At 46.6% G+C, this 223,817-nt stretch overlaps 11 protein-coding genes, 1 long non-coding RNA gene and 2 other non-coding genes across 34 annotated transcripts; 7 read left to right on the top strand and 7 right to left on the bottom strand.

Moving 5' to 3' along the window:
* The first annotated feature begins 15,619 nt into the window (after positions 1 to 15,619).
* CHD4 (chromodomain helicase DNA binding protein 4) lies at positions 15,620 to 36,438 on the top strand. Of its 10 annotated transcripts, none has more exons than XM_050971397.1 (40): positions 15,620 to 15,732; positions 16,579 to 16,749; positions 18,731 to 18,858; positions 19,041 to 19,232; positions 19,586 to 19,704; positions 20,111 to 20,352; positions 20,437 to 20,564; positions 20,695 to 20,830; positions 21,260 to 21,441; positions 21,564 to 21,803; positions 22,517 to 22,720; positions 22,797 to 23,002; positions 23,232 to 23,363; positions 23,665 to 23,761; positions 24,150 to 24,341; positions 24,429 to 24,629; positions 25,569 to 25,706; positions 27,653 to 27,774; positions 27,885 to 28,058; positions 28,361 to 28,502; positions 28,930 to 29,061; positions 29,174 to 29,291; positions 29,508 to 29,632; positions 29,925 to 30,162; positions 30,334 to 30,506; positions 30,672 to 30,849; positions 30,926 to 31,036; positions 31,202 to 31,290; positions 31,375 to 31,508; positions 31,995 to 32,139; positions 32,333 to 32,498; positions 32,841 to 32,950; positions 33,171 to 33,306; positions 33,454 to 33,531; positions 33,647 to 33,784; positions 33,879 to 33,987; positions 34,306 to 34,438; positions 35,287 to 35,482; positions 35,582 to 35,773; positions 35,872 to 36,438. In XM_050971397.1, exons 2-40 carry the CDS (start codon positions 16,653 to 16,655, stop codon positions 35,931 to 35,933), a joined length of 5,835 nt encoding a protein of 1,944 aa, XP_050827354.1. In that variant the 5' UTR covers positions 15,620 to 15,732; positions 16,579 to 16,652; the 3' UTR covers positions 35,934 to 36,438. The 10 variants fall into 10 exon arrangements, with proteins under 10 accessions (XP_050827354.1, XP_050827347.1, XP_050827337.1 ...); XM_050971390.1 differs by having other exon boundaries at positions 15,639 to 15,732; positions 30,669 to 30,849; positions 31,205 to 31,290; XM_050971380.1 differs by having other exon boundaries at positions 15,640 to 15,732; positions 30,669 to 30,849.
* On the top strand, positions 32,526 to 32,664 carry LOC115484896 (small Cajal body-specific RNA 11). The gene has a single exon (XR_003945630.1). It is a non-coding gene; the product is annotated as a small Cajal body-specific RNA 11 (non-coding RNA).
* Positions 36,439 to 36,961: 523 nt separating the features above from the next.
* On the top strand, positions 36,962 to 42,892 carry NOP2 (NOP2 nucleolar protein). Its single transcript, XM_030235060.2, has 16 exons — positions 36,962 to 37,116; positions 37,193 to 37,238; positions 37,314 to 37,405; positions 38,515 to 38,777; positions 39,072 to 39,115; positions 39,237 to 39,406; positions 40,055 to 40,254; positions 40,357 to 40,446; positions 40,526 to 40,613; positions 40,709 to 40,849; positions 41,024 to 41,163; positions 41,428 to 41,517; positions 41,788 to 41,910; positions 42,000 to 42,097; positions 42,195 to 42,325; positions 42,434 to 42,892. Exons 1-16 carry the CDS (start codon positions 37,011 to 37,013, stop codon positions 42,688 to 42,690), a joined length of 2,079 nt encoding a protein of 692 aa, XP_030090920.2. The 5' UTR covers positions 36,962 to 37,010; the 3' UTR covers positions 42,691 to 42,892.
* A 6,750-nt stretch (positions 42,893 to 49,642) lies between these two features.
* Positions 49,643 to 59,966, top strand: IFFO1 (intermediate filament family orphan 1). Of its 6 annotated transcripts, none has more exons than XM_050974982.1 (9): positions 49,643 to 50,331; positions 55,201 to 55,261; positions 55,348 to 55,443; positions 55,652 to 55,792; positions 56,747 to 56,913; positions 57,395 to 57,515; positions 58,212 to 58,304; positions 58,495 to 58,625; positions 59,206 to 59,966. In XM_050974982.1, exons 1-9 carry the CDS (start codon positions 49,643 to 49,645, stop codon positions 59,312 to 59,314), a joined length of 1,608 nt encoding a protein of 535 aa, XP_050830939.1. In that variant the 3' UTR covers positions 59,315 to 59,966. The 6 variants fall into 6 exon arrangements, with proteins under 6 accessions (XP_050830939.1, XP_018763776.3, XP_050830928.1 ...); XM_018908231.3 differs by having other exon boundaries at positions 58,209 to 58,304; XM_050974971.1 differs by having other exon boundaries at positions 56,723 to 56,913; positions 57,395 to 57,503.
* A 146-nt stretch (positions 59,967 to 60,112) lies between these two features.
* LOC127059658 (uncharacterized) lies at positions 60,113 to 70,851 on the bottom strand. The gene is made up of 3 exons (XR_007777663.1): positions 70,651 to 70,851; positions 70,366 to 70,462; positions 60,113 to 68,567 (listed from the first exon to the last, which is right to left on the bottom strand). It is a non-coding gene; the product is annotated as an uncharacterized LOC127059658 (long non-coding RNA).
* A 396-nt stretch (positions 70,852 to 71,247) lies between these two features.
* On the bottom strand, positions 71,248 to 77,010 carry GAPDH (glyceraldehyde-3-phosphate dehydrogenase). The gene is made up of 14 exons (XM_030234976.2): positions 76,785 to 77,010; positions 76,019 to 76,116; positions 74,988 to 75,686; positions 74,428 to 74,471; positions 73,765 to 73,864; positions 73,523 to 73,629; positions 73,349 to 73,439; positions 73,052 to 73,167; positions 72,854 to 72,935; positions 72,559 to 72,710; positions 72,379 to 72,457; positions 72,068 to 72,151; positions 71,818 to 71,915; positions 71,248 to 71,550 (listed from the first exon to the last, which is right to left on the bottom strand). The coding sequence occupies exons 1-14, from the start codon at positions 77,008 to 77,010 to the stop codon at positions 71,481 to 71,483; spliced, it is 2,046 nt and encodes a 681-aa protein (XP_030090836.2). The 3' UTR covers positions 71,248 to 71,480.
* Positions 77,011 to 77,022: 12 nt separating this feature from the next.
* LOC103827156 (C-type natriuretic peptide-like) lies at positions 77,023 to 80,495 on the bottom strand. 2 transcript variants are annotated; one of them, XM_050970340.1, is made up of 3 exons: positions 80,394 to 80,495; positions 80,057 to 80,141; positions 77,023 to 77,740 (listed from the first exon to the last, which is right to left on the bottom strand). In XM_050970340.1, the coding sequence occupies exons 2-3, from the start codon at positions 80,063 to 80,065 to the stop codon at positions 77,468 to 77,470; spliced, it is 282 nt and encodes a 93-aa protein (XP_050826297.1). In that variant the 5' UTR covers positions 80,066 to 80,141; positions 80,394 to 80,495; the 3' UTR covers positions 77,023 to 77,467. The 2 variants fall into 2 exon arrangements, with proteins under 2 accessions (XP_050826297.1, XP_050826292.1); XM_050970335.1 differs by lacking the exons at positions 80,057 to 80,141; positions 80,394 to 80,495 and adding an exon at positions 79,105 to 79,203.
* A 3,810-nt stretch (positions 80,496 to 84,305) lies between these two features.
* On the bottom strand, positions 84,306 to 109,167 carry NCAPD2 (non-SMC condensin I complex subunit D2). 3 transcript variants are annotated; one of them, XM_050970325.1, is made up of 31 exons: positions 109,089 to 109,167; positions 108,178 to 108,253; positions 108,021 to 108,079; positions 107,392 to 107,573; positions 106,707 to 106,846; positions 106,268 to 106,395; positions 106,061 to 106,184; positions 105,821 to 105,968; positions 104,736 to 104,933; positions 104,085 to 104,219; positions 103,443 to 103,527; positions 102,667 to 102,850; positions 102,339 to 102,460; positions 101,185 to 101,394; positions 99,059 to 99,233; positions 97,455 to 97,539; positions 97,186 to 97,319; positions 95,989 to 96,121; positions 94,384 to 94,465; positions 94,119 to 94,280; positions 93,664 to 93,878; positions 91,858 to 91,969; positions 91,438 to 91,561; positions 91,082 to 91,237; positions 90,716 to 90,893; positions 89,587 to 89,681; positions 87,480 to 87,560; positions 85,246 to 85,432; positions 84,898 to 85,024; positions 84,605 to 84,763; positions 84,306 to 84,440 (listed from the first exon to the last, which is right to left on the bottom strand). In XM_050970325.1, exons 3-31 carry the CDS (start codon positions 108,028 to 108,030, stop codon positions 84,358 to 84,360), a joined length of 3,954 nt encoding a protein of 1,317 aa, XP_050826282.1. In that variant the 5' UTR covers positions 108,031 to 108,079; positions 108,178 to 108,253; positions 109,089 to 109,167; the 3' UTR covers positions 84,306 to 84,357. The 3 variants fall into 3 exon arrangements, with proteins under 3 accessions (XP_050826282.1, XP_018763773.2, XP_009083780.3); XM_018908228.3 differs by lacking the exon at positions 109,089 to 109,167 and adding an exon at positions 108,349 to 108,533; XM_009085532.4 differs by lacking the exon at positions 109,089 to 109,167 and adding an exon at positions 108,349 to 108,533 and having other exon boundaries at positions 102,667 to 102,847.
* LOC115484898 (small nucleolar RNA U85) lies at positions 107,648 to 107,970 on the bottom strand. The gene has a single exon (XR_003945632.1). It is a non-coding gene; the product is annotated as a small nucleolar RNA U85 (small nucleolar RNA).
* On the top strand, positions 108,638 to 109,478 carry MRPL51 (mitochondrial ribosomal protein L51). The gene is made up of 2 exons (XM_009085534.3): positions 108,638 to 109,015; positions 109,207 to 109,478. The coding sequence occupies exons 1-2, from the start codon at positions 108,742 to 108,744 to the stop codon at positions 109,401 to 109,403; spliced, it is 471 nt and encodes a 156-aa protein (XP_009083782.2). The 5' UTR covers positions 108,638 to 108,741; the 3' UTR covers positions 109,404 to 109,478.
* Positions 109,479 to 111,713: 2,235 nt separating this feature from the next.
* VAMP1 (vesicle associated membrane protein 1) lies at positions 111,714 to 135,928 on the top strand. Of its 3 annotated transcripts, XM_030234978.2 has the most exons (6): positions 111,714 to 111,803; positions 112,458 to 112,617; positions 113,430 to 113,588; positions 113,819 to 113,870; positions 133,962 to 134,010; positions 134,941 to 135,916. In XM_030234978.2, coding segments are annotated over exons 1-5 (390 nt in total). In that variant the 5' UTR covers positions 111,714 to 111,801; the 3' UTR covers positions 133,979 to 134,010; positions 134,941 to 135,916. The 3 variants fall into 3 exon arrangements, with proteins under 3 accessions (XP_030090838.2, XP_050828811.1, XP_050828809.1); XM_050972854.1 differs by having other exon boundaries at positions 133,962 to 135,928; XM_050972852.1 differs by lacking the exons at positions 133,962 to 134,010; positions 134,941 to 135,916 and having other exon boundaries at positions 113,819 to 119,007.
* On the bottom strand, positions 122,098 to 129,334 carry SCNN1A (sodium channel epithelial 1 subunit alpha). Its single transcript, XM_030234977.2, has 13 exons — positions 129,205 to 129,334; positions 128,570 to 128,943; positions 127,933 to 128,188; positions 126,895 to 127,079; positions 126,010 to 126,110; positions 125,179 to 125,342; positions 124,781 to 124,879; positions 124,500 to 124,617; positions 124,177 to 124,255; positions 123,799 to 123,856; positions 123,616 to 123,671; positions 123,012 to 123,087; positions 122,098 to 122,793 (listed from the first exon to the last, which is right to left on the bottom strand). The coding sequence occupies exons 1-13, from the start codon at positions 129,220 to 129,222 to the stop codon at positions 122,467 to 122,469; spliced, it is 1,911 nt and encodes a 636-aa protein (XP_030090837.1). The 5' UTR covers positions 129,223 to 129,334; the 3' UTR covers positions 122,098 to 122,466.
* Positions 135,929 to 151,850: 15,922 nt separating the features above from the next.
* FBXO40 (F-box protein 40) lies at positions 151,851 to 168,652 on the bottom strand. Of its 2 annotated transcripts, none has more exons than XM_050971524.1 (4): positions 159,840 to 168,652; positions 156,944 to 158,839; positions 155,932 to 156,424; positions 151,851 to 152,641 (listed from the first exon to the last, which is right to left on the bottom strand). In XM_050971524.1, exons 2-3 carry the CDS (start codon positions 158,741 to 158,743, stop codon positions 156,227 to 156,229), a joined length of 1,998 nt encoding a protein of 665 aa, XP_050827481.1. In that variant the 5' UTR covers positions 158,744 to 158,839; positions 159,840 to 168,652; the 3' UTR covers positions 151,851 to 152,641; positions 155,932 to 156,226. The 2 variants fall into 2 exon arrangements, with proteins under 2 accessions (XP_050827481.1, XP_050827479.1); XM_050971522.1 differs by having other exon boundaries at positions 151,852 to 152,641; positions 164,827 to 168,643.
* Positions 168,653 to 168,753: 101 nt separating this feature from the next.
* KPNA1 (karyopherin subunit alpha 1) lies at positions 168,754 to 220,889 on the top strand. The gene is made up of 14 exons (XM_050971537.1): positions 168,754 to 168,878; positions 180,842 to 180,975; positions 182,989 to 183,096; positions 184,791 to 184,890; positions 185,450 to 185,544; positions 188,888 to 189,019; positions 196,923 to 197,011; positions 198,297 to 198,396; positions 198,960 to 199,123; positions 200,273 to 200,351; positions 202,550 to 202,675; positions 215,171 to 215,298; positions 216,032 to 216,210; positions 217,173 to 220,889. The coding sequence occupies exons 2-14, from the start codon at positions 180,847 to 180,849 to the stop codon at positions 217,358 to 217,360; spliced, it is 1,617 nt and encodes a 538-aa protein (XP_050827494.1). The 5' UTR covers positions 168,754 to 168,878; positions 180,842 to 180,846; the 3' UTR covers positions 217,361 to 220,889.
* The last annotated feature ends 2,928 nt before the right edge of the window (positions 220,890 to 223,817 follow it).

Genomic DNA, 223,817 nt, shown 5'->3' with positions numbered 1-223,817 from the left:
CGGTAAATAAAAGCACAGCCCCACAGAAGGTGTCGCAGCCCTGCGCTTTGAGTCGAGAAATGCCAGACTGACTTTTCCCCTCCCGGATTCCTCGTGCATAGGTGCCACGGTTGTCCTTTGTTACAAAATGACAGATTGTTTTCCTCTCGAAGTCCCTTCTTCGTTCGCCATGTAGGAAGAGCATCAGGACAAATGAAAAAAAGAGAGGAAAAAAAAGTCACAGAGAGAAAAAAATGTGGCGTTTTACATTTTTCCCTGATTTTTGTTTTTTTCTATGCTGTATACAAATCCATCAACTGTCTACCACACATTTGTGAACTCCATTCTGCAAACAGGGCTGCTGGTCTTCTCCTGCTTTTCTGTAGTGTTTACCATCCCCACTTCCAATGGCTTTATAAATTTGAATCAACGTCATTCTCAAGAGGCCCATTAGCTGATAAGGTATTATTACAATTTTATAGGCAGGAAACTTAGTAGCTAAAATGTATGTTCTGAGCTACTTCAGATGCCACTTTCTGGAGGGCTAGATAGCACATATCCATCATGTCACTCTTGTTGATTTAAGTCACAAATACAAGACCTAAGCAATTCTGTGAATCAAACACCAAAGCCTCATGATAAGGCTTTCTTCCTCTATAGGAAGGAGAAAAGAGTGGTGATTTTGGGGACAATTTGGTGCATGTGCTCGTGCCCAGTATCACCTGGGGGTCCAGGGGCAAAGGAAGGAGCTGTGAAGGTGGTGGCAAGGGGTTCACAAATACTGTGTTATGAAGTGATTAATTTTTTCAGATGCTTCTATATCAGTGTGCGACATCTAGATAATGAGCAAGGGGAATTAGACATTCTCATTGATGAACATGCATTTGATATAATTAGCATTACAAAAAACCCGGTGGGACGATTTGCATAATTTCAGCGTGTTTGAGTCCCCAGTTACAGCCTGTTCAGAGGCAACAGGGAGGTTAAAAAAAAAAAAAAAAAAAAAAGAGAGAGAGAGAGATAGAGAGAGAAGTATTGATGGGGAAACATGCTGCTACAGCTGAGGGACAGCAGTCCCTACAGTACAGCTGGTGAAAGCACCACTGTGCACCCAGGATGCTATGGAAGACCTGCAACTGGAAAACGTGTGGGAGATATTTTGCAGTAACAATGCTTCATTAGCACTTGCCAAAATTATTGTTGATAATTTGCAGGCAGGAAAAGGATCTGCGCTGCCACAAGCCAGCTTGTTTGGGGTCACATTGCAAAAGGTGGCAAGGCATTTGTTGTTGGCCTGGGAAGTGGAGGTTGTCTTCTTCACCAGGTCACCTTATTTGCACATCTGGAATGTAATGTGAACCACCAAGGAGCACACTTGGTGCTCCAAAAGGACCTGCCTCCAGAGGAGGAAAATGATGTGGGGAACTATTCGGGAAGAAACACGGTGAGAGAAAAACATCAGTGGATCTGGTGGATGAAGTTTATTACCGAGTGAAAGAGCCCACAGCTGTAATCAAGGGGAAAAGGCCATCTTAGAGGTAATGTGATTGAGAAAGTTACAAAGTAAAGGGGTAAGGCAGACAAAAAGTGGCACAGGCCATTCTGTCATTCTGCACTTTGTACTTTCTAATGGTTGTAGTTATGTACCAGGACAGGATAATTTCTGCTTTCCTATAAGAATGCCACATTTAGATTGTCACTGTGTGATGCTGAAGTCCTATCACTGGTATTCATATGGTTTCCTAAATGGTGAGGGAAAGTTATGGCAATGGGTGATACACCGTGACTTACTGGACAAGGAAGAATTAAATATAGGAGAAGCAATAGGAAAATTCTCTGGCTACTTAATTTAGAAATGGTATTTATTGAGTTTAGTTTCAGAGTAACTGCCAGTAGCAATATATTGTCAGTCTGGTAAGTGGATCATTGCCACAGGCAGGGTGACATCAGTGCTTCAAAGGGAAATGGTCAGGCTCATCACTCGAGCTATTTTTGAAGCTTTGGAGGGCCCTGTCATAGATACAATTCTCTGTTTCACTTTCTTCCAACCTGACCCCGTGCTCTCTGTTCCCTCCATGTTGTCCTTCCTCATGCCATTTTCTGGACGTGCAATCTGAAAGTGCTAAGAAAAACTACTCTTGCAAAAACCTGAGGGACTCTCCACCAAAAATGTAATTCAGCTGGGAGAGAAATTTCCCAAGGACACCAAAACACAGGATGAAGCTGATTGTGCCTGCCTTTTCCACCACTTTTGTTTCTGTCCTTGGGTTGACTTCCATAGCCCTCTATAGGGGGTAGCCTTCACCAACTTAAGAAAATAAAAAATAATTTAATAAAGAAAAGTGTTTCCTACTGGCTTGTGTTTAGCACAAGGGTGGTATTAGTGATCCTGAGAAACAACTTCCTCAGCACTGATGGTTTGATCAGAGTTTTGTACTGCTTTTCCTGCCTGTCAGGGTGAGCAGGGTGGTGGGTGTGGATCTCGGAGTCTGACAGACAGCTCTTCCCCATGCCAAACTCCTGGAAGCAGCAGAGTGCTGCAGAGGGTAGTTGTCCTGCTTTATGTTTCAAATTGCCAAGGCTGCCTATGAGACATCGGCTGCAACAAAGCCTGAAAGAAATGGGAAAGGCTCTGAGACCTATTGGAGAAGACGCTTGTGCTCTTTACCAGAGGAGTATTTTGAGAAATCGACAGCACAGTGACCCTACCAAGAACACAGGATCCTCATAGCACAAGCTCTGTGCTTGGATGCCACAGCAAATGTCCAGAATGGCCTTTTGTCTCATCTCCTTGGACACATGCCACAGTGATGGATGCTTTTGGAAGCTGATGGGGCCTTGCTTGTGTGTGAACCTGCAGCCATTTGGAGTTTACAGACTGCTGATCTTGTGTACCTCCTGGGTGCAGGAGATAGATACTCCTTGTCCTGCACCAAGCCTGCATCAAATCCATCTCAAGTTTCTTTCCCAGACAGATTAGGGAATTATTTCCAGGGTATAATTTTGAAGAGAAAGCTAGTCAAGGAAAGTCAGCATCTCTTTCTTATATTTTGTTGCTCCCACAGCTTCTCTGAGGGAGAGAAGCGGGGGGGAGGGGAGGGACAGGGAAAGGGGAAGAAAAAAGCTTGAGCATCCATAAAAGGGGTCAAATTACAAAAAGAGAGATTCCACTTGCCTGCACATGCAACTAGGGCAGGGTAAACTGGAAACTATGTTGGTGAGGTGCAATGTCCTTGTTTTGGGTATCTGGTGGAGTATATTTGGCTGTTGACTAAAGAATTGTTTTTAAAAATACGGTAGCACAAGACTTTAAGACCAACTTTAACATCTGACATTGTCCCTATGTGCTGCTCTGGGAAGTTTCTTAATGTCATTCTTGTTTCTGCTTCAAGCCTAGGTGACTGCATCTGTCAGCACACATACCAGGTGTTGTTGTAGAGACAGACAAATCTCTGGGAATGGCACACCTCATAGGGCTCAGTCACTCTCAGCCTGTCCCACTTCACCCTCTATGGCTTAACAAATTTTGAAAAAGATGGGTAAAGGAGAAAAATCACTCAGCCTTCAACAAATTTTGGATGGACCACATCCAGATCTGACGTCCCTGTCTCCTGCCCTGGTGAAACCCTCTACAGCCTGGACAGCAAGCAAGTGTGAAGGGCAGGTATGGAAACTTTAAGTGGAAGTGAGCAGAGCACATAGGAATTAGGAAAAGGTAGAGCACAGATGCTGGGAGCACCTTATCTCTTTTATATATAAAGAGCTTTCTATCAGATCTGCTCACTCTACCTCCCCCCCCCCCAAAAAAAACCCAAAAAACAAAAACAAAGCCAAGATTTGTTAGGCACTGACTTTAAAACAGACAGTCCTCATTCATTTGGTCCAGTCTCTGTGACATTACCAAGGAGTCTGGAAAGGGAGCAAATGAGGTTGTGGGGACCAGGAGGGATGCTCTTTTGGCCCTAAGATGATCTCAGGATGTCATGTATGGGCTGGTGAAGGAATCAGATCTTTTTTAGGACTAACTGATTTGTGTTTTTTTCATGTGGAGAATGGCAGCTTGGAGACTGTTGTAGAATCCTCTCTGTCTTTTTATTCTTTTTCTTTCTCTCCTTTTAGATTTCAGGATAAAAGTGCTGCCAGCCCCAGGATTCCTGAATCATAACTCAACAATGAGGAGATGCAGGAACCTGAAGGTTTGCTTGTGCCCCTCAACAAGATGGACAATAGTGCTTGTTTGGCCAGCTCCTTGCCCACCCCCTTGCCTCAGGTCTCCTTGTTGGGTTATCTGAATGCTCTTCCTGCTCTTTGGCTCCTTAATGAGTCTGGCACAGCTTGTTCTTTCCTATCTCCACATCCAGTGTTGTTACACCCCTCCTACCATTTTTAGCTCCTCTTTTTCTCCTCGTTTCACTGGCTCCAATACTGCTGATCTCTCCACAGCTCCCAAGACTAGCTGCTTGCTTTTTCAAATAGTCTTCCCTCTCTCTAGGCCCTGCTTCCACTACAGCAATTATTCTTGACTTTTATAATCCCATGTACTCTAATATTCCATCTAGTCACATTATTCAGCAAGTCAAGGTTCTTTTCTCCCACTTCCATCCCTTTGTTTTCCAGTAACTCCTTCTGTCTTTATCCTCACAACAGACAGTTTCATAAGCCTCCTGGCCCTCATATATTCTCCATGTTTCCCTTCCCCAAGGGACCTGCTGTTCTCCTTTCACTCAGCTGCTCCTCCTTCCCCCTGCCTGGCCCAGAGCAGTCACCAGCGGCTGGGTCCCTACACAAGATGGCTGGCACTCACACAACCCTATCCCACCTTTGTGACACAGTGTTGACAGCAGATCTTGGATGAACTACACAGGGAAAATCTCAAATGTCCCTACAGAGCTTGTGTGAAATGGATTTTTTTTTTTAAGTCTTATCATTGATCAAAATTTGGCATGGATTTTCATGGGGATAGTGAGTAGTGTAGCTCTGACGTAAGGACAGCTCTCCTTCATAGGTTTCAGCCTCCTCCTCCAAAGCAGTTGGGCAAAAGTCTGTTCTTTTTAACGTACACTTTAACACTCAAATCCAAAATGTTTTGCTCTGCCTTTTTTTATTTCTCCCTGAGTGGATTTAATGTACAGGCTGAAGCCATATTTAAAAAGAAAACAAAAATTATAAAAAAAATCAGATGTAGGCAGACAGCCAGAATATTTCAGCTCCAATCATAAAAATTACAAGCAACTGAATGGTTTACAGTGGGAATGCCCAGTCTGTCTAATTCCATCTCTGCTGGTAGATTTCTCCTTGCTAAAACCTGCACTTTGAACTTGCCACTTGGGGATCAATCACATTGCTGTCCCTAGCAGCTTCAGAATAAGGCAGGGATACAGGACTTGCTTTGCCATAGATCAGGGCTTCTCAGAAGCTTTGTCTGAACTGTGAGGCAGATGGGGAAATGAGGCCTGATAGCTGGAAACAAATTCACACACAAAGCCTAAAATATTTCTGTGGAAAGAGAGAAGGTCAAAGGCAAAAGCTGGAGCTTTTCCTAACGTGGTTGGTCTGTTAGCAATGTCACCAGTGTAAATCAATCCATTAAATACAGTCTTGCCACACCTCCATAAACAGCTAATGTGGACATGTTCAAATCCTCACCTAAGACAGAACATTTTGAAGTGGTATAATTAAATCTGGTGTATTCTTAAAGGATGAGACACCTGTTCCCTGAGTGCAATCAAACTGAGAGCCTGCAGGCTGGCATGGCTCGCTGCCCGGGACGCCGATGCCGTTCCTGTGCTTGCCTGCAGCTCACAGACGCTGGGTGGCAACTCTGGCTCCTGCAGAAATGCGGCTCCTGCTCCCTGGGGCAGCAGCCAGGCTGCAGCACTCACCCTGGTTGCCTGTGAGAGGTGCAAGACGGGAAAGGCTGCACGGCACAGGACCCGACATGGTGGCTGAGGAGAACAGGAGGAGAGGAGGAAATGGCTGCTGGCAGGGCGGGCAGGCCCTGACAAGTGGGATGCTCCAGCAGGGTCTGTACACGGCCACTGCAGTCAGAACAGCCCTCCTCCTGCAGCTGTTGTGCCATGAAAAGCTGGACTTCCCACTGCAGCAGGCACTGAGCAGGCACATCCGCTCTGTTGCCAGAGCCAAGAGAGGAGCAACATCTACTGCAGGAGGTCAGTAGTGAACAGCCAGGGGACAGGAGCACCCAAACTGTGACAGATTTCCACTAAGTGTGTGCCCAAACCACAGATTTATCCAATTAAAAGCCAGGCTTGGAGCAGTTTAGGTTTGTCCTCTGCATTAGGGATTCCTGATGTTTTACTAAACAGATGTAAAGTTGCTTTAAATACATCACATGCAAATTGTGTGGTACAGACCATACACTGCAAACCAAAGCTCTATGTTAACTCAAACTGCCACAACCTCACTTGGCCCTTCAGCTACTCTCTAGGTAAAAGAAGGAAAAAACAGGTATCTTCCCAAGGAGGCAGGCTGGAGACCAGCTTAATAGGTGCCCAAGTGCACAGAAACCTGAAAAAAAACGAGTAGAAAGAACTGTCACAAGGACTCAGGGCTGCCATTCTCTGAGTCCAGAGCTCCCTCTCCAAGGCAGTGGAGTGCTGCGTGTGTTTGCTCGCTTGTTTCTCCCAGATGCCAGAGGATCATCTGCAAACAAAACATATGACAGGCAGAATAAAAGGGGCAGCAATTTGCAGACTCCATCCTCGACCGCTTCATACTCCCCTGCAGATGTTTTCCCTGTAAAACAGATCTGCCACAGAGGGACTGCCTGTAAAACACAGAGTTTGCAAAGGGGGCTCCTGCATTTGCTGCCAGAAAGCCAACAGACAAAGGGACCACACCTCAGCAGTACTGCCGGTGCTGGTGGCCACCGCTGGGGCTGCCGGTGGGCACGCAGCCACGGGCGGGCTCCTGGCAGACCCCTTCTCTGGTTTCACCCGGGCGAGGCCCGATGGAGCACCTTCCCCAATGGAAGCAGCAGCAGCCGTGGGTTTCGCACAGGGAAAAGAGAATGCTTCCTGCCTTTCTGTGCAGCAGCATCCAAACTTGCTGCTGCTCTAAGACCTCATCCCTTTGAATGTTCTGCCAGGATGTGACTGAAGGGATACAGGCATCTTTACTGCATCTCATCCAACAAGGAAACACCTCACTCTCTTGTCACCGTGCATTACTATTTCCCAGGCCACCTTTTAATCCACGAAGTCTATAATTTGTTGCTTCTGTTCAGAGTATGGGCAATGACAGTTTTCTGGTTCTTTTCTTCTGTGTATCAGCCTTTTACATGTCATTATTTCAGCTTCTGGGGCTTACACTTCCTTTTCTTCTCTTAGCTATCAGGACACATGTGCTGGCTTTAACAAAAAGTAAACGTTGCTGAGCTGTACTTGTAATGGCAGGTAGTGAAAGAAGCCATTCTTCTGAATGAAGCAGCTCCGAAACACTCCCTGCAGTCCACAACACTAAATCCAGTTGGGGCACAAAAGCAGGGATGGGACTGAAAGCAAAACCCAAAGGCAGCGGTAAAAACTGCCTTCAGAAGTAAAACAAATACACTCAATATATGTGGATGGCAAGATGTGGAGTTATCTTCTGTAACAGACGCATGATAATGTGGATGTGAGTGGATAGCAAGCTGACCCCAACGCAGCACACAGTGGCCGCGGGCAAGGAGCGGGAAGCCTTTCCAATGGCAGCACAGCACCTGGCAAACTAGGTCAGGGCTCAGTGGTCACATAGGCCATGCCAGCGCAGCCCTGGGCCCCCCGGCAGCAGGGGCTCTGTCTGAACCAGACACGCACCCACCGTGTCACGGGCATCATGGCACGGCACAGCACAGCACCGCATGGCACAGCACAGCACTTGCTCCAGCTTTGTGCTTTTCTGCTGATTCCATGGTGGCCGGACTGGCGGGCAGCACCTGGGCTGGGGGTGGACACCGAGGGCTGAGTGAGGAAGGCACCGCGGCAAGGGGCCCAGTGTGGGCTGGGAGCACCAGGATAAGGCTCTGGGAAGGTGCGTGGCCAAGGCGGCAGCTGGGGCAGCAGCGGCTGCCAGGTGAGGGGGAAGCCAAAGAGGAGCACAGCAGCGAGGCTGGGGTGAAGCAGCTGAGCCGGTGGCGGCAGCGGGGGCAGACAGGAGGGGGGCGGAGGCCGGGCCGGGCCGAGCGGGGCAGGCGAGCTCTGGCCCACGGGGTCAGGCCTCAGCCGCGGCTTTATGGGATGGCAGGCGGCGAGTATTATGGGATGGCGAGCCCTTCAGCGGTGGGGGGGGGAAGGGCGAGCCGCGACTATTATGGGATGGCAAGGCCTCCCGCGACCGGAGGGGGGCAGGTGGGTGGCAGGGCATATTATGGGATGGCGGGTGCTCGTGCCGCCGGGGGGAGTATTATGGGATGGGGAGGATGCCCCACAAGGAGCGGGGTGGGGGGGAAGCGGGCGGCTATTATGGGATGGCAGGGCCCGCCGCAGCCGGCGTGGGGCTATGAGAGTATTATGGGATGGCACCATTCCCAGCGCGGTGTGACCGGGCCACTATTATGGGATGGCTCTACCTTAGAGCGGGGCTGCCTCCCTGGGAAGTATTATGGGATGCAGCAGGAAGGAGGAGGGGGTGCTGCGGGATGCCGGGGGGAGGCTGCGGCTGTGGCTGCGGCCCCAGCCAGGCTTCCTGGCGGTGCCCGCCGGGACCTGCCCGCCGGGACCTCCCCGCGGTGCCCCCGTCCGGCCCCGGCCCCCCCTGCCCTCCTCAGTCGGGACCAATAAAGCCGGCAGGGTATTATGGGATGGCGCGGGGGGGGGGGGGGGGGGGGTGGTTGCTATGGTGTGTTTCCCGTGGGTGGCTATTATGGGATGGAGTCGCCTTTGTGAACTATTATGGGATGCGGGGTGGGGCCGCGCGGGCCCCGCCGCCCCCCGGGGCAGCGCGGCGGGAGGATGGGAGCGCCGGGATGCGCCGGGCACGGGGCACGAGCCGGGGCGGGCTCGTGGCTGCCAGCTGCACGTGGGCTCCGTAGGAACCCTCGGCCGGGTCCCCAGCATGGCGAGGCTGTGGGCTCCTGCTTGCCCTCGCAAGCAAATTCTCACCCCAACAAAGCTGAGGGAGAGGAGAAAACCCACAGCCATTCTAAGCGGGGCTGTGGAGCATCTCAGCGTCTCATTTATACATTAGTCCGAAGCGTATCGTTTAGGAAGAAAGTTGCTGTCTAAGTCCAAGTGTCACAAAGCTGTGATTTCCGAATTCGAGAAACGTGCACAAGGATGGCACAAAGCAAGACATGTCCCTGCACGGTCCATCCCAGAGCACATGTGATCCTTGCTTTCTGCACCGAGGGCACAGCCCCAGAGTACCTACCTGGTCTGGTTCTTGCCTGAGATGAGAGAAAACCTCCTCCAGACACGTGTGCCGGTTGCAGCTCTGCAAACCCCTGCCCGGTTTGGAGCCCATGGTGACTTAGGTATCACCATTGAGATTTGACTCCCCTCCTCTCCAGCCAGCCCGAGTCCATCGGCCCTGCTCAGCGGCAGTGGTGTTCTCATCCAGCCAAATGGGGAATGCAACCTCCAGGCTAATTAGCAGTGTTCCCTGGAGCACAGTTGTTGCTGGGTGCAGCGCTGGAAACACCTCTCCCAGATCCAGCTGGAGGTAGAAGATGAAGGAGAGTTCTGTCCCAGCCTGTTTTTTCAGTATTTCTGCTAAATGAGCTCAAGAGATGTGAGTCGGTGTTAGTGATTTTTTTGCCAGCATGCACCAGCTTTGATACAGGAGGCAAAAATAGGTATGGCAGAACTGCAGTCCAGGCAGCTCAAACCAGTGGGTTGTTGCTGCAGCCCCTTTGAGACTGCTGGCTCCTTTCCTGGCTAGATCCAACTATTTGTTTCATGAGGAGGGGAAGGGATCAGGGCATCTATAAGGCACTTCAGGGAAATGAGAACCTAAAAATGGTAACTAATAAGCATTCTTAACTTTCGTGTGTTGCTTGCAGCTTTTGTTATTCGTTATATACATAATTCTATGTTAAAAGACTGGTGTCAAAGTCAAATTTTTGTAATTGCAAAATAGCATTTGTTTTTTACGCCTTACTAAGAGCCTCCATCTTCAGGAAAAGAAAAGTGAACATAAACATGGAAAATTCGAATCTGAGTATCTGATGTCTGGCAAAGTTCTGAGTAACTGAAAACAGACTTGTGATGGAAAATATCGAGTAACCTTAGCTATAGGTGTCAGTACCAAGTATATGATGTTTTTTAAAGCAAACAAACCAGCGAAGCATACAGAGATAGAGATCAGCCGTTCTGATTTCCAGGGGGCTGAGCAACCCCCAATCTTCTCTGTCTCTCCCCCGCCTTGCTCTGTGCAGCCAGCGCTGCCTGCTGCACCGCGAACGTCTGGCTGACACGGTGCGGCTCCGGCTGCGCGGCCACGCCGCTCTCCCTGCCCCCTCCTTCTCCTGGCAAAACAGGAGACGAGGCTCATGACGAGTGCTGAGCGAAGTCTGAAATGCTCTTCCCCTAACGGGAAGTAGATGCAGAGTCACGCTGGCATATGGGCAGCCCTCACCTAGGTGGCTGTTAGCGGGTGACTCGATCCACCATTGACAGTAGGATGTTCTTACAAAAGGAGCACATGTTCTTGACCTTATTCTGGTTGTACGCTCCAAAATCCTCTGTGTGCAAGTCGCTTTCTGCCTCTTGTTCCAGTGGCATTTGTCTGCTGCAAGAGCAGCTGCTTGGACATGACAGGAAGGGCTGTCTTTTTCTCCACAAAACGAGGAGACTTTCCTGTGTCATTTTCTGCCATGTCTGACACCAAAGTAAAGATACTTCCGGTGGGCTAAACAAGTAAGCTCATGCTTTTCTTTGAAAAAAACCCACTCGAACTAAATAAGGAAAAAAAAATAGAAAAAAAAAATAGGGGTGCACGATGAAGAAAGCAGCAATGAAAATTGGTCATTTAGATTTCCTTAGCTTGCCATGGAGACTTTGTAGAAAGCTGAGAGCAGAGAAGTGTATCCTGGGCAGAGGAAAAAGCTTTTGTAGTGGTGGGGGAGACTTGCAGAATTCAGAAGGGGATACAGAATTCTCAGAAGATAGTTTAAAATGGGGGCAGGGGGACTTGGGAGTTGAAGAGACACAGACTCTGGGACAATAACCGGATATTGAGTGAAAGTTTGAACCATTTTCTTGCTAATTCCAAAGTAAAAATTACCTATCTCAGAATCTGATACCCCCTCTCCGCTCAAAAAATGATCTAGGGCAAAATTCTCTGCTTTACCAAAGAAAAAACAAAAGGGCAAGGCTTCTCAGAAATCCTGGCATCTTCAGGGTTCCTTCTCAGAAATGGTAAAACCTTAGCTCAGTCATGGCGAGCCTCAGTACAATCTGGAGAGCCTACAGGGCTCCTGAATGGCAAACACCAGGAGTAAGTCCATCCACATTAGTTCCAAACAGCCAAAACTAGGTTAAAGGAAGAGGTGAAATGTAGCAGCAGCCCTTGCAGAACAGCATCACATACACAGGTACATCGGGGGCTGCCAGTTTTACGCAGACACTGAAAGATATTTTTCATGTTAGTGGTTGTATGTAACCTGACAGAACAGATATTACAGACTTGCTGGAGCAATGCTCAGTCCGGGAAACAGCAAAAATGAGGAGAACAGAAGTATGGCTGTGTCCCAGCCCACAAATGAAGTAATACAGTGGCAGCATTGCAATGCCCAGCGTCTAAACCCATCAGCCCCTCTGTATTGTTACAGAACGCAAGAGGAGCTGACAAAAAATAGCCTGAAAGACCATAAACTGATCTTTCAGATCACATTGTCTGCAGCACCAGCATGTCAGGCTTGTAGTCCGTTATCTGTGTCCCACATACGAACGGTCCATGCTAGGCTGGAGAGTCTCCCCTCTTTCTAAAACACTCTATATAGAGAGTTCCGTCCTCCCACCCTTGCGTCCCACACTGGGCAGCACTGAAACACAGAGGACAGAGGTTTCCAGCCTGCAACCCTGAGTTCCAGGGTGAAACAATGTCAAAAGCTTTGTTCTTCTTGTTACCTTGGGGAAATATGTTTAAAAGTGAACATAAATTAAACGTGAAAGTGAGAAAGGTCTGTGGGCCTGATAAAAGGACAGGGGCAGCTGCCATGGGCAGGGGCGGCTGCCCATGAGGTGGAGGAAGATGGGGCAGGACTCTCCTGGGTCCCATGCAGGGACCTGAACCCTGACTAACTTAGACCATGCACAAAACTACAGAAATTTAGAGGTCATCCCAGCTTGTTGCTGTGGGAGTACAGAGTCCACTTCACCCAGTTGTTCTTGGAAGCAGAGCTGGGCAGGGGTGTGTTGAAGGTCCTCTGCCCAGTTTGTATTTCCCAACATGGGTGCAGCACCAAAGCAAGATGTTGCAGGCATTTTCCCCATGGGAAGTGTGCTGTGGGCTTGTTCAGGGTGTTGACACTCATCAGTACAGGTAGGGAAGATTGTATTATACAGATATTGCTGTAATTGTTTCCAAGCCAAGTGCTATAAACTCAAAAGATTCAATTAAACTGGGTAAGTAATTGAACTACAGTAAGGTACAGAAACTTCCAAGTTTAAAGCAGCCAAATAACTGGAAATCTATCTCATGGAAATCTATCCTTTCCTCATCAAAGGAAAATATTTAGAAATATATATATATTTTTAATCCATTTAATCTACTTGTCCCTCACAAAGAGTAAAAACACCTTAATCATAATAATGTATATCCTATACGGAGTTATTGTCTTGAGGGAAAATTAAGATTTCTGCTGACTAAGAAACTTCAAGTTACAAAGGAAAAAAGGAGTTGGAGCTGAGGTGGGGAACCTTGGGCACATTCATGATAAAAATGTGTTCATTTGTCATGCAGAGAAAGATTTCAGGGACATGGTGGCTCATTGGGAAGCTTCATGCCTTAGCATCAGAGGCACTGGGGCACACATTGCCTAACCAGTAGCAAGCAGCTTTCTTCAGACCATAACTGTGCTGGCATGAGCGTTGGGAATCACCTACAGAGAGAGCCCCAGCACCTAACTTCCTTTGCAGGATCTTCATCAGGATCACACCTTTCCCCTTGTAGCCAAGCCACTGGGGGAAAGAGGCAGATGTGGAGCTGGTGGGTGCTGGGCTGCTCAGCTCAGGAATTTGGTGTGACTATACACCTGGCTCCTGTTAAGAGGGGATTGTGGCTGTTGATACACACAAGAGGGAATGAGAAGTCCTGCAGAGGTCCATGTGAGTTTGGTGGTGGTGTCATCCACCATATGTTTCTGTAGCGCTGGATGCTCTGCTTGATCCAGGCGAAGGATGGATAGTATCTGTGGAAGAGCAGTGTGCTCTTTCCCCACCAAGAAACATCCCATAATACCACTTTTCCTCCATGGAGCTGAGATAAATGAGAGTATCATTGTCATGTAGGCAGAGGTATGTACCGGGACAGTACAGGGTGCATGCTGCTGATGGCTGGAGAGGTAGGTGGGATTTTTATATGCGCAGGAACATGGATTACACAACAGCCTGTTGGGATGTATTGGTCTAGTCTTTGCTGGCAAGGTGGGAACGAGGACATGGGAGGCACAACTTGTGCTGCGGAGTGGCTGCACTCATGCGTATTGTGCATTGTGGAACTCTGCGTGAGCACACAACAGAGATGGGCACGCAGATGTGGTGGTGGAGCCTGCTGGTATCTTGGCAGAGTTGTCAGTGCGAGGCGGCGGTCGCAGCCAGCATCCACAGGTAAGGGAGAGCTTGCCAGTAGCCAGAACCGCTTCAGCACACGGGCGAGGTGATGGGATGGTGTTATGGAACACCTGCGTGCCTGCTGTGTCCATGGACGTGTTTTCAGTGAGCTTTAGGAGACAAAGCCCGGCTTGTGCTACAGGATCTGTAAGTGACCTGTTGCAGTCCATAAACAGCCAATCCTCCACATGTGTTGTGGTGTGTTTCACTGTGGCGGGACAAAACGTGCACACGCACCACCAGGTGTGGGACAGCGGAGTCAACGAGCGCAGTTGCTGACACCCACACGTTCACTGGGAGAGACGGACTGGACTGCGCCTCTTTGTTGAGATTAATAGTGTTATGAAAATGCTCAACAGAGGATAAGGCAGCATTAGGGGATGTGATTTTGTTTAATGGGAAATTAATGATACAGTTGCATGTGCATAATTGGAGTGTACTTATACCTGTGGACCGTTCCCGTCTGTGTAAATCGATGATGAGTTTCCTGTGGAGGCTGCAGCAGGGAGCAGGGTGCTGGGTGACAGGGAGGAATGGAGTACGTGGACACACCGTGTATCACAGAATCAGTTAGGTTGGAAAAGGCCTCTGAGATCATCAAGTCCAACCTTTGACCGTACACCACCATGGCACTAAGTGCCACATCCAGCCTTTCCTTAAGCAGCTCTGGGGATGGTGACTCCACCATTTCCCTGGCATTCCATTCCAATTCCTCCTGATGCCCAACCTGAGCCTCTCCTGGCACTGCTTAAGACTACATGCTCTGGTCCTGTCTCTAGTTGCCTGGGAGAATGTGTATCTCTGGGGTAGATACATGTGCAGGTACCGGCAGCCAGGAAGCCTCGAGGGTGCAGGGGAGGCACCAAAGTCCCTGCGGGCTCCCCGCACATAGGCTGGCTGTGGCAGTGACCGCGCCGGGCATGGACAGCCTTGGAGGGGTCCTGCGGCCCCGCGGGCGGAGCGTGCGGGATGGGCACGGCAGGACGGGGCAGGGAAGCGAGCGGGGCGCTCAGCCCCGAGGTCCGGGGCGGTCGGCGGTGGGAGGGCGGTGCCCGGAGCCTGTGCCCGGGGCCGGTGCCAGCGCGCAGGAGGGCGGGAGGTGCGCGGAGGCCGCGCGGTGCCAGGGGTCGGCCCCGTGCCGGAGCGGGGGCTGGGCCGGTGCGGACCCCGCGCCCCCGGGCAGGACGGGCGGGGGGCGGCGGCGGAGCCCCGCGGGTGCGGGTGCGGGGCGGGCGGCCGCGAGTATTATGGGATGCCGGGCTGGACGGTGGCTCCCGGCGACTATTATGGGATGCCTGCCTGGGCGCGAGGCGGGGGGGGGGGGGGGGGGGGGGGGGGGAGGTGGGAGGTGTGACTATTATGGGATGTGCGCGCTCGGGCTGTGACTATTATGGGATGTTGGGGGGGGTCCTCACAGTGCGCCCTTCCCCCCCAGCGCGCTCTCCCCGCGGGAGGGGGACGTGCCTATTATGGGATGGCAGCCCCGGGAGGCGCGGGGGGGGGGGGGGGCCGCCCTGCCCCGGCGCGCGGGGTCCCGCGCGGGGCGGGGGGGCAGTATTATGGGATGTTTCTTGGTGGGGGTCAGTATTATGGGATGCCGGAGAGAAGGGGTGCGAGCGTGGGGGAGTATTATGGGATGTTTCTCGAGGTGAAGGTGCGGGGGGGGGTGCAGTATTATGGGATGTTACCGGCGGGAGGGGTGGTTATTATTATGGGATGCCGGGCCGGGCAGTGAGTGGGAAGTTCTGAGGGGAGGGTGAGTATTATGGGATGTCGGGGGTGGGGGGGAAGGGGGTGTGTGTTTGCCGGGGAGACGGGGGCGGGGCCTGTTGCCTGGGTCCTGGGGCATATTATGGGATGTAGGCGGGAGAGGGCGGGGCCTAGCCGGGTTTTTTTCCCCTTTAAGAGGCGGTGCCGCCGTCGGAGCCATTTTCCCTTCAGCGGCGGCAGCGGCGAGAGAGGAGCCGGGGTCCGGAGCCGGGTGAGGAGCCGGGAGGGAACGAGGGCGGGCAAGGCCATCATCTGCCGCCTCCTGGGGCGTCCGGGCCAGCAGACGCGTCTCGCCGCCGGACGCCCCGTCGGCTCCGGCCGCAGCTCCTTCGGGGACGCGCCGTCCCCGTGCCCGGGCGGCCGCAGGACGAGTCCGGCCCCTCCTCCCCCGCCCCGCAACCGCCTCGCCGGTGCCCGCAGCCCAGGCCTGCGCCGGCCCCCGGGGAACGGCGGCCCCTCGCCGCACGCCCGCCGGACTTCCCCGGCCCCGCCCCGCGCCCCCGCCCGGGAGACGGTGCCCCCCGCCCCCGCCCTGCGCCGCGCAGCCCCGCTCCGGGCGGGGGCGGCGGAGCGGGGCTGCCGAGCCCGCCCGGCCTTTTGTGTGCGGCCGGCGGCCCGGCAGGGGCTGGGCCAGCGCTGCAGTGCCAGCCCGGGGCGGGTTGGGGCTGCTAGCCAGGGCACCGCGCTGACAGCCGCCCCGCTGGCCCCGGGGCTCCCTTGGAAGCCCGGCTGCCTTGCTTGCCCCGCTGCCTTCTCCCGGCCCAAGGCAGAAATAACCGAGGGCGCCCGGCTGCAGAGGACGGGAGAGTTTTCCTTTAGGACAGCTGTTTTGGCTTCCTCGCCAACGATAAGTTGCTGACTCAGTTTAATATCTAGTGTCTCCAAAGCCTGCTTTATCACAACTCTAAACTGATACTTGCTGCCAGTGGTTCTATTATCCACAGGCTCCAAAGCCAGTAAAGTTGCTGTCTAAGCTTTCTCATAGATCCTCTTAGTAGCACTATTGCTTGGGAGAACGGAGTTCAGGTTTGCTGTAACTTTCTCTTTTTCTTTTCAGTGAAGTACTGGCCAGACTGGCAAGAAGACGACAGACAGCCTGTGTAAGCCCCGGCCTCCCCCAGTGTGGAGGACATGGCTTCGGGCATTGGATCTCCATCACCATGCTCAGGGGGCAGTGATGATGATGAGATGGAGATCTTGTTGAACAACGCTATCCCTCAGCATCCAGGTATGGGGAGCCTGCAGGGCATGCATGTGGAGTGGGGACAATGTTGGTCTCAAGCTGAATATGTGAAGTGCGTGATGTGTTGGGCAATGTTTTTGGGTTTGGTTTGGGTTTTTTTTTTTGTTTTTTTTTTTATTTTGCTGCAAGTCACACGTATGTTTTTGATATCTGAGTCCCAGGGTTACTTTGAAGTGAGAGGCTCGAGGCTTTGTGTCAGGTGGAGCTGACTTTGTTACAAGCCAATGCAGGTTGTCAGGGCCTGTGCTTGGAGGAGGTGTAGGGGTTGGAGGCAGAGCATCCAATTCTGACAGGGTACCGAAATGCTTGTGAATTTCCATTTTCATGAATGGGGAGGGGGAAGAGGAGGTAGTATGTGAAAGGGCAGGTTGCCTGGCTTGCTTTCATCTGGGAGCTAAGACCGGCTGACGTCCAGAGAAAACTGCCCTGGGCTGTTGCGTGACCCACTTTCCTTCATCACCACACCCAATTATTGAGGATTCTTACTCTGTGCTGCTTGCTCACCTTTGCTTTTTTTTAGTCCTTGTATCTTGCTTTTTCCCTTGTATTTGCATCCTCATCATCAACATGAGGCTTGATTTAGAGCCCAGAGATTTCTTCTGGTTTGATTTTTTTTTGTTGTTGCTGCTGCTGCTGTTGATGACCTGCTCTGTGGACATGCATCTGGATTCTTCACTTCCTTGTGAAAAAGGAGTGATGTATATAGTCAATTGCAGGACAAGTGTGGGATTTCCTACTAACTCATGCTGGAGTGTTGTGTCATATGTGAGAAATGTAACTGGAGGAAGGAAGATGGTGTTGTGGAGTTTTGGATTTTTGTTTGTTTGGCATTTTTTTCTTAAGCCTTGTCTCTGGAGTTTTCTGGCACCTGAAATCTTGGGCAGTATAGGACTATCAGTAATGAGAATCTATTTGCAAAAAGCCTGGTAAAATCACAGCAAAATGGAGATGTTTAGGTGATACTTTGGAAAGGGTAGGTCGTTAGAGGCTCTAAATCAGAACTTGGGGGAGAAGATGCATGATCCTTGAAGGACCTGGTGTTGCAGCACCATGGGAGCAAAGAGACATCTATTGGCTGGGAATATGGCAGGGGCCAGGCGTGGGACTCCAGGTTCTGAGACCTCTATCTGTGCTGTTTCAACCCTGGCTGCAGTAGCTCCTCTGAGTTGTGGCTTCCTCCATCCTGCCCAGCTCGGGTGGTCAGGAGGCCATTTTCCCTTGGAGGGAGAAGGAGTGACTCTGGCTGTGTGCAGTGGGCGGGGCGGCAGGGGAGGGCGGGTGGCCGCGCTGCTCCCGCAGCCTGCCACAAAGAGAAGGAAGGGCTGTCTGGCTGCCTCTGCCCCCTCGGGCCAAGGGCAGCCAGGAACAAGGGCACACAGATGGAAGCGTCCACTGGTGCTGGGGAACTGGCGTGTGTTCTGGCCAGGCAGGCAGCTTGCTAGCTGCTGGGGCTGGGGGTAGGTTCTGTCTAATCTGGATCAGAATAGAGTTGCTGAGTAACAACTTTCCTATGGAGAAGGAAAAGTAGTGGCTTACTGGCCTGTATTTTGCATGCAGCTGTAGGATGTTCTGTACTGCTGAAGAGGCTAGATCCATGGACTGATACAGTATCCTACTCAGGTTCTCAAATGAATTCACTGTTTTGCTCCTTTTAGATGTGGCCATCTGTTTTATGCTCTTTCCTCTTCTTGTTGGGTTATGGCAAACTTCTTGTCCCCGAGTTCTGAGTGCGGTTCTGCTTGGAGAAGCAAGATTGTGGAAAGGGTTGGGGTTGGGAGGGGGATAAACCATGTTGGTGGTACCTTAGGATACAGTTTTTGAGTATCTGTTGTGAATAGTAAGAGTTGTAACCACCTCTGCTTGTAAGTACGTAGCAAGAAGCAGACAAGTTGATCTCTGTGAAGGGCGGCTATGCTGTACTGGGCAGGAGGGGGTTGAATGAGCCATGTTGCCTCTTCACATACAGAACCTGAAGAAGAGCCAGAAGAAGAGCTTCTGTCAGAGGCTGACACTCCCAAAATCAAGAAGAAGAAGAAGCCCAAGAAACTGAAGGAACCTAAAGTTCCCAAGCTCAGCAAGCGTCAGAAGAAGGAGGTAAGAAAAAGGATGCCTGAGGTCACACTATAAAATATGGATGTATAGGGTGAGGGTGCTTATTGTTGTTGGCTGATAGCAGCAATCTTTTGAATGAATCCTGTGAAGCTTGGGGAGAGAACGGTGTTAAGTGTTTATCCCCAGGGTATTTTCTCATGCTTGATCTCTCCCTCCCTCCCCAGCTGGGGGACAGCTCTGGTGAGGGGAATGAGTTTGTGGAGGAAGAAGAAGAGGTCCTGCGCTCTGACAGTGAGGGCAGTGATTATACTCCTGGGAAGAAGAAAAAGAAGAAATTAGGACCCAAGAAGGAAAAGAAAAACAAAGCCAAGCGCAAGGAGGAGGAGGAAGAGGAGGAAGAAGATGATGACTCAAAGGTAACGAGCTGCCTGCTTGCTTCTCATTCCCAGGTAGTATCTGATTTGGGAGATCACTGTGCTCTCCCTTAGTGATTGCACAGGGAGTTGGGACTGTGTAGTCTCTTCTTCTACTAGACCCTCTTGGCTTCGCCTTTTTCCCACCTTGCATTCTTCCCTCTTTATTACTTTAAGCACACATGCAGTTTATATTGAATGCAAATACTTTTCCCATTTCCAGTGATCTGCTATTGCAGCTGTGTCCTATGGTAGAGATAAATGGATGCAGGGGAAAACAATTCCCTGGGTTATCTGTGGAATGTGGAAGATGTGTGGAAGCTCTGCTCAGAGTTGCCATGATTCTCTTTTCTTAGGAGCCAAAGTCATCTGCTCAGCTCCTGGAAGACTGGGGCATGGAGGATATTGATCACATCTTCACAGAGGAGGATTACCGCACACTCACCAACTATAAAGCTTTCAGCCAGTTTGTCAGGTGAGCTGCAAGCCTACACTTGAATTTACTTGGGAACAAAAAAAGAGATGGAACAAAAACTAGATTCCTTGATTTTGGAACCTCAGTGCACACCAGTGTAGTACCTAGAGTAAAAACTGAAGCAATAGTAAAATAATTGATTGCTCGCTTTTTTGCTTTCAGTCATCAAGATGGTGCAAGTCGCCTTTCTTCCCTACTATGCTAAATTCCATTTTTTTTGCACCCAAACATTTTCATCTTTCACACAGTGAAGGATGAGGGGGGGGAGATTCATTGGCTGTTGAGATCAAAGATTAGAAAGGAATGTAGCTGAGATAAAGGTGCTGATGGGGGTGGCAGTGGGGAGGAATAATCTAGATTTCAGGATGGTTCAGTAACCTTTCCTTCATTCCTTAACTGTACGCAGGCCACTTATCGCAGCCAAGAACCCTAAAATAGCAGTGTCGAAGATGATGATGGTACTGGGAGCCAAATGGAGGGAGTTCAGCACCAACAACCCCTTCAAGGGAAGTTCAGGTGCATCTGTGGCAGCTGCTGCAGCTGCAGCTGTTGCAGTAGTCGAGAGTATGGTGACAAACGTGGATGCTGTCCTGCCACAGCCCCCTGTAGATGTGCCACTCAGGAAAGCCAAGACAAAGGAGGGCAAAGGTGAGGTGAAGAGTCTAGCAGGAGGATAAAGTGTGACTGGTGTCAAGGCCATAGCCCTTCTGACTCTGCCTCCTGTGTTCCCAGGACCCAATGCCCGGCGGAAGCCAAAGGCCAGTCCTCGTATTCCTGATATCAAGAAACCTAAAACAAAGAAGGTGGCACCACTGAAAATCAAACTGGGAGGATTTGGTTCCAAGCGTAAAAGATCATCAGTAAGTGATGCTCCTTTCTTGACCTTGTGAGGATGAGGTCATGGTGTGATAGTGATCCTGGGGGTGTGTCTGATTGCTGCTCCCCAGCATGTGTGTCTGAGTAGCAAAGCTTTTCTCTTACCTGCCTCAGAGTGAGGATGATGATCTGGACGTGGAGTCAGACTTTGATGATGCCAGCATCAACAGCTACTCTGTGTCAGACGGATCTACAAGCCGTAGTAGCCGCAGTCGCAAAAAACTCAAGGCTGGGAAGAAGAAAAAGAAAGGTAAAGATGCTTGCTGCCAGTTAGAGCCAAGCACAGTTAAGTGTGTAGAAAGATCAGAGGGAAGTCTGTGTGGATGTTTTGATGTTTAATAGCATACTTGAGGGAGAATTGATTGTGAAGGAAGAACCTGATATTATTTTGAATAAGGAAAAGGTTTTCAGAAGTTCTTTGTTAGGAGTACAGATGCAGTACTGAGTTTTCCTGGCCTTAACTGTAGCTTTTATTTCATGGGTGGAAGGGGGCACAAAGGGACTTGCTTTGCTCCTGTTTCCAGGTCTTCCTTCTCACCTTGTTTACTTATATAGAGTAAGAGTTTTGTATTCTGGATCTCTAGATGGCTGTGTTGACTTTTGGGAGAATGCCCTCCCTGGCTGTAGGAAACCTTTACCTGTGGCTTGTACTGCAGTAACTCCTCATCACCCTCTGCAGGTGAGGAGGACTCCACAGTGGCTGTGGATGGCTATGAGACTGATCACCAGGACTACTGTGAGGTGTGCCAGCAGGGAGGAGAAATTATATTGTGTGATACCTGCCCTCGTGCCTACCACATGGTTTGCCTGGACCCAGACATGGAGAAAGCTCCAGAGGGCAAATGGAGCTGCCCACACTGTGTGAGTGTTGGATTCCCCTAACGGTGCAAGAGATAATGTATGAGGGGGATGTTAAGTGGCTTGGGGCTGTTTCTGTGGTAATGAAATAATCACTTTGTTTTTCTGATTTCCCTCTCCCATAGGAAAAAGAAGGCATTCAGTGGGAAGCAAAGGAGGATAACTCTGAAGGTGAGGAAATCCTGGAGGATGTAGTGGGGGATGCTGAGGAAGAGGATGACCACCATATGGAGTTCTGTAGAGTCTGCAAGGATGGAGGAGAGCTGCTGTGCTGTGACGCCTGTCCTTCGTCCTATCACATCCACTGTCTGAATCCCCCACTGCCTGAGATTCCCAATGGAGAATGGCTGTGTCCTCGCTGCACTGTGAGTTTCTGCTAGTACCATTGTCCAATTGCTACAAAAGGTGATTGATCTAATCCCTTTGGATCCTCATATTTCTGTGGAAATACATGATCCTTTGAAGACTGTGTCCTCACATGCTTTTGTCATAAAGCTTAAAGGCCTGACTTTTTGTAGCTGTGTTGTGCCTTGATTGCTTTCTCCAGACAGTGGGCAAACCAGGCTACAGCCTTTGTCTCAAGAGATTTGTCCACATGCAGGGTAGTTGGGCAGTTTTTGGTCCAGCATGGCATGGATCACTCTTTTGGGCTCCCATATGTCTATAGAGGCAGGAGATCAAGTGCAAGCAAATTCAGTGCTTGAAGTCATTTAAATTGATGCTGAGACAAACTGGTTTTGCACTGTTGTAAGCTTTGTAGTGCTGAGACCTTTCTCAGTAGATTGTTAGGAGAAATACTATGCTTTCCCAGAAATTTCTTGAAATAGGTAGTATAAATGATGCTAATTGTGTTCATAAGATGATGAACAAAAGAACCCTTATGTTGGGCCCTTAGTTCTACAGCAGAAGTTTTTTTTGCATGGATTTTCAATGAAGTTGTAGTTGGACAGACTGCTGGGCTTGTCAAGCCTAGCAAATTCTGTGTAGCGAAACCATAAGTGACTCTGTTTCTGCTCTTTAGTGCTTACATATTAGAGTACATACACTGTGATGCATCAAGCTCTGTTTAACTTCCCAGTGCCCAGCTTTGAAAGGAAAGGTGCAGAAGATCTTGATCTGGAAATGGGGTCAGCCCCCAGTGGGCCCTGCACCACCACGTCCACCTGATGCAGACCCTAATGCTCCACCGCCAAAGCCTCTGGAGGGTCGGCCTGAAAGGCAGTTCTTTGTCAAATGGCAGGGCATGTCTTACTGGCACTGCTCCTGGGTGTCAGAGTTGCAGGTGAGTGGGGGAACCTAACATAAGGGCGGACAGTTGAGGCTGAAACACCTACTGACTGCTTGTGTCCTGACTGCAGCTGGAGTTGCACTGCCAGGTCATGTTTCGTAACTACCAACGCAAAAATGATATGGATGAGCCACCCTCAGGAGACTTTGGAGGGGAAGAAGAGAAAAGCCGAAAGAGAAAAAACAAGGACCCCAAATACGCTGAGATGGAAGAGCGTTTCTATCGATACGGGATCAAGCCAGAGTGGATGATGATCCACAGGATCCTTAATCATAGGTAGGGGGTGTAACAAAGAGGATTTTCTACAAAGACCGTAAGCAGGGCTAAGGGAGAGGGGATGAGCTAAACTGCAGTATGACTGGGAGAAACAGTGGGAGTTCTTTGTTGGTATGACAGACGTTGTTCTGTTTCTGCTGCTTCACTAAGAGTTCTTCCCCTCCATTTGAATGGATTGGGGGAATACTGCCATCTCACTGTGCTTGAGACTTACTGGTTTCTTCTGCAGTGTGGATAAGAAGGGGAATGTCCACTATTTAATTAAATGGAGAGACCTACCCTATGACCAGGCATCCTGGGAAAGTGAAGATGTGGATATTCAAGATTATGACCTCTACAAGCAAGCCTACTGGAATCACAGGTAGGAGAAGTATCTAGAGGTTGTTTTCCTTTCCCTTCCCTCAAGAGAAAGTACTTCAGTATGTCAGCCTCTAGCACTGGCTGGATTAATAGATGGAAATGGGCAAGAGGCATCTTGTTGGGGACTCCTTATGCTTTTGGGCAGGGACCTCCTCTCCTACTAGTTCATGAGGGTTCCAGCCCTGTTCTCTTGAGCTGTTTTGAGTTGGGTGATTGTCCTCCTGGTCTCTGCAATAATTTTCACTCCGTTTGTTAATAAAAAGCCATTAAACTCACATGTACTTGGGACTGTGTCCACACAGGGAGCTGATGCGAGGTGAGGAGGGCAGGCCTGGTAAGAAGTTAAAGAAAGTGAAGATGCGGAAACTGGAGAGACCCCCAGAGACTCCCACAGTAGATGTGAGTTACTGCTTTTTGCTTTGGAGCCATCTGATAGAGCTGCTTATTTTGGGGTGCCTGCAGATAAATAGGAAAATGAAGAATGAACAGCATATGGTTTGGAGCTCCCTCATAGCCCAAAAAATAAGTGACATTAGAGAGCCTTCAGACAAAGGTCCACCGTGTCCATTGGGTCAGACTCCCTAGCTCTTGGTGAAAGGGTTTTACAAAAAAAAAAAGGCTTCTTGTTGGATGCCTTTGGCCATTTGGAAATTGGCTTTGATGGTAGTCTGTTTGTCATCTGTGAGGCCTCATTTGTACTAGTGAATATAACGATGGCTAAGAAAGGACTTTTGTTACTTATCTAGGTAAGTGAAAGGATTCCAACTCTTCCTTCTTTCCACTACAGCCGACAGTGAAATACGACCGGCAACCAGAGTACCTCGATGTAACAGGGGGGACCTTGCATCCCTACCAACTGGAAGGGCTGAATTGGCTGCGCTTCTCTTGGGCCCAGGGCACAGATACAATCTTGGCTGATGAGATGGGTCTGGGAAAGACTGTGCAGACAGCAGTGTTCCTGTATTCCTTATACAAAGAGGTGAGAGCTGGGAGGTCACTGCCCAGGGAGAGTCTGCCTGTATTAGTGATTGCAGTCATCTAATGCTCTTACTGACTCTGTTTGTAGGGCCACTCAAAGGGTCCCTTCTTGGTGAGTGCACCGCTGTCCACAATCATCAACTGGGAACGGGAATTTGAGATGTGGGCCCCAGATATGTATGTAGTGACCTACGTTGGGGACAAAGACAGCCGGGCCATCATCCGTGAGAATGAGTTCACTTTTGAGGATAATGCCATACGTGGAGGCAAAAAAGCATCCAGAATGAAGGTACAGAACTCTGCTTTAACACAAGCCTGAATTAAGATGCAATTAACTAACTTTGAGCAGCTGAGATTCAGATACTCTTCTGTCCCTGAGAACTGATTATGCTTGTAGTTTCCAAATGGAAATAACTGCAAATTGATGACAAGTGGACATTCAGACTCTTCCTATAGACTGTTAAAATACTCCTGCTAGTCTGAACTGATTTAGTACTGGAGAAAGATAGTTGACTAAGGTAATGCTGACCCTAGGCAAGTCCCTCTGTCTTCCTTACTTAAACCTGTGAAGTTGTGCATCTTTAGTTCTGCAGGTCTAAGTTGATGTCAGAGTTGCTGCTGTGTATAAAAATTTACAAAAAAAAGTATGAACCTTTTCATCCTGAGGAATTGGCTGACAAGGCCATACTCAGACATGTGAGAAATTGCATTTTGTGCCCAGACAGGAAGACTCTGACCTAGGTGGCTACTTCTTGTAGAACTGAAGTCTTCCTAGTAAAACCAAGATGGCAGCTAAAGCATTTTCAGTGGCAGAGGCAGATAGACTAATTTCCTTCCTTTGAAATGGAACAGCCTTAAGTACTAATAGTAATTTCAAGTTCCATGGTACACTATTTATCTTTTGAAGTCTTAGCTTTCTGATGACACACTCTTCTCCAAATCTCAATTCTCTAACATGCCTCTACTCACTTACTTGTTAAACATCTTTGTTAGAGTATTTGACATCTGCCCAAAAATAGCAGGTACTGAGGGGGTTGAGGAGACTTAGATGTGAGAGCAATAGGGAATTAAAAGGCTAAAATGGTTTGGGCAGCATTTTGAGTCTTGTGACAGTAGACTGCGGGTATGAAAGTTTTTTATGTGCTGTTGACCACGGCTCATCAGGGTGACTTCATGGAGGAAAACTGCATTCTCTATCCCATTACATGTTCATCCTTTTCCTTTGCAGAAGGAGGCTGCTGTCAAGTTTCATGTGCTTCTCACTTCCTATGAATTGATTACAATTGATATGGCCATACTGGGCTCTATTGACTGGGCCTGTCTCATTGTGGATGAAGCTCACAGACTGAAGAACAACCAGTCTAAGGTACATAGAAGCATAGGTGGTTCATGGGCATGGCATATGTTGCAGGGGAGAGAGACAGCTCTTAGTCATTTGTTAAGTAGTAAATTTGATGTGTTAATAAAAAGAAAAATCAACAGCCTGCATTTGGAGATCAGTCATCATTGGCAACAACTTTACTTACACAGATCACTAGTTAAAACAGCTTTCTTTCCAGGTGAATGGGCAGTTGGTCTAGACTGAAAAACAGGAAAACCTGGATGTAGTTGTTGCTTTCAAATACAAAATGATTTCTCTGAAAGCGTCACATACCTGCACCACCTCTATTCTGTAAAGGTTTACCATGCTGAGCATAAAACATGCTCCATGAACAGAATTACCTTGCATCCAGAGTAGACTTGCTCTCTGTGTTTATCTGGCTTTGTAGCAGAACTAATTAGGTGTTACAGAAACTGAAGGTGGGCAGAGGTGTTCAAAAATGCCAAGGTAGGTGCTGAAAGCCATATAGCTGCTTTAATATGAGCCTGCACCTTAACTAAACTTGTTTGAATTGAGTAGACTTGACTGTACTTTGTTAATCCAGGCCCTCCCTAGGCAGGCCTTGTGCCTTAATTCTGGTATTGATTTGCCTGTCTTCAGCTGGATTCCAGTGCTCAGTATGCCAAAACCAATTATTATTGGAAAGCTGGTTTTAGAGCTTCTTGGAGACTGTAAGAGAAAATTGCTGCTTGATTTCTTTTTTTGTTTGTTTTGTTTAAATGGCTTTAGTGTTCTGGATCTTGGCATGAGGTATCTTCCTGAGATATCACAGCTGTGCATGCAGTTCAGTTTCTAGATCTTGTTTTATTGTAGGCACTCAGACTGGATGCCATTCTGTGCTTAGCATTGAAACCATTGGAAGTAGGAATGAATGCTTACTATTAATATTCATTAATTGAAAGAGGTTGTAATGGCTCAAGGTCACACTGTGACACTATGCTGAACCATTAAATCTATTTCTACAACAGCTTCCTATCCTATAAGAAGAGCTTATGGGTGTTTGGCTGCAAGGTAGATTATGTCAGGTGCTTCTTGACAAATTTGGGTCATCTCCTCAAGTTTTGCAGATATAATTAGTAACTTCCACATTTGATTCCAAAATAAAAATATTTTAACTATAACTACATAGGAAGATAAATCCCTGTGGAGGCCACTAAAAGTACTCTTCTAGTGCTATAACCAAAACACAAGTGATTTGTTTTTTGCCACCTAGTACAGCTGCTTTCATTAAGTTTGACCTTGTATCATGCTAAGTGTAAGGTAAGCAAAGAAACGGCCAAACTGATAAATAAATTACTGCTTTACTGTCAGTTTGTGCTGGTGAACATGGTACACTTGTGCTTTTCAGTGCAGTACTTTTAACTGCTCGCTACATCTGTCTGGAATTACTTCATTTTTGTGAAAACCAGTGCAAATTACCTTCAAGACACATTGGCAAGCCCTTAGCTCTTTTTCTCCTCTGCTTGTTCAGGGCTCTGGAACACTGCCAGGAGCGATATGAATAGGAAGAGTGACTTAGTTATTTCTAGAATTCTCAAGGCAGAGTAGTTGTAGGAACGTGGAACACTAATTTAGCAAGAAAAAATACACAGTACAACAGTCAAGAAAAGATTTGTGGATGAAGGAGATTGTAACTTGTAAGAGCAAAAGAAACCAACTCACACCTGATGGCTCAGAGGATTTGCTGCAGTCATGGTTTAGCTATGCAGAACAATGATCCAAATAAGATCAGTCAAGTAACACTGGCTGGAATGTGAACTACTTGGAACTCTTGTCCAAACAGTTGATGTGATCTAAATGGAACCCTAGATTGTTGTCAACTTTCTAGATTTTTTTTTTTTTGTAAGCCTATGACTTAATAAGCCTTTGATGTATTTGAGTGTGTGTTTTGGTTTATTTTCCCACTTTTTTCCCTGCTCTCTCCTTTCCAGTTTTTCCGTGTGCTGAATGGTTACTCCCTCCAGCACAAGCTGCTGCTTACGGGAACTCCCCTGCAGAACAACCTGGAGGAACTGTTCCACCTGCTGAACTTCCTGACGCCCGAGAGATTCCAGTATGTCTTGCAGTGCCAGTTAGCCTGCCTTTTTTGTCACTCCTTTCCCCTCACTTGCTCTTTTGCTCTTTTTCCTTTGTGCCATTTGCTGAGTGTCTGTTTCCCTGCAGTAACTTGGAGGGCTTCCTAGAAGAGTTTGCGGATATTGCCAAGGAAGATCAGATCAAGAAGCTGCACGACATGCTGGGCCCACATATGCTGAGGCGTCTCAAGGCTGATGTTTTCAAGAATATGCCATCTAAGACTGAACTCATTGTCAGAGTGGAACTGAGTCCCATGCAGAAGTGAGTGTGGGGATGAACAGAGCACCTGCTGTTGAGCTACTGTTTCTCTGCTCTGGAGTTTCAGAGAGAATGCTGAAGCAGCCTTATCCTTACTCTGCAGGGTTTTCTGAATAGTGGGCTGCCACTAGAGCAGAGGAAGGACTAATCCTGTGCTCTGGTGTAAGTGATAAAGAGATAGTGAGTGCCACTGGCAGAGCTTAGGTAGTAATGCCAGAAGCTGTGCAGAGTTTAGCAAGAGAAAAGTAGGTTAGTTGTTCTCATGACAGCTGGCTAAGTTGTTTTATTTTCTTTTTTGTTTTCAGGAAATATTATAAATACATTTTGACAAGAAACTTTGAGGCACTGAATGCACGGGGTGGTGGTAACCAAGTCTCATTGCTCAATGTTGTTATGGATCTGAAGAAGTGCTGTAACCACCCCTACCTCTTTCCTGTGGCTGCTATGGTATGTCCAGTCACTAATTCTGTATAAGCTAATTCCCTGCTGGCTGTTACCAGGAAGCCAGTTAGCTCCCTACGTGAGGCATGGAGGGGTTCCCATTTTTCTCCTTTTGCTTCTATGTGGTTTTTTTCATCCTGTCTTTATTTAGACCCAATATGCTGAAAGGCCATTTCTTTTCTAGCACATTTATGTGATAGCTCCTACCTATCTTTTGACTCATGTGAGGTGATGAAGACTGTAAGAGTAGGGACTAAGTAAGAAAAGAGGACAGTATGTAGGAGTCAAATTGCAAGAGAACAGGGTAGCGCTGATGGTATGTACAGGTTTTTCCAAGGTCAGTGGAGTCAGCTGGGGCCTACGGCCAAGTTACATCCCTTCAAGCTGTTTTTGTCCTTTGCACCTTATTCCCTCTTTGTCTTTTTCTTTTTAGGAAGCTCCAAAAATGCCAAATGGCATGTATGATGGTAGTGCACTTATTCGAGCCTCTGGAAAGCTGTTGCTGCTCCAGAAGATGTTAAAGAACCTGAAGGAAGGAGGTCACAGAGTGCTCATATTCTCTCAGGTATATGGAGAAAAACCTTTAGGCCCAGAATACTTCTTTTGAGAAAGAAGTCTGTTGATCTGGTATCCACGTGTCCCTCACTCTTCTGTGGTGGTGTTTTTCTTATATGCAGATGACTAAAATGTTGGACCTTCTAGAAGATTTTTTGGAACACGAAGGATACAAATATGAGCGGATTGATGGAGGAATCACAGGGAACATGCGTCAGGAGGCTATTGATCGCTTCAATGGTATATAGTCACCTACTTTTTCTGTAGAATGAAAAGCTTGCCTTGTATGTGCTTAATACGCATGGGTTTGTTGTGCCCAAGTCTCCTGTTGCTTTCCTGGAATCTTAAATTAGTAGCAATTCCCTGTCAGGTGATGTGGGTCAATTACAAATTCTTCTTTGAGTACTGCACACTCTCTTGATTACTTTTATTCTCTTTTTTTATTTTTAATTTAAGCTCCTGGAGCTCAGCAGTTCTGCTTTCTGCTTTCAACTCGAGCTGGGGGTCTTGGTATTAACTTGGCTACAGCAGATACTGTGATTATCTACGATTCAGACTGGAACCCCCACAATGATATCCAGGTGAGTCTGAATGGGATCACTCATTATGGAGTAATCCTGAGGAAGAGGAGACAGTAAATCATCAGAAAGACTGAAGGAGTCTGAGATTTCCCCTCTAGAAATATGTGAAATTAGAGCAATGGGGATGGGTAGAGATGAGAAATGAAATAGTGGAGGAATCTTCTAGGGCACAGCCTTCACTAATGCTAAGAGTAAATGTGAAGGCAGATGGGAAGCTTGAGGAGGTATGTGGGGTATATGAGACCTGCTGCTTGTGCAGCTCTAGATTTTTCTGAGCATATCTCTTTTCTAGGCCTTCAGCCGTGCACACAGAATTGGACAGAACAAGAAGGTGATGATATACCGCTTTGTGACAAGGGCCTCAGTGGAGGAGCGTATCACTCAGGTGGCCAAGAAGAAAATGATGCTAACTCACCTGGTAGTGAGACCAGGTTTGGGCTCCAAGACAGGCTCCATGTCCAAGCAGGAGCTTGATGACATTCTCAAATTTGGCACTGAAGAGCTCTTCAAGGATGAAGCTACTGAGGGCGGTGAGTGCCTGGGAGTAAAAGTGAAGGGGGTGGGGAGATCTGGCTCCTTGTTTAGTGAGGGACTTGTAGACACAGTGCTGATTATAGCTCCACAGAGAGGGTCTAGGGTGGCATTCCCTTTCATAGTCCATTGAGATCCATACAGCAATGGTGCCTGTACTCTTCCTTCAGGGGATAACAAAGAAGGTGAGGACAGTAGTGTCATCCACTATGATGACAAAGCAATTGAGCGTCTGTTGGATCGGAACCAGGATGAAACAGAAGATACAGAACTTCAGGGCATGAATGAATATCTCAGCTCCTTCAAGGTGGCCCAGTATGTGGTTCGTGAGGAGGAGATGGGGGTGAGTATGAGGTGGATGTCAGCTAATACATTCTCTTGAGTGATGGAGGATCAATTAAGTTAATTGTGCTCTGAAGCTTTTAAGGCTAAGCAGGCAGGCATATATCTGCTATGACAGGCTGGGACTTGGATCATAGGGCCCTAAGTGTGTTACCTCTGGCAGGAGGAAGAAGAGGTTGAACGGGAAATTATCAAGCAGGAGGAATCGGTAGATCCTGATTACTGGGAGAAACTGCTCCGTCACCATTATGAGCAACAACAGGAGGATCTGGCCAGGAACCTGGGCAAGGGCAAACGTATTCGCAAGCAAGTTAACTACAATGATGGCTCGCAGGAGGATAGAGGTACAAATCCACAGGACCCTGAGGGAAAAACGGGTGTAAGCATATATTGCTGGGAAGTAACGGAGTAGCGTCTCAGGCTCACGTGCTGTTTTTCTTTCAGACTGGCAGGATGACCAGTCAGATAATCAGTCAGACTATTCAGTTGCTTCTGAAGAAGGAGATGAGGACTTTGATGAGAGATCTGAAGGTAAGTTCTACTGGAGCCAGAGTTCCTGGGCTGCTTTGAATGTGGAAACAGTTGGGACTTGATTTGGGCAATTTATATGTTTTGTGGTGCTCTCCTGCTGGGGCAGTATTCACACAGCAATGTGCTGTGCATTGTCTCTTTGCTTAGCTGCATTTCTCTCTTCAGCAGCTCGTCGGCCTAGCCGCAAGGGCCTGAGAAACGATAAGGATAAGCCTCTGCCTCCATTGCTGGCCCGTGTGGGAGGGAACATCGAGGTGAGTTGTACCAGGGAAGGCATTTGCATGCTGCTGTTCCTGTCTTCCTCTTGCCATATCCATCTGTCTGCTCCTTCATTCTAGGTGCTGGGTTTCAACGCTCGCCAACGGAAAGCCTTCCTCAATGCTATCATGCGCTATGGAATGCCACCTCAGGATGCCTTCACCACTCAGTGGCTTGTTCGGGACCTCCGTGGCAAGTCAGAGAAAGAGTTCAAGTGAGTTTGCAGTAGGCAGGAATGAAAGACTGACAGCAGCTAGACCTGTCTGGGAAGAGTGAGAATTGGGCCTTTTCTTGGAGACTACATTTCCTTAACGTATTGGTTGATTCTTTGTGGGAGAATGAAGTATAAGCTGGGATTGTTGCTGACTCTCTTACTTGGATCTGACTCTTCAGTCACCAAAAGTAAATGCTTTTATAGGAGTAGCATGGCCCTACTAGCATGTAGGGAATAGTCTCCCAGAGTCTTTCTTGTGTTTATGATTGTTTCTGGCTCAAGATTCTTGAGTAAGCTGTGTGTCCTCTATGTACGTAGTGATTCTGTTAGGAAATTCTCCCTTGAAGGAGCCTGGAGCCCCAGAACTTCTTATTATGAGTTAATGGTCTCAGGATAATTTCCCTTATGTGCTGGAAGGGGTCTGACAATGTGTGTCTCCAGATAATGCAATTTATGGGCTAATTGTTTGTCTCTCAATCGCTGCAGGGCCTATGTCTCACTGTTCATGCGCCATTTATGTGAACCTGGAGCTGATGGTGCAGAGACCTTTGCAGATGGGGTCCCACGTGAAGGTCTTTCTCGACAGCACGTCCTCACTCGCATTGGGGTCATGTCACTTATACGCAAAAAGGTAGGTGCCTGGCAGAGCAATGTGGCCTTTGCTGGCCATACATACAGCTGTAGTCACCAGGGTCTTGAGTTGGAGAGTTACCTCTTCTTTCACACCTACTTTTGTTGTGTGCTCAGTGGTCTGCCTCTACAGGTGTAAGGATGAGTTTTGTATGACTCCTCCAGTGATAAGTTTTTCTCTCCCTCCTGTGCAGGTGCAGGAATTTGAGCATGTGAATGGCCGCTGGAGTATGCCAGAACTGGCAGAGATTGAGGAGAACAAGAAACTTTCACAGCCCAGCTCACCCTCTCCCAAAACTCCAACTCCTTCGACACCAGGGGATACGCAGCCGAATACACCGGCCCCTGTTCCTCCACCTGGTGAGGGCTCCCCTCTTGTGCAGCCCTGCGTCCTGACCTTAGCCTGGCTGTTCCCCTCACCAGAACTGTGGTGCTGGGGTCTGGGGGTGGACGCAGATCAACTTACTCTCATGTTAGGAGGGCTGCCAAAGACATGTGCGAGCCCTTAAAGGCAAGAGAGGACACTGGCTTTCCTGGGGTGAGCCCAGTATTTGTAGTGGGCAGGAGAAGGGGGGGGCATGTTAGTTCCATTTTGATGGGCCTGATCTCTGGGAACAAAGAAGTGGTCTTGGTAGCAGGGAAGACCTTACTGACTTGCTTCTCTTTTGTCTCCTGTGCTGCTCTGGCATGGGGAATACACAGAAGATGGAGTAAAAGTAGAAGAAGGAGCTAGTGCTAAGGAGCAAGGAGAGCCTTCTGAACCAGAGAAGGAGCTCAGTGCCTCTGCTACTGAAACAGAGGCCCCTATGGAGGTGAGTTTTGGCTTTTTTGTTTTGTAATTTTGAATCTCTACTTCTGCCTCCCCTTCATTTTTGCTGAGGCAGAGATGAGTTTTTAGAGTGATACTTGAAGATAACTCTCTGGTCCTCAGAACTGGCCTCACAGTTTTGTGTGTCTTTGCTTTTCAAGCGGCTGTGACTGTGTTTTGTCATGCACTTCTATACTTTGTGTCTCACTGATCACTGTCCTCAGCAGTGTGCTCAGCCTGTGGAGACACCACCCCAGGAAGCAAAATCCCCAGTGAACTCCACAGAAGCAGATGAAAAAAAAGTAGAGGAAACAGAAGTGAAGGAAAGACCAGATGAACCAATGGAAGTAGAAAGCAAAGGTACAAAGACTAAATCCTAAAGAAATAGGCTTGAATGTAGAGAATCAATGGGAAGTTGCAGTATAGTATTGGGTTTCACTGGTCGAAGAACAAAACTGTGAATTTGCTATGTTCCTATGCATCTCATGTTCCCCTTCTTTCCTGCAGCTGATGTGGAGAAAGTGGAAGACAGAGCAGCTACTGAGAATCCCCCTGACCCTCCTATAATCACTCTGGATGAGAAAGGTGAGGCATGATGACTCCTTTCTCTTCCTTAACCCTTCTTCTGCAAGGATTCATTGTGGGTCTAACTTGTTGCAGTATCTGCCATGTTTGTTTTAAAAATTTCCTGTGTGTACAGATGAGAAAAAGGACGATGATAAGAGAGATGTGGTGATGCTCCAGAACGGAGAGATGCTGAAAGAGTCAGTAGATGAAAGGCACAAGAAGGCAGTAAAGCAGCGCTTCATGTTCAACATAGCAGATGGTGGTTTCACTGGTATGTGATCTTTATCTACTTGAACTTGTTTGTAAGCTCCTGCTTATGTTTGTGAAATAACTTCCCCCTGTTCTGGTGTCTCTTGCCTTTACAGAACTACACTCCCTCTGGCAGAATGAAGAGCGGGCTGCCACTGTCACCAAGAAGACCTATGAGATCTGGCATCGGCGTCACGACTACTGGCTCCTAGCTGGGATTATCAAGTATCCTTGCCATGACAGACACATTCTGCCACCTTGTACATAACTTGTCACGGTGAAAGTGACTGTTCTGGATCTGACTGGCATAGGTTAAGTGAGAGAGTGCTTTATCTTCACAAGAGTGAAAGTGACGGTGGGAGGGGGAGCTTCCTGCAGCATAGCTAAGACTTGACAGGACATAGTTCTCATTCCCCTTCCTTGGCTCCTGTTTGTCCCCTCTCTGTACCCCCTTTCCCCTCTCCCTCTGGAGAACAGTACTGCCTGGGCTGTGTATTCCCTTGTTTTCACTGCCTTTGTTTGCCTGAGCTCATCCCATCTCAGTCATGGCTATGCCCGTTGGCAGGATATTCAGAATGATCCACGTTACGCCATCCTCAATGAACCCTTCAAGGGTGAGATGAACAGGGGTAACTTCCTGGAAATAAAGAATAAGTTTTTGGCAAGGAGATTTAAGGTAAGGATTCTCTTTAGTGTGATAGCTGCCTGGGTCTCTAAGAACAGGTTCTTGCAGTTCTGAGTTTCCACCAAGAAAGTGAAAGATGTATGCAATGCTTTTTGTTTTGGGGGGTAATAAAAAAGCAGTATACCTCAGGATCATGCAGTTGCTCCATGATAGGAGCTCCCTTTTTCTGGAGGTGGTATTGGGAGCTTGGTTCAGTGCTCTCTATCCAAATGTTTATTAAACAACTGGTAAGCAAGAGGCTTAAGGTCCAAGTGGCTGCTACAAGCCACTCCATGTACCTGAACAGAACTCTGGTTGCTCAAAGGGCTGCCTTCAGTCTCTACTTCATCCTCTTTAGGAGTAAACATAGCTTAGTTGTGGGAGTGATACACAATCAGGTAAAAGCCATGTAGGTCTCAGTCTTGGGGCAAAACATTGATTAACTGTAGGCTGAATGATAAGTTCTGCACTGACAGGATTGCAAATGATTTCTCCAAGTGCTTACAAGATTTTAGACTCTTTCCATAAATAGGATGGAATACTTTTCCCTTGGGTTCAAAGAGTAATCTCCATCCCATTTGCCTAATAAAATGTAAAAAGAATCAGAGGAGGAATGAAGATAGTAGAGGAGTTGTAGTAGTCTATTAAACCAAATGTACCCTGGTTTTCTTGTGTATCTGACTTTGCTTCATGAAGCCCTTGTTTTGGGCTACTCAGTAAAACCAGCTAGTGAAAGGAGATCCAGCTACACAATCTCACCTTATGAGATGGTGGGGAATTGGATCTGGAGAGACTGGGGGTATAGACAAGGCTCCCTCTCAGGCAGCTGCTGAAAGACTCATTGCTGCCCCACCTTGCAGCTCCTGGAGCAAGCGCTGGTGATCGAGGAGCAGTTGCGGCGGGCTGCCTATCTGAACATGTCCGAAGACCCATCTCACCCATCCATGGCTCTGAACACACGTTTTGCAGAGGTGGAATGCCTGGCTGAGAGCCACCAGCACCTATCCAAGGAATCAATGGCTGGGAATAAACCAGCCAATGCCGTGCTGCACAAAGGTAAAGCGGTGTATTAAACGGGTGGGATAGGTGTTCAGCAGTGCTGTCCCCTCTGGGGTGTCCCTTTCCCGTCCGAACAGATGTCCCTTTCTCTTGTAGTTCTGAAGCAGCTGGAGGAGCTTTTGAGTGACATGAAGGCAGATGTGACCCGTCTGCCGGCCACGATTGCCCGCATCCCACCTGTGGCAGTGCGCCTTCAGATGTCGGAGCGCAACATCCTCAGCCGCCTGGCCAACCGCAGCAGTGAGCCCCCGCCGCCACCCCCTCCCCAACAAGTACGTACCCGCTCTGGTCAGTAAGGGAGCTCTGGGGGGAGGGGCCCTCCGAGGGCCAGCCTGGGCTCCTGTGGCCAGCCCGGGAGTCTCAGCTCCTCCTCTCTTGCCCTGCAGGTGGCCCAGCAGCAGTGAGTTCCTGGCCCAGTGCTGTTGACCTTTCGGCCAAGCTGAAGTGACTCCCCTAGCCCACCCCTTCACACTCTACCCCTCTGCCTGACATTCCTGACTGGGTGCTGTTTCCCTCCATGGAAGCTGCTGCTCAGGTCTCTGGAAGGAGAAGAAACTCCTTCCTCTGCAGCCAGCCCGTTGGAGCAAGGAGTGTGTTTAGGAGAGAGGGGGATGGATGTATGATGGACTCTGTACATAGTGACTGGAGGCCCCAGCGCCATGTCTGTTACATGGAGAACCTGGCTGTATTGCTCGTTGCCTCCGCCTGGAATTCCAGTTTTCGTTCTTAATTTTATTTTGAGTTTGTTTACTGAGACAAGTGTGCAGGCAAGACCAAGCAAAAGCCAGGACAGAGACAAAGCTACCTCCATCAAAATCCTTTTTAATACAAAAACTGACCGGACTTGTCAACTAATAAGCAGCTTGAAGACAAAAGCAAACAACAATGAAAAACCAACAAAAAACAGAGCAAAACGTTGATAAAACTGAAAAATAAAGTTTCCTTGTATTTTATTTTGTTGTCTCTAGTATCATGAGTGTACTGGGGGTAAGTATGTGGTCTCAGCAGTGAAAGAAGAAGTAGTCATGTCTTTTTACTGTATCAGAGCGGCTTTTGGGGTATCCTACACCTCTGAGCAGGGCACTAGATGCCCATCCCTGGCCTTGAAGAACCTGGTCTCAGGAGTGCTGTCCCTGCCCCTGGTATGGGTGTTGGGTTAGATGATCTTTAACCCTCTGCGACCCCACCTTAACAGTCTCTGCTTCTGTAGCTGCTTTCACTGCTGCCTGCCTTGGGCTGTTTGCCCCCTGCCCCGGCTGCAGGACCCGCCTGTGAGTGCCTGCGGCAGGAGCCCCGCCTCCCTCCCGGGGCCGGCAGCCCCCTTCCCGCTACGGCTGTGCCCGCGGCGGGGCGGACCCGCGCGTCCCGGGGGCGGGCGGCCCGCGCCGCTGACGTTGCCGACAGGGCCAATCAGCGATCGCGTTGGGCGGGGCGGGGGCGGGCCGGCGGCGGGCGCGTGCGCCGGGGCGGCGGGGAGCGCGGCACGTGCGGCGGCGGAGGCGCGCGGAGGTCTCACGGCGCGGCCATGGGGCGGAAGCTCGACCCCAGCAGGAAGGAGAAGCGCGGGCCCGGGCGCAAGGCCCGCAAGCAGCGCGGGGCCGAGGTGGAGCTGGCCCGCTTCCTGCCGCCAGGTAAGTGCGGCCTGCGCCGGCCCGCCGCCGCCCCGCGGCGCCCGTGGCCGTCTGACCGCCGCGTGTCTTCCCGCAGAGCCCGAGACCGGCCGGAAGAAGCTCTCCAGTCACGGCAGAAGGAGGTGAGGGGGGCGGTTCGGCGGGCCGGGGCGTGCGGGCCGGGCCGGGGTTGATCGCCGCTTCCCCTCGCGATGCAGGGCTGCGAAGAGGCGGCTGGGAGCGGGCAGCGGCCCGGCCGGGAGGAGGCCGCTCGGAGGAAGAGGAAGAGAGGAAGAGCCGGAGCCGACAGGTGAGTGGGAACGGGTCCGAACCGGGCTGACGGGCCGGCGGTCCCCAGTCCCGCTTCCCCCCGGGCGCTGCCGCCACCGTCCTTCTCCGGCGTTGTTTTCAAGGCAGAGGACACGTGGAATTTCATTATTTTAAATCACAAAATCCTAGAGTTTCCTGAATTGGAAGGGACCCACAAGGATAGTTGAATCAGCTCCTGGCCCTGCACAGGACCACCCCAAGAGTCACACCATGTTCCTGAAAGTGTTGTCCAAATACTTCTTGAACTTAGACGCACCTGTTGCTGTGATCACTTCCTTAGGAACTTGTTCCAGGGCCCAACCACCCTCTGGGTGGCGAATCTTTTTCTCATATCCAGTCTAAACCTCCTCTGACACAACTTTGATTACCGTACCCTGAGGTCCTGTCAGTGATCACCACAGAGAAGAGATCAGTGCTTGCCCCTCTTCTTCCTCTCATGAGAAGGTTGCAGACTGCAATGAGGTCTCTCCTCAGTCTCCTCCAGGCTGAACAGACCAAGTGATCTCAGCTGCTCCTCATACACCTTCCCCTCCAGACCCTTCATCATTTTGGGCCTCTTTTGGGTTCTCTCTAATAGATAATAACAATGAATTCTATCTGATTTCTGGTGGCTGCTATGTCAGGAGGCAGTGTTGTCTGAAGAACTAGTCAAAGATCTCTCTTCTGCTTGTTAAATCCATTTTTAACTTAACCTCCATTCACAGCAAGGTTGTTGCAGCTTGCTTTTACAGCTGAGGCTTTTAAGTCTTTATGTTACATCTTGTGTAGCCCAGGAAACTCTGCAAGTAGAAAGAAGGAAGGATAGACAAAGAGTCAGGGCAGACGGTACTGGAATATGTCAGAGCAAACACCATAAGAGTTTTGTGGCAGTGTTTTAGTTTGGTAATTCTAGTTAGGTCTCCTGAAAGGTCCACTGGGGAGAGGTGAGAATATGCCTGGTACTTTATGAGATGTAGAGAGAAAGCAGTCCCTCCCTCTGGACAGGCAGCTCAGGATTTGGACTAAGGCCTTTTTGTGTAACTACTGGAAAACCAGAGCAGCCTATTTTGGAAATAATGCTGAACTTCTGACTGGTTTTTCTTCCTCTAGTTGAAGAGCAGCTGCCCCCACAGAAGGAGAAACGTGCTGTAAAGGCAGCAGGACAAGCTGCCCGTGGCCGTTCTGGCTTCAGTGATGGCAATTCCAAGTGGCTGGCTCCAGCCAAAGCCAAGAAAACCCAACCAAAAGGAAACCATGTGGAATTATCCAGTGATGGTGAGGTGGAAGAGGGCTGGGAGATGGAGGAGGAGGATGATGGGAGCAGCGAGGAGATGGTGGATGATTATGGCGTCTCATCATCAGAGGAAGAAGAGGTAGGAACTTCTTGCTCTTAATTACAGAAGAAATACTTGGGTGTTGTTGGCTGAAAGGACCCCTTGGGCCTGGGGGGAAAGGAAGGCTTTAGTGGCAGGGGGTGGAGAGGTGATGGAGAACTTTCCCCTCCTTTCCTTCACAAGAATGATTTCAAGTTTAGCAGCTGATTCCAGCATAATGTTCAATGCTTTTGTTTGTTGTCCCTTTTAAAGAGAGCAAGTAAATTGCACAGATAGTGGGAAGCAAGGGGATGACTGTGGATGTTTTTTTATTAATCTTTTGTCTCTATTTAGCTGCTGCCTATTGAAAAAGCTGCCCTGAAGCAGAAGCCTGACAGGTGAGTGTGAAGAGCCTTTCCTGGATAAATGAGGAGCCTGTGTTTTTATTCCTCTGTCTTTTGTGCCATCTAAGAAATGGTAGTTGAGAAGCATCTGTGTGATCCTGTTCTTTGTCCTTAGGGAAGGCCTCAGTGAAGATGACAGTGAAGAAGAAGAGGAGGAGGAAGAGGAAGAAGAGGAGGCAAGCAAGCAGAAAATGGGACAGAAGGAAGAGGGCCCAGATCTGCAGCTCAACCTGGATATAGATGAACAATTCAAACTGCCAACTAGTGAAGAGATTGAGAAGGAGGATATCCTTTTTATCTGTGACATCCATAAGGCATGTGCATGATGCAGCACGGGGCCTGGATACAACCAGAGAGCTTCACTTGGACTTTATCATGCATATTGCTTAGCAGAAGTGTCTGTGCATGACAAGGTATTTTTAGCTGAGCTGTCCTAATAGATAGTGTATAATGCTGTGCTTCTGTATAGCACAGTTAGGAAATCTGTGATGCCCTGTATGGGGCTTGGAATCTGCCCTAATTTCCTTTCTAGTCCTAAATACATATGGATGACTTTTTATATGGTTTGTTCCTCTCTACTCTGATTTTTCTGGTGGGTGTTTGTGCAACCCATTCCCAAAGTTTCGAATGACAGCAGTTCTAGCATCCAAAGTGCTTACTTCTGGCCTTTGGGGATTTTCATTTCCTGCCTCCCTTCTTACTCTCCTCCATACCATTTGATTGCCCTTTTAAAAACTCTCTAGTTCTGCCTCATGAACTTTTTTGTCTGGTTTAATCCTTTGAACCCTGCATCTCCTGAGCTCTGATGGAAGTAGTATTCCAGCAGAGCCTTTCTGGCACAGGCTCTGTTGTGGCATGCGCGGCCAGTTATGCTTGGAAAGAGCCCCTGTGCGAGTTCCTTGGCTGTTGGTGATTCCTTGACGGTGTTCCCACCTGCTGAGCCCCCTGACCTGCACATCATTCACCAGCGCATCCAGGGCAACATGGAGGTGCTGCAGGACTTCAGGGCGAAGCGGGAGGAGGGGCGCTCCCGGCAGGAATATCTCGCGCTGCTGCGCCGGGACATGGCTGCCTACTACTCCTACAGCGACTTCCTGCTCACCAAGCTCATGGACATCTTCCCGCTCCCTGAGGTGGGATCCTGCTCTACCCATAGCTGTGCTGACCAGTGGGGGTTTGACTGCCTCCCTGAGAATTCATTTCTATTTCTGTTCTCTGTCCCTTCTTCCATCCAGCTGGTAAACTTCCTGGAGGCTAACGAGGTTCCGCGCCCTGTCACCATTCGCACCAACACGCTGAAGACGCGGCGGCGGGACCTGGCACAGGTGAGCAGGAGCCAGTGGCTGTGCCCTGAACTGCCTGTCCCCCAGAGCAGCGTCTCAGTCCCTTCTCCTTGCCTTGCAGGCTCTCATCAACCGCGGCGTGAATCTTGACCCGCTGGGGAAGTGGTCCAAAACAGGCCTTGTTATTTATGACTCCACTGTGCCCATCGGTGAGATCACCTTTACTGCCCAGCGCTGAGCTCATCCTCTCCTGTTTCCCTTTCTCTCACGTCTCATCTTCTTCTGTTCTGCCTTCCCTGCCCAGGTGCCACCCCAGAGTATCTGGCCGGACACTACATGCTGCAAGGAGCCTCCAGTCTTCTCCCTGTCATGGCGCTGGCTCCACAGGAGAATGAGCGCATCCTGGATATGTGCTGTGCCCCAGGAGGCAAGACCAGCTACATAGGTACCACCCTGGAGCCTTAGGAGGGATGCTCTGTCAAGTGGGGAGTTTCCACTGGTCCACATTGAAAGGGAATAGAGGGGGACTGAACTCGAGGAAAGGAGGGGGTGGCTGTCACTGGAGACAAAGGCACGAGAGGTTTTTAGCCCCTTGCTGGTGTGTTTTGCCCTCTGGCAGCTCAGCTTATGAAGAACACAGGGATGATCCTGGCAAATGACAGCAGTGCCGAGCGGCTCCGTAGCGTGGTAGGGAATTTGCACCGCCTGGGGGTCACCAATGCTGTTGTGAGTAACTGCGATGGACGCCAGTTCCCCAAGGTACGTTCCTGGTTACAGTGCTTACCCAGAGCTGCTCTGCTGTCCCTTCAGTGAAGCTGTGCTCTCCAGAGTCACCTGTCACAGCAGGAGGAGCAGAGCTGCTGGGGAGTGTGGTTGTTACTTGATACGGAGGCAGGAAGGTGGACAGGGAAGAGGGAGAAGGAGTGTTTCCTGCCTTCCCAGTCTTCTGGTTCCCCTTCTAGTCTTGGCCTTGTTTTGAGTCCCCTCCTGTGAATGTAATTCCAAATCTATATCTGCCTGTAGGTTCTTGGAGGGTTCGACCGTGTCTTGCTTGATGCTCCTTGTAGCGGAACAGGTGTCATTTCCAAGGATCCCGCTGTCAAAACGAACAAGGTGGGTGGCAAGTGCAGACTCGAGTATGAGTCATGAGAGGAAGGCCTTTGGGGGCAGCTTTGTTTTTGCGAGATACCTACAATATATTTTTTCTTTTCTTTCTTATTCTGTGTGTTGTACTAGGGCTGGTTTTTTGGTATTACTTCTGCAGAAAACTCCAGACTCTTGAACATTATATGTGCTTTGCTCTCCTCTCATTCCCTCATCCACAGCAAAGGCCTGGAGTGCTTCCCTGGGCTTGTGGCATCCTAACCTTTCTTTCTCCCTCAGGATGAGAAGGATATCCTGCGTTGTGCCCACCTGCAGAAGGAGCTGATTCTTAGCGCCATAGATTCGGTCAATGCTGCCTCAGAGACAGGGGGCTACATTGTCTACTGCACTTGCTCCATCATGGTAAGTGATGCCTTCTACCACCATCTGCTTTGGTCACCTCCTCTTAAGGAGATGGTGGGTTTTCAATCCTAACGCTTGGCCTCTGGCAGGTGGAGGAGAACGAGTGGGTTGTGGATTATGCCCTGAAGAAACGCAATGTCCGCTTGGTGGCCACAGGCCTGGACTTTGGCAAGGAAGGCTTCACCAGGTGCGTGCCGGGTCACAAGCTGCACGTGTCACAGCTCCTTGGTGGCCAGGCTTGAGCAGAGGCGTTCTATCACTCCTCACCCCTCTTCTTCCTCCAGGTTCAAGGACCGTCGCTTCCACCCGTCCCTCAAGTGCACACGGCGTTTCTACCCCCACACGCACAATATGGATGGGTTCTTCATCGCCAAGTTCAAGAAGTTCTCCAATGCCATCCCGCAGGCACAGAAAGGTGACGTAGAGCTGGAGCTCAGCTGAGATGGCTGGGCCTGCCCTCGCAGGCTGCTTCCCCTGCAGAAGCCATGCTGGTTCTTCTCACAGCGCCTTTCTCTCCTTTCAGATGAAGAGCCTGCTGTGGAAGCGGCAGCTCCATCCCCTGTCCCTGATACCATCACGGAGCCTCCGCCAAAAAAGAAGAAACTTGAGGGCTCAAAAGCTGACAAAGAGCAGAAGCTGCCCCAGCCTGCTTTGAAGAAGAAACATTCGTTGCAAGCACAGAGGAAACCCTTGAAGGCTGTCCGGCCTTTTCCCAAAATGATGCGGCCTAAAGTCCCTACCAGGAAGAAGAAGCATAGAGTGAAAGCGAATGGACAGTGAGAGGAACTGCTTTTCCACGTGTTGGTCCCTTCCTCAAAGAGCAAAGGCTGCTGCAGCTCTGTGTGTACCCCCACTTTGCTGCTCTGTGCAGATCATCTCTGCAGCTCTGAGCACCTGGGACAATGATAGCCCCCTTTGCTCCTTTCCCTTTGCATCAAGGACTGGGGCACTGACCCATTAAAAGTTTTATACTCTTGCTCAAGTCTTGTTCATTTTCACTGGAGCATGAAATACAGAACTCTGCTGTGTCCCCTTATTCCTTTGCAGCAGAAACCCCTCTTACTCCCAGCTGATGCTCTGGCATTTCTGGTGTCTGTCCTTATTCCCTACAATGGGGATGTTTGTGAAGAAGCAGTGGGAGCTGAAATCCTTGCTGCCTGCATGAAGGCTGTATTGTGTGAAGCTGTCAGCTGAGTGCTTTGTCTGGGCAAGGCTCTAGCCCAGTGCTTCCCTAGTTCCCTATTGTCACTTAGTTCACTCTTGTGACTGTCCCCATTTCACCATTTTTCTCATCCCCAGCAGTCTTTCAGTTCTTGGCCTTCCAGACCTGAGCAGGGATTGCTTTTGGTTTGTGGAGCTGTACAGTGCAGTTCTTTTTGCCTTCATGTTCACCCAGCTGTAGCTGCTTCTCCTTGAGACACAGGGAGCAGTGGTCTGGGCTGTTTCTATCTAAATGTCCTGGTTGCTACATGTGAGGCTGCAGCTTTCCACTCACTATGGATGCCAGCAGGCCCAGAGTGATCAGCAGAAACTGAGGGAACCTGCTGTGATGGGTGCCCAGGGACAGACAAAACAGCACTTAAAAAACACGAACAACAAAAAAGGCCTAATCCTGTTCTTGCTCCCTGGCCATCAAACCCAGACTATGCTGGTGGGTTGTCTGCCCACACTTTGCTGGGTCACTGGCAGCTGGTCCTGAGGCTTGTGGTCTGTCTGCTGCCTGGTTCTCAGCCTCCTTTCCTGCTTGCAGGCTAGCCCAGCTTGCAGTTAGCTGACGGGCCAGCAGCGTGCATGCGTGCTGGGATTAGCTTAATGCCAAGCCAGGACAGATGGTGGTCATTGGGAGCAGGGCTCAGCCACACAGGCACACCGACCAGCAGCCAGTCTCCGTGTGACTGGCTCCTGTTTATTCCTCTCTCCATTTCCCCTCCTCTAATCTCCCTGATTTAGCTTGGTGCCTCCCTTTTGCCTCCTTCAGTCCTTCCCCTCAACGTCCATAGTAAGTTTTGCTCCCATAATCTTCCTTAAAACATTGCATAATAAACTTTACACCCTCCTGCAGTTTCCCTCGAACGTCCCACCACAGATCTGCTCTTTCCCACAAAGCCCATGATCATGCTGCTTTTTTATCAGTTGTGAAGTTTCTGGCTGAAGCCCTTCAAGGTTTCACTTGAGTGATTGCTGTAATGGTTCAGTCTCTGTCTCAGGAGTCCTGGTCTTTGTTACAGACCTTGTTATCTTCTGCTTTTTAGGGCTTATCTATCTGTGTGTTTTATTTACTATAACCCTGTTTGGAGTGGGGAACTGACTTTATCATTTTGTCTTGAATAGCCATTAAACAGATATCTCCATAGCCATTAAACAAATATTTCCATAGTTGAAAAATAACTTTTTCCCCATGCTTCCCCATGTGAATTAGGTCAGGGAGGAGCCTCTGAATGCAACTGTCTCACTTTGTGAGTTGAGGTCTGGATTGTTGGATACAGAGGACCCAAGGGAAGAGTTTCAGCGTCTTTCAGAATAATTAAATAAATGCTAGGTGCAACAGCACCCGAGGGAAAGAATTACTGCTTCAATATTGCATTTCTAGTACCCCCATCTGCATAAAGGCTGTAAAAGTGGGAACTGTTCAGAGAAGACAAATGCACCCTAAGTTTTGGTGAGAAAAGCAGCAAGAGCCTCTTTCAGCCCTGGCCAGTCCTTTTGGGAGCAATGCGGATTTGTCCTGTGTTCTTGCTGCCGCCTGATGAGGTCACCATGTGAGTGTGCGGCCTCAGCTTGAGAACCAGTTTATCCTGATAACCCCATCAGCAGGGATAGAGTTTTCCTGGCTGGGATCCCAAGATAACTGTCCGTTTTTGAGCAAATGTCCAAATTACGGTGGAATTCCAGCCGTGAAATGCAGGAATAGCTGCTGCTTTAACTGTATCAGGAAAACCTCTCTTGCTGAGCATTGTTCCAATCACTTGGCATGCCTGCAAACCTTTTGTTATAGCTGGGAAGAGACAGGATAAATTTTCATCTCTCTTTGGTGGTTTGATCTCCTGCTCTTGATTTCAGCTGTTGCAGTTATCACCGCTCAGAGAGATGATGTTGAATGTGACATTGAAATGCCACCACTGAGCTTCAGAGGCAGTACTGGGGATGCAGCAGCTGGGGACAAAGCTTGGTGGTTTCCTCTGCATTCTGGTACAAGGCTGTGGTCACATTAGGCTTGTGCTTGCAGCCGCCTCGTTACTCTGGGAATCTTTTGTTACCTGAAAGCTGAGATTTCTGGAGAATGTGGCTGCTGGATCATCTTTCAGTACCTTCCTTTAATGTGTTTTAATATCTGAAAGCTGCTGATAACGACGCTTGCAGGAGCTGAGACACAGCAAAGCAAGAACTGAGGCAGAGCAAGGATTGAAAGCAGATCTGAGGGGTAAAAATGCTGTCACAGATTAAAAGCTTGTTGAGAGGAGTCGTGATATCCGTTCCTCTGTGCTGTATGCTGTCCTTCTCCCCAAACTGGGAGGCTGTTGGAGAAGCCTTATCAGGGCACAAAGAAGACAGCCAGGTGGCAGCTCCTGCCCTGCAGGCTGGCAGCAGCCCCCCTCTGCATGCCAGGAGGGAGAGGCAGCCCCTGCACTGCTGCACCCTTGGGCTGGGGCAGGGAAGGAAAATGAAGACTTCTGGGGACAAGAGTGTGCAATGGAAAGAGAAGAGACTCCAGTAGTGACAGGGTCGGTCACTGACTCCAGTGATGTCATGTGCTGTAATGTCTGTTCTGGGCCAGGCGTGCTGCCTCCAGCTGCATTGCCTCATGTCTGCCTGTATCCTGAGGAAGGGGCTGAAATCCTGCCCTGCACATTTCAGGGACTTGGGTATGAAATCTGGATCTCCATGCACACACTGCATTGCACATAACACTCAGAGATACAGACACTTTTGCAGGGGCTGAATCCACAAATGGCCAAAGTCCCACCAGTGGGTCTTGCTCCCCCAGGCTGTCCATCCCTGCTGGAGAGGATGTGGAGAGCTCCTGTGGAGGATGTCTGCTAGTCCCACCTGCCTGATGGAGTCAGGGGGGAACTGCTGAGAAAGTAAAATCACCTGGATCCCGGACTCTAGCACTGCCTAGAACTGCCTTCTCATGAAGACCTGGCTCCAAAACTCCCTCCTGGACTGGTGTTTGTGTATTTTTAGAAGAAAATGCATTCCCTCCTTTGCTGTTAGACAGGAACATTTCTGTGAGTTACGCGTGGAGATCACCCAGACGCTGCTGGCAGCTGCTCCTCTGCAGCAATTTCTCCACATTTGCACCCAAATCCAGGCAGCTGACTGGGCTGATGACTTTGCTAGGCCCAAAAGTCATGTGTGCATTGCAACATCTCCCTCTGGTTGTGGACAGAAGCAATTTTATGGGTCAGTTTTAGGGAAGAATCTCAGAAGCTGGAAGAGTTGAGAGTTTACACAGAAATACTTCAGCAGTGCTGTGCAAGGGAGAAGGTACCACCGAGGTACTTGGAGGGAAAGGGGAGCAGGGAGATGGGGTACAGACACACCAAGGAGACCTATGCCTTCCAAAAGGATCCTCTGTGAAAGCTGTGCTGCTGATTTGGACAGGTTTCACCTATGAAATACCTTTGCAAGGAGGGTGTGTTAGCTACCAAGAGCTTCTGAGATCTGGTGGAGGAGGAGCATCTCAGGCTAGTAATGGATGTTACAGCTGGGCAAAGACAAAGGAGACAGCTGGATTTCATAGGGGTTGGCAGCTGGGAAATCTACCTTGAATTGCCCATGGAGGATAGTAGTAGAGACTTAATCTCTTTTTACTGTTCTGTCAGCAATTAGAGACAGAGTCCCACACAAGTATCTGATCTGAACTACAGGAATTTCCACTGTCTGTTTTGTACAGGGCAGTGCTTCTTCCTTTGCCTTAAAACCTGTGGAAGATAAATACCACCATGTTTGCAAGTAAGTGTCTTTTTTCACATTGGCTACAGGAATGATTTTAAGAGCTGTAACGAGCAGCTCTGCATGTCAGCAGCTGCAGCCCAGCAGTGCCACTGTGGGCCCTGAGCTGATAAAGTGGGAGCAGGAACAGTAGGAGGGTCTGGAGAAGTGTTAGGTGAACCAAGAGGGGAAGATGAGGAGGAGGAGCTGTTGTGCTGCAGTGAGATTGAGGCCCAGAGGAGCGCTGTGGTCCCCTGGGTAGCAGGATTGTCTCTAATTTCTGGGCTTCTGCAGGAATAACTAGAACAGGTTGGCCCTTTGCCCCAGTCATCTTCTGCATCAGTAGGAATCTTTTACCCCAGCAAGTATCCTAAGAAAACAAAGTTAGAGAAAAAAGGAGGCTCCACATTGCCTCCTGTCCAGGAGGCAGCAGGAGTGTTGGTGGGAAGAGGTGCTGGAGGTCTGTAGCCCAGTCTCTGCTGTAAGTGAGACTGTCCCAGCACTAGGTCACACCACTGGATTTGCACAGCTGAGCCCCAAGAACCACCACAGACAGAGATCTCACCACCTGTTCCATTGCTGTGCTGGCCAGCTGGTAAAAAAAAGCTTTTCCTGATGGATGGCATTTTCCTTCCTCCACTGGCATTTCATTAATCAGCTCCACTTGCTGGGTTTCCCCAGCTAGACAGGAGCAGAGCTTGGGAAGGCACGTGCTGCACAGTTTGTGTTCTCTCACCTGTTAGAGAGAGCTGCTGTGTGCAGCTTTTCACTGGCTGCACACAGCAACAGCAGATCCCCCCAGTCTGACCTTGCTCACCCAGGTCCAAGGGTGTGGAGGGGTGAAAGCAGGTGTGTCAGGGAGGAGGCTGTGGCAGAAAGCACGGGCTGCCAGGCACGCAGGCAGGCTGTGGCAGCATGGGGGGCAAGTGGCAGGATGTGGCAGCAGGAAGGAGGGAGTCAGCGGTGGCTGAAGGTCACATGCTGGGGGGTTTCCGAGCTGGAACTGTCACTGCTGCTTCAAAACAATTTTCTTGACTGGGATCCCTCTTGTCCACGTGTCCTTCTCTTTTCCCTGGGCGTTTATCTGGTAGCATTGCTGCCAGGCACATTGCTCCCTACCAGCTGCTGTTGCAGTGCTGGTGTTTGGAAGATGGGGATCTCTTCTGCCTGCCCACGAGGAAAGCCTTCCTGCCCTCCTCTCCCTGGACAAAAACACTGCTTGCCACTGCTCAGCCTCCCTAGTCAGAGGCAGAGCAAAGGAACATCTGCTTGAGAAGAGGAAAAGAGTTAAAAAGGAGGTGACAGAAGAGGAAAGCTCACTTCTTTCCCAAACTAAGCCCATCTCAGAGGAAATCCAGTTGGGTTCCAGTGGTCATGGGTGTGCCAGGGAGGATGCAGATGGTTACTGGTGGGAGAGGAAGTATAAATGCACTTGGGGGCTGCTGTGGGGAGCCGTGAGTCATGGGCAGGACAGGGGAGATCAGCAGGCCACAGAATATAACTGATGCTGGACACGGCAAGGGAGGAGAGGGGAACAAATTCCATTTGGACTGCTCCCAGGTCAGGATGGCAGAATAGTAATGGAGGGATGGAGGAGACCTGGAGGAAAAGCAGCAGGGAGCATGCAGCAGGCAGACTCTCAGTCAGGACCCACAAAACTGGCCATCCTCAGTGGAGCCGGGAAGTTCGGGCAGTGTAGATTGAGCTATACCTTTGGTCCCAAGGGAAGGGCTGTAGCACAGTGCCCCACTGTAGCATGCCCAGCTCCTTCCACAGAGCTCAGCGTAGTGTGGTGATGGGCATCTCTGAATTCCAACCCACTGCTTGCTCACCCCTTGCTGATGGCTCAGCTGACACATCAGAGGCTGCTTTGCGCAAGTGCCACGCTCGGCTCAGCTCCTCAAATCCTGGGGGAACGGGCCAGGAGCACACAGACAGCAAGGGAACACAGGTGTCCACATCCATAAAATATTTATGTAGTGATCGATTTGTGCGCAGTCTCCTCCCACCGGATAATGGGGTGAGGGGCGACGCCAGCGCTTCCTGCAAAATTCACCTGGGGTCGGGCTCAGGGGGTAAGAGGGAATGACCTAAAGTAGGCTGAAATAAGGAGCATGAAACAAAAGCCGAGGCTGCTTTGTGAAAAAGGAAGGAGGAACCCGGTTGCAGGCCAAGCATGACATCTGAGAGGCTGCCTCCATCCACACAGCCTCCTCTGCCTCTGGCTCGCCATTGTCCAGCGGCAGCTGCCCGTAGGCGGGCTGCTGGCACCGCAGGGGCAGCGTTGTCTTGGGGGGCTCCGGAAAGCACAACGAGAGGCTTTGGGGTGCAGAGGCGAAGTTATGCCTTCTTTAAGGGGGACAGCTCTGGGAAAGCACTAAATTCTATGAAAAAAAAAAAAAGAATAAAATATTAAAAAGGAGGCAGAAGCACACTGTGTTGCGGCTGGGCTAGTTAGGAAATCGGTAACAGGCGGGGCTTCAGCTAGCGGTGCCGGAGAGGGACTTCCCCCCGGGAATCCTGCTGGACCGGGCCCTTCGCCCCGGGGCACCCCGAAACCCTTCGGGGAGGCCGGGCCGCCCCTCGGCGGAGGGAGAGACGGGGGCGGCAGAAGAAAGGGAAGTTCTGCCGCGTCCCCCGTCTGCTCGCTCCGCCCGGGGCCGGCGACAGGAGCGGGGGCGGCTCTCGGCGCCCGCCGCCGCCGCATCCCCGCCGCAGCGGAAGCCGCGCCCCCGCCGCCGGGGCCGGCCGGGCGCATCCCCCCGCCCGGCGCTCCCCGCCCCGTCCCGCCGCCGCCATGAACCCGCTCTTCGGCCCCAACCTCTTCCTCCTGCCGCAGGAGCAGCAGGGGCTGGCGGGCCCCGAGCTGCCGCCGCCGCCCGCCGCCGAGCCCCTGGGCGGGGAGCCGCCCGCCGGCCCCTTCTCCGCACCGCCCGCCGCCATGGCCCTCCGCAACGACCTGGGCTCCAACATCAGCGTCCTCAAGACGCTGAACCTGCGGTTCCGCTGCTTCCTGGCCAAGGTCCATGAGCTGGAGCGGCGCAACCGGCAGCTGGAGAAGCAGCTGCAGCAGGCGCTGGAGGAGGGGGCGGGCGGCCGCGGCCGCGGACCCCCGCGCCGGGACCAGGCGGTGCAGACCGGCTTCGTGGGTCCCATCCGCACCCTAGGGCTGGGACTGGGGCCGGGGCTGGGGCTGGGGCTGGGCTCGGCCCGGGCGCTGGGGTCCCCCGGCTCCCGCCCCGGTGGTCCCGGCCAGCCCTCCGCCTACTCCGCCGGCTCCCGCTTCATGCCCGGCACCATCTGGTCCTTCTCGCAAGCGCGGAGGCTCGGCCCGGGGCCCGAGACCACCCTGGTGCAGGGACCCGGCGTCTCCTGGGTCCACCCCGACGGGGTGGGTGTGCAGATCGACACCATCACCCCCGAGATCCGAGCCCTCTACAACGTGCTGGCCAAGGTGAAGAGGGAGCGCGACGAGTACAAGCGCAGGTGAGAAGGGGCGGCGGGAGCGAGGGGCACCAGCGGCATTCCCCGCGGGACCGAAACTATCGCCGGGGAGACTGCAGGGCTCTGCTCGATGGCCGATGTGAGCGGGAAGCAGGGAGGGAAGGCGACGGTCCTGGCCGGACTTCTCGGGAGCACGGGCTGCAGGCAGCGTGAGGAAAAATGTGGACCCCTGAAAGCATTTGTTTGTGCCTGGGTCTCCTCCCTTGCCACCTGGTGTGCGAACCCTCTCGGGATGTTCGTTGAGCCTTTTTCCATCTTACCAACGTGGCATGAGGGACTAGAAATGCTTTTCCAGGCAGGGAAGGAATAACTCCGGGAGCTGTGTTTTAAAGCCAAGGGGATCTGGAAATGCTCAGGGAGGAGGAGCAGCGTGAAAGTAGGTGAGGAAGGTGGACATGCAGCAGTGAGCGGGTTTGGATTGGAGAAGACTGCCGGAAAGGAAAGAGTTCTCTGGATGTGTCGGAAGGTGTCGAGATGCCCCTCAGCAGGGTGGCTGGCCTCTCCTAGGCCCTTTCCCTTGCTAGTGCTCTCCAGCTGGCCCCTCAGCAGCAGAGAACCGAGGCAGAACACCCCCACTCCTCGGGGGCTTTCCTCCCGACCCAAAATAGCGGTGGCTTGGCATGTGCCTTGGAGAAGGGTGAAGCAGAATGCAAAGCTAATCTCTTGGCCGGTTCTTCTTTCCCGTGCAGGGTGGCCGCTGCTCTTGCCTCTTGCTTTGTGTCAGGCCGGTTTCCGAGGCTGCTCCCGGATCTGCACGTAGGATGAGCTCAGGCTGGGCTGGCGTGGCGGGGTCAGGGCGAGAGCGGCACTGCCGACTGACACCACCCGAGCCGCTGGTCTGGGGTTTTTTCAGAAGTCACGTCGTGACGATTTAGAAGGAGTTAGGAAGTTTGTGATTCCACACCCAACTCCCACGGGAGCTGTGCCACTGCCCAGATCTGCACGGCCACGGGCTCCAGCGCCAAGATCGAGGCTGGGGTCCAAGATGACACCTTATGCTTTTGGCTTTATAAGGCTTAAGCTGAGCAAACTTGCCTGTCAGATGCTCCAAAGGCACTGAGCAAGGCACGTGGAAAAGAAGAGTTGGCATCTCTTCTTTCCCACCAAGTGCTGCATGTACCTAAGGGCTTTTATTATTAAGCCAGTGGTCAGGCTCCTTCTCCAGAGGGGAACAGCACTCCTTGCATTGCATTTTGCAGATCAGAGCTTGGGAAGCTGGAGCCAGGAAAGCCAAAAAAGCTTGAGCCTCAAAGTGGGTCAGCCAGAGGGGGGACCAAGTTGGGTTTGTTGGTGCTGCTGAAACTTTGGGAGAATGGAGAGCTGAGCAGGGTTGTCCTTGCTCAGCTCAGCTCAGCTCTTGCTCAGCTCTGGCAAGTGAGCTTCAGGGAAGGCTGCAGAGGGGGTGACAGAGGAACTGCTGAGAGAGAGATGGGGGGGCACCACAAGCTGCTGTGAGCCAATGTTATTGGTGGGATCTATTTTTGGAGTGTGTTACCAGGAGCTGGGAGAAAGCAGACCCCACCTCCAGACCCTATCCAGCACTGGGAACTTTGTGACTGGTACAGCCAGGTCCCAAACAGGGAACAGAAGGATTCCATTTCCACACCCTTCTCCATGCTGGGGGCTGACACCAACATCCCTTGGGAGCTAAGAGTTCCCTGCCACGGTGGGCTGTGATCTGCCATGGGGACAGTGCAGCTGGTGTCATGCCTTTGCCACCTGCCTGGAGACAGATGGAAGAGGCCATATTAACACAGGACTTCCCAGTTCTCTTACCCATGGCTTGGGTGCTGCAGCTTGTGCTTTGATCCGGACAGCGTTGCTGCCGTGTGCCCCACAGCACTTGGAGCAGTGCAGCAGGAGCTTCTCTCTGGATACACAGGGCCTGAAATTCAGGGATCCAGGAAGGCTGTGGGGGCTGTAGGGAGGGATGAGAATAGTTGCAGCAGCAGGAGAGAGGCTCACAGGAGCTGCACTTGGGAGGAGCAGGCTGAAATTAGATGGCCTGGATAGGGGCAAAGGGTGCCTGTGAGTATCACACAGACCTGCTAAGTGCTGGGGATCTGGGAGTCTCATCAGGTTTGTGCTGTCTGCTACACCAACTACTTGTATTCACAAGTAGTTCTAATCCTGGATGTGGCAAGGACACCCTGGAGGTGTGGAATGAGCAGTGCTACAACACGGTGTGTTAGAGTCACCGAATGGTTTGGGTTGGAGAAGACCTTTAGGGGTTACCCAGTCCTATCTCCCTGCTGTGAGGTTTCACTAGATCAGGTTGCTCAAAGTGCTGACCTTGAACATTTCCAGTGATAGGCCATCCACAACTTCTCTGGGCAGCCTGCTCCAGTGTCTCACCACCATCACAAAAAAATGTTCCTTATGTCCTCCAATCTAAACCTACCTTCTTTCTGTTTAAAACCTTCACCTCTTGTCACTGCAGGCAAAAAGTCTGGTACAAAGACTCTCATCATTCTTATAAGCCCCCTTGTTTATTAAAGTGCTTCAAGAAGGTTTTTGTCGCTGTAATTGCCCTCTGAGGAGCTGTGCCAGGCTGCAGGGCCATCCCCGTTGGAGTGAGCTCCAATGTAGTTCAGATGTGGCAAGAGGGGGGATAAGTGGAGCCTCAGGCCCCGAGCAGCCCAAAGCCCCGGTGTGCACTGACCCTGCAGGATGGGGTAAAGCACCCCAGTGCCTGTGACAGTGAGCAGGATTTTAAGGATGGGGGAATTGTTGATTTTTCTCAGTGAACTTGTTGAAGGGACACACCTGGCCGGGACAGCGCTGCATCTTTCCACATCCCTGGCTTTGGGAGAGCTGTCCCCTAGCTGGCAAGGAGATGGTCAGGTGTGTGTGCAGCTGGGACCCTCCTGCCCTTGCTGTCTGCCTTTGGGCAGGTTGTTGCTTTGCAGCAGTGCAGGAAGGAGCTCCCCTGTCCCCTTGGCACAGCGGTGGCCATGGGGCTGTGCGGGGCAGCCTTGCTTCCAGCTGGCAGCGACCTGGCCGCGGCTGCGGGCGTACTGCTGCAGGCAGGTTATTATTAGGAGTGGTGCATTGCAGGAGGGAGCAGGGGAGAAGGAGCCAGGCAGGAGATGAGGGAGAGAGGTTTGCAATGGATGGGTGCACGGATTTGTCCCTGGTGGGGTGAATCGCTGTTTTCTCCTGCCTTCTAAGTGTATGTGACTTGCACTCGTCTTCCACAGCATTGGTGTGAAATGAGCTCTTACCAGGATCTGCAGCTCTGCTTTAGGTCCCCAGTGAGTCTGGGCTATATAGGGACCCAGAGGGAGGCGGGGACCAAAAAAGAGGCAGTGCCACACCAAGAAAGATGCTGAAATTTTTTTATTCTGGTGGAAGGCGTTTTTGTCCCTGGGGAGGGAGGCTTTGTTTGAGCAGTTCCCATATAAGGGCAATTCTACCTTTTAACTTTCTCTTTTCTTTTCCCTTCATCTCTCTTTCCCCAAAGGGATGGAAACACCCTTTGATTTCCCTTCTGAAGCTGTGGTATGGATCCAACACCAACACGAGGAGTGCACACTTTTGTCCTTGTTTGAGTAAGGAGCAGCATTGCTAGCTTTCAGAGCTCAGAAATTCACAAGCCAGGGCTCTCCCACGTCGTCAGATTGTCCAGATACCCCGAGATAACAAATGTGAGGGCTTTTCATATGCTTTCTGGCCTCCTAGATCTTAGGATTTATTGTTCAAACTTGGTGTGGGTAAGTGAGAGGAGAGATTTTTCACATCCTTGTGCAGAGTCGGAGTGTCTGTGTTGGTGCTTGCAGGCATTAAATAGAAACCAGACCTCACAGCACCAGGAAGAGCCCAGCTCTGGTTGCTATCCCAGAGTGATCTCGCTATCTCAGAAAAATCTGTCTCTCCCAGAAGAGCCAGGAGCTGGGTAAGAATGCAGCAGCCCTGCCCCATGCCGCATCGCAGCGGATGCCAACCTCCTGCTCTATGGGATCATCATTTAGCCAAGGGCAGCACGGCTTGATGGCCTCCCAACAGACCGTGGGCTGGGCCAACGCTGCAGCGAGACCCAAGAGGTTGAGCTCATGCAGTGAAATGTAATATAATAATTGCTAGGGGATGTGTCTTTGCACAGCAAGGCTGGGCACCTTGCAGCTCCGCTTTTTGCAAAGCTGCAGAGCCCAATACCCACCGGACAGCCCGGCATAAAGTGGCACAATCCATCCTGCTCCCTCGTGGGATGACACGGTGTTCTTTAGTCCAACCTGTTACACAGCAGTAGAGCCAAGGAGTCTTGTGCCCCTGCCCAGGCAGCGTGGCTGGCCCAGGGCAGCCTGGGCACATCCTGCACTGGGACAGGCAGAGGAGCAGCCCTTGGTGCACGTCGTGGTCACTCACGCTGTGAGGTGGTTCTGTGTCAGGATCAGGGTCTGTGCTTCTGGACAGCCTGAACTGCAGCGCCGCAGACACACAAACGTGGTCGTAGAAGTGATGCAGATGGGGGCAACTCCCCAGTACATCTGCAGAGCTGTTGTGGGGGCTGGAGCTGCTCTGACCTAGGGCTGTGAGGGGCCGTGGGCCAGCAGGGCGTGCAGCCCAGCTGCCCTGCAGAGCCTGCGGTCGGTGTCCCCATCTCCCCCCAGCGCAGGGCGGCGGCCCTGGTGGGTGGGGCAGCGTTTGTGGCCGGGGGCCCGATGGGCTTGGCAGCTGCCATGGTCCGAAAACAAGAGGCCGTGCATTCCTGGGCACGTTCTCCTTCCCGGCCCGGTGCTGCCATCCCCCCCTCTCGGATAGCTGTGGGGTGAGCAGCTGCCGCTCCGTCCTCTCCCTTTGGCAGCCAGCGAGGCGAGGCCGATGGGATCTGACCGGCGTTTGTCTCCCTAGATGGGAAGAGGAGTACACGGTGCGTGTCCAGCTTCAGGACCGAGTGACTGAGCTGCAGGAGGTGAGCCTTGCTGTTCCTCCTGCCCCTGCACCCCGGCTGCCCCACACTGGTGCTGATTTGCACATCTCTCTCTCTCCCTGGTACAGGAAGCCCAGGAGGCTGAAGCTTGCCAGGAGGAGCTGGCCATGAAGGTGGAGCAGCTCAAGGCAGAGCTTGTTGTCTTCAAGGGACTGATGAGCAATGTGAGTCCCTAATCCCCCTCCAACCCCACAGCAGTGTCCAACCCATGTAGTGTGGCTGTGTAGAAAAGCAGTTCCATCCAGCACTGGCAGGGCTGGTCTGGGGCACAGCGAGCAAAGCAGGGATGAGGGGGAACATGGGGGTACCTATTGCCATCGGTCTTGCCTAATATTCCTCCCTTGTCCCCTTCCTGCGGTGCCGTGGGTTCAGAACATCACGGAGCTGGACACCAAGATCCAGGAGAAGGCCATGAAGGTGGACATGGACATCTGCCGTCGCATCGACATCACTGCCAAGCTGTGTGATGTGGCACAGCAGCGGAACTGCGAGGACATGATCAAGATGTTTCAGGTGAGAAGCGCCCGGTGCTGCTCCCGACTCAGCCACCAGCTCTGGGGAGGAGAGATCCCAAAGGAGGAGGTAGAGGAGACAACACCAGCCCCCTGCTAGGGGAGGCACTTGGTCACCCTCGCCCTTGCTCCTTCTGGTGCCTTGCTTTCTGTCTCTCTCGGGAGGACCAGGCAAAAGGGCACAGAGTGGAGGTGAAATGCTCCAGATGTTGCTTTGGACATCAAGAGTCCCCTCAACCTCTTGCTGACCTGTTGTGTTGGGCCCGGGGACCCCACAGTGCTAGGGGAGCAGCTGCAGGAGGGAGACAAGTTGCTTGAGTGTCTGTCTCTAACTCCATCTCTCTCCTTTCCCTTCCCCTCTCCGTCATCTTCTCTCTGTCTCTCTTCTCTGTCTCTGTCTCTTTTCTCTTTCTGGATGTTGCTGCTTTTCTGTCTCGCTCTTTGTCCCTACAGAAGCAACTGGTTAGTTCCATTCAGTTGAGAAATTTAAAAAATTTTAAACTTTCTTTAAAAAAGGTCGGCCTATAAATATTGACATATTTCACCTTTTTGAGATTGTCTCTTTTTTCCTGTTTCTGTCACTGTGTTTCCCTGTCTCTGGACTGGGGTGGTGGGGATTTGAGTTTTTCTCCAGTAAAACCACATTGGTTTTTTTCTCATCAAATTCATAGATTCCATCTTTAGTTGCTTAGTTTTAATTTTAGAAAATGCTAAAACCATGTTTTATCCATTGCACCCATCTTTAACCTGATCATAATGAGCCCATCTCTCTCTCTCTCTCTCTCTCTCTCTCTCTCTCTCTCTCTTTTCTTCCTTCCTTTCTTTCTGTCTTTCTCTCTTTCCCTGCCTTTCTGTCCCTCCACCATTCCTTTCCCCTCCATCTCCTGCCCACTCCCTGCTCCTGACCTCGGACCCGGCCTCGTTTCTGTAGTCTCTGCACTTGTCTCCCGTTAAGGTCCCAGCCTCGGTGGGGCGGAAGCGGGAGCGGGAGCGCAGGCAGGTCAGCGACGAGGACACCTCGCTGTCAGAGAGCGATGCCTCCCGGAAGCCCGACGAGGAGGAGGAGGACGAGACCACGGCCATGAGTATCAATGAGGAAATGCAGAGGATGCTGAACCAGCTGTGAGTGCGGCTGCTGCGCACCTCTGCCCGTGGTGTCCGGCCAGGCTCCAGCACCAGGCTCCCTGCTGGTCCTGGGATGGGGAGGGCAAGGGTGGTCTGTGGCTTCCCTTCCCAGGTGAGGGCGAGATGAGAGATGCTGCCATGGAGAATGGTCACGCTGTGCTCTGTGGCACAGTGGGACTGACCCCCTGGGAGACCTGAGCCACCTATGCCGAGAGTGGGAGCTGGTGCAGCTCTTCTCCTCTTGCCCCTCTTCCTGCTTTTTGGGAATTTGTGCCTGGATTTACTGGGGCTGTTGATCATAAAGCCAGCCCCTTCTCCATCAGCTGTTGCCTTTTTGGGCACACCTGAGTTCACCCTGGCCAGACCCCCTAGAGCTGCAGCCCTGCCCGTGAGCGGGTGCAAGGCTTTGGCACCGACACAGCCTCCTGCCTGCTGTGCTCTCCTGCTGGGTGCTGACGTGCTGTTCCCTTGTGCCCAGGAGGGAATATGACTTTGAGGATGACTGTGACAGCCTCACGTGGGAGGAGACAGAAGAAACGCTGCTCCTCTGGGAGGACTTCTCTGGATACGCCATTGCAGCCGCAGAGGTGCAGGGGGAGGTAACAGTGGTGTCAGGGCCCTGAGGTCTCCTTGGGTTGGGACGCTCAATCCTGCCTGAGCCTGGGAAGATGCTCTCTCAAAGACCAGATTTCAGCCCCTTTCCCTTTGCAGGCCTGTACAAGATGCTTTCCTGCCTTTTCTGCATGAATACATTACAGCATCCCTGTTGAAGTCTCCTTTTCAGAGACAGGCCAGGGACCTGTAGACTGAGGGGTGTGCTGAGGGTGGGGTGCACACATGTGGGGAGAGCCACAGTCCATCCAGAACAGAACACTTCTTCTGGCTGGACTGGTCTCTGGTGATCCTTGCTCATGTTCTCCAGCCCACCTACCCACTGTGCTGCAAAACTGCCCAAAAAGAGGCCTTGGTGTCTGGCCAAAGCCTTTGTCATCCCAAATCTTTGGTCCTTGGCAGTCCCCTGGGGATGGCTCATGCTCGGGCATGGTCTCCAAATCTTCAGTGCAATGCTGGGCTTGTTTGGGTTGATGTGGTCCCTGCCCAGTGTGGCGAGTCCCGAGTCTCTCAAGTCCATGTTGGCAGGATTGACTCCTGTCTTATTTGTACTACACTGTATATATTTTATCCTCTTTTCCCAGTGCTGCCAGTTCTTTCTCTGATTTGTCTCTCTCTTGCCTTTGGTTCCTCATGTTGGATGCTTCCCTGCCTCTAAACCTGCTGTCTGCTCTCCTCAGCAGCAGGATGACAGCCTGGAGAAGGTGATCAAGGACACGGAGTCGCTGTTCAAGAGCCGCGAGAAGGAGTACCAGGAAACCATCGACCAAATAGAGGTGGGAGAAGGAGGAAGTGGGGGAGCCATGGCACAGAAGGGTGTGAAATGGGGGAGTGGGTCCCTGGGGGAGGGAGACACAATGCAGGAGCAGGTCACTGGTAATGTGGGTGACAGCCCTTGGTCTGGCCATGCCCGCTGCCCTGCACCACATGCCCTGGGATCATCTCCACACCGTTTCCCTTGAGCAGCTGGAACTGGCCACAGCCAAAAATGACATGAACCGGCACCTCCACGAGTACATGGAGATGTGCAGCATGAAGCGAGGCTTGGATGTGCAGATGGAGACTTGCCGGCGGCTCATCACCCAGTCTGGGGACAGGTGAGTTCCAGCAGGGACACCCGTGCTCTGGGTCTGAAGCCGGGGGGGTGGTGGTGAGAGGCAGCTGAAGGACATGGTAGAACTCCTGCCCTGCCCTCATGTGGTGTGGAGAGAGGGCAGTTCCCAGAGGCTGTTGGACTCCTGGCTGGCCTCCACACAGCTCATGGTGCTGCCTCTGCAGCAGGCAGGAGACACACAGGACTCACTGTGAAGCCAGACCCCCCCTGTGGAGAGAGGAGCTGCCATTGTGCAGGGACATTGTGTAAGTCCCCAAAGGCCTGTGGAGCCAGGGTGGCTCCAGGCTGGGGACCCCTGTGGTGGACTTCCACAGACCCCTAGCCTTACATACCTTGTCAAGGTCCTGCTCTGGGCAGGCTCCCCTAGCTCTGCTTCATGCTCTTTTTTGGTGTCCTCTGGAGCACCATCCCGGCTCCCAGTGATTCCTGCTGACACACACCTGCCCAAAGGGGCGCTTCAGCTTCTGTCCTGCTTTCTCTGGCGACCCCTGCCCACCCCAGACTGGGTCCTTTCCCTCCCCCTGGGCGATGCTGTGACTGCTGCCCTTTACTGTTCTCTGCAGAAAGTCTCCTGCCTTCACCCCGACCTCCAACAGCGAGTCAGCCCCGAATGAGGAGAGCGAGGAATCTCTCAGCGAGCGTGATCCCCCCAGCGATGCTTCCATCAGATAATGCGGGGAGGCCCGGCTCCCTTGGACCCCCTTCCTGGCACGGGGTTGCCTGAGTCACACCTGGGAGAGACTGTCAGGGACGTGGAACTGCTGGTAAACGTCTGTCGCCCAGGCTCACTCCCGTTTTGGGGTGCTTGGCAGATCCCACACGCCCCCTCACCGGATACCTTGCAAATGGGAATAGCTAGATAGACTTGAGGGCCCTTGCCCAGGCTGCTCTGCCTCCAGCCCCTTCTCTATTCCCTTTCCCTGCTTTGGTTAAGCCGTGGTTCGGGCAGGGAGGCTCCAAACCTGCCGTGGTGGCGTTCTGCAGGACGTGTTCCCAGGCGCCTCCAGAGCCACCTCCTCCGGCCTCCGTCCTGGTACACCTGCCCTGCCCCTGCCCTCCCTGCGCTGCACGGAGCCGAACGAGAGCCGTACCTCCCTGCAAACTGGACCTGACACTGGTGCCAACTGGACCGAGCCCGGGGCTCTCCCCGTCCTTGCTGCTGGCCGGGCACCTGGCTGGCACTGCCCCCGCCGTGCCGGGCACCCCGAGCCTCCCAGGCCTTCTCCAGGGCGGGGGCCGAGTCCCGCTCACTGTGCACTTTGCTTTGCTCACGTCTGTGTTACGGGGGCGAGGTCATTAAATGGGACGATTTCCTTTTCTACAGCTTCGCTGGGTGTGGGCTCTCCTGTGCTGCCGCGGGCCAGGCGGGGCTTGGGGTGGGGCTGGCGTCCCTCAGACCCCAAGCCCGCATCTCTGGGTCTCCCAGCAGGAGTCCCAGGTGGGACTGGCAGACGGGACAGTGGTGACATCCCTGTTCTGAGAGCCATTGGCCCTCAACAGGCTCTGGTGCTGCATGGGCTGCCTTGTTTTTAGCCTGGAGCATCATCAATGCAGAGCTGAAGGACTGAAAATGGAACTGAACCTGTCTTGTGAGCCTCTTCATGTTTCCTGGCCTCTTCTGCCACACCAGGGCATCCCAGAGCACCTTCCTTCCTGCCCTCAGTCCCATATCCATCCTCAGTGTAACTGCAGGGGGGATCCCCTGTCCCACCATCTCCTGTGGCATTTTCCTGGCTGGCTCCTCCAGTGATGGTGATGGGAGGCTGGGGCCTGGCAGGGTGTCAGGAGGGAGTGAGCAGCCTCCAGAGAGGAAGAGTGATCCCGAGAGGCAGTGTGATCCCTGAGAAGTGGACACAGCCTGCACAGCCAGGGCGGGTGAAGCTCTAGAGAAAAAATGCTTCCCACTAAAGGAACTGAAGGGAAGAGAAAGTACATGGAGTAGAGTTTTTGGATCATCTCTAGGATTAGGTGTGGAAGATAAAATGGGGGCTGAGGGATGCAAGAGATGCTGCTGGGTGCTTGAGCTGGGAGCTCTGTGGCATCCACGCACCGCGCAGCACAGTGTCTGTGTTTGGGCAGGGTGAGGTGCTCTGCCCGTGCCTGCCCCATGTGTTAAGGCACGTGTTGGCATTTCAGCAGGAGATGAGCTGGTTAGAGCGGGCAGGGAGGCAAGTCCCTGCAAATGGCAGAAGAATTGAGCAGGAAACAGGAAATCAGGGTGCAGGTGCTGGCCAAAGGCAGTTCCTCAGCCTGGGGTCTGCTGTGGCTCCTGACTGGCATCTTCACTTCTTGCAGGAAGCTTGGAAAGTGTTTCACAGGAGCAGCAGGGTGCTGGGAAGCAGCAGAAGCCCTGGCTGCCTGTGGGTGTGTGGATAGATGGGAGGTGTGTGCCTCAGTGCCTGCCATGGCCCTCACCTCTATGCCACCTTGTTCAACTGTTCCCATTTCTTTCCCTCTTCCCTCTTTATTTTTTTACCTAAAAGAGCTAAAGCCAGAGGAAATATTTTACTCTTTCAGTTTTCTACGTTCAGGTGATGATGCCTCACACACACAGTAGATCAGGGATGACTTCCTATCCTGTCTGGAGGCTCTTCAGATTCATGCAAATCCCCGTTCCTGTGGGCATCTTTGCAGTGTTTTCTGCTCTTTCTCTCCCGTGGAGAGTTCTGTGAGTGGCTGACAACTCCTGGCTTTCCCCGTGCATAATCCAGGACATAATGCATGCCTTTGCCTTGGTACTGCTTAAGGAGCCCACAAAACTGCAGATGCGTACCCTGAGAGATTTCAGGAATGAAGCACAGAAGGACTGACATCTCTGCCTCGAGCAGTCATTGCCCAGAGGAGCAGCAGGTGCTAGACACCCATGTCCCAGGACACGTGGTGGCCCTGGTCCCACACTGCCTGCCAGGACTCCATTTGCAGTGAAACCAAAATCCCTGCCACCCACTTGTGCAAAATGCTGTTCCCAGGTGAATTGTATCACCAGCAAGAGGCTCTGTTCCCCCACCAGTCTGACAGCCTCCCAGATCTCTCCAGCAGGATAGCAGCATGGATCCTTTGCCTCAGCAATTCCTCAGTGTGGGAAGCACAGCCCAAGGCCCCTGGTGTTAGCTGGGCCACCTACCTGTCTAGCTGTGGTGAGCCCACATCTTTGATGCTGAAATGAGATGTGGTCCCTCCATCTACTGAGTTTTTCTCTGTGGGCTCCTTTTCCTTCTTTGAGGAGTATCAAGCCTGCTTTTCTCCACCACGCTCTCTGCTGGAAACTGTGATGTCCAGGAACTACGGAGTGGTGTGTTGCTTCTTGAGTCCCTAAAGTCACCTCTTTTCCAGGACACCTCTCGGCAGTGCCTGCTCAGGAAGCAGTATCAAGTCCTGTCTGGCTCAGTGTCTGTGCATTAATGTGACTGTTTAATTCCCAAGAACAGTCTGAGCACAGACTGAATGGGGTTCCATGGCAGGATGCATCTGGGCAGTCCCTCTGCCAGCAGTCAGCTCAGGACTGTGGCTGCTGAGTGCTCACCTCTCGAACCTTTGTCCAAGACCGTCCTTTTAGGGTCATAGCTCTGGACTGGGCAATAAGGTCTTCCCACTGAATATGTAGGCAGACTGGTTCATCAGCTTATTACCCCTCAGGAATGTTGGAAGGAAGATTCTCCCTTGGGCAGGGAGAATTGGGTTAGAGATCACCTAGGGGAATGAGATAGCCACAAATCCATGGCTCTTGTAAGGACGCATCCACAGTGCTGAGGAGTTGCTGAACACCGTAGCAGTCATCTTTGAAGGGTCTGACATCAGGAGAGGGGCCTGAGGCCTGGAAGAAAGCAAATGTCACCCCACTCTTCAAAGAGGCCAAGAAGCAGGACCCAGGACACCAGTCAGCCAGTCAGCCTCACCTCAATCCCAGCAAGGCGATGGAGCACCTCATTCTGGAAGTTTTCTATAAGCATGTGGGATACAAGAAGGTGAGCAGGAGAGTCGGCTTGACTTCACTAAAGGCAAATTATGCTTGACCAACGTGATTGCCTTCTACCACGAGACAGTTGCCTGGATGGATGAGGACAGAGCAGGGGATATTGTCTGCCTCGACTTGAGCAAGGCTTTCAACACTGTTTCTCACAAGATCCTCATAGACAAACTTAGGAAGTGTGGACTGGATGAGTGGACAGTGAGGTGGAGTGGGAGCTGGCTGAACAGCAGATCCCAGAGGGTCATAGTCAGTGGCACAGGGTCTAGCTGATGGCCTGTCACTAATGGTGTCCCACAAGGTTCAGTACCAGGCCCATCCTTGTTTAGCTTACTCATCAATTATTTGGATGAAGGGTGATGCTATCTCATCATGTTCATTGATGACACCAAGCTGGGGGGAGTGCCCAATACCCCAGAGTGTTGTGCACTCCTTCAGAGGGACAGGTTGGAGAGATGAGCAGAGAGGAGCCTTGTGAAATTCAGCAAAGGCAATTGCAGGGTTCTGCACCTGGGGAGGAATTGCCCCATGCAGCAGCACGGGATGGGGGCAGACCAGCTGAGAAGAAGCTCTTCAGAGAAGGACCTGGGGGTCCTGGTGGACAAGAAACTCTCCATGAGCCAGCAGTGTGTCCTGGTAGCCACAAAGCCAGTGGTGTCCTGGGATGTATTAGGAAGAGCATTGCCCACAGGGCGAGGGAGGTGAGGCTCCTCTCAGCCTTGCTGAGGGGAATCTGCAGTGCTGTGTCCCATTCTGGGCTCCTCCATCCAAGAGAGACATGGAGCTCCTGGAGCAGGTCTAGCAAAGGGGAATGGAGATCATTAGGTGAGGAAGTGCCTCATGAGGAAAGGCTGAGGGAGCTGGGCCTGTTCAGGCTTGGTAAGAGTGTCTGAGAGGGGACCTCATCAGTGTCTGTAAGTGTCTGCAGGCTGGGTGTCAGAGGAAGGAGCCAGGCTCCTGTTCTTGGTGGTGCCAAGAAGACATGAGACAACAGGCAGAAGGTGGAACACAGGAAGTTCCACGTGAACAAAGGAAGAACTTTACTGGGCAGGTGTCTGGGCACTGGAGCTGATTGCCCAGAGAGGTTGTGGAGTCTCCCTCACTGCAGATATTCCAGAACTGTCGGGGGGCAATCCTGTCCCATGTGGTCTGGGACAGCCCTGCTTGAGGACAGGGGTTGAGACCCGATTACTCCAGTGGAAGTCCCTTCCAACCATTCTGGGATTCTGACCAGGCCCACTGAATTTCTTGAAGGAAACTAGCAGATATTCCCACAGAGAGGAGGGTGGGGAGCATCACTTTCCTTGCACCTGACCACACGAGGGTGGGATGGTGCTTTACTTGCTTCAGAGGGTTCAGGAAACCTAACCACTAAGCAGCCCACATCTTCTTCCTTGTGTTAAGTGAACCTGCACCCTCCCTTCGCTGATTCCTGGATCCCATCTCTTTTAGATCATATCACTGAGAGAGTCTGACTTGTCTGTCCAGTCAGTCAAGGCCCTGTATTTTCCACCCAGCACCCTTCTGCTGGAGGCATTTGTCACTCATCCCACATGACCCATGGTGGTGTGAGTTGGCTTTCCCCATATCAGGATTCCTTGGAAGGACCTAAATGCAATGCTGACAGCCTTCACCAGAATGCCTTTGGATTCCAGCTAACCTGTTGTATTATTTTATCACGTTTCTTAGTCAAGAGTTAGGAGAGGACAAAGCTGCATAGAAAGGTGGTTTTGTTTCTCAGTTTGATCTGGAAGCTTGACTTTCCTAAGCCTTTTACCTCTGGCCATACTCTTCATACATTTATGGTTGCTGTGTCTCAGGTACCTGTGACACAGGGTGTTCCAGAACTCATAGGTGATGACCAAGTAGGTCAAGTACTCTGGCTACAGGGAAGAAACCTCCTTTCAAGAGGAGAGAACACGAGAATTAATGCAGAACACGGTGGAGGTACTGTCTCATTGGAAATACAGCTGGATGATGCAGGGACAGGCTCCTGAAAACAACTGGCAAGCTGCTGCACATGGTGATTTATGTTAGGAGTGATGGTAAAGCCATCATGATCAAGCTGGACAAATGTCACAACAGATGGGAAGAGGCAGCATTTCCAGCTTTGAGAGCAGACTGCAACTGGGCAAAGTGCAAGAGGAAATAGAAATCATCAGGGTAGGAAGAAATGTGGTTAACTGATATTTTTCAGGGTCACAGCCATATGGTAGAACTGCTAGATCAGTCTAACCTGTTGGATAAAGGAATAGGCAAGAGCCATTGTGAATTTGGTTTACAAGCGATGTTAAAAGTGATATTCACTCTACAGCTGATAGCCAAACATGCTCTGATGCACAATTTCATCAAGGCAGTGAAGGGTCTTCTATAAATACTGCTGAACACCCCCAAAAAACATGTTGATTTATTTTGTAAGTACCTCCCTGCTTTGCTTGACAAGAAAAATTGTGTTGTCAATAGGAAACTTTGACTTGGGATACCAAAGAATATGCTGTGCCAGGGGGAATTTCTCATCAATTTACAAGTGATGGAATGCCCAAGTAAGGCAATGATTTTAGATGTCCTTATGACAGATGAAAATTGGGTAAAGATTGATGGTTGCCTAAGGACAAGGGATCAACCGAGAAACAAACTGAGACATCAGCCAGAACAAAATGTCACACATTTTGTTGTGAGAGCTGTGTGTTGCCCTGTAACTTTTCCTTAGAGTGAAATAAGTGAACTTGCAGATTGTGGAAAGAGCAGTATTTTCCCAGTTTTTCAAAAGGCTGTGATTTAGCAAGATAAAGATAACTTTCAGTGAGTGAACTTCCTTGAGTAAGTGGCCATGTGACAAAAGTACTTGGAAATAGGAATAACTAATAGAAATAATAATAAAGCTTGACCTACGTTAACAAAAAATAATCCTTGTAACAACTACAGCAACTATGGTCAGGAGAAAAGGAATAGAGGGAGAGCAAAATAATTTAGCTGTCTGTAAAAAGGTCTTCAGCTGCTCATATCACCTCAGAGAAAAATAACAATACTTGAGTGCTTAAGGAACTAAAATGCTGTTCTAGTTACATTTAAAGAAAAACAATCCTAACAGAAATATTTTCTTTTTATTGGCTGAAATCGGGAAAATAATCAAAACAAGGCAAAAAAAGAAAAGCACTCACCAGATGAGTCTGCTCTGTATAGGAAAAATGCAGAATGTGCTCAGAAGGGAATGATGAAGCACTTTCCAGGCAGTTAGCAATAAGGAGCATCCTTGACAGGATCTCCAGCTGAGCACTGCTGCAGTTCCAGGCACAGACGACCTGGAGCACAGTATCCTGTGGGGTGCATGGGGTGCTGTAGGGATGAGCAAGCCCCCCCACAAAGCCCGAGGCTGCCTGGGGAGTTGCAGTGAGCAATGCTGAAAGTGAAGCACCGTCGCTGCCTTCCTGCAAACGCCGCTTTGCACAGCGCACTAACCTCTACACTGAGAAAAAAGCACTGGCTGCTGAAATCCATGGTTTGCTGAGGTCAGTTTTTAAAAGCATGGGGGAAGACATTTAAAGAAAAGCCTGGGTGGATGGGCAAGCAAATGACGTCAGTGCTTAGTCTGACAGGGCATGGACAAAAGCCAATGAGAAACCAGTGGAGGGGGGAGGAGGCAAGAAATCATGAAGGAATGGAAAAAAACTACAGTTGGAATAATATTTATAGAAGGACAAGGAATTGACAGACAAAACTGATACCATTTTTGATACCTAGAAATGATACAAACTCTCAAAAGGGCTAAATATCTTCGTCAAAAGTGCTAAGAAGCATCACAGAGTATTTCTGAATAGGGTCAAAAGAGAAGTTCTGTTGCCAGACATATATAGCCATGCACAGATACATCCAAGAGCAAGAAATAGTGACTGACCTTGCCTGGGAGAACAGAAGGGTTGGAATGACCTTTCCCTGCTCCTAGGGAGCAGGGCTCATGTGCAGTCATATATGCAAGTTCTCAGCCAGACACTGAAGATGTCTTTAAACATCTTTTATCCACACGTTACATTGGTGTCCTTTGTCCTGCTTTGCATCAGAAGTTGGAATAGATGGACCAAAGACTTCCAACCATGGAAAAAAATGCTTTGAAAGTGAAAAGTTTAGTTACTTTGCTCCTAAAAAAAAAAGACAAGTAAGCATTTTTGTACAGTGCCTAAAGTCACTTCATGCTGTTGTCTAGATGGCAGTTTAGTCAGGCTGATAAAGGTGTACAAGGATTCTGAGGAGATGGGGAAGCTGGAGGCCATGTGAAATTTGGTACTTGGTGTCCAGCACCTAAACCAGTATCCAACTTGGCAGCTAAAAAACTGGAGATTGCAGAGATTACAAACCACCTTTTTTTAAAAAATTTTCCCCTTCTGTTGCAGGACTCAGACCAAGGTCAACAAAAGTTGCTCACTTGTTTGTTGGAGGTTTGGGCAATGTCAAAAGAGGGCTTTGAGTCCTGCATGTAGTATTCCTCACTTAGCAACCTTGAATTTCATCCAGCATTTTAATAACCCAGTCACTCAGTCACAAGATCCTTCTGCATCTTTCCACAGGCTCATTCAGGGCTGAATGTTTTTGGTCATTTTGCATAATCAACACACCTTGGCACCCCGTGCTCCAAATTGTTCTGAAAGTGTTGACTGGTGGGGCAGATGGCCTCAGATACTGGCCACTCACATCTCTGGGTTGCCACCAGCCTTGCCACAAGTTTTCAGCCTGGAGAGGCTGGTCTTCCCTGTCCTCAGGCAGTTCTTTGAAAGGTTCTGCCAGCCTGTTTTTTCCTAAATGCCATTGCTTTTCATCATGGGGAGGATTTGAGGTGAGTGGTGAATTACTTGCAGCAGAGTTACCTGTTCATCCATTTCATGCTGGAGACCACCGAGTCTCGCATGTGGTTTGCTGCCCTCCATGTCACAGACTTGTTTTTAAGTCCTAATGCTTCACTTTTCAGTGGAGGCTCCATCTCATTGCTGCTGAGGAAAATCTCTTGTCTGGCAACACCCCAAAGCTCCTCTGATGGCAAAACATCAACTTGACTTTTCATTCATGGACTTAAGCTTCCCTAATCACTCCCACACCATCTTACAGCTTTTTGGCAGCTTTCTTATCTCCAAGATGCATTTGAAAGAGGTTTTCAGCCTTCCTTTTCTATTTGTCACATAATCTCTTTTTTCTTTTCCCTTTACAATTACTAAGTCTCATTTACTAGTATTTATGAGTTTTTCTTTTGTTTTCATTTGACTACAGCTTCTGCTTTTTGACAGCTGCCTTTTCAAATCTTAGGCTGTGAAGTATAACCCAGCAATACTGTTCCTTCTAGGGAACACTTAATTAACTCCCTCAAGAAGATGATACTTCTGTAGTAAGGTAATTTATGGAGGTAAGTCAGCTGTCCTAGAGTAAGACTTTACATTCAGCTCAGAAGAGTAAGTAACAAATGACTTGTTTTTGCAGCATGTACAACACATTGGGATTGCCCAAAGGTAGGCAGCTTGGTTTTGATGAAATGTGAGCACTGCTGGAGCCTGCAGGGGTATTTGCATACCCTAAGTCATGAACCTGCATCTTGTGAATGGCATGAGTTATGAAGGAGGGTGAAACATCATCCTTTAAGATGTTTGTCTTTTGTAACTGTCATAAGTCTTTCAGAGACCTGTATCTCCTCTTCCTTGCCATGGTCTTGCCAATTGCTTTGCTTCAAGACTGATTTACTTCAGAAGTGGATACAGGATGTTTTAAATGTCCAAGACCTTTTTACACTGTGCTTACACAGTTACCATTTTGTTATGTTTTGGATTGATTTTTCAAGTGAACTTGACTATTTTCCACATCTGCTCAAGCTGGTTTTCACTACGTGGCATCTTCCTTAATGCTGGAGTTTCATGCTGACATCTCAACATGAAGGTGGTCTGAGGACCTTTCTTGGGGAAGCAATGCATGTGTAGTAATCTGTGCAAATGCAAAGAAAGTATAAAATAATTTCTCTGAATGTTCAAAGTTATCATAAAACTAAATTTTCTGTAACACCATTGCTAGTTACCCTTAGCTGTCTTAAAAAAAGGAGAATAAAACATAGAGCTTACCACTGCTAGAAATAGTTGGCTGCCCACCAGAGAAGCTGTTTCTTGGGTCAGCCAGAGAGCTTTCCCAGGTGCATCCCTCTCCTACAATGGCTCTGCACAGTGAGCCCTGGTGCCTGGCCAGCCAAGGAAGGCAGAGTCAACCCTTTAGCCAGGATCAGTGTCTTTCTGTACCTTCCCCTTGCAAGGTGCTCACAAACCAGGATTGTGGCTGCTGCTCTTGGAGTTGGTTTGTCCCAGCCAAGTGGCACAATTGCTTTTCACTACCTTGCTGAATGAGAGCCTCTCTATGTCTGCCTGAGCACCTGCCTTGCCTGACCAAGCATTTCTATCTGCTTTCCATGAAAACACTAGAGCAAACAGAGCTAACCTAGAGCTCCCCTACTTGGGGGAAAACTCCTCTCCAGAGACAGAGGCAGCTGCCACAGCAGATCTCCCATCATTATCTCAATGCCATCCACAGTAATACGTGTCAATTTTGCAAACTGATGGGAAAAAAAATTTACATGGGGTTTTTTAGGTCAGGGTTGGAGTTCTCAGACAGGCTGGCCACTGAGCTAGTTTTTCCATCTGTCCAGTGGGGCCTTGCTGTGGTGCCATCTGTAGGTACAGTGTCTGGATGCAAAATAAGGATTTGGAAGAGCTGTGCATTTTAGAGAGGTTATATTAGAGAGAGGAAACCAAGCCCTCCAGGCAGTCCAAAAGCTGCATGACTAGTTTGCCACGCTCACTCTCCCTGTTTCCATACAAGACCAACCATGTTTTAAATGCTGTGATTCCTGGCTTTCCTCACCTCAATACCATATAATTTTTCTAGGAGAGATGAGATTGTAAAGCAGTTGAAATAATTTTTGAAAACAGTGAACCTTTATTCAAGGCGTGCCCAGCAGCTGTTGGTCTGAGAGTACATACTCTTCCTCCACCCTGAGGCTGTATGACTTTGCTCATTCCGAGAGCAATTTGATCTCAGGTTGGATAGGGCTCATGCTTGTTAAATAACAAGAATTCTTTGCTCTAGAATTTTCAGGTAGTCTTATCTCACTTAGGAAACATAAGGCTTTACAAGTCAAATTTTTTAGGAGAAAAATTTGACTTGTATAAATGCTCCAGCTCTTAACCCAGTTGAAAATATGCTTTACATGGGAAAACAGGACATCTACCCTTCCCCCCCTTTAGATGTTTCAGTAGCCTCTGCACTTCCAGGTTATCAAGCGAGGTGCTGACTGGCATGCACACAATATGCAGGCAGCAGCACACAGCACAGCCATTCAAAGCACCCAGGCACAGCAATCAAGGACAGGATGGGACCAACCCAAGACTCATTTGTAATTTTGACAGGTCTCCAGGCTACACAGCCCCCCCAGCAGAAACCCAGCTCCATCGGAGGGCTGCCTCCAGTGAGCTCCAGCATCAGGCAGCTCCCATTTGACGCCAGAGTTACCTAAAGCTCCCATGACGGGGCCATTTCTGTTGTAATCCAAGCATTTCTGCTGTCCTAGGGCTAACAAGCTGCTCAGAATCCCAGTTCCTATCCAGAGGCAGGTTATTCAACCTCTTCTCTTTGCAAAATAGCTTTAAGTCATCTCCCTCTAGTCCAGCAAACATATAATTCTTATGCAGCCCAGCTGCTGGAGATAAGCAGCTCTAGGAAACCGTGTCCAGCATACCTTGATCCTGAGAGTTTAAATCCTCCAGCTTACGTCCTTGCAGCATCCAGATCAGGGTCTAAAGCACTTGGGGTCCGGACAACAGCTCCAACCGTGCCTGCCAGGGAGAGAACACATCAGCCCTGAGATGCTAAATTAAGCTGCTAAAAATGGGAGGTCCACGTGATTTTGTGCAGTGCATTGCTTATATGTCCTGGCGCTCACAGGTCATGGAAGGCTCCGTCGCTGGCCAGCGGCATTCATGCTTCCAGAACTAATGCAGGGAGGCAGAGGGCTGACACTCACCTTGCAGAGATTTGCTGCTCAGCAGCTTAACTGCAACTGCCCCTCCTTACGCACAGAATTAAGCCAGAATTAAGACTGGCCACCACCATGCCGACGATGGCCTCCAACACGTCCCTCGGCAGCCATTTCCTCTGGGGCAAAGCCAATTCATTTTAAAAGGTAAAAGCAAGTGAAATCCCTGCCTCGTAACACCAGGAAGTATCTTCCTTGTCCCCCGCTGAGGCAAGGGAAGGAGAATTAATTTGTTTCTTGTGCCCTTTACCAAACCAAACGCATGAGTCATCTGCTGAGCACTTTTACTCTGCATGCGCCCATCAGACAAGCAAATCCAGAGCTAGGCGGATGGAGCCACAGAGCCGCTTGCCATGCTACCAGGCAGAGTCCTGCCATAGAGCACAGCCCTGCACCACCCACACCTTCTATTGCCTCACGGGCTGGACTCTGGGCTCTCCCATGTGGAACAAGCAGCTCAGCAGGCTGCACTCCCCAGCTTCTCATAGCAGCTGGCAGAGACTGTGCCATGCAGGCGCCTGCAGCTGCTCATTACATACATGCCCCCCTGCATCCTCCCATCTCCCCGTGACAGACAGACAAGGCTTTTCAGATGGTGATCACTTTTATTGATGTAAGGTGGTACACAAACAGATCAGTTTCTATCAGCCTCTCCACCTCCCCCAGGCTCGGGGAGAAGTTGGAGGAGTGGGGGAGACAAGGGAACAGAACTGGCCTCTCACTGCAGGATGCAGAGCTAAGCGGTGGTGAACAAGGGCAGGGGCTCCAACAAAGGAGAGTCCTGCTTCCCTAGGCAGCAGGGGGGCTGTGTGCTCAGCTTACTCCTTGGATGCCATGTGGACCATCAAGTCCACAACTCGGTTGCTGTATCCATATTCATTATCATACCTGGAGAGAGAAAACAAGTGTGTCAGGGCTGACCCATTTCTTGCACCCCCTTCTTCCATTCTTCCTGCTCCTCCGTCCCCATCCCACACAACTGAACTCCCATCTACCCTCTGGGGGGAAGGAGGCAGCTACAGTAATTTCAGGTAAGAAGCAATCTCACTCCACAGTGAGATTGGAGGTCCATGAATCCACCTGGATCACCAGTGGTAGCCAACAGGACACCCAAGTCTGTAACCTGTCTGTGCCAACCCCCAGGGCTGCACCTACCAGGAAACCAGCTTGACAAAATGGTCGTTCAGTGCAATGCCAGCACCCGCATCAAAGGTGGAGGAATGGCTATCACCATTGAAGTCACAGGAGACAACCTGTAACACAAGAAATAGTAATGCCTATGGCTGCCCACAGTCTCTACCCCAAGTGTCCAAACCAGGATCCTGGCAAAGCTGCTGACCACAGCCTTTTAGAAAAATGAGGCAAGAGACAGTAACAGCAGACCGAGCGAGCAGGTGTTCCTCACCTGGTCCTCTGTGTATGCCAGGATGCCTTTCAGGGGCCCATCAGCAGCAGCCTTCACTACCCTCTTGATGTCATCGTACTTGGCCTGAGGAGAGACAGATCCAACATGATCAGATCCCAACTCACACAAAATGTCCACTGGGGACAGGGGGAGGAGACACAGATGGGAACATCCCAGCAGGCACTCTTTTCCCAAAGATCACATCTTTAGGACAAGATGGATGCAGATAAAGCAATTCCAGGTGCAATATAGAACTTAGAGGAAGCAGGGGCACATCTGGAAGTTGTTAGGACCTCATCCACAACACTTACTGGCTTCTCCAGACGGCAGGTCAGGTCCACGACAGAGACATTAGGGGTTGGCACACGGAAAGCCATTCCAGTAAGTTTCCTGTGAGAGACATGAGTCAGTAAGGATCAGCATCTGGCACTCCTCTGCCAGCCTAAGAATGTTTGGCCTCCTCCTGACACCTGAGAAGGGACAACACTCACCCATTGAGCTCAGGAATGACTTTTCCCACAGCCTTAGCAGCTCCAGTAGATGCTGGGATAATGTTCTGAGCAGCACCTCTGCCATCCCTCCAAAGCTTCCCAGAGGGCCCATCCACTGTCTTCTGTGTGGCTGTGATGGCATGGACAGTGGTCTGAAGAAAGAGCACAGGAGTAAGAATACCGCCAGTACTCTCCAGAAAGCATCCCAGGTGACACAGGGAGTACAGATACTTTCCCTCTCACACTAGGGGATCTGTGGTAGGTCACCCTCCTCAGCACCAAGCTGCAGACCTACCATGAGACCCTCCACAATGCCAAAGTTGTCATGGATGACCTTGGCCAAGGGCGCCAGGCAGTTAGTAGTGCAGGAAGCATTGCTGGGGTAGAGAGATAAAGGCACATCAGCCAGAGGCAACACTTCTGCTGAGGTGAAGTGAGACCCCTGGCAGCTAGTGAGAGCTCCAGGCCAGAAAGCATGCTCCTCTCTTCTTACCTGACAATTTTCAGAGAGTTGTCATACTTCTCATGGTTGACACCCATCACGAACATGGGAGCATCAGCAGAGGGGGCAGAGATGATCACACGCTTGGCACCACCCTTCAGGTGAGCCTGGAGAGAGAGAGAGAAAAGAGAGATAAGAGATTACATAACTCAGGATCCTTCCAAGATTGCTTCTTCAGATCTCTTCTCCTTCACAGCCCCATCCTGAGCAGCTCTGTACGTGGTGGCATGCCCAACAGGCAGAAAGCAGCACTCTCCCTCCTCTCCTGTGCCTCTGTGGCATACTCACCCCAGCCTTCTCCATGGTGGTGAAGACACCAGTAGACTCCACAACATATTCGGCACCAGCATCTGCCCACTTGATGTTGCTGGGGTCACGCCTAAGGAGGGACAATTTTACAGGCTGCTCCATGAGACACCTGCTTTCAGTCACCAGAGGGGCAATCAGAAAAGAGATACTTACTCCTGGAAGATGGTGATAGCATTCCCATTGATGACAAGTTTCCCATTCTCAGCCTTGACAGTGCCCCGGAAGTGGCCATGAGTAGAGTCATATTTGAACATGTAAACCTAATAAAGAGACAGGGAGTGGAAGGTCAGGCACCCAGGCTGCCATCATCCTCTAACATCCTGGGAAGTTACCAGAACAGATCCAGAGGAGCCCTACTCAGAAAGACCCAGAGGGGGCACTGCAAAGCAACTCACCATGTAGTTCAGATCAATGAAGGGATCGTTGATGGCCACCACTTGGACTTTGCCAGAGAGGACGGCAGCCCGGGTAACCAGGCGGCCAATACGGCCAAATCTGGAGAGAAAAAAATACAAGGGTGAGGACGTTCAAAAGAGAAACCAGCCCAGATGGGCGCAGGAGGCAGTCCTTGGCAGCCTTCCCTCGGGATCATCGGTTGCTCCCTGCCCAGTAGGGCAGGAGAGAGTCCTGCAGCTCGTCCAAAGGCCAAGGCACCCCGGTTAAAGATTAAGAGCGACCCCCGCCCCATAAAGGTCAATCGCTAAATTTACTGAGAGCCCCGGGGATCCGGTTACTCCTCAGCTCGGCACGAGAAGGTCACATCCCGGGGCCGCCATCGACACACGATCCACCGAGAGACCTTTTGGTGGGGGGCTATAGGGATCCCCGTGAATGGAAAACTGGGGCAGCCGAGCAACGGCAGCCCCTTCCGCAGTGAGTCACCCCGAATCCGAGGAGAAATGAGTCAGCAGCACCGCTCTCCGCCCCGGGGGGCGCCGGTGGAGCGGGACCGGCGGGATTCAACCTCTCCCTCTCCCCAAATCTTCCCCCCGCGCCCTTGAGGCGACCTTGCCGCCCCCCCCCCAATCCCTGCTGGTCCCGTCGGCCCCAGCACTCACCCATTGACTCCGACTTTCACCATCTTTACCGCTTCGGGATGTTCCTGCGGGCAGAAACCACCGGCAGGGGCATGAGGGGAACCGGCCACAACCACCCTCGGCAGTCACGCCCGCACCCGGCGCCGTTAACGCCTCGCCCGCGCCGAGGAGCGAGCGGGCATTGGGGGGGGGGGGGGGGGGGGGGGAGAAGAGCGGGCGAGCGGTGCCAACGCTCCCAGCTAGCCCCCCACAACCCCCCGCCCCGGGCGATCACTCCCCCGCCCCAGGCGATTAACTCACCTCCACCCCGCGACAACGATCCGCCCCCTCCTCCTCCGGTGACCATCCCCCCTCACACCCCAATCCCTCCTCGCCTCACCGCCCCCCCCCTTCACGCCGCCCCCGCCATTTTGCGCCGCCTTTGTGCCCGTGGGCCCCGCCGCCACGCGGCCCCGCTCCGCCCGGGGGCTGCCGCACCCCCTGCCGGTGGGCGGTGCGTGTGTGTGGGGAGAGGGCTCTCACACGCTCACCCCCCGCCGCCGCTCTCTCCCCCCGCATATCTCGCCCGCCCCGCCCGTTACCTGCTGCCTCCGAACCGCCCGGCGCTCAGTGAGAAGGTGGCGCAGCGCCTCTCCGCCGCCCTTTATAGCCGCGTGAGGGTAGGGCGGGGGCCCGCCCCGCCGCGACGCCGTCGAATGGCAGCGCTGGGGCCGGACCGGGCTACGTGCGCCCGTGCTGCGGGTGCGGCTGCCGACGACCCCCCCTGTTTCCCCCGCCCCGCTGCCCCCCGTTAACAAAGGCCCCGCTCTGGGAACACAGGCTCCGTAGCGATCACCCTCCCGTCGAGCCACCCCAAGGGGGTTGGTGGCGGTGGTGAAAAATGCACCGGTCCTTGCGGGGAGGTGTACCCAGAGCGGGGATGGGCGGCTGCACCCCTGCCAGAGGAGACAGGGAGGGTGATAGCAGGTCGGGGGCTGGTCCCGCCGGGCTCGCTGCTGCTCCGGAGGATGGTGTGCGCTGCTTTCACCTGGTAACAAAGGGCAGGTAGTCACCCGCCCCGGCTGCAGTCTTTGCCCAATTGGATGGAGTAGTATCCAGTATCCGAAGGGACCTACAGGGAAGCCGGAGAGGGACTCTTCGTCAGGAGCTGTGGTGATGGGAAAAGGAGTAATGGCTACAAATTGAAAGGGAGGAAATTTAGGATGGCTATTAGGAAGAAGTTCTTTACTGTGAGGGTGATGAGGTACTGTAACACGTTTCCCAGGGAGGCTGTGGATGCCCTAACCATGGCAGTGTTCCAAGCCAGGCTGGATAAGGCCTTGAGCAACCTGCTCTAGCCGGAGGCGTTCGTGCACGTGGCACGGGGGTTGGAACTGGATAATCTTTAAGGTCCATTCCAACCCCCTAACATTCCATGATTCTATGGCTGCAAGGGCAAAGAGATTGCAGGGATGCTCGGGTCACCCCGAGGATCAGCGGATCCCTATTCCCCCGGGCACGGGAGGCACTGTCTGGGAGTTCTCCCGCCTTCAGGCCAGGACCCCCCTCTGGGTGGCTTTATCCGCTCTGGCCGGTCGCTGCCCCAGCAGGCCACGGGCGGCAGCGTGAGCACCATCTTAATGAGGCACTGCGGCACTGCTGCCGCTGCCCGCGGGACGTGACGGCGGAAATCCTGCTCGTCTGCCGCCTCGGCCCGCCTTCCCTGGCTGCCTGCGAGGAGGAAGCGCTCCTGGCATGGCAGCTGCCCGGTTCCCCGCCCCCCATGCCGGGCTCCCTCATCGAGCCCGGCCGCCTCCATCCCTCGGCTCCGTACGGGGCAGGTGCGGCGGGACACACCCGCCTTAGGTAAAACGCCCACAGCACGTTCAAATCCCAATCTTCCCAATCCCGGAGGAAGGTGTGGGAACAGTGGGAACGCAAATCTCGACTGTCAGAGCGGGTGGGGGTGGTGGGAGCTGGAATGCCCTCTGGCTGCTCGGCAGAGCAGGACTTTGGAGGATAAGGTAGGGGGTGGGCAGGCTGGGGGAACCACGCAGGTACTGGGGTGGGGGACAAGAGAGGGGTCATGCACTTCAAACGTAACCCTACTCTCCTTAAACCACTGCTATTCCCGGTGCTGCTGAGGGGCTAAGTTTAGACCCAGCTGAGGTTACAACCTTTTCTTAAAGGCCAGGACATGGTGATGGCTCGCGGGGCACAGCAGCAGGGCTACGAGCTCGTGCCGGGGTCGGTGGTGCCCCGGCCGCAGCCCGCCGAGGCAGGCTCTCGGGGGAAGCTTCAGCGCAAACAGGAGGCCCCGGTGTTTGTTCTGATGGGGGCAGAGTGCGGCCGGGGTGAGCAGCGCGGCCCTTGTGCCCCGTGCCCGGTCGATACCTCACCCGTGTCCGCCCCCCCGGCCGCACCGCGCCGCAGCCGCGCGTGCCGCACGCTCCACGCGGAATGGCGGCGGCGCCGGCAGGGCCCGGCACGGCCCCGCGCGTGGGGCCGGGGGCGCCGGGCGGGCTCTGCCACCGCCTCCCGTCCGCCCCCGGCCGGGGACAGCCACCGCCGAGCGGGGACGCGGCTTATTAGAACAGCTTGTTTAATGAGCGAGTCCTCAGGCATGGGGAGTAGGAAAGGGGCTACCGGCGGAGCGGGGGTTCAGCGGTCGCGGGGAACAGCTGCGGAGCCGGGCAGCTCCTCCTCGTACCGCCGCGCCGCTTTCTCGATGCCGCAGCCTCCCGTTTTCGGGGCGGGAGCTTCAGCGCTTCGCGCAGCGGTGCGCCGTGCAGGTTCCCGAGCCGGTTCCCGAGGCTGGGTGCCCTCCGGCTGCGGAGAAGCGGGCCTGGTGAGCCGCCCAGCGGCGTTCCACCCGCCTGCTCTCGTACCGGCCGGTCCCCAGCACCGCGCCGGCAGCACGGTCCCGTCCCGTCCTTTGCCCCGGCGGCTGGCAGGTGGTGGCCCCAAAGCCTGTCCCGCTGCTCCATCCCCTCGCTGTTTGTGCGCTCAACTCTACCCTGAACTACTGCCCGCTTGCTCGAGCCCACGCTTTTGGCCCTCTCACCTTGGAGGCCCTCCAAAGCTAACACCCCAAACCACTGAAGGTCCCGATTCGGTCCAGTTTCAGCCCGAAGCAACCCCTGGGCATGGCCTTCCAGGCCCAATCTCCAGGCAGTGCCCACTTGCGACTGGCGAGGTTCTTGCGCCAGAGGGATGGACTGGCAGCTCTAGGCCCAGACGGGAGGAAGGGGAGAGTGGAGGAGAGCTGCTGAGGACCAAAGCTGGACCCCTCCTTCGTGTCCTCTTCAGTCAGCGTGGACTCGGGCTCCAGGGGCAGCAATTGCGAGAGGAGCATCTGGGATAAACAGAGGAGAGAGGGGTGATGCCTGTGCTTCTGGTGATGAGCCTTGTACCCCCTGGTACCCCACTGCCCACACCCTCCTGAGGGCTCAGGCAGGACATTAAAGTGATGCCTGCTCACAGCACTGTGCCTATGACATTGCATCCAGACACAGGGAAGAGCTTGACCAGCAGCTCCCACTGTCTGAAATGACTTTGTCGTCCAAAACAGCAGGCAGACAGCTGCTGTGAGCTCTGCCTGCGGGCAGATTGCCCTGCTCTTGTAAAACCATACACATGTCCTGCCCTGCCCCAGATTTGGAAAGTGACTCTTCAGTCCTTGCTCCTTTTGTGGATGCTGAGCCATCTCTATGTGCTTAGGCTGCTGTGTACTGTTTCATTTTTCCAGAGGGCTGCTGGGAAGGATGGTCCCGTCTCAGATACCTGATAAAAATGAGGGAGAGGCAGGAGCAGAGCAGGTTTGAGGAAGAGGGACTCCCCACCTGCGGAAATCCTCTAGGTTAGCTGTGCTGACTGTAAGCCCTCAGCACTGCTGGGGGACAAGGGTTGGGGGTTGGGGGTTGTGTTGGGTGCAGTGGAGGCATGGCATTGCTGCCCACAGAAGCAGCCTGCAGGAGCCGTTCTACATCTGTCTCTCACATGGATGCTGAGCTAAGGCTGAGGATGCCTTTGTGGTAGCAAGTTAACTGAAGCGGACACAGGCATCCTCAGTGAGGAGTGAAAGTGGTGAGTCATAGCAGGATCAGTCTTGTGATTTTAGTTCATGTCCTGACTATTTCCCTGTGGCTTTCCCAGGGTGATGTAAAGGCAGGGTGCTAGGGCTCAGGTTAGGGTTTAGGTAACAGGGAGCTAGACTGGAAAGTCAAAAATATTATTGCTGTAATTGCTGAGGATAAAGATTTACTGAAGCAAAGATGCCTTTAGTTGGCATCCTGACAGGGCTCTTGGTCTTAAAGAGGGTCTTTAAGGGGGGTAATACTGAGCTTAGGAGCAAAACTCCTGGCCTAACAGGATGCATCTTCCCTCTGAAATATCAGAACCAGAACCATGAAGAGAGACATGACTAATATCTGGTGGCTGCTGACACAGAGTGGGCATAGAAAGGACTGGGCTCTTCCTTGTTAAAAGCTTTTGCAGGGCACTAAAAAGCTTTTGTCCATTTCCTGTCTTGAAATGCGGGTGCTCTTTAGGGGCTGGATTATAAAGTCACCCTAGAGCTGAGCCTGCTGAAGGGGAGAGTGCAACATGAATAGACAGCAGCCTTCTTTTAGCTGGAATCTCATTCAAGGTTCAAACACAACCTCCCTCCTCCTCCTTCCCTCCTGAAATCATCCTCAGCTCTCTCCCACTCCCTCCTACCTGTAGCCTCTGTCTTGGTAAAGACACAGTCTGAACGCTGGCAGAGAGCAGAAACAAGAAGAGGAAAAATGAGCAAGGCCACGACTGAAGCCCCAGCATCTTCTTAGCCCAGGGCTGGTGGGAGGCGAGGCAGGACTTGCAGCATCCGTGTGGGATGCGGTCCCTAGCCCCTCTCTGCCTTTATAGCTTTGGTTCTGGCAGACAACTGGCCCTAGCTCCCTGCTGAACCACCCCCTGGAGCTCCTTAACCTTTCAGCCCTTTTGTCTAGGGTGATATATTTCAGGGTGAGCTCAGCAAGACCCCTTCCTCTAAAGCAAAAGGACACAATGGTGTTTACTGAGTGTCTGGGAAGACAAATGTGAGTTGAGCTGCTGCTGGCCAGGACCTGGAGGTGTCTGTCAGGGTCAGGGGTGGGGTGATACTTTGAAACACATCCCAAAAGGAGGATATTGAAGGCTCTATGATGTAGGAGTATTGAACATCCTCCTCATAGGCAGAGTGCTGTTAATGCTATTTCTCTGATCAGTGTGAGCATGAACTGCAGGTCAGTTAGAGGTAGGCACACTGCTGGCTGCACAGAGTGGACACAAATTCAGCTCTGTGACAACACAGGCTTTTGTTTTTAATATTTATATCTTGGTGAGACAGTTGGGCTGGGAATGAAGAGCTCCTGCTGCAGAAGGTGGGTGAATTCCAGTACTATACAGAATTTGTAGCAGTGAGAATTTGGAGCATGGGTCTAGTACTATTAGCATATAATTTGCAGGCTGTCTGTCCCAAGTCACCATCTGGAGGACTGGGCTGAGTTTCCAGAGGAACCGTCACAGAAAAGAGCCTGTTGAGACTCAGCTTGCACTTTGTCAAGCTCAGGCACACAATGGGAGCAGGCTAGCAAGGAGCAGATTCTACCTCCTAAATCTTCTGGCTGTTAGTTCCCCCCACTTTGTTTACCTCTTCCATTTTACTGTAGTTTCTCACCAGCTGAACAAGGCAATGAGGTCACTGTTTAGAGTGAGATCAGCGTGCAGAAGTCAGCCTGGGTATGAAGACAGAAACTAATCAGCAAAGTTTGTCAGGGGAGAGGAATGGGGGGACTGTACCCCAGTACAAGATTAGCAGTGGGTGTGCTGGGAGAGTTTAACCCCAAACTTCCCTTTGTTCAGTACTGTTGCACAAAACAGTTAGGCCGGAACTTGACAGAATGTGTTCTCCTGGCTGCTTTTGTTTATTTTTTTCAAAGAAAGAAGAAAATTAGAAAAAGGTCTTCTCCAGAGATAACAAAACTCACAGTTCAGATATTTGCTCTGTCTCTCTTTCCCTCCTTCCCTCCCTTTCTTCCTTTCAGGCATTTTGCACTTGCAGATGCAGGTTTGTGGGTCCATTTCTTCTCTGCCCAAGGAGACATAAAGTTTTATGAAACTTTTGCATCCAGTCCTTGAAAACTGAGTGGGGCAGTGATGAAGGAAGCAGTGCTTTGCACAACTGTGGACATCCAATTTTGTTAGCTCCAGCTAATGGCTGCAGCCCATGGTTGGTGCTGTGTCCAAAGCAATGTAATGCTCTAGTGATCCTGTCTGGCATTCCTGTCACCCTGTCGCCTGGGCCAACACATGGAGGGGCTCCCGAGGCCCCACCAAGACATTTTGTGGGAAACAGGATTACTTTGAATCTACAAAGCACAGGGGACTGCTGGACAGTCACAGGACATGCACCCCATGTGGGCATTAGGATGGGGTGCCTGGGCACAAACGGGGTACGGGATGTGTGCGCACAGCCAGCCCCTCCTTGTGCTGCATGTGGTAGTGTAAGGAGCCCTGCGGTGTGAAAGTTCCAGAGGGATGGAAAAGAGAGGAAGGACAGGAAGTCAGCACATGTTCATGCTGCATGCAAGGTGTCCCAGAGGACGCTGTTCTGTACCTCCCAGTCACATGTGACTGTCCAGAAAGAGCTGAGTCAGTGTGCTCGAGCACTCCTGCTGCTGTCAGGAGCAGCTCCGCTGGAACACACCGGTTACATGAGTCAGAGGCAGTCCTTTCCTGAGGGACAGGTAAGTGCAAAAGCAACAGCACTTTGGTTTTGATATGAAAAGTAGCAGCAGTTTGATCTGGCATCCCTTGAATGGGGTGGCCCCCATACTGCAAGAAGAATGCCAGAAATGTGTTTGCAACTCCTCCAAAATTCCAGTCCATTTGCACAAAGACTGAGCCCTGCAGGGGTGGGCAGGCTCTGAGAACTCAAATGACAAGTGCTCTCTTTGGGTTCAGCAAGAGCTGGGGCTGGCAAGAAGGAAAGAGCCATCACTCTCCTATATCAAGCAAGGAACTTCAGAGACTGCAGAAAATTTGCAAATTTTCTTGCCGATTCTTCTAAGTTCTTGCAAATCCAGCAAAGCCCAGATAAAATGCAGGTGCTCAGTGACTCAGGTGCCGTGATGTTGCAGCTGCTCTGTGTCCCAGATCCTTGCTGGGACTGCAGTAGAACTGAATAGTTACTCTGACATGTCCTGGCAGTGACTGGGAAGTGAAAAGGCTTTGGCAGACAAGTCCTTGATTGCCCCAGTTTTCTCAGACTCAAATAGGTTATTGTCCTTTTTTCCTCTCTGATGCTAACAAGTTTCCTTTATAAAAACCCTTCCCCCTTGGATGCTGGGGCACTGACTCTAGAGCCTGCAAGACCAGAAAAGTGGTCTGCTGCTGAATCACAATCAGCCTTCTACAAACAGTTGCTCATATAGGAAAGGAGCAGGGCAACTGGAGACTGGGAGATCTGGGAACTGAGCAAAGTACCCTGAGGGAACACCCCTCGGCCCAAGGTGATAGAAAGGGATGATAGTTGCTGCAGGCTCTGGAAGTGCACAATATTCACATTATTTCACTGCTACCATTTGTAGGAGTTGAGAGCAACCATGGTCAGGAATCCCTAGAGAACGGAAACACCATTGATCTCGGCACTGAGTAATCCCACTGCCTCAGGAGCAGGGGAATGGGATTACTCCTTCAGCAGTGATTTATGGTCATTGTGGCAGCCACCAAAATATATGTTTGTGAGGAACAGTAGAGCAACAAATATTTCCTTAAGGCTGTAGCCAAATATCTACTTAAGCTGTGTAGCTGCTCAAACCCCTCTTAGATTTTGCCTCATCTTTCTTCAGGACTTCCTTTGCCCATGACACAGGACTGCTAAATTCTTCTGATATCAGGAGAGGAGGGTGCTCCACCTGAACAACCTGCAGAAAGGGACCAATCTGAGCTCTCACCCACTGACTTCTCACTCTCACTTGCCCAGGCAGCAGTGTCCGAGTATCCTGAGCAAAGGACAGACTGCAGAGCAATGAAGGAGCCAGCATGTCAGTCCAGTCACTGACTGCCAAACCCTCCTTCCAGAAGGATGACTTGTGTTGATTTCCTGAAGGAAAAACTTCAATCACTTGTAGTGGAAGAGTATGGCCTGAAGGTGAGCCAATGCCTAAGAGTTTTATGGCTACCTCACTTCCTCTCTCCACCAATTCATATCTCCCCTACTGTATCATTAGCAACATATTATCTCCATCAAGACAAGATTTATTGCTTGTAAAACCTTGAGCCTGGGCAGACATCCATATATGCTGTCCTTTTCTTTTTTAATTCCTGTATATGAGTGTCATACCCTGTGGGTGGTGAGGGAATCACGTATGGTGTGCATGACTCTGTGTTGTATTTACTGTCAATGCTGTAGCTGCTACCTTTGCCTCCTGGAGCCCTCACTGAGTATTTTATCAGGAAGGAGGGGAGAAGGACAACATTGCTGTAACTTTCTGATCTTTGTATTTCATGTGATTGTCCTGAGGCTACTGGCATGCTCTGGAGTTGGAGCATATCTATTTGGTATTTGCTATTTTAGTCTGGTGGCAAGTGGGCAAGTATTTTCACTGAGTCATAGGACTCAAGTGGGGTGTTTATAAATACACCTGTTACCCCATTATTCCCCACTTTACTTGTTTCTGGAAGCATTTAACATGATTATGTCCATTCAGGTAAGCTCAGGTTAGTGCAAAGCTATGCACTTCCTAATGACTGTTTTTTTAAATAGGGATCAAAATAAGCTACAGCAGATAGTTCTGCAGCCAGAGCAGAAGGGAACTGAGCAGCATGCTCTGCTTGCTGGGGGAACCCACGAGCACAACTGTGGGAAGGTGGTAGAGCCTCAGAGACAGAGACTGCAGAGCTGCAGGAAGCAGTGGAGAGGAGGAGCACCCTTCCCATTCCTGCCCAGCTAGTGACTAGTCTGCTTTCTAGACAGCTGACAAGGTAAGAGGAAATAATTCTGTAGTAAGAGCTCTGGGACAAATGCCAGCTTGCCTCTAGACAGAAGGTTAAAGGTTATTTATGTGATTAACACAGAATCTAATTTAGGCCACTTCATGTTGACAGGGCAGTTTAAGGAGTGCCAGGACTGACTTGAAAACTGATGTGGCATTCATGAAATGAAAAAACCCAAGTGCCAATTTTACTTGAAACAGAATTGGATTATAGCAAACATTCCAGAAAGCAGTAAGACAATCAAGGGTATCAGTATACTTAGTAACTTATAAAATTAACATTATTACAAGTTACTTCTAAAGTTTTAGTGTTGAATTTGTTTTGGTTTTTTAGCTTTTGAAAGATGTATTTTTTCCTATGGACTTTACCTATTGTTTATTCAAGTGCTCTAGTCTAAGTTAGCCTTTCTCTCTCTTTCTCCTCACATCCCACTCTCTGAACACTTCCTTGATGAGATATGCACAAGAAAAAGATGCAGGTGCCTTCACCTCAAAGCCCTTGACTTGGATTTACAGGATAAGAGCTTCAAAAAGTATGAAATATAAAAGGACCCAAACCCAGCACCACTGCATTGGTCCTGTGATAAAAGCTGAATAGTGTAGTATAAAACACATACAAAATAAGAAAGGAATGAGGATTTTGTACTCTGTGGGTAGTTTGGTTCTTCTTAGAAAGACTTTCTTCCAAAGATTAAAAAAAAAATTAATAAGAGCAGCTTATTCTCATCTGCAAAGTCAGGGCAAAATCAGTCCAAGTAACAACTATGTTCATCATCACTGCCTTTTTTGGAGGAGATATGAGCAGAAAGGGTTGGAATTGCTTTAGCCTGGTGTTAACTTCCATTTTGTCCTCATTTAAAGCACTGTTGTATTCTGGGGTAGTTCAGACAAGAGAAGGCGATGGTTGCATAAAGGGAGTTTTATTTTTAGTTGAAGGCAGTGGCAGATGGTTCCTTCAGCGCCGCCGTCGGGCTGAAGATCTGGTGATGGGAGTTGTTTTGGTGGGGGTTTCTTCCTCTCTTAATTCTGCCAATAGCTCTAAAGAGAGTAAAACGTGTCAATAATCAGCACTCCACTGCCTTGAGCAGAGAAATCTACAGGCAACCTCCAGAGTGGTCTGAAGCCCATGACCAAAGAGACATCCCCGTTGGGCCAAATCTGTAGTCCTTCCCCCCTTAGAGCACACGTGTGCAGTGCCTTACCATCCTCAGAGTTGTTCTCCTCATCGCTGGAGAAGGTAACAATGGCTCTTTTGCGTGGAGGTCGCTTTTGGGCACGCTTATGATTTCGGAGGATGCGGGATGGGGGTGTGACAAAAGCATTATCTGAGTTGGCTGGGCTTAGGGGCTGGCGGCGTGAACCTGTCAAGAAAAAGGGAAAATAAAATAGAGAAAGGCAGCAAACTTCTGTCTGTAAGGATGAGGAGAGGTCCTTAAGTGTTTCTGCTGGACTGCAGGATCAGGGGAAGGCTGGAATCTCACAAAAAGGAACATACTTCCTATTGGTTTCTGCTTGGCTGGCGCTGGCATTGGAGTCTGACTACCATCCTGGCATGTCTCTGCGGAATCCAGTCCTCGGTTATGGGAGGCAGACAGCTTCTGCTCCAGCTCTTCAACTAGAGCCTGATGGAGATGTAAAACAGCAGTGCAGGGACAAAAAAAAAGAGAAGGTGAGGGGAGAGAAGTATTACATTTACAGCAGAATTACCATCAAGTTAAATAAATTGATAAATTGTTAGGGGTGAGGAATAGTCTGCTTAAAATGAAAAACTGCAAGGCTTTCCAGTCCCTGTATGTAAAAAGGAATTGTTTTTATGGCCTGGATCCTTGTCCCACACCCTTACTTTAGTCTCAGGTTTGACGCCTGCTCTGTGGAATCGAGCCAGCACAGTTTGGAAACAATTGTAGACAGCTGGATGTTGGAGCTTGTCTGCAAAGCAGTCGTAGTTGTCCTGCAGCTTGTGAAGGCCCCGTTCCGAGACTGGAAGCAGAGCAAGGCAGTGGGACAGATCCTGATACTGACGCTCAGTACTGGGAAAGAAAAAGATCACCGTTAGCTCCTACAAAAAGGGGTGTGTGAGCTTGAGCACATCTCACCCAGAACTACCAGCATTTCCTGCATGTGCTTCTGCCCTGGAGAACGTGAGATTCAGGTTGTTCTGTTACAGGTCAGTGACAGGGTGCTGTGCCATACCACAGATAACCACCACTGTATTCCATGACACTGACTTAGTGCCTGTTAGAAAAACATGAAGGCCCCACTGCTAAAGAACACAGTCACTTGTTTGAAAAGTGTCAGAAATTACTGCTGATCAGGAGGAAAAGACTCAGCGAGGTCAGGACTCCTCTTGAAGGGCCTTATTTCAACCACATAACAAATCCCCCTGCCTGTTCATTTTTGCATGTTTGAGATGATCTCAAGCAGAAGTTGTATTTGATGTTCTCTCTCCGTTTCCTGGTTAGTTACATAAAGAAGGTCATATTCATTAAATTATAAAGCCAACAAATAACAAATGCTGTATCAGAGAATGATAACATTCAAATTCCAGCAAAAGTCTGGAATAAAACCAAAGGGAAAGAAAAAACAAAAGCACAAACTAACATCCCTAATGTTGATCACTGTGATGGAATGGGAAGGGAAAAAGCAAGGCCAAAGCCCCTATTTTTGATATATACTAAGTGAGGCCTCAAATCTGTCCAGCACATGCTGTCTCAGGATGCTCTGCTCAAACCCAGATGGAGAACAAAGCTGCAGCATCCAGGTGTTTCCACCTGTACAGTCTGAATGACACCTGGCAAGTTCCTATGTTTAGAACTCCAGAAGTGCTGAGGAGTTGGTTGCAAATCTTCTCTGTAAGCTCCTGTTTTAGCCTGGAGTGAGAGTCTTGCTCTAGCAGTACCACTAGGTGCACCAAGCTGATCACCTTCGTGGTACAGAAACATCAGGACATTCTACTAAAGGAGAGACACAACATACACACAGACAGTTAATTACAAATGTGGTGCGAAGAGCTCACCACTGCTCCTGGGAGGCAACTTTGGAGAGAAGGACCACTCTCCCTCCACTCATGCTCAGGAAACAAAATCCAAATATTTTGGGAAATATGCAACTCCCTGAGGGAGCTGAGCAGGTCACATGCTCAGGCACTGTGCACAAATGGCCAAGATAAGCAGACAGCTTAAATCTCAAGGGCAAAGCCACAACAATGGAGAAGGAAAACCACAGGAATGGAGGAAAGCAGGGTACACCAAAGCTAGTGGAAGTTAAAATGAAGATATCTCACTGGAATGGAAGGAGATAAATTTCTATTATTATTCTTCTTGGAAGGAAACAAAAAGTGTATGCCTGGGACAGTGAAGTTACAGCCTGGGGAGCAGGAGAAAAGCAGCAAAAAAGCCCCAAAACCCAGAAAGCAAAATGATATCCCAGATTCACAGCATGGGTCCTGCACTCTATACTCTGTAACCAGCAATGCACAAGCAAGGTATGCACATCTTGGAGATGGAGCAGAGCAAAAGCCAAAGTGTATGGTGGCACAAGCCCTTAGGTAAAATAATAATAATAAAAAACCAGAACAGAGTCCCAGGCATAGACATGGGCGCAGCCCATGCACACAGAACAAGGACAGGCCTATATCAGCTTGATTGTTGAGATCACCCCAGACAGGACTGCTGGAAAGATCTCAACTTCTCAGCTGAACACACTGATTTCCTAGCTGAGCTGCAAGGGAACAGCCCATGGAGAAGGATCACAAAGGTATGTAAAATCCACATCTGGGATGTCTCCTTGCTCAGCTATAATGCAAATCTAGACTGTCACAAAACTTTTTCCTTAAATAGGAAGGAAGAGGGGAATCACTGCATAATAAAACCAAAAACCCTAATTTACAAGTATTCATGTATTTTTAGGAGAAGATAGTTTAAAAAAAAAAGGGGGGGACCTAAACCAACTTATGTTGAATTTGTCATGTGAAGAATATAATGGGAACCTTTTACAACCACCACATACAAGCTCATATCTTCTGAAAAATCCTGAGAAGCAGAAACACTTGTCAGGAAAATTAAGATTACAACCCACCTGGCAGTCCGGAATCTCTGACAAAGTTTCTCCACCAAGCTCTCTGTTTGTTTGTCTTTTGTAATATATGAGAACAGATGTCTGCAAGGGGGAAAAAAGCACAAAAGATTAGAGCCCACAGAGGAATCCCATTTGAGGTAGGAGGGGTGCTGAAAAGGCAGCAATGCTGATAAAACTTCTTATCTGCTCCTTCCATCCAGTTTTAAGAGATTGCAGCACCTCCAGACAATGTCCTCACTTCACAAGTTGCACTGACAAACTAGTTTGTCTGACAAGCAAACCTTGAGGGGATCACTGTGGCATGCAGAGTTTTCCCTCCTCAAAACCATGCTTGTGACTTTTTCGCTATTAGTTTGCTGAAAGCGTGTTGTTGTATTTTGGATCAATGCAAAAGTGAGCAGTACTTTGCACTAAAAGGGGAACAAAGTCTAACAGAACTTAAATGCTAACTTAATCCATTAGCTTCTGGAGGAATAGAGACACCTGGACTTTAGCACAGTTAAGTGCTGGTGCATTTTGCACTATGTCCTCTTAGAAATCACTGAATAACTTCTATTTATTAAGAAGGTCCTGCTGCTCTCCCCATTTCTTGTACCAACATTTCTGGTAACTTCAACTCAGTCAGGTTGCCATTGGCCTTGATATAGTTGTTCTAAAGCACTTCCTTGTTTAGTATTTGTTATGTCTACAACCACCACACCAAGCTGCTTTTCTCAGATAAATAACAGAGACAGCATTCTCAAGAGTCCTCCCTTTGCATTTTTTCCAGCATCAATTAATCTTTAACTACTAATTCCCTTCTTTTCCTATATAAAGGATATCTGGTGTGTTAACTGATGATCAAGTCTTTAAAATTAATTATCCTGATGCTAGTTTGATACCTGTCTACATTGTTAAATCAATATTGCCTCTTCTCATATTTGCCAGACACCTCCAGTTCTCTCCATGTATGTTGCTGGTAGTAAAAAGTCCATCTTACACCTGTCTTAACCCCACCAATTACACTTCAGTGCAATTGCTATAATTATGCTCTATGTCTGTGGTAACACCTTCAGTTTGATATTAATTAAAAACAGTATTGAAAATTCCAAAATTATTTGGATCTTTTTTACATGCTCCCTCTTGTCTACCTGTAATGGTTTGTTTCACTTCAGGCATTAACCTTCAGTTCTATGTGGAGCCACAAGCTATAATTCCCAGTATTTCACATTACCCTTCTTAATTAAAGCTGGAGCAAAGACATCCATCTACTTTTGCCACCATAAATTAATTTTAGTTTCAATTACACCCTCACTAATAGACCTTTTCTGTGTCTTGCAATTCCTACCTATCCAAAATCCCATCCCTATTCGTAAATGCCCTGGATTCTCATAGACAGAAAGACTACTTGAAAAATCACAGGAGATTTTACTGTTCTTCTCTTCAGCAACAGCAATACTTTTGTCTAACATGCCCCTCTATAATCCATAGGGATTCAAATGACTCAGAAAAACCCTCATGTGTTTAAGTTTCAGAAATGAGAGGGAAATGTCTGTACTGTACCAATAAAGACATTATTAGTGCTGTCTATGAGCAACCAATAACCTCAGATTGAAATATTCCAAGATCTCTATACTCCAGAGTCAGGCTTTCTTGAAAAAAAACTGAAACCAAACAAGAAAAAACCCCACACAAAATAAATCACCAGAAAGCCAACCCAGACCCAAACCTGTTACTGTAACTATAGCTTTAGTAAAACTGCTTACAAAACTCCAGTAGCCACCAAAATGACAAAGGCAGCAGTCTTTAAAACCTGTTGTGTTTTCCTAATGTCGCATATCCACATTCCCATGCGTAAAACCAACTATTTTCCTTTTCCAGAGGGAAAGTAATTTTGAGTTGGTGGTTACTCTTTGTGGAATATCTTCCTCACTCCCAACTGTGTGGCTTTAAAATCAATTCCCCTCAGCATGACTCCATTTCCAGTACAGACTGAAAAAGTCAGATCAAAGAGAACAACTGAAAAAGAATTTTGTACACGTCAATGTAGTTTTTCTTCCCTTGATATGGCACCCCCTTCGCATAAACATAGTCCTGGCAATAGGAGATTTATTTAACCTCAGAATACCTCATAATGGTGTGGAAGGATTCCTCCTCTATGCCGCTGTTAGGATCCGAGAGATGACTGATGATGTCTGGAAGCAGGTTGTAGACAGCATTACCCTGTGCAGAACACAAGTTTCTACATGAGATACAGAATTCTAAAGGATAATTTGAGTCAAGCCAAATAAGCTGCCCACTTAAAATGACCTCCTTTTTCTCCACCCCACATCTACTGACTGAAAGCATCAGCTTTTTGAAACAAGCTTACGCAGACAAACCTACCCAGGACTATTTGGCTGGGGGTGGAAAAATCCCAGCCAACCAACAAGCTAAACACTGCACCCCAGCTCTGCTCTTTGCCAGATTTGGATGCAGTTTCTTTGCCTTCCAACCTTGACGCAACCCAACAAAAAAAGCTTCCTGATGACGGAAACAGCTCTTCATTTCATGGAACTGCTTCACATTTTCTTGTCTGAAAACATCCAATCCATATTCTCTTTCCTACTGCTTTTACATAGCTTTATGCATAGCATAGTCGTACACGCTGCAGAGGTAGGAAATCGGTGCAGTCAGGTGGCCAGCTCTGCTTTAACAAAGCAAGCCAAGACAGAAAAGCCCCAGTGTCGCTGCAGCCTCTCGGGCAGTAAATCTCAGACTCTGAAGGGCCCACGTGAGGCTGCACATGGAATGAACAGTGGGGGTAACACTGCTCCTGTTCTCACCTGCCTGGGCAGAAACTGCTACAATTTAAGTATCTCAGTGTCCCACAGCCAAGTACAACTCAGAAAGGTTTCAGAGAAGGTGCACTGCCTGAGCCATAAGGTCAGGGAACTCTCTGTAAGGCCTCAAGGCGAGCTACAGAAAACTGCTCCTAACCCTGTGCTGGGCATATACAAGCAAGCAAAGGGAAAAGGCAGTGGTTTGGAGCCTGCCTTCCAGTGTGAATAGATGAGGTCAAATTCAGCAACATCAAGCAAGGATGAAACAAAACTTGTATTGCAAAATTTCTTTTAACTGCCCTTATTAAGTCCACAGAGAGAAAGACCAATGGCTCTACACCACCAACACACCTTCTCCAGGGCTCATGTAATTGATCCACCCTCCAACAGCCCTTGCCTGCTCTTGTGAAATAAGGTCCCTGAGCATCCACTTGCCTTGTTGGCCAGTTCACCAAAGAAGTTCTGAGCCACTCCCACGATTGCCTCCTCTGGGTCTATGAGCAGAGTTGCCATTTCACTCACTTGGCCCTTCACCTTTACCATGTCTTTGAGGATAAGGTAAGTCATCACCAGCCCGGCCGTCTGCCTCACACTCGGGCAGGGGTCCCGCAACCTGACAGGAGCAAACAGTTACTGCAGGAAGCAGCAAGGGAGTGCCTCTGAGTTACTGGTACTTGTGACAGCCCAAAGCTCTTGTCTCCCTGCACCACCATCTTTAAATTTGCTCTCTTGGAAGCCCAGTGTCACCCTTCCACAGGGTTTTCCTCACATGTCCTCTCCCAGCAATGAGCGTAGCATTACCTGGCATAGAGATGTGATGTCCAAGGCTCCAGCAGGTTGGGGAAGCGGATAGCTAGATCTCCTGCTGCAATAATGAGGTTGGATCTCACATCAGGCAGGGTGGACTTCTCCATCATTGTGAACAGCAGACGTAAGTGGGAGTCACAGAACTCAGAGCTAACAAGACAGGGTACAGGAAAGAAGGGATAGATAGCAAAATTCCATCTCTCAGAGAGCAGAGGAAAAAAAAAACAGTTAAAAAAAAGGTGAACTATGAACACTGTGTTTGTTCTTTCCTTGGGAAAGGAATTGCACATTTGTTTGTGCTTTAGTACTAGGAAGGCTGGGAAAAGCACTCTGGCATGGCTCAGCAGTACCTGATCATACAGAGTTTGCCAAGAGTGAGGGCTGCAGCAGCTGACAGCGCCGAGTCATTGTAGAGTCCAGGGTTGTTGCAGATCTTCAGCACCAGTGGAACAAAGGCAGAGAGCAGGTGTTTCCCTAGAGAGTGGGGATAAAGACAGTGAGCATGAGAGCACTTTAAGAACAATTACTCCATTTATCTCAGAGCTGCTGCAAACTACAGTAACTGGTTGACTCACTTTCACCACTGAACAACCACCTCCAGAAAGGCAGAGCCAAGAAACAGACAGTCTACATGGAAACTGACACCACGGAAAATGACAGTGCTTCCTTTCCAGAGCAAACAGCCTTCCTCCCTCAGGACCTGTTACCTGCTGTACCTGCTCTTTCACACAGGCAGACAGCCAATATTGCTCGGTGGCAGCCACACTCACCATCTAGAAGTTCTGTCTCACAAATACTGCGGATGAGCTCAGCCTCAGTGTCATCAGCTGTGGCTCCCACAAGGCCCAGCTCCTCCTCCATAGTGGTCTTGTTCCCTGTGCTCTGTGCAGAGAGGAGACTGTAAGAAAGATGTCAGGCAACAATAACCTCTTTCTTCACAGAGTTCTCTTCTCACTGGTATGAGGTATATGCACGTTACCAGCTGCACAACTAGAGTGGAGAACAGACTGACACAGAGTATAATAACGCACTTTCCCCCAAGAACTGAATGAAGCTGTGAAGGGTAGTCTAGGATTTGCCAGTCCACATGCTACAGAACACCAATCCCAGGATCCACTGTGGTCCCTTCCATTCTATGTGATTCCCAGGATCACATAGAATGGAAGGGACTACAGTGGATCATCTCTTCCAGCAGGGTCTTCCTAGAACACATTGCGCAGGATTGCGTCCAGATAGTTCTTGAGTATCTCAAATGAGGGAGACTCCACAGCCTCTCTGGGCAACCTGTTCTAGTGCTTGGCCACCCCCACAGTAAAGAAATCCAAGTGGAACTTCCTGTGCATCAATTTTTGCCCATTGCCTCATGTTTTAGTGCTTGGCACCACCAAAAACAGCCTGGCTTCATCCTCTTGGCACCCCCCTCTTCAAATAGTTACAGACATTGATGTGGTCCCCTCTCAGTCTTGAGGCTTATAAGAGGATGAGCTCCCTCAACTTTTCCTTCTAAGAGATACTCCAGTACCTTAACCATCTTTATTGCCCTCCACTGGACCTGCTCCAGGAGCACCGTGTCTCTCTTGTAATGAGGAGCCCAGAATGTAAAGAAAGCTTAAACTACTCACACTACTAAGTAAAACAGACCTAGGAGACATCCAGCATCAGTGTGTGAGTTCTGCATAACTTAAGGGACATTCAAAATTCAATACATACAAAAAGCAAGAAAAATTCAAAGCAGCCTTTGAATTGCTTGTTTTGTGAGCAAGATTATGGGAAACCTTATAGCAAATAAAAAGCAATACAAGGGAAGAAAGGAGACATGGGCATTGCAATGGGGACCAAATCTGTATCCAACTGCTACTTTTCTGAAAATCTCATAATAACCTCCTCCTGTGTGGAAAATGGTAGTGACACTGTAAGCAGGTGGATGAGGAAATGAACTACAAAGTTCTCTGTAGACTTAATAGTATAAGCATCTAATAGAGACTGGATACCTAGATAGACACAGTGTTTTTCTCTATTCTTACCCAGGAAAGTCAGCTTCATTACACTCTGGAAAGTGTCCAAGATAGACTGAACCAAACAGGGCATTTGTAGCATTCAAATCACAGTAGAAAGACTACTGTTAAACCTTCATCATTACTACCTAAGAGAGGATAGGACTCTCAAATCTCCTGGACTGGGGTTCTAGGAAGCCTTTTTCCAGAACTCAGGGCACAAATGGATATTTCTTCACCCCTACTGCATCAGATGCAAAAGATTGCACTGGTAAGAAAGAAGGTGATGACTGAAAGGGTAATGTTTTCCTGAAGCAGGACGATAACCATGGCCAGGACATCACCCTTCACTCCCTTCCCGCTGCCTCTTCAAAACTCAAGAACCAATGTGGGAGTTTTAGTGAATAGGGTCATTCAAGGACCTCAGCTCTCCCTGTCAATCCTGACCAATACGTGTCCGTTTCTATTCCTGAAGCACACATTGCCCTGTACCTCATGCAGCCTCAGGATTGCATTCTCCAGAAGTTTGCTGTAGCTGGGACTAGAAGAGCTGCCCATAGGAAAAACCCCCTTGGCTCTCACCTGGGGTCTCTGCTTCTTTGTGCTGGTGTCAGATTGCTTCTTGGTCTTCTCCTCTTTGAGGAGGCGGCGTCTGCGTAGCTCTGCACTCACCGACACTTCCAAATATGCTACCTGCTGCAGTGCCACCTGTCCCACAAGGGCCACCAGGTGCAGCAGCAGGAATGTGGACAGACTGCCAGAACCATCAGAGACTCTGCGTGGAGAACCCCCTGCATCTAAAAGAGAAAAATGGCCCCAGTTCAGTGTTGATTGAGACCTCTTGCCTGTTAGTTAGTGCCAAGTCTCACCGTATAACCCATCTCCACACTCCACAGACTCCTTCACAGCACTTGTGCCCTCCCATGCCAACACTTCCACCAACCCCTCAACTCTGTTCTCCTGCAGTTTCTCAAGGCCACCCAAAGCAGCACTGGTAACCATCGGTACAGATTTCCTTCATCAGCTTTTTTCCTCACCAGCTTTCTGCTCATCAGCCTCCTGCAGCTTCTCTAGAGCTTGCTGACTGCACACATGCAGGATGTCAGCACAGATCTCCTCTGCCCCTTCTGCCAGCTGGTAGATGAGTGTTACAGCTGCCTCCATGAAGGGGATCCAGTGACTGCTTGGCTGGGCAAAGCCTATGAGAAGAGGGAGCAATGTATCCACACATACCGATGATAACACAGGCAGCCTCGCAGCCCAACCCCGTCTCTTCCAAACCTCCTGCTGACCTGGGCTCACCTTTACTCACAGTCTCACTCAAGCAACCAAAGAGCATGTGGTTCTGTGGCAGTCGAAAAGGGGCACAGTTCTCCAGTGCTGGCTGCAGAGACAAAGGTGAGTTAGTCCAGTGGGAGCAGCTCATGAGATCCCCCCATGCCCTTCCCAGTACTTAACCTTCCTGTGTGCACAGTGTTAATCAAACCCATGCCAGGGACATCCAGTACTGCTCTGCACCTAAACATGCAGCAGGGACATTACTGTCACTTGTGACAGCATGGTGACTACACTGGGAGGATTTAAAGCTTGACCAAATGATGATCCCAGGCCAACCCAGACAGTTCCACCATCTCACCTTAAATCAAAATAACTCTTTTGAAATGTCAAAAGGATTCATTTAAAATCTGATATTATTTACTCACTCTCTGCAATGAATAAAGAGGGAAACTCTGGAGCATCTTAGAGTCATCAACAGTAAGTCAACTAGCCTTGGGGTACTAGGCTAGTTTGTTTAAAAGCAAAATAGCATCAGTTGAAATAACACAGGAGAGGTCTGGATCCAAGACTACCTCACACTTAGGTTGTTGCATATATTCTGTATCAGTCACATCACTTTTTAGGTTGGGAATAAGATAACCTACAGAACTAGTAAACCAAGTATGACAATACCTGAGGTGTCCCAGCACACCTGTGTCTGCCTGATGAATTTATACTTGAACAAAACAGACTTTACTTGAGGATTTACCAGCTTTCTGTAGCTTGAAACAAGAACTGCTGATTCACCACAATCCTATCCTCTATACTGAATTTCTGTTTGGGAGGATGAGTGGGGGAGAAGAGCTCCTGCCAGTCAGCCAAATATTTTCAGTTTAGTCCCTTTTCACATACAAGCTTAACTGCAGACTTAAGTCAACGAAAAATTGAATTACAACCATCTTTAGAACATTTAAGAATGTTGTGATACACATTAACTCATGAAGCTCATGCAGCATCATCCCCAGTAGAAGGGGCTGTCACAGAATGATGCTGCTCTGTAAAGGAGGACTCCTTTTGTGACAGAACTCCTGAACCAAAATACCCCAAATAACTGAGTCAAAAAACCAGATTTTTTTTATCCAAGTGTATTAAAAAAAGAAGTATAAATTGTTTCCCAGGAAAAGAAGCCATCAACTATCGTGTTGTTCTAAGTACAACATGGACAGGTTTGAAAGCCTTTCATGTTTTTTATTCTGCTGTACAGTTGACAACTCCTGAATATCAATTAATAGGGAGGGCAAAAGAATCACACCACCAGAAAACATCAGTAGAGAGGAAAGGGCTTCATGGTTGAGAAAACACAAATCAGTTTATAACCGGGAGTCTGAAGAATAGAATTGAAAGGAAAACATATTTTCTTGTGCACTGAACTCTTTACTAATTGAATTCAGCCTGTTGCCTAATGAAAATTCTTTTATTACATGTTCACTGGTGTGTTAAGCTTTCCAGACAGTGCTGCTGAATGCTCAACCTACTTAACTTCAAAATCTGTAAAAATTTAATTACCTCTCTCTTTTCTTCCATACAAACAAACAATTTCCCCCCTTCCTTTGTTTCTGAATGACCTCAAGAACAAACCCATAGCCTTACCTTAGGGTTACCAGCAAGCTTAAAAATAACATTGCATACTTCTTGAGGCAGCCTGTAGTTTTCACATGCCTTCTCAGACAGCCCCACTGTCGCCAAGATGTCCAGGTTGCTACCTATGATCTCTGGATTTCCTCTGTGGAATGGAAGGGATGGGGACATCACATGAGGTGCTGCTGAAAATTTACAGAAGTATGGACAACCAAGAGAAATACTCCCTGTGCCTTGCGGGAGTGGTTTGCATAAGAGGGGAAAAAATAAAACCCATCCAAACGACTCAAGATACAGCTGGGGGAGCAGCAAGCAGTATTCCACAGAAGCCAGTGAAATCCACTCTCACTAGGAGATGAGTTTCTCCAAAGTGAATAACAGCCTCTTTGTAAAGAAAGAAGATTCTTGACTCTTCTTTCCTATCAGAAAGGACCAAAACTTACAGGGGTAAGAAAAACAAAAACATTGCAAAGTAGGAAAGAGTAGAGGAGCTCAAGACTTGTGACATATACCATTCCTTCCTCTACTGTGGCAAACAAACCAAACCAAACCAAACCAAACCAAACCAAACCAAACCAAACCAAACCAAACCAAACCAAACCAAACCAAACCAAACCAAACCAACATTTATCCAAAAAAAGCCAATCCCAAATCCACACCCACCCGTTCCCCTTTCTGTCTGTGAAAGAACTTTAGGATCATCATTATGCAGGCCTATTTCTGACTAATGAAGGACTGAAGTAAGGATGGCAAGAGCAGCAAGTAAGTTGAATGCCATTCCCATTACTGGGCTGGGAAACTGAGGAAGTGAAAACCTTCTAGTGCAGATACATTTTTTTGCCACCAGAAAGTGAAACAGATTCATTTTTCTTCATGCTAAAGGCTCCAGACATCTCTACTCAGCAGCTTCTTGCTGTTCTTATCCAAACACAGACAAAGCTGCAGAGTTGTGACACTGTAAACTCTGGGAAAGGATGGGCATTCCCACAAGGAAAATAATCTCATCATAATCATTCAGAGGCCATGTTGGTGGGATCCAGCACTATACTAAACTATGTTTAGTTCCAGGCTTCATTACCCCATGATAGGGTTACTATTTTTGAAGCTAGAGCCAAAGAGTCAGCTGATGCAGCACCCACAGCTCTTCAATAAAAATTGACTCCCTGTACACCCTTCCACTCACAGGCTTTGACCTGGCCCCAGGCTCACCGTGCCATCATCCCCAGCAGCATCACAGTGGCGTGGCGCTCAAGCGACGAGCATGGAGATTTTTCCGTGAATCGCTCCCAAAGCAGCTGGGTCACAGCAGGCTTGATTTCATCTTTCTGCATGAACTCCGAGATCTGCAAAAGGAATGCAATTAAAAAATTAGAGAGAGGCAAAGGAGAATGAACTTCAAAGTAAAGATGTAATCTGCAATGACTACTGTTTGAATAAAACAGATACACAACCCAAACCCAGGCAAGGCAAATACTCACTATCTCCTCCAAGCACTGTATGGTTCCCAGTGATGCATCCACCATGATGAGAGAGAGAGAGTGCACCAGGGCCTGTGCCTTGGCCCTTCAAAAGCAGAAAAATAACAAGAAAATATTAAAAGGTAAAGAAAAAGCAACTGTCACAATTGCTGCCCTATTGAAACGGCTGAAAACATCTGTTGGATAACAGAGATGATCCACAGGATCAGGAAAACTCCCACAACAAATGAGAGTTCTCAAAGTCACCCAAGTGCCAATGACCATGATGTGGGCTTATAAGTCCATTGCCTTGTGCACTAGTGCTCCTTCTGGTGCTTAGAGATCTAATCAGAGGCACTAAGCAGCCACTTCCTAGTTTCTTCTCAACCACAAGTCAAAGTACAATTCCCTAGAAACTGAAAATCTCTATGAACAAATGAGGATGGAGGACCAACTGTAGAAGTGCTGTTTCCAGGCAATATTATCAGGAAGATACAAGAAGCAGCAGGTGCTCTTTATTGCCTTGAAGGTACAAATGAGGGTGAGTTATGGTGCATCTCACCAGGGATCACACTTATTGCACAACTATCCAACAGGATTTACAAGTGGGTAAGCTTGAACTAAAAAAGGGCAAGTGCCACAGCAGAGAGGAAACACAGCTCTTCTCTAGTATGGAAGAAGCAAACTTGCAAATGGTAGCCAGCTCCCACCACCAAATCCTCAAGAAGGAAAAGCAATAAAGACCCTTTAACATCCTCCCATCTTAACATCCCTAACATCTAAGGCACATAGAAATTGTTAGAAAAAGATTTAAGATTGGTCTGACTGAAATACAAACAGAAATACATGTGAAAGCACCCAAATAAGAATGAGCTTTATATGTAGTGTGAAGGACAAAGAAATGGGGAATGTGTCGTGTACATCAGAAGATGAATGCCTATACATGACCAAGGCCACAGCATGTATGACTTGTCAGCTAAAAACCCTGAGGTTTGGTAACAGAAACATAGTTTCAACTTAAGACCACACTGTTTCTCTTATTATACCAGCAGGATGAACAACTACAGTTTTAAGAAACTCAAAATGGGACTACTGACACTGGCCAACAACTTTGCCCAGAGAGTGAAGTATGTAAGACTCCTGGACATGGGATGACTCCATATCAACAGGCGACTCTTAAGGGGCTGAAATTCACTTTTGCCAATCAAGAACCCTGCTGGCAAGAGAAACATTCATAATTAACTCTTCTTGCTCCCTATCAGATAGGTACCCTACCCAGACAATTTAGGCAATGCTTTTATGAAAGTGAAATTACTGAGAATAAATATTAGTGCCTGACAACAGTTTAACTTCAAGTAATTCTCAGCATCTGCTTCACAAGGTCTCACAGAGTTTTGCTGCATGAATTTCCTACACGTGAGCTCTATGACAAACCAAGAACAGAAGCTCAGCAGTAGGTCCTGCAGGAAGACTGGGATACTCAGATAATAACCTTACATTTCAGCTCAGCATGAAACATGGCAACTCTCAGTTCTCTTTCTGTCCATACCCCATTCCCAACAGCAGAAAAGGAATGGGGGAAGGGAAATTAAAAAAAAAAAAAAAATTATTAGGGAGATCCATACCTCTCAGAATCCTTGCTGGGGCTCAGATAGAGCTGTCTGTAGGCATTCAGCACAGCCTCCTTAATTCCAGGCTCCTTTGACCATATGAGGGGCAGCATCCTGCGGACTCCAAGCAGTGCCTGGGGCATGCCAAACTGTGAGACTGTCACGAAGAACTCAATGGCTTCCTGCACCACTGCAGAGAGAACAGTTGTGATAGTGCATTTCCTCCCCAGTTCCCATTAAAGAGGCCATTAAAACAAATTAATAGGAGTACTGGTCTCACAGCAAGCTTTACAAGCATCTAGGAATCACTGCTACTGTCTGCAGAGGGCTTGAGTCAGAATGGGATCACTAGTAGAAAGATGTAGATGTTCCAGAAAAGAGACACAAATTAACAATATCACAGCTAAATCCAGTGTGATATGGTTAGGGAAAGAGCACAGAAACTATCTTTGAGAAAGAACAAAATTCTCTTCTGGGAAACAGTAGCTTTGGGAAAAAAGATCTCATAGTCACAGCAGAGAGCTGAATGTAAGCCCCAGTGCAATGCTATAACCAGAGGAACTAAGCTATTTGATGTACAAATGGGGTAAGGAATACTCTGTTTGGTACCAGCTTGACTACTCCTGAAATAGACTGCCCAGTCTTCTCATAAGACAAAAAACCCACCAAAACCCATTAAGTTAGAGTGCATCACAAGACATCCACAGCAGTGATCAGAGGGGTTGTGCTGCAACAAAGTTCATAGTCTAACCTCTGGTCAAGTAAGAACTTTTACCAGTATAAGCCCTTACAAATCAGAATATCTAACAGGTGAGCTGGTATGCTTTCCCTGTCCCCAGTCACACCAGAATACAAAAATTTGCAACAGAAAAAAATTAAAACTTCAAATATTAAATCTTTAATTAAGAAAGGCTCTGAGCACACACATCCCTTGGCACACACCAGTCTCTTCCTAACCCAGCAGGATACTCTCTCCAAATGGAAAAAATGTCTAAAAGCACCTCTGCTATTCAGACACTAAATTTTCCTCCCTTATACTACAGCACAGAACAACAGGGAGATGAAAAGTTATTAAAATTTGTGCATCCATTAAAAAAAATATCCCCCCAATCAAACCCCAGGTGTTTAAGTACCAGGCAGGGCAATTTCTTGACCTTGAACTTCAATGGACAGTAAAGATACTGAACCCAGGAGTTCATTTTTGTGTGTGCCAACAGCTAACAACACCAAACCTTGCTGGGGAGGCCCACATGCTTATCACAGGTAACATGAACCCTCAACAGAGATGACGCCTCAGAAGTGTTTGCATGAGGTATGGGACACTGCAGTGCCCACACCATCCATACCCAAGATGTGTGCAAGTGGATGTGCTGGAGAGGATGGGAGTGGGACTTGTGCCCCTCATCCCTTAGAAATGCCAATTTCTGATAAATGCTACAAAAAAAGTCTAAGTGAATACAGTAGCTGTAATATTAAATATGAACAGCTGAATTAACTCAAAGGCTTTCTGATTACCACCTTTCTCTACAGCACTGAAGAGGACCAGGCCACAGAACCTGTTGATCAGGCTCATGTTTAACTAGAGAATAAAGTCTGAGGAAAGGTGAGTTAGATGAGACCAGCTGCTTAGTTCCCCTCTTGTGGCCAGCTGAAGCTGTGTCAGGGCACTGAGCACATAACCAAACCCAGCGTCACTGGCCAGGCTTACTGTGGGAGAACCTCAGCTGAGATGATGAACATCCCTCCCTCCCCACAGGAGGCAGGGTAGCTTCCACAAATGAACTCACTTTGGTCACCTGGCTAGTTTGTTTTTTTTTTTCATTTCAGAAAGTTCAAATACATTTTATTTAATATGTTTTTAAAAACAAACTTTAAACATATTAAGAAAAAAATCTTTTTCAGCCTTACTATTTAAAAAAAATGGATTCCTAAAAAGCCTATTCATGCTCTATTCAACCCCTTCACAACACTCATTTACGTGGTGCTGGCTTTTCCAACACCCTGGAAGTCTATGACATCTGCTCAATGAAGAGCAGCTCCTTCAATCTTTTCTCCTTCTCCTAAAGCTCTACCACTCCCTTTTCTGTCAAGCAAGGAAAGATCTAGAAACAGTGAATGGGGAAAAAGGTTATTTCACACACCTGAGACAGAATTTTCATACATCATCTTGCTGATCAGGTTCAGAGCTTCTGTGATTTTCACTGAGAAGTTGTAAGCATCTTGCAGGTAGTGCACCAACATCTCCTGTTTGACCAGCTCTGTTTGAGGCTGCTCTTCCTGTACAACTTCTTCAATCTTGTCACTGCTGTTGTCATGTGCAGGATTCTCACTGTTCTCACCTGGGCATGAACCTACACAGCACACTTGTTTGTGAGCAGTACTGAAGATACAAGAGAAACAGGCACAGCTCAGAGCATTTTAACCCTCCTCTCTCCATCCCACAGTGACAGCTTCCAACAGCCAGGATACAAAAATCCAAATTCTGCAGTCAGACCTAGCTACAAAATCTCAGCATGATGTGGAGCAAGTTCCAGTACTACAGTGTGAAGCTCCAGAGAACTGCCAGCTTGGTAAAAGAGTGTAGAAAGGCATGGTCTAGTTGGGGTAAACGCCATTAAAATGCTGATGGGGTTAATCTGAACTTGGTAATTCCCCAAAGATAGATGAGGGCCCTAAAGTGGAACCAAGAGAAAGCAAACACTACTACTCCATAGCAGTTTGTGCAAGTGTGGAGAGTTCACAAAGTTAAGATTTTTAGACAATAGACTTCCAACAGAAATATGCTCAATGTGGTTGGAACCTTATGCTGAAACAAACACCAAACAAAGCATGTGAAGTCTTGAAAATACACCCAGAGGCTCAGGCCCCAGATAAACAAGACTCTGCTTGAACTAGATACTTGGTCAAGGCTGCTAGGGGTAAGCATTATGTGCCACCACCTCTTCAGGAAGCAGAACTCCTGACAAATTCAGACAGGGCAGAAGGGTGTGAGTAGCAACACTGGCTCCACTCCCTTCAGACATTATGTGAGTTAACACACCAGAAATGCACTTCTGCTGGCACCATGGAACTGTTCCAACCAAAAATCAAGATCAATATGATCCAGCTAAAATGCTGGTTCAAGGTACTTGAACAAACAGTGAACAAACAATGCAGAGATGCTGCAGCTCTGGGAGCCATCAGGTACACACAGACTGAGCCCCATAGGTCAAAAGGAGGGAGAGAGCATTCCAGAGGGTTTTAGACTGGCTCTGGCATTATCTTGGACTTGGGGAACAAAGAGTGATACAGTTACCTATGTAAAGTCTCTTCAGAACACCCAGGATTGTTGCCTCCTCGTTTTCCTCCCCAGGGGCAACGAAAGGTTCCTTTCCCTGGAAGCGACACAGGGCCTTCTGCGTAAGGCGGGCTGCATTCCTGGACAATGACATTGCCCAAGAGAGTGTCAGCAACACATCAGAGCACAACATAAGGGAAACCATCCAACTTTGCCCTGAACACCTGGGATAGCAGCTCCTATCAGCATCTTGTACTGGTTGCCCACATCAATCTCTTCCTACAGAGTAATGTTATTGGATATCACCCCTTGGGATAAACACAGTCAAACTGTAGAGCCTTCTTACTTGTAATTCAGCTTCTTCAACAGCCCAGTGATTTGCTCCACTGTCCTCTCCACAGTTTCTTCAACTTCCAGCAGTGGAAGTTCCTCTTCCTCTTCCTGCAGTGGTTGAAAGAGCTGCTGTGTGGCAGCCCTAACTTCTGGCAGCATCGCTTCCCACTCTTCCTCTGGGGTGATCACTGGAGCTACTTAAAAACCAGAAGAGTTGAAGAACACAGACTCAGGTGACACCATTAATGGGAAGGAAAAACTCATCTGGCACTTAGGAATTTCCCCTACCACCTGCCAGGCAGGCACTGCTCCCATTGCTGATCCCACCCAGACTGCAGTGAGAATAAGACAAGAACTCTGACTAAAACAAATAAACCACTGAAGGGAGAAAAAAAGAAGACAGGTAAGAGAACCATCATTTGTTTAGCCTTGGACTTTGGTACTGCCCACAAATCAAGTTTAAGTAACATCTGATCAAAATCATGACTCAAGCAGTCCCTGAGTGGTAGAAAAGAGAAACCTAGGAGGGTGTTCATAGACATTTCCCGTTCTTACCCTGAAAATAGGATATACAGCTCTAAGGACAGTTAATTTAGACATGGATATTAATATGGTCCTTTTATAACACCACCATAAGGAAAACTGTTGTGAGTTTAATCCCAGTTATCTGGTCTCACCATCTCACACAGGTAAGATCTGAGACAAAAGCCTGGCACAACCTGGGACCAAATTTAATATGAGGAAAAGTACATTCTGGACTGTCATAGAAAGAAGAAGAAAGGAAATTACCTGCTGTGGGTCTGCTACGATCCCTCATTTCTTTCAGTTTCTGCACTTCTTTCTTCAGTGGCTCATCCAAGTGAATCCAGCTTAGCTGAAGATGTCAGGAAGAGAAGAAGAAATATGTTAGTTATCCTATTTTTCCTGAAATGCCAGAATTCTCCTCTTTCTTCCACTCCCTGCTTTAGTTGTCAATCCCCATGGATAACCCTGTTTTGGGAAACTGGAAGAGTAGACTCTGGCCCCAATCCTAGAATGAGAACTGCTCTAAGTTGCCTGTCTAAGGCTCAGAAACTCAGGAGAAGGTGCAGCTAAACACAAAGAGCTGCAGATCCAGGAACAATATTCTAAAAAACTAATTTTGATCCTAAGGAGAGAAACCCCACAGAGGACTCAAAACTGCTGCACGTTTTTACCTCAATTACATCCCTCCTGGCCTTCAGCATAGCTATGAATTTCACCAAGAGAGGGATGAGTCCAATAACTCAAAATCTGAACCTGGGAAGACCAGAAAGCTGCCACCTGCAGAATCAAAGGCCACACTGTTCCTCCCACAAGACACAGAAATGCTTCTGCCCTGGCTATAGCACACTGCAGATATTTAGCCTGCAAAGAGACATCTAACACATCCACCATATTAATCGGGATTACCTTGCTGGAGAAGGGGTTATTGGACAAAAACGCAGCCAGGAGCTGGATCGCATTCTTAACCACTAAGACAGTTTTGTCTTTGAGCCGCCCAACAGCCAGCGACACCACAGACTGAAACCGAGTCAAAGGCAGTGCCTAGAACGCAACAAGAGCACAGATAAAGTTATCAAGAGGGCTCAGAGACTCGGGAAAGGTTTACTGCAGACATATTCATGTACTAAAAAGCACAGATTATAGATTTACGGAAAAATCTAGGGCTCAAAAGACCTCTGGATATATTCTGGTCCAGCCTCCACTGAAAGCAAGGATTTAGGTTATCCAGGATCCTGCTGAGTTGAGTCTTAGTATATCTGGTAATTGTGATGTTCTCCCATACCAGTGTGTGTGAAAAGAGGCTATATGCTATGCTCTTTTTTTCTAGTTTGTCCTGGTAAGAATGAACAGCATCTAATATCCACCCCCCACTTCCCCCACCCCTGGGAACTTTGGTCTCTTGGAAGAAACTGCAGACACCACAATACACGGGGACAGCACCTTTCTCTGTTAAAACTTCAATCTCTGCAAACAAAAAGCTGGGTGGCAGAAATTCCCACAGAACACACAAGATGGAAGAGCTGACTGAGGAACACCATTTGCCCAGCACAGACTTGCCTTGCACTGCACGATGCGAGTGAAGAGCTGCAGCACGCGGCTGCGAACAAAGCTATGGACGTCACACACGTGGGCCTGCAGCATGTCCAGGAACTTGCCCCGAGTACCACGAGCAGCTTCCTCCAGCTGGTTACCATTCAGCACCTGCACCAGCACTTCTGCCATGGCTGCCAGAATGGCATTTCTCATCATGTAACTCTGCCAAGACAGGAGGTGTTGAACTTGGAACAGACCAAAAGACATGATTTAATATGCTCAGAATCTGGGCCTTCCAAATCCCAGGCTCCAGCTCTAAGTGATTTTTTCCAGTATGGATATTGTATTAAGTTTGGGTGAACATAGCTGTGCATGCAAGACAGAGTAACCTTTGCTATGAAGACAGGCAGAGAGTTGATCTTGTTCAGCCTGCAGAAGAGAAGGCTCTGGGAAGGCACCTTTAAGTACCTAAAGGGGGCTGTGAGAGAGCTGGAGAGGGACTTTTTACCAGGGCATTCAGTGATAGGGCAAGAGAGAATGGCCTCAAAGTGAAGGTAGGTTTAGATTAGATATGAGGAAGAAATTCTTTAGTGAGAGTGTGATGAGACACTTGAACAGGTTGTCCAGAGAAGCTGTGGATGCCCCATCCTAGAACTGTTCAAGGCCAGGCTGGATGGTGCTTTGAGCAACCTGGTCTAGTGGAGGGTGTCCCTGCCCATGGCAGAGGTGTTAAGGTCCCTTCCAACCCAAATCCTGCTATCCAGGTAGATTCACAGAAGCCAAGAATTGACACAGGAAACACTTACAGCAGATAAAGAAAAGGTAACACAGTGACAAGCTCATTAAGTGCTGAAGAACAAGGGAAACAGCAGGGATCTCAGAGAAGTAGGCAGTCTCCTGTTCTCTGACATCTGATAGTGACAACCAGACAGGAGATGCCATGGTTTCTGCTCCCTTTGCATATTTTAGGTAAGGGCAGAATCTATTCCAATAGAGCAGGTTTTGGATACTTGAGCTCTGTGAAAGAGGCTCTATTTCAGACAGAAAAACTGGATAGCAGCATCTTTACCGTCTGACTTTTCTGGACAGGTGACTTTGCAGAAACGTACCTCCCCATCCAAGTGAGGCAGGAGAACACTCATGTTGGAGAGCACCAGAGCTGGAATCTGTTCAGCCAGTTCACTTATAAAAGTAGCATAACCCTTGACTCCAGAAGCCTCACGAGCCAAATCCTGGGGACATTTCTGTCCAATTTCCCTGTACAGAAAGATGAAACGAAGAATGGGGATACAAGGAATAGCCTCAAATTGCTAGGGATAAAAGGACAAACCTCCAAGTATTTTTCTCACCTTAGCAGTTCTCCCACCAGGCTTTTTAGACCATACTCTTTAGCCCAGAGGCTCACAGCCTGTGCAAACACTGGGGCTACATGTTCAAAGTGCTGCAGCATCTGTGTGATCTTCAGAGTGGCACCTTAACACGTGAGAAGGAAGAAAGAGGTCAGGGAAAGTAACTGGGAATGGCTTCAGGAAGAAGGCAGAAGAGCAGGAACTCACTGAACATGTGGTCACATTGAACCAGAGCTGCAGCAAGCAGATGTGTCACAGCCTCGCGCGTGACCCGGTACCTCTGAAGGCCGATACTTGGATTCTCCAGGATACGGTAGCAGCTCCCTGTCATCAAGCTAAACCACAGAAGACAGACAGCAAGCCTCACTATCACAACTTCATCATTCTAGCGCACCACACAATTCTGTTTCAGAGATTCTCCAGTGTACTCGAAAAATTAGCAAGCATCTGAATTTTTTCTGGCCTACGTGAGGAGAGGAATGGTTCCTATACACATTGCTTTTGCCTCGAGCTGTTTCCTCAGTTTCCCAATGAGCTGCACCCCACAGAGGGCTGCAATACCATCTCATTGGTAGATCTATCATTTAACCTTTTATCCCTCAGAACCAGTCACTCATTCCACCAATACACCTGCTCCAACTCATACCTGACAAACTCTTCTTCCACTGCTAAACCACGCCAAAGCTGACGGAGATCCAGCTGCAGCAGCTGTGTAAGCAGCCGTAAAAGCGGCTCCCTCTCCTCTTCCCACAAGGATCCAGAGGTCTTGGCATGGTTCTTCCTGTTCTAGAAAGGAGATTTCACAGTAAAATACATCAGCAGCTTCACAACAGACAAAATCCCATCACCACCCTGCTTCCTTCAAAATACAAGAAGTGTGTTAAATTCTACAGCATTAAGAGACACACAGTGAGATGTGTGAGATCACAGGGGCTTTTTCCCCCCCTAGTTCTTCTCTCTCAGCTCAGGCCAGCACCAGTGCCTTGTGTGGTTTAAGGTTTATACCTGCATCCACTGCTATCACAGAAAGGAAATCTTGAAAAAATACTGGCACACTAAGTTCCAGCCAGAAACTCAAGAATGAAATAGAAAGGTCTGGGCATCCAAGTTCCTTCTGATATTTAGACTTTTGATGATTTTTAGACGATTGTCCCTTTCCTGTTTTCCATGCACAGTTTCACAGAAACACCAGTACTTCACATTATGCACTGCTCTTGCTGGCATCATGTTTATATAAACTCAGCTATAAAATCTGACAGATACTACAGAATTCAGCAAGGTTAAAATTTTTTTCTGACTTTTATCACCTTTCCCTCAGTCCCTTCACCTACCTTCCTACCAGGATCTGCCTCCAAACAACTGCTCTTGCAGGTTTCCATTTCAAAGGCATCCATCAGGCCAGTCAGCAAATAGCAGTTCATCTTAAGAGCATTGAGGTGAGCAGCACGGTCTGCATGGCTCAGCCCAGAGTCGCTCAAGATAGCGGGAAGTTCATTGGAATGATGGGACACCACTGAGGAGAAGCAGAAAGTCATGAGCACTCCTTGCCAGGTCCCTCAGCCATCCTCTCTTTGGGAGGCTTAGAGCAGCCATCAGATTACCAAAGATGTGTGCTCACATCTCACCAGCTGTAACATGGGCTGCCCCCTACAACCCAGACCTTGGGCACGCTGTCTAGTCCTATCCCCACAGCCCTCCATCAGCTCAGAGAAACACTTGCTCTGAGCTGATACATCCCACACATGTATTTTCCAGGGACGTGGGCACAAGGATTTTTTGTCGGTCTGCCCTTACAGCGAACATGCACAACTCAGCATCGTCCACCAAGATTACAGACCCGTATGACAGGAGTGGGCTGAGGGTGCAGCCCAGCTGGCCGAGTCACATTAGCCTTTATATCATCATTGAGCTGCCAGGGGAAAACAACCTCTCCGTTAGTCCGGAAACAGCGGGTACCCACCGCGCATCATCAGCTCCAGGGCGTCCTCCTTGACAGAAGTGCCCACGGTTCTGAAGTGGCTGCGGGACAAACACAAGGCGTAAGGGCGGCGAGCAAAGAGCGCCTGGCAGAGGGGCGAGTGCCCGCCCTCCCGCACCGTTCCTGCCCCGTTACTCACTGCAGCACGCTGTACACGCAGTCGAAGTGCTCCAGCACGGCCAGCGCGCCCTGCGCACGGAAGGCGGCCCGGAAAGCTGCGGTAAAACACGGAGAGAGGCGGGTGGGGGGATGCCCGTGAGCCGGCGGCAGGACCGGACCCGACAGGGAAGGGGGCGTGGGGACAGCTTACCTGCGAGTGCGGGCGGCAGCTCGCGGGCGGCCAACACCTCCCGCACCACGTAGCGCCCGGGGCCGCCATCCCGCAGCAGATCGGCGGGAACGAGGGGCAGGTGGAACTCCGGGGCCGCCACCATGGCCGCCACTGCCCCGCACGGCCCCGAGCGCTCGAAACAGCGCGCGCGGACCGCACTCACCCCGCCCGTTCCCGCCACGGCCCTATCAGCGCCCGGCGGCTGCGCCGCGCGCCGGCCTCTCGCCCAATCGCCGGCTTCCCTGCCCTCCCGACCGTTGACGCGACGTCACCGGCGCCTCTGCGCTCCGCGGCGGAAGGGGCGGCCCGGCAGCACCGCCGCTCTTCCCGTCCCATCCCGTCCCTTCCCCGGGGCACCGGGGGGGCATCCCCATGGCGGTGGCGGCCGCTACGCTGCTGCTGCGAGCGGCGGGCCGGGCCCTGCTGGGCCGTGGCACTCCCCTGGCCTGCGCCGAGCGGGGCTTTAGCGACTGCGGCGGGGCGCGCTGGGCGCCCGCGCGGCCCGGCCTCCCCGTGCCGCTGTCCTCGCCCCTGGCAGGGCTCTCCCGGTCCATCCGCATCAAGGAGCCTCCCAAGCGCAAGCCGGTAGATCGGTGGACGAAGAAGCGCGCCTTGTTCGGGGTGTATGATAACGTGGGGATCCTGGGTAAGACACACAGCCCGCCCGCAGCTCCCCGGCGCTGTGGCCCTGGGGCAGGAGGGGGGGAGGCTGGACTCACCTGCGGGCTAGCGCCTCTGCTCGCAGCACCGGCAGGGCGAGGAGGACTGGGACCGGCCGCCCTGGAAACAGCCTTCTCCAGTGCCTGTCTTCATCTGTGTCTGGTCTCCTGTTCTCAGGCGGCTTCCAGATCCACCCGAAGAATCTCATCATGGGGCCCACTTGGCTGCGAGGCTGGCGGGGGAACGAGCTGCAGAGGTGCATCCGCAAGAAGCGGATGGTGGGCGATCGGATGTTTGCAGAGGACTATCACAAACTCAACAAGAGGATCCGGTACTTGTACAAGCGCTTCAATCGCACCGGAAAGCACCGCTAGAGAACAGCAGTGTCTTAAGCCTGTGGAGTGTAGTTTTGTGGCATTGCAGTCAGAATAAAGCCAACTTCCACACAATTGAGTTCCCAGTGCTTTCTACAACCGTTGCTGCCTATTTCTACCCAGGTGCCAAGGTCCTGCTGCTGCTCCAGGCCTGAGCTCCTCTGTGCCCCCTCAGTCGTTTCTGACATACTTCTTGCAGGCATCTGTTCCAGCCTGCATCCATGAACTTGACCCTCTGCTCCTGTGGTTTTTTGCCCAGGCTTCTAGCATCCTTTCACATCCCAGGTTCACACATCTAACGTGACAATTCCAGTATTCTCCAGCTTAGATTTTTCCTCATAGCCAAATTTTTCAAATTATGCCACGAGGCCCTGCTAATATGTCTTCCTGCTCATGGCTTTCCCCATTGCCCCCCACTTGTCTGTGGTTAAGTGTGAATGATCCAAATGTTAGTTGAATTGCATCAAAACTTGTCATAAGAATGGGATTTGTCTCATTCCACACTCATGATTATTTTATCCCCAAATGGCCTTTTGTTTATAATTTAGGCAGGATTTGCAAAAATAATTCAGGTATTTAAATGTTTTTAAAATTCTAGCTTCTAGTTTCCCGTAACTGTTGCCAGTTCCTTTAGAGGAGAAGTTACAGTGAATCATAGCTGGCATGCTTCTAGTCCAACATCACACCACTGTACACTTGGGAAAAATTCTTTAGATGAGCTAGCATTTGCATACCAATTCTGCCTTAGTTGTTAATTTGGCTGCTAAGTAATCAGGGAGTTATCTGCTGACTTCATGTATATTGCTACAGAGCAACTCTGGCTCCAAAAGCATTTGTTTGGAAGTGGCAGGAATGAATGGAAAGAACTTTCTTTAGGCCTAGGCCTTAGGAAAGTGAAGGTAAACTCTTTGTTTAAACAGCTGAAGTCAACATTTTCAGTGGCAGGGTGACAGACCTGTGTGACTTGCCAAAAGGTATTGTGGATTCAGGAAGCTTGCACAGATCCAAGTGGAGACTGAGCAGGTATAGCAAATCCTTGACTGAAAATATGTTGGAAACTGTAAGAGTATCAGAGAAAGTCTCTTGTACTCTTTTGTCATCTCTTCATCCCTCAGCACCAGCCTGGCAAAAGCTCTGTGACCACTAATTCCATAAGCTCAAACTTATTTGCAGCGGTTATTGGAATGGTCTTCAGACTGCAGTGGAAAGGCTGCCAGCCTACAGAAGCTTCTTCCTCAATTTGTGCCTTCCGTCTGAAGGCAGGGTGTAAAAACCTGGAGTTCTGAGGTCAGTGCTAGACTGCTCTATCTGCAAATCACCTGTCTCTAATCACAACGCTGCATTATTCTTCACCTTGTAACCACGATCTTCTAGTTACCATGCCGTAATCTGTAACATACCTGTCTTGTGTACCTAATAATCTGTAAGATCTGGCACAAAAAAGTTAGGTGAACGTCCCGCATCACCTTATGGAAGGAAAAGGTAGTGTAAGTGTGAGCCTACGCTTGTCACTCTCTACTCACCACGCAAAATTCTGTACGAAGAGTCTTCTTGTTCCAGTGTATTCCTGCCCCCTTTTTTGTCCTGAGTTGGAGAATCTCCCCTTCTGATCCAGCAGGCTTCTCCAGATATTTAGACGGAAAAACCCCAAACACGTTGTCGTTCTTAGGGCTGCTGTGGGAGCCTCATTTCTCCCAGCAGGCCGCAGAAGCTCGATCAGGGCTTGTTCAGCTTCGCTTTCATGACGTGCTATATGCTGGAGGTGGGCCAGCGACACCATCTCTTAATTGCAAGGACAGCGGCTTAGCCAGAGCCAACAGACACACTGCGGAGGTGGGATTTCGGGAGCGCTCCGCAACCCCCACCACAGCGGCGCCAGCCGGGCTGGGCTCCAAACAGGGGCAGGTAACCACGATTAGGCGCTGCGTGATCTACCACGGAGCGCTGCGGGCCCACTGAGGGCTGTCGGAGCCGGCGTGTCCAGCAGCGGGGCCGTGGGTCGGGAGCGGGGCCGTGCGTGCCCCCGGCCAGGTGGGGCAGATGGAGCGCCGGGCACCCCAGGCCTGGCACAGCGGGACCTCCGCAGGGGCGGGGCGGGGGTGGGGCGCAGAGCGCTGCTCCCATTGGACAGCCCCATGGAGGGGCGTGGCTTGTCCTGTGGCGGTCTGGGGGCGGGGCTACATTTATGACCTTTTCCCGCAGGGCGCGGAGCACTGATTGGCTGAGGAGGAACACAGGGGCGGTGCCGAGCCGCCGCTCTCTGCGGAGCAACTTTTGATTGGCTGCTGGCTCTGTGGGCGGGGCCCCGCTATTATAAGTGCGGGGTCCAGGGGTTTTGGGCACTGTCAGTCCGAAGCTTCGTCCCCTGTTCAGTTCCGCCGTTCCCTCCGGCTCGGCCATGTGAGTGTCTGTCCGGCCATGGGCGAGCTGCGGTGGGCGCGGCGCGGCGCGGGGGTGGTGCTGCAGCGTGAGGGACGGGGGTCGGTGCATAGCCCGCGTCCTGGCCGGCGGCGGTGGGGTCGGGTGGCGCATTGCAGCAGCCGCAGGCAGGGCTGCCCGCACCGCCCCCGGGCGGTCCCGCTCCCCCGCTGGCTGCGTGGGTGAGTGGGTGCGTGGGCCGTGCCCCAGTGATAATGTGCGGCGCCCCAGCCGGAGCCAGCCTGGCCGGCGGCCACCACTGCGCCCAGCCCGGTGGCTGCCTGGTGCCCCCGCGCTGCTCCCTGTCCTTCCCCCACCTTCCTTCCCCATCTCCCCGTCACGTCCATGCGGTCAGGTCGCTGTTCCCCCTGGGAGGCCGCAGTGCTTGGCGCGACCGCACCCGCGAGCTCCTTCTACGAGGGGCTTGTTCCAGTCCCGCTGCCTCCTCGGGCTTGCCCCTGCTTTAGGGTCTCCCACCAGCCCGCCTGTTCCCGATCCGGCGGGGTCCAGCGAGGCTGCAGGCTCCCGAGGCTGCTGCCAGCTCTGCTGCAGCCTGGGGACGCTGTGGTTCCTGTGGATTTGGGGGAGGTTCTCTCTCGAGCGGCTGAGTTTTCTCTTGGCTCTGTTTTCCCTTAGGTCTGACCCCGCTCAGCAGCCTGCTCCCGGAGCTCCCGAAGGAGGGGCTCCCGAAGGAGGCGCTCCCGAAGGGGCAGCCCCCGGTGGGGGTCCCCCCGGGGCTCCCCCCAACCTGACCAGCAATCGCCGCCTGCAGCAGACGCAGGCCCAAGTGCAGGAGGTCAGTAGCTCTGCCAGTCCTGATGGGTGCCTGGGCTCTTCTCCCACTGCTCTGCAGCAGCGATGTTCCTGACCCGTGTCTGTCGCTGAGGGGGTGGCTCCTTTTGTCATGCCAAAGCCTGAAATTAATTAATGCTGAATACTCAAAAGTAGGGTGGCAAACCTATTGAAGAAGCTGGAGGAGAGATTGCTTTATGTTTAAAAGCCTCTTAATTCTAGACATGACTTCCAAGGACCCGGCTTGCTAGATTTTTTTGGTACCTCGTTATCGCGCATCTCTTATGGGACTAAAGCTGTACAGCATCCAGGACAGCTCTTAATCCCTGCGGGCTGCTTCAAGGGAACGCTGTGTGCAGGGATGTGGGGGAATCCTTGCTTGGCTTCCCGGGATGAAAGCCGGTGGCTTGGCTGCTGTAGCGCCTTTGTGCCTCACCGGGGCAGCAGCACGAAGCTGATAAGGTGATTTTGCAGCTCTGGGGGAGTGAGTGAGCACAGGACTCCTCTCATACGGAGGGTGGCTTCGGCTTGCTGCTGCAATGGAGAGCTCTTAGAAGCAGATGAGAATGTGAGGCTGAGGACCTGGTTGAAGTGTACTCGAAGTGATGTTTTAACAGTGACTCTCGGATTCTTTTTTTTTCATTTCAAAGTAGGCAGTGACTTGAAATTACTTCTTTCTTGCCCTGATCTTCCCCCCCATCTTGTTCATGTTTTAAGTTTGTTAGTATTGCAACATCGGTTGCTGGCTAAGTTACTCCTCTTACGTTTTCAATTGTCTTTAGCAATGTAACTGCTCCCACTGTTCTCCTTCTGCAGGTGGTTGATATAATGTGTGTAAACGTGGACAAGGTGCTGCAGCGAGACGAGAAGCTGTCGGAGCTGGATGACCGGGCAGATGCGCTGCAGGCCGGCGCCTCAGTGTTCGAAAGCAGCGCAGCCAAACTCAAAAGGAAGTACTGGTGGAAGAACTGCAAGGTCAGTTTCCTAGCCAGGAGGGAGCTGGGCTGCTCCTCTCCTGCAGTGCTTTCAAGTATAGCTGGGGCTTACTAACAATTTCAAATGCTTACGGTTCTTTCCCTGTGGGAAGGCTCTGAGTCCTCGGCTGTCACGCCTTTGGGGTCTGGCTTAGCTTCCCTGGCTGTCAGGGAAAATGGGAGCTTGTCAATCTGTTCTGAGTATTGCTCTTGGACAATCTTTTTCTTCAGATGATGATCATGATGGGAGTGATTGGTGCCCTTGTGGTGGTGGTGATTGCAAGTAAGTACCAAAAACCTCCGGCTCAAAGGTGAGGAAACACCAGCTCTAGAGTACTTTAAACTTTTCCTTCTTGTTCTGAGATCTTGAGGGTCTTAGTTGTGTAAGTGTCAACTACAGTCTTTGGGAATGGGAGGCAGAAGTGCTGGAACCCCCCTCACTCAGTGTGGAAATGGTATGCTTTACCTAGTAATATGAGGAATGGGGAAGGCCATCATTGTAGAAATGGGAAACTCTGCCTGCCAGGTCAGATAAACCTGTAAGTATAAGGGGCATTTACCCTGGGGTGGGTGGGTTGGCAAGTTCCTTCCCTGGTGGGTGGTTTGGAGTTCTCTGAGGGACCTTTGGTGTAACTTGCCCTTCTGTTCTTTCCTTTTTTCTTTTTTTCTATTGCTTTGTCTCCAGTCTACTTTTTTACTTAAATGTAGCTCCTTCAGTCTGCAACCTCCTGTCCCCTATTACCTTGCCTGTCTCTTCTTGCCTCTGAGTTTTTCCTTTCTTTCCCTTTCACCTAGCTTCTTCATTGATTTCCTTATTGGTTTTAATTTATATTCTGTGTATGATTCTGAGCTGCTTAATAAACATAGGTAGACTTTTCAATAGCTGCTGCAGCTTTAGGGAGCGTCCTCTAACTTTAGAGGAAAGGGAAGCTGAAGAAGAGTGGGTACCTATTTGCTCCTGCTCTTCTGCAGAGAACTTTTTGTGTTTATTTTTGGGTGTAAGCTTGTCAAATAGTGCCTGTGTGAACTCTAGCAAAATAAGAATGCCTTAACACAGTGCCTTTTGGGATGAAGGACTGCAGCATGTGAGAGCCTTTAGTGTTCTGCCTAAAAAGAGTGGCAGCATGACTTGAGCTTTTCATTGAGCTTCTGAAATAAAAGCTAGTTTGTGTTGGCCAGTGGCTGTGAGCCATCTAAGCTACACGTAGTGATGTAGATTTCTCTAGCCATGGAGGGGTGAGCACTTGAAGAAATGATTTATTCTGCCTGTCCTTACTTCCAGGTGACTTGCTGCCTGAACATGGCCAGTTCAGTTTTTATAAAGGAGGGCCTACATGATTACCTCAGTCAAGTGCAACAGGCTAAATGCAGTTAAGTGAGAGGGGCATTGCTGCTATCTAAAAGGCATGTGTGGGAGTGAAGTCCCTCTCCACAAGGAACAAATGAACTACAATTAGTCTAGTGGGGAGTGTCAAATATGCCTTTCATCTATGCACACACAAGCCAGGACCCTGTAGCTTCCTACTGTCTTGTAGCTTTCCAGAAGGAAGACTTTGGAGTAGTGGCAGAATGGGAATTGGTGTTTTGCTTTTGTGTGACTGGGTTGAACGTCAAGGAAGCTCACTGCCTCAGCAGATAGAGGTGAAGGGGGCTGGAGGTATTCCAGATGAGACTGAATGAGCTGCACAACTTTCTGATTAGGAGTATCTGCTCTGTTTCTGCTGCCACAAAGCCCTAACTTTCAGCAGGAGTTAGAAAACACTTGGAATCGGTTAGCTGGGGATTCAAAGGGAAATGGTGCTCTGGGCATGGATATTGCAAAGTGGCATCAGATGTCCCAGTTTGCCAATTTATGCTTGTAAAGATGTTGCTGATCAAGATGAACCCTCCTACTTGCTATGGGTTCTCTTGAATTTAGGTCCAGGGTGGTCTCTAATGGAAATAAACTTGTGGCTGTGGCTTTCTGTGAGTGATTCCCTTGTTCTTCTCCATCAAAAGTAACAGGAGCTGTGAGTTGTTTGAATTTTTTGTCAGACATGGGTTAAATGAGCTGCCCTGTTTCTGTAGAGTCTTCTGAGGAATGTGTATCTTGTCTTTTAACTTTTTCTAACAAGCTGAGCTGTAGCCTGTAATCTAGACTGGAAAGAAGTACTCCTTTAATTTAGAAAGTTCTGCCTCTGTTCTAGAATACACTGGGATCTGTTTAGGTCTAGGAGGAGGCAGGGAGGACATCACTGGAGTTCCCAGATAGGAGCAAAGTACAAAAGATGGGAGGAACAGATGCTTTTTGTTTCCCTGGATGTGCTGGGGAAGCCCCTTTCTGCCTCCCAGGGCACCTGGCAAGGGGCTCGGTTTTGCATGCTCACTTCCATGCCCCAGCATTTTCATTTGAGTTCATATCCCTGCAATTCCATTCCTCTCCACCTTGGGGGAGGGCAGAGATGAAGATCTGGAGTGAAGCAGCCCTCGTCCCCTGAGCACTTCCCTAATTCCCTGGAACTGAGATGGGATGGACGGTCAGAAGTGCATCTGCTGAAGAGGAGCCAGGGCCTGCTTGTGCCACCTCCTGCTCTCATTTTAGGGGGTAGGCTTTTACAAGCTTGAGGCCCCCAGACCAGCAATTCTCTCCAACTCTTCTAAACAAGCCTTTGGTGTCCCATTCCTCCTGTCTCTCTGGGAGCTGAGGTCCCCCTAGGCTGTCTCTTTCATTTCTTTCTCTCAGATGTTGTATGTTGCCTCCTCCTCTGCTCCCTTTCCCCTCCTTTGTGTCTCTGTGCATGGGCAAAACAAATCACCAAGGCCCTCTTAGTAGAAGCAAGGGACTCTGCTGCCCACGGCATCACAGCCACTCATGCACGTGCAGTTTATTTACTTCCTCTATAAACACAACTGTAATCTCCTCTGGCATGTTCTAGAAATCAGCTCATGTACTTTTAATGGTCTCTAAGAAACACAATTCACCACCTTACTGAGTCTGTCTGGTCTGTCAGTGAGTGGGAAGGGGTTGGGATGCCAAACGGATTTTTTTTTTTTTTTGGTTGGCTTCCATAGCATAAACATACCTGAAGTTCTGTCCCTCAAAGCAGTGGCTGCTTTTCCATGGTAAAATGATGGTAGTTCCAGTTGTGCTGGACTGACTCTGGTAAGTCTGTAACAAGATGTGAGAAGCAGCAGCTCTGGGGGAAGAGGCTGCCCAAGCCAAGTCTCCTTTCAGCCACCAAATGTCCAGCCAGTGTCCTGTTCAGGGGACTGCCTTCTGTGCATTACTGTCTTAGTGGCTCTCAGGCTGTTCTGCCTTTAGATTTCAATAACCTCAGATCCTTAAACCCAGAAAACATTTCTCCATTGGTGTTGGAATATAAGTTCAGGACCCAAATGAAGACCTCCAAGGGTATGATGCTGTTCACAACATCTCTTGGAGCATGACTGGAGTAAAGGTAAGTGCCCCTTTGTTTTGCCTCACTGTACATTTGAAACTCATTAAAAGGAAATGACAGAGCTTTGTCCAGTGCAGCCTTCTTTTAAAATTAGGTACTTGTGCCCTTCCCTGCCCTTATTGCTACAAAAGCTAGGTTGTAAAACAATCTTCCATGTGGCTTCTGCTTCCCTTATGATCAATCTTTGTCCAGTTTTAAACATCACCAAAATCCACACCAGAGCAGTGAACACAATGAACAACTCTCAATGGTGAATTTGGAGCAGGGCAGCTGGACTAATTCTTCAAAGATGGAAGCCTTCCTGGGAAAGGAGGGTGTCTGGACTGGCTGGTGGATTAAAGCAGCATGTACAGTCCAAAATTCCACACAGTTCAGGCCTGCACAACCTGAACAAACGAGTCGTGCTACAATTCCTGCCAAGTTTTGTGTTGCGTTCCTGTCAGTTCTCAGCCTCACTCATGTAAGGGAATAGGGAAGATGTTTTCATAGGACAGATGCATTTTTGGGCTGTTGATGGTGCAGTGTCCAAGACCCTAGCCAAAGCTGGGGATTGAATGCTCATTTTCCAAAGCTGGCAGCTGCTCTGGAGCACAGAGCTGGGGCTGAATGTACTGCTGAAAGTTGCCCCAGGGTTGAGCCCGGTTCATGAGTCATGTTGTGGCTGTTTGCAAAGACTTGCATGTCTAGCTATAAATCCTCTGTTAGGCATTGAAAATATCATGTTCTACTGGAAGGTCTTCTGAGTTGCCATCCTTACCTGCATCAGCGTTTCTGCTGCTCCTGTACTCTTATCCCAGATAAAACAGGGTTTTAAATGTGCTCCTGAAGCAAGGCCAAGGCTTTGGGAGAATAGTTCTTTGTATGTTTAATTAAAAAGTCAAGCTCTGCCTTTGAACATGGAACATGCTTAACATGCCTTTGAACTGGAACAGGTTGCCCAGAGAAGCTGTGGATGCCCCATCTCTGGAGATGTCCAGAGCTGGGCTGGTTGGGGCTTTGAGCAACCTGGTCTAGTGGAAGGTGTCCCTGTCTGTGGTAGGGAATTGGAGCTAAGATGATCTTTAAGGTCATTTCCTAGCCAAACCATTCTGTGCAAAATGCAGCTCCCATACCAGCTGCTTCATCCAGATGTCTTCAGGTGTGGTGGAAGAAAAGCCTTAACTGTACTGCTCCGAAGTGGATATACCCTAAACCTTCATATCTCTGGATGCCTGAGGCATTGCTCTGGCCTTTCCTGAGGTGTCTCTGTGCTGGTCAAAGCTGGGTGCAGGCTCTCAGCAGTGGTGGGGTTTGTTGTCTCAGCTGGAGAGCAACCTAATGATGGTGGGCAAGACAGATTTTTTCAGAGCTGGAATGCAGTGTCAACACTTTTTTAATGAACCTGGCTTCCTTGGGAAGTGACAGAGATCCCTGCTCTGATTTATCCACTGGGGTTGGAAGCCTTAACTTGGTGAAGAGAGGTAATAAGGGGGAAGGTTTTATCTTTGTTCTGACCTCTAAACAAATAATTGCTCTGAGAGATGTAACAGATAAAGATATAGGTTTTACAAATAGGCAGCTCAGCCATGTCTGTTGGATACCTGAGCCTCCACACTCCTGATAATATTTGACCTATTTTTGGCCTGAGGTAGAGTACAACACTTACACAGAACACCCTTACTTGCTCCCCAGGTTTCAAATATGAGCAGCCTCATAATGTCCTTTCCTTCAGTGCACAGACCCACTAAATGATTTCTGCAGATGACTAAATGACACTTTCTTTTTATGTTCTTCCCTCAGAGGCTTCTTTTCCAAAAGCCTTTGTACTATTTTATAAAACTAAATTTGCCATAAATATATGTAAACATTTAATAAAGATTATAAGCTCTTTTTAGTTCAGTGCTTTCACGCATGCACTTGGAAGCTGAAAGCACTTTCCCCTCTTGTTCTTACAAGCCCCCTTTAAATATTGCATATTGTTAAATACAGAGAACTGTGACTGATTGTGGCTGTGTCTCTGGTATGTTCTTGATCTCTGTGGTTCCCCTGTGTCCTTTCACCAGCAGCACTACTGCTCTTTTCATTTCTTGATGTAGCCTGTAACTCCTTAGATTTTATTGAACCTGTCCCAAGAGCTTGGTAACCCTTTCTTCCAATTCCTTTCTGTGTTTGACCTCAGTCTGTGCAGTCAATCCTTGACCTATCTGTCCAGCTTCTCTTAAACTCTCCAGCAAGCAGGGTTTTGTTCTTCTAAATATATTATTTATTTTCCAAAGTGATGGTTCTCTCATTTTTCTTCTAGCTTCCCTAGACACTTATGTTGTACTTCCATATCTTTCCTCTATTACCTTAATTCTTATGGAAAAACAAGAGTTTTGACATCTGTTCCCTGACCAAAAAGACACAACCTTCAGCTGTTCCCTGCAAGTTTTCCATGTCCTCAAAATAACTCTGCTATCCTTCTAACACACCTATGACAACTGAGCATTTACATCCCCTCAGCTTTCTCCTCATGTACAAATTCACCCCAGCTCAGACCATTAATTTGCCTTTTGCTGACCTGCAGATCCCCATTCATGCATGCTTTCTTCCCTTTTCTCCAATTTTCACGTTCTCAGTAAAACACTCCCATTTTTTTTGGCTCTCACTCCAGCACTGCTGGCCTTGCCTCTTGTTTTCAGCCAGACCAAGCTCACTCAGCTCATCTGCTGAGTTCATTTGTGGTCTTGCCAGCCTACAAGAAATATAGGGATTATTTCTGGGACAAGCCCCTGATTTCTCCCAAGATGGCAATTCTTGCACTGATTCACAAGACGGAGGGCTCATCTATTTACCAACTTGTGTAACTGCTTCTTCACATTTGCACAGGCTTTTACCTCTGGATTTACAGCTATCCTGAATGGTGCCATTACTTTGAGTCCATCAGTCAAGCCCGATATTTTTTTTGCATTTTAACACTTTTATGGAACAGGTAGGATGTGGTTCAAGCTTCCCCCAGGGAATACATCACCACTTTCTGCAGCTGTATTTCTTTATTGATGAAGAGAACTTACTGTTTCAAGTAGTTATGCCTCTGATTAATCTTGCTTTAATCACCCACTTGACTATGCATGCTTCAGCAGGTCTCATCAATTTTATGGTTATTGCAAGGTTATTTATGGTTCTGTGATGTGAAGAATAGTGTCTTACTTTTTAGATATTGAGGAAATATCATGCTTACCATATGAATCACTGTATACTTATGATATACAAAGACTGTTTTAAGGTGTTGCACCTGCTCTTTATCCTTTCTTGATTTGAAGCTGTCTTTGTGAAGCAAACAGCTTTGTGTCCAGTGTCAGGCTTTTTGATCATTGATGTGCTAGAAAACACCCAAGGCATCAGTCTGCAGTACTGAGTTTGTGACCAAGAACTGGGTGCAGCATCCTAGCTCCTCTATCTGCCTGCTCTTGTATTTTAATTGTGGCCAAAGTTTCTCTGAGCAACTAGACCTAGCTTTTACCTCTACTTCTTGGGCAGTGTTTTTACAGAACATTAAAGTACCTTCATAGAGGCTATTTTCAGATTTCATTCATTGCTCACTCTTTTTTACTTTATTTAGAAAATGGATTTTTTTCATGTTTGCAGAAGCTCTGATTTTTTTACTAGTGGGGGCCTGCAAGGAGGCATACATGTTTCCACACCTCTAAGTGCTTGTTTCAGGCCCCTCCCTCCTGCTGGGCTGGCTGCCACCCTTGCTGAAGGACACTTCCCAAATGACTTGCAGAGAGACAATTATCTTCACTTTCAAACAAGAGTTTATCAGCTGAGTGCTGGGATAAAATTTGTCAAAGCAGGAATATTTGTGCAATAAAGAACATAGCATTTGTGTGTGTATGTGAAGAAGAATAACATCATTCTCTACTTGGAATTGGAAAGGCTTTTTAGGTAATCAAGGCAAGAGCAGTACAACCAGCATGTGTTTAGCATCTCAAAGGCAAAAAATAGGCAACAATTTAGATATTGCAGTAAACTCCTCCAGCTTCCCAAGAGCAGTGCATCTACCTTAAATTTTAAAATATCTTCAGTTTTTCTTTTGTTATGATTAAGTAGTTTTTAAATTCAAAAGTGGCTGTTAGCAGTGTGACTCCTTACAGGGTTCCACAGGTCTTTGCCTAAACTGCTTAAATTCTGGTATCTCTGTTTGTCCTGTGAAGTGGATAATCCTGTTTTTTAAGGACATCACCCTTGCTCTCTTGATACCCCATAAAGTGCAGAGCAAACACCATTGCAGCAGAAGTCTGAGTATTTGTAAGAAAAGAGTATGGCAAGCTCACTGCAAGAAACACGTTCTCTTATACAAAGGTGCCCAAGTTAGCTCCTCAGAAGAGGACTATTTTTGCCCATGTGGTCCAATCAAAGAGGCTGATGCTTTCATTGGAAGCACTTTTGATTAAAGCCTGCAGTACTTTCCTGTGCTTCCCTCAGGAACAAGAGGCTCAGCAGTTTCTGTGGGTGGACCAGACAAGGGCTGGGAGGAGCAGAACATGCACTGCATGACCTGCGCTGCTCTGAGCCTCTCTTGCAGGATCCCATTGCAGCAGAGGTAACATCTGGGATTTTTGGAGGGTGTTCATAATCCTGCCAAACTCTGTTTCCCTCAGGAAGAAAACAGGGAGGGTCGAGCAATTGTAGAGATTGATTTATCCCTGAGCTGTTGGCAAACAATCAGATAGCTGGATGTACACATGTATGGTGTATCCCAAGGAAGGGGTGACACCCAAAATCTACCACTGCCACAAAGGCAGCTTGGAAAGGGAGCCTTTACTTTGCCAGGGGTGTTTTGTCCCAGACCTGGGAGTGGCAGCAAGCTTGGAGGACCTCTCCAGAGCATTGTGCGTAATACAAGATCGTGCCAGTGGCTCTTGTCTCAAGGACCCTCTCCTTGGGGGGAGGAGAGGGTAGGTGACACAGTCTTGGGCTCAGAGCTTATGAAGAATGAGGAAAGAGCAACCAGTTTAGGGAAAGCTTAAGGAAGCTCAGCCTGTTGAGAGATTTGCACCCCAGCTGAGCCTCCATTCCTGTTCCTTGTTATACCACAGAGGAGGCCAGTCACACCTGCCAAACCTCTTTAATTAATGACAGACTAGAACTGTGGCAGCATCCTTGTTGGAGGGAAAGGAAAGCCTGCCTGCACATGTAGGTGTGCACATGCACAGAGCATAAGGAAATCTGGAGGACATCTCCCCCACACACACCCTAGATCAACTCTCATCCCTGGTGATCCCACAGCAATAGTATTTTATGAGACTGAAGAATGTGCCTACAGAAGTGAAAGCAATGAGCCCAGGCCAACCACGGAGCAGTCTTTTGCTGTGGTCCATGTGCAGCCCCCCAGAAAGAAGGAAACGCAGGCCCCGCAGACAGAGAGTGCAGCCTCTGCTCCAGCTGCCAGCCACCTGAACAGTGCCAGGAGCTGCTGCCTCATTCGTGTCCCTCCTCGCCATCCCTGCTCGGCACCCGCGGTTCCAGGCTGTTGTAGGATGGCAGCGTGGTCACTACAGCCTCCACGGTGAAGCGATGTGGAGCACGCAGAGCCGGTGCGTCATCTTGGAAAGCAGCGTTATCCTGGCTGTTCAGAGGGGGCACTGGCACAGGCAGCTTCTGCCGGGAGCGGAACCAGCGGAAGCCCAGGATAAAGGTGATGGCAATGAAATCCAGAACCAGCTCTGCAAGCTCCATCACAGACAGGACAGAGGATCCAAACCAGAGACTCCACTGGTTCCCGAGCTGAGACAGCAGAGTCACTACCTGCAGGAGATGGAGAAAGAGCAGTGACAACAGCCCTCATCCGGGACTTTGCCTCCCTGCCTGTTCCCTCTTCCCTGTGGGGCTGGGGGGGTTCCCCTCACCCTGCCCAAGGAAAAGAAACAATATCCAGCAGTGCTCCTGGAACAAAAGCTTGCCACGGTGGAGGGACATTGAGGGGGAATGGGTGGCCAGAGAAGACATGGTAGTAAAGTGTGTACCGTGAAGGCTGGAGACTCCCCATTGGTCTTGTAGTTCCACTCCTTAAAAAAGATATTCACTTTGGCAACTCCGTTCCTGTGAATGAGAGATGATGCTCAGTAACCCCAACTCCTCAATGCCTGCCTTTCTTCACCAAGCCTAATTGTCACCTTCTGCCCCTTGTCCTTCTCCCACACATTCTACCCAGAGGCTTTCTCCCATCTCTGCAGTTTTCATTCTGCACTAAATACAGTCTTTGGTACTCACAGTGCCCTTCTGACACTGTACTGTAAAACCCAAAGTTTGTGGCAAAAGCTCCCACATAGCTGTCCTTCCCACTTTTCCACAAGCACCTACTGTGACTCCAGAACACACAGCAAGTGCTGAGGCTTACTATTTTCATATCAGCATCTGACCTCTTTCGAAATGTTTCACTTGGGTCCCCGGTCCTTGCTGAAGTCTCGCTATATATCTACTCTGACTCGAATCCACTGCCCTTGTCCACAGGTCCCATGCCTGATCTCTTCCCATCAGTGATTTCATCTTAACTCTGGCATTTCCAACACACACATTCCGCTGGGATGGTTTCTGGTTTGGACACAGTCTCTGTTTAGGGGCTCTCACCTCTTGGATGTGATATTGTATTTGTTCTGTTGTGAAAGCATGTAGAAAACCCAGTCCTGAAATGAAAGTGCAAAAAATTGTGTCACGTGATCACAGTCACCTCCTGCAGGTTTAGTACCCGTTGAGGAAGGACTAAATGGAAGGTGGGAACAGTGCTGGGAAGCTAGGACACCCTCTCCTTACCTCTGAGACAGCAGAAGGCCAGCGGGAGTATCCAGCTGACAGCTGGTATTCTGTCATTCTGCAAGGCAAGAGGAGGCTGTGTTAGCTGTTGAAGCTGTAGGAGCCACAGGGCCAGGTCTCGCCATCCTCAGGCACACCTGGAGATTCCCTCCCATGCTGAAGTTCCACCCCCTTCCCACCATGTGGAATGCACGGTCCTTGGGAGCTCACCCCTAAGCCAACCCACACACTCCTCAGCCATTTTGGCTTCCTGATGGGAGAAATACCATTTCAAGTTGGGGCTCAGCCACTGACTCAAGCTTTTGCCTGTCAGTAAATGCTTCCCAACACTTCTGGAAATACTTTCCAGTCTTCCTGCCTGCCTGACGATCAACTTACTTGCAAGGTTTCCGACACTTGTGGAAACACCCCAGCACGTCAGCTTTGAATTCAGCCAGGAGTTTGTAATAGCAGTAGCCTGAGCAGCAAAGAAAGTAAATCCAGGTAAGCTCACAGTATCTTTAGACAAAAGGTGCTGTGTGACAGCAAGGGGAGCCCAGAAGAGGTTTCCTTCCACAAGGGGCTCATCATTCAAGGCAAGACTGTCTTTTGGATGTCTCACACCAGGAAGCTCATTGAAGACGATGGGACGTGCAGGGACGTGGGCTGGACCAAACAGGATCAGGTGGGCATGAGCTCTACTGTCCCAGCTGTCCACTCACCCCAGGCTTTGTGCTTCGTGTAGTCACAGTACAATGCTCCGCTGGGCAAGGGATAGAAGTAATACGCACAGCCACAGCGCTCTACCATGTTGAGCTGAAAGCAGGAGCGAATGCAGACCTGGGAGGCACATAAGGTGGAAAAGGCTGATCAAGGGAACCCAACCCACTGCTGCTTGTATCACCATTAACAGAGCCCAAGGAAAGGCAGGGCCGTTAGGGGGCCGGAGCATGTCAGGAAAGAGGAGAACCAAGGTGGCCCGGGAGGGGTCAGCGTGAGTTACCTGCTCGGTGTAGCGGGATGAGTACAGGTTTTGCACTGGCACGTCACTGCCATCCTCTGTGCAGTCGCTGTAACTGCCCCCCAGGCGCACGGTCATCTCCTGCAACAGCAGACTCTCACTGCACACAACAACTCCACTTTGCTGTCCTCTTCCCACTCTCCCATGCCACACGCTGCTCATCCATCAGTGTCTGCTTTCCTCGGGATGCCAGCTCCCCCTGCTTGCCTCCATTTCATTTTCACTGATAAACTGTAACCAAATGCTTCTCATCTAGTCCAGCAAGCTGTTCTTCTTCCTCTCCCTTCACTGCATGTGATTAGTCCCTTCCCTTAAACACACACCACAGGTCCACCGAGTTAAACCTCCCACCCACAGCTCTCCCCCCTTCTGCTTCTCACCTTTCTCATGCTGATGGACGTCTCGATGCCAGGACGAACATTGAAGCCCCCATCATCCATGAAGGCTGGCTCATTCTGATCATGGACCATGACCCTGGCTCCTGTCACTGTGGACAGCAGAGGGATGAAATCGTTCTGCTCGGTGCGCACCACCAGAGAGAGACCTGAGGGAACATCAGAGAGCCAGGCAGGTCATGGCCAGCTGTGGTGCAGCAGAGAAGGGAGAGCAGGATGGTTAGAAGGAAGTCTGAAAGAGATAAAGGAGAAGACACATCATCACAGGGCTGCACTAAAGCCTGGCAGCAATAGAGGGCGGTTGGAGGAAGGCCAGAGAAAAAGCTGGAGGCTCCAGAAGAGGCCAGTGAAAACTGAATTTAATCACTGTGGCTTAGAAAAAGATAGAACTGGGAATTGAGAGAGATTTCATGGAGAAACTTGAAGCCAGATGGAAGAAAAGCCTGAAGATGTGGTCTGGAGAGCTTCAGGGGGTTTAGGAACACAAACAGGTCAGTTTCTTGGAGGGGAAAATGGGGAAGGTGAAGACCAGGAGCGCTATGGCTCAGCAGAAGACTTCAGGAAGGGCCAGCACAAGTCCAGAGGACACAAAGAGCGTAAGGATCAGGCACTGATGAGGGAGAGAGAGTTCAGTGGGCAGTGGTGAGGGGCAGCCACGTTCATGAGACGGCTCTCTCCAGATGGGTGAAAACAGCTTGGGCGAGACAGAGCAGGGCTGCAATCTGCCACCAAGCACAGCAGGGTGTCCATAATAACTCCTAGGGAAAGCAGAGCCAAGCTGCTCTCCTTACTCACCAAAGAGTGCCTCTCACCCACCATTATTGATCCCAGGCATGGAGGATGTCCACACGCTGCTGCTGTTGTCATTAAAGGTGTAGCAGTTGCCATACAGGGGGTGGTGGAAGTGGGTATAGTTCCTGAGAGGGGAACAGAAGCAGAGTGAGAAGGGCTGTGAATCCAAGGGGAAGGGCTTCCTGAAAGGAACAACTCTGTTTTCCATCAGCAGGGACAGGGGCTTACAGCAGATGGGCAGTATTTGTTATGTAAACTCTCATGGGCAGGGAAAAGCAATTAACATATGCTGTAAAAAATCTCCTGGAGCTGTACAGGTTTTTACACGAGGTTTTTCACGCTGCTTTTCAGAGCCCAAATGGGTTTTAGCAGTCCTAGCAATTACTGTATTGTCTTCCTAATACTGATGAAACTCTTAGATTTCCTACCTCTTTTCCTCCCTTGCAGGTTGTTTTCATTCCACTACCTCCTTGGGGTTTTTTGACCAACAATGGCAGGAGAAAAGTGGGATATGTTTTTACTGTCTTTTTGTGTCAACTTTCTCCTCTCTTATTCCTTTATGTGGGCTGGTATGTACTACTTTACCACTGTGGAGGGTAGAATAAAAATTCCTCTGTGCTGTACATCTGTGCCCTCTCTGGTGTTTGTACCAGTATAATTATTTCATTTGGGTGAAACCCAGAAAAAGGCAAACCCATCCTTCGAGGTTCATACTGCCAGCTCACAGAACCTGTGGCCGTGATTTGCAAAACCCACAGGAAAGATTCAAGAAAGATCATTTGACCTTTCAAATGGGAACTGAACAAGGAAGGACCCACCTCAGAAAAGAAGTTCTTTAATGTGAGTTCCTTGATTTCCCTCAACCCCAGACACAAAAGAAGTGTATTCAGGGATGTTCCCACTACTTACGCCTTGTCACACGTCGCCTCGTTGAAGCGGCAAGCATAGATGAAATTCTCAAAGTCAGACTCGTCCAGGGCTTTTGCATCAGGCACCTGCGCCAGGATATTGATGTAGTGAAAGCTGTACCATTCGCGCACGGCATCCACTCCCGAGGAGTACGCCTGGTGGAAACAGTCGTTGTTTTCATTGCACTGTTGAGAAGAAGAGGAAGAGCCGTGTCAGAGAAGTCTTCTCATCCAGGAGACAAGGCTCCGCCCGTGGATAAACTGTGCTCCCTCAGCACAGGCAGATGACCGAGGAAGTGAAGAGTTCCACAGGACTCCTGTGTGTGACCGACGGGTGATCAGATGGAAAAAAACCCAGGGCAGCTCCTCGGTGGAAGGGCAACGCCAGGTGAATAAGCGAGGCTGAGTAAGACCCAGGAGGCAGCAAGGTGTACAGGGTGATATGCACATAAATTCTACCTGGTATAAAACCAGGAGCTTTAAATTCTTGCGTGGGGAGCCCTTCCTTCAGGGTGTGTCCAGAAAAACGTCTGAGATCCTGTGGGAACCCCAGTGAGCTGCTGAGCGATTAGCTTCAGTCCTTCAGAGCCTTTTTAAATGCAAACACAGATACCCTAGGGCGAGGAAGATGCTACCTAGGAGCAGTTGCGATCATGATCACCTTGCAGGTGGCCCAGGACCATCAAAGACTTTCTCCTTTGCTATTATTGAGCAATGCAGCAGCCGATGCTGATAAACTGCTCTCAAAAGCAACTGCAAGGCTGATGTACCCTCAGGAATGACAAGGTTTACCTACTCTTGGGAAGAGATGTACATTGACTCGGACATGTCCCCTGGGGCCTGCAGGAACATGGATAGAATTTGGGGAGCAGGACTGTATGGAGCAAAGGATTAAGCTCTAACTTTATCTGTCGTTAGCAAAATCCGGTGGAGATCGATCAGACTTCTACATAAGGAAAGGCATGGTCGAGGGTCTAACAAGAAAAAAGTAGCCAGGCAGACTGGAGTGGGTAGGGCACGGGGTATCTAGGGATCTCACCAGAACAAAGCCAATTTTCCAGTCATTCTTGTCCACTGAGGGACTGTTCTCTGGCAAGTTGACTACGTTGTCCCGCTTCTGCCTCCGCAGAGGATGGCGCTGGATGTGATGGAGCAGGCTCCTTGAGCTGCGCCTTTGTGTGGACGACGAGGACCAGTCTCTTTGTGGCAGAGACATGTTGTAGTCGTAGAGGTCTAGCAGTGTCTGGTGGGTGATTTCATCCAGCTTATCCAGCTGCTTTCGGATGGCGCTGTATCTGTGCAGGGGGGAGAGAAGTCCAGCAGGTTTAGGGCTGGATTCACCCTAACAGCTCTGAACATGCAGCAGAGTTTGCTGGGGTGATTCCTGCCCCCAGCTGTAAATCTAACTCCTTGCTGGAGGCTATCTTGCAGGAGAGAAGTAAATCTGCTCCAGCCCTGTGGCAGTTTACATCGCAGCCTGCTAAATGCACCACCAAACAGCTGCCTCAGCTCACATGCCTTACTGTGAGTGAGTGCCCTGCAGCAAGAAAGGCCTCTGAAAAGCACAGCTACAACAGTGGGCATTCAAGGACCACGAGGAGAACCAGAGTAGGTGCTTTTTATCCTTCACCCATCAAAGTCAAGGCAGTCAACATCTCTGCAAGTCTATTTCTTACCTGTACGGATTGAGGGTGCACAGCGTCACGGCCGGGAAAGTCAACCTGTCGGAGTTCAGGTTGAGGTTGAGGTTGACAGGGTAGCTGAAGTACTCCCTGTAGAGGATCCCGAACTGCCAGTACATTAAGCCGAAGGTGAGGAAGAAGAGGACGGACCAGAAGGCTGTCTTCATCTTATTCTTTTTGGAGCACACCAGGCGGATAGCCCCATGGATGGTTGTGTTGCTGCAGAAGAACTGGAATAGCTCCTGGTAGGAACTGTAGAATTCGATGAGACCCTCCCGCTTCTCTTCTTTCTGCTGCTGCTCCTCTTCTTGCTTACATTGTCCCATTTTCTCCCCTTCTGGCATCTTCCCCGCCTTCACAGACCCACTCTAGAGCAGAAACTCAGAATTAGTCGCCCAGCAGGACTGTGGCTCCAGGAAGCCATGCCCGCTGCACAAACCGGCTCTGCATCACCATCTTCCCCAAGCCCCGCTGCTTTCACCCTCTCCTCCCTGACCCCACCCAGGCTGCAGGTCCCTCTCCGAGTCCTCCCGTCCCACATTTGACACGGGGTCGATCCTGCCCCGCGAGGAGCCCCCCGTCCCTCCCGCGGCTGCGCCCCCCGCCCGCCCCGGGGCCGCGGCACTGACGGGGGGCTCGGTGCCCATGGCGGGCCGTGGCTGCTCGGGCCGGGACCGGGACCGGGGCTGGGGCTGGCGTGCTCTGCCCAGCGCTGCCGGCTCTCCCGCAGCCTCCCCGGCTGGGCTGGGACCGGTTCCTTTCCAGTTGGAGCCAGCACCCCGCCCGGCTCCTGCCCTGCCAGCCTCTCCCCGCCCCTCCCGCCTGTCCCTCCTGCCTGCCCCCTCCTGCCCCTTCCCCTTCCCTCAGGCGCCGCTCCCGGGGAAGAAAAGCCTCTTTAAACTCTCAAGTGTCGGCGGCGGGGCAGCGGCGGCCGGGGCACAGGGGACACGTCGGGGCGGTGACCTTGGCGGTGCCGGCTGGGTCAAGGCTCTCCCGGGGCTGCGGGGCCCCCCGGTCCCCCGAGGGGAGCCCGGCCCCCGCCAGGTACGGCCGCCGAACGGCCTGAGCCTCCTCCTCCTCCCATCCCCTCCGGCGGGGACGCGGCGTCCCAGCGAGCCCAGGCGATGCAGAAAGAAAGTTGGCAGCGCTGGTCCCCGAGGCAGCGCCGGCCGGCCGGCCGGGAACCCCCACGGTCCGTCCCACCGGGACCTTGCCCTGCCACCGACCGGCGGAGAGGGCTTGGCTTTCATTGCCAAATTGTGCTTTCCCAGGGCAAAGCCGCGAGTTTCGGGTGAGATCTGCGAGGGGGATGAAGCTGGGACAGAGAAGGCTGGGGGCGAGTCCGTGATACACCTCAGTTACCGCGTCGCCTTTGCTGGTGCCTCAACTAAAGAAATCTTTTGTGTCCTCAACTGCCTGGCCCAACCATGAGTGGGAACTTGTTTTGCTGAGCTGTGCCTGGGAAATCAAGGCCTCCCGGCATTACCCAAAGCCTTCCAGTGTTTCCTCGGACCACGGAAATGAACACCCTTAGCAAAATGTGACGGAAAGTCTCAAACACTCTCCTGTCATTATAACCGTGAAACTCTTTACCAATCTTTTCTCCCAATGATTTTCTTTTAAACTAGCTGTCTCTGAAGTTTTCACTTATTTCTTCTCTTTCTGGTTACCTCCTTCAGATAAGTCCTTGTTCAGAGTCTTTGGTTACTGAATTTTGATCCTTGTGGAGTTAGCTGTGGTTTGGTTAGTGACTCAAAATACTCAGCCACTTTCACCTCTCCATGTTGCAAAATCCCATGCTTGAAAATGGCAAGCAGTACACTTTTGAGGCCAGCAGTTAAGTGTCAGCGTGCCAGGAACAGCCTTGTGACAGGTGCTTGTTATAAACCTACAGCCACAATTTGGAGCGTTCCGCTAGCTCTGTCCCGTGACAAAAAGCAATGCAAAGCAAAAGCATCGTTTCCCCTGCAGTTCTAAACTTAACTGTACCTCCAAATTAAATTAATTTTGAACTTTCATGAAGATAAAACTTGGGAGAAGTGGGTGGTGTGAGGTGAACGGATTAATATTGTCAAATGCTAATTAAAATGCAGCTTCCTCAGAGCATTACTGCATCCACTTCTGGGGCCCCCAACTCAGGAGGGACATGGTCCTTTTGGATAGAGTCCAGAGGAGGCCATGAAGACCATCATAGGGCTGGAGCACCTCTCCTGTGAAGACAGGGGCTGTTCAGCTTGGAGAAGTAAGCCTGGCAGTGAAACCTTGTTGCAGCCTTCCAGCATCTATCAGGGCTACAAGAGACTTGGAAAGGGGCTGTTTATCAGGACATGTCGTGATAGGACAAGGCAGAATGGCTTCAAACTGAAAGAGGGTAGGTTTAGATTGGATGTTAGGGAGAAATTTTTCATTGTGAGATTGGTGAGGCACTGGAACAGGTTTCCCAGAGAAACCGTAGATGCCACATCCCTGGAAGTGTTCAAGGCCAGGCTGGATGGGGCTTTGAGGAACTTGATCTAGTGGAAGGTGTCCCTGGACTGGGGGGCTTGTCCCTCGGCTTGGAACTGGATGACCTTTAAGGTCCCTTTCAGCCCAAACCATTCCATGATTAGAAGTATCCTGGGTTGGGCCGACAGTCCACGCAGCTCCGTACCCTGTTGTATATAGGTGAAGCCTGATGAAATAAGGGCCTTGTTGCCCTTGTAAAATCATGGCTCAGGCCTGCTGCTTTGGCTAAGTAGAAGAGGACTATGGGAGAGGGACTCAGCTGGAATAGGGGTAGGGAGACATGAGAGACGTGCTGTGGAGACTGCTGCGTGTCCACATTGTGGGGTATGGTGATTGACTTGGGCTTCTTGTGCCTTAGCATTATGTAAACTGATAACTGACTAACTGCTAGAAAAGCCTGGCTTTTGCAAAAAAAAATGGGCTTTTGATGCTTGCCACCATCTTCAGCGTCAGTCTTGTGTCCACCATTAAATAGTGACCCTGGACATTAAATAGTGACCCTGGACGTGTTAGGGTTGGGACTGTGGACCTGGGAGCAGCCAGCGGTGGAGCTCAGTCATGCAAAACAGGCAAACTTGAGAGCCTGAAAAGAAAGCAGAGACACCTGACTCCAGGTGAGTGAGTGGGAACAGAGACATGGGGACTCAAATAGCAGCAGAGGAAAAATCTGTTTTGAACGTTCTGTTGTGAATTTTACAGAAGAGAGGTCTCCATTATGAGAAATGGGCGCTATGCACCTTGCTCATTTGGTGCAAAAGAAATGGGTGAGAGTGGATGTACAGACTGCCTTTTTTGTTGAAACATAGGAGGAAGCAGGCAAATGTTATGGGAAGCAGCTACAAAGGGGGATGAAACAGCCAGAAGATAGCTAACCATGTGGGCTTGATTCAGGACTCATTGCTGTGATTTAAAGTCAATAGAGAGGCAGTGGTTGCTGCCACTGTCGTCACTGCTCAGCTCATGAGAACTCCTCTGTTTAATACCTCCCCTTCCAAAACTTCTTTCAGAGTTCCAAAACTCGTTCTATCTTCTTCTGCCAATGATGGGAGATAGGATTATGGTGAGGAAGAGGTCTGTGGCCAGCAACAAAGTCCTGCAGACCCAAAGCACGGGGATGCTAGATTGCAATGACGGGATGGATGGCGGCTTGGCAAGGCAGACCCTTACAGATATTACAGTCATTCCTCCACATTGGAGCAGCTTTTATTACAGCTTAGAAAACCCTGCACCTTTTTCCTAGATGAGGGAGACCTTGATGTTAAAAATTCCTGTGTGCACCTGCGGCAGGGAGTGCTAGACAGATACAGACAATGAACTCTGGGTACAGATCCAGGACACAGATCCTGGAAATGGGTTGATCCCTCTGCCCACGGCGTGACCCTACAGTAGCACCAGGCCCTGCAGCCACAATGGCCACCATTGCTCTGCCTCCATGGCTGGGATGGCACTGACAGAAACACCACTTGCTCTGGAACCTGGATCCTCCAGGCTTGAAAGCCCCCAACTCGTCAGAGCTCCCCCATCCCCTCTCGGGCTCCTGGATGGTACAGGCACCCCATCTAGCACTTGCTGAGATGCACATGGCAGGATCTGGGTTCTTTGGCAGAGACACTGATGTATTGCATGATTGGTGGAGCTTGCCCTGTGGAGTGTGTGCTCCCTTTTCAGGAATTTTGATTTGAGGTCTGATTGAACTGAATTGACACTGATTCTTTGCTAAGTTATAATGATGTTAGCTATTACCATGGCAATTAAAAACATACATACCTGGAAAAATATTTGCAAGTGGGTAAAGTTTCAGTTTGTGGACAAGAAGGTTCATATTTGTAAGACAGAGTGCATCCTTAGAAAATTCGGGGGATCCCTCCTTGCAAATATTTTAGGTTGATGTTAACGGAACAGCAATTAACTTTCAAGCCTGCAGTTGGCACAAGTCGTAAATTAGACATTCTTTTGCTCACATTCCAGGCAAACCTTGAACTTTATCTGCAGTAGCTGTTCGAGACTTAGTTATAATTACAATGTGAAATTCCTCTGCAAAGGCAGACAAACTTATCCCAGCTCTGCCAGTTCTCTTGCTTTTTACCTCACAGCTTTAATGAGATCATTTTATTGTGAATCTTTTGGTGTCACAACAGTTTAACAGTCTTACACCCAGTAAAGTGGCCAAGTTACTTGTGTAAAACTCATGGCACTATTATATAACTATGTTCTTATTGTTTTAGCCTTGAATATTTATATCCCATTGACCTTTATAAGGCCAAGCTCAAATCTATTGTATAGGCAATCTCAAAAAGCTGCAGGTTTGTAGGGTAGTTTGCCAAAAACTACACTGTTGTCACTTTTCTGAGTAAAGCTGCACTTTAAAAACAAACCAAAACCAAAACCAAAACTCTAGCAGAGTTACTTACACTGGTAAAATCCTCTCTACAAATGCATAAAATCACAACATGCTTGGCAGACCTTTGTAATCTCTCCAGTAAATACATGTTACTGCTGTTTCTGTTACAAAGGAATTGTTTGCCTTCATGTTGTTACTTTGAAATTCTGTTACATTTAAGAACATTTTCTGGCAGGTTAAGGTTCTATTAAATTTGAGTTCTGCTAATTTCTATTAAGATTAATTTCTGTTAATATCTGCTCATTTGAATTACAAGATACAGTTATTTTGTTATAGAGATAAGACAAAACCAACTGAAATAACTGATGAAACCTTAGTAGCCACCTGTTTAAAAATATAAGATAGTAAGTTGTGTAAAATATGTGAAGATACGGTTGCTTAAATCCTGAATTTCATCAAGGATTTTATGAATGTAAATGTTTCACACTGATTAACTGACATAATTATTTTTAACATTCGCTGCTGTTTTATCTTCCATAGGTAACACTGAAGAATGAGTAGCAATTCCAGATTATGACTGCTATTAGTTGTAAGCTGTTTAGTAGTTTCTTTCTTTAACTTCTATTCTGTTTTAATGTCATAACATGATTTCACTGACTCCTTATGACAGGTATTGTCCCTAAGATACTATTTAACTGAGGATAAATGACAAAATTGGGTACTTTACAAGCTTTAACGTATCTTTGTATAACTATCTGCAAGACATCCATCATTTTAGGAAACTTTCCTAGCTGCTGCTAAGGAGAGGCTTGTTTTTAAGGTATGTTAGGGAGACCCTTCCAGCTAAGGCCTTGGCTCTGGCCAAGCCGTGGCTCTATGTGGTCGGGCAGTACACTGACAAACCCAGGTGTTTTCTGCATAAAAACAATACTCCAGCCACTTTGACTTGCCAGTTTGGACTCATGACACTTCTTTTAAAGTGAACTCGGAAACCTTACCTAGGAATGGTTCTCCATATCCTCACTAAAAATGAGGCTTCTCAGCTGTTGCAGCCTCTGGGTGATAGTAGAGTATTTAGGGAATTGATAATGTATCATTCTTAATTACCATCCTCTCTCTCCTGTGCTACTGATTTCCTGTATTTCCTTGCCTATGTGTGCTTAGTGTGAGTTTGTTGCTTTACCATGTGTACTGTTTTACTTTCATGTTGCCTTCTTGTTCATAGTTAGAAATGTGCATGTTGCAAAACCAAAACAAAAAAAAAAAAACAAACCAAAAAAACCCCACAAAAGGCCTATGGCTCTTCAAGAACATTTAGATTATGCAATGTTTACACTAGAAGTTTTGAAAACAAATCATCAAATTTAATCCCCAGCAGAGCAATACTGCTCTGAAGATTTGCATGTACAGAACCAATTTCTAAAAGCTTCTAGAGAAAGATTCCCAACTGGATGTGCAGTGGCACAGCCCAGCTGATTTACTGACCTAGGGAGAAGGTGAGCATGTGTTTGATTGCCAGCAGGTCGAAGGTGGCTGCCTGCTCGTCTGGACAATCATCGATCGTCTCCAGGAGGAGGAGGCCCAATGAAAAGAAGAGTGACCTAATCAGCATCCAGCTCCTGTGGGCAAGGCAGGAGCAGAAGTAGGACTGCCAGCACATGGCTGTGTCTGGAGATTTACAGGGGCTGCCTGCCAACAGAGGCCTTATGTCATCATCATGGTATTGTGCTCCTACTAACCTTCTGCAGTTATTCCCCGTTCCAGGCTTCCAAACAGACATTCAGTGATGTCAAAGTCAACGTTTCCAGCTAATGGACCTCCTCCTGCCTAAGCAGCACGGCCCCTGAACTCCAACCATATGAACTTTAGAAGAGTAGCCATTAATTTCCACTTCCCAGGAGACCTTGGACATTATCCTTTTGTTCTCCTCTACTGCGAGTCTCTTTGTCAGTGGCATGGTTGTAGTTAATGAGTTTTTATTGATTGTGATCTGTATTTCATGTGTCTTGTCCTGTGTCCAGCAGATGACCAGTAATACTCTTAATAAGATAATGGCCTTACAAGTGCAAACTGTTTTAACATCAGGGTACACGAACCCTTTGCATAGAAAACAGAAAAGGGGGAATTGTTGTATGTAGGTGAAGCCTGATGAAACTGTCAGCCTTGTTACCCTTGTGAAATCATGGCTCAGGCCTGCTGCTTTGGCTAAGTGGAAGAGGACTATGGGAGACGGACTCAGCTGGAATAGGGGTACAGGGACATGAGAGACGTGCTGCGGAGACTGCTGCGTGTCCACGTTGTGGGGTATGGTGATTGACTTGGGCTTCTTGTGCCTTAGCACTATGTAAACTGATAACTGACTAACTGCTAGAAAAGCCTGGCTTGTGCAATAAAGTGGGCTTTTGATGCTTGCCACCATCTTCAGTGTCAGTCTAGTGTCCACCATTAGTGCCTCATCTTGGGCAATGCCAGTAGGAAATGTCACTCAGTGGAGGAACGCGAGCTCTTCTGACCGGTGCCACTTGCAAGTTTCATGTGCTCAGACAGGCCTGGAGACTGGGAATTAAGCAGCATTGGTGCTTACAATTACCCGTGGAACCTATGGAGATGTAATCCAGTTGCTTCACAGAGAGAAACTTGTGTAACTTTTATTATCACAATTTCCTGAAATTACTGTTACAGTAATGGACTGATCCTCCAGTACCACCTCTCTCTTACTGGAATTGTGACTGTCTTACTGGAGCAGCAAAAGTTATTTTGCCCCTGAGAATGCCTTTTATAAATGAATATCTTTTATACTCATTTGAGTTAACAGCATCCACCTAGCAACTACAGACAAATTTGGTAACCCGTAGGCATTCTCTGATTTCCACAGTTTGTAAAAGGATTTTAAATTGTCTTCAACTGATCCTTGCAAATTACTTCAGAAATACGGTCGTCTTTGTTGGTGTGAGACAAAGGTAACTTACATTTTTTGTTTTCATTTGACTTGAGGAATAATTAAGACCTCAAACATCCAGACTGATTTGCTGTATCCAAATGACAGTCTAAAGCAATTTTCTCAGCATTTTTCCATAGCTGACAATTTCCATCACCATGTTGTTTGGGAGAACTTTTGGCCTTTGACCAGATTTGAACAAGAATAGCAGATAATGATAATACCCATGTATCTGTGTGTCTCTCTGTACACATCTAAATTTATTTTTCAGAAGACTTGATCCATGTGTTGTTTGGGTTTTTTTAAAGAATTAAAAAGCCATTTACTGGCCCTTTAACCATTTCAGTGGCCCTGACAGCTGTGCTCTGAGCAATTCCCCTTTTCCTCTTTTTCCCCCCCAGTGTTCTGCTCAGCTGCTGTGCATTATCTGCTGCTGTGGCACACCTTGGAGCAGGTATCAGCCCTGAGGTGACTTCCAGTTGCTTCAGCCATGAGAATATCACCTTTGGCTGTAGCTCTGTAAAAGTGCCCACGTCCCCATGGTCACCCAGGTGTGCTGCAGATCGACTGCCAATGCACAAAGGGACCCAAAAAGTTATCTTTAACATTGCCACAATTACCACTTGATTCCTCAAATACTTTAGAGACAATGCAGACAATAAATCTCTGGCCAGTTCAGCTGCCAGTCTCAATCTCCATCAGAAGAAGATTAGAATTTGGTTTTTTTTAAATTATTACTTACGTCTTCCCAGTTTTTGTACTGTTTTGTTTTTTTTCTTTTCCCTAGTGTGTACATGAAGTAGATCACTGAAATGACCATTTTCTGACCCAGACTGTCAGTCATAAATGGTACCATTTTCCTCAGACACACTGCAGTGCAATAGAAGACAGTGGCAAGGAGTTATTGGTGCAGTTTGCAAAAGCAACTCCTGTTGATCATTTAGGTGATTAGGTTCACTCCTCCCTTAGGCTTTCCTCACACAAGAGTCTTCTGAGCATTTTGCCAATCCACAACTTTCTGGATATTTCCATCCAGAGGTATTGACCTATCAAGGTGAGTCACACCTGATGGAACTGGTTTTGACACTGATGGTTATTACCCTCACTGCCATTCAGGCTCAGCAATTATGGGATAATTTGTCTTCTGAAATCCCAAGTCTTGCAACAGGATGGAAGATCTTCCATCAGGCACTACAAATCATCTTTGGAAGTTTTGGTTCATCATATTTACTCCACCTCTAACAACGTTTTAAATCCAAGGAGCTTTGTGCTGAGAAGATCCTTGTCACTAGTTCCTTTTCTTGTGAAATGGGAAGCGCCCTGTTGTTCTGGGCAGTGCTTCTGTATATTTCATCTTCACAAGCTCTGAATGCATGATTGCTTTTTATTGCTACTGAACAACCTTTGAGTAAACATGAATCACTCTTTATGGCACCAAATTTGAAATGTTTCCTTACCAGCTACGTCGATTATCTGCCCAGGTAGGAATTTGATAATGATCTGTAGTACACACAACATTTTAAAATAGAATAAGCTTGTTTTTTACACACTGCTACTGTCCCTGCTGTCATGGGAAAAAGAAGAAAAAAAAAGAAAAATCTCTCCCTGTCTGGTATAGATTCCAAGTGTAACAAATTATACTTGCTTTTGAACTACTTGTAAGGCCTTTGATCCAATTCTTTCGTATATCTGTCAATGCAATTGTATTTTCCTTCTGCTCCAAAGCAAAAGCTAGAGATTGTTTTGGGATTATTTCTGGATTAGCTGCAGCTGCTTTTTCTGCATTAAAAAAAGTGATCTGAACAGTCAAGGAATAGCATCATGGGTGTTGCTGTAAGTTTGTTTGGCCAAAGAAGCCCCAGCACAGTAGGTGGCAAAGATGGGTGGGTGAGAGGCTGCACATTGAATGGCTGCTGTCTTCAGCAGGGAGGTGTTTCCCCAGGCTGCAGGGACTCCCTGGGGGCAGAGGTGGTGATCTCCAAAGAGGGTCATTATTAAAAAGCCATCAGGGATTTGCAAACCAATCTGCTGGGCTGTTGGATGCCTTCTCCCTTGCTACTGATGAAACTTGCCAGGCAGCAGTGGTGTCTGTCCCAAATAAGCAGCATGTCCATGCACACACTTCCACTCTTTCATGTCCCCAGGAGGCTGGTTTTCAGTGCATGCGTTCATTTGTACCTTGTAGGGGCAGTGTGGCTGCAGAGAGCCACTCTGGTGAAGCAAAAGGGAGCCCCAGGGGAAAATTGAAGCTCTGTGTATAATCCGTACCTTCCAGCATGAAAGATGGGAGACTACTGGGCAGAATCATGAAAATAAAATATTGTAGGACTGAGAAAGTCCTGCTGGAGACTGGGTGGAGGGAACCCAGCCTCTCTTCCTAGGAGAATGAAGTCGAGGTGAGTGGATCCCAGAAGACTCATCTGGCAAACCTGCATTAGCTTCTGTAATGTAGCTAACTCCCATCTGGTAGCTGACTCCCATCTGCTGTCCGTAGTTCAGGGTAAGGGATATTGCTTCCTGGAAATGAAGCAATATCCCTGGGTCACTGGGCTTCTTCAGACAGGGTGCTGAAGAAGCCCAGTGACCCAGACCCTTTAGCCACACAACCTTGTGTCCAAGCCAGCTGCCATCTTCATTACTTGTGACCCGTTGTCCTGCACAAGAGAACCAGAGACATCAAGCTCTACCTCTGCTGCACATTCTCTCGTGGAGGATCTCTCATCCAGATCCACAGCTCCACAGACACTGATCTCATTCCAATACTGCTGCTATGGGACCAAGTGTGGAAATGGCCGGATCAAAATTCCCACCCACTGGCACAGCTAAGCAAATACACATCGGGAGCCTGGGTGGACTGTCAAGGCTGGAAGAGCAGCCAGCAAACCTATAGGACTGGTTCTGCATCTGCCTTGTCCTGAGGGGCAATTAATAAGTGGGCAATCAAGATGGAGCCTCTTTGACGTCCCCAAACCCTCCCCTGCTCTCCCCAGGTGAAATCTTCAATTTCCTCATTCCAGCCCGAACAATATAACCATTATCACAGCCACCTGACTCCCTGGCCCTCTGTCCCCACCCCTTTCCTGATCTCTCCTGCCTGTTCCTGGAGATCAGAGGCAGAAGCAGCCACCTCAGACCAGTTTTTCATCCGGCAGCTGCTGCTCCCCAGCCGACAGAGATGGCAGGGCTGGGGCTGGTCCCCTGCGAGCCCAGGACAGCACCTGCCTCGGCACAGCTCCGTGGACACAGGTGCTCCCTGCTGCCTGCCTGCAGCTTTACCAGAGCTGGTGACAGGACAGCCTTACTTGTGTTTAGCTTGATTTTTGACTCTGCCTCATGTGATTCTCCAAATGCCCTCCCCAGGCACTCCCATCCCAGTGATTTCATGTTGCTTCTGCTTCTCGGCTCTGCTCTGCTGATGGTGATCTCTCCTCTGGAATACAAGCCCAAACCTATACCCTTGAAAAGGGAATCCAAATGTAATTAAGCCCTTAAGAAGAAAAGTCAATCTATAAATCCTGATTCTTTTATGGACAAGGCCAGATTTCATAGCCAAATAGCCCAAGGGAGCACCTCCCACCACACCCTTCTCCAAAGGAGGAGCAGGAGGCATCACCCCCACTTTCCAGTCTCCCTTTTATTTGTTCCAATGTTCAATTCATTCTTCTGCTTGAGAGGTTTTATGCCTTCCCTTGCAAGATCTCAGGCTGGCAGTGACGCAATGGTCTGGAAATGGTCTGGAAGGTCTGGAATGGCCCAGGAGGCAAAGAGCCTGAGTTTTGTTCAAGGTGTAGCTTGATAAATTCAAGTGAAGCTTTAGGCAACAAGATACTCTTTGGTGTTGTCTCGGTTTTTTGTAATGAAGTAATCTGAGGTTTGTCCTCTGTAGGACTCAGAATATCTGGATTCATATATTAATTTTTTTTGTTTGTTTCATTCTTTCTTTTGAGCAGAAAAGGTTGGGCAACAAAATGTGAATCTTAGTCAAGCCATGTGACTACTTCCAGTGATACTGAGAAGAGTGAGATTTCTTCATTATAGTCACTGCCCCATTCTGCCATTTCTTCTTTTAACTCTATATCAAGATTTCAGCTGCCTCAGAGACATCTCACCTACCAAGAAGTTTGTACTCCTGGGCGAATTTTGGGGTTGGGAAGGGGTTTTCATCAAGTGAGACACATAGGTTGTATTTTTTGAGAAAGAATCTTCCTCTGTACCTTGAAAAATGGTCCACTTCAAGGAGGTCTCAGGCTTTTTGTCTTTCATATCCCCGGCAGTAAAGAATCTCAAAGTATTTGCTCCTGGTATGAGAATATTCATGTTTATCAGCTAAGGCAATTGATCTTTCATGCTAAGGACTTATTAAGATGTTGATGGTATTTCATGGGAGGAAGGGTCTGTACAGGTATGTGCAGAAATATTAAAGAAGGGAAAACCAGCAATTTGTAAAGAAGCCAATACTAATCAAACACAGGGCTTCGGAACTGTTTTAAAAAGACAGAAAAGAAAATTATAAAAAGTAGGATTGAAAACAAGGGAAGGAGAGGGAGCTGAATGGAAAGAACAGTAGTGAATGAAATAAAAAAGAGAAGAAAATTGTGCCCTCCTTCTCTGCAAGCTGCACCTGGATGTGGTGGGAAATCAGTGTTACCACCCCATACAGCCCTCTGCCACTACCCTTCATTTGTCCCTAACCCCTTTTGCCTCCTCTTGTCACCACACCACTGTCCCTGCTGGGGCAGCGTTCTGTTCCCTCTTACCCCTCTCTCTGTGACATTCCAGTGCCCAGCACTGGTGACCTATAACAACACCTGCCACAACTGTTTTCTGCTGTGTGTCCAAAAGTGTCAACCCTTTGACATTTTCATCACCTGAATTCACTCCTGTCACACTTTGCCATCCTTGGACACTGGGCACGCTCTTGGGCTGAAAAATGGGGTGAACGCCTTTTCTTGTGGGCTAGAGAAACAATTGTCCAGTGGGGTAGGGGAAGTTCCAAAAAGCATCTGGAAAACTAGAGAAACTTTGTAATGTTGCATATGGAAAGGCAGCAAACTGGGTCAAACAAGGAACAATTAGCAAAAGGAATCAAAACTAACAGATCTCTCTGTTAAACATACTGGGCACCTGCCAGATGTTCTGAAGGGCAAAACAGTGATCAGGCAGTGCAGGGAGTGCCCCGCAGAGATAAGGCCATCACAGACACCTCTGCAGCCTGTGTGAAGCGCTGAGTGATGAGATCAGGGTGGCAGAACCCATTCTTCAGCAGGGTGGGGTCTGCCAGCAAACGTGTCTGAAACTGAAGCGCTGCAGAAAAGGCTGCTCTACACACTGACAAAGCAAACAGTAACAACTTGCTGGGAGCAATGGCACTTGTCCAAGAGTCTTAAAGGATCTCTGGAGTAAAATGGCTGAAACTGCTCCAAGCAGTTGTGTGACCCAATGGTTACCCCTGGTGTGGGACCTCAGGAGGGGAAAGCCTGAATGTGATGCCCCAGTTTGGCTGGGGGCAGGTGGTGGAACAGTTTCTGGGGCTTGTTTGGGCTTCAGATGAAGACAACGTGAATAAAAAGATAAGAGATTAGTACAGCTAGAGACTAAGAGGGTCTGGAGCAGCCTGGCACACCACTCCATGGTGCTTATGTCCCCAGCAGGACATCCATGCTGTCCTCTGCCAACCTGACAGTATGTGTGCTCTGGTCCACCTCCTGAAGGTTTGGATGCATGCTTGGATGAATGCTGCCTGTGGCACTGGAGCCAGCCAGGACTTGTGGAGTGGTTGGCTCTTGCTGCAGGACATAATGGATGTGGTGGTCCAGGTGCTTTGACCCTGGTAAAAGCTCCTGGTGAAGGGGACAGCAGCAGTGACAGAGGGATGTGTTTGTGTCTCTTTCCTCTCCTTTCTCCTTTCCTGACTCAGGAGAAGGAGTTCCCAATGCTGCAGCCTACCTGGGGACATGGGTGGGGATGATCTCCATTCCTCTGCTGTCTGACCTCACCAGGGGCTGCTGCCAACTGCTGCTGCTCCTGGAGCCTGACATCAGCCCTCTCCGCTCCAGAGGGGCTTTTTGAACTTCTCAGTAAATTTTTCATCCGGAGAGAATATCTGCCATTTTTCAGCATCTGGTCATCACCCATTGAAGGAAATGCATGGGAACCCACCTGGATGTGCTGGGAGAAGTGGAATTTTCTACTGACCTGGGAGGAGGAGCATGTTTTTGCAGTGGGTGGGAGTTGGACTGACTTAATGTTACACGTCCTGCTCTGGAGGGAAGCATGAGTCCCGTATTTTGTCTGGGACACAGTTCAGACCTGGAGGCCTTGAGAAACAAAGACTGATCATTTTCCCTTTTCTTCTTTCTCCTTTTGTTCTTTTTTTGGGGGTGTGTGTGTGGTTTCTGTTTGTGGGTTTTTTGAGAGACAGAGAATAGGAAATGTTACAGGCGCTTTGTTGTCCATTGTAGCTTATCACTGCTCATGTTACTGAAGTTCAGGTGAAGGACACGCCAGAGAGAGTGCTCAATGCAGGAGATTGGTGTCACCAGGAGAAGCAAACAGGCAGCACTAGCGAGGACATGTCTTTGGTCAGCATTTTGTACTCTTCAGGGAGTTGTATCCTTGTAACCCTTCAGACCCAGTAAAGGGTTTTTTGCAGTCTGATCTGTGATGAACTTGGCAATTACATGTGAGGGTGAGCACAACTCTCAAGGCTTCTCACATTTTCAGAGATGCCAGGAATCAGAGAATGGTTTGGGTTGTCAGGGACCTTAAAGATTATCTAGTTCCAACCCATTGGGCAGGGTCACCTTTCACTGGGCCAGGTTGCTCAGAGCTCCATCCATCATTCTCACATGTTTTTGCACATTTCCAGTGTCACAGAGGTGGCAGGTGCGTGGCTGGTGGGGGCCAGCACTCTGACCTGGAGGGTCAGGAGGGGCCTCTCCTGTTCTTGTGTCTGCCATGTTCCAGAAAAGGGCTTTGGCTGAGCACGGTGCCTGTGCTGCCACACCTGTGCTGGAGAAACCAAGCCCAGAGCTTTGGAAGCACTGCAGAATGTGTGGCTGTGATATAAAGTGAGGCTGAAACAAACACAGTTTATTTAAATGATTTACCTCTGGTCAGTGTATGCTTTCTTGGAGGCAGCTGAGCTTCAGCTCTGTTCATAAAGTGCTTCTAAACCAATGTAGTTAAACTGCTGAATCTATTTTGCTAACTAAAATTGAATGAGCAGATGCATAATCAAACAAGTGGAACCTATGGGGAAAATATAATCTTGAGCTTTGCTTTATTCTTTGAAAAATATCTGCTCTTTTAATACCACCTTAGACGTTCTGGCTTGTCCATATTCACAAAACAATGCAGCCACAGCCTCCAAGTAATCTTTGTTGGCTCAAGTGCAAAGAACTTAATCTTTTGTTTTGCAGGTTGACAAAACATGTACAAAATTTTGGATCTCATATCCAACAATTCCACTAAAGAGTTAGTTTTAAAGGCCTAAATTTAATATTTATTTGCACTGACACCGTGTGCCTTACAATGGGCTGGTGTGCCCAGCAGCTAATCAGATGATGACCAGACTCCTGCTCCTCGATCCACGTGGCCAGGCAGGGATGCCATGTGGCACTTGGCCACGGCACATTTGACCTTGGAAGGCAGCATGGCTGTCTCCCAGAGAAGCAGAAGGACTAATATTATTTATCCCTGTCTTCTTAATGCAATCAAGCATGTATTTGATGTACTCTTAGTCTCAGTGACATTTTCTGTAATAAGTGTTTTATATTTAAAATGGAATGAATGTTGCTGTTAAGCACAAGGTCATCTTGTTTATCAGTGAGTATTACTTTTTTCTGCTTCAGAGTGTTTACTTCACTTGTTTTTGTGATTTAAATCCAGCTTGAGACCTTCAGGGATGCAGTAATTGCAGACTCTAGTGGGGAGTATCAGAGAGCAGGTAGTCAAAATCAAATGCCAAGGTATATTTCTCCTTGTGAGGAATACGGCCACTCCTAATGAATTTTTTCCATATCTCCATTGTTTTTCCTTCCTTCCAAGTCAGTTTATGGGCCAAAAAGGCAGACAAACTGCCAGCTCTCATTTCCAGTGTAACGCAGGCCTTGGAATTTTACCCAATGCCTCTTTTCTCTGATGTAATTAATTTTTATTTTATTTTATTATTGTTACGAAAGGACAGCTTGAAAAAACTATCCTGACCTTCATTTGAATACCTTGAAAGACAGTCTGCCCCTCTGACTGCCTGCTAGCTAGGGCAGTCACCCTCACTACTGGGGGTGTGATGTCTTATCTGCTCTGAACCTGCCTACATAAAACTCGCAGGGGTTGATTCTCACCGTGCCTTTCTCTGCAGGTAATGGTGCCACCAGCACTCCGTGTTTTCTGTGCTGTGACTGAGAGATTCTGGTTTAGCCAGACCACAGTAATGGCTCAGAGTGTCCCCTGTCAGGCGTTGTCTGACCTTCCTAATTGCTCCTGTCGTTTTGCCCTGGACCCTCTCCAGTCTTTCAGGATAATGAGGAGCCGTGTGGGCGGCTGCTCCGTGGGTGGGTGCTGCAGCTGCGGGCTCTGCTACGCTTTCAGCTCCGCGCTGTCGGTCACAGGTGACGGTGACTTCTCCGGGGGCTGCCAGCGAGGCTCCTGCTCTTGGCAGCCCGTCCTTCCTCCCTGTCTGCACAGCAGCCAGCGGTCACACACCCGCCTGGGCGTGTCCGGGGTGTCCGAGCCCAGCGGGCCGTTCACAAAGCTTCCGTCAGTCCTGAGCCAGAACAGCAGCGCCAAGAGCGAAGAGGAAAGGATATGAGCAAAAACTGCTTCCTCCAGCAGTTACACTCTGCCCCTGGTCACTCTGAGGTGTTCCCACAGGTCAGACAATTCAGAGGGATTCAAGGATGAACAGCATTGAGGGAGCCTGGTGGTGCAGGACCTGAAGAGACTCCACTGACAGCCCTGAGCATCCTGTCTTGGCTGAGGATGTTCACCTGGCCAGGTGACTCGTGCTCATGAGAAGGACCCCCTCTCCTTTAGCTACTGACCTTGACATTTGCAAATTTTATCAACAGTGTTTTTTACAGTTGTATCTCCTGGTGCAATTATTAAACAGCACAGTTCCTGCAGAGAAACAAACATTTTCAGTGGTGATTGGTGCTTCTTTTTGGACAATGAAGTTTTGCCTGTTAGCTGCTAATTAATCCATGTAATGCCAGTTGTGAGGTATACAGAAGCTATCCTTTTGTTCTTCAGAATTTACAAGTTTCTTGATTTGTTTGCACCAGTGCTTTCATCAACCAAATGTATTATTTTGTCAAAGAATGAAGTCAGGTTTGCGACTCACAATTTTTTTTTTTAAAAAAAACTAAATGATGAAAATTATTTAAATTGCTGGAGCATCTGTTAGCTAACTTGTAATAACTTCACACTCTCTTCCCTATGATTATTAGAACAGAACCATCTAACAGTCAGGTGTCACCTCACTTTCTGTCTCTGGACAATGGCACATGTTTTTCCACGACCTTGGGATTTCTCTAGTACACCAGGATTTTTAAATACCAAATTCCATTGGGCCAGGTGCAATCATAGTCAAATATTTCTATGATTTTGAGATGCAAATTTGCTTGGCTACTGATCTGAAAATACTTATGCCTAATAGATGCTGTTAAAACTTTCCTTACTTTGCAGAAAGTTGAAGAAGTTTTTTACCATCCTCCTACAGCATGAATACAAAAATCTGGGGTTTTTTGCATGCAAACAGCTAACTTTTCTGTATCAAGAAGCCTCCATCAAAAGTCATCAGTATCATCAGTTTTACCTATATCCACCCAGTAAGAGTCTAGGCTCTCACTGCTATTCCTTAGTTTTCAATTTATTTTGAAAAAAACCTGCTTCCAAGTGCCGTTAGCACTTGCAGCAATCCTGTTTTTCCAGATTATTTTGAATGCTCCTTATCACCTTGTATGCTTCATAAATTCTCACTTTTATTGTGTGCCATATACCTCCTTTCCATACCCCTTCCTTCAGCTTTTTTTTCCCTCCCTGTTGGTTTTATACAAGATTTCCAAGTATTAACCTTCAAATTCCCTATTAGACCAGAAAAGGGCTGAATTGTGTCTGTCTTTTTTTTCACAACTACAGAAACACAGATCTTCATTTTGTAATCTCCCAGCAGTGAAATGTCTATTTATAAAAATTTTATTGCAGCTTTCTCCTGGGGAGTCCTATTTTTCTGATTGCTTGATTTGCTATCAGTTTAACCCATAACTTCCCCTGCTTGAGGATTTACCATTTTGAAATAACAATTTTTGCCTACATATACGCTCAGCTTCACCCATAAAATGCATAAATTCATAAAGATCTTGGTTAATGGCTTGTAGGCATTGACCAAGTGTACTTCTATACATCTGCAGGTACACATCTACATGCATGTAGGATATCTACTTACACCATGTACACATACAAGCATGTACCTGCATTTCCACATCATGCATGCAGTTGTACAAACACACCTGTATGCAATGTCTTTTTCTCTGAAACCAGAGAAGAAGCATTTCTCAAAGTATGTGCCTGTTGCCTGTAACACAGCCATGCAGCACAGAGCTGAGGCTGTGCAGGCTGCCCTGCCTGGATGGAGATGTGGTTTTCTGTTAGTCCATCCCTGAATGGTCACTCAGCTCCTCCACCAAGGGCAGCCCTCCCCCTCCCATAGCAATCAAGCACTCTGTACAATGTTTGGACAGGGCTGGCTTTTCTGAGCAGGATGTGTCAAGGGACAGGAGGCAAAGCACTGCAGGTGAGCCTCACTAAGGTGTCCTCTATTCTGGAACCCTTTGATGTTGCTGAGGCTTTGCTTTATCTGAAAAGGAGAGATAAACAATAAAAGAGGTAAAATGCAGTAAGACCAAAGCAGTACTAAACATCACCTCACACTGCCTTCCAACAGAAATGAGTCTCCAGCTCATCCACTCCGTGCCTCTCCCTGCAGGATCCTGGGGTATCCTGCCCTCCATCTCTCTTAAGCAGCAGTGCAGGGGAGAGGCAGATGCTCTTCTCTACATCTCAACTACAAGGGCAGAGGCTCAGCCTTTTAAACACCCACCTGTTCTTCTCCGAAGCACAGTGAAGAGGTCAGTGATGAAGACAGCAGCAATAACATCCCCCTCCTGTCCTTGGGATGTCCCTTGCTCTGCAGAGGAAGAGAAGGGTCAGTGATGTTGTGTTGCCTGGAGCAGCCAGCAAGTTGTCACAGCTGAACAGGCCAGCAGCTGGCTGTGTGCGTGCTCTTGTCACACATGTGACAGAAAACAAGTGAGCCAAAGCCACACAGACCCAGGGCCCGGTGTGCTGGCTGCACTGATGTGTCATAACTCGTTGAACTACAGGTATGGCTTGCTGCTCCCTGCTGGGTCAGAAGGAGACGCAGGAGCGATGTGACATCAGCAAGGAGAGTGTGAACCCCAGAAGCTCCAACAGGGGGAAGCATTTTGGCTACAGCTCTCTGGTAGCTTCAGCCTCCAGCTGAACATTGGGTCCCCCTGTGTGCCTAACTCCTTGGGGCATGGCTGCTTTTTGTGCCTTTCCACTGGGGTCCAGCCCACTTGCTACAGACTTTTGTTCTGTTGCTCCACCTTGTCATAAAATCTCTTTTCCCCTGAAGGAAATGAGATGTTTGCGACCTCAGAACTTCAGGGAGTCAAAGAAAAGCTGAAGAAGTGAAAGGGTAGAGGAGGACAGGGAGAATGGGCATGAGAGGACACCAGAAAGAAAGCATGGGGAGCCAGGAAGACGTGGAGTGACTCAGAGGTTTTGATCCCCATGGTGGGGAGATGAGGTGTGAGGAGGTCTGGGCAGGATGAAGGACTTGTCCCTCTGCTCCTGATGCCTACCCAGTGCCTTGGTGAGATGGGCACTCCCAGAGATGGGCTCTGCCAGGGCAGCTCTAGGTGGCTGTGCCTGCTTGGGATTGAGCTGCTGCTGAGGCAGGAGGTGATGCTGGATGGGCCATTTCAGCTTTGCCAGTGCCTGGAGAAATTGGGAGGGGAATTTCTGTGTTGTGGCAGGTCAGACTAGTCTCCACATTTCTCTGAAATGATGCTACTGCTGGAATGACATGGACTCTTGGAAGTTCTGGAGGAGGTAAATAGGGAATTGATTTATTGATAGCACAGTCAAAAGCCTGTCTGTGGACACAAGTCTGTCCACAAGGGAGAGAAGTTGAGCAGCCTGTGACAGTGGGTGTTGGGAGCAGAGGTGGGAGGGTGCAGGGCAGTTTCAGAGCCTGAGGACAGGGGACTCTTGTTGCCCCAGGCATTTCCCATCCTCACTGGCCAAATGCAGCTGGGTGATTGCTGGGCCTGGTGGACACACAGACAAATGCTGTATCTCTTGTCTCCCAGGCTCAGTCCTTGCAGCCAAGGGATGGGTCCCCACTTCCTAGCAGCTTTGATATAGCCACATGGGACATGTGGGCTTTTGGCCACCTGGTCACCTGCAGCCAGCACCGTTCCCTCCTTGGCTGCTGCAGTGGGTTTTTCTGACCCTGCTGGAGAGCCAGAGTGACCATGAGCCAGGATGTAAGGCAGGGCCCTCACCAGCCTGCTGAAAGCTGTGTGTGGGGATCTCAGGGTCCACCTCCTCCCCATCCTAGACCATACACAGCAGGGATTCTGCATGGGGGATGGATACTGACTGTCAGTGGATCCCTCTCACCCTGTACCATTTTCCCCTCTGGAAGAGCATTCACTTTTGGGAGGATCCTGTTTTCGCTGGGTGACCTTCACTACAGGGGTGGGGGTGCAGGAGAAGCCCCGCCCTGGCTACCAGAGCTGCTTCATTTTCACTCTGACAAAGCTGCATGGAAAAAAACTCCCTACATTTAAACCTATTAACTCTTCCTGCACCAAGCTTGGGAGCCTGGAGGCAGCGGGAAATGAGGCACAACCACTGGTGCCAAGGAGCCCTTCCTAACCTGCAGTGTTTGAAAGCAGTCACCTCTCTGCATATTTGCATTTTAGACTACTTTATCTTTGTGAAATACTTGGAGGCTGAAGTGGGTTTCTTTTTCTTTTTCTTTCTTTTTCTTTTTTTTTCTTTTTCTTTTTCTTTTTTTTTCTTTTTCTTTTTCTTTTTCTTCTTTTTTTCTTTTTCTTTTTCTTTTCTTTTTCTTTTTCTTTTTTTCTTTTTCTTTTCTTTTCTTTTTCTTTTTCTTTTTCTTTTTCTTTTTCTTTTGTTTCCTAGCAAAACCTTCTTCAGCTGGAAAGAAGATGGTTGCTCTGCAGTGGCAGAGCCAGCTCCAGCTCCCCTTTAGCCCAGTGGGCGTGTAGTGCCACCAGCAGCTGCCAATTCAGCCCTGGCTTTGCAGGAAGAAGTCACTGGGAACAAAGCAAGCTGCAAGAAAGGAACTGGATGAGCTCTGAGGGTGTTTAACTGCTGCCTTTTCTCGTTCAAACACATGGGGAAAAGCTGGCTGCTTCTATGATGGTGTCTTTCCTCTCCTCAGTAACAGAGCTCACCCTCGCTGTGGCCAGCTGAAATCATGGATACACACCTGCAGGAAACCATGATAACCACCAGACACAGCTCAGAGGTCTGCATACAGCCTTACCCTCTGCATCCCAGTCCCATCCTCACTCACCAGTTCAGTCCTGCTTGGGAAAGCCTGACAAGGAATATAAACTCTTCCTGCAGAAGCTATGCTTAGGAGCCATGAGCTGTCAGATGTGGCCAGCTGCTTTGCCTGGGGCTCCCTCTGCCTCTCCAGGGTAAGATCACACACACCTACCAGCACACCCTGCCAGTCCCTGCCAGTCTGAGATGCACTCACCTGGGCTCCCCTGGCCCTACAGGTTATTGTCCAGCATTATCCATGCTCTCAGAGGGGCACCCACACATTTCAGCAAAGCACAGCTTTATCATGAAGGTATCGAGTTGAAGGGAGCCATTCAGTGGTGCTACAACTGCTGGGAGAGTGCTGTGGATCTGTTTTCCTACTCAGGGAGATGAAAACCTGTTAAATCACCATGTGATGACAGATAAGAGGTACCAATGAGCAGAGGCCTAGACATCAAGGGGAAAGAATACACTCATTGTGAAGAGAGAAGCAGCAGCAGACAAAAGCAGCAGCCAAAGGACCATCTAGTTCAGCCAAGGGAAGCAGGTGAGGCCAGGGTGGCACTGAGGGAATCTCAAGCAATGCTGTGGGATCAGAGAAGTGATGCTGGGAGGAGATTTCCAGAGGTCTCTGGTCCAACCTGACTCACTCAGGTCACCATAATTTTGTCCAAATCTGGAAACCCTCCAAGGGTGGAGATAATGCCACCTTTCTGGGGACCTGTTCCAGTGCTGCTTTTTTGCCCTTCTGGTAAAAAAGTCGTTCCTGAGGTTCAGCCTCCACCTACCAAGTTTCATCTTATTGCCACTGTCCCTTGATACATCACCTGCTACTATTGAGAAAACCTTGGCTCCATTATATTATCTTTGTAACCCCCTTCTAGATATTGGTAGGAAACAATATAGGGTGTAAACTAGATACCAGGCAAGTACCAGCAGCATGGTAGCTTAATAGTCATCCCTGGTATAAAAAAATCTGCTGTTCAGAGCTGGTAGAAAGGAAAATAAAACCAGTTAATTAATATCACATGTATGATGTTATAGGTTGTTTATAAGGAATTTGGAAAGCTAAAAGAAGCTTTTTTTCTGGTGCAGCTCAGTGTCAGCTATGAACTGCTCAAGTTCATACCTGGATATGTAGGGAGAGAGCAAATGTTAAAAGAGATAAACCCCAGTAAGCACTCTGCTGACATGGGGAAAATAGCTCAGAGTTATGGACCAGTGAATCATCTCTCATCATCATAATGGGCCTCAGGCCTATGATTCTCAGCATGACACGACAAATTCCTTCACCAAACCATCACTGAACTTACAAAAGATTCGTTAGCTGTAAATAGCAACTAAGTCATAGAGCAGGTGGCCATCAAAAATAAATTTGGAGTGTGTGATCATAATTTCCTTACATATAAATTCAGTGGGAAGATAAATAAGAATAAGCCTGCACTGCTTGTGCAGGTTTTGTTTCAAAAGAAATTAAACCCCAAGGAATTTGAGACTCTTTAGTGTGGAATGCAGTGGTAAGGAAACTGTATGTGAAAGATGCTCAGAATTTCTGACAGAGATGTGCTGTGTCTCTGGAACATGCAAAGCAAAGAAGCAAAAGCCCCTCTGTAGCCACCTGGATGAACAGCCACAAAGTGAAGGGTAAGGAGAAAACTTTTCTTCATATCTTTGTAGATATAATGTAACATCTATCTGGAAAATGGTTTTTTAAAAGAAGAGATAGTTCTTCATTTAAGTAAATAACTGAACCAGGAAGGAGAAAGTGGTTGAGCAAAGATGAGGTCAAACCTAAAATTATTTGTTAAAATTAAATAAATATAAAACATATATAAATAAAAGTCTTCAACCAGGAAAATGATAGTGAAGAGCAAAGCAGAGGACAGGAGCATATGAATATGAGAGTACAGAAACTGCCACTGATTTGAAGGCAAAACATACACTTATGTGATGAAATCAAGAAAAGAAGCTAAGACCTGAATTTGAATGTGTTTTTTTATACCATAATAATTTTTATTCCTAAGAATGCAACAAGGAGTTACAGAGTTTCACAAAATAACAGGCACTGTTCAGATAAACTTCACCTTATCTGTGCTCTCTGTTTTGGGAGTTGGAGGTCGATCAAAAAAATTCCTTCCTTCAACCCAGACTCAGGATACATGTCAGCAGGTCACTTGCCCTTTCTCCCCCTAAAAATTATCATCTGCCCCATGTTACTGTATAGCACCAGCTGGGAACTTCCAGAGTCTTTGTCATGGAAATGCTTTTCTCCAGAAAATCTCTGGTTTGGTAGCACATCCCAACTCCCTTCATTCCTGTGCCCTTTCACCTGTCTCCTCTTGCCTCTCCTCACACCACCTACAAAGAGGCAGGTGTCTCTATCCAAACCCATTACCTTTTCTGTTTCCTGTCTCCTCTTGCCATGAGTTTTCTTGCCCTGCTCTGACCTTTCTGATTTCCACGATGCCTTCATTTCACTTCCACTCTTCCAGTGAGAGGAAACACTACAAGACACATCAGCCTGGAGTGTGTGGAGTATTGCTCTTGCACTTCACAGGACTTGAGGACAACACAAACAAGATCAAAGTCATGAAGATCCAGAGTGTGGGGGCTGGACTGAGAGCAACCTCAATGCTCTGCTGGAATTGGATCCCTTTTTCCAGTTCAGACCCTGCCAAAACAATAGACTATTTTGAAAGACACCACATGCTCAGTTGCTTCTAAAAAAATTACTCAAGCTGAGATTTAACCAAAGTTTTCTTTGCCAAATTACAAACTCAAGCCAGGAGCTAAGGACTTGCTGAACTCAAACCAAAGCCTCTCACCTTTTAAATAAACCAGCATTGTGCTCACCAAGACACACAGTGCAGGAAAATTCGGTTCCTTCCAGCTCCTAAATCTTCTCCTGACTCTGCTAATGGCAGGACCACCAACACTGAGCTAGCTTGGCATGACCCTTAGATTAATTAAACTGCATCTGACACTAGCCCACAGCTCTCCACCCCTGGTCAGGCTGGGATGAAGTGAGAAACATCTCCTTGCTGACATTGGCCAGGTGGGTAGCAGAAATGCAAGGGTGATCTTCCCTTCCCTGTACAGCTCTGCCTCTCCCAGATCAGGTTGACAAGACTAACCTGAAGATTCTGGCTGTGGATTTTCAGCTTTGACTGGATATGCTGAAGGTTACTAAAACAAATTTACAGTTTTTCAGAAATACACCTATATATTCACAGGAGCAAATATGTCTCTCTATGAATGAGCACTCTGTCTCTCCAGCATGCCCAGTAGGGAAGAAGGGAAATGATCCAGTCTCCTGGATGTTCTAGGCACACCCTGGCTGATCTCATGAGGTAGAGGTTGCAATATTCCTAACTCTGACCTGCACCATCAACCATCACATTTCCAAAGGCTGCATCCCCCTGAAGTCTGACTCAAGCACCTCCTGTGGAGGGAATAAGCAGGATCCATTTTAATAAGGCTGGAAGTGAAGTCATGCCATCTCCAGGAGCAGGAAGTGACAAGAACAAAATCCTCTGGAACTGACAGAAGGCAGCCAGGAGCAAAATGGTAGCGATGCTGGTGACACTGGCATCAAAGGTAAAATGAGCCAAATTCACACCTAACATCGGCCAAAATTTCAGGGCAGCCACAGCACTTTACAGCAGCTAAAGTGGCTGACCATGTGAGAGATTGTTCACAGGCTGAAATTTTTCATGGTCTCCCAGCAGCCTTGAACACTGACTTACTCTGAGACCTTATTATTTAAGCAACCTTTCTTCCACCCTCCCCAAATTATCCATAAAAATAAGTGGCTCTGTTTTTAAGCACCCAGCATAGATTCTGGCACCCAACTTTTGGACATGCATTTGCAGATATTGTGGTCTACAGCTACAGTTGGGTGCCCAGCATCCTTCAAAATCAGATACATGGTAAGTGAAGAGTGAGGCCCTGATGCAGAGACCTAGGAATTCTAGGTCTCTTAGGAAGTCTCAGAATTCTAGTCTCTTAAGAAGTCTAGGAATTCTGGCTGTATGTTTTCACATCTGTCAACTCTGCTGGGTGAAACAAGGAGATAATATTGGGCAGCTCATGTTATATGGAATGTTTTGTGGACAGGTGTGTTTTTGTAAGCAGCTTTAAAGGATGGATAGTTTGTTTTTGTGCAATGGCTTAAGCCTCAGGATGAAGGATCAGAGTTGTTCTAACTGCTCCTGGCCCAGCTTAGGTTCCCTGTGTTCATTTCCTTCCATTTCCTCTTCATAAACCTGGGATGCTTACTTGTGTTTTCTGCAGGATACCTGTGCAGAGAAGTTTTTTTTCATGTCTAAAGCATTATGAGACTTCCCAGAAAGGATCTCTAGGAGCAGAAAATAGAGTAGCAGAAAAAGAAAAAGAAATAAAGAAAAATAAATAAAGAAACAAAAAAGAAACAAAAGAAAAAGAAAAAGAAAAAGAAAAAGAAAAAGAAAAAGAAAAAGAAAAAGAAAAAGAAAAAGAAAAAGAAAAAGAAAAAGAAAAAGAAAAAGAAAAAGAAAAAGAAAAAGAAAAAGAAAAAAGAGTGCTGCTTTTCCAGTTCCTGGGACCATTCCACTGCCCTCACAGCTCAGACTGTATGCTCCTGAGGGTGTGTGTCTGGAGATGAAAAACATCCTCATATGGTTAAAAATCTCACAGGGACCACTTAAGCTGCAAGTGTAGTCAAGGCTGAGCTGCACTCGGTGTGGTTTGGGTCACCATGCAATTCATGCCTTTGGTTACCAAGCACTCAGCTCAGGTGCACAGCAACCTCTCTGGGTAAGAGAGGGCATGGCCACCTCATCCCACATCTGCACCAGGTAGAGGATGGCAAGTGCAGCACATATCCATCCATCTGCCTGAGCCACTTTGCACCTGGCCAGCCCAGGTGAGAAGAGCAGTGGTCCAGGCCAGCAAACATCCCAGCTCCCAGCAAGGTTCTCCTGCCTGAGACAGAGAGATCAAAGCCAGACCTCAGTCCTGAGCTCACTTCTGGCTATGAACTTAAAAAAGAAAGGGGGTGAGTCAGCACCCTGTGGCTGTGCAGTGGCTGGAGACTGCTGACAAATAAATTTACAGCCATTTCAGAGGAATCTCACCCACTACCACATCCATGGCATTTCTGACTAGCACCACTGGAATGGTTTCAAGAAGTGTAATGAGACAGACACTGCTGGTAACATGCCTGTTTCCTCTCATCTATTGCCTCAGCAAGCCCATTCTGGTTTAAGTTAGTGTACCTATTAAAAGATAAACCAAATCCTAATCACTCTTCTGCTCTGTAAAAATGCTATGCTCCAGACCATTCAACTGAAGCAAACATTATCCATACTGTTACTGAATGGGTTACTGAATTACTTTTCTTTTATTAAAAAGAAGATGATTTCTTTGAAATCCTGTTTTCAATTGCTTACAATTAGAATTTGCAATTTACAACTGCAAAACTGAGTTGGTAAGGTGTTCTAAAAATGACTTCAAATATTCTTTAATGGCTTTAATGAATTTTTAGATAAAACACAGAAGGTTGTTACCTTAAAATATAAAAAGTCAATTGAGTCTCCGAGATTATTTGCCACTTGGTTACTTCTAAGAAAGAACAAGTTTGCTTGCTTTGGTTTGGTTTGAATGCTCCCATAAGCTCAGCTTAAGGCTTGCACTCAACTAGGTGTGCTTGCCTTAGTCAGGGTCCTAAATAATGGTCTGTGGCTGCGCAGTGAATTCCCAAGTTCTCACTGGAGTTCTAATTAATTCATGTAATTTTGGGGTGTCCTGCCCATGTCTCAGAGCAGGTTAGCAGTTTCTAGGTCTGCCAGGCAGGAGGGCATCTACCTGTGCTCCAAGAACTTGGCTTTTCAGACAAAACTAAGGTGTTTCAAATCTATTTGAGCTAAGTACATTAACTGCTCTTGCTTCTCTCAGGCACATGGTAAAGGAGCAGTAGCCTACCTTCAAGGATGTAAAAATGCTGTTTTCAAATAAGATCCTCATTGCTTTCTTCAGGATGCTGTATTAAACCAGGAACAGAAAACAGAAAGCATGTGAAGTTAGTAAGCAGTGGTCGAAGCTTTAACAAATTAATGCAGGGAAAAAAAAAAAAAAAAGCAGAGGTTTCAAACGCAGTTCAGGAGAAGCCAATTTTGTACGTCCAAAGGAGAGCTGGAAGCAACAATCTTTACACCTGAATCCCCAAATCTTCATCTCAGAGCCCTGAAGGGAGCATGGCAGAGGGGAAGCAAGTTGTTCAGACTCTGTGCTTGAAAGTAGAGACCAAAGTCTTTCGAGTCTGCTCCCGAGACTCGCTCATGCCCGTCAGCAGCACGGGGTCTGTCCTGTGCTCCGCCTGGTAGAAGGGACAATTCCTCAGGTGCTCCGACATGCTCGGGACATCGCTGCGCTGCCAGTTGTGAACTCTGGAGAACAGGCTGCTGAACTGCCAGATCTAATGCAAGAGAGGGGACAGGAATTGGGGAGAGAAAATGAGGATTTTAAATACCTGTCTATGCTTACAGTGGGTGTGCATTACTCACTCTGGAGACTGCAATGAATGTCTGTTGGTGCAGGGCTGGCATAGCAAGTGAAAATGGGGTCTGCATGGTTATGTACCTCCTACTTGCTGGTTTCACTGCTTTAGTTATCACCTGCCTTTTTTAACGGGGATGGTAATACTTAAATATCAGGAATTCTTAGCTCTCAGTGCTTAGAAATGGTGCACATGCAAATGGGTTACCCAAGATGAGCTTGGGTGGAGACTATCAGAAAACGTCTAGTTACACCTTCATCCTTTCGTTAGATTTACTGCACCCGACAGCCCTGGGCCCTGACAACAAACCCCTATGCAAATTCACAACCTCATGAACCTTCCCCACATCTGCATGTTTATATGCAGCTTTTCTTGTCATTCCCATGTTTTATCTGAAGAGAACTCATGACTCTTTTTCCCAGTGTCACAGTCACTTGCCTTTTTGCGAGCTCTCCAAGAAGTACCACCATGGGAATATCTTTTTTTCTCCCAAACCAGCAGGACCATTCCCCTCTCTTGAAGAAGCGTGGCACAGATGTCCCTCATGAGCACTGACACTTGTGATAGCTGAGATAAACTGAAGCTGTCCAGGAATCCTGCAATGTACTTGAGCACTTCCACTGGGAGGCTGCTCAGCAAGTCCTTGCTTCTCCCTCGACTATCCACTATGGAATTGCACTTGCCCGGTTCAGCAAGAAGGGTGTCCACCTCTGGCTTAATAGCAAATGTCTTGAGAGGCTTGCTGTATATAACCTTGGCCTTAAGTCCTTCGGGGCGGAAGTGATTTTGGACAAAAGGACATCCCAAGTAGGCCAGTGGGCAGCGGTGCTGGAACCATCCATCCAGGCATGACTGGATATCAGCGTGCACATTCTTGAAGTGGAATGGGAACTCATCCCTCCTAAAGAAATGACTGCAAGTGAACGTGAAAGCCGAACTGCTTTTGTTGTGTCTTCTGGTTACACATTCAGTGTAGAGCTCCATGTGCAGTTCTGGTGGGCTGTTTTCATCCAGAATATCTGCTAGAACTGCGCTGGAGGAGAAGGGCTCCAAAGGAAAGCTGTAAGTCTGTGTTGCAAAATCCACAAAGAGTCCATCAATACCTCTTGCTTCAGAGATCTCATGGCCTTTCAGCTCTTTCTCCAGAGCACACAGCAGTGTGGCTTCAACTATATTTGTCTTAGGTAGTTCTTCTATGTTTATTCCCAGTTCTGAGGTATCCACTGACTTGTCTGAAGTTGGCATCTTGTGGCCCAGCGCATCTCCTAGTCGTGCTCTTTTGCCACAGTAACTAACTGGCACTTTGAAGGTGTAGACAGTCTTCACCTCCTGGGCTTCCAAGTTCCCATAGACAAAATCTTTTTCTCTGGGAGTGCAAGCAGCCATCTGGCCAAAGCGGATGAGCATTCCCCCGTGATGTACCAGGTACATGTTGTAATCCGCTACACCGACTTCCTTCTTCAGCCTCTCCAGGACCCCTTCTTGCCAGGGAGCCAGTCCATTCAGTTCTCTACTCGGTGTTACTTGTTCAGACTTTTGGGCCTTTCCCTCTTCTTCACCATTAGATCCTTCCTTTGCCTTCTCTGTGGAGCTGGCAGCACGAGAGGCTGCTGCTGTTTTCTTGGAAGCCTCCTCTGTCTTTTGTCCTGAGCTGGTTGCTGAGCCTGTTACCTGGCAAGCCAGAAGCTCTTTGCTGAAAATGTTCTCCCATGTTTTGTAACTCCCCAGATCCATTCCCTCTTTGTCCTTTGCCAAATCTTCCCGCTCACGTTGGCTGAGCTCAGACTGGTCATTGCCCTCTTGGGAACCACAGGCAGCTCCTCCCACAGCACCTGCTTCCCCACCCATGGCTTGATCCATTAGTTCTTCCAGTTCATCCTTTTTCCTCCACTCTGGAAATAATTCAGCTACTTTCAAAGCCCTGAAAAGTATCCTCTGGTCTCTGAGTGCCAAAGCTGTGTCCAGACATTCTTCATCCAAGGTCTCTTTCATAATATTCTTGTGCAGTGTTGTGTCTGAATCCACGTTTGGCCAGCGGTTCCACTCCATCGAGCAGCAGACAACACTGGCTGGACAGACCTGGAGGTGCTTCCCCAGCTTGAAGCGGGCCATGGAGAAAGGGCAGCCATAGGCTGAGTTGAGGCAGGACACCTGCTCCAAGGGGCAGAGCAATTTGTGCTCCTCCTCCTTGCACATGTGGAAGGTGGCCCCGCAGTGGAGGCGGCAGCTGATCACCATGCAGGACACGGAGACCTCAATGGGTGCGCGGCAGTGCCGGCTGAAGCATCGCTCACAGTGCCTGTGCTGCCCAGGGGGAGCTTTCTGGGCCCGGTGCTGTGAGTGGCAAAGGCAAGGAGACAAGAGTTATTGTCTGAAGGAATGAGGAGGGTCACAGACCCTCCATGCCCATTCCACACATGGGGTGTTAACATGCACTTCTGGTGGGAATGAGGCTGTGAGAAAGTGACTGCCAGCTCCATACAGTCACGTATCACCTCTGAGCCCCACGGTACAGCAAGACCAGGTAGCAGCACGGATACAGACAAGGTCTTTACTCTTTAGCTCAGGCAGCCAGGGTATGAGCTGTTTTCTGTACCAGCATTCACCAGGCTGCTGAAATCAAGACTGCTAGGGGCACAGTGAAGGAGCATCCCACTTCCTCAACACTCAGCAGGAAAAATGACATTCCTTTTTCCTCTCTAGATTTGGCCTAGCCCTCTTCTCATCTCCCCACAAAGACATGAATGTTGCACAATGAACCTCCCTTTGCCCTACACCACCAAGGTCAAGAGTGAGGACTATCTTCAGGATAATTCCAGTGTGGAAAACAGCCTGGGTAAGAACTAGTTTCCTTGGCCTTCTTTACTCTGCTTTCCTGATTTATCCTTACACTCCAACTGCTAGCTTACAGAACTAGAGGCTGCTCAGTCACTACTTCCCTGAATACCTTCAACTGGTATCAGTAACTTGGCCCATAGAATACCTGCTGCAAGCAGAAACCACCCAGCTTTTGATTTCCTGCTCCTTACTATAGGAGCTGCATTCCAGCCTGGTTCTGGAATCACTGTGAATCTTGTGGAAAGAATAAAGCTAACAATAAGAAGGAACTCGAGTTTTGTTTTCAAACAGGACCCACGGTGCTTTTCTTTTTTATGTGAAAATAGGAAAAAAATTTTGACAAATCTTCCCCCCTTGCCTTTTCATACAGTAAGAACTACCATAGCAGACTCTTACTTGGCTCTGAGAAAAGACAGGAATTGGTGGTAAAATAATTTAGACTTTGTATTATTTTCCCTAGGTTAAAGAAAACAAGTTCAAGAAAAGTAGTGTTTACCTAGATCTGTTTTCTTTTAAAAACCCAGGCTTAAGTGACCTAGCCCTGGGGAGAGGTGTATTGCAGAGGAAGTGGGCTCTGGCTTGGGGGAAGAGATTCTGTGTGAAGAACTTCCTCTCTCTTTCTTGAAGGTGTTCTCTTGACTTCATGTCTTTCACATCTTTACACCCTGGCAGTGGAAGTCATTAACAATACTGGAGAAGGAAACACATATGGGAAAGGCAATGCTTGTGGCTCTCTGCACTAAATACCAACACTCGCATTTGAAAATTAGATGTGCATTAATTGCTCAACACAACTTTGTTCCATCTTTTGCAATTTCCAGTGCTGATCTATACCTGCTTACACCTCCTTATGAATGAACCCCATTCCCTCTCGGCCCTGCAGAGTAAAGGAATACACAACCTTGGTGGTCCCTTTACTCAGACAAACTTGAACTCTCAAGTATAAGGTGCCATCACCATTGCAAGGACAGAGCTCAAGACAGCAATGCAGAAAATAAAACGTTATGACTTCCCATTATAACATTCCTGCCTTGCCTTAGGAAACACTGGTTTCTGCACAGAGGTGACACCAGGGTGCTAGCCAGGGTGGCCTCAGCCACCTTTAAATACCTGTGGTTTGGGGTGGCAGCTGTCCTGCTTTAGGCTGTTTAGTTACACCTACTTTTATGCAGTTCAGAGAAGCAGGAGATACAGATAGATTTATTTCACACTGGTGGCATTCTTGCTGCTCTCATTCTTGTAGCATTTTGCTGCAAATATAATCTCTAAAAATAGTCCCAGCCATGACTTGCATAAGGTCAGAGGAAGGCTGGGTACATTACACTGCAATAAAAACATGACTGTGTGAACAATACTTTCCACTGCAAAAGTAACTCTTGGGGAGAAACAGTTGATAAAAAACCCCCCTACATTAGAGGCATAGGCCTTATTGCTCTCCAAAACACAGAAAGGACTGATAGCAAAGTTTCTGGAGAGAGGTTTGCTTTCACATTGTTGTATGCTGAAATAAACCCCATCCAAATCATGTGTAGAGAAAGAAAATACATGCTTTGTTTATGAAAAGTGACCATATCACAGCATTCAGATGGAGAATCAGTCTTCCTCGTTATTCAAGCATTTTTTAGTTTAGTTTACCTCATCTCTAACTTGTATATGCTGTTCTTTTCAGACAAAAGATATCTATTCCTCTCTTCTCATTGTCAAATCTGTGAACACAGAGGACAGGAAGAAGGGACAGAGAGTTTCTTTCTGATATTTATCAGGGATTGAATGCTTCTTCTATTCTGACATGCCAGTAATCAGCTCTGTATTTTAATTGATAGTTTAGCTGGCTGTGGTTTAGTTGATGGTATTGTTGCAAGTACACAAACTACAATCTCAAAACACTCTGCAGAAAGTTAACAAATTTTGCCTTGGTAGATTTGATACGTAACATCCAGAGGCAGGTGACACACAGATAAGTCAGGTGACAAAACATTTCTCTAAACTTGTACACTTCCTGATTCCCTGCAACTTGCAAAATTACTCAAGGTCTGGGTTAGGAAACAAAAAAAAACCCAAACAAACCAGAAATAATTACTTCAATCATGTTCAAACCACTGTGTAAGGAAAGAATGCACATTACAGTCCATAGTCTGTCCACTTTGGTAAATATTTTTAGACCATCATGACAGCAAATCAAGTAAGGTTTAAAAATATACAGCTGCTATTTTAACTGCAGCTATGTCTGTGTCTGGAGTGGGCCTGTTCAGTGATAATAACTTACAGTTTATAAACCAATTACAATTTATTTTCAGGAGACATATATTTAATTAATTTGCAGTCAATGAGCCAAAATAATACAAGTATTTTCTCATTTGGCATGTGACTGACCATTTGACATACTAAGGTCATACATTGTACCTGAGCTCTTTGCACAGAATCAAGGGATACCTCCCAGTTTGAAGAAATATCCAAAAGGGCCACCAGAAACCCAGATAATGACTCTAAAGAGTGCCTCTGAGATGAGATTGCAAATGAACATAAAACAAACTTTCTAAATTTTACAACATGATAACAAGCTCCTAAAAAAAATCTCATGAAAGTTCACATCCAAATGCTGGAGCCAAGAATGCTGAAGTTATATACAATGTTACAACACAAGGAATGTGAATACTTCTGGTGGAGTGTATAGGGCAGATAGGAATGTTCCCTATTTCTTTTAACCCTTGTTACCCAGTATATAGCATTCATCTCATCTGTATCATACTGAAATCTTGAGGGGAATAGTTATTAATTTTCTTACCATCTAAGAATTTTCATGTCAGTATATTTACTATCTTAGATCTGATCACTTTCACAATAATGAATTTATCTTTGCAATACTAGAGGAGCACTTGAGGTTGAAAAGTACTATTGCTTATATTTGACAGATGTAAAGTTTAGAAAGATTAAAATATATAGAATTAAATATGGTATTTTATACAAGTATGTAAATGCTAGGCAAAAATGCCAAGCATAGAGATGCTCAGGTTCTTATGTTTCACTTGCAGTTGCATGCCTCCTGCACAAAAACTTTGGCAGAGCCAGCTATAGAATCCCATTTTCTAGACCAAGTAAGTCTTTTACTAGTGATTTTCTTTTCCTTTTATGCACTGCTCTTCCTCAATCACTACTTGCTTATCAACCTTGTCAAGAAATCAGGCTTGGGTCTCCTTTTGCTAAACAGATATTTTTATTTCTTAGAGGTGAGGACAAAATCACTATGTCAGTGGAAACCATAGTGTACTTCATTTGTACATGAATCCCAGGAGCCCAAGTTTTTTTAAGTCATCTCCTTAGACACAAAATAAAAAGCAAATCCAAGAATGCCACCACCTGGAATCATGGGGACCTCTAAATAAGTTAAACTCCACACCTCAACAACCACAGCAGGGTCAGCTACAGCTTGGGTGACCCTGTTGGCACTCAGTACAGTGGGTCACTGTCCTTCATGGCACTCCTGCTCTGCAGTTGCCATTTCAGACTGACCTTGCACATACAAGTTGCCAGTCAAGCTTTAAATGAGGCAGGCAGTGAGTATGGTATGGCTCAGGGCAGGTGGAAAGGGAGAATTAAAGGTGAAAAGATGAAATGTAGATGAAATCTTCCTCAATAACACTAATAGTGAGCATAAACAAGACCTACTTTTGAGGTGACATTGAACCAGTTCACATGGATTTTAAGGGGCACTTTGATTCCAGGGCAATGCGGGTGAACTTCAAATCCTTAGCATAAGACATGAGGAGGAGTAAGATTTTCTGTGAAACAGCTGACTTGTTGGATTAGCCCAACAATGGAAGGATGAAGCTGTGACAATTAGGGAGCCTGTATTTCCTACCTGGGGATCATCTGGATGAGGCTGTGGTGTTTCATGGCAATAACCACTATTTCAGAGTTACTGAACAGGTTGGAATTGCTTTATACTGAAAAAATAAATCCACAGTATAGTGCAGCAGCTGGGCAAGGACTTCAATTCATGTTCCTTGCCTTTCTTCCAGAGCATGCTTGTTGCTCAGGTTCTCAGAACAGCACATCAGCTTCTCCTCAGCTCCCTATATCTGACATGCAGGACCATGGAGATCAAGAGAAGCTGTTGCACCATCAGGGCTCCCCCTTGCCTGGAAAATCTGTGCTGCACACAGGCAGTAAAGTGGCAGCAAGATTTGCTTGTGCAATTTCTGTCTGGTGAAATGAACTAAAGCTGTTACAGGAGGAGCAGGGAGACTTCAGAGCAGTGAGGCACAGGCAACACAGGGCACTGTGGTGGGAACCCTGCACTGCACTCTCCACTAAAACACCTGGATCAGCAATGTTTCTTGCTCCTCCCTACCTGGGGCAATGTAGCTATAGCTCATCTGAGAGAATCCCACCCAAAAATTCCAGGTGCTGAAACAGTCCCCTGGGCTGGTAGCATAGTGCAGGATTCCTCAGCATCAGCATCGTGTGCTGGGCTTGTTGGGGAGTCCTCTGGGAGACAGGCAGATCAGCAGGCTGTGACATGGAGCTGCTCTGCTGCTCCTCAGACCTGTAAGGATCTGTGCTGTCCTTGGTAGACACAGTCAAGGAAACTTCCACTTTGCATTGGTAACTAGGAAATGGGTTTGGTCTTGGTTTGAGTTCAACAAGTGCTTTAAAAGAATAAGTTCAGTTTGGTTGCAGTTTAAGAAAAAAAACCCAAAAAACAACAACAACAACAACAACAACAACAACAACAACAAAAAGGAGGGTAATGGTCCAAACCATGTTTTTTTTCTCTTTGGGCTCGGGTTCTATTTTATGCTCTGGTAACAATCTCATTAACATACTTTTCTGAAAGATGCCCAGTGTAAAGAATCTCAGAGCTACTGGTTAAGATCTATGTCATAAAATAAAAGAGATTAATGAATAAAAATTGCTAAGCAGTCACAACACTAAATAGTACAGTAGTACCTTTAACTCTTGCAATTCTTACTCCATCATTCATTCAGTCTAGAATTCCAACATAAAGTTTGCAGTCTCAATCTACAGAACTAATTTAATTTTAAGTATAAGCACTTTTGCCATGAGATTGCCCTTGCCTTTCCTCTGACTCCTTACTGTATCTCCTTGTCTTCTCTGAGTTTCCTGAAAATAACAGAAATTGAATTCTTGATATATCATCTGATCTGCTGCTGAAGCTCCCATCTTACAATCAGCATCCTAGTTTTTTTTAAATCCTGCATACAGTGCTGCAAATTACAGCTAAATCACTGAATATATTATGGAGGGTTTTTTTTTTAGAGTAGTATGTCACAGAAGTGCTCACAGTTACCAGCTGCCTCTGTTTTAGAGTGTCATTTAAGACATCTCATGATTATTCTATTTCATCTTAATTACTAAGGCTGTTTTGAAGATGTCTTGATTTCCATAGCTTGCTATAGTAACCATTACATTCCATCAAGGTTTGTCCAAAAAAACCTCCAACTCTATTTACAAAGTCTTACCTTGATCATAGAGTCCCTGTGCATGTACCAAACACTTCTCTCCTGGTTGTGCTCAGCTGGGCTGAAGTGAGGTGGGTGAGGGAGAACTGCACACAAAGAAAGAGAAGAGAACAGAAGGACGCGGAGCAAGCCCAGGCAGAAACATCAAGTAGTTTTGGGATGTTAAAAATAAAACCTGTGCATGTGACCACGTAGCTCAGCTTACAGAGCTGTCTCTTCCACTGTATTTGTTAACTCTGTCACTCCTGGAGTGATACTTTGCAGGCAAGTCGAGAGGCAGAACAAATAGCACTCCATGTCCCCTGCATGAGAGGAAAAGATCAAACCCCTTCCCCAGCCCTGTATCAGCTCCCTGCTGCTCTCTGATGGAGGCTTGCCCTTGACAACTTAACTCCCCTTAGTGCCCACACCAGTTTGTGGTTTCTGCAGTTGGAATTGTCACCCAGTTCCCATTGTCACTGGACACAGCAGCTGGCACAGGCAGCAATGGTGGTTTTCTGATCTGTCCAGAGGGTGGACACAAGGAGAGGAAAGTGGGAATGGCCCAGACTTGAGCAGCTGGGCAGAGGTGCCTGCCCTCCTCCTGAGGACCCCAGGAGACTCCCAAGCTTCAATCCCTCTACTGTACAGCGAAAAGGTCCTACCAGCCACCAAGAGTAAGCCTGAGGGTACAGCTCCCAGCACCACCCTTCCTCAGCCAAACCTGGGGAAGCAGAGGAGCAAAGGAGAGCAGTCATGTTTTACTGCAGGCACAGACTCATTAAAATATTTCACAGTGACTTCCATGGTGAGCACTTCATACTGATGGTGAGTAGAGACAGGTCCATGCCAGTGAGGTTCAGGGGTGCAGATGGGGCAGGTGCTGCTTCTCCCTGGTGGGTGCTCAGCCCATCTGGCTGCAGACATCCCTTGTGACCCTGCTGCTGTTTGCTGCCACCTCTCACTACCTCAGAAACACAGAACAACACTTTTGGCTGTGGTGGCCTGGAGATCCTAAGTCATGATGAACTTGATACTTTGCCTTATCTTCCTCTTTCCCATCTGTGAGTCCTCAGTGACTCTCATGGCTTGAAACATTGCAGGCAACTGTTTTCATTTTTAGGGCTGAAGAAAATGTCAGTGGGTGACAACCAAGGCTTGCTGGTGCCAATTGCAACTTAGTAGAGCTAAATATGGTCAGCAGTCTGGCTCCGTGGCCTTTTTTAGAAAGGGCTGCATTATCGTGATACCATTTTCTGGCATCCCATTGCACTGGGGAAAACAAGAGCCAGGGGTATTTTGCCTAAACTCAAATTTAACTCAATCACAGCATGATGGCTGATCTGTTTACTCTGTCCACTTCCACTCTTCCTCCCCCAGCTCAGGGTCATTTGTCAGCATTCAGTGTTGTTGTCGTCTTTTCAGGCTGTGTTTAAAAACATGCTTAGTGTGTGCCTCGCTTTTGCATGAAGAAAAATTCTGCTCAAAATTGTGTATTGGTTTAAGAGTAAATTCCCTTCAGCTGAATTAACTCAGATAACAAAAACTCTCACGCCTTCAGAAGTTGTTGTCAGAAATGAAGCTACCTTCTGTCTTAATTTTACCTGCACCTGATGTCAGCCTGGTCTCAGGTATCTCTGCTTTCAGACAGTAGGAACTCTGGTGGTGTTTTTTGCTGTTTCCATGCTTTGCTCTGTGACCACACAGACCCAGGCAGCCTGGACCTGCCTCTCTCTCTGGTAGGCTCCCTCACAGCCTCACCCCACACAAGGCCCCACACAAGTTTTGCAAATCCTTGCCTGCAGGTGATGACTGTGATCCAAAAAGGTGTCATCTGTGGTGGCTGTTAAGGGTATGTTATCACAAGACATGAAGAATGAACATGCCTGAAAATATGTATTTGGTGGGGAGAAGGGAGCAGAAGAGCAAAGAGACAGGAAACAGGAATTCATCCTTGTACCTGCACTGCATTAGCTCCATTGCACCTGAAACCAGACTTTCATCAAAACCAGGAAAACCTGAAGATCTCTGCCGCCACCCATAACTGTGCTAATTTGATTCAAGGTATATCAGGAATGCCAGCCAATACTGTAACCAGACCTCCTGCTGCATTACAGATGTGCTTAGGTAGGATGCAAGAAACGTAAAATCCCTGAAAGAAAAACAGAACTGTTTTTTTTTTTTTTTTTTTTTGTGCAACTGCTTTGGGAGAAAGCTGTTGCCTGTCTGCTTTCATCTATCTTATCTCAATTCAATGGGTAGAAATGCTGTGCTTCTATATGAAGCCCTGTGAAATATACCAATGTGTGTATGTACACAAATATATGTATCTATTGCTGTGGCAAAATTGTCTGAGATCTGGTAGCCTGAGAGAGGTGAGGCTGCTGCAGCCCCATGCCCATGTCCAAGCAATAGCCAGACAGAATTTGTATTCCCGACAGGCACATGCACAAACTCACACACGCACCAATTAAGCAAATACACATGGACACAGATTACACATCCATAAACACAGAGCACTCCCACACAGCACTGGCAGCCTCATCCCACTCTCTGCTCCAGCTGAGCAGGACGGAGGTGCACTAGTGAGTGTCTGTGTATTTACAGGAGTATTTACACCTGTGTACAGTGTGTCTCCTTCCAGCAGCTGGGCTCAGGCAGTGCCCAGTGGCTGCCCCTCAATCCCAACCTCTCCAGCCCCCAGCAGCCAGCTCCCTGTGGTGCTCTGACCACGAGTTCCTCACGCAGGGCAAAGTGCAAAAGAAGTTTAATGAGAAGACCCAACAGGCTGCACTGATCAGGTGCAGGACGTGGACAAATCATCGCAAACCAGTGACACATGACTGGCCCTTTTTATTCCTGTATGCTATATTTGTTTCTCTGTGTGCCCTAGATCACCCCTGGCTCCTGCCCCAATAACTCCCTGATGAGTCCTGTGCAATCCCCAAATGCTCTTCCCCTGCATCTTGTCCTGTGTCCCACACCCCTGAAGACAGCTACACCCCTAATCCTAAAGGTGCTCTGGGGCTGAGGCTCCTGGCATGGGGCTGGACAGGGTTCCTTTCTCTGAGTCCTTAATTTGGGTTCCCACCTGCCACTGTGCTCCTGTGCCCCTCGAAATGGGCCTTTATTGGGCTGATGCTCCTGGATTGGGCCTGGAAGGGGCCTGGTGGGTGCTGCTGGGGCTCCCCCTCCTGCCATCGTCACCCTGTGCTCCTCTGAGGATGTGCGGGCCCGCTTGTGCCACACAATCGTGTGTACAATGCGACGTGTCTGTCGCATTGTACACCGTGGTTGACCAACAGCCTCTCCGGCCCGCGGCCGCCGCTGTGTCCGTGGCAGCCGCGGCATCTCCCGTGGCACAGTGAAATGGCTCCGCTGCTTGCCGCACCCGCAGTGACGCGGTCTGCGGAGAAACCGAGGCCACCGCTAGGGGACCTGCATTAATTAAAGTGGAAACATCAGCCCACTGCGCTATCCTGGGTGGTAACAACCCCGGGGACATCCCTGCCCCTCTACAGCGTTTCCCGGCACGGAGCTCCCTGGCGGCGGCGCTGGCGGACGGCGCGTTGGGGCCTAACACCGCCGTGACATTGGCGGCTGCTGCGCCATAGCCACCGCCACAGCTACTGCCACCTCCGTGTCCCGGCACACGACACCCCCGGGCGGCGGCGGCCGCCGCCGCCGCCCCTCAGACAGGGAAGGGACGGGGCACCTCCGTCCCCTGCCCAACCCCTCCTGGGCGCGGCACTATCGCCCGTCGCACTACAACTCCCGGCGTGCCCCGTGGCGGGAGAGGCGCGCCTGCGCGGGAGCTCGAGCTGCTTGCCGGGAGCCGTAGTCTTTCCTTCGGAGCCGCGCCGTCCTGAGGAGGGCGCCGCCGCCACTGGCCGGCCTCGCCGGAAGGGCTCTTCCTCCCAGAGGGCGCCGCGGCGCGCTCCGCGCGTGCGCAGTGCCGCTGCCAGCCAGCGCCGGGCAGGCAGGGAGGGAAGGAGGGAGGCAGGGAGGGAGCGGCGCTCGCGCGCCTCGGGCCCGAGAGGAGACAGCGCGGTGCCGCGCCGGGCCGGCAGCAGGTACGGGGGCGGGGGGAGCCTCGTTACCTCGGCCCCGGCGGAGCAAGCGTGACGGCAGCCGGGCGGTGCGCGGGGCCGCGTCCCCGCGGGAGGAGGGTCCGGGTGGGGATCGGCTGCCGGCGGCTGGGCCGGGTTGTGGGCGGGGGAGGGGAGGCCCGGGCCTGGGGTGCCGCGCGCGGCGCGAGCCCTCTCGCGAACCCCCGGCCCGAGCGCGCGCGCGCGCGCAACAGGCGCGCGGGGGCCGCGCGCGGGGCGGGGCCGGGGCCGGCGCGGCGGGAGCGGCGCGCGCGTGGGCCGGGATCGGGACCGGGACCCGCACCTCGCGGGGGAACTGGGGAGAGGCGGGCTGGTCCTGCTCTGCCCGGGGAGAGCCTCCTCGTGGCTGGAAGGACTTCTCTTTGGCTTCCAAAGCGCCGCCTTTGGAAGTCACCGTGGTTGGCTGCGCGGAGTCGGATAACTCTATGCTGCGGGGACGGGATGGCCCCGTCCTGCTGCTCCCACCGCGAGACAGAGTGCGAGCAGAGACAGGGCATCAGCTGGACGAGAGTACCTCGTCGTAAGCTGAGCCAGGGGAAGATTAGCTTGGACACCAGGAGGAATCTCTTCATGAGAAGCGTGGTTAAGCATTGGAATGGGCTGCCCAAGGAGATGGTGGAGTCACCGTCCCTGGAGGTGTTTGAGGAAAGACTGGATGAGGCACTCAGTGCCGTGGGCTGTTTGGCATGGTGGTGCTGGGTCACAGTAGGACTCGGTGATCTGAGAGGTTTTTATCAACCTGATTGATTCCGTGGAGGGGAAGAGAAACTTTCTCTTGGATCTTCCAAGCTTTTGGGGTTTTTTTATATTTTCCCTTATGGTGTTAGATGATTTAAAAAAGCTCTGCCATCTCCCTGCAAATATCACCCCGTAGCCTCGCGTTATTTCTCTTAAAATGTTATTTCTTTGACTGCCTGTACATGATGGAGGGTTAGCGCTGGGTGGCCGTTTCCAGTTCTCCTGTTCCAGAGACTTTGTATGCAGCAGAAACTTGTCCCATTCATAGTCTCTAAATCTGTGTTGCCCGTAGCGCGGTCCCTGTAACAATGATTTTAAGCTTTGCCTCTTGAGGGCGTTTCATGAAAATGAAACTCCGGGCTGAAAAGATACGTCATGAGCTGTGAAAATACCGGGCTGCTGTTGCTGCAGAATTCCCAAATGGTGCTGAATGGTGGTGTTTAATGGTCCCTTTATCCTTTATTCAAGCTGCTATTCCTCTGGATTTTTTTGTTTGCTGGCGTATTTTCTGCTTTGACTGCTTGATGTTAATGAAAGACTCAACAAAGTTGGGATATGTCAATGAGCTCTCAGGAAATGGGATTGCGCTTTATCCTCAGAAGCTCTTTATTTTAAAGCTATTTTGTATATACTTCTTGCAGTTAGTAGGTAGAGTAGAATTCCCTCCAGCTGTTAATGAAGAACTGTGTAAATTAATAGGTTGTATCAAGCTGATCTTTTGTGTATTTGGTCTTGTTTTTATTGTAACTTCATTGTGTTCTTCTTTCAGTGTTACTACCTGCATTGACATGTGAACTAACTCATTCAAAACAAGTTTTGAAGTTTCTGCTTGAACTGTGGTTGCACCTTCTAATTACCCTTTAGACATACCCATAGGCACAGGGGAAAGGAAATCGTAGCTTGAGGCATGGTAACTTAAGATGACACATGAGGTAGAGATTTTTCTCAGCATGGAATTTCTTGTCACAGTCTTTCAGACAGATTCAGTGATGTTTCACTTCTGAGATGTGTGATTATTTTGGGGCCTTGGCATTCCCCCACCGACCCCCAACTTCAAAGCAGAGTCTTTGTTACATCCCATCTCTCACTCTGACACTGTACCAGGGTGTTCACCTCTTGTTGTCAGCGTGCCACGTGCTGATTTTTTCTGATGTTGTGTTCTTTGTGTTGATGACTTCAGAGCTGGTATGGTCTTGTGGTCCTGTATATTCAGCTGAGTGCTGGCTCCTGGAGAAGTCTCAGTTTAGTCTGTTTGTAAAGGGAAAGGCAGCAACAGCCCATGGCAGCAGCACTGGCCCAAGTCACCACAAGAACTAAAAAGTCCTACAGTCAGTTTCTGAAAGGTTCTTTATAGAAACTTCTAAGTGTAAATGTTTATTTAAGCAGGTTATTTGATAGTCTTATTTCAGCTTCAGTGTTGCTATGCAGTGCTCTTTACTTTCTTTTTTTTTTATTTCTTCCCCTTCTGTTGAACAAGCTAATGTTAATAGAATGGTGCATTTTCTTTTATGGTCCTGTTTCTGCAGGCTTACTTTAAAATCTATTTGTCCCTCCACTGTGTTATGAATTTTTTCTTCTGAAGTGTTTCACAAGTTCTTGAGGGGGCTTAATTTCTGTCTTTAAGAACACAAAAGTGTACCTTTAAAGGCAACTAAAAAAGTTCTTAAGTTGCAAAAAAGAACTTTTATGGCAGGAGGTTGATGGATGTAAACCAGTGCCTCCCTGAAAAACTGAAATCAAGTTTTTCCAAAATATCATATAGCACATAAAAAAAAAAAAAGAGTGATGTGATTTAGGGCTAGGGGCTTTAATGTTAATTTGCAACATAAGAGAAATAGAAGGGCAGCAGCAAATAGCTTAATTTATTGTATTTGTTTAAATACTTTTGAAGGTCAAAGGGAATATTGAGTGAGCCTAGTAGGCTGTGAGCAAGTCAAGAAAAAAAATACATTAAAGGAATTACACACTTGATGAAATATTTTGAGTGGCTGAAATATCTGCACTGGAGGTTCTGGAATGATGTAATGGACAAACAAGTTAGAAAGACCAGACCACCTCTTTTTCCGAGAACAAGTGGAAGCTGAACTGATAGAAAAATTATTCAGCTTCGTACTAAGGGGTGAACGCATAATGGATGTACTTGTTTAAATAATATAATAATACTAATAAAGAAATGCTGGTGTAAATTACAGAGAATAGAGGCAGCATTATGATAGCAAGTCAGCTTTTTTTCCTTCTCTGAAGAAAAAAACCCTTGTCTGTTACAGTTTTTAAAGTCTGTTAAGCAAGTAAGTGGATTGAACTGCTCAATGTGATTTCCAAGAATAAATGTGGGGTTTTCAAGGTACAAAATGCCAGCAGTGGATTGCGAGGCCTGTAGAAGTATCAGTACTTTTAAATTATTGTGGACAAGGTAAAGGGACTCTGGAAAAACAGAAGAGGTAATTTTAAGCTAAACACTCTAAAAACCTCTACTGAATATAAAATCTGTAGACCAGCAGGACTGGTAATGATATTATGCCACCTCCTGAATGTCTTAAATTGCATTAAACATTGTGCAGACTTTATAGTTCATTTTGAGGATAAAAAGTAGATGTAGTCTAAGACAGGTGACAGTAAATTTCTTTTCTCCAGAATTGGTTTAAAAAGGATATTAGTAGCAGGAAGATATGAAAAAGTGTTAGAAAGTTGTGCTAGACTGCACATCACAGGGTCACTTCTGGTCTCTTCATGTTAGACAGGAATAAATGGAGTTCAGTGACAGAAGAAATTTGGTTTGGAATAATGTGAACACTTTTTTGAAACAAAATTATTGCTTAGTGTCATGAAGAGATAGATGCTAAAGCTCACTGGAACTGAAAGAAATATGGCTGTTCCTGGATGTGTGTGGGGAGTTATGGACTCTGGGCTTTCAGAGCGTGACATAAGATTTAGCCAGTCACCTGCTGCCAACAGCTTCCTTGTGATCCATAGTATTTATTTTCTCTGTTTTTGTTGGTAGTTTAGAGTGCTTGTCAGGCTCAGCAGGAGGATTCATATGTTCTGTGAGATACCAACTGGTTTGACACACACATCTTTATTTTATTTTAGATAAAGTTGAGCTTCTATGTAAGTAATGTGCTGCTTCTAAAACCATAAAATAAATACCCTGTGGCTAAATATCCTGGATATATCTTGAAACAAGGCTTTGTGAGCCTATCAAATTTAGTGCTAAGGTAACACTTGAAAGCAAATTCACCTGTTGAATTATGAAAATGGGCAAACAAGCCACCTATTAGTGGATCACAAACTGTAAGTATCTATAAGTAAAGTCCAACAATAATGTTGTGATTAGCGTTAGGTTGTTGTGGTTTTTACTGAAGTAGGGTGAGATTGCCTCTTAAAAGACACAGGGATTCTTTGTGGAGCTTCCACATGATCTTTTCTTCAACTGCCTAGATGTTCTTCTACCTTTTTTTTTGGTACTGATAGGTTATCAGAAAAGAGAAGAGGTGTCTCTGTGAATGTGCTGTTAGTTGGATTCAGGAGCTTTTGGTAGGAGGTGTATTGGGTGCAAATGAGGGGGGCAGAATGAATGTAACTAATCTTTGAAATGCCTGTGGATTTTGGCTTGATATGGCTGATACCTCAGTGTGTGACTCTTTCATTGCTGATGTCCAAAGCTAGGATAAAATCAGTAGAATTTTGACTTACTGTTATTTTGTTGGCTTGCACGTGTAACTTCCATAGTGCTGAGTCACAGCAAATTATACAATTGTGGCAGGCAGATTTGTCATCATGAGAAGCGTGTGGTAACTTTGCTTTCAGTGCCTTCTGATTTTTCCAACCCTAAACAAAAGCTGTTTGAAACTACAAACTCAACTTAATTATTAATTTAGTTTATTTTTAACCTAATTTGTTTTAACTTGTCAGAGACTTCTTCTTTTTGTTGTGTGAAATTCTGAAAGGTGCACTCTTGTTCACTCATAAATAATGTTTAGGGTAAGTTAGGATTTTGGAAATGTTAGGGTGATCTTTTTTTTCTGACAGATGACTGTCAAGTGTGGTTTTTCAAGCAGTCCCTCTTTTAGATATGACTTTACAGAAAATACATAGTTGGCCAGCCCATTCTGTAAATGCAGGGAGGATGTGCTGTAATCTTGATCAAAATACAAATGTATCTCCTCTTTGAAAGAAAAACAGATTACATTTTCATTTGGCATACAGGAATAATCACTTCTGTTGTTTCATATGGGTGGCACATTAATGTGAGGTTATTTTTTTTTACTGTCAGTATAATCCTGTGTGGCTGAGTAGTTTAATTCCTCATCACTTTCTGCTTTGTGTTGTGACTTGTGGGACCATTTGGTTTCAGGTTAATTCTGGACTGTGGGGTTATAGAAATGAAGGTGAGGGGTTTTTGACTGAAACTTCTTTATGCAACCAGAAATATACTTCCTTGATTTTTTTTTTTATTTCCTTATAGGGTTTTGGGGTTTTTTTTAGTGTAAAGAAGCTCAAGAGCCTGGCAAGCTGATGTTGGCCTGGTTTTAAGTACATATCTTAAAAAAATAGGTACTTTTTTGTAAGGACAGAAGATCTTGAAGATCAGTAATTTTGCAAAAATACCTTTGATGCGGTAGTTGTTTGTCTTTGCTTTAGCCAACTTTTCAGCCCTTTTTTTTGTTTGTGGGTGAGAAAGTCAGGATGAGGTGTTGAAATGTGACATCCCTGCACATTTGACAGAGGTGTCTCAACAGTGTTCAGATAGCACACAATATATTTCCCCCCTTATTTTTTTGTCTTTGAGCAATATTAAAGTTTGTAATTTTTCTGTAATATCACATCCATGTTGTGCAATGTTGCTTGTCTTTTAGGTCTTGTATTAATAATTTTAAGGTTATTCTTATTTTTAAGCAAGAACCAGTCCAACTTGCCAAGTGGTCTAGAGCTAGAACATGCCAAATTAGCCATAGATTGGGGGGTTAGTACTTGTTTTGCTATTTCACAGGGTTATAAAAGTGCTAGAACAGAAACAATTATGAATTAAGGCTTACCACTGGGCAGGGAAAAACCCTAAGAGGACTAGGAAGCCTGCAAAATAAAGCAGATTTGAAAGATATGGAAATGGGCAGCAGTTCCATGAAGAAATCCACTTATTAATTCCATTTTTTAACAGAAAGTCTCTTAAAGTCTGAACCCTGTTTCAAGGTTATGCATTCTATTCATGTTTGGCTACCATTCTTATGTTGCATTTGAAGCTCCTTTAATCTTCTGGCCTTTTGGATAGCAGAGGGTGGTGGTTCCTTTTCTTCTCCATTGTTCTTGTATGCTGGTTGCCCTAGGACTGTGGATCCCTGCTGTTGGGCTGTTGCAGCTTTCATAAACCACAGAAAATGAAATTCACAGGCTTGTTTTGTTTCCTTGTTAGGACTGGAGCAAAACTTACTTTTCAGGTCTTTACAAATACTCTAACTGCTGATTTTGTAGTGGCAGTGAGATGTGTTTCCCAGTCCTCTTTTACAGCTAGAGAAAGGTAAGCAGAAGCCTTGGAAATTGGCTGTGCTTTGCTTGAACAATAGCTTTTTGTAGTTGAGATGATTGAATATCATCTCCTGTAGATGTCCTGAGCTTTACAAGAGTCTGAGGACAGAGGGAAAGTAAAACCTCTGTCCCTCAGATGATATGGGTGCTTCTACTGATGGGCATTCCCACAGACCCCATAAGCTAGTATGATTTGTCAAACAGTTTTGCATTAGAAGTTGGTACAACCTCATCAAAGTGTTTATCTGGCTGAGCTGGCTTTTGAAAAACAGGAGACAGCTGTGAAGAGAGAAGTCAATCTGTTGATTTCCTTTATTTTTCTTTTTCTCTGAGATAACACTGTCAACAGTATAGAGACTTGGTGGATGTGTTTTCATCTCTGTAGGATGATGCCAAATGTAGGATTTTGCTCTAGAAGTTTTTCCAGGGAAATAGCATTAATCCCAGCTGATACTTTTATCATTCTGTGTCCTGTATTATTCATGATTTTGTTATGAAGGGTTTTTGTTGTCTGTTCTCTCCAAGAAAACTGACCATTTACTTCCCCGAGATTTAGATACTTCTGTTAGCATCCTGACTTCTTGTCTGTGGATTACCAAAAAGCAAATCAGAAGGACTTTCCAAAATCTACACTTAGTAGGGAAAAAAACCCAAACACATTTGAAGCCAAAATACAGATTTTTTTTTTTTTTTTTTTTTTTTTTTTTGAGAATGTGTTCATCAGGGTAATGAATGACCTAGTGCTGCTTTCAGGTTGGCTTTTTAAATTGGATAGGTTTTCTAGTCTCACATGGAAGAGTGTCAGAAGGTGATGTATCCTGTAATCAGAGCTCAGTGAATTGCTCAAGCGTCTGTCCAGGCTGTGGAGTAGGAATTAGGCTTGATGTCAAGAAGTGTAATTGTGAGGAAACTTCTCTAGAACATGTAGAATCTCATGGCAGAGTCAGTAAACAAACTAAAATCTCCTTGGAAGTAAAGCTTTTGTGTATTTCTTCCCTTGAATAATTATAACTTCTCTCACTGCTTGACAGTGCCATTTCCAACACGAGTTGTCCTTTCAGGGTTGATGGTGCCTCTTGTATCTTTTCTGTGTCTCTCTGGCAACAATCTAAAGGAGAGACAGCAGTGTGACAGCACAAGAGAGCTCCAAGTCTGCCTCCAGTGACTCCTTTCCTTCTGACTGCTGCCTCAGTTAGGAAATGTACTCTCATAGTATGGTAAATCATGAGTATTTTGATAATTTTTTATCATACTGTTTCTCTTCAAACTCCTATTCTGCCTTAATTTTTAAGTCTTCCCCTTCTGACCTATTCCTATTGTAAGGTAGAATTTAATATATAGCTCTACACTTCTGAAGAACTTTTTTTTTGTATTCTTGCCCCCGTTTCCAAAGAAGGAAAGTCTGTCTCTAATAGTCTTTAATAATCAGGAGTGTATTTGGTAATCTTATTTTCATTATGTGTACATGGTACATATATGCTATTACATGTGTAAAAAAATAGAATTTATATATATACATATAATGATACAGCTATTGATTTGTAAGGGCTTTATTTTTAAAGCATAGCATATCTTGGTACCTCTGACGTGTGAAATATCCAAGAGTATTAGTCACAAGGTATTCCTTCTGGCAAAGCCCTTAAGTCTAGTAACAGTGATAGCTGATTTAAGAAGGCAGGGAGTTCATTTTTATTCCTATCTAGATGATTGCTTGGGACAAGGTAGGTCGTGGCAGTAAGTGACTCTGTATTTCCCAGTGCTTTAGAGTTTCTTTGACTTGATGAGCAAGGAGAAATGCAGAACTTTGTATTTCCCCTAAAGACGTGTGCTTAGAATACATCCACACTTGGTACGTTTTTTTTCTGAATCAGCAAAAAATTTAGGATCATGTTTGCCCTATGGAAATGCAGACATCCAGTAATAATGGGTTTAATTTTGCTAAAATTTGTTTTTATGTAGACAAACTGAGAAGGAAAAAGTGTCAGATGGAGCTTGAGTGGTGTTGCACAAAAGCCCAAGAAATACACCATGAAAATTCCTCACTTGGTCTCCAGAGGTTTTTATCTGTAGCCAGGAATATCAAAAATGTGGACAATGCTGTGCTATCTTTAGGAAAGAAAAGATGGGTAGAACATTTCCATGACAACCACCACAGATTTTCTCCAGAAGTAGCGTTAATTTTGACAATGCAGAGAAGATCCAGAGTTTCCTATTTGCTGCAAGGGTGAACTTAGTGACCCTGAAAGATTTCAGCTAAGTCACAGCAAAGCTGCTGAAGACCAGAGAGACAATTTGAAGTTGTTTTGCTTCTGTGGTTTAGTGTGGGGGAAAAGCTACATCCTCAAAAATGGAGGAGGAGATTTATAGCAAACAGTCCTTGGATGACTGTAACAACTAACAGAGTTGTTACATTTTTAGTCCTAAAAAGCCATTGTGTGCTCACACATTTGAATAGGTCCAAAGATGCTGTCAGTATGTGTGGGCTGGATGGAATCCTTGATGCACTCGTTGAATTTTTCACCAGTAGTCAGGAAACCGGTAAAAGAATGGTAAAGAAAGAACTGATTTTAAGATACCTTCAGGAAGTAAGAATTACTTCTAGAAAATAACTATGCCTTTAACAGTTACAGAGATTAGACAAACAGGTGTATAAAATAGGTGTGTGGCTGTTCTGGGATTTTATTTACTACCAGTGACAGCCTAGTATAAAATAAGGTATTAAACCCATCCCTAGTTGGATTGGTAACTTCTCAGCGATGAAGAGAGTTTAATCTTTTCACCTTTAATGAAAGAAACTCTCTTCCTAATCATTTGGTGGTAGGTGTTTGTACTCCCAGGTAAAAGACAGTATACTATTTTGAAAGGATTTTAAGTGTACAGTTTACTCATGAAATAAGAGGAAGGGGTTAGTCAGCCAAGTGAGCTGTCTTGAAAGTCAGAAATATGCATAACCAAAACCTGCAGCTACAGCTTGTAGAGGTTGTAAGAAAGATAATGCCTGTGAAGCTGTTGGGTAGAGGCTTGCAGTAAAGTCAGAGAAAGAATTCAAGTAAATCCTGTACCTGTATTTTCAATAAGTGAAACAATGGTTTAAGGTACAACAGGAGGGGCTAAGAGAACTCTGAGAGGAAAAAGGAAATTATTACCTTAAAGACAAAAGCAAAATTATTTGAAAGAAAATCAGTATACAAACTGGGAGATGGTGAAGAAACTAAGTTAATAAGTACAGTAAGGAAGAGTACACCTAAAGAAACTTACATGTGATGAATTTGGTTGTGTAATTGATGTTTAGAAACATTGGAACATTATATGGAAGCTGCATAATAAAAATTAGATAAAATTCAGTATTAAGGGATGAAGATGTTCCTTGTCAAGAATTCAGTTAAGTTAAGGACTTGTAGGTTTTGAAAGTGAAGGTGTGAAATGACCACAGGAGTTTATCAAAGGAGTTATCAAAGTCCTGAAATCCCAAATAAAGGCAAATACAGCCTTATGATTTGGAGAAGACAGGCTTCAGACAGAAATGGAGAATTATTAATAACACTGTGGAAGGCCAGAGATGTTATCTGGGCTGTAGTGTATGCCTGTGTTTATTCATGGTCAGGGGGTGAATGACCAGAAAGTCTGCAAAGCCATTTTTCTGTTAGGAATGTCCTTCTAGCTCATGATTGTCCACCTGGTGTTTGAGTTCAACTTGCTTATTCTAAAATATAGAAATACTTTGTTCAAAATATTTTAGGAATGAAAGACATTTTGAGTGTTTGTTGACTGAACTTCTTTTTACGGTTAAAATCCCAGGCTTATTAAATAATATGTGTGTTTATTATACAGGTAGTAGTCACTTAAACTAAAAATGTGAAGAACATATAATTGCTAAGCATACTGTAAGAAACACAAACACTTGAAGCTCAAACACATAAACGCAGGAAGAAATGAGTCTCAAAGCTGTTAAGAAAGATGTAGGTAACTTCTGGTGCAGAGATTTGTCTTTTTGTTGTACCTTTATTTAAAAAAAGGCCATTTCAGGAGAGCCTTTTCAGCAAAATTAGGCTGCTGAATTGCTTACCCATATGTTCAGGTTGCTAATGTTGCATTTGGTGCAACCTGTGATTGACTAACAATCAATGTCAGTGTGTGTCATTGTGTGTCACCTCTGTGTCCCTGAAAATTTTTTAAAATCTTTTAAAATTTTTAAAAAGTTGTCAGAAATCAGTAACACTTCAAGTGATGTCCAAAATGTTTTCAGTGAAAGTCACTTCTGATCATCAGAATTCTTATAAATGGTTGTCAGGTAGTAGCAATTTAAAAAGAGGCTCTAGCAAGAAGCATATTTGAATATCTTTTTAAAAAAAATTATTATTCTCTTACAACTCTTTGTGCTAACTGAAAGAAGAGTAGTTAGACTTGATATACATTTGATGTATTTTAAAGAGGAAACCTAAGCTGTTGAGAATCTGTACAGACTCATGTTGCTTAATTTTAAAGTAGAAAATGCACAGGAGATAAATTTATCATCTGGTGGTTCTGTGCTTACGGAATTTGAGGTAGGTAGCCTATTTAATACAACACATTAGAGCATTTGAAAGAGACCTTTAAAAGTGCTGTAGAGTAACTTTTTATATAGTGCAGCTTCCTAAATTCTGTGTTACAGGATTTACAATATGTTGGAGACTCTGCATCTCTGTGAAGATGCATGGAAACACTGACGTGTTGAGGATTTGATTCCCAAACTCTTTTGGATTTAAAGGGATGATGTAAGGAGAGAAGTAGCAGCAAAATGGAACACTAAGAGTAGAGACCTGATCCACACCCATTGCTTTCAGGGGAATGAGTTCTTTCCACACAGTTCTCCATCTATTGCTTTATGCCAAGTGACTCCAAAGTGTGGTGTTGTACATGTGCAAATCATCATGGGCAGCTGTAAATGCCGACCCACTGAGTTACAAAAGAGAGATGGAAATCACAGACTGAAAAAAGGCCCCTCTGCATAAACAGCGGCAGGATTAGGGATTGGGGGTGGGGAGGAGGGGAACAATAGCACTGCTTTCTTTGGAGGACTGAGCATTTTCAGTGGTTAAACCTTCTTCACCTAAATTTTTCTTTTTGTTTCAATTTCTTTGTAGGCTTTGTCTGGATAGGAAGAACACAGGGTTTCTTCAAGTTTCTTCAACAGGGTTGTGTTGAATTAGCTTACAATGTTGGCTATGAAGTGCAAAAAAAACCCACCTGTACTGACATGCAAAGTAAATTAAGATAAAAAGCAGCTAAGACACCTTCACTTTTGAGTAAAAACAGGAATATTTAGTTTGGCTAATTCTCTATATGGAGAAACGTTAAAATTTTTTAGTAGAGTTTTCTTTTTAGCCCAGTCTATATACTCTGCCTTATAGACCTTAGTTCTTAGTTAAATAATTTACTTATTCTCTAATGCCTCAAAATGATGATATAAAAGTTTGTTGGACTGCTGTAAAGAACTGACACACCAAAATGACAATTCTGTGAAATTTTACTTTCCATCTTCTAAATTTTATTAGAAGTTAGGTGATAGAATATAGGGGGGCAGTGGCTGGAAGTTCATGGCTACAGAGTTTAAGTAGTGGACACAATATAAAATTATGTGTTGTTGAAGAGTAATTTTGTCTTTTTTTTAAAATTGCATTGTGAAGGAATCATGACGACCTCAGGAAAAGAGAATTTCCGGCTGAAGAGCTACAAGAACAAATCTCTAAACCCTGACGAGATGCGTCGCAGGCGGGAGGAAGAGGGTCTTCAGCTACGGAAGCAAAAGAGAGAGGAGCAGGTAATGCACAGAAGTTGAGATATCTGTGACCAGTCTTTAAATGGTCCTGTCTTGCAGTGTTGCTGGCTCTGCTTCTCCCAAACCCCTTCTTAGTTGTTCCTGCCCTCCAAATTCATACGCAGTGTCATGGTTTGAGCCTGGCACAATGCCAGTGCCCCCACGAGATCACCTCCTTCCCTGGCACCTACTGTGAGATATGATCAGAGACAGAGCAAAGCAGGCTCCATCTTAAGGTTAAAAGGAAAAAAACATTTATTAACCTACAACTACAAAGGAAGACACACAAAACACATAGAACACAAGATGAAAACCTTCCAAATTCTTCCTCCTCCCCCCACCAAATTTCCAATTCCACTGCCACCCTTCAGATAATCGATTCTCAGTCTCTCGAGAAGAGAGGAGTCCCTCTTGCGCCACATGACTTCCATGTCCAGTGCTCTCACCACTGCACATGGATCAGAGCTGCTTCTAGGGTTTTTCATTTCAAGGATACTTTGACCAGTTCCAAAGGGAGCACAGTCCTTCTCCTTTTGGGACGCTTGTCCCCCCCAAATTTCACCCCCTGGGGCCGAGGGGTCTCTTGAACAGAGATCATCTTCTTCTCTCTTCTTCGAAGCGGAGGGCACCACCACCACCCTCCTCACCCGTCGTCTCTGTTCACTCCTCCACATCACTGCACTCTCTTGGCTCTGAGCCATTGCCTCCCCCTAGAACGCAGTCTCTGTGTCACAGAAACACCAGTGGTTCTGCTGTGGCTACACAAGAAAAGTCCAGCCCAAAGCCACTCCATCATCTCCTCCCACTTAGAATTCTTCTCAACATCTCCTCAATCTCAACATCTTCTCAATCTCATCAACTTCAGGAAGACTCAGCTTTTGCAAGGTTCCCATCTTCCTCAGAGGGGTTAAAAGTTCCAAGCTCTCTGCCGGTTTACTTCGCTCGCTGGCGCACCCCCCCCCCCCTTCTCCTTCCCGCCGGGCCACTATCACAGGTGCCGGCTCTGTCTCTCTCTCCCTCACTCCGGGGTGGGGGGGGGGGTCGGTGGAAATGGAGGATGGCTGCCCGAAGCCCTTGCAATGTTCTCTTCCACCCTTGGGCCCAGGCCTGGCCTACCTCTCTCCGGCCACATGGCTCCCCCCCCCCCCGCCCAGCTCGGCCGGGCAGGGGGGAGGTCTGCTCAGTCTCAAGCGGGACTCAAAGAGGAAGTTCCCCTGGGAGATCACAGCTTTTAACTCCTGTGTTCTCAGAGGCGTATCCATGCCCTCAGTGGACAAACCAGGTGCTAATATTAAATCTGAACACTGATTGGCTTGCCCACACCATCACAAAAAACTTCATTTCCTCTTAAACCACGACACGCAGTCAGTCTGAAATCAGAATCACTTGCACAATTCACCCCCTCTTCTGCAGGCTCTACAAGACTTAGAGTGAGTGCTCCTCATTCACTCAAGAGTAACATCGGCCAGAGCAGCTTGAGCGTCAGACAAAACTGTCTGACCAGTAGCTGTAGCCTCTCCAGCTCTTCTCAGGACATCTTAAACTGGGTACCTTCTCTAAATGATAGCAACCAAATTCTGCTCATCCCAGTATAATATGCATGATCATCCTCCAGAGCCCTCTTTGCCACAGAACACTCGACTGCAAGTGTTCTGTGAAGATGTGTAACACTCAGGAATTTATCAGGTCTCTGAACCTCAGCATCCTGTGCAAGAAAAGAATGGTGTGGAAGCTAGAGAGCTTGTAGATGGAGGCAGATGGTGGAGAAGGGGACTTCAGTGAACAGTTTTCCAGAACTGTTAGGAACCAGTATCTTAGCACGTTGCTGTTTTCATTTACTCCATGGCTAAGCTTTCTCCATATGCTGTCAGTTGAAGTCCTTTAGCCAGTGCACTGCCTTCTCTCGGGTGATAGCATATGTAGGTTTTATAGCAGCCTAATGCAACATGCTGTGTATATATTGGCTATGTAATATATATTAAAAATATATGTATGTTAAATACTTCCTCTCTTTAGTTGTTTAAACGCCGAAATGTTGCAACGGCTGAGGAAGAAACGGAGGAGGAAGTGATGTCAGATGGGGGCTTCCATGAGGCTCAGATGAACAATATGGAGATGACTTCTGTAAGTGATGAGAAATGAATACAGTGCTGGTTGAAGCTGGGCAAGTCTGTTGTGGAGTGATGTGATGGAAATGAAATTCCAGAATGATGTGAAGAATGTGTTCAGAGATGGACAGCTCTGAAACACCCGTGTCAATGAACCACCCTGAAACAGATGACATGAGAGAAGAATGCCAGTAATATATAGCAAGTGGTTTTTCAGAGGATATGTGCTCAGGAAAATGAAATAAAATGTCATTGTCCTGGCAGGCTGATCACTTCCTGGATTAAGTGTTCACCATTATGGGTGATTCTATCAACACTTGCCCTGAGCTTTTTTTAATCTGAAATTCATGCTGCTTGAAGCATAAAAATACAAATCAGGCAGTGTGTTCTTGCAATTTACAGAGTTAATAAGGGGCTCAGTGGAAAGCTTTCTTAGCAGACTTTCTAGTGGCACCATTTTTAACCTAAGAGTTGGAAACACTGCAAGACCTAGCTTAACTATCTGCATGAGGCCTTGAACCCCTTTCCATGCTAGAATTTAAAACTACAGAAGAATACTTCTTGTGGGAATTAGGCTTTTTTACTTTTTCTCTGGAAAGAAAAATGGTAAAGGTTTCAGTTCTACAGAAGAAAAGTTTAAGGAAAGTGCAGTTCTCACTTAAAAGTGTCACTGATCTTCACTGTGTCTGTGTTCAGAGTATGCAAGTGATGTTTCCATAGAAATCAGGCTGAGCTATTGTGGTTATATGAGCCTTGAAAATTACTGGGAAACAGAGAAATGCTTATAAACAGTGTGGTAGATCAATAATAGAATAATATATGGTTTTACTCTTCAAGATAGTATTCAAATATTGGGCAAGTCCTAAATACCATTAATCACTGGTGTGAAAGCTTATATTAAGCAAATAGAGAGTAAAAAGTAAGGAAAGGGTTTTGCCTAATTGATAGATAGTGTCATTACACAGTTTGCTGTGTTAAATGCCATTAATTTCAGGCTCTTAACAGTTGGAGCTGTTGGCTGTTACAGACAACGCTTAAGTATTTTCAGCACTGTCATCTGTCTCCCTGTCTGTCTAAGGGTTGGGATCAGATGGATCTGAAGATTAGATTAGAAGTGGAAGAAAAAAAATCTGACTTTCTTATGCTTCTTTACATGGGTACATGTGTGGTGAACAGAATGTCAGATTTTACCTAGCCTAAGAAAGGTTGCTGATTTAATTTATTCATATTATTGGAAGCCGTCAGTATTATGGAAAACTTAATACCTCTACTTGATGTTGATAACAAGCATTAGGGTTTGTCGACTCTTCTAGAAATGACAGGTCCTTTACATTTTGGTGTAAGAGAGTAAGTCAAAATGTACATGTTAGGGAAATCTAAATGCTAACATAATTACTTTTTGTTAAAGCTGACAATTTTACATTTATTTTAGAGGAAGGGAGAGAATATTAGTGAAAAATTCTGAAGAGTAATTTTCTTGCCATATCTTGAGAAAAATTTAAATTTTGGCTTTCAGTGAAGCATTTGAGAATGATGCTGCCTTATGTAGATGTTCAAATATAATGATTTCTTTGTGGTCCATAATGGTTTATTCAGTAAGAAATAAACTTTATACTGGTTTAGCAATTGTAACCTGTGTGTTGCTAATTCCAGATTTTTTCCCCTTTTGCTCTCTATCACCCTCATTCTGTTTCCCCATGTAAATCCTAGAGTGCAGTCATCACTGCTGATATGATCGAGATGATTTTCTCCAATAGTCCAGAGCAGCAGCTCTCAGCCACCCAGAAGTTCCGAAAGCTGCTTTCTAAAGGTAAGGGCTGAGATTACTTAGAGAAAAATGTAGAAGCCTCCCTAGCATGTGGTTTTACTTTGACAGCAATAAAAATTGAGTTTCACACTGAAATTTCAGGGTCAAGCTCTGCTTGACACAATGTCAGCTTGATGTATGTAATATTCACTTCTTTTCTTGAAATGTGTACTCAGTGTTGCAGATGTGAGATCTCCTCTTGGATGTAAGTTCACATGTTTTAGGCAGTGTCTCTGTGGCCCAAGCATGCTGATATACCAAAGGTCCTTTGCACGTGTGTGTGCTGGAGTGACTGCACAGAGCTGCTGCTCTGAAATCAGTCTGCCTAAACTACTGAGTGCATTAGTGCTCTGAATCATGTTATCTTATTACTTCAAAACTCTGGAGTTTTCTTATGTTGACAGATAGTGATCCATTGCCTTTTAGTAAAGTATTGTAGAAAAAGAACACACTCCAAGAAAAGAGCAGTCAGTATGTCACTGGTTATTGTTTTGATGCAGTAATTTGAGAATTTCCTTACAAAGAAGTGAGTGTATCTAACGTAACTTCTTATTTTAAACAGAACCAAATCCTCCAATAGATGAAGTCATAAGCACACAAGGGGTCGTGGCCAGGTTTGTGGAGTTCCTGAAGCGGAAAGAAAACTGTACATTACAGGTATAAAAATATAAATGTATCTGCCTTCCTAGTTTAGGAAGGCATTTGGTGATTACAAATTAGATAGGAAAAAAATTAGTGATTTGTTCAGTTGTAATTCCTCTCTTTCTTCACTGTGTTAAAAAAAGCTATTTTATCTTCAGAATTTCTGGCAAACCTCTGGGTACAGGACAGGAGAGAGAGAGAGTGAGTTGTCTGACATGCATTGAGTGACTGATAGGATGGGGTCTTCAGACTTCAGCAAATACAGAGTTTGAAATTTGGAGCTCAACAGATAAAAAGCTATTAAACAAAACTTTGATGTTTGTCTTCTTTGCACAAATTGAAGGCAGTTTTAAATCTTTAGAATTAGGATTTAAATTTTTGATTAAAGTAAAAAGTTTAGAATTAGAAATACAATCTGTAGTGATAACCATAGAAAGCTGGAAATTTCATTGTGATTTGAAAAAGCTGAATTATACGTGCTACAATGGTGGTTAATTTTTCTTGACCTTTGTCTTATTTTAGCTGGGTGTTTTTCTGGTCAGTCTTTCTTGGCTAATAGAAAGTGAAAGAAAACAAATTACCTGCTTAAGGGAAAAAATATGTTAACACGTAACCATGAAATACAACACTTAGATTAGAATCAGTGTTCTTTTAAAATGCGTAAGGCGACAGGTTTGTGAATGCCATGTGAAATCCAAATTTTGTTGACTGGAAATATGCAAAGAATTAGATTTTTTATACATTAGAGAAAGCATTTACAGGTATTGCTTTTCAGATTGTTATCCACAGAATTCCAGAGGTCTGTTAGCTTTCTTTGAGGAGTATGGGGAAGGTAACTGAGAGTATGTATCAGATTTAAGCTTGTTGGTTTGCAACTCCAGTGCAAGGTTTGTAAGCTATCTGTTGTAAAAAAAAAAATAAATTTAATGCCTTTTATTACTTATTGGGGTCAAGCATAGAAACCCAAGACAGGTAGATAAATGGAAGCAATTCTTGTGGCCTTGTTGGTGAAACATTTATTGATTTTTACATGGAAATGGGAAAAATCAGTCAGAGTGGAAATGTGCAAGCTTGTTTAAAGAGTTTGTAGGAAAGCAATAAAAATACAAGCTTGAGTATGTTGCTCTTGATACTCCATTCTACCTGGGTAATTTTCCTTCATCTTGCCAAATCTCTCTGCCTGCTCAGCAATTTAGTGTCTGCAGGTAGAATTTTTTGCTGTGATCAGTTGGCAAGTTCTCTGGAGCTCACCTTTTAATGTTTTTCTTTGCTCTGTCATTGTTTCCAAAAATATTCCTTTGGGCTTGTTATTCTAGCCATTTCTATCTGTAGCCTAGCCTAGAAGGAAAGGATTTTCAACTCCTTCTGAGACAGTGAAGTATAATCTATAGCTGTCTGTATGGTGGATTGAATATAGCAACTTCGCTGTTAATGAACTTGGAACTTGCTGGGAATTTCTGTTCTGTTTTTCTTCTATGTTGTCAATGGAATATGCTGTAAAAACTGTGCCTTTGAGATCACAGTGATAGGAAGGCCTAATTTGTTAGGAATTCCTCTGTCTTGTTTTTACTCGAGGTAGATGGGAGACTTTAAAAAGCTCCCCTGTTCTCCAGTGTTGCTTCAGCCATACATGAACAAGGACATTAATCTCATGTGGAGAGAGGAATCTTATAAAAGAATGGCACCACAAAGATATCTTTGCCAATAATGTGTGACTGTTCCTCAGTTTATACATCCTGGAGCATCAGGTGTCGACAGAGAAAGAGGAGAGAAACTGTCGCTCTCTAACCTTTCTGTGACTTAGGTTGGAGACAGTGTGTGTCTCCAAGCTGTGAATTGTTCAGGCTACTGGTACCAGTAGGAAGCTGGAGGACAAACTTTAAAATATGGATAAGAGACCTCTGTGGTTGAAAGATGAGTAATAGTTATGTTATAATGTACCCCAGAACACTGGATATTCAGTTCAGAGAAAGTAGAATTACAGGACAGGAACATTTTACCTTGGCCTTATGTTCTGGTCACACTGTTTTGCTTCTTGTTCATTAATGATGAATCTTGCAGTTTTGACTTTGTCTGTGTCTACTTTACTTTGCAGCCCGTACTTCGTGTGAATTGCAGTGATGTATTTTGGAATTGTTTATTCTGGTCGCATCTTACTAGAATATTCCGTTGATCAGAAGGGCAGGATTAATTGTATTAATTAATTGTATTTTCAAAACCAAAGTCTTTAACAACGCTTGGAAATGAAAAACCTTAGAAGTCTAGACTTAATTCTTGAGTTCTTATTTCAGGCACATTTCCGGATTTGGTGCAACTTCTTAGCAGGAGTTGTTTTTGTAACTAAACCCTAAATATAAGTCCTTGCTCTATCTCTTCAGATAGAGACAGACAGTTCTTGAAGGTATGACAGTATTTCCACTGGAATACTGCTGGATCAGCATCTTTTGGTAATGTCAAAATCATTCATTTAGAGCTTCCAGCTTTCTATTTTTACTGTTTGCTGGTTTTTACTTTTCATTCAACTTTTAGCAGTCTTTCAATTCTATAGATTCTGAATGTACCTAATAAGATGTAAATTTGCAAGAGTCGTGTAATAATCTTTGGGCTGAAAGCATGCAGAAACCTACTCAAACACGGATTTCTGGAATCTGTGTTTTCTGAGGCCTGAGGTCTCAGGTAGGGTTAAAATTTGCATTTCATTTTAAAAAGTTAATGCTTTTGCAAGTTGACATTAAAAGAATAAAGGATAAAAACAGTTGAAAATGCAAAGTGTTTGGGATCTCACTTTTTCTTCAAGTCGTGAATAAAAACATCGTGCACTATAATAGCATTTGGTATCAGTAGTGATCACCAGAGTTGGAGAGAAGTTTTGTGTTGTTTTTTAGAAATCTGTTTTTGTTTGGTTGGTTTTTTTAATCTCTTTTGGATCATTTATTTGCTTCATATCCATGAAGTTTTGTCAAACAATGTCTTCTCCTGCATCTTCAGGCATATCACTGGTGCTTCAGTGAATGCAGGTGTCATGTTGTGGGAAAGCGCACTGTTTCATTTACAGGTTCTTAGCCAGTAAGAAAGGCAAAGGTAACATAAATGCATAGCAAAAAAAAAAAAAAAAAAAAAAATTGAAAAGACACAGCAAACCCAATGTTCTCATAAGGAAAATTTTTGTTTCAAGTGATAGTCATAACTCTTAAATATGTGATTCTGGTTCTTTGCAAATTGTCTGTTAATTGTTAATATCTCATGTTTTCCCTATGCCAAATCTGCCAGATCTCTCTGGTTTTAGAAGCTATGTAGTCTCCATGTTTGGTGTGGCATAGAAAGCTCCTAGTAAACTGACTTGTATTTTGTTTTCCAGTTCGAAGCTGCATGGGTGCTGACAAATATTGCCTCGGGAAATTCCCTTCAGACTCGAATAGTGATCCAAGCAGGAGCTGTCCCCATCTTCATAGAGCTGCTTAGTTCAGAGTTTGAAGATGTACAGGAACAGGTAAAGATTGAGAACAGTGTTGAATTTTGTGTGTGTCTTAATTTATGGAATTGGAGGCTTTTTTGTTTGACTTTTTGTTTGTTTTGTTTCTTTGGTGTTTTGTTGGGCTTTTTTCCCCCTTTTTTGGAAAGGAACAAGGCTATCCTGTAAGGAAGCCTTTAGAGAAAATGCAGTATATGGAAATTAGACTCAACAGTTGCTTTGTGCTTAGCATGTGTTAAGTTGCCAAAGCAAGTATTGTAGTTTTCTCTTTCTGGAAATTATATACTTTACCATAGCTAATGAGGTAATTAATTTTGTTCTCTAACAGTTTGGTATATTTCTGTCTATTGAGGAATTCAGGGAGTCTTGTTTGAATAATTGCTTTAGATATGAAAGGTTTGTGCCTGTTTCTCCCGAAGATAAAGCATGAGTAGAAATTATAGTTTGTTCTCCAAGCTCCTTACGGCATAGATGAATATTCTTCAAGGCCCACAGGGATCAGTATAAAGCACAGACCAAACATTTGATTCAGTAGTTTCCATTTGAAGTCTGTAATTTGTATTTAAACAAGGATGTACTTCAGACATATAATCTTGCTTTGAAGACTTAGGGTGATGAAATATTAATGATGTTTACAAATTTAGTTTCAGCCAATCTTAATCCTAACTTGAAAGTATGTACTTTTACTATACAAATTTGACTAGCTTTGTGTCCAGGTATTGCTTTTGTTACATTCTTTACTCCATTACTAAATTCTGTGGTTTTTTTCCTGTAGCTACTTGCAGACCATGGCTTAGGCTTTACATGAGTAAATGAAATTAAGCACTGCATTTTCAGTTTGAGAACGTTTCTGTGGTGGCTGGTTTGTTTTTTGGTGACCTTTTTCTCAATATTTCTTAGTTTCAGTATCTTTTTATGGTGGTGAAATGACAAGCACTGGCTATTCCAATAGCACTCTTTCAGCACTGTTGTTTGCAGAGATAGTACCTCATTTTCCCTTCTGCTTAGTACTTTAGTGTGTAAATATCCAGTGTCTTTGTGGGCTCCTAGCCACAGAAGCTGGCTGTGAGCTCAGGTTAAGCTGAGCTCACAGCTCAGCTTAAAAAGAACAATGATCCATTGTTCTTTTCAGAATCATTGACTTCCAGGGTTCAGTCCTCCATCCTGTAAATGTGACCCGTTCTGTATTCCTAGATATCTGACCTTGCATTTGGCTGAATTGAGATGCATGATTGCAGGAGTCCCAACTCATAAACATTGGACTGCTTTGTGTAACTTGCCTTTCTTTCTTGTAGCTGGCTCGGGGCGTAGCACCTGTACTTAAGGTTGCCTAACATTTTCCACAAGACAGATTTTTTTCTTAGTTGCTTGTAGCTTTCAAGTTACTCCACTTTTATCTTTCCATTTTCAGTGTTCTGTCTCAGTCTGTATTATTGTTGAGAAGGCTTTTAAAGAGGAATGGAATTTAGGTGTTTGAGAAAATGTTAAAGAAAATACAAAGTATTTTTTGTCCATTACTTTAGCTTTGAGGAGTTGAGTCTGCTGTTGTTGTAGAAATTAGAAATGTGATAGAGAACTTGCCAAAATGGCAGATAAGTGCTGCGTTCTGCCCGTGTGAACATCCATCCAGACTTAGGTATATGGATCCTTTCAGATTTCTAGTTTTGGGGGTTGAACTGGATAGCATTGCTTTCCGAATTCAGCCATCACTTGAAGAGTGCTGTTCCTGCAGAATAATTTGTGCTCTGTATGTAATAAAGGCTGCTCTTACTTATTTTTCTCCTGATGATTGATCTTCTGTGCAAGTGCTAACTTGCTTTTTTGTTAGGTTGTTATCATCCCTGCTGATGTTCAGAGAGCAGGTGGGAAGAGCAAACGTGTTTAGATTAAGTTGTGCAGCCTTCAATCTTTAAATGGGTGAATTAGCGGAAGAGCTTAGGGGCCACAGTTAAGTAGTTTATCTGGCTCCTTCCCCCCTCCCTGCCTCCTAATAGACTGCTGACATATTAAAATTCAGATTGCAGGCAGGCAGACTGCCTTGGTTGTCATTACTGAAAAATAGTCTTCCTTGCAGTTCAAGTTCTGCCAAATTCACGATCTCTCTCTTACTGGTAATCTCAAAGTACCAGTTACAAAGTGCTCCCTAGTAAGCTGTGCTGAAGAAGGAAAATGTACTGTGGCAAAGTGTTACACTGTTTCATCATGGGTTTCTGTGCTGCAGCTCTGGAGATTGCAGCCCTGCTCGTAGCTGACATTGAGTTTAATGCTGGCCAACAAAAGAGTAATTCTTCTTTTTTCCCATCAGATTTAAAAAGCCCTGAGCACTTCACCATAGTATCCTCTGAAACAAAAATTAGAGCACATAAGCACTGAGAAGTTAGCTCCTGTACTTCTGTATTACAGGATAGCAGTAGTACACAATTGCATAGTATTTTTCCAGATGACTCTTGTCTCATTCAGTATATGCACAGATTGTTGCCCTGGTAACAGATGAGTGGGTAGTAAAGGAGGCTTTTATTTGTCACACTGTAACCCTGTTTGTTAAAGTTGGAACAAATTATAGCGCATGGAGGAGAATAGGAAAGAAATTCTTACAATTAAGCCCGATAGTAGGTTTGTGAGAAAAATGTTTCTACTGCTTAGTGTCTGATGTGGGACGATTTCCTTCTCTCCGTTTTCAGTAAGTGGATACTTGTTTTGAGGTTTTTAAATGCTCAAGATCAAATATTTCTTTTTCATTTTGTAGTTGAGGACAACTCAGCAGAGATTTTTATAGTTAGGCCTGTGTTTTGAGCAGGTCTGATCTTGGAGTTCTCAAGTTGGATTTCTGAAACTGGGTGATATTTGGCTACAATTTTCTCCTAAAATGATAACCCTAATTTTGTCTCACAGTAGTAGTGTGAAGATTATTATTTGCAAGTAACTCCATTTGCAATAAATTATAAAAATACAGGAAAATACAGAAAATATTGCAACGTGTTCAGGGCAGAGGGGCCAGAGGCTAACCCTGTAATTATACAGTAAAAGATGAAGAGAGAAAGAAGTATTGAAGGCTGTGTTCTAATTAAGATAGCAATTCTTTAGAAGGAAATGTTAGGCGATAACATTATTTTGAATATGTAGCCTGGCATAAGCAAAAAATATGTGTAATATCTTACTTACTGGCTAGTCATTATCTGCTGTTTTTGTTTTACAGTAAGTCTGTTTTAAAGATTTATGTGTTTACTTTGTCTTTTATTTCTAGCTTCCCTTAGCAGTAGCTCAGGAACAGATATCAGTGTACCTTATCTTTTGATCACAATGTTTCCAACATGTATTTTTCATATCTATAAGCCAGTTTTAATTTTACACTTTTTTTCCTTTGCATATGCTAGTTTCTGAATCTAGTGATGAGTCTAAATCAGCAGTTTTATAGAAATCTGTGAGGGAATCTTTATAGCTATGTTTAATAAGCAACATGTATGTTAATGAAATGATTCCTTACGTCCTTTTACAAGATCTGTTTCCCATTAGGTTGTGCAGGCCTTATTTAATTAGCCTACCATCCTTTAACTCTTTTATTTCTTGTGTTATGTGTCAGTCTTCCTCTGTGGTCAGTGGTCAAACCATTTAGCATACATTTTTCCCATCAGAGAAACTGAATTTATCACAGAATCTACATCTGCATTATTTATGAAAAACACTGGCTACATCTCCCTTCTCTCCCCGTTTCTGTTTTTGGTGTACTGATTTTTAGGTTTAGTTAGTGGCATATGTCCTAGTCCTTTTCCACTTACCACAGTTTTTTTTCTTCCAAAAGCCATCTAGAAATTTTGATCTGTCTGCCTGAAATTATTTATAAATTGAAAGACTCCATCAAAGCCCTTTAGACATGCTTAAGGTTGATGTGGCTTCTGCAGTGTCTTAGCTGCAGTTCTTTACTGACTTCCCCTGCTGTGGTACTTAAAATCCAGATGTCAGCTTGGGTTTCCTTGATAAACATGAAATTTCCTTCAAAACCCATGCAAGATGTTTGCTGCCTGTTGAGGAGGATCGCGAATGTCTCACAGTGACAGGTGTGTGTGACGGTGGCATGAGCATCCCTTGCTGCCCTGTTCCCCTCTGGGAAAGTTTGCATTTTCAGCTGAGGAAACCAGTATGTTTCTCCCTCTGTATTTTTCCATTTCTAGGTGTATTGCTGTTCCTTTTGGTAACCATCACTTGCTTGGCAGAGCTGACCTGTGAGTTTGGTGTCCAGGCTCTGTTTGGCTTTTACATCAGCAGTCCTATTAACAAGCTCTTGGTAATCAAAATCAGGACGAACAGTCAAGGTGTGAGGATGAGCTACTTTCTCTGTTTGTCAGATGAGATATGAGAAGAAGGAGGTAGCCAGCCACTGAAAGAAAGATGTTTTCTGTGTTAGGACTTAGTAGCAGTTATCTCCTAGGAATGTCCTTCTGGTATTCTTTCTTGTGTTCACTTAGCCAATCACACTTGCACGCTAGCTAATCTTCACCATCTTCATCCCAGCATTGAATCCTTTTCCCAAGTCAGCATCCAAATGTTGAGAAAGGGTTGATTCTTTGTAATATTTCTTCTCCACTGAGAGACAACTCTGCACATGTTTGGTGATTGGTTAAGGATTTAGTTTACATATCCAAAGAAATAATGGCTGAGAATCTTCAGAATCCAGGGGATAGTAAAGAGTTGTCAAAAAGCACATGGATTATTCATGGAAGGCACCATATAGTTCAACAGTACTCTACAAGACTTGCACTTTACTTTTACTGGCTACTGAAGTTGTCCATCACTGCAGGAAGAAACACTGGGGTTCAGTGCTGAGTAAAATAAATCGAAGATTTTGAAAAAACCCTACTCCGCTGTTAGTAGTAAATGGAAATTTATACAAATGTATAAAAATAGGTGCTGTCAATTAACAAGGCAACATTTGCACTTTGAGATTGCACACAGCTTTCTACCTAAGATGTGGGTTAAACAAATCAGGCCACAAATCTTAAAATTAATGTAATCTTTAAGTTGGGATTTAGATAGTAGAAGGTACTGAAATGGATTTTTTTTAGTCAAATATTTTTTTGATTGAATAAGCTCTAAAATTGAATGAACATTAAAACATTTAAGTTGCATAGAATGAAGCTGAAGCCAAAATGTTGTCGCAAGTTTGCATCCTGAGGAGTGCACAAAAGAAGAAATGGAAATCATTGAACATTATTCAGACAAACAAACCCTGAAGAAACTTGTCATTGTTCATGTGTTTGTGGAAACCATGACAGAGCTTTGTATTAATGGCAGTATTTGATGAGAAGAGTTTAAATGAGCGTGAGTTCTGTTCCTTATTTATCTGAAGAGCTAAAGTAATTCCCTAAGGAGAGACATCTTCCTTATTGAATGAAGCATTGCATATTTTTCTAAAGTCACCCCAGGACATGGCATTTCAATTAATTGGCATCTTGTGTCGTATCAGTGATTAGCATTACAAGGATTTGTTGCAACATCTTCTCTTACCAGCTCCTGTGACACTAGACTACACAGCCAGAGCTTCTTTGCCTTAAAAACAACGAAAAATGGGAAAGTAGAGGTGCTATTTGACTTCTCTGGTCAGACTTCTTGATGTGAGATTTGCTGTTGCAAAACCAGTCAGTCATTCAGGGTCAGAATGGATTCTTGGATTAAGTCATTATCACTCTTGTCAGCCTTAAAAATAGATATTGCTGTAATGGCAGAAACAAAGACCACAGACAAATGAAATAGGGCTTTCTTGTTTTTTACCTGTGTAAGGATGTCCAGGCAAGGAAACTGTGCCTTCATACAAAATCAGTCACATCTTCAGTGAAAGAGAATTATTCTTCCCCCCCGCCCCACCCCAAAGTGTTTTCAGAAGATTCACAAATTTATTTAGGACTGTCTGAAATATTTGGTTCATTCCTCAGGCTTTTTCTTGCTGTAGAAATGCAAGTACTGGAGTGAACAGCAGGTGTGGTTCCTTAAAGTTCTGACATGAGTGACATTTTGCAGGAGGTGGCATATATTCTGTCTCTTAAGCTAAGTTTTTCTGGTAGCTGTCTTCTGTGTGTTGAGTCCAAGACACTGCCAAATCAAAGTTACACTTTTTAGATAAACTGTTGTCACAATAGTTGTAAAAAGAATAAGAGAATGAAAAATGATGATGAAGATCAGTTTTGGGAAAGCATTGTGTAGTTATAATGGCTGTGCTGTTTCGTAGCACAGGTCGGTAAAGTCTCGTGCCCTGCTTCTGACTGTGGCTGACAGCAGAAGCCTGGAAAAAAGTGGAAAACAAAACAAACTAATCCTTCCCCAGAACAGTCGCCTACTCTCTTCGCAACTTGCAGTTTAATGGCTGTGATCCTATGCTGTTGTTGGTAGTACTGGTACAGAGGAGTCATCTTTTTATTTTGTATCTAGCAAGCTGACATCTCTATCTACATTCTCTATAAACTTGTGGTTTTAGCTGTATTCATTTTGCAGAGTTGGCCAGTGCATTTGGGCCTCTAGAGTGGCTGGAGTCTTGTTTTTTAAAGTAGCATCTTTTTGCCACCATTTAAAAGCATCCTACAGAAGAAACCTAATGCCTTGAATTAATAGACACCATATTGAAAATTATTAAATACATTTATTTCAGATTATCCACAAATTTCTTTTAAGTAAAAAAATTTGGCAATTCTGTCAGTTTTTTTAAAGGAGCATTTTATTTTATGTAGGTATAGAGAGAGGGAAGAACATGTTTATTTTGTGTGGGGAACTTGCTTTGTTCAATTGGAGAAATAGTTATTCACTATAACTCATTTTACTGCAGCTAAATACGTAGCCTTCAACTGAAGAGAAATTTGTGGAGGACATTCAGCTGCTGTCCATGACAAATAGGATTGCTTTTGTCCTCTGTATGTAGAATTGGGAGTAATTCAGTGGTTGTGTAGATACATATGTCTAAAGCCAGAAGCCAAATCAGCCAACCAAATAACCAGATACATCTGTCTATTTGATATGACACTTAGTCTTCTGCTAACTTGAAGTAAAAAGCAAAAGTGAACTTCTTAAGCTTTCTTGTGTGACAAAATATTGTAATTTGAATGGAATTCATAAAATTGCTTTTATACTTGACATAGACTATTTCTACTTTTTAAAGTTATAGCTCTCATACTAGTGGACGGTGATATATAAAACACCATTTGGCCCAAATGTATAAATAAAAACCAGTTAAATCTTGTATTCTCATCATATTACAAAAGGCGGATTTCATACTGCTTTAATTTTGGTATTTTTGATCTTCTCAAAATGAAGTTAGGGGTAGTACTGATGTCCAAGCCCTTACATTTTGCCATGCTATGACTTAATCAGCAGCACTGGTTCTGATTTAATTTTAAAGAGTTTGTGTCCTGGCCCACCTGAACTCCTTGATTCTGAATATTGATTTATCTTGAACATAGATTCTCATTTTTATCTATGATTGTGTAAACAATGAATGTTTTTATGCCTTTGTAGTAAATATGGGCTGTTCCACACAAACATTTTTGGGTAGATACAGATTTGTACAGGCTTGACCTGTGCTACAAACGTCTGGTTTTAAATTAGGTGTAAACAGGGAGGGTGGAATTAGAATGTTCCTAAGCCTGTGAAGGTGAGCTCATCTCTTACATTATGGACAGAGCAAAGGTATGTCTGCCTGCACAGTCTTTGGAGACATACATGTTTGCTGTTATGGTGTTCTTTTAGGTATCCACAAATATTCCTGAATCCTATAATGAAGTGGAGTATATACATGTAATATGCAACCAGAATGCATTCCCCTTCTGTACATTGTCCAGGACGTAACAGAGAGAACAGATTATCTCCCAACTCTATTACATATGTTAAGCTGGTGGAATTTTGAGAATAAAAGCAATTATTGTTCTGTTTTTCATTGTAGGCAGTATGGGCTCTTGGCAACATTGCTGGAGACAGCACTATGTGCAGAGACTATGTTTTGGACTGTAATATCTTGCCCCCTTTATTGCAGTAAGTTTGTTTTAATATGTTTTTCAGAATTTTGCTTGAAAGCCTGGTATGACTGAAATTTGGATTTTGCCTTGAAGAATAATAATATTGTTTTCTTTTATTGTGGATTAATCACAGTTTTTAAAGGGGAGTCCTGAACTACTTTTTTTAATGAAACTAAAATGCAAACATGTTTTAGAAGCGTCTAAGCTGGAACTATTTTATTCTACAGTGTGGGTGGATGTCTGGGCTTATTTTAGAGTCACAGAATAATTTAAATTGAAAGGCACCTTTGGAGGTCATCTTGTCAAAGCCTTTCTTCATAGCAGGTGAGATCAGATTAGATTGCTCAACTACTTAACCAGTCAAATTTGGAACATCAAAAGTAGATTCCGTAACTACCTGGGTAACCTGTTGTAGTATTTGACCACGGCATGGTGAAACACAGTGTTCTGATACCTAATCAGAATTTTCTGTTTTGCCTCCTGATGGGTGCCTCTTGTCCTGTCTCTATGCACCTTTGAGAAGGATCTGCCTTCCTGTTTTCTGTATCCACCTGTTAAAGTGTTGTTGGCAGCAGTGGTATCTCTTCTTGCGCCATCTCCTTCTAAGGCTGAGCAAATCCAGGTCACTGACGTCCCACTGCGTGTCATTTCTCTAGCCTGCTAATTATCTTGGTGATCCTCTGCTTAAGAAGCATATTATTGCTGAAACAACGACACCATCTTGTGTTGTCATGTCCAAATTACAGTTACTCAGTCCCTGTCCTCTGCAGACTCTGCAGCAGGAGAATTCTCCCGTACTCTCTTAAAGACATTGGTACAGTGGGAGATGGCTGTGAGAAAAAGAAACTGAATTGTTATGCATGTGGGAAAATTAGGTCTTGACTTTCTTCATTTGACGTTCAGCCAAAGTGGGGCTCATAGTCTGAGACTGACCTAAAAATGCAGTTTGGCTACGAGAGTTCTCTTCAAACTACCTGCATGTCCTCCTCAGAATAATTTAGACACAATTCCTTCACCTCTTTTCACTGTTAATCTGCCACATCAGTATCTAAGCATTTGAGTGAAATTTAGTGTAATGTTTACTGTTCTTGTTGGGATACTAGTTTCCTGTGTCTAGCATATGTATTAGTAGCCATCAAGGATGAATTTCTTTAGGATGTGTTTTCATAGAAAAAAACTATCATATTTTGCCCTGGTGTATGTTAAAAAGAGTTTGATTTAATGGTTAACACAGTTAAGAGGGTTGCCTGGCTTTGATTTTTTAAAAGCAAGGGTTGGAATTTTTTGTTGGTTTGTTTTAGATTGCTTTCAAAACAGAATCGTCTCACTATGACCCGAAATGCTGTATGGGCTCTGTCCAACCTCTGCAGAGGGAAAAATCCTCCTCCGGATTTTGCCAAGGTAAGAGATGCTTGAAAGAAAATGTGTTGTGAAGTGGTGGTAACCAGATAATTAGTTTAAAGTGGTGAAACTTTAACTAAACAGAAGGAATGTTTCATCAGAGAAATTCTGAAATGTTTGATGGCCCTCTTTCAGATGAAGTTTTTAAAAGTTTTTGTTTAGTCGTTTGGGCAGACATTCACAACCACTGTTTTAACACGCCTGCTTTGTACCTTTTTGTTACTGTTTGTGTACTGGAGATGATTGTCACATGGCAGAACAAAACTCTGCACATCTTGGCTGCTGTAGAGCAGCACCTGGCTCATCCTAGTGGACAAGTCTGAGTTTCATTGGCAGATGATGTTCTATGGAGGCTGAAGAGTTGCTGTGCTGCTTTTCTGGAGACGTGCTTCTCCATGCTTGTGTAGCTACAGTCCTGCACAGAAGTGCAGGACTGTAATTATCTCAGTATTGAATCTTAAGATGCCGGTGCCAAATCCAGTAATGACATACAAATTCATCTGACATAATAATAGGTCTTCTGGCCATTTTAATTTTATGTATCTCCTCTTAATGTCTTACAGGTTTCACCTTGTCTTAGTGTGCTTTCCTGGCTGCTCTTTGTCAATGATACAGATGTATTAGCTGATGCCTGCTGGGCTTTGTCCTATTTGTCTGATGGCCCCAATGATAAAATCCAGGCTGTGATTGATGCAGGAGTCTGCAGAAGACTTGTGGAACTGCTGATGTAAGAAATCTGTTGCAAGCAAGCGTCACTCTTTTCCCTGACATCAAGATTATAACAATAAGGAGTTTAATTAAATAGGTCTTGAAATGTTGTGCTTTCCAAAGAGCAAGATTTGAATTTTAATTTTACCTGTCTGTTCAGTGTTCTGTATTTGTCATGAGTAACAAAAGCAATGGAACTTTTCTTATAGTTATTTTGCTGTTTCTTAAGATATATTTTCCTGTGCCTAAGAGCTACATTTTTGTAAAATCCTTAATATACATTGGAATTTTCCTTGTGTCATTGAAGTCCACATTATAGTTACTTAACAAGGTAATTACCTAAAGGATATCAAAGATAAAAATATAAGGAGTAGTTCATTTTACTAGAATTGAAAGTACCAGGGACTTGAAATGTAAATAATTTCCTCAACCCTTACTGTACAAAAGTAGATGCACACTTTGGTCAGTAAAGTGTATCTGTGAGAGTTGGGGTCACAGAGACTGGCCTTGATCAGAGCCATTGCTTCAGATCCAAGGTCAGGGCATGAACTATTCAATGGACTAAGAACAAGGAATGGTGGTTTTCAGTGGTGTAGATAAAAAGACTATTCAGGCCTCTAACATTAGAGCAAATGTGTTGCTGGTTTAATGAATGGAACATCTTGCCTCTAAGTAGTTTTTTATAAAGAAGTTTTGATTTGAGAAAATCATTCCTTACTTCAGCTTTCCTATTCCAGTTCTGAATTAACAGTGATGATGAAGGGATGCATATGATGATGGAAGTTAATAAACAGGGTTTGGTGGGTTAAACACAGAACTTCTATCCCTGTTCTTCTGTCTCATTCATGGCCTTTGTGCATGCTACATTAAGTGTATTTTGCAGTTGAAGATAATTACTTTTTCCTCTCAAGGATGCTTGGAAGTACTCTGAAGTACCTTTATTCTTTAAATATTTTATTTTTATACTGGTGAATGACATCTAAAAGTCTAAATATTTAGAAACCCTATAAAGGTTTGCCATTAGTTTAAAATCAGTGTTTATTTAGGTAGTGAAAGTCAGATTTATCAGGGAAGTTTTTCCCTGGCTGATAGATGTTCCTTCCTTGAAAATGTGAAGCTGGAGATGCTTGGGAAGGTTAATACGTATGTTTTTCTTTGTCAATTTTAGGCACAATGACTACAAAGTTGTATCTCCTGCCTTAAGAGCTGTGGGAAACATTGTTACAGGAGATGATATCCAGACCCAGGTATGAACTTTCTCTTGTGTTGTACTGCAGTTCATCTTTCTGTTAATTGTGATAACCTGTTCACAAGCACTTCCTCTTGTTCCTTTTGAAGTTTGAAAGTGAAGGTTGATAACAGTAATTGCTTCAAAGTGTGGTGGTTTTCAGTTTTTCTGTTCAGTCCTGAACTGATGATGGTTCTTAGGTACCTGTGTCTGGGACTTGGAGGCAGTTGTGCAATACCCCTCAAGGGTGGGATGTTTTTGGTTTAGTTAAAGCAAACCTGTCTCTTAGGCTGAATTTTGTGCTGAGTGATGTACGCTGGTAGTGCCGTCAAAAGCCTGTCACATTCAGTGCTGTTGCCAATCTGTGATGAATCTATCATATATATGATGAAAATATGTCATATTTATGATGAAAAACAAGTGTCTGGTCATATTTTGGGCGGTGTGGAGCTGTGTGTGGACATTTATTTGAAGAGGCATAGGTAGGAGGCAGTGACTCCCACCACTGTATTGGAACTAAACTGGAAGGCAGGAAACCTGGTGCTTCAGAAGCACTAGGTTGTCACTGGGACACTTCTGTAATTCTGTCACTCTTAGACCAGAGTTAAAGATGAGTTAGCAGCATCAGGGCACTGTTCAGTATCTTTTTCCTAGGAGGAAGATAACATGAATTTTTGATTGATACAATATATTTTGTGTAGCTGAATTGCAGAAGCATTGTTGTGTTTTTTTCAGTGGCATTTGTTTCGCAGATCAGTCGTAAAGAATAATTGAGGTGGGATTTCCTAATTTTGTTAAAGATAAAACCACAAGGGATCACTAATTCACATGCAATACAGGTTATTAAATATTGCCTAAATCTTAGATTATAATTTAAAAATAGTTTAAGCGTTTTTGTTGTGTGTGGTTTTTTCTGAGGAGCATACTATGAGTGTTCCTAAAATTCTAGAGAACTATATAGGTAGAATAGTTTGATATCCTGCCTGCAGATTGTCTTGTAGGCTAAAAAGTGATGCAGGATGCATGTAAAAATCAGTAATCAGGAGGAGGAGCCCAGCTTTGAGAGCTGATACATTTCTGAATGTAAATGCAATGTAAAAGTTCTTCAGGAATGTCTCTGTAAAACTTTGGGGCATGAACTTGCTTTTACTTTTTCTTTCATTTTCAGCTATTAACGATTGGCAGAGCTTGAACATGGCTAAAACCATGGATAATATGCATGAAGGAAAAAAAATTGTCCCAGCAGATACCTGATAAAATCCTGAACCATAATCTTTGCTATTTTAATCTTAGTGGGGAGTATAAAGATTTTAAGACTGTGGAATTGATTATGGAATGGAATTAAGTCCTCAGATTCCGTGATCAGGAGCCATGACCCTGATTCAGCTTGACTGGATAATTTCTTGTAAAATTCTGTACCACACTGTTCTTCTGTTTTTTCCAAGGTGCTGCTTTTGCCACACAAAGCAAAACTACTGTGCTTCTTGGTATACTCTCCCAGTTTTCCAGTTTTTGGCTTCATTGTTTGAAGCTAGAATTGAATTTTTAAAAAAAAAATTGTTTGTTTTTCATTTTTTGAATCTTGTTATGCCCTTTTAGAGGGTCAAAAAGTCCTTCACTATCACACATGACATAATCAAGGGTGCTGCCTTGTAGCATCCAAGTTCTGGAGCATTTTCTGTTGTACTTTGGTCATTTAGGAAAAGGAAATTTTGTTGCAATTTTTCTGCACTGTAAAATTGCAGGGTTTTTGCAATTTTTGTAATTTTTTAAAATAAGAATTGTTCATTCATAATGTCACTGCATACAACAGTGATCATACTCTGCACCACAGTGCCAGCAGATGTGGAAACAGAAGTAGTTGGTGCTTACAGTTGTACAAAAATACAGGAAAAATCCATAATTTTATTTTTGTTTGGTCATAATGTGCTTAGTATCTTCTTGTTTTCAGATCACATTGAAATCATTATGAAGGTGTAATCTCTTACCTGAAAGACTTGGTAGTTTTGCTCTTTAGTTTTCCTGCAAACGTTTATTTCTTAATTCTTGCTGGGGTTTTTTATGTATATTTAGTGGTTTTTTTAAAAAAACCTCCCCTGATCATCTAATGGGGTGTGGTTTTTATATTTTCAAAACATTGTACTCCTTGTTCCTGTGATTCTTTGTCCTCAATTTCTTTTATGGTGTGTTTTGTTTTGTTTTTCCTGTTGTATTCAGGTAATTCTGAATTGTTCAGCTCTGCAGAGTTTGCTGCACTTGCTAAGCAGCCCAAAAGAATCCATCAAAAAGGAAGCATGCTGGACAATATCTAATATAACAGCTGGAAACAAAGCCCAGATCCAGGTAAGCTTTTCATCTATGATCAGTAATTTTTGTCCGGCAGACTAGAAGGAACACAAGTGATTTTTTTTGTGCATAAAGTGCATATTTGTGTGAATGCATTGTCACAGTTATATAATTGCATACAAGAAGTATATTACTTTGTGTAATCAGAATATTTCAATGGTCCAGTCATCTCCAAATTCAAATAATTTAATTTTCTAATCCTCTACACATTATAAGGGAGGGGAAGACAGTCATAGTAGAAAATGCCAAAATGTGGCTAGGCTCAAGAAAATTTTTCTTAAATAATTTGCTTTGTGCTTTTGACAATCCCTAAGGTACAGAAATTCTCAAGTATCAAAAGAATAGGCTACAAACTTTGAGAATCAAATAATCTCACATATTTCTTGGTTTTACCATCAGACACAGACATAGTACTTTATTTCTGTTTATATTTCCTTATAATTCCTTTTATAATTAAGACCCATTTCCATAAATGGGTCTTATAATGCCCCACTGTAGTCATGTGTGCTTAGCCAAATCTAAATCTGCTGTTTATAAAACTGAACAGTAATGGATGCTATCTAAATGTTGTCCTGGGATTTGCCCTTCCTGATTACACTAAATGTTGTAATCCCTTCATGTTAAATGGTAGCACACAGAAGCAAACGAGTAATGACTCCCTTACGTCAGTCATTACAATTAGGCTCCAGAAGATCAAATGGTTGTTCTGAGTCTGGACTGAGTGTCAGCCATCAGGAAGAATTCCCAGGACTTGTCTCTGGGTGGTATAAATGAGAGATGGAATATCTTTTTCTCAGAGAAAAGTCTTTGGTTAGATGAAGAAGAAACAGCTCAATATATTTTGTTTTCCCTGAATACCAAGTTTTGTTCAAGAACAGCTGTACTAGGGAATTTTTTGCTTGTCTTTCAGGGATGTGGCTTGACCTGGTGGGATGTCAGGTGTCCCCTAAAGCTGCTCTGTGACTCTTCTCAACTGGTCAGGGGAGAGAAAATAAAAGGGAAGTTTCATGTGTTGAGGTTAAGGACAGGGAGAGGTCACTCACCGGTTACTGTCATAGGCAAATCCAGACTTAACTTGAGAAATTAATAGAATTTATTACCAATCAAAATCAGAGTGGGATAATGAGAAGTAAAACTAATCTTGAAAGCACCTTTCCCCCACCCCTCCCTCCTTTCTGGACTTAATTTTATCCCTGATTCTTTTCCTCCTCTCCTCGGTAGTGCAGAATACAATCAGTTCTTCACAGGTTGTTTCTGCTGCTGCTTCCTCCTCAGGGAGGGAAGTCCTTTGCCTGCTCCAGCATGGGGTCCCTCCCAGGAGAGACAGTCCTTCAGAAGCTGGCTGCTTCAGCACGGGTTCCCTCTGGGGTCACCAGTCCCACCAGCAAACCTGCTCCAGTTTGGGCTTCTCTCTCCAAGGGGCCACAAGTCCAGCCAGGACTCTGCTCCGGCATGGGCTTCCCATGGGGTCACAGATTCCATCAGGCATCCACCTGCTTCAGTGTGAGGTTCTCCATGGGCTGCAGAGGCATCTCTGCTACACCACGGACCTCCATGGGCTGCAGGAGAGTGTCCTGCCTCACCCTGGTCTGCAGCACGGGGCTGCAGGGCAATCTGTGCTCTGGCACCTGGAGCACCTCCTGCCCCTTCCTTCTGCACTGACCTTGGTGTCTGCAGGGCTGATTCTCTCACGTATTCTCACTCCTCTCTTCTCTGGCTGCAATTACTTTTAGTCAATAATTTTTTCCCCTACTTAAACAAGTTATCACAGAGCTGCTGTTACTGTCTCTGGTGGGCTCAGCCTTGGCCAGTTGCAAGTCTACCTTGGAGCCAGCTGGCATTGGCTCTGTCAGACAGGGGGGAAGCTTCTGGCAGCTTCTCTCAGAAGTCAGTCCTATAGCTCCCCCCGCTTCTACCAAAACCTTGCCATGCAAACCCAATACAAAGAGCATTGCCTCATTGCTTCTTTGTTGCAGAAGCATTGGAAAAACAGATTGTAGAATGATAGAATCAGGAAGGCTTGGTTTGGAAGGGACCTTAAAGATCATCTAGTTTCAGCCCCTCTGCCTTGGGCAGGGATGCCATTCACTAGATCAAGTTGCCCCTGGCCCTGAAACCAGGCTTTATCTGATAAATACAAGTGTTTCTATCAAGGCAGTTGAATAACAGTCTCATGTAAAGCAAATTTAGCTCTGAGGTTATGTTTTTCAATTCTTTTTTCCCCTCATTGGATACATAAAGTATTTTCAGAGATTGCAGAGAGTAAATGAAAGTCTGGCTGGAGACATTTATTTTTTGAAGAATGACAATAAATGTCAGAAATACTAGACTCTGGAAATATTTGTCTTACACATTAGTAACCTGGAAGAAACAATGTTTGCACAGAAAGTGAACCAAACCTCTTAATATATTGGCAAAAGTAGCCCAGGCATACTTGTTGCCTCTGTTTTCCTTGGAAGGCAGCCTGATTGCTGCTCTTATAATGACTCTGGATTACTTACTCTGTATGACCAGAATTAGTATGAAGTGGTTAACTCTCTTCACCTCTAGGGTGGAGCTACTTCTCTTTTTGCAGAAAACCTGTGCAAGACTATGAAAAGGCTGTATAATTTTCCTGAGGAACAAGTCTATTATAGCCTTTGCAGGTGACACTTGGAATCTTTTTGGTTTACATGCTCCCTTGCAAAGAATATTTCAGCTGCTGAAGGGGCAAGCATAAAGCTTTAATACCTTCGGTAAGGGCTTCATCTCAGAATGCATAGGAAATAAAGTTAATACCTTTGTGAAAGATACTTCAGTCTTTGCTGAGATACCTGAAATTCTGGAAAATGAGAGCGAGTGCTCATCTAACATTCAAAGATCCTTATGTTAGGAAATGAGTAGACAAAACCCAAAAACTTTGGAAGGTGGAAAGCTCCGTAGGTCCTTCTTGTTTGATATAAAGATGTGACTAAGATGGAAGTGGGATTGTGAGGAAAGGAGCCCCCTACAGTGGTATTTGCTCTGGCTTTCTCTGTCAGGATTTTGTTTTTGCCACTGGAGGTCATGTTTTTTGTCAGATACAGAGAACAATATGGTTACTCAATCTCACCTTGGTAGAGCTCCAAGAATTTTGATTCTGCTTTTATTGTGGTTTGTGTGTTAAACTGTGGATTAGCTGAATTTCTAACAAAAGGTGCTGTGTGAAATCAACAATTGTACCAATGTTTTTTTTTCCCACATCAGCAATTATAATTGCTGTGCAAGTAGCAGTGCCCAGAAGGTAGTTGCTGCTGCTTATACCAAGGTAAAAATGTTTTTGCCTTTGTATTTCTTGTGTTTCTTCTTTTCCTTTCTTTGCTCTTTATCTCTTCAACCACCCACCTTCGAAATACAGTATTTTCTCTCTAGAAGGGCATTTCTGCTTTTTTTGGGAAGTCTAATATTATTTTCTGAGGAACAGTACAACCAAATATATTGTCTTAAGTTTGTGTTTTTTCTCAAGTCTTTTGGAGGGTTGCTTCAGGATGTGTAATTGTATAGGGATGTTCCAAACTTAAGAAGAACTTTAAAAAGCCAGATAGCAATACAAGTCATTCTGTAAAGACATATCAGAAGTGACAATGGAAAGCAGTTTGTTGTTAGAGCATTTTTCAAAACTTTGGGATCTCTATTTTTCACATTCTTGATCTACTGAAGATGCAGTCATGAAGAGTCCTAGAGGTAACTTGAATTCTAGTGCACCAGAAGCTATTTCATTCTGTGTAATGTGTAATCACTTCTGTAACTTCTTTGTAAGTATTCAGGGTACCACATTGTCCTGTTTCCAAGTGAAGGAGTAGATGCCTGTCCTTGTTTGCACAGTACTCATACACCTGGTATTCACTGCTCAGGCACAAGTGAGGCTTTAGCTGAAGAGTCTTATCTGTATCCCTGGTAATCCTTGGTCTTCTGAACTGTTATCACATCTTTATTTGAAAGTGAATAAGGATAAAATAATCTCTCCTTTGTGTGTGTTTAGCAGTTTTAAAATGTTTTGGGGTATTTTATCACAGATGAGCTGCCTTTCTATTGAGAACAGATTAGAATTGCATGGTGACTTGAAAAGGTGAGGTCAGAAGGGAGAGGGAAATTGGTACTGTGAGCCATTAGTATTGCATCTTCATTTCTAGCAGCGAGTGCAAAGAAAGCCCTTTAATTCTGCATAGAAAAATAGCTGTGGTTATGTGAATAGCAGTTCTCTTTCTCAGGAGTCTTGTATCGTGAAGAAAACAGTATCAAACAAATCACCAGAATACATGTGGATTTGAAAGAATCCAGCTTAAAAGTAGCTGCCTTAGGATATGTCACAGACAAGGTTGGAAGTGTGTTGATGTGTTATGCAGGTCCGGGGAAAAAAGTGTAAGAAGCATTTTCTCAAAAGTGAAAGCTGTATTTCATTTAAGTGTCCCTCAGGCCCCATTCAGAGTAATTGATCTGCCTTCAGACTCCGTGCTCACACTTGCTTTGTAGTGAAAAAATGACTGCCCTAAGTGCATACCCTATACTGACAGTTACAAAAATTAAATTAAAAACCAGTGTTTCTGATTGTGAGTGGGATATAACTCTGCTGGTAATGATGACATAACTGCAAATCGTCTCCATCATGAGGCCTTGATTTTTGGAACTGCAGAAAGTGGCTTATTAAAGAAAGCTGTGAAGTAAAGCACAGTGGAGAATGCTTACAACATGCTTGATTGAAGAGCTCAAAGTCAGTGTGTCTTGGAAGTAAAATTGGCAATTGCAGGTGTGATTACAATGATCACCTTATGTTGAAAGGAAAGTACCATCACAGACATGTAACAAGTTCCAGAAAGACTCTTGAATCTTTAGTTTCTAGTCTTGACCTAGAGAACGTTGTGTGAGATACAAGGTGTGAGGAAGCCTCCTTTCAGTTCCAGAGCTGATAAATCAGAATTTCTTAGAAAATGCCTTTGAGGTATTACTTCAGACAACTCCTATTTAATGGCAAAATCATTGTAAACGTTTGAGCTGAAAAGTACTTTAAAAAAAAAAAGGATTTCCGAAGTTAAAAACTGCTGTTTGGTAAAATGTTTCTTGAAGATGGTCATATGCTAAAATGGAGAATATAGGTGTAGTCTGTTTTTAATTGCTGTGATGATAAAGGATAATTCCCATCTGGGATGAATACTTGATTTAATTAAGTTCATGGGTGAACCTGTTTCATCTGTGAGTTGAGGTAGGTGGTTTTTTTTTTCCTTTCTCTACGTGAATTTCACATTGTGATGAATTAAAACATTACTTGTTGAGAACTGGTCTTCCTTACAGAAGGAATTCTAAGATACTAGATGCAGCTCTAAATTAAATTTTTTATTTTCCTTTCTTCCCAGTCCCTGTAAATTGCTCAATAGTTACTACTAGAGGTCATAAACTGGAGCAGATCTGTTCTGCTCTCTGTGATGTTCACTGGATTTTGAACATGCGCAATCTTTAGCCAGAAATCAGACAAGAATGATTTCAGCATATGATAATTTTTTTCACGTCTGCCTGGCATAGTAACCCACATTTTTGCAAGTTACCAGCTGATCTAACTAGTGGATTGTTGCTTCAGAACAGATGGAATGTTAAAATGCTATGGAACTTTGGGTAGTGCTCAAGCCATAATCTAGCAATCCCTTCTGCACACCACGAAGACATGAAAATATTTTGATGAATCTAATAGTTATTTTACCTAACCAGCATTAACAGACAGAACTATATTTAGTGTTGTCTAAGATTGCATTGGGTTACACTCCCTCCATCCACCCACTGTAAAGTATAGAAATATAAAGTCAGAGGGAAGGACTTTTATATTCATCTCCACTTTCATACTGCCTACTATGCTGTTTGGTAGCACACTCCAAAGGCTTTCACTGCCATTTCTAAAAGATAAGGCAGCAGCCTATCACTATTAGATTTGCACTCCAACACATAAAGTAAACACTTTCTAGCGTTAAGGCAATGTAAATTAACATGCATGAAATGTGTGAAAGTGCGTGCTGAACTTTCTTGGTGGCTCTTACTAAAGCACAGGAGGTTTGGGGTTTTTTCCCCTCCAAAGGTGGAAGTGAAAGCCTTTCAGAGTGTGTTATCAACAGTGCCTAGGCAACAGAAAAGTGTGGTGGAATGCAGCAGTCTTTCCCCTCTTTATTTCTGTGCTTTGAAGGTTTGGGGTGGATGTGTATATCCTGATGCAGTCGTGATTGTCACTAAGTATAGTTTTTGTTTGTTAATTTCCTAGTTTGTATACAGCTATGCTGTACTTCAGTGGATAGCTTCCCCAGTCAGGGAGAAGGGGAACTGCATCTTCCTGGGAGTCAGAAGGAGAACTGCACAACTGAAGCTTAATCCTGACTGTCGACCCTTCTGAAGGGTATGAAAGGCTATCACATACCTCAGAAAATGTTCTGTGTCTTAACTCCGCAACCCGTTGAAAAGCTATGGAGGGCAGTACATCAGACACAATCTTCCATGTCTGACAGTGAAGACATCATAGGAGTTCTCTGCTCTTGACAGGTTAAGAAACTTCTCGCTTCTTTTCTAACATACCTTAAATTTTCATGAGAACATCTGAAAGTCTGAGTATGGGTAGGCATGGTAGCCACAGGATCTGTGCCATATTTTTCCTCCTCTAGAATTTCTTAACCTTGCAGAAGAGTGACATGGGCAAACATAGCAAATGATATATTGTGTGTCAGTTTTAAAAACTCTGGAATGAAATGCATTTTTACAAAATGTGGTGAAAGTTACAGGCTCAGATTTGTCAGAGGCTCTTCTCCAAAAGGACCACTGGGCACCACTCCAAAAGCAGTGCTGGGGATGTGGAAAAGAAGTTACATGATTCACACAGAGCTGTGGTTTATAAAGGCATCAAGTTACCTTAAATATAAAGTGTGTTTAGTTTACATTACAGGTTGCATAAGTAACCTAAGAATCTTAACATGCCGTTTGTGGTAGTAGAACTTTAAAAAGTATATTCATTAAGAGCAAAATACAGCATTGCTGACAAGGTCATATTAGTTTGCAGACTAGTGAAAGTCAAAGATTAATCTCTTACTTTGTTTGACTTAGTGTTTAAGTACAAAATCTGTTTTCAGACTTCTGCATACCTTATACCACACTGAGGGCAGCAGAGCTAGAATACCTTTAATTTCTTTATTGTGGCTGAAAACCATAGCAGTCAGTGGCGTGTTACTGCCTTTGGGAGGCTGGTTGGTCTGTTGGGTTATTTCTTTCTTTGCTTTGGTTTTTTTAGGATTGACTGACCCCAAAAGCAGGAGAGAGCTCAACAAGGTGCTGCTCATTATACTATAGGTTGTTCCTGATGGCAATAACAGCCTTGTGTAAATGGGCTAGAAGTTTGCTTCATACACAGTTTGGAGGATAGGCTTAGGTGTCTGTGTCAACAACATAAAGGTTCATTAGAACTGAGATCTGAAGTGCTTTCTCTCTGACTCTAGGAAGGCAGTGTTCTTTGTACCCATGCCATAGTGTGAAGTAGTTTCAGCTTACAAATATTTGCTAAGTTATTCATGAAGCAGTTGTAAATTGAATAAATAAACAATATAACTGGAAAAGAAGTCACTGAAAAGCTTCTATGAACTAAAATTTCCAGCCAGGAGGGGAGATCATAGCAGTAGGTCTGTATTTGCAGCTGCCAATTATATAGTGACTGTAATTTTGATTTGTTAAAGGTAATTTGAGAGGTTGCAGGAGCAGGAAAAAAATCACAGTCTAAGACTTGTTTGCTTTCACATTTATGTGATGAATGATATGTAGACCTGTGGTGCCAGCACATGCACACTAAATGTGTGTGTTTGCATATCAAAAGTGATTTAGGTGTGGGAGCCCAAAGGGGAAGAAGCAGATTCTCACAGGGCTCAAAATATGAATTTAATATGCTGTGGCTGAAGACCTCCCTAACAACAACTAACAACATATTTAGATTAAATATCCATGCAGGTGTGATCAAAAATTCATTTTTGTAGTCTAGCTTCACTCTTTAAAAATCCAATCCTGTGAAGTGAAGAAACTTGCTTAAAATAAGACAGGTCCAGTGTTTCCAAGAGACAGACAACCCTCCTAGAGAACTATACCACTGGGATACCGACTATTAAAAAAACAACCCCAACATACACACCCAAACCAAATATAGAAAAGTTGACACTTTAGAGGTGAGGGTCTGGTTTGATGAAGTACTGAGCATTAGAAATGAAGTTTGAAAGTTCATGTTTCAATTAAAATTCAATTTCAGTTAAGATTCAGTTTTGGTTTTCCGGAAGGCTTGTGATTACAACTCCAGATGAGGTCCAGTTCCAGCAAATACCAATGGATGCAGCTGGGCAAAAACTTCAGTGTTAGTTTTAATGTATTAAAGGATGGGCTTTGGATTGCCTATTGTGCAAAAAAGAGATTTTGAATGCATTTTGTAGATAGCACCTCTGTGCCTAGTAGTGGCAGCCTTAAACCTTTTTATTTCGCTCATGTTTTTCAAATTCTCATTGAACTGGAATCCCTTAACTCTGTTCCTTTTGTTTGAAAGCTATACTTGAGCATTTTCTATATGCTACATTTCTTTAGTCTTAAACAGACTTCCATATCAGGCACACACATTATTGGAATGCTAAAAAAGTAAAGTAATTTGAATTAAGCCAATCTAAGTCCTTAGAAATTTTAAGTGCCTCATCCTGCCACAGTTCGTTAGGGCTTTGCTCTGCCTGAGGCTTGCTTTTGTTAAAAGGAAACAAAAAAATCCAAAAAAACCCACCTCACTTAATCAATGTTTTAGCATTTACTGTTTTATCACTTAAAATAAGTTTACCTGAAAGGGAAACATGACGTGTTTCCACAGTAACTGTTGTTCCCACATACAATACTGTAGAGATGGGAATCCACAGGCATTCTAGTGTGGTTTCAAGAGTAACTCCTGTGGGCAGGCTGCAAGTCATAGGCTGTAAATATAGATGCTGCCTAGCACTTACTCTGTATTGGTACTTTGTTTCCTCCCTTGCTGAGCTTAACTAGACTTGAAATCTTGTGAAGATATTAAGGTTAAAGCAGACCATTTTCTCACCTAGTTAATGTGGTTTTTTTCTTAAACCTGAGCTCTGAGAGTTTCAACTGTTTGAGAGGGTGCTAGTGCAAAAGCTTTGCAGTGTTACAGAGGGAGAGTTGAGAACCTTTCACTAAGACCCATGCTAGGGTGAGATGGCAACACTTATGTTGCCTGTCAGGCAGCAGAAAACGTAAAACATTACTGACTGGTAATCATCTCTCTTGAGTCAGTCTCTTTCAGAGAAATGCCTTATGAGAGGCTGTGATTCATTGTGGTGCTTTAACTTGTTCTGTTTGGGTAAAGATAGCCAATTTCATTGTAGAGCAGAATGAAACAAGGTCCCCATAGTCTTTTATGCAATAGAAATAGAAGTAAGAGCACTCAGCCAAGAGATGTGAGATCGGGATTCAGTTCTTTCTGAGAAGGTTCAAGTGTGTATTTCTCCACTCTTAAGAAGAGTAATTTTACCCACTGAACTGAAGCATTCAAGCACCGAAGCAAAGAGTTCAAAGTTGATTGAGCCTGAAGAAAAACAGTAACAATCTTTCGTGTTTCTGCCACTTAATTGCCCTCTTGTTGCTAGTTCCCTTTATTTTGGAATTGTCTGACTATTTTACAAGTTTTAAGTTGAAATCTTTTAAGGTAACTTTTTTTTTTTTTTGTCAGTAAGAAGACTCAAGTGTTAGTTACTGCCTGTCAGATAAGGTGTGCTGATGTAGTTGCGCACTATCATGTAACATACTCTGATTTTAGTATTTATTATAGATGTTGGTTTTGAGAATACAGTTTCCAAGGAAATGAATCTCCTGTAAAAGGATTGTTTTGGGGAGAGGATTTAAGAAGTGACAATGAGATTTTTTTGACTTGTTTTTTGCCACAATACTAAAATCCTAATGCCCTCAAATATCCCTATCCTAGATCCATATCAGGATCTTTCAGCAGGCAGTGCTTGACATCCTGGAACACATTGTTCTTCTTAGGGCTTCTGCCTCAACAACACCCTTGTATAGAATTCTCTGGACTCACATAAAGCAAAGTGTAGACTGACAAGTCCCCTTTCTCCTCTCCATCTGATGAGAACTGAAGTTCACTGGTGAAAACACTTAAGCTCTCACACTCTAGGTGCACAGTCACATATATCTCAAGTACCAGTGTTGGTTCTCTGCTCAGCTGCTGTCCATGGCTGCATCAGGAGCTTTCTTGACTCACCATGCTTGGGTTCTGCTCGCTGGCTGGTTCAGCTGGATTCTCACTGGCAAACCAATGAACACGTTTGTCTTGGGCATCCCCACGCTTGCAGACCCATCGACTGTCAGCACAAACCCTCTTTCCATGCCTGGATCCTGGACCTCCCAGTTGCTGCCCAGGCAGTTTGCCACCAGTCTAAGTACATGGTGGTCTTCCATAGCCACCACCGCTTTTGGGAATAACATAAATTCCCCCACAACACACGACAGGTGCCTAGGCAGATGGGTTCTGTGACCTGCAGTTCCTTTGCAGCTGAGGTGCTGGGATCTTCATTAAACTTTGCTCCAGTCCCTCTAGTAGCTGGCATCCAGGCACATGGGCCCTATGGGCTGTGATCCTGCCCCAGTGGTTGATGCTGAGACCTTCACCTGCTCCAGTTGCAGGTGACCCTTTCATCCAGGACCTGGCACCAGTTGCTGACCCCAAATTCATGTTTTATGGGACCCGATTTCATGGCCTGTTTTGCTGCTGAGACACCCCCACCCAATGTGGCTGCTGGCCCCAAAGACACAAGGGGTTCTCCTGAGGTCTGGCCCAAAGTGAGTCGTGCTCAGTTGCTAGCAACTAACCTTTACAGTGCTCAGGTGGGACAGAGAGAGTAGTTACGTGGTAAAGTATTTAGGAAAAGATTTGTTATTAAGATTTGCACAGTTGCACTTGTCCTTGTCATCAGCTATAAAGTCCAGGCTGGCTCTCTGCCTGTAGTTTCTTAATGACCTATTAATTAGTGACTGGAACCTTTTCTTCTTTGTGATTGTTTCCTTATCCCTTGTACATCGGGTTTGTGTCACTGTGTGTTTTATTTATTACTTTGCTGTTATTTGTATCTGCCTTTGAGCTGGAAAGGTCCTTGATCTGATAACCTTAATGAAGTAGATGCTCTCATATTCCAAATACCCTACAGTGATAACTTCACAAATTATTTGGGTTTTTGTGCAGTAAAATGTGTGAGGGGGTAAAATGCATCTCTTTTTAAGATACTTCCTTTTATCTTTTTAGATTTTTTTTAAATAGCTGGCTCCTGTTTTATGACCTATCACTTTCAGCAGTCATGTTCTAAAATTTCAGTTAAGGATACTTTTTCAAATATTCTTGGCAGTGTACAAATGTAGTACAACACGGCATGGTGGAGATAACAGTTTCCCTTGGGGACCCTAGATTGCTGTATCAGAAGTGTGGATTCTTTGGAATAGGGGACAGTGTTCGTGGGCCTGTTGGTACAACTGAGAGGCTGTATGGATTTATGAAGCAGAGGCAGTGTGGATGCCCAGACAAACAGGAAGGATAAAGGAAATATCAAACAATTGTTTTATTTTTACCAGGTTAGCCATTCACACTATGAATTGACTGTAGCTTTTTGCTGTATATAATAAATTTTCTTCTACAGAGCTCTGTGCGAAGGATCTCTTTGTTTTTCTTTGGGTTTCCCTTTGTTAGTTCTGTGATGATTTATGCTTGTAAAGTGGTAGATTAAAAAAGTAATCCTGAGATCTTGCTTGTTTGAATGATCCTTATCAACGTGTTTGAAATCCTTGTCATAGGTATGTAACAAAACTGGCTGAATTTTCATCTTATTGCAAAAGGCTGTTTTCAGAAGGAGTTACCAGAAACTTTAAGTTGCTGCCCAAATGTTCATTTGGCTTCTATCACTTTGTTGAGCCAGGGAGAGAACCCTGATTCCAAACCATCAGTGCTTTGTCTTTTCATCAGGTGGTTGCTTGTTTTGAGCAGTTCTTACATGATCAACTTTGCTCTGTTGTCTTGCACACTGGAAATGGATTATGGTACACAGGCCTATGAAGTTAGGGGATCTTAATGACTTAATGGTTTACTGACTTAATAGCTGATAGGTTTACTACCTGGAAAAAGAAGGGAACTATGGCATTCTTTTGCTGTCAGGGTATGATTAAGTAACTCATTAGATATGGCAGTCACTGGAGTCTGAATGTGTTTTTGAATGAATTTAGAATAAGGACAGACCACAGCTTTACATTCAAAACCTTAGTAAGTTTTGAATGTAAAGCTGAAAACTGATTTATCGGTTTTGGTGTTTGATAAAGTGACATTTCATTGTTTAATGTGTTATGCTGGGCATGGACATTAACTAACTCAGGACAAAGAAGTTATTTCTAATTTTTATTATGACCCTGCCATGTCATTTGTTTTTGCAGACAGTCATAGATGCCCATATCTTCCCAGCTCTTATAAATATTTTGCAAACGGCCGAGTTTCGGACAAGGAAGGAAGCTGCTTGGGCAATCACAAATGCAACATCGGGAGGCTCTGCCGAACAGATCAAGTACGAAATGGTTTAAATCTTTCAATGCAATAAGAGACTGAGTTAGTGTTTGTGCAAGAAAACAAACTATCTGCCTAGAAACTGAAAAAGCTTTCACTGTGCTTTCAGTGCTGTATCCAGAGAGACCTTGTCCTTGTTATGAATGAGCCTTTCATTCCTTCAGGGAGAAATCATAAAAGTATTTCAGCTACAATACTTATTTACATAATTAAATCATTTGTCTTACGTGAAAAAAACCTAAATGCAGGTTTTAAACTAACTTCTGAGGGGTGTAGAGTATAACAAAGTGTAGTAACAGTCTGGAGAGGAATATCTCAGCCCTTTGGACAGTGGCATCACATGCATTGTTTTTCCTGTTTCACTTATACCAGTACATTATGCTTATATGCAGTTTTGTATAAAACAAAAATAAAGACTTAACAAGCATGTTAAATTAATATAATTGCTCTTTATAGAAAATATTTAGAAGTTACTGTTATAGAAACATAGTTTATGGTACAAAAAATAAATTATTATTTCAGAGCTATACGGAGAGAGTGAGACAGAGAAAGGATTTTAAAGTTATTTTCATTGTTTCAGCAGAATTAACTAGATAGAAATAGATGTCTTTAATTTCTCTTATTTTTCCAGTCAAATTGATACGATTTGTTTGACCTTCATACTAAGTGCTTAAATGGCTAAACCAATTATAATTTTGCAGACACTTTACTGGGTTCCATGTGATATTTTTCAGGTATTTAGTAGAACTGGGATGCATCAAACCACTCTGTGACCTCCTTACAGTAATGGACTCCAAGATTGTGCAAGTAGCTCTGAATGGGCTGGAGAACATCCTGAGGCTTGGAGAGCAGGAATCCAAACGCAGCGGCAGTGGCATTAATCCTTACTGCGCTCTTATTGAAGAAGCGTATGGTATGAGCAAAACACCTGGGGAAATCAGGGGATACTGAAATGCTCACAAACTCATTGGAGTCTCAGCAGGCCCAGTTCTGTTAGTTCCCTTATCACTGTTACTGAAAATGATCTGTTCTTTGATAAATCTCCAGTGTACTCCATCTTTTACATTATCTTTGTCTGTGTATAGATTGGAGACAGAATGTGCAGATCTTCTTTTCTTGATTCATACAGAATAAAATCTCTACTGCTGGGAATTGTAGTTAACACAAGAAAACCACTATAATTCCCAGCAGTAGAGATTTACTAGAATGGCTAACATTTGGATTTCGTTATAGCATCATTCCCTGCTGTATTATTTTATTTTGTATCTGATTTCAAGGCTTGAGTTTGCCCATGTGCTTTAAAGCCTGCCCAAAAACTGGTTGTCTGAGTTTAACTGCATTGTATACATATATACTATACAGGTTAGGAAATGGAGTCTCCATCCTTGGAAGTTTGGAATACTTGTCCAGACACATCAAATCTTATCTGGTGTTGGTTAGTACTGCTGGGATGGGCTGCAGGTCGGACTAGATGATTATCAGAAGTTTATTTCAGCTTACACGTAGGTGATTCTGTAGTCACAGTCTTCATAAAGAAAGCACTGTAAACATGCTTTTAGGAAACACGGTCAAAAAGTCTCTTCAGAAAAAGTCTTAGCGTTTGAGGCCTTGTTCTTTACCCATTCAAGCTTGTTGATTTAGTTTTTGAGTGAAGGGGTAAAGGCAGACAGAAGGTACTAAACACATAACACAGTTACAGAGATCTCTGTAGCTCAAACTGGCTTTCCTTGGTTCTGAAGAGTACAAATTGGATGCAGGTCTCCATAGAGGAGCCTGTTCTTTCAGAAGGTGGGAGAGAGTAATGAAAGACTGAAAATTATCGTGGTCATATTGTTTGACTGAGCTGTAACTTTTATATACTGTTTTTCTCTGCAGGCCTGGACAAGATTGAATTCCTGCAGAGCCATGAGAATCAAGAGATTTATCAGAAGGCCTTTGATCTGATTGAGCACTACTTTGGAACAGAAGATGAAGACAGCAGCATTGCCCCACAAGTGGATATCAACCAGCAGCAATACATCTTCCAGCAGTGTGAGGCTCCCATGGAAGGCTTCCAGCTTTGAGGTGCCCCTGTGCTGTGTGCTCCTCTACCTAGCCAATCCTGTTGTCGAGCCACAAGCCACCCGTGGAGTGATTCTCTCACTGTTTTCCATAACCCTGTTTGCGCTCATTCGCTTGCCTTGTGCACATGCTCTTACATACGTCTGGAAAACTTTTGGCTCTCCGTGGCAGGATGCCCCCTCCTTGGCAAGGGGTCGCCAGAATCACCCTTTTCCTCTAGATTCTGAATCTCTCCACTGTCATCTTCGTGGAGTTGAGGCACCTTTCTATACTTTGAAATATTCACTGTTCCTATTACAGGAAAGTAATCCCTCCTCCACTTGGCCCCCCACTCCTGGCATCCAAGAGAAGGCTGCCTTTCTCTTGTATTTCCTGCAGAGTGTGCCTGCAGTCCAGGGAGACATTCAGCCTTTCTGAGAACGTAGCTGAATTCATCCCTCATGTTCTCCCCTGGATGCCTCTTTGGACGGCTGTGAGAGATGCGTTAAACCTTCACACGCGTTCTATCTACCTTGCTGTATGTGCCAGCTGGGGTTATTGGCATGAGGAACATGTTACAAACAATGGAGTAAGTTCTCTGTCCCCTGCAACAACAGGCTGCAATGGACATGTTTTGTGGTTCTTAGGAATACTGAACACATCTGGCCCCATCCCCTCTCAACACTGAGCTCCCAAGTTGGATTGCAGACCACTGTGGAGATTTGTATACCTTTACAGTTTTTCCTCTCCATCCACAAAAGAACCTGTGAATAGGTTACTCTTAACACCTCCCCAGAAATGACTTTCCAAAACAGCTTCTAGAATGGAGAAACTGCCCCCACTTCTGCTTGCCAGCACAGTATGATCCAGCTGGGCCTTCCTTAAAGATCAAGCCCTTTCTGGCTCCATGCTCCAGAGTCTGGTTCCTGGTATTCTAGTTATGGCTGAAAAGTTCCTATCTGCCTCTTTACATTTTTACACAGCGTGACTTAAACAGATTTGTCTTCTGAAAAGTTAACTTCTGAATACAGAATTGGTAATTTGTAAAACTTGGCACAAGGAGTATTAGATCTCCTTTTCATTTTCACAAGACAAGAGCATCCTCTCCAGCTCACCTGATGGAATCTAAGTCCTCCTGGCCAAGGCCCTTATATAACTAAAATGACACTACATTCACAGGATAGTACTATTACATCTGGATCCACCTGGCCTTCTCATTTCACTTTTCCTTTTTGCTGTTGGTGAGACTTCAGGTGAATTAGCATGGAACGCATGGTTCCTCCAGGTGACATCTGTAAGGCATCGTTGACTGCATGGCAGCTGCCGCACGCAGCTGGAGACTGCCCTTCTGCTAGCAGCATGTTCTTGGCTCTGCAACCTGCTTGGATCACAGACCTCTGATGCAAAGGCCCGCCACTCCTCACTGAGTTCAGCTGACACTGGCACCAAACTTCACACATCTGGGGAGATGCCGCCTGATTGAAAGTGGCAGTTCCATTTCGGAGAATGCAATGGATTCCCCTAGGCCGTCCGCTCCCCCCTGCATCGGGCTATGTTCTTTCAAGCCATTTTGGATGCTCAGAACACACATTTGTCCAGTGTAATCATTTCAAAATCGCCACTGGCAACTGCAGTGTCACGTACCTGTGGTAAATGTTTGTGGCAGAACTGTCTTCAAGATCCTCATGACTCCTCTCAGTGATAAGCCACTGCAAAAGCAAAACCAGCCCATTGGATACAGAGTTATAACACACATAAGTCACTTGTCATACTGCTGAAAGAAGCTAGGCAAAGGCCTGAACATCAGCTCTGTGTGACCATTATTTAAATAAAGTCTTCTGTCTCTGCTTCAGGATGGAGACTCTGACCTGTGTGGCCACTGCAGAAGCCACCTGCTGCCTCCCTAGCTAAGCCAGTTGGCCTCCACTTTCCCTCTCCCAGTTATTTTCTCTAGTGCTGCTTTGTGCTGAAGGAACATTTAGTTTACTGCACTTGATCTGTAAATGGACTTCAATTCTTTGTAATTTTAGGGGGTTAAATTTGGTGGTTAATTTAAAAAAGCAAAAAAACCCCTCAATGTTGCCTTTACATCACATATAAATAACTGTGTTTCTCTTTTCTTGAAGGGTGATAGAAGCACTGATTAGTAGCAAAATCTTGTTTTAGCTTTTGGATTTTTTTGTGCTGGATTTTTTTACGTGTAAATTTCCAATAACATGTCATTTCTATAAGATTTGTTTAAAACCATGTACCTCTTATTGGATGGTATAAAAATGCTACATATTTTGTAAACAAATCTGAGCAAAGTGTGTGTGCATATATTCTGTATATTCATATATGTATATTCTGTGTATATATACACTAGCGTGTATATATACATATATACACACACACATATATATACACACATGCATAAAGTGTGTGTATATATATACATACCTATATATCTATATATATAAGTGTTTTCTCTTCCAGGCTAGTGAAAACAATGTGGTGCATTGGCGTTTCCCTCCCCTGCCCCCCAAGAAAGTAATGACAATTGCCTCTAAATGAGTGAATTAAAAAAGAGTCCGTTTAAGCTGACTGGTGTGCCTTCCTGTGTAAGGAGCCTGGCCAGTATTTGTTACTTTTGCCGTGGATATGTGAATTCAGAGCAGATAAGTATAAATCTTTAAACTTGGTATGTTTATTTGAAGTGACAGGCCTGGTTGACACAGGTAATATTGTTGTCCTAAATACTTAGACTGTGTAAGGCATTTGACTGGTACTGCATAATATTTTGAGTGAAAACCACACCAATACAAGAATCAACATGGCACACATTAAATGGATTAAAATGCGACTAACTCATAGGTCTCAATGTAATTTTAAATGGTGCTTAATTGAGTGTATTTCCATCGGGATCTTCCAGCAACCAGTTCTTGGCGTTGCTTTACTTAGACTTATTAATAGGTTGAAAAGAAACAAAATCTACTTCTAACAAAGGCTGCACATTAAATGGGTACAGAATGGAGATCAGACTTGTGAATTATAAAAGGAAAAGCTCGCTGATACAGACTGACCAGAATTACTTGGTAAGCCAAGGACAAGTAAACTACTTGCATTTTAACAGAGCCAAACATGTAACATTACCCATCTAATAAGTAACAGTCAGGCCACAGATGAAGGACTCTGTTTTGGAGGAAAGTGCCAGTGAAAGTAAGAGGATCATTGTATCATATTTCTTGAACACTGCTTCCTAACACAGTTCTGTTGGCTGTGTCCCCTACTAAAAGCATTGAAACCAGTATTCTCTGCTTTCCTGAAGGATGTGCTCAGATAGGGACCATCTCAGAGAATGCCTCTAGCTGCCACTTTTGTGAAGGTCACGCTGTGTTTTGAATGATCTGTTGTTGTTCTGTGTCTAAATAAGAGGCAGCATGGTCTCATGTAGAGGGTAGGTGAGGGAATTGTTGGAGTTCTTGTGTTCTTCTCTTAGCTCTGTCAGGCAGCATGTAATGCTAGAAAAATGTCTCATATTTTCTTCAAAATTAAAATACATGCATTGGTTTCTGTCTGCTTGTGGAGATCTGATCTAAGCGTCTTCCAAATGCCCCACAGGCTGGTAATGAGAATTTATTGCATTTTTTTTGAAACATCAGGAATGAGGTGGAAGCACTGCACTGAGATTTTAACAATGTCTGTTTTAAACTGGGTGTTAGAGAAAGGAAGATGCAGACTACCTGGAATTGCTATCTAGCATTCCAGCACACAGATCTGTAATGCCATTAAAGTTGTGGTTCTGCTTGGGCAGCAGACAGGAGCCATCATTCTTTCTGTTGGTAAAGTTCCCAGTGGAACATGGCAGGCAAGGTCAGTGTCTTGGATTCAGGAGGGTACGAAGGATGATGGAGCAGGTTACAAAGCTGAGTCACTAAAGCCAGGGCACTTGGGGCTCCTGGGAAGGTATCACACAGTCATTTGAGGGAACTGCTGCCTAGAGACTCCAGCCTGTTCCTAAATTCCTGTTTGTTCCTTGATGCCAACCAAACACAGGTGGTTGAAGACCCTTTGCCTAATGTTAGAAGAAGGGAGGAAGGCAATGACCCTGCACCTACCGTGTTCTTGGACCTGCTTTTTTTTTTTTTTTTTTTTCCTTTTTTTTTTCTTTTTTTTTTTTTAAACTGTCAGCACCTAAGACTATTGAAGAACTAGATTGCACCACCGTAGATGGTCCTACGTGTGACAGTGCTCCTGAGAATAAACATCTCTGCTTCTCTGGGGACTTGCAGAACAGCTGTCTTACCTCTGTGCACTTTGATCTCTATGTCAGCCTAAAGTAAATCCCTATCTCTTCCAGTATGATTTTTTTTTTTTTGGTTCTGGAAATTGGCACAACACACCATTGGTACTCTCCCTTGCCCATTTTAGACTTGAGAAAGACTTCAGGTGCCTGAGTCTTAGTAGAAAAGTCAGCAAGACCTCTTTGTGAACTGCTGTGGCCATGTCCTGCTGTGGCTCCTGCACATTCCACTGATGCAGTGTTGGAGTTGTCAGGTGATCGCTGCATTAGGAAGCTTCAGTTGCCTCTGGACCAGCTACAGCAATAAGGCACATGGTATAGGATTGATAAACTGGACTCTTCTGGATAAATGGGAATGGTGTTACAGTCCAAGCCCAAGGAGAGAAAGAAAATGAGGTACCATTTCAGGCTTAGTATGTTCCTTCCATCGTGCACTGTTGAAAGGCTTTGGGCTGAAGCTGTGAGCTCTCACTGATCTGAGGGATGTTAAGTTCTCCCAGCAGCTGGACTGGCTGCTTTGGCCAGAAATGTGTGCTGGTTTTGTAACCACTGTCCCTGTTCAGAAGTGCTTCTTGGAAGCCATCGCACCAGGAAAGAGGTGGTTCCTTTCACTGCCTCACTGAGAAAGATTTACATCATTTTCTAGTATCCAGCTGCTTGCAAAGAAAACAGTACAGTGGTTGGGAGCAAGCTGGAGACCACAAAAAGCCCATTGTCTTGGGCTTTGGTTTGAGACTTTAGCCTATGCAGAAGCTGAAAGAAAACACAAAGTTGGGCAGTGATGCAGAGTCTTTATGCCAAATTTTGAAATGGTGGAGATACCAGGGTGACAGAAGGATATGTGGAGCTTTTGTCAAACCATTGGACCAGACTTCAGTTTTCGTGTAAATGGCATAAAGCTTATAGAAATTAAGTAAAATGAAAAACTGGTTACTGTTGCTGCTCTGAAGTGTTGCTTTTGGAGTAGTGTTATGCATATTTTTATTTGAAGGACTTTACCAAAGTCCTTCCTTTATTTGAAGGACTTTACCAAATTGACTTTACCTTCAATTTTTATTTGAAGGACTTTACCAGTCCTTTATTTGAAGGACTTTACCAACTAGGAGAGGTACCTGCCAATTCTGTTCACAAAGTGCACTCAGAGGTGTGTTGAAAGGTGATATTTTTGAGATGCACAATTTTAAGCTTTGCCATCATCAAGCATAAATCACAAGGAAACCTGAAATGCACCTTCTCTTTTTTGGTGTCATTTAGTACATACATGACTACAGGCATATATTTGGGCAAGATTTTGTTTTGGTTCTCATCTGTGTGCCTGCTGGTGTGGCAAAGTACCAGAATTGTAGTGGAAAATCTGTTTGCATACCTGCAGTGAAATTAAATATGGCTTGCATTCAGTGCTCATTAAGTGGACAAATCTGCAATCCTGCTCTGCTTGATTGACAGTGTACTTATGATAATTTCCATCCAGAGAATCTGATGACAGGTCATTGTATCACCTGACGGTTGTGACTTCTTTGGTGTAATTGACTACAGAGCTTTTCTGATGGGTTACATCTCACTGTGGTACTCAGAAATGCAATTCATAGATGGAACTGCAGCAGCTAGTGAAGATTTACCCTGCATTTTTGTAGGGCTTTTAATTGTTTGGAAATACTGCTAATTTTTAGGGGTGCAACAAAAATAATCTCCCTCTCACTCTGAGAAAGTTCACAAACTAATTTTGTTAAGCTGATATGTCTCTTTTGGTTTTGGAGTCCCCAGAACCAGTCAGCAGGGCAGTGCTGGGCAGTAATCTGTATTTCCTTCCAGATGAAGGTAAAGGAGGAAGGAAAATACTTCCCTTGCTTGCTGTGGGCTCTTCAACATGAATAGTGCGTGACTGGGCTCAATGCCAGAAATAGCACTCTTGAGGCAGGTGATCTCTAGGTGGGCCTAGTAGGATGAACGCACAGACAACAATTTAAAAGAGCAAAATAAATATAAATCTAAATGAGATTAATAAAGAGCTTAGTAGCAGAGAGCAAGGACGCCTGATGGACTTTGTCATACTCATGTGTCTCTAAACAGTAAATCTGACAGTAGAGATTGAAGCAGTTGTTCAGTATTCCTCAAAACAGTCATCTTCATTTCCTCATCTCACTGCCAGCTCTGCTGGGATCACTCTTAGGTGTCAGCTGCAACACCGTGGTTCTCTG

This window comes from Serinus canaria, chromosome 1, assembly GCF_022539315.1.
Source record: "Serinus canaria isolate serCan28SL12 chromosome 1, serCan2020, whole genome shotgun sequence".
In the NCBI taxonomy this organism is placed as follows: Eukaryota; Metazoa; Chordata; class Aves; order Passeriformes; family Fringillidae; genus Serinus; species Serinus canaria.
The sequence above is the reverse complement of the archived record's forward strand: the minus strand, read 5'-3'. Positions and strand labels throughout refer to the sequence as shown.

Coding starts and splice junctions, on each gene's coding strand:
- CHD4 (XM_050971380.1), top strand. CDS start 16,653: ATGGCTTCGGGCATTGGATCTCCATCACCATGCTCAGGGGGCAGTGAT. Junction 16,750..18,730: donor CGCTATCCCTCAGCATCCAG/GTATGGGGAGCC, acceptor CTTCACATACAG/AACCTGAAGAAGAGCCAGAA. Junction 24,630..25,568: donor AAAAAGCATCCAGAATGAAG/GTACAGAACTCT, acceptor TTTCCTTTGCAG/AAGGAGGCTGCTGTCAAGTT.
- NOP2 (XM_030235060.2), top strand. CDS start 37,011: ATGGGGCGGAAGCTCGACCCCAGCAGGAAGGAGAAGCGCGGGCCCGGG. Junction 40,255..40,356: donor ACATCTTCCCGCTCCCTGAG/GTGGGATCCTGC, acceptor TCTTCCATCCAG/CTGGTAAACTTCCTGGAGGC. Junction 42,326..42,433: donor CATCCCGCAGGCACAGAAAG/GTGACGTAGAGC, acceptor CTCTCCTTTCAG/ATGAAGAGCCTGCTGTGGAA.
- IFFO1 (XM_050974961.1), top strand. CDS start 49,643: ATGAACCCGCTCTTCGGCCCCAACCTCTTCCTCCTGCCGCAGGAGCAG. Junction 55,793..56,722: donor ACATGATCAAGATGTTTCAG/GTGAGAAGCGCC, acceptor TCGTTTCTGTAG/TCTCTGCACTTGTCTCCCGT. Junction 56,914..57,394: donor CAGAGGATGCTGAACCAGCT/GTGAGTGCGGCT, acceptor CCTTGTGCCCAG/GAGGGAATATGACTTTGAGG.
- GAPDH (XM_030234976.2), bottom strand. CDS start 77,010: ATGCCTGAGGACTCGCTCATTAAACAAGCTGTTCTAATAAGCCGCGTC. Junction 73,865..74,427: donor GTGAAAGTCGGAGTCAATGG/GTGAGTGCTGGG, acceptor TTTTCTCTCCAG/ATTTGGCCGTATTGGCCGCC. Junction 73,630..73,764: donor TCATTGATCTGAACTACATG/GTGAGTTGCTTT, acceptor TCTCTTTATTAG/GTTTACATGTTCAAATATGA.
- LOC103827156 (XM_050970335.1), bottom strand. CDS start 79,203: ATGCTGGGGCTTCAGTCGTGGCCTTGCTCATTTTTCCTCTTCTTGTTT. Junction 77,741..79,104: donor TACCAAGACAGAGGCTACAG/GTAGGAGGGAGT, acceptor TGTTTATCCCAG/ATGCTCCTCTCGCAATTGCT.
- NCAPD2 (XM_018908228.3), bottom strand. CDS start 108,472: ATGGTGGCGGCCCCGGAGTTCCACCTGCCCCTCGTTCCCGCCGATCTG. Junction 104,220..104,735: donor CTCGCATCGTGCAGTGCAAG/GCAAGTCTGTGC, acceptor GTTGCGTTCTAG/GCACTGCCTTTGACTCGGTT. Junction 97,540..99,058: donor CCCAGCAAGGATTCTGAGAG/GTATGGATCTCC, acceptor CTGCTTTTGAAG/GGCCAAGGCACAGGCCCTGG.
- MRPL51 (XM_009085534.3), top strand. CDS start 108,742: ATGGCGGTGGCGGCCGCTACGCTGCTGCTGCGAGCGGCGGGCCGGGCC. Junction 109,016..109,206: donor TGATAACGTGGGGATCCTGG/GTAAGACACACA, acceptor TCCTGTTCTCAG/GCGGCTTCCAGATCCACCCG.
- VAMP1 (XM_050972852.1), top strand. Junction 112,618..113,429: donor CGCAGGCCCAAGTGCAGGAG/GTCAGTAGCTCT, acceptor CTCCTTCTGCAG/GTGGTTGATATAATGTGTGT. Junction 113,589..113,818: donor ACTGGTGGAAGAACTGCAAG/GTCAGTTTCCTA, acceptor CTTTTTCTTCAG/ATGATGATCATGATGGGAGT.
- SCNN1A (XM_030234977.2), bottom strand. Junction 126,111..126,894: donor GAGGCGACGTGTGACAAGGC/GTAAGTAGTGGG, acceptor TTCCCCTCTCAG/GAACTATACCCACTTCCACC. Junction 124,618..124,780: donor CATCCCGCTACACCGAGCAG/GTAACTCACGCT, acceptor TGTGCCTCCCAG/GTCTGCATTCGCTCCTGCTT.
- FBXO40 (XM_050971522.1), bottom strand. CDS start 164,850: ATGCACAGGGACTCTATGATCAAG. Junction 158,840..164,826: donor ACAGGGACTCTATGATCAAG/GTAAGACTTTGT, acceptor TGCCACTCACAG/CACCGGGCCCAGAAAGCTCC. Junction 156,425..156,943: donor CTTGGAGAGCTCGCAAAAAG/GCAAGTGACTGT, acceptor CTCTTGCATTAG/ATCTGGCAGTTCAGCAGCCT.
- KPNA1 (XM_050971537.1), top strand. CDS start 180,847: ATGACGACCTCAGGAAAAGAGAATTTCCGGCTGAAGAGCTACAAGAAC. Junction 183,097..184,790: donor ACAATATGGAGATGACTTCT/GTAAGTGATGAG, acceptor TGTAAATCCTAG/AGTGCAGTCATCACTGCTGA. Junction 199,124..200,272: donor AGACTTGTGGAACTGCTGAT/GTAAGAAATCTG, acceptor TGTCAATTTTAG/GCACAATGACTACAAAGTTG.